Source organism: Cynocephalus volans, chromosome 12, assembly GCF_027409185.1.
Source record: "Cynocephalus volans isolate mCynVol1 chromosome 12, mCynVol1.pri, whole genome shotgun sequence".
Classification (NCBI taxonomy): Eukaryota; Metazoa; Chordata; class Mammalia; order Dermoptera; family Cynocephalidae; genus Cynocephalus; species Cynocephalus volans.
In genome coordinates, this window is record NC_084471.1 from 57798545 (window position 1) to 58068514 (window position 269970).

Here is a 269970-nt window from a genome sequence, read left to right on the forward strand (position 1 = left end):
TTACAGAAGAGGTAAAAGATGCTATAAGCAATGAAGCAGGGATTAGACAACGTCTGACAGACAAAATACATATGAAATGGTGGAGTCATGTTTATTACATTTGTTTGTATCATAAAGGGCTATAATTTGTTCTAAATAAGGCCATTCATACACTATAAATTCATTTGTATTGTGAATTGTATCATTAAAATAATAGTACCCAGAGCCTTGGAGCTCAATTGCAAGAGCCAAGTGATAGAGTAAAAAGTTTTGCTTTTGTTGTGATGTTCAAATATTATAAGCCAAAGCTTGTGAACTTTAGGGATGGAAGGAAGTAGAATAAATACCAGTTTCCTGCCCCAGAGGAATGCAATTTTAGTTAGCAGGCATAAAGAATAAAATAAAAGAATATAGTCAGGTTTAAAATGACACACCTCCACACTCCAACCCCGGTCCAAACATGCCACTCTGCAACTCTAGGAATTCCATGCAGGCAGAACTCCATTAAAGAAAAACCATTTCCTCCCAATTGCCATTAAAAGGCAGGTACATCAACAGACCTTCTCCTGGACTCACTGGACTGTAATGGGTCTTAGGCGCAACCTTAAACTAAACACTGACAACGGGGTCAGTGAGAAATTGGTAAATGACCACAAAAATGATTACATTTTATAATTATAAGTATAGTAATAAAAATCTTTTAAAAACTCAAAAACTCTGACAAGAATAAGACTGCTTCTGAAAAACTGACTTAAAATAATCAGTCCTTATCCCTAGTCACCTGGAAAGGAGTAGATACCTTGCTCTGCCTTCTAGAAGGGAAGAATGACTGGTGGGTGGTGAATTGACAGTGTCTGTTGTAGCTGGATATGATGGGAAAGAGAACCAGGATTTCTGAGTTTTCTAGTTAGAAGAAACTTTTAGTGACCATTTTCTTTCCTCATCCACAAGGTTTTTAAGGGGTTATCTAGACCTTTGAAATGACAAAGTAAAGAACCTAAATCAAGAGTAAATTCCTGATCTTTGGACAACCATACTAAGCAGACAAATATTTGGGGTATTCTCAACTCAAAAAGGTATTTTTGCCCTTGTATAATCAAAAGGTATCTATTCTTCTTTTTTTTTTTTTTTTTTTTTTTGGTGGCTGGCCAATACAGGGATCGAACTCTGGACCTTGGTATCATCAGCAGTACAATCTAACCAACTGATAACTGGCCAGCCTGATATCTATTATTCTTAAGGAAAGATGCCAGCAGCTTACAGTTATAAGAGGGCTCTGGACAAATGGGAATTCAGGAGGCTGCCCAACTGAAGCAAGAAATAGCCACAACATCTTCCTCATTGGAAGAGAGAATTCCTTACAATAAAAATTTCCTTAGCAAATAAAATCAAAATGCAAAATCTTTACATTTAATTTTGAATAGTCCAAATTTCATAAATGATACTGAATTTAGAATGTTACTGTATCATAAGGGTACTTCAATATGAAGATAATATGAATCTTTCCATGAACTTTCTTAAGTATCCTTGTAGCCCTCCACCACAAGTAAACTGTACATTTTGGGAAAAACCCTGTACTTACAAAGCAAATATGTGCTTTTAATAGTCTCATTGTTCCCTTCTAATTAGACTGCCCACCCGAAGTCTTCCTAGATGGAAATTCCGGAGCTGCTCATTTCTAAATTAGGGAAGTGAGAATCAGAGATGTAATGTGATTTGCAGAAAGTGGCAGGTCAAGAACTCACGTGGTTTAACTCCTGAGCCTGTGGTCCAAACCACTCTTTTATATATGGAGGGGTGTGATAATTAATTTTATGTCAACTTGATTGGGTCACAGGGTGCCCAGATATTTGGTCAAACATTATTCTGGGCGTATCTGTGAGGGTGCTTTTGAATGAGATTAGGATTTAAATTGGTAGACTGAGTAAAGCAGATTGCCCTTCCTAATATTGGTGACCCTCATTCAATCAATTGAATGCCTAACTAGAACAAAAAGGCTAACCCTCTCTAAAGTAAGAGGAATTCCTCTTGCAATCACTGATTATCTTGTGTTGGGACATCAGTATTCTCCTGACTTTGGACTTGAACTAGAACATTGGTTCTTCTTGGGTCTAAAGCCCAACGACTTTTGGACTTGAAGAGGACCCTTATCAGAAACCAACCATGCTGGCATCCTGATCTAGGATTTCCAGCCTCTAGAACTGTACGAAAATAAATTTCTGTTGTTTAAGCCACCAAGTCTATGTTTTGCTATGGCAGCCTGAGCAGACAATATACAAACATGATGAAACCCATAATAAAACTGGGGGAAAAAAAGACAAGATAATCCACTACTGAAGGCAGAGGAAAGGTTTTAAACGTACAAGCCGTGAAGTTCTACTCATAAATAATTTTAAAAATATTTGTTAGTATATAACAGGACTCTATTATCCATGATTAAGTTTTAATTTTTCATGTGTTATAGGAGCTATGAGCAAAATTAAAACAAACTACAACTATTAATTTGACTCATCCTACTGGTGATTCTTTTGCTAAAAATATAAACATGTACTTTAACAATAGCTTCAAAAACTGAAGTTGAGCTTTCCATTGAAGAAGTCTTTTATGAGCATTCTAGATGTCTATAATAGGAAATACTGCCTAATTCTGCAAAATCTGGCAATTTACACGCCCACATCCATAAACTCAATCCTCACGCGAGACTAGTATCATTTTATGGTCATGAGAAGTGTAATTCTGACAGTTGGAGCTAGCTGTGGTGAAATGGTTCTAAATATAGAATGTTTCCTACATATCTCACAGTAGATATTTATTAGCCAAATTATTTATGACTACTGAGGGTTACTGTTAGAATTTGCAGTATTACTCCAACTCATACAATAGTTATATGGCTCAAAAGCAAAGATATTAATCCCTCGACAGCTAAACAGTTTGCAAATATTTTTTCCCATTCTGCAGGTTGTTTCCTTTGCTGTGCAGCTTTTTAGTTTGATGCAACCCCATCTGTCTATTTTTGCTTTTGTTGTCTGTGCTTTAGAGGTCTTCTCCATGACATTTTTGCCTACACCAATGTCTTGGAGTGTTTCCCCTGTTTTCTTCTAGTAGTTTTATAGTTTCAGGTTTTACATTTAAGAATTTAATCTATTTTAAGTTGATTTTGGTTATGGTGAGGTGAGAAATAGGGGTCTAATTTCATTTTTCTGCATAAAAATAGCCAGTTTTCCCAGCACCATTTATTGAAGAGGCTGTCTGTCCTTTCCCCAATGTGTGTTCTTGGCACCTTTGTCGAAAATCAGTTGGCTGTAGATACATGGATTTATTTCTGGGTTCTCTATTCTTTTCCATTGGTCCAGGTGTCTGTTTTATGCAATCACCATGTTTTGGTTACAGTAGCTTTGTAGTATATGTGATGCTTGCAGCCTTGTTCTTTTTGCTCAGGATTACTTTGGCTATTCAGGGTCTTTTGTGGTTCCATACAAACCGATCAGGGAAATGCAGATCAAAACCACAAGATATCATCTCCCCCTGGTTAGAATGCTATTATCAGAAAGACAGAAAGTAACATGCTGACAAGGATGCGGAGAAAAGAAAACTCTTATACACTGTTGGTGGGAATGTGAATTAGTACAGCCATTATGGAAAACAGTATGGAGGACCCTCAAAAAACTAAAAATAGAACTGCCATATGATCTAGCACTCTCATTACTGGGTATTTACCAAAGGAAAGGAAATTAGTGTATTGAAGAAATATCTGCACCTCCATGTTTATTGCAGCACTATTCAAAATAGCCAAGATATGGAATCAACCTAGTTGTCCACTGACAGATGAATGAGAATGTGGTATATATACATAATAGAATGCTACTCAGCCATAAAAAAGAATGAAATCCTGTTATTTGTGGCAACATAGATGAACCTGGAAGACATTATGTTAAGTGAATTAAGTCAGGCACAGAAAGACAAATACTGCATGTTCTCATTCATATGTGGGAGCTAAATAAAGTTGAGCTCATAGTAGTAGTAGAATTGTGGTTATTAAAGGTTGGGAAGGGTAGTGGGGAGGGAGAATAGGGAGAGGTTGGTTAACGGATACAAAATTACAGTCAGATAGGGAAAATTAGTTCTAGTGCTCTACAGTAGTACTAGGGGCCTATAATTGGCAAAATTTTATTGTATGTTTTCAAATGGCTAGAAGAGAGAAGCTCAAATGCTCATTACAAAGAAATAAATTTTTGTGGTGATGGGTATGCTAATTACCCTGATTTGATCACACATTGTATACATATATCAAAATATAACTTTGTACCCTATAATTATGTACAATTATGACGTGTCAAAAAACCCCACAAAACCTAGAAAAAACAAGTGAATATAATTCTGAGTTTTATAAAGTGAAGAACATTAGTTTACCAGAGGCACTCAATATTTAAGAGAGTCCTATATAAACTATTTCTCAAATAAAAAAAATTGTAGCATAGTATTTCCACATTTAGACTTCAAATTGCTGCAGCCATTATGGATAACAGTATGGAGGTTCCTCAGACAACTACAGATAGAACTGCCATATGATCCAGCAATTCCACTGCTGGGTATACACCCAAAGGATGGAAATTATTATATCAAAGGGATCCCTGCACTCCCATGTTTATCACAGCTATAGTTACAATAGCCAAGAGTTGGAACCAACCTAAATGTCCATCATTGGATGACTGGATAAGGAAAACATGTTATATTTACACTAAGGAATACTACTCTGCCATAAAAAATGAATACCATTTGCGGCAACATGGATGGACTTAGAGAAAATCATATTAAGTGAAATAAGCCAGACAAAGAGAAATACCTCATGTTCTCACTCAAGTGGGAGCTAAAAAATGAATATAAAAAATAAGCAAATAAGAAAGGAAAGAAAGAGAAGAAAGAAAGAAACAACAATCACAATAATACATTGAACTTTCAAAAGGAGAGAACAAAACTGAGGTTACCAGAGGTGGGAAAGGGGGAGGAAAAGAGGGTGTAAGGGAGGAATTGGTAAAGGGCCATGAAAAATGATTACACTGTATAATGTTGAATGTATTAATTATCCTGCTTTATCACATATTGCACACAGGTATTGATATTCAACTCAATATTCCACAGATATGTACAATCAACTATGTTTCAATAAAAAAAAATTCCCATGTTTACAATTTTTTTGTTGTTTTATTAAATGAAGGGAATTCTAAATGATTCATATTTACTCTGTCTTAAGTAATTTCCGGGACACCGATAATTCACTACAATGTGATTAGAAAAAGATAATCCTTCGTGTTTCTATGGAAGTTCAGGGATTGAATGATGATGACCTGGAGGTCTTGGGCTTTTTGGGGAAATATAGGTATCATAGGATTAATTTGGATGAACTCATTAGAGAATTAAAAAATTGTCCACTTGAATAATGGAAAGATGGTTCTCACTATAAGGAAAATTAAATGTTCTCACTACTTATAGGGATAACTCAAGTTCAGAAGAGAGCAGGCACATATAAGACTAGACATAAGCAGAACACTTTAATACATGAGGCAAAATTATTTATAACTTAGCATACCTAAGAATCAATGACAGAGGAGGAATATCCTTATTGGGATAGGTTACATTGTCTGTTAGCCTAGCGTGTTCCTTTACAGAGTTTAAAAGAAAAGCAAATATTGTAGAAAAAATTTAATGAGATTTGTGCTTGAGATGAAGTTTAAGACATCTGAAAGATTCTAAGAATTAAAAAATGAGGTGATATCTAAGGTTTAAAACAACAGTTTGGGAAATTTTAAGAATTAGTCACTACTGAGAAGAATGTAAGAATACACATTATGGGAAGACTGTTGGGATGTTTCCATATTTATTGTTTTACTTTTATGCATGTAGATTTATCTCCAGCTAGCAACAAACTTGAAGGTCACAGAAAATGAAACTATTTTGTTTCACCAAACAAGCTCCAAGTTCCTGATACTAGGGAAAAGACCTTAGTAAAATGAGCACCAAACTTTAACCATGATTCTCTACAGCAGAACATAATTACCAAAACAATTTAAACATTTAAAATATTTAATTTTGTGCATATTGAAAGTGTGGTCTTATTTTTACAGCACTACCATTTAAAAGAATAATTTCCAAAGAGCTGTATTTTCAGCTGCTTTGTAGAATTACATTTGCTACACATTTCTAGGAAAACAAACAAAATCCCCCACCAAAACCCATGTAACTGATTTTCTCCCTGTCCTTTGAGACACTAGTCCAAAATATTACAGCACCTCTTGATCTTCCTTGAATAGTTTATCCACTTTCTGGATTCCCTTAATAACCTCGGGTCTTTTCTTTTCACTACCCTAGCAGGTTCCAGGCTCCCAAAGGCAGAGCCAGGGAATTAGACCATGGTATGATATGAGGCGAGTATGCTTCCCAATGCATATATTTGCCAAAAATAATTTTTGAACTGTCTGTTTTACATTATCCACTTAAAAATTCTTTACCCCATCATTAGTGAAAATAAGGCTTGATTTGAATTTTTGCTATTTACATTTTATCTTCCCAATTCTGATATTTTAAAACCTATTGTATGTAGCTTATAAAATTTGAAAATATTTAACTCAGTTTTAAATATAAGTTTTGTTAGCTGAGCTATTTGGAAATTCTTTTGCTTTATAGTAAATATGAACTAAAAACATAAAACTCAGACATATCAAACCGAAATGCAACCAAACCTAGAATGCTTATAAGAAAAAATATTATATACCTTACTATGAAATCTGATAATAAAACAATATATAATATAGATCTGTAATTGAGTATAAAAGAAAAATTAGCAAGGATATATATACACTCACCTTTTCCTTTCCTTTCCCTATCCGCTGGTCAAGTGGTACTTAAAAGAATTATTTATTAGTATCAACATATTTTCAAGAGAAGCTGTTTGAAAATGCCTCAGGTTAAGTTATTCAAAGAATAAAAATTTTACTTTAAGTAAAAAATATGAAGATTTCCACTATTATTCTTTGGCTCCGGATATGAGATTTATTTTCCTTTCCTTTTCATTCCTCTGAGATTTTATAGGACCTCTGGTTCCTTCACCTAGTATATGATACAAGGATTCTCTATATTTCTACTTTAAAAACTAAATTGATGGTTCATCAGCACTGCATTAGTGTAGGAGATCAGAAGCCTACTAAGCAGGGAGGGGTGAAAGCAGGCTGTAATGAAATGAATGCATTGTCTGTAACTTGAAATAATAAAACTGATAAAATTGGCCTGCTTTTTCTTCTCACCATGCACCAGTACTAAACAATGTCAGTAATAATATATTTCTCCTCTCTGGGGTGGAAGGTTCCTTCTACCCCCTATTCCCTCTTTGGTATGCCACTGAAGGAGACTCCCCTCATTCTCTCTTACAGTTCCTGGCTTATTTCTTAAAAGATATCCTTACCTCAATGAAATTAGTTCATGAAAAAGCACTGCCCTTGCACCGTAAACTATTTTAGTACTTGCTGATTTTTTTCGTGCCCAAATCAATGTTTTGTGTGGTTTTATATTCAATTGTCAGAAAAGCAAGGATAAACAAAGTACTACCTAACACAATTTATAAGAGAAGCAAGATATTTAAATAAAACATCTGGCTGCAGCTTTTTCATTCTGGCTGGATTTTTTAAAAAAAACTAAATTATAGGTGAAGAAAAAAAGTCCTGAAATTCAGGACTCCATTTGGGGAAATGGAAAGAAGGGCACACTAAATTTAGAGGAACAAAATAAGAGAAAAATGCCACATTATATTTAAAATTAAAATTGTATAATAAGTATATATAAGTTGAACGAAGTTAATTTTTAAAGGGAAAGTGAGCCAATATTCCAGCTGGTATCTTTCTTATTCAATTCTCAAATACTGAGGTGAGGTCATTAGACTTTAAAATGATTTTCTATTTATACTGAAGAAATCAGTAGTGAGTATACCACATAGTTTACAAAGCCCTTTCCCATACAATACATCATGTCATTTGAGTTCTCAATGATCATGTGAAGCAGACACTACAACCCAGTGAGAGGCAGCATATATTTGAGAATAGAATACTGGCTCTACCACATAGTAGTTGTGTGAATTTGGGAAGATTTCTTGAACGGTTTGAGTCTTGGTTTCTCCATATGAAAAATGGGGATGATGACTGTCCCTATACCTCATAGCTGTTGTGGGATTAAATGACAATGCATATGAACACTTTAATATAGTGTCTGGTCCACAATAAGTACTCAAAAAATGCTAGCTATTATTGTTATCATTAGTTTCCAGGTGAAGAAACAGAATAGAAAAGACTAAGTTTAAAGTCATATAAATACTAAGTGGTAAAGCTAGAAGTAGAATTCTAGTCTGGATATATTCTTACTACCCTGTACTACCTATGAATATCTACTTTTAACTAGAGGGAGTGTATATTACCCTTTTGCACTATTTTTAAAGTTTATTTTTCACAGCTGAAAATGATATTTCAGCGTGACAGATTGGATGGCATTATTAACATTATTTCTTATTTAAAAACAAACTTTTAGTAGGAAGTGAAGTTAATGACAGGCATTAATGACAGTTTTCTATGGAGAATTAGGGGTGAAGACTACAACCTAGGTCTAGAAAGAGTTAATTCTGACTATTCTTTAAACCTTCAGAGAAATGGAAATATAGTCTATTAGTTGGTAGATGGCAGAAAGAATGTAAGCTGTGTGAAGGTAGGAATGTTTGTTTACTGCTGTTTCTCCAGAGTACAGAACAGTGATTGGTAGGCAAACAAATATTTAATAAATGAATATTTCAGCAAAAAAAAAAAAAAAAAAAAAAAAAAAAAAAATCAACTTTAAAACATGTCCTTAATAGTAAAATTCATTTTGCTCTGACATACTTTCTAGTATTAACTATAACTAAAAAGTCTTACAGTCATCTATCCATAAAATAGGGGATTTTTATCAAAGACTCAGAGTAAGAAATAAAAGACTAAATAAGGCCTTGAATAGCTTTATTGAAATCTGTATAAATAAACATGCACATTTCAAATGTAAACTCAAGTGAACTCAAGTGCAGACAAAATTTTAACCTCTGTCATGCAGGAGGTTAGATTACATAAAAAAAAAAAAATAAAATAAAGATAGAGAGAGAGAGATAGAGAGAAAAGAGAAAAGAAAAATCCCAAAGCAGCTTTTAAAATACCAGGATGAAAAACCAGCTTTAATATCAAGGTATAAAGCAAAGCCATGATCAACATACCTCATTTATCCTGGTCAAATGCATTTTTTTCTTTTTACTTTTAAATGCTAACATAAATAAATAATTTACCAAAATGTGCACTCACAGAGTGAACTTTTATTTACAATACACAATTTATAATCTATTGTATTTGTTAGTTCAAGTGAAGAACATTATACTTTTTGCTTTAATAACAGTGGGACACAAAGCAATTTCTCAGGTAGTCGATATGTAAATGTGCCCCAGCATTTAGATTTTCTATTAAAGGCAGTATTGTATGCCAATCGACAAAACATTCTTTCAACTAGATCAACGGGAAAAAGCAGCAAATGAAAATATTTCAAATGTTCACACATATTTTTGGCATCCTGGATCCTTGAATGTGGTGAACTAAAATCAAATTCAAGGTTTGTATGCTTTATATACTGTACAGGTTCTGACTCTGAAACATGCAATGCCATTTCTCCTATAACAAGTTACCTTCTGAGAAAAGCTGTAAGGCTATGGTGAATTCCGTCAGGAACACACAAAGAAAGTTAACAGACCTACCATTATAGCCAATTGTCCATTAATGATTTAAAGGCCAGCATATGAAAAAAATCTCTCATCTAAGCTTGATGCAATTATTACTATGGATACAGAATACTATTAAGTCTGTCCTTATATTACAATGATTGGGAAAGCTAAAGTTGCCAAATTGCCAAAAAAATGGGGTAGAGAAAAACAGACAGCAAAAATATTAATTTTGGACCAACACCAGATTAAAAGATATGCATTTAAAAAGCAAGAAAAAAAATCTGAATGTCTAAAGAACAGATCCCAATAAGCAGTAAAAAATACTTACATGTAACTGAAAAATGACTTCAGATGGAGTGTGAAATCTAGAACCTGTTTCTACATTGTTTAAGATGAATATAATATTCTGGATTTTTAATGCTACTACAAAAGGAAATAACTTTTTTCAAGATTGTTTCTTATATCATGATTTGGTTTTTTAATAGGCCCATACTGATTACAAGGGATAGATTTCAAAATCTGGTTTTCAAAGAATACTACTGCAGTATTTATGCCACATTGATATTGCAGCTAAATATCATAGTAGTATATAGGGCAGCCTAAAGCACATGAACTAGATTATTCAAAACCTAAGTTCAGCCATAGTTTTCTTGCAGTATTATTAGAGCAAAATAAATGACCAACATCCACAAATTTAACATTTGTCATCAATTAACTCACATCCAAAAAATTAAAAAAAACATAATTCATCAAAACAGCAGCAAACTTAAAAGGGATTTATTTGTGATTTCCTATATATATATTTAGCTTGTAAATACAAGACTGTAAATGTATTAAGAGACAATTTCTGTTAAAGTTTTCATTGTGTTTCACTTCAAGTACTGCACAAGTTAAAATCTGATAAAGGATTTACATTCGGTTATCTGAAACTCCCCATCTCAGACTTTTGTTTTAATGTGGTGGGTAATTTCATCATTTCCATAGACACCACCAGCAGAAAAGTCTCTCTTTTATGGCTTCTAGGACTTCCGTTAGTTAGTGTGCATACAGTTTTCGTTCTCTATATCATTGTCATTATCGTTGCTATCTTCATCACTTTCTAGTGGGATGCCTGTGGCAGCGGAAGCACCTTTAGTTTCTCGGTCAAGAGGGAAAAAGCCAGTTCCACTGAAAGTGTCTTGTCTCTGATAGAAGAGTACATATGCTGCTTTGGACTGCCAAAACAAACAAAGGATGTTAAAATGGTCATGATTCACAAAGATCACATTAAATATAGTATTAATTTTTAGCTGGTAACCAATTTTGGAGACAGAACATAAATAGAAAAACCACACATGGTCAAATGGAAGTTATTAAAATTGATTAAAGATAAGATAAGGTTTCTATATATAAAGGAAGAATGGTCACTGGAATTAAAATTTTATATTCTCTTCTAAGTTCTTTGGACCAAGAAATAATGCAACTATATCACAGATTAACCTAGTTACCCTAACATGAAATAGAATTCTATGCCTTCTTTCCTTTTGTCTCTAAGGAAAAGGTGAGCCGCTCTTTATCTACTACTAATTGCTTCATCCTATGTTTGCTCTAGTGTCCAACTTTTCCTACTGTCTTAAGGATATTGTTCCATCAATCATCACTGTGGTTAGAGTGAAGTGTTATAACATCAAGGTCAAGGGTTTGGATTCCCATACTAGCCCAGCCACCAGAAAAAAAGAAAAAAATCACTGTACATCTTTAATGAGTCCTTATCTACCAAACTTCTCTTTGGTATCAAAAAAAATGCTTAAGTCTTTTCTCATGATAAATCTCTCTTCATTCCACCTTCCCTTCTAGCTGCTATATACCTCTTTCTTCCTCTTCCTCACAGCCAGGCTGACAGACGTGGAAGTCTATAGTAATCATGCGCTTTCATGCGCACTCCCCAAGTCAATGTAATCTATCTTCTGCCCAAACCATTCTAATGAAATGGCTTTCACCAGGGCCAAATAATGGGTAAACATGTAAATGGGTGACTTTTTTAGTTCTTTTGGTCAATCTCTCTGTAGCATTTAATGCTTCACTACTTCTCTTTCCTTCATCAACAATTTTTGGCTTCTGTGACATCATTTGTCTTTAGGTCTTTTGCTATCTCTTAGGTTTCTTCTCAGACTTTTCTGTGGACTCACTAAATCCTGAAGTTTAAAAATACTATGTTCTGTCCTCAGCCTCATTACTCTTTTTCAATCTGTATCCTCTCACTAGGTCATTCAAACCTGTGGCTTCAACTGCTACCTAAGGCTGATAACTCAAATTTATAACTTAAACCACTTCTCATCCCTGAACTCCAGTACTATTAGTCCAACTACCTAGCAGAAATTTCCACATACCTATCATAGAGGCACCTCAAACTTCAACAGCGTATTTTCTTCCTATGTTCCCAATCTTGGTGAATGGCAAAGTAAAAGTCATCTTCCACTTCTCTGCATCTCTACATCTAAATCTTTATTTATCTCTAACTCTAATCAAGTTCTATCAATTCTATCCAGTAAATATCTCATAAATCCCCTTGTCTATCCAGTAAATATCTCATTCTCCCCTTGTCTATACTGTTACTACCACTACTTTAATTGTTTAAATTACTCTGACAACCTCCTGTATTGCCCTTCTTCTTTATTCAGTGCCTTCAAATGGATCTTCTACAGTGTTTTCAGAGAGACATTACAATCCAGACTTAATAATGTTATTCCGTTGCTTAACAATCACCTAATGGCTTCTCATAGTCTTTAAGAAAACATCTAAGCAACCAAGATGTCACTTTTCTTGATCTGAACGCTAAATTTATCTCCAGCCTAATTTCTTCCCCATATCCCTACAAGAGCTTTTCCTTTCAGTCATACCAAATTATTTGCTGTTCCTTTAAAATACCAAGCTGTGTCATGCCTCCTTGCTTTTGTAGGTACTGTTCTCTTTGCTTAGAGCACTTTCCTTCTAATTTGTCTAATTTCCTTTTATTTGTACTAGCAGACCCAGGTCAAACATCACTACATGGATTTCCCAGACAGCAGTCCCTTTTCTATAAGATACTTAACAGTACTTATCATACTATAACTGTTGATGTATTTGCTTGTCTTCTTTAGATTGTAAGCCTCTTGAAATCAGAGATAGCTGTCTTTTAATCCTGTTTAGAATGGAGTCCTTTATACACATGCACAAGAGTACTTTAAAAAGCTTGTGGAAAAATAAGATTAAAGAGAATGCAAATCTTTCCATGAACTTTTTGAAGACCCCTCATATACACACATACACCTATATGAGGGAAATTCAAAAAATTCATGGTAAAATGGAATTAAAAGATAATACAAATCCATTCATGAACTTTCTGAAGTACCCTCCTATATAAGGTACTCAAATATTTGTTAACTAAATGAAGAATCATCACTGTTGAAATTCACAGTAACACCAAGTTCATACATTGTATATAAATAAAATATTGATTATGTCAAGGCAGGATTAGGGCAAAGTGGTTAAAGAGATGTAGAAAGAGAATGTAGACAATTTTAGGATGTTTGGGCTGGTAGAAGAAAGAAGAGAACAGAATTGAAAAGTGGGGGACAAAAGAAATTAGTAGTTTAAACATAAACTAAAAATGTAGTTAACTTAGGCATACACACATTTAAAAAGTATTATAGTGTTCAAGTCTCTTTTTGTTATAGGGAAACAAGCAACAGTATATACATATGTATGTGTATATATGTATGGTACACACATGCACAGAGAGAGAGAGTGAGAGATAAAGAGAAAGAAACAATTCAAAATTATTTCAGAGCTATCCATGCAAAGAGAGATTAAAGCTATGCCAATAACTGGGCTCAGAAGTTTATTCATTTGCTTAAATAAATTAAAGATCTGAAAATATTATAAACTAAAAAGCTACTCTGCCCTCAAGGAATACATAACTTAATCTGGGAAACAAAGTAAAGCAGTCAGTGTTTTTCATGTCAACAGAAAACCTTCTGTATAAGAAATATCATCATATGAGCAAATACCATATTTCTCACTCTTTCTCACTCTTTATAATTTTGTAATCAAGAAGTAAAATTTATAGAGGTGCAAAATTTATAGAAAAATGAGCATTTATCAAGCAATTCTTAGCTTTCTTCTTAGAACACACTACAGTCATGCTCCATCAGTCAACACCTAAAAATAAAAATCTGCTCTGATGTAAAGCACAACAAATGCCAATATTTTGGCTCAAGCTGTGGATGATAAATAGACGCAAGTACGAACAGATGTAACTTCCTCATTTTTCTACTATTCAGAAAATATCAAAGTAACAAGTACAGAGGGGTTAATCTTTAAAAAAATCTATAATTTGTTTTATCTAATTATGTCACTTTGAGTTTTAATGATTAATTTTCATATGGCAAGATAAGACTTTCAAGATAACGGGTAGGGTAAGGTACTTAAAGGATTTTCCTCCCCGTTTCAGGATTCTGGGTTTAAGTAGTCAATATCTAGAAAGGTAAGAGCTAAACTTTTCCAGAGGAAAACAATTATTTTCATTAGAAACTCCATTCATGTTGAAAACTACCAGAAAAATGTTCACCTTACAATTTAAACAAAAACCTTTGCTTTTATTAGTGGGCATATTTAGAAGATAAATTTTCACTTAGGGAACAACTTTACATTTTAAAAAAATCACAGCAAATTTCTCTTAGCTACTAGAATTGCTAGAATGTAGAACACAGCGTTCCATGGGCCCCTTTTATTAATTTATATTCACTCTGTAAAATAGTGGATCCCATGATTTTCATGAAATATAAGACACTTACCACAATTTGGTCTTCAGATGCAGTGGAGACACTACTGTCATCAAAATAGTACCATTTTCCGTCATCTTTATTTTTTGCGAAAGCTGTATCTAATGAAAAAATATAATTAGTTCTGTGACTAAAATGATCTGTGGTTTTCTGGGGGACTCTCAAAACTAATCATCCACATAAGAAATACCTGTTAAAATTAATTGAATATCATCTACATGAGGCCTATTTATTACACATTCAACTCATTCAATTGATTAAAGATTTTTAGAATAATTTTCTACAATCTAAGATGTCTAAGATATTTCTCATATAAGTTAAAATTTGTGACTTTTTCATCCCAGGGAAAAGCAGAACAGATTTATTATTTTTTAATAACAGGATAAAAACACTAAAGACTGGGCCGGCCCCTGGCTCACTCGGGAGAGTGCGGTGCTAAGAACACCAAGGCCTCGGGTTCGGATCCCATATACGGATGGCCGGTTCGCTCACTGGCTGAGCGTGGTGCTGACAACACCAAGTCAAGGGTTAAGATCCCCTTACCGGTCATCTTTTAAAAAAAAAAAAAAAAAAAAAAAAAACAAACACTAAAGACAATAAATGGTAATTAACATTGATATAGTACTTATTTTGTACTAGTCACAGTCCTATGTATTTTACATGTATTATCTCATAAAGAGTGTATTATCATTACTATTGTTCCTTCTATAGAGATGGAAAATTGAGGCATCAAAAGAAGGTTAATTTGCTCAAAGTAGTATAGCTGTTAGGTAGCAAAGTTAGGATATAAACTCAGGTTTGGCTCTGACTCAAAGTTTAAAAGTTCAACTACTATTTAATTTTCTATGACAATTTCTTTTCTGACAAGTCTACTCATTAATTTGTAGTGTTTTTTAAACCAGAATCTTTATCAGTCTTTAACAAAAGTACAGAGCAAGAGAAAGGTAAAAAGTGATTAATCTGCACAATTTTTAAAGATCTACTTTACCTTTAAGTTAAACAGTTCTCCCTTTTCCCATCCCATGTTTTGTATAAACTACCCAATACCTGAGGAAACAAGTTGCAAAATGTTCCCAAAACAATTATCTGCAGTCGCAGCTTCTAAAAAATAACACTTTATAGGATACGGCTTCTAAATAATTCTGCCCATAACAGAACAAAAATTATTATTCTGCTTCAGATAAATAAGAAATTAAGTGGTGCCTTGGATTGAATGTGACCCCAAAACTTAATTCCCACTGTAACTGTTGAGGGTGGGAAATTCTATTATAGTAACTGAAAGGTGGGGCCTTGAAGAGGTGATTAGATTGTAGGACCATGCCGTACTGAACAGATTAATAATGGTGGTTAGGGGTGTGTGCTTCTGAGGGCTTTCAAAGAAGAGCACATGAGAAGTTACTCTCTCTCTGCTCTGTCATTTTCTGCCATTTGAGAACCCTGGATCATTGTCACTACCAACAAGGCCTTCAGCAAATGTGTTCCCTGAACTTTGGACTTCCCAGCCTCCAAAAACATAAGCAATAAATTTCATTTTCTTTATAAATCACATGTGCCAGGTGATATAAATTCTGTTGTTATAAGCAACAGAAACAGACTAATACAAGGGGTTATCCTAGATATGATGAAATCAAAGCACAACATACTCTATTAAGTGACCTTACTGGGTGATGTTCAGGGGGAATAAAATTACTTTGAAAGTAAGGTAAGAATGGATTTAAGAGTTAGCTCTTCTGTCTTTGGTGATGCTCCACTGGTGGCCAGAAGATAATTTAAAAGACAAAGAACAACTTTACAAGAAGAAAACAAGCAACCCAATTAAAAAATGGGCAAAAGAGCTAAGTAGGCATTTCTCTAAGGAAGATATCCAAATGGCCAACAGACATATGAAAAAATGCTCAACATCACTCAGCATCCGGGAAATGCAAATCAAAACCACATTGAGATACCATCTAACCCCAGTTAGGATGGCTAAAATCCAAAAGACTATGAACGATAAATGCTGGCGAGGCTGCGGAGAAAAAGGAACTCTCATACATTGTTGGTGGGACTGCAAAATGGTGCAGCCTCTATGGAAAATGGTATGGAGGTTCCTTAAACAATTGCAAATAGATCTACCATACGACCCAGCCATCCCACTGTTGGGAATATACCCAGAGGAATGGAAATCATCAAGTCGAAGGTATACCTGTTCCCCAATGTTCATCGCAGCACTCTTTACAATAGCCAAGAGTTGGAACCAGCCCAAATGCCCATCATCAGATGAGTGGATACGGAAAATGTGGTACATCTACACAATGGAATACTACTCAGCTATAAAAACGAATGAAATACTGCCATTTGCAACAACATGGATGGACCTTGAGAGAATTATATTAAGTGAAACAAGTCAGGCACAGAAAGAGAAATACCACATGTTCTCACTTATTGGAGGGAGCTAAAAATTAATATATAAATTCACACACACACATACACACATACACACACAAACCGGGGGGCGGGGAGGAAGAAGATATAACAACCACAATTATTTGAAGTTGATACAACAAACAAACAGAAAGGACATTGTTGGGGGGGAGGGGGAGAGGGGGGAGGGAGGGAGGTTTTGGTGATGGGGAGCATTAATCAGCTACAATGTATATCGACAAAATAAAATTTAAAAAAAAAAAAAAAAAAAAAAAACTTAAAAAAAAAAAAAAAAAAAAAAAAGACAAAGAAGCCAGCCAACCAACCAACCAACCAAAAGAACACAATGGTTTAAACTCTAAGTCGTTTGTTTAATAATATTTATTGAGTACCTACTAGTGGAAGAATTGTATCATATCGTCTGCTATTTGTTCCCTCTCCCCAAAATTCAACCTTGGAGACAGAGGGAAGCTAGGGTCAAAGAAAATAACAAAAAAAATTGTGAGAACACTGTTGAGAAGACTAAAGGCGCATCAGTGTGAACTCACATAGATATGTGTATGTGTGTGTGTGTGAATGCAAGATGGCTGCAGAATGACAGAGAGGCTGGAGGCAGCTGTGAGAAGACAGGTTAGAAGCAAGCTTTTAAATTTCACATGTGAGACAATCACTGTCAGGTTCTTTGTCACAGAAATCAGCAATACTCAGGTCACCTGAATCAGAGGCATAGTGTTGTTTAAAAGTCCTGTTGGCTAACAAAATATTTGACAACTAGTATGGCTATCTATACCCATGCACTCTTAGGACTCGGTTAGGAGTTGGAGAAAATAGCAGTGGAATGAACAGCTTCCTTTGAGAGTGTTCTCCCCCATTTTTTCCCCTTCCAACTATGCAGGACCTCTGCTAAGCAGTTGCTGTGCACACAGTGTTGTTTCTTGTCCTGTATCCTTTCTTAATTTAAATAAACTTAGTGCTGGTGAAGCCTATTTTGAGTGTCAGGACCATTGCAGAATAGATGCTGCACTTACAAGGTAAAAGAAACGTATTCTCAGACTGAATAAAGAGACAAGATCTAAAAATAATGTGATCTATAAGACACAAATTCAACAAAAAAGGCACACAGAATTTGCAAATTAAATTATATATAAAAAGAAAGCTAGAGTAACATGTGTAATAACTGAGAAAAAGACAAAAGGGACAAAGAAGAATATTAAATCCTGGTAAAGGAACAACACAGAAAGAAGAGCTACTCCTTAGAAATATAAATACAACTATTAATGCAAAACAACTCTTAAAACTGTCATAAGAAACATAAATCAACACTTTACTTAGTAGGAGTCCTGACAAATTTGTCTCAGGAATAGGATGAACATTAAAAAGTAACCAGAGATAGTAATGATTTGAATACAGTTAATAAGCTAAAACTAGTACACGTACATAGAACTCTTTATCTGAATGGAAAACATATATCTTTCTCATGCAAACATTTATGAAACAGGCCATGTAATAAGCCACCTTGGAAGCTTCAAACTTCTAAAGATTAATATATCATAGACAATTCCCCCAACTGTTACGTAATAAAATTAAAATTAAGAACAAAATGACAGCTTAAAAAACCTATGTATTTGGAAACTAAGCATATGATTACATAACCCTGGGCTAATTAGGAAATTTAAAGGAAATTTTAAAAACATAGAATTGAAAGATAATGAAAATGCTACATTTCAAAATTCATGGGATAGAGCTAAAGCACTATTTAGTGAAATTTATAGCTTTAATTACAGCCTTCAATATAGGAAAAACAATGAAAAGCAAAAAGGTAGGCATTCAACCCAGGAAGTTGGAAAAAGAGCAACACAGCAAACCCAAAGTAACAAGAAGAAAAACATAATAAAGAGAAGGGAAGAAATCAATGAGATAGAATAAATACATACAATAACAGAGAAAAAGTAGAAAAACTACAAAGCTAATTCTTTGAAAAGACAAATAAGATATACCTCTGGAAAGGTTGATTAAAAAAAGAAAGAAAAACAATTAAAAAAGGACAAAGAGTATAGCATAAGAATATTATAAACAACTGTTCTCAAATTAATTGAAAAACCTAAATGAAATGGATACAGTCAAAATATACACAAAAGGAAAAAGAAAACTGAACAGACCAATACACGTGACATAAATAGGAAAATAATGCCCAGGTGAGTTCTCTAGACTTTCACGAACAGTTAATTCCTATGCTGTACTAGCTGTTCCAGGAAACAGAACAAGAGTAAAGTATCCCAGCTTGTTTTATGATTGTAATCTTGAGTCCAAAGATAACAAGATAAAAAAATTCCAAGGTCATTTCACTTATAAAATTATAACAATCCTTAATAAAATTAGTTAACCACATCCAACTGTATACCAAAAAATACATAAAGTTAAGTAGGATATATCCCAGGAATGCGAAGATGGTTCTACAGAAATATCTATTAATCAGAGAGTGTAGACTGTTACAGTCTCCTGGAGAGAAATCTGGGGTACTTAAACACTCACTTTAACTCAGCAATCTCACTTCCGGGTAGATAGCCCAAAGAAATTCTCATATAGACCATACACAATGATGTTTATCACTATCACAGAAAGTTAAAGGTAATTTGGATGTCCATCATGTGTTGAATGAAAAGATAAAATATGGTAGATGTAAATCATGAGTGGTGAGAAGCAACAAGTTAACTAAGTCTTAAGAAAAATGTCAAGAGAAAAAAGGAAGATCTACTGAGATCTATGGCATAGTACCAATTATGTAAACAAACATACATGCATGATTTATAAGAACACATACATCAAACATGTTAGAAAGGGAAGGGGAAGGCTAATAGGAAGGACGGGCATCCCAAATGAACCAGTGAAGTTCCTTCCTATGCCTTGAACTAAAGTGTATGATTAACTCAATCCTCTACACCTAATGTAAAAAAAAAAAAGGTTCAAAAGCTGATTCAATTCATTAATCAATATTGAGTATATGCAAGACACATCTGACATTTTACCTTTTAAGAAGTAATAAATATCTTAAGGAAAAAAGTTTGGAGTTATTCAAACATCATGATTTGGGTTAAAAAGTAAACTGTCAACTTACAGTGTCCTCCTCCCATCCCTCCATAGTGGTTGGAAACGGCAATCAAATTATAGCGGCAAGGACCTGCATTTGGATTAATTAGGAATTCCGACATATCCAAGTCACTGTTAAAAAAGAAATCAAGTTAGCTTTATGTTTTCCCTACATGCAATGAATTCTATTCCCTTCTGCCAGTGTTGTTTGACTCTCATTTATATATATACATATATGCGCCTCACTAAAGAAATTATCAAGAGCCAAATAACTCTTATAAAACAAAGCACGTATGTACCCCTGAAATTTGAATGTTTTGGCAAAAATTTGCCCAGTGGTTGAGAATTAAAAATACTCCATTGAATGCTGTTATCCAGATAAATGCTTTCATGGTAATACATTTAACTCTCAGTATACCAGGAAACAAGGTAATAATCATTTACCATCTGGGTCCAATGGATCCTTTTTATTTTTAAGTCATTTTTAGAAATGACTTATATAAGGAAAAATAAAGAGATAGCAAAATACAACTTTCTTAGAAATTTTTAAGAATTTAAATATATCAAACTCTAATTTTTATTCCACATTTTCCTGGTTTTGATGAACTATATATTTTTATTCCACATTTTCCTGGTTTTTGATGAACTACATGCAACATCCTTTGAATGCAACTGACTGTTCAATCTGCTGTGCATAACCCTGGGAAATGTCTGTCTTGTAAATAGCTTATTACTATTTCTGGTTGTTGTTCTTGTATTTGTCATTAAAAAGCAACAACAATTCTAAATTTCAAATACATCTCTAATAGATTCTATCTTATTATTACTTCTAGCTCTTTCGATTGCTTTTTTTTTTTTTGGAGGCTGGCCAATACAAGGATCTGAACTCTTGACCTTGGTGTTAGAAATCAACACACTAATCGAATGAGCTAACCAGCCAGCCTTTTTCTTGCACTTGCATCGTGAAAATGCTACATTCTTGTAAGTTTTAATGGCGCACAATTTTGTTAGAGAAAATGAACTCCCCCCCCATAACTGCAAAACATTTTCAATTTTAAATTTATAAACACCAATTAGAATGAGCAATCCAATGAATATTTTCAATTTTATATCATTTATTTCCTTCCAATCACCTTTGTATACACCTGCTTTCAGCATTTGTCCACTTACTAACTGTATCAAGTAAATTTTGGTGCACAAATATAAAATATGAAAGAATACCGTCACATGTTCTTTTTGTAAAATGGTATGATACCAAGTACTTGTTGCAAAATATTGTGTGATAAAGTTTTTCCTTTTGAATGACTAAGTGAATGAGAATACAATGTTCCCTTTTTGTCCTTCTAAATTCTCAAATGTGATTACTGAAAGTTAAAAAAAAAAGAGAAGAAACTACCAAGATGTTGTCTCCTGACCTCTTTATACCGTTTTACAAATATGATGTCATATGATATAATAAGAAAACTGAAGGATGATGCAATAGGGAAGATCTATTTCACCAATGTGTCATCCTTCTAAGCAATCCCATTATTCTGTTTTCATACTATTTTAGCTTTTTTTAAAAAAGCATAGTTAGGAATAATTGATGAATAATGATAAAATAACTCCTAAGAAAAACAAAATCTCTAAGTCTCATAAAGTATCTTAGATTTATAAATGGGACAAATGAACCCGTAAGATAATAACATAGAATGAGTTTTACTGTATTTTTTTTTTGAAGTGTACTTTCTCTTTGGTCCTTGGAAAATCTCTAAGAAAGAAAAAAATTTGTGAAATACCAGTCCTTACAAATTGGGTCCAACAGTACCTGATGTTTACTAAGGGATAATAAAAAGCACCAAATAAGGTTGAAAAAAGAGTTGCCCAATGTTTATGAAGTACAATTAAAACTTACTTGACAGGAAAATCAACTAAGGTATCCAGCTTGTCTCTCATGTATCGGCTGTAAGAAAATCGCTTGAGATGTACCACAAGTACTGGAGGCAGGGACCATAAATCCAATTTCTTAGTGGCTTGCTGATGTTCTTTACAATTTGGACAATACCTAAAAATAAAAATAAATATTTAAGGCTTGACAGAGGTACAATAAAACTACCCCCATTAATGAAAACAACAGGCAAAAAAAAAAAAAGTTTGTAACGCTCTACATTTATTCAGTGAGCAATTAATTGTATGCCTAAAACATACCAGGCTGAAAGCAACTCCTTTTATTATTTCCAAAATAGGTTTAACCATTATAAATTAGTATGCAAATAAATATTCAAAGAAATGAGGAAGGCTATTTACATTTTAGTATGTTAAAAAGACATGAATGTATCACAAATCTGTGCTGATATATGGGTATTAGAAAAAACTTAAAACTTCTGGGCTCTAATGGAATAACAGCATCAACAGATTGCTACAATTTTCCTAAAAAGATTCTCTCAAAATGGTTGCACTAAAAATTCTTGGGAAAAAGAAACTAAAATTATTAATATTAAAATGTCTGTTATGGAAAGTATAGTAATGAGATTAAAGCTTAACTCTATAATGATATTTTTAAAAACATTCCCATCCCTCTTACTAGACTATAAATTATGTAAGGAAATGTTTATTATTTAAAATATCAAAGGGAATTAGTAATCACTTTTTCAACTTGATATACAGCACATACCTCAGAATAAATCCTTAAAGAAAATAATTAGAAAAAATTATAACTTGTCTCTTACCAGGGATCTTCAGCACCTAGCTTTTCTTTTGTTGTAAAAAGCTCAATGCAATCTTTTAATTTCACAAAGGGTTTTTTGGGAGGTTTATATTCCACACTTTCATGTTTTTCAAAATCCTAAAGAGAAGTATTTCTTGAGTTAAGAGAACAAATGAAACAAAACTCATTTTAGTGATACCATCTTACTATGAATAATAATGAAAACTCCTAAACTTTCTCAAAAGAAACATAAAACTTATTTCAGCTCAGATTTATAGAACAGTTCTAAGTAACTCCTGTTGTGAATAACTAAAAGATGTAAACAAAAATCATGTTAAAAACCAATTCTGTACCTTCTGCAAAATCTAGTTCATGACCATTTTTTTACTGGCAAACTAAACATATTTCGTAGAAGCAAAAGAGTGTACAGTATGATTAACTCTGGTAGTCAAAATAAAGGAAAACAAGAAAAGGTAAAGAAGGAGTGAGTGAGTGAGTAATGACTTACCTCAGCGGCATTTTCATCAAAATATCTTTTTTTCAATTCAGGATCCCAATCCAAAGCAAGAAAAGATCTTTCTAAGGTGGAAAACATATTTTCTCTTTAAGATTTAATATGCCTTCATTTTAAAATTAATATATTTTAATGTTAGGATATATACCAGAATAAACAAACAGCAATCTTTTTTACTTGCTCTAGGTGATTAGGGCAAATAGCTGTTTCCAAGGTATTGAAATAATTTAAGAGTTAAAAAAAAAAAGATACAAAACTTAAGCATGAAGTCAACCTTCATTTAATAAACATGGATACATGTTTTAGTCTACTTAGATATTAAGGCCTTTCATTTAAAATTTTAGATAAATACTTAAATGGCATTTTTCATGACAGGGCTGAATTTCATGGTTTTCACCTAAAAAAATAACATGTTCTGTTCAAGTTTAGTGTATAAGCCACTTTTCACAAATACTCACCATCTAGCCTAAGCTGCCTATCATCAAATCTTATATGCCTGGTATCATCTTTGATGTAGTTGATATCAGTATTGCCTAAGTTATTGAACTGGAATGTAAACAATCGTTTTTTGTGTCCCGTGAATTGACCTTTGCAAGTTTCCTCAGTACATAATCCATTTTCAGAATCATTATCTCCTCCAACTGAATCTTCAGATTGACTGTTTTCATTCTCCGAGGGAAGTTCTTGATCCTGGCTAGATTCATCATCTGGCTCATCTGTTTCCATTTCACCTAATTTTAGACAGTAGAGATCTTTAAATAAGCCCAATGTTACATTTTAAAATTATTAATATTATTTTTCCCAGGTCTACAGATATTTTTTAGTTCCTCAATTCCCACGTTAACTTTTTCTCTGAGGCAATAGTCTAAGTGAAAAGTTTTTATAATTTAACAGGTAAGTCTTACTTGGTGAGCCTTCTTCATGTATGCCATTTGGGCCATTTCCATTAATATTTTGGTCCTTACAGCAGTGTAGGGATCCTTCAGTTTCTTCAGTTTCAGTAGATATTTTGACATACCGGCTTAAATAAAATCAGAAATCAAACAAGTTCAGTTCTACAAAGGTAAAAAAAAGTTTTCCATTCTATCAGTAAAACAAAATTTAATACAGTAATAGCTGTCATTTAGATTTAAGGATAAACTCAAACTCAAGATACAGTACCACAAGTGAAACGGACAATTTGTGATTTGTCTTTATACAAAGAATTAATTTGTTACTTCTAGAGTTTTACATCCTTCCTTTATATATTAAAAGTTTGTGGCAAATAATTTCTCAACTTAAAAAAAGTATTATATAAAAAGTTACTCATTTAGATGATATATATTATTGCTAAGAACACTTATATTTGTATAATGTGAACTTTATGTATGGGTTATGGAACTATAATAATTAAACAAGCAAGAAAGAATACGAAATATGTCAGCTATAAAGGATAAAAGAAAGGGATCAAATGGTATTCTTAATTACCTTATAATACAAATCAAAGTTTTTAGGAAGGCAAAAAATGGGCTGCTTTACAATACTATCAATCATGAAAGTTTATCCTTTTAAATAAAACGATTAGTATGAGTTCTTGAACTAGAAGTGTGTAAAAATAAATGAAGCATTTCATATTTGTTATGATTTCATGGTGCATACTTGAATTATAGTTACTGGTAAACTCTTATTTCTTTCCAACTGTAAACTTTTGCTGTGACACCACTAAAAGACTTCATGCTTCCTGGGCTTGAAAATACTTTGGGGATGGTGTTTTACATGATCAAGAAAGCGGATTAGACCATAATCTGTTTTTTTAAATTACCACTTGTCTAAACAAAGTTAAGATAATACAGACTTGTCAAATTATATTTCAATATACCCTGCACTTTTGCTTTTTTGATATACCTTGCGCTTTTACTTTAATTAGCTATTTTATATTTTATTCTTATATTTTGTTTGTTAATGTAGAACTGTCTGGCACTTACCACATTCTCAAAAGCAGGAGGTTATAGAGTTTATCTTCAGTATTGTTTCGTGGTACAGCCATAAGAAAAGGCTGACCAAAAAGTGAAGAACCAGTATGGTGGGTGTAACTTGAATGTCTGAATTTCTCTCTTAGGCAAACGGGAATAATCACGTGCTCTGTATCTTCTGTCCTATTGATGTTAATTTCAAACCTACAAGGACAAAACTGACCATAAACTCTCAAAATTCTGTTATTTCTTTTGATTTTTTTCTCAAGTATTTTGCACAATGAATTTTATACTTACACATAAATATCATCCCGTTCCATAATACTACTAAGGTTTTCATCCATAGCGAATATTCTGTGAAATCTATGATTGTATATATCAGTAACTATCATCTAAAAGGAAATAAATTTCTATTAAACTGGTTTTATAACACTGAGAAACTAAATACCAATTTGTGTACTTCAACCCCCAGAAACATCTTACCTTATCTGCAGGTACTCCTGACAAAGCAGATAATGCTGTACAAAGATCTAATATGTTTCCAATTTTGGGGACAACCACTTTGTACTTGAAAAAAAAAAAAAAAGTAATAAATTACCTCAGAAAAAATATTCAGTAGATGATACTGACCTCATCATGGCTGCTTCCTCACATTCATTTGACATTTGGCTCCAAAAGATCCTAGGTGACAATGTCCATATGGATGATTTATCCTATCCATATTGTTCCTTGGCTCCTTAATTCAAAGACCTATACTTGCATTCAACTGTAGTCAACTTCCTGGACCTTGTCATCACCTGAAACTGCTCCACTTCTGATATCTTAAACTCTAACATTAGGGTACTGACTAACCACTATTTCTTACTTCTCCTGGAAACTCATTCTTATGTATTCTTGGCTTACATCAAGATTTCTAGTCCTTTTAACTCACAGTTTTTTCCCAGTGTGCCAGCTCCCTACTGTCTTCATGCCCTTCCATCCAGACATGTGCTTCATCATTTCAGCTGCTGCATTGCAAAATCTTTAATCTCTGTTAGTCAGTTCTACTCTTGCTGAACTTTCTCACAGCTAATCAGATATACTGGAGAAAATTTCCCAACTTTAAAAGCCGTTGTGCTACAAATTCACAGTACCCAATCTCAACTGATCCTTCAACACTACCCAGAAATTACTCTGTGTATCACTTATTTCCTTATTTTCTTATTTCTCTCAATAACCTTTAAAACCTTCACCATTCTTTTAGGCTTTATATTTCATCGCTTCCTTCACTATCAGCAGAACACCTATTTCACCAGGAAAATAGAAGCTACTAGGTAGGAAAATCTCCAACTTCCCATCCACCTACAAACTTACTTGAATTCATACTGGTCCTTTTCTCTGTCTCTTTCAACACATGGAAAGCCAGGTGTCTTTCTTCCCATTCAAGGCTAATCCTAGCATCTATGCTCTGAAGTCCATCCTCTTCTACTTTTTCCAGGATCTAAACCCAGCAATTATCCTTTCTTCTATTTTACCTCGACTTGTTTGCATAAGCACTGGCATATATAAAAGTCTGAAAAAACAAAACAAAACCCCCCAAAATAGTCCCTCTTTGTTTTCTAATAATTCCCATCTATTTATCTCCCTTTCTCCTCTGCTTTATAAATAATTTGTTAACAGTATCTATACTGACTATCATAACTTCCTTACCTCCCATTCACTTCTCAATCCACTTCCTGGAGTTTGTCTTCACTTCTTTAACTTGTTTCCAAGGATACCAATAGTGTTATGCGACTTAATTTTTATCAGTCCTTATTTTATTGGCCTCTCTGTAGCATGACTGCTGACCACTCTCTCCATTAATATCTTCCTTTCCCTACAACACTACTACTTCTTAATTCTTTTCTGTGGCTGTGATAACACTTTCTTTTTGAAGCTCTTCTATAGTGTGGTTTAGAGTTTTGTCCTTAACCCTCTTCTCAATTCTATATGCTCTCCTTAGACTAGGGACAATATATCCCAATTTGCTTTGGCCAGTCCTGGATTAGCCTGCTTAGTATAATGATTAATAATGGCCCCTTTTATTTTCAAGAAAGTTTTGGTTTAGATGATAAATCACAGGGTCACCCTAGCCTTAAGTAATCCCATCTTTCTAAAACACTGACTACCTTCTTCACAGAGCTCACTGCTCAATTTATATTTCAAGCACAGCCTCTCTCCTCTAGTCTAGATATATAAACTTGATGGCTATTAGCTATCTCAAATGTTCCTCATGCATCTCAAAGTCAACATGTCTCCCATTAAAACACAGGGTTAGGTCATATTAGGCCATCCTGCTCAGTACTAGAACAGGTTTCTTCTTAAACCTGTTCTTCCTATATGTCCCACCAAAACAAACAGCACCACTATCTCCTCAGTTTTCCAATCCCATAAACATGGCATCATCTTTGAATATACTTATACAGTTTCACTTTCCACATTCAACTGGTTCTTCTGTCAATCTGCAATCCTGACACTAATCTTAAGGGTTTAAGTCCTTGTCATCTGTCATGTGATCACTGCAAGAGCCTCTTACCTGATCTTAATACTTCTGATTTAAGCCTTTCCTATATCCAGTCTTTGCACTGGCCAGAATCTTCTTTCTCAAACACAAATCTAGCCATATAATCTCCATACTTAATAATCTTTAATGGCTATCCTAGTATCCTAGGATAGACTAGTATCCGAGTATCCTGATAGTAAGAAGTCCAAACTTTTTATCATGACATTGGAGTCTTTTGTTATCTAGTTCCTGCTCATCATATTAGCTACTTGTAGATCTACAATATGGGATCCCATATTCTCTTTTGCCTTCAGATCTTTGTACATGCCATTCTTTTGGACTATAACGCTTTTATCTCCAGCTTTTACCTGCTTATAACCCATCATTTTCATGACTCATCAAAGGCATCATTGCCAGTTTGGATAGGTTACTCTTTCCCTATACTCCTACAGCACCCTGTCATAGTAATTTTCACACTGTAACAAGCTTCTTGAGAACACTGATAACACGAGGCAACAGAATCAGGCAGACAAGTGACATTAAGACCAATGTCAGGGATTTTGCATAGAATAAGCAATAAGTATTAAAGCATTAAAAATTAGAGTATTATTTAAGTAAGTAGTTTTAGTCTAACTAAATTTTTATTTTGCTTCTAAGTTCTTAAAATACCTAAAAGTTACAGGTATTTAAATAAACGATTATCTTATCACATCATGAATTAAAACATTTAGTATTAACTTTATTTCCAACAGCCACTAGGAAAAAGAATTCTAATTAACAATATAAAGAGTTTGAGTTAGAAAATATGGAAAATAATATGTTATTAATCTTTTAAGCTAATATTCATCCCAATATTATAAAACCAAACAAATGCTCATTTTTCTTTGATGAGAAAAGGCTTTGAGAATTTTCTTTTCATATGATACTTTGTACACATCTTTCACCCTTTAAAAATTCTAAAGCATTATACTAATTTCGAAAGTATTTAGCTTATAAAATCTCTTCTACAAATAAAATCATTATTGAATTGTACTTGAGGAATCAATATTAATTTTTTACACAAAGACAGATGCAAAGAAAATAATCATTACTTACCTGCATCGGTTTGGCAAGCGGATCCATTCTAACTAAATAAACTTCCAAGGTCCGTTCTTTTTTCATGGGCAATGGAAGTGTCAAGTAACAAAAAGGATCAAACGTTACTGAAATCTTAGCACACTCAGGACAAACTAAAGTTGATTTGAAAAGGCCATGAAATATATCTACTATGATAGAATCATTTCTTTTTAAATGGTTTTCCCAGGCTTCTTCAGCAACCACCTACAAGGAAAACAAACAAATTACAAAGAGGTATCATAAAATTATAATAATGGTGACAATAATATTGTGAAATTTACCTTATCTGGCCTTCCATCAGCATCTTTTAATTGTATATATGGTTTTTTTCTAATTCTATTCAAATCTTCATGTAGTCCATCTAATAGGAAAGCTAATAGTTCTTGACAGTCCTGCTGTTGATATCCAGAGAACTGAGGTGCAAAACGTCCTACCTGTGTCTGTAAGAAAAGCAAAACCATAAAATTACAGTTCTAGGGATAGGATCATTATTTTTAAAAATGTACAGCTGATCCTCATTATTTATGGATTCCACATTTGTGAATTTTCCTACTTGCTAAAATTTATTTGTAACCCCAAATCAATTCATGGCACTTTCACATTTGTGGATATGCTCATAGTGGCAAAAAATTTGAGTCACCTGACATGCACATTCCCAGATGGGGTCAAACAAGGCGATTCTCTGCCTTCTTGTTTCAGCTCTCATACTGTAACCAAGTGTCCTTCTGTGGTTTCTTTAGTGCTATATCTTTCACATTTTTGTGTTTTCTGTTGATAATTTAAGTGTTTAAAATGGTCCCCAAGCATAATGCTGAAGTATTGGCTAGTGTTCCTAAATTCAAGAAGGCTGTGATGTACCGTATGGAGAAAATATGTGTTACCTTCACTGAAACACGAGTTACAGTACTGCTGGCCATTGATTCAATATTATATCAACCAAGGTGTCTTTAAACAGAAACACACAAAACATTGATAGGTTGATGAAAATGATATAATCAGAGGCTTGGAGAAATCAAACCATGCATTTTCTCTAGGAGCAATAGTTCAGTATTTGTTAACTCAGTGTTTGTAGTGATTTTATGAAACATAACTATTGTGAATAATGAGAATTGACTGTATATGCATATACAACAGGAATATATGAGTCATATTTTGTTTTGCATTCGTAGGAAGCACTCAATGAAGTTTATCTGGGACAAAATAGACGAACACATGGAATCTTGAAAAATACATATAAATGTACTAGCTATTGTTTGGTCTTAGATTTCCTTGTCATTAATTGCTGTTTCACCAACTGTTAAAGGATTTTCTAGATGTTCTTAATTCTTGGCTCTAGGTCTTCCTATTGCCTCCTCCTGTAGATATCTGGTAGGCAGACAATAAGAGACAGGTTCTCATCCTTGTTATATTATCAAATATAGATGATTACATATCTAAAAGCATTTAATAACTACTCTATAAAATACAAAAAATGTTGTTATTTTTTAAGAACCAGTATACAGTTTAAAAAGTGTTGCCCAGTAGATGTCCTATTTAAGTTACTTGTATAAATAATGGCTTAAAACTGCTTATTCTCTTTAAAAGTTTAAAATTTCTCATAAGTCTCATGTGTATAATTAATTTGAGGCAATCTTTTAAAGACAATATAAAGCTAAATTTAAGCTCAATTTTTACTTCAATGATAAATTACTTGAGATTTTACTGATTGTAAGAAGTAACGAATTCACAAATATGAATAAATTTAAAAGTGTAAGAACTATATTGAAAACACATTCAATATTTCGTGCTTGTTTTGCAGACCAGTTTCATTTTAGTAATTTTTCAAACTTACATTGATTCTCAAAATACACTTGAGTTAAATTACATGCTCAAATTTAGTCCTTTACATTAGTATAAAATATTCATGTAGGTTTTCCAGAGATGTATTGTATTTGAAAGCACTATGCAAATGCTCATTGCTGTCTCTTTCTAGTCATTCTTGTACCATACCAGTGTTTCTCAACCTTTTTTCATTATCCCCCCACCCCCACTCCTAGATCCTTTTTAGATATTTAATCACCTGTCCCATCCCCCGCCCTGAAATTTTATACCACAGATACATCGCATATCTATTTATGTACTGTGTTCCTCTGGAGGGCCACAAACCATTATAAGAGTTGCTATTTTTCATCCCTTCCCCCAAGAAACAATTTTTGTCTCTTTGTGAGTGATACAGTCCATGTTGACAATGAATTCACCACACTAACCTTAAAGGCTCTTGGGGTGACGTAGCTAAACTTTCCAGACCACATTTGTTTGATCAGTTCAGCATAAGATTTAGCTATTTCACCTCTCATTCCTAAGGGATTGTCAAAATTCAGTTCTTCTTGATATTTATCATTGAGAAAATATTCAGTAAGTGGAGGTGTGTTGCTCAAACACTGCAAAGAATAAAATATATTTTCAAGTAAAAGTAATCATACATGTACTCTCCTAAAAACATGTTATAATAAAGAGAGAAACTGATTTGCCATATAGAGAAAAATTTAAATGAAGGTCTCTTGCACTAATAAGTAACTGGTCAAATAAACACTCAAATGATGCACTCAACTATTCATTTCCCAAATTTCAAATCAATTACTTATAATAAATAAAATGCTAATATTTGTTGCTGTAAAATCTGCATTAATTTTAACCACAGCAAACTACCTGTTAACTGGGAGAGAAGCTCAGAGTTTTCTTTCCTTCTTTTACTTGATTGGTAGAAATTATGGATTGTCTACTCATCCCAGGCACCTGCAAATTAGCCTAATTAGGTAAAAACTGAGATAGGGTGCAAGCAAGATATTCATGTAAAAGAGATATTTACTGCTTCCATTGCCAATTTCTTATCATGAAAGAGCAGCCTTTAAACCTTTCATTTGGTCAACTATTTTTAGAATGGACACTACTGATTAGCTGAGCCTGAGAAAACAAATTTTAGTTATGTGAACTCTGGGTGTGTTCTCACTTCTTCCAGCTCTTCTTTAATATCATAACAACCCAATTTTCATTGATAGCAAAATAAAAACTATGAGTAAGTTAATTATCCAACTCTTTTCCATTCTGAATTAAATAATTTAGTACTTAAAATGAAACAGTAGAAGTACTTTTCCACAATATTTTATTTCAAGATGGAATAATTTTCAGTTATTATACCATATAATTTGACCTCAACATGAACCTGATATTGGTTTATTAGATGTCTAGAATACGTAATGATTGATGTACATATACAGTTATATAGGTAAATTTTTTTTTTTTTTTTTGATGCAGGAAGATATTTGTCTTGGAGTCAAGTGGCAAAGTGCTATAAGAGAAGCTAGTTGCTTGCATGTGAAATAGTAGAAACCCACTTTTATGAGAGCCCAGATTTATATTAATGAAAATCAAAGTTTCTCAAAGCTTGCTTACCACTCATTTGTATTAAGTTAAATAGGCTTGGTAGTTACAAAAGGTTCAGCCAGGTGGGTTCAACAAAAAACTTAGATCCTACAAACTATAACTATACACCATGTATTATTTAGCTAAATAAAACTCCAAAATAAGCATATTAAACTTTTACTTAGTTTTTAAAAATAAATTATGGTGCTCAAGTTCGTAGTTTCAACTATAAGTCAATTTATGTTCACTCAAGTAATTATAATATCTATTTAGGACTTTTCTATATAATAAAAATAATATTGTCTAAATTAATGATCTGGCCCCTACCCATAAGGAAAATATGGACAACCACTTATATCATGGAATTTGTTATTATATAATTCTTAGGTAATGAAAATAATATAAGCAGTTAAAAATGCTTGGGATGGGCTATATAGGCCTTTAGAGTCATTTACATATCATTTTTGGCAGTAAAAATATTTTATTTATGTGAGCAAGAGGAAGACAGAGGTACCAGTGTAGGAGGCGATTAAGGGAAAGGATACTTCCTTATCTTTTTTCCTAACTGCTTCTGTATCTCAACACCTCTGTTAATGTTATACTCCTTTTGAGTTTCATTTTTTCTTCTTCTTTTGTATTATATGTTCTTTTAATTATAAACTCAGCACTGGAGGAAGGGCCAGGCAATCTAGAATACATCATGGCTATAAAGGGAATAAATGCCATCACTTAGTAATATCATCTAATTTAGTACAAACAGAATCAACAGTAAATAGTCAATCAGGCAAAGGGAAGGTCAAACAGCAATTTCAACAATTAGGAATTAGTTTTCAAATCCTTATAACAGCTCAGAGTTATGCCAAGAATACAACATTCCACTGCTGTCTGTCAATGCAAAGAACCAAGTTGTAAAAACACGAATAATTCTTGACCATTGTTTTTACTTAATTATTTACATGTATCTTTAGTGTGCAAAGAGCTTCCAAGCATAACTGAAGAATTTTTAGCTTTCCAATAGCATCAGAGTGATCTTCCTAAAATGTACATTTATCTAGTCACGTCACTTCCTTGCTATAAATCTTTTGATGGCTGCTTTTAGATTAGAATCCCAAATCCTTAGAAGGGTCTGTCTTTTGCCATCTATGTAGCCTCATCCTTTGCCAGTCACTTTCATTCCACTCTTATATGATCACTTGTTCCTTGACTTCCATTCATTCTCTCACTCTGTGAGTTTGCAACATCACTCCCATCTACTTTAAAATGTACCTTTTTTGTTTACTAACTTCTGCCAATTCATTGAGATTCAGATATCCTGTCTGGGAAGCCTCCCTAGATTTCCCATGTTTCCATGTTGCTTAGTGCTCACTTTCACTACGAACTTATTTTATAACACACTATAACTTTAATTTTTAGTTTGTTTGTCTTGCTGAATGGTACCATGGGAGCAGGTACCATGATATCCTTTACATTTACAGCTTCAGCACTGAGCACCATGTCACCTCGCACTTTGCATGTGTTCAACAAATCTATGCTTAATAAAAATGTTTTTGGGCTGGCTGGTTAGCTCAGTTGGTTTGAGCGTGGTGTTGTAACACCAACGTCAAGAATTCAGATCCCCATATCAGCCAGCCACATATACACACACAAAAGTTTTTGCCTATACTTTCTTGGTTTTTACTCTTCAGTGTTTGGCACAGAGTACTCAATAAATTTTTGTTGAATAAAGTATTACTAAATGAGGCAAAAATATATTTGCTTGTAATGAATAATCCAAAAATATCAAAAGTATCTTCAAGAACTTCTGCCTGAACACTAAACTGAAAGAAGGGTAGTACCTATTAAAAACTTTTCGGCTCTTTTGTTTGATTTCTATTCAATCTACTACCTGCTTTGCAGTGAGCATCTGCTTTGATTTTTTAAAACTCCTTGAAACAGAGACCACCACTTATTTTCACAGTGACACATACTGGTTTGAAACTGATTATAATTCAATGTTAACAAACTAAACAACAACAAAACACAAATAATTTTAATGATGAGTAATTGCCCGTAATATCTGTGAAGATATCATAACCAATGTTTAGATTTAAGTCATTTAGCATTAACGGGCCAAAATGAGCATCTTATTTGTTGAACATAATGTTTTAAGAAATTCACAAGCTACACCTTTTTTTTTTTTTTTCAAGCTACACCTTTTTAACAATCTGTACATACACATAAATTCCATAGCCCGTAAAATTATTCTACTAATACACAAATCATAATAGTTTTTAAAAAACTAAGGTGATGTCAAATTTTTCTTCCTTATCTTGAAAATACCATTATATTAGAAGTCAATATGTCCTTAAAATAGTATAAAAATTAGCTGAAATACTAAAAGTTCTTCTATAATTTTTGGTATAAATTTCAAGGCATAATTAGAATAAAAGACAAAAAACTAAAATATTTCCATGTCCCAGGTAATGTTATATTGTATTCAATGCCATCATTCTGGTAGAGGAAAGAAGCCAGTTTCTTAAAGTTGGTCATAATGCAGTTTAATTTGTAGTTACTTTATGCAACTCATTATTCAACCTTTTCACATGAGGCTATCTTAGAAACAAACATCTTTGATGATTATAAGAAAATTGGATACTTGAGCTGGTTGCCATTAAATACAATGTTCTAAAGACTAAAGATAATTTTCATTAACTCAATAATAAAAATCATAGCTAGAGTTCTAAGTATTTATCTAAAATTTTTTTCTACTAAAAAATATCATTTTCCTGTTAGATGAGACTGTTCCAAAATAATTCCTTTCTTAAGACATATATATTCTAAAAGTCCTACTACATATGTAGAAGTAGGTAATTTTACTTTTAACCTGTAAGACACCTTACTCAGTGACAAAATTTGGACCCCACCCCCCAAAAATCGTACAACGTGTGTTGGGCCTATGTGAATACATTTCTTACTCTTAATGTTTCCTGGACTATAAAATACAACAAAACTCACCCATTCTTAACATACATAGTTTATCTGAACAAAAACTGAGAATCTATATAAACATATCATGAAATACAAAAGGGATTATACAAATAGTATTAGTGTAAGTATGTTATTTTTGTGGCTACTTAGGAGTTTTGTGACATGTCTACCAGTCTCATGCCATTTGGGGCTATGCCTCTGTTGATTTATTGCAGTTCAACATTGACGAATGTCAAAACCCCACTGTTTCAGAATGGTTCTCACAATTCATCATGAATAAAATGAGGTCCAAATATGAAGCAATGTGACTGATCATAAAAACACATATATCTTAAGCCACATTTTGTTTATATCATAATTGTGCCTAGAGTTGGCCCTAAAATTGGGTAGAATTTTGTCAAATATCATGTTAAAAATAATCAGATTGAAAAAAAAGATTCTGTACCAACAGTTCCAACTCTTAATGCAAAAGAGAAAAAGAAATACTTATATTAATGAACAGATAAATGTACTTATTAACTAGATTAAATATTTTTGTATTTAAATATTTATAATTCCTACGCAAGTTAATAGTGTATAGAATTGATATGACCACTTGAAGATTTAAGGATTCTAAAGCTAAATTTGATATTTAGTGTATGGTAGACTTTTGGCATTCACTAATTTAACCTTTGTGATATAATGAAAGTTCATGACATAAGCTATTACGAAAAATTGTTAATCCACGAGAAATGGTAAGAATGGCTGGTGTGTGTGCAAGCCTTATTTAGTTAGCAGAAGTGACTGCTAAGTATCTATTCCTCAAAGTAGATTTGTGGTTCTACTTGTGCTTGCATATGTATTTTATATTGGAAACTGCAAGTAAAAAGAGCATTCTTAAACTGAATTGGGAATCTTAAGACATATTCCTTAGTTTAATGTATTAAGATTGAGCCTTCGCATGCATTCCTCCCCTTCTTAGAACATGCTTCCCCTATAAGAAATTCCTACTTATTTAGCATCTCTTCTAAATATTACATCTTTCTCAGTACCTCAAGGAAGAACTAATATTCCTTCCTCTGGGCTAACTATACATCTTTAACTCATCTATACTGCACTTGAGAGCAGAGACCATGTCTTATTCACTGCTGTACCTAAAGATATAGCACAATGCTTGGCAAATAGCTCAATAAAAGTGAGTTAAAAGAATGAAAACTTGTGTAGAAAGACTGGAAGCAGTCTTCAGTGAGACACAGAGCAATGGAAAATTACATGACTAAAAAAGAGATCTGAATTGCAGCCTGTTCTAACTCTAACCTATCCAAAAGTTCTAAAAATTCAAAGAGTTCAAATAATGCCTGAAGAGGTTCTCTTAATGAAGGAAAATAACCATTGCGAATAATTATCAAGATAAATCTATATAAGTAAAAGATCTATTAAGGAAATATATTTGTAAATTTATTTTCGTGAAGACTGTCTTCCCTAAATCTTCATCCTGGAACCAAACATAAAAATTCTAGAGAGAATTCTTCTAAATAACCAAATGTTTCATCCAATGGAATTATGCTATAAGGTTCAATGTATATTAGACCTTTATCCATTACCACCCTAAAGAGCTATTTTTTAAAAGAATGCATAAAGTATTCAAATATTTTATAAAGTATTAATCCTTATAAAAAAAACCTCTAAAGTAATAAATATCCTTCCTTAACCTAACATCCTAAAAATGGAATACCATGTGAAATATAATTTTTTTCATTGTTTAATTACTTGGAAAGATGCACTGCACATAACTTTTCTTTATATACATATGCACAAATCCTATTGTTCTTAGATTATTTTCAAAAAGTTCTACCACTAATTATCTTCTGATCAATAAGACTGATATTTCTAGAGTTTTCTGAAAAAAATATGTGATGCATGTAAGAGTCTCAATTTTGTATGTTACTATAAACTTCTGCATAGTTTTTTTAATTGATGAAGTCAAATAAAGTACTACTAAATAACCAAATCTCAAGTCTGTAATCAACATATTTTAGGAAATGAATAATTATCAGCCATCCCAATAACTTGTAATGAATCTGGAATTTCCCCAGTACCTGGAAAATAGCCAAAGTAATCCCCTTCAAAAAGAGAAAGTTGTCTTTTGTAATGCTGAATATGAACCACTCCCTTTCTGTTCAGGTGCTCCAGAAGCCCAATTCTCAAGTGATCATGTATGCTCACTATTTTAGTAAACCGGTAACTAGAACAGGAAAGAAAACAAACTTAATTTTTGATTACCTAAAGCTTTTGAGTTGCGTAACTCATTCTGTAACTGATCAAAATGTAACGCCACTCACAATCCTTTAAAAAAATAACTACACCTTCAAACTGACCAATACTAAAAATAAAAACCCAATCTAAAATAAGGGATTCATTCTTATTTTCTTATGATTTAAAAAGTAAAATCTGGAGTAATCCATGGTTAAAGTCACCTTAGACTACCCTCAAGTATTTTTTTCCTGAATGTCAAGGTAAGATGGATAAAGAATTTTCAGACTTGCCATGTCAACTGTTTTCCAATTCATCATGACAACCATATAAGCATTATAAAAAGATATAATTCTGAAGCATTCTATTAGTTCTGAGATATTGACTCTAGTTTTGTAATGAAATAGTGAATGTTATAGGAAAGTCTTGTAAACTTTTACAATGAAGAACTTCAAATATGCGCCTGTCCCTTCATCAAATAGACTTGAAAAATGAGGTATTTTTAAGCCGTTTGACATTCTTATTTTTGTTACATTTTTTCTAGGAAAGGCAAATCTCATTACACTTGAGAGATTAATTCTGAGGATCTTCACTTATTCTGTGACAGCAAGTATAACTACAGCTCTATTTCACTTTACATTTCCATTCTTTCTTCAAGATTTTCCAAAAGAACAAATTTAGGTAGTAAAATATAAATGGATATAACTTTCCTCTTATTTATTTAAAAAAACTTTTATTTTAACTATGTCCCCCCCCCCCCTTTTAACTAGTTAGTGAACAGAAAACTAGCATATTCTACTTAAAATACTGGAATTCTACATAAAGTAAATTTAGCTTTAGAGGCAGGGTTTTTTTTTTTTTGGACTGGTAAGGGGATCGCAATCCTTGGCTTGGTGTCATCCGCACCACGCTCAGCCAGTGAGTGCACCGGCCACCCCTATATAGGATCCGAACCCGCGACCTCGGTGCTGCCAGCACTGCACTCTCCCGAGTGAGCCATGGGGCCAGCCCTAGAGGCAGGGTTTTTGAATTGGGCAAGGATGTTCTAACATCATTAATCTGGTCCCCATGCTTAAGACATAAAGAATAAAATTTGAACTTCACTTAAAATCCCTGCTGTTGCTCTTTCCTTCCAATTCCATGGTATTTCTTCTTCACACACTACATAAATTCAATGAAGAATTATCATCAAAGTTCTGGGAAGTATGAGAAACGATGGGAAACACTTTGATGGCCAGCAAAGAAATACCAATCCTTTTTTTTCTTCTCATTTATACGATTGAGGGAGGAGAATTTTAAGTTCATCAAAAAGACTACCCTGTTACTTGCGAGTAAATCCTGTAACTACAGATGTCAAAGTTATACATGCCACGATTATGTAAAGAACACTGATTTTCATATTGAAAGCTACAAGGAAATGGATAGAAGATCCACTTGTGATACAGATAAATTTGAAAGTCTCTGTGATGATTATCACACCACAAACAAGGCTATAAGTTTTAGGTAAAATGCATTTAAAAGAGGTTTTAAAACTAATAGACTATGACAGCAATTGACTGATTTTTAAAATTTTTTATTTTTAGTAACAGGCTATTCATGAATGATTTTGTTTATATATTTACTTTATGGGAAGCATGCTAAAATCAAATATGGTTCTAATAACATTAAGAAATGTTAGTGTAAGTTATGTTTAAATAAGGAAAGCTTAAGAATTCAATTTTAATATTATGTATCTTATCTTCTGCTCCATTAATACTTCAAAACTGGCACACATGAAATGAATGTCAATACTAACTTTCAGGCAAGCAAATCAGTCAAAGGACTTGAGAAAAACAATGGTTCTTTATAATTTTTGTGTGAGTGTTCAGTCCCTTACACATATTGCAGCTAATATTCAGTAAAGAAACATTTTTACATAAACGAATATTAAGAATTGTGTCTGTTGATGTTTTAGTTTTTTTGCATATAGGAATGAAAAGCATAAACTTTTTAAAAAGCTTCACTGATTTATTATATTCTTTAAGAGAAACAACTAGGCTATATACTTCTCTGTATCATTTTATTACGTTAGGCTCATACTAACAAATAACTAAGTTGAAGTGAAACAGAAATTTAAACACCATGTGACAGTATAAACTGCAAAAGGTTTCTGATTATTTTCATGCTGAAAAACTTTAAATTTATCTAAATAATCACTCAACAAATATGAGATTATTTCAAGAGTCTTTATAAGTATATAAATAATGTTCTTTTTTCATATCATTCACTGTGAAATCATTTACTAAACTATTTCCATAGTAGTGCTGCCAAGTATGATCTGCCAAGCTGTGACTAACCTGGCAGTCCAATCCAAGTGCTATCAGATTGGCTACATTTACAGGACATAGGCTTTAATATTTCTTGGACTTTATATATATTGGTAGCCCTTTCACCCTTCAGTTGTGAGAAATAAATATATATTATTTTTATCCTATAATTCTTTTTAAAATTATTGTGCTTTTTTTGAGTTTAGATAGCTTTAGGAATATTAGTCTGGTACAGATCAAGTTCCAAACATTTCTGGTAAATGTTCTAATGCAGCATTTCTCAAACCTGTGTGGAGAACCAATTCTATTTTTTTAAAATTTTCAAATTGTCACAGACTGGTACTTTTGTAAGATACAATAAAAATGAACCACCAGAAAAATTAAATTAAAAAACAACATACAAAAAACAAGCAAAATTTCTATTACATTTAGTAGATATAAAATTACTCTATCAAATTGCTACTGAAATTTTTGATCACTTACAACTTCTGAACTTATTTTACTGTTGACCAGCACTGTCTTGTCCATCAATACACTGTGAGAAACACTGTTCTAATGTACTTACTATTATCTGGCATTATCCTAAACATTGGGGATATAAAAGAAAACCAAAGACAGCCTCTTCTTTCATGATTCTCACCCTATAATAGGTATCCTTCCAGAGAAAGGGATAGAGGAAAGGGGGAAGTGTGGGAAAGGCAACTAGGGAAGAGTATATGCGAAGTAACAGAACACACAAAGAGATATGAAACTTAATGAATTTTAAGAATTAAAAGTTATTTTGGCTAAAGAGGTAGGCAGGATCCAATTTGAATTTTATCCTTTAGTTGATGGAAACAGGTATTAAGCATATCATAATCATATGTACATAAAAATCACATTTGTTTTTTAAAAACAAAGAATATGATACACCATATTAATAAAATCAAACACAAGGACCATATGGTCATCTCTATAGATGTTGAAAAAGCCTTTGATAAAATTCAACATTCATTCATGACAAAGACCCTCTATAAGTTAGGTATAGATGGAAAGTATCTCAACATAATTAAAGCCATATATGCCAAACCCACAGCCAATATCATCCTGAATGGGCAAAAGCTGAAAGCTTTTCCTTTAAGAACAGGAACTAGACAAGGATGCCCACTCTCACCACTCCTATTCAACATAGTGTTGGAAGTACTAGCCAGAGCAATCAGAGAAGAGAAGGAAATAAAGGGCATCCAGATTGGAAAAGATGAAGTCAAATTGTCCCTGTTTGCAGATGACATGATCCTATAAATTGAACAGCCTAAAGCCTCTAGAAAAAAACTCTTGGAGTTGACAAATGATTTCAGCACAGTAGCAGGATACAAAATCAACACACAAAAATCAGTAGCATTTCTATCCTCCAATAGCGAACATGCAGAAAGGGAAATCAAGAAAGCCTCCCCATTTACAATAGCCACCAAAAAAATAAAATACTTAGGAATTGAGTTAACCAAGGATGTGAAAAATCTCTATAATGAGAACTACAAACCACTACTGAGAGAAATTAGAGAGGATACAAGAAGATGGAAAGATATCCCATGCTCTTGGATTGGAAGAATCAACATAGTGAAAATGTCCATACTACCCAAAGTGATCTACAAATTCAACGCAATCCCCATCAAAATTCCAAAGACATTTTTCTTAGAAATGGAAAGAACTATCCAGACATTTATATGGAATAACAAAAGACCATGCATAGCCAAAGCAATGCTGAGCAAATAAATAAATAAATAAATAAATAAATAAATAAATAAATAAATAAAGCTGGAGGCATAACACTACTTGACTTTAAACTATACTACAAAGCTATAATAACCAAAACAGTATGGTACTGGCATAAAAACAGACACACTGATCAATGGAATAGAGAATCCAGAAATCAACCCATACACCTACAGCCATCTGATCTTTGACAAAGGCACCAAGCCTATACACTGGGGAAGAGACTGCCTCTTCAGCAAATGGTACTGGGAGAACTGGATATCAGTATGCAGAAGAATGAAACTAGACCCATACCTTTCACCATACACTAAACTCAACTCAAAATGGATTAAAGAATTAAATATACACCCTAAGACAATAAAACTTCTTAAAGAAAACGTAGGAGATACACTTCAGGAAGTAGGACTGGACACAGACTTCATGAATATGACCCCAAAAGCACAGGCAACCAAAGGAAAAATAAACAAATGGAATTATATTAAACTAAAAAAGCTTCTGCACAGCAAAAGAAACAATTAACAGAGTTAAAAGACAACCAACAGAGTGGGAGAAATATTTGCAAAATATATATCTGACAAAGGATTAATATCCAGAATATACAAGGAACTCAAACAACTTTACAAGAAAAAAACAAGCAACCCAATTAAAAAATGTGCAAAAGAGCTAAATAGGCATTTCTCTAAGGAAGATATATGAATGGCCAACAGACATATGAAAAAATGTTCAACATCACTCATCATTTGGGAAATGCAAATCAAAACCACACTGAGAAACCATCTCACCCCAGTTAGGATGGCTAAAATCCAAAAGACTCTGAACGATAAATGCTGGCGAGGTTGCGGAGAAAAAGGAACTCTCATACATTGTTTTTGGGACTGCAAAATGGTGCAGCCTCTATGGAAAATGGTATGGAGGTTCCTCAAACAATTGCAGATAGATCTACCATATGACCCAGCTATCCCACTGCTGGGAATATACCCAGAGGAATGGAAATCATCAAGTCAAAGGTATACCTGTTCCCCAATGTTCGTTGCAGCACTCTTTACAATAGCTAAGAGTTGGAACCAGCCCAAATGTCCACCATCAGATGAGTGGATGAGGAAACTGTGGTATATCTACACAATGGAATACTACTCTGCTATAAAAAAAGAACGAAATACTGCCATTTGCAACAACATGGATGGACCTCGAGAGAATTATATTAAGTGAAACTAGTCAGGCACAGAAAGAGAAATAGCACATGTTCTCACTTATTGGTGGGAGCTAAAAATAAGTAAATAAACACTCAAAAATCCGGGGGGTGGGTGGTGGGGGAGGGAAGAAGACACAACAATTAAAATTTCTTGAAGTTGATACGACAAGCATACAGATAGGACATTGTTGGGAGGGAGGGGAGAAAGGGAGGAGGGAGGGAGGTTTCAGTAACAGGCCACAATAATCAACCACATTGTATATCGACAAAATAAAATAAAATTAAAAAATAAAAATAAAAAACAAAGAATTTGGAAGCAGTGTACTAAATGGATTGGAAGAGGACAAATGATGGAAGAGATGACTTAGAGATATATTTGGGCATTCACATAAAAAATGTTGAAGTGTTGAAATAATGTATTGGCAGGAGAGGAAACAACAGATGTAACTGGTAGGTAAGAGGTAGAATGGGGCCGAGCCTGTGGTGCACTCGTGAGAGTGCGGTGCTGGGAGCGCAGCGACGCTCCCGCCGCGGGTTCGGATCCTATATAGGAATGGCTGGTGCGCTCACTGGCTGAGTGCTGGTCACGAAAAAGACAAAAAAAAAAAAGAGGTAGAATGAACAGGACTTGGGATAAATTTCAGGTTTTGGACTTGGGTTAATAAGTGGATAGTAGTACTATAAGTATAAGAGACAAAAGGATGAAGATTAGTCTCGGTAGACATGTTAAGTTAAGTTTGAGTATCCATAGTCTTATCTTGGAAGGAATGCCCACTTAACAATTATACTGGTGGGAAACTCAGAAGGGAGAATTATGGTTGAGACATATTTGGGATTTGTCAGCATATAAATGGATGTCAACCTCTCGAAGGTAAAGGGATACAAAGAACCTAGCAAACAGGAGGTCAAGAGTGACCTTATTAAAAGTAATTCCTATGGGTGGTATGATGGTCACAGTGATGACAATAACAGCAGTTGATACTTATATACTGTTTACTATGTGCCAAGCACTTCTTAAGTATTTTATCTGCATTTTACAGACGAAGAAACTAAGAAGTTTCTTATCCAAGGTCACACAATTTGTAAGTGGCAGGACTAGGATTTGAATTCAGGCAGTCTGGCTCCAAAATCCATGCCTTTAGCTACCATGCAATGTAGTTGATGGATTTCAGTGAGGTAAGGACTATTGAATGGGAGCTACAGTAGGGAGAAAGCACACACCACCCCTTTCAAGGTCATAAGTCCCCTTCACTCCACCCCCCCCTGCACTTAAAAAACAAAAAAACTTGACTATGTATATATGCTGAAAGGAAGAAAGACAGTGAAGAGGTAAAGTTGAAGGTATAGAACAAAGAGAAAACAATGGAACAAGTGTCAGAGAAGGTAAAAGAGATTCCAGTAAGATGGTGGTATAATCATGATGACAGATACATTTTTGGTATGCATTCAATGAGACTATTGTTAAGTATAAGAGGAATCTAAAAGTATGTTTTTTATTAAGGATTCCCTTATAAACAGCTAGTAACATTTTTGTCAGAAATTTGTTTTATTTTAGAAACACTTACTGAAAGCCTTCTCCTGGTAAAGTACATAATACTCAGAAAAGCCCTAGGAATTATTCATAATGCCTCGGTTACATATCTAATCTAGTATATAATTGAGGCAGTATTACCTGGAATATACCAAATCCAGTATATACTTAAGGCATTATGAATAAGCACTACATATTGCTCAAAATATTTTAGGTACTCATGTTTTTAGAGCTGGCACACATGAGAAAAGCATCAACAGTTAGCATATAGGGGATTTCATTTAGTGTATGAACCATGTGTTTTTTGCTGTGGCAAAATAGATTTCTGTTATAGGGATTTCTGTGGTGGAAAAATACAGGAACAAGCATGAACTATAATGTTATAGTTTGTACCTCTGGTCATTTTCTGCTATTTTATGCCCACATGAACAAAATATAAGTCATAACCAATAGTAATTTCGGGGATAATGGAAGTCATACCAAAATCTAGAAACTACTTGTATCCACAATCCTGTCTTTTTCCCTATTGCAACAGAAGTGTCTTTCCTCCATTCAAATGTATTCTAGGGCTTAGTCCTGGGACCTCTTTTTCAGAGATGCCCTCATTTAGATGCAACCATTTCCATGATTTTAAATATCATTTAAAACAGTCATATATTTATTTCCAGACTAGGCCTCTGGTCTATATTCCATATAAGAATATCTAACTGCCTATGATCTATCTACTTAGATGTTTCATGGGCATCACAAACTGAACATGCCTAACATAACTCAATCTTCTCTCCACCCCAAATCTACTATTCCTATGTGTCCCTCCTCCCACCACCCTGATTTCATTAAATGGTTATATTCGTCATTATGATGAAGAAAACTAGAGAGAAACTTGTGACTCTCTTTAACTTTCATTAATTTGAGTGCCTTCAATATGCCAGACACTATTCTAGGTAATGGGGCTACAGCAGTGACTAAAACAAAGACCCTACACTTATGAAGCTATATTTGTATTTGTGTATTTGTATGTTGGGAATGAGTGGGAAAAGACAAACAAAAAACCTAAATATAAATAGAGCATGTTAGATGGTCATGAGTGCTGTATGAAATGTGGGAAGGAAAGTTATTATTTGATATAGGGTGACTGAGGAAGGACCTCACTGATAATAGAGACCTAACAGAAGTGAGAGAGCAAGTGTATAAATATTTGGAGGAAGAACATTACAGTTAAAGAAAATTGCAAGTTCAGAGACCCTGAGGCAGGAACATTCTTAGCATGTGAGAGGAAGCCAGTGAGGATGGAGTGAAATGAGCATAGCAGAAAAATGGTAGGAATTAAGATAGTAGGGGCTAGATCATAGGGTTCTTATACCCTGCTTTAAGTACTCTGGCTTTTGTTGAGTCAAATGAGAAGGCATTTAGTATTACAGAAAAAAAGTAACAAGAAATGCCTTAGGTTTGAAAAGGATCTCTCTGCCTGCTCTTTTAAGTACAGACTGTAGGGGTTAAAGGTAGAAGCAAAAAAACCCACATAGGAGATAATTACAATAAATCAGATGGTAGCTGGAAGCTTCAATGCTTTTGTAACATATTAAAATCCAAATTCTCCCTAAATGATCTAGCCTTTGCCTACTTCTTAAAACTCATTTTGCCCCACTCCCCCACTTCATACATTATTCCACAGGTTACTCTTGGTTTATAAAACTTGTCCATTTTAGGGGCTTTGCATCTAACTTCAACTCTCACCTGCCTAACTCATAGCTATTCTTTGGTCATGGCTCAAATGTTACTTCTAGTGAGTGTGACACCTAGTATGTATTAGGTGCTCTCTAGGCTCCTGTTATTTACTCATAGCACTATACTTCTCCTTTTCATGATGCTTATTGTAATTCACGATTGATTTAATGTTTATTTCCCCTATTAGACTGTAAAGTCCATGGAAACAGAAATTGTTTTGTACATCACGGTATATAACTGGTGGCTATCAGAGTGAAAAGCACTTAGTAGGTCCTTAATAAATATTTATTAAGTAACTGAATTAATGATTTCATAAGTATATCTTACTTGAAAAAAAGTTACCCAGCCTGACCACTTAAAATATTCTGAAGATAAAGCTCTGATAAAATTACTGGTTTGTGGAGATCAATTTTATCATCAAAGAAGAAAAAATATCCACCAGTGATATTCATAAGAATGAAAGAAATTCTAAAAGGAGTGCTTGAACGTTTTGAATACTCCTGTCATCAAATGAACAAGTGTATACATAACCTACCAGGGAAACTATTTTGAATGGTGCAACAATAATGCTACTTTATGGGAGCATTTTGTATTATGAGGACATTCATTTGGCATAAACATAAAAACATTTTTAATGGTTGTACACCAACGTAAGTAACTTAATGACACTGAATTGTACATTTAAAAACAGTTAAAATAATAAACTTTGGTATGTATATCCTGCCTCAAAACATATTTAAAACATTTCTTACATTTTCTCAGAATGTTCTGTATAATAACCCAGTTTTAACTTTTTAACTTATCTCAGTGACTGGCAACTCATTTAAACTTTCCTTACCTCAATTTCCTCATTAGTGAAATAGGGAGCTTAGCAATAACTTACGGACCTCTGTGAGGGGGAAATTAAGAAAATGAAAATATGAAAAACAACCTGTACTATGCAAAGAAGGGTACTGTTATTATCAGAGACTGCAGGTATAATACTGGGCTGTTAATGTTTTAATATGGGTTTAGATAAGAACTAGTAATTTATTTTAGATATTAATCAAACAATGGTTTCAGTTACCAACTCACTGACCCTCTCCCTGCCTAAAATAGTATAGTTTATAAATCACTGTAAAGATGTGATTTATAATATTTAGCAATTAGTTTCCAAATATATACTACTAAAAGAATACTGAACTGAAACATCCACTATTTTCAAAGTGACAATGACAAAGTTGATCACGTGTGGGCTGGCTGGTTAGCTCACTCGGTGAGAGTGTGGTGCTGATAACGGCAAGGTCAAGGATTTGGATCCCTGTACTGGCCAGCCACCAAAAGAACAAAACAAAAAAGGAAAAAAAAGTTGACCACGTGTAACAAGAATTATCATAAACTATTTCTATGTGGGTACTTCATAAAGTTCATGGAAAAACAGAATTAAGATAATACGAATCTTTCCATGAACCTTTTGAAGTACCATGGTACTCACAAACTAAAATAGAAAGAAGATGATCTCAAGATCAGTGACATTAAAAAAAAAAAGAAAATCCAATAGATTATGCCTTTAACTAGAATTTAAATGACTAGAATTTAAATGTAAACATTTAAAAATAAATAGGCAAAAGATAATAAGACAAGTCCCTAAGAGGGATTTAGTGTGGCTTTCATCTTTTTAAGGATTTATTAGTCCAATCTCCTATATTTTCTAATGTCTATTTAATAATATCAATTCATAATGGAGTATATAAGCCTGGAACACTTTAGGATCTTCCATTCAAAAAAGTGTTAACCACAGCTGCAATAGCGGCCAATGTGAGCCAAGACCCACGGGGTACCAGGGCTCAGTCTTAGGCCCTGGAGGGAAGTGCCCAGGGTTCCTGCCACCGCTGAGGTGAGCCGAAACCCGTGCAGCATCAGGGCCCTGGAGGGAAGCGCCCACAGGCCCTGCAGGTGCTGATGTGAGCTGAGACCTGCACAGCTCTGGGGGCTCAGTCTAAGGCCCTGGAGGAAAGAGCCCATAGCCCCAGCAGGCATGGAGGTGAGCCAAGACCTGCATGGTACTGGGGGCTCAGTCCATGGCCACAGATTCCTGAAGAGGAGCCAAGGTGGTGTAATACAGCCACTGCCACACCTATTGTCACCTCAAGGACAGTTCACCAATACAGTAGCAACCAGGTCCACTTTACAGGCAACCTATTGCTCACTTGACTATGTTGATAATAAGAGTCCTCACCAATAAAGCCTGCAAACAGAGGAATAAATCTTTATACTCATAGCCAACCCCAGAGTAATAGAAGCAGCAAGTCCTCTACGAGATGACCAAACATCAACGAAAAAATACTAGAACTGTAAACAGGAAGATATGACACCACCAAAGGAATATAGTAATGCTCAAATTTCAGACCCCATAGAACAGTGAATCCTCGAAATGTCTGAAAAGGAATTCCAAGCAATGATCTTAAGAAAATGCAAAGAGATAGAAAACTCAATTAAAGAACACACAGAAACAGGAAAAAATACCCAGAACATGAAGAAGGAAATTTATGAAGCGATTACTACCTTAAAAAAGAGTGTAGCAGAACTCCTAGAAATGAAAGACTCACTCAGTGAAATAAAAAGCACAACAAAGGGCTTGAACAGTAGACTAGAGCAAGGAGAAGAAAGAATTTCAGATCTCGAAGATGGTTATTTTGAAATAACCCAGGCAGACAAAAAAAAGAAAAAGAGAATTAAAAATCCTGAAGAAAATCTAACAGAGACAGCAAACAACCTCAAGCACTCTAACATCCAAATTGTGGGTATTCCAGAAGGGGAGAGAGAAAAAGGTCTTGAAAACCTATTCAAGGAAATAATAATAGAAAACTTCTCAGGTGTAGGGAGAGATGAGGACCTTCAGATCCAGGAAGCTCAAAGGTCCCCAAACAGATTCAATCCAAAAAGATCCTCTCCAAGACACACAGTCAAATTTGCAAAGCTCAAAGACAAAGAGAGAATTCTAAAAGCAGCAAGACAAAAGCGTCAAGTCACCTATAAGGGAACTCCCATCAGACTAATAGCAGACTTCTCAACTGAAACCCTACAGGCCAGAAAAAAGTGGAATGATATATTTAAAATACTAAAAGAAAAAAATTGCCACCCAAGAATTCTTTACCCAGCAAGGCTCTCCTTCAGAAATGAGGGAGAAATAGTATATTTCCCAGACAAACAAAAATTGTGGGAGTTCACCACCACACGACCAGCCCTGCAAGAAATTGCCAAGGGTGTCATTCATCTGGAATCTGAATAACGGTGTCCACTATCACAAATACACAAAAAAGAGCAAAACAAAACACTGTTAAAAAAAAATGCCAGCGAGAAAGAGAAGCTAAATCATCCCACCTTAAATTCCCAACTAACATCGAAGAAGAGAAATAAAAGGGGAAATAATGATCAAAAGATATTTATACCATCTAAACAAGAAGCAATTAAATGACAAGAATTAAGCAACACTTTTCAATAACTACCCTAAATATGAATGGACTAAACTCCCCACTCAAAAGACAGAGACTGACTGACTGGATTAAAAAGCTAGACCCAAGTATATGCTGTATTCAAGAGACCCATCTCACCTGTAAAGACACACATAAACTAAAAGTGAAGGTATGGAAAAACATATACCATGCAGATGGAAACCAAAAATGAGCAGGAATAGTGATTCTTATATCAGATAAAATAGATTTTAAACCAAAATCATAAAAAGAGACAAAGGCCACTATCTAATGATGAAAGGATCTATCCAGCTAGAAGACATAACAATCATAAATATGTATGCATCCAATACTGGAGCACCCAGATATAGAAAGCAAACACTCTCAGACCTAAAGAAAGAAATAGGCCCTAATACGTTAATAGTGGGTGACCTGAACACCCCTCTCTCAATATGGGACAGATCTTCCAGGCAACAAATCAACAAAGAGACACAGGATTTAAATTACACCTTAGACCAACTGGATGTGGCAGATATATTCAGAACATTTCACCCAACAACTAAAGAATATACACTCTTCTCATCAGCACATGGAACATTCTCCAGGATGGACCACATATTAGGTCACAAATCTAGTCTCAGCAAATTTTAAAAAAGTGAAATCATTCCAAGTATCTTTTCAGACCACAGTGGACTAAAACTGGAAATTAATAACAAGCAAAACTCTGGAAACTATATAAATACATGGAAACTACTAAACAATAGGCTCCTGAATGACCTATGGGTCCAAGAAGAAATTAAACAGGAAATAAAAAATTTCTTGAAACTAATGAAAATTAGAAAAGATACATCATACCAAAACTTGTTGGATACTGCAAAAGCAGTACTAAGACGGAAGTTCATTACAATAAATGCTTACATCAACTTCAAATAAATGACCTAACACTACACCTCAAGGAACCAGAAAAACAACGATCCAATCTGAATGGTAGTAGATGGAAAGAAATAATAAAGATCAGAGCAGAACTAAATGAAATAGAGACCCCCAAAACAATAGAAAACATCAACCAAACAAAAAGTTGGTTTTTTGAGAAGATAAAACAGATAAACCATTAGCTAGGTTAACAAAAAAGAGAGAAGACCCAAAAAACAAAAATCAGAAATGAAAAGGGAGACATTATAACTGGTACCACAGAAATACAAAGAATCATTAGAGAGTATTATAAATAACTGTATGACAACAAATATGAAAACCTGGAAGATATGGATAAGTTTCAGGACAGATACAAACTACCCAGACTGAACCAAGAAGAGATAGAAAACCTGAACAGACCAATAACAAGCAATGAGATTGAAGTGGTAATCAGCAATCTTCCAACAAAGAAAAGCCCAGGTCTGGATGGCTTTAAAGAAGAATTAATACCAATTCTCCTCAAACTATTCCAAAAAATTGAAACAGAAGCCACTCTCTCAAACTCATTCTATGATACCAACATAACTCTAATACCAAGACAAGACAAAGACACAACAAAAAAAGAAAATTACAGGCCAATATCCTTGATGAACACAGATGCAAAAATGCTCAACAAAATATTAGCAATCAGAACACAGCAACACATTAAAAAATTTATACACCATGATCAAGTGGGATTCATCCCAGGGATGCAAGGATGGTTCAACATACGAAAGTCAACAAATGTGATACATCACATTAACAAACTCAAGGACAAAAACCATATGATTATCTCAATAGATGCTGAAAAAGTATTTGACAAAATTCAACATCCCTTCATGATAAAGACTCTCAACAAATTAGGTACAGAAGGAAAGAATCTCAAAACAATAAAAGCCATTTATGACAAGCCCACCGCCAGTATCATTCTGAATGGGGAAAAACTGAAGGTTTTTCCTTTAAGAGCAGGAACAAGACAAGGATGCCCAATCTCAACACTGTTTAACACAGTACTGGAAGCACTAGCCAGAGCAATCAGGCAAGAGAGCAAGAAATAAAGGGCATCCATATTGGAAAAGATGAAGTCAAACTGTCCCTGTTTGCAGATGACATGATACTATATATAGAAAAACTTAAAGACTATCAAAAAAACTCCTAAAGCTTGCTAATAATTTCAGAAACATTGCAGGATACAAAATAAATGGCCCCAAATCAGTTGTGTATTAGTCTGTTTTGTGTTGCTATAACAGAAATACCAGAGACTGGGTAATTTATAAAGAACAGAGGTTTATTTGGCTTACGATTCTGGGACAGCTGCATCTGGCACGGGCCTCAGGCTGCTTCTACTCATGGTGGAAAGTGGCAGGGAGCCAGCAGGTACAAGCAGATCACATGGCGAGAGGAAGCAAGAGAGAGAGAGAAGGTGCCAGGGTCTTTTTAAGCAGCAAGCTCTCACGGGAACTAATAGAGCGAGAAGTCACTCATTAATCTCCCCTACCCCAGGGAGAGTATTAATCCATTCATGAGGGATCCACCCCCATGACTCAATCAGTTTCCAACACTGCCACATTGGAGATAAAATTTCCACATGAGTTTTGGAGGGGACAACATATCCAAACTCCATCAAGTTGCATTTGTGTTCTCCAGTAATGAGCTAACAGAAAGAGAAATCAAGAAAGTAAGCCCATTTACAACAGTCAGGAAAAAAATAAAATACCTAGGAATCAATTAACCAAGGAGGTGAAAGATCTCTACAATGAGAACTACAAACCACGACTGAAAGAAATTAAAGATGACACCAAAAGATGGAAAGACATTCCACGCTCTTGGATTGGAAGAATTAACACTGTGATAATGTCTATACTACCCAAAGTGATCTACAGATTCAATGCAATCCCAATCAAAATACCAGTGACATTCTTCACAGAAATGGAAAAAAGAATCTCAACATTCATATGGAACAAATGACCCCGAAGAGCCAAAGCAATCCTGAGCCAAAAAAAAAAAAAAAAAAAAATAAAGCCAGATGCATAACACTACCTGACTTCAAATTATACTACAATGGTATAGTAACCAAAACAGCACGGTACTGGAATAAAAATAGACACTCAGACCACAGAGTAGAATAGAGAATCCAGGAATCACCCATCAGGCTTACAGCCATCTGATACTGGACAAAGGAAACAAAAACCTACATTGGGTAAAAGACTATCTCTTCAATAAGTGGTCCTGGGAAAATTGTATATCCAGATGCAGAAGAATGAAACTAGACATGCATCTCTCACCATGTGCTAAAATCAACTCAAAAAGGATTAAAGACTTAAGTATAAGACCTGAAACTGTAAAATTACTAAGGGAAAATATAGGTGAAACACTTCAGGAACTAGATCTGGGCACAGACTTTATGAACATGAGCCCAAAAGCACAGGCAACAAAAGAAAAAATAAACAAATGGGACTATATCAAACTAAAACCTTCTGCACAGTGAAGGAAACAATCAACAAAGTGAAATGACAACCTACAGAGTGGGAGAAAATTTTTGCTAACTACGCCTCTGACAAGGGATTAATATCCATAACACATAAGGAACTCAAGCAATTACATAGTAAAAAACCCAAATAACCTAATTAAAAAATGGGCAAAGAAGCTGAATAGACATTTTTCAAAGGAAGACATACAAACGGCCAACAGGTACATGAAAAAATGCTTAACATCACCAGTCATCAGGAAAATCCAAATTAAAACCACACTGAGATATGACCTAACCCCAGTTAGAGTGGCTATAATAAAAAAGAGAATAACAAATGCTGACGAGGGTGTGGAGAAAACGGAATGCTCCTACTCTGTTGGTGGGGCTGTAAATTAGTACAACCACTATGGAAAACAGTATGCAGGTTTCTCAAACAACTACAGATAGATCTTCAATGATTCAGTAATTCCAGTTCTGGGTATATACCCAAAGGGATGGAAATCATCATGTTGAAGGGATACCTGCACTCCCATGCTCATTGCAGCTCTGTTTACAATAGCCAAGATGTCCATCGATGGGCGATTGGATAAGGAAGAAGTGGTATATCATTTCAGAGTGACAGAAGAGGCATCTGCTCTATGATTGTTTTGGGGGACCTGATCATGCCTCTCAGCATTGGACAGATCACTTGGGCAGTAAATCAACAGAGTAACCATTATTCTTTCAGAGGGAGAGAAGTCTAGGGTAATTAGAAGGGGGAGGAGGGAGGGAGGGAAAAGGGATGGGGAGGGGTTGGACAAGGGCATAAAGAATAATTATGATTTGTAACAATACATATGCTAGTAATATTGATTTGATCAACATATCTCAATGTTGAACCCCAAAATATGCATATTTGATCAACATATCTCAATGTTGAACCCCAAAAGTATGTATAATCAATTTTGATTTAATAAAAAAAAAAAAAAAAAACTTGAATTTCAGAGTCAAAGAGACTGAGTGACCTGAATAGTTTGCATAACCTATATCCTCTTTAAACTGGGTTACATAATATTAAGAAATTCAAATTCAAATTAGATCACTGATGTAGGCATTTTACTATTCATAATGCTTTTCTATTTAATAATAATATTTAATCATAAACTTGATGAGCATTATTATAAGTTTTCTTTTGCAGAGACTGAAGTATTTTGGCCAGTTGCTCAGAATAGAAAGAGCAAACCCTAAACCTCAATTACATTGTTCTTTCAATTAACCATGGGCTCCCGGCCCCCTCAAGGTGTGTCAGGTCCCTGTGTGTCTCATTCCACACTGAGCTGACCTCTTCCTGAATTACACCACCCTTCCTGAATTACAAAATTTTGATTTTTTTAAATTTCTCTCATCACTAGGTTTTTGAGAATGACAACTATGTTATGACTTAATCACAGTTTAAAATAAAATCATTATACAGGTGATACCCAGATTTATATTTTGGTGTAGACTTTTTCTACCTATATTTTTATATTCAACTATGTATTTAACTTCTCTACCTAGATATATGAAAAACAACATCAAAATTAACACATCATAATTAAATCATAAGCTGCCTGTTGTTGGTTCTTTCTCACTGTTCTTAATATTACAAAACGGAACATATGTCAATCTGTCTCTTGTCCTCTCTCTCACCTGCTGTATGTAACCTATGAACAATCCTGTGAATTTTACCTTTTTATGACCTCTCTACCCACTTCTTTTCATTTTAACTTTGTATCACTTCTCATGTGGACTGCTGAAATTGCCTCTCTACTAGACAAGGGATATTGTTGTTTATTTAATGACTGAATCACCTCTTCCATTATACCCTCTACTCTTTTGTACACTACTGAGTGCATGCAGTTTTTAATGCACCATGGAACTTATGTTTGTCTTACGTCCTTTAACAAATAGATTTGTTTATTCAACAATTATTGAAACATTGAAACAAAACAATACCTATGCCTTCACAGAGTTTATATGCTAATTGGTCCAATTAGATTTTTGGTGTATTTTCACTATGCAATGGTATCTGTCATAAAACAATAGAAGTTAATGTTAGAGAAACGACCTTCATTTTCAACAAATTATTTGTAGAATAAAATTTCTATCAATAAAGCTAAAAAAAAAAAAAGGAAAATGTGGTATATATACACCATGGAATTCTACTCTGCCATGAAAAAGAATGAAATTCTCCCATTTGCAACAACATGAATGAGCTTGGAGAAACTTATGTTGAGTGAAATAAGCAAAGCACAGAGGGATAAATACCATATGTACTCACTCATAAGTGTGAGCTAAGAGAGAAAGAAGGAAGGAAAGAAAGACCACCATGGTGTGATGGACTTGCAGAGGGAGAGAACATACATAGGGATACAAAGCGGAGTAGGGGAAAGGGGGATGGGTAGGGAGGTCGGGGATAATTGGGTGGAGGACACAAAGTATAACTGCAATTTGTGGTAATGGGCATGCTGCCAGTATGGATCTGGCCATCACATCTTGGGCATGAGTGGTGACAATCAGCTTTGTATCTCATGAGTATTCATAACCAATAAAATACCAAATCAAATCAAATAAAAATTTCATTCACTATGTTTCATCTTGGCACAGATATTCAGAACATGTCTGAAGCCCTCAACACTTTCACTAAAATTTTCATAGTTTTATAATGTAAAGATTATCTTAAAAGTGATCAAAAGGTTTAACAAAATGAAGTATGAAAATGTGATCTTCACGAAGTAAAATGTTAAGATCTTTGTCTGTTATGCAGATCAGAACCAGGCATGAAGAGATGGGTACAAAAAAAAGTTAAATGATGTTAGCATACACTTAGTAAAGGAGAAAAACAGATCTTAGAAAAGACTTTGACATCAAGAAAACGAGCTGTTTGATTTTAATAGAAGTAAATTTAAAACCAGTTTTTCTTTCTTTTTTTTTTTTTGAGGGTGGGGTGGGTGGAAATGTATTGTTCCTATTACAGACAACAGATGGACATTTCTTTTGTTTTCCCTTCAATTATAAATAAAGATCCTAGGAATAAATTATTAAAATCAATACAAGATACTTTAGTCTAACTATATTAATAACTGTTATGTGATTACTGTAATATTACCTAATAAGTATGTTATTAAATTGTTGTTGGTCTTTTATAGCTAGAGTAATGTAAAACCATTGTGTATTTTAGAATCAGGTGTAATTATTTACAATTCTTTAAAACAACCTCTCCTCTGTGATCTATACTCATGTCATTTTCCAATTATGGAATAAGGGACAGATAAATCATTTAAAAGTCTATATTAATTCAGAAATAGAAGCATTAATCCTAGAGAAATTTGGTTACTAACTGAGAAGCATGTGAAGAACAGATAAATCAAATCCCCACCTCTGAGATTAAGGCATGTTTTCATGACAAGAAATCACTTAGCCAAGTTACACAAGTGCAAAGCATTTAGAGATACCATTTCTTCCCCAGCTGTGATTTCTAAGTTCTTACAGAATTACACTTTAAATACTCTTGCCTAAAATTCTTACAGAACTATACTACATACACTCTTTCTTAACAGTCTCCCTGAGAATGCAGGTTCTCCGTTACCACCCCTCTCTCTTTCTGAAAGGAAGTGATATTTCTTCCTTACTGTAGTCCAAACAAAGAGAAAAGTAAAAACATTGGTATCTATGTTAAGAAAAGTAAATGGTTCTAATGCAAATAGGGTTGTTTCCATTTTTTTTTTTTTTGCTTTTATCAAAATAGAAAGCAGACCTGAGCTGTCATTTGATAGATGATTAAACAGATTTTTGATGATAGTTTGCTATGAAATTTTTGACACGTAATGTGGAAAGTACTCCACTGTAATGTGGAAATAATTAAGCTTAATATCCTGGATTAGAATAGAAACCTGCCCTAAAAAGAAGTAGTTTTAGTTAAATTTAGTTAAACTTTTAGTTAGCCACATCCTCAGTTTATTTTCTTTAAGATCCTACACTATTTTTTAAAATCATGTCATGTGTCATGGGTGAGATCACTATCTGCATATAAATATATGGTTGGTAATTTGAATAAAATTATGATGCTTCATGTTAAACGAGACTTCTGAGAATCTGTGTTCCAATAAAGGTAAAATGAAGGCCTCAAGGTGAGAGCAGAATAGCATTCATCATATTCAAAGCTGTAAAGTAATATAACAGAAATAACATCTTCAGTAATGACTTTTTCACTGTTTTGCAATGTAATGAGGATTTAGTTTCTTAAAAGAATGTTATTTCTGTGTAGTATTACTCATTCTCTTAAATTAAGTCTTTAAAAAACTTTAAACTTTTTGTTTAACATTCTTCTGAATTTACTGAATACATTTTTTTCTAATTCAACAGATCACAGGAAAAAAGTCGACTTTAAAAGTCCTTGGAATCCCAACTCATTTTATATTTTATGACAAGAATAATGAACAAGTCCTTGATTAGTATTAGTTTTTTTCAATGACCTCCTAGAATCTATTTAAAGAGCCCTATTACATCCAAGAAAGAGTTTGGAAACAACCATCTTACACCATGCTGCTTTCCACTGGAAAAGACCACATCATTCCCCTGCTTCAAATTCTTCTGAAGACTTGCTTCTTCTAGGAAGCCAATCATGAGGCTCCTAGGTAGGCTTTGACAATGAAAAAGACAAGGACTGGAGTGCTCTTAAATTTACTGAACTAATGCTTATTAAAATTACCTCTCCAATAATGCAAATGAAAAAAACTGGACATTCTCCAGATGGAGTAATAGATTTAGGGCACTAGAAAACTATTTTGTCATATTATTTGTACCACTGGGACATGGCAGTGTATGGTTATAATCATAACTACTAAGTAGGATGAGGCCAGGCATAATATAAACTCAAGAATTTTAAGTTTTAGAGTGCCCTGCAGATTGAATAACCATAAACAGTTCTGTGTTGTTATATCTATTGCCTATCAGTTTGACTAGGGAGAGCTAAAATGGCATAGTTCAGAAACGGAACAGATGATAAATACTACTATTGCAATTGCACTAAGCGAAAACGAAAAATACATTCAATTCTTTCTGCTTTGTCCACTAGGTCCAGTCAAAGAAAAATAAGACTTACAGGGAAGGAGAACAAATTCAGGGGCTACAGAAGACAGAATCTTTCCAGTGTCACTCTGCTTAATGCTTTAAATTAAAAAAAAAAAAAAAAGACAAAATAATGTCAACCTAATACCTATTCAGCATTCATGATGTGCCAGTCACTATTCTAAGAGCTTTATATTTATCAACTCACTTAACCTCTACAAACTCCTATGGGTACTATTATTTTCTTGTCATCTGACGAGAAAAATGAGTTGTGGATATAACTTGTCTGGGGTAACACAATTAATAAGGAGGAGAGTCATATTTTTAGTCCAGGTAGTGTAATTCCATAGACTGTGCTCTTAACTTATACTGTTAGTTTTTTACGTGATGGTTTTTTTTTAAAGCCAGACTTAGTTTACTTAGTTTTCAAACTGTTCCTCAGAGTCCTGAGATTTCATAAGAATGCTTCTGGGGGCATTAAGGAAAGCAGATGGAGTTCTGGGGACTCCACTTGATCAAAACAATTTTACTACTTTTATATAAATATTGGGGATATGATTAAACTTTCCATAATAATAGTTAAAGAAAGGTTTGATGCTAAAAAGCAAAAAGTTTGAAAATCACAATACCTAGACTATAATCTTCATAAGATGAGGATACGTGTCAAAAAATGCCTCATATATATTTGGCATTCAATAAACATTGATTTTTTTTGGGGGGGGTGGTGGTACAGGGATTCGAACCTGTGACCCTGGTGTTGTCAGGCTGTGCTCTAACCAACTGAGAAAACTTCCAGCATCTCAACTTAATAAACTGAAACTATATGGCAGTGCTATATTCACCAGAAAAAGCTAATACTCATTCATGCCATTACATCAGAGAAAATCTTGAGTACCAATACAATTAAATTAAATAATAACAATAATAATGTTAAATCACACTCAGATTGGTACTGCTTAGTTTTTAATCATGGGTGGTCAAATTATTTCACTATCTCAAGGTTTCTGATGGGCGAAGCATAACCAACTCTCACATAAAAAAAAATAAGTATGCTTTTCACACTTTTTTTCCCTTAGATATATTAATAATTCTACCACCTGATGTACTAAAATGACCACTCATATTTTTTGGAATTATTAAATTTGAAAGTTTACATTAAAATTCAAATGATCAGTAGAAATGCTATTTCATAATCTTTTCTGAAGTCCACGAATTGTGTTCAATTTAAAAGAAATTACAAGGAAACTTAAAAAAAGCATAATTAAAGAGAAAGTATCTGAAAAAAATTCTTTAAAAAATCTATTAGTTATCTATTACCCTTTTTTCATCAGTATACCTATGAACTTACATGAGTGTTCATGAAACAGAGGAATAAAGGCTACTGCCACCATTTTGTATTCCCTCTTATGGTAAATTTTCAGCTTGAGAACTGACATCTAAATCAATTAAAAATCATAGAAGTTTTAATAATAGTTAACTAAAGTCCTATCTTTTTAAATTCTGGATTTGGATTAAAAGCCAAAAATAGCAAAAATACTCATTTCCCCCTTCTTTACCTTGTCTAATGAGTTTTATTTTAGAGAAAGCACAATTTCCAACTAAATTAAGATACAGACATGAAATAACATACACTGCTTAAAATACTCATTGCTGAGATTTTCATAAAAAATTTTCTTTATTATTACCATAAAATTATAAACTATCACCCTCATGGCCATGTCTCAGTTGAAATGGAATATGTGATGAAGAGATATACTAAACAGAGGATCAGCAATAGATCTACCTACTTACTGTAATAAAATATCTTGGAATAGAAGCAGAAATAAAGTTTCTGACACCTTAAACATAACATACAAGAAAGCTAAACAAATACCAAATCTAGCTCAACATAACTGGTTAGATTTAATTTAATACCCATTTTTGAAAAACTGTAGTTAACCACATAGAGAGATTACTAAACAAACTATATCAAAGGCACAGAAAATCGGAACATAATACTGCCTTATAAGGGATTTAGTCTGAATGCTGGCCAGAGCCCCCTAAATAATTAGCATTAACATTAACTCCTGTTCTCTTCTGACAGACTGAAATTTTTAATGCCGAGCTATTAAAATATTTTCTTAATCTTTATGAAAAAGCACCAAGATTTTTTTTTTTAATACTAGAAAAAAACAAAAAATCTCTCAAGCTAATATCAGGCCTCACCAAAGTCATTTTGGCAGTGCAAAGATAAAGAGTTAATATAAAAATTAATATGACTTGATGATCCAAGAACAGGATTTTCTGGTATTAGTGTAACCACCATTTATATAAAACATTTTCCAGAGACGGTACTAAAGATAATTTTTAGTGAACAGGAAGGGTAGTCCAATAAATATCCAAACCAAATTACAATTTGTCTGTCCCATCCCTATCTGAAAGCTTAGTACACATATACTTTGTTATCTAAAGAATTATCAGGATAATAATACATTTTGGCTTTCTCTTCTTAGATGAGTTCCTTTTCTCCCCTACCAGAAAAATAAAGATTAAATTTTAAATTGTCTTATATGTTAGTGCTAGCATTCTAGAAAAACAATTTTGAATAAAGTAATTCACATTAAAGTATGAACTGCATTACCTAAAGAAGATTCATAGGAAGAATTTATTAACCTATATAGTATATCTCCTTGAGCTGATAGGCTATTTCCCAAATGGCTCAATACTAACCCAAGAAATCAGAAACTGACTAATTATGCCACCCCAACCCTCCAATTTCTTTCTTTTTTTTTTTTTTTTTGTCGTTTTTTCGTGACCGGCACTCAGCTAGTGAGTGCACCGGTCAGTCTTACATAGGATCCGAACCAGCGGCGGGAGCGTCGCCGCACTGCCAGCGCAGCACTCTACCAAGTGCGCCACGGGCTCGGCCCAAACCCTCCAATTTCTAAAAGGAACACTGCCAACTCCTGGCCTAGAGAGTTATAACATATAATTGCTAACTTTCCAAGAATACTATAAATAAAATGGTTAATTTAGGAGACAGCTGGATTAATGACCATATACAAAAAGATTTGCTTAGAATATTCGATGGTAAAGAGTTATCCTTTTCTCAGATAGAAAGCTATGTGTAATAATGTCCTTATCAATCCATACTCTACATTTAATCTATTTCACTGGAGGCTGCCTGTTAGGCATAGGAGATTCAATATTAAAATACCAATAGGGAACAAAAAATTACAGATTTAAAACTAAAAATTCAGAATGCACAAAAAAGACCAAAAGAAAAAAAAAAGGTTAAAATTCAAATATCAAATTCGTCTACCATTATTTTGGGCTTTTTTAAACATACAATTCTATCTGTAAAAGAGGAATGACATAACCAGCCCTAATTTTATGCATAATGAGTGATACTAAAAATATACATATGTCTCATTACTTCAGAATCAAAGACATAAATATTTAACATGCTAAGTTGGAAGAAGGTATAGACCAGAGCAGAAAGAATAAGGAAGCTCCACAGAGAGGAAAAGGGGGGTAAAAAGGGCAGTGATCTCTTATATCCCCAAATTAAAAGATGTTTTCAACAGAAAGTGATTTGTTAAAATATGTATACAAAAAAAGGTTCACAAAATTTTACCAGTTTTAAAATCTTAATTTCCAATTAAGGCTTAAAAAAAAAAAAGAAAAAAAAAAGGCAACAGATTCTACTGAATAAAGGAGAGATCTCACTAGCTTTTTTTCTTCTTAGAGAGCCTAAGTTTTCTGTTTAGAATTATATTCTTGCATGAAGTAATATTTAATCGTCTACAGCATGGTAATCAATCATGTCACCTAATTGAAGAATGTGATAATATTCTACTACCAGGAGTACAATGAAATGAGTTACACGTGTATAATGAAATCTTCCATGAAAATATAAATTCTCCAAACACATATAATACCCATGTTCTGAAATAAAAACCCGACTCTATTCTTATATTACTGATTTTCATGAAAAATGATTTCCGTGAAACATAAGTTTCATTTTGTTTGGAAAGACCTACCTGAATAGCTGAGTTCATGAAACACGTATTTCCCAAGTTACTTAGGCCACAGAGGCCTGGCTGTTCATTGTTTCTTCCAGGTTCTGAATAATCATAGCTCTTATAAGCAGTATATGATGGGAGACAATAATTTGAATTTTTCACACTGGAAGAAAAAAAAATTTTCATAATGCAGCCAATTATATTACAATAGAGTTATAATGAATGGAGTACTGTAAGCCTATTTATAAGATAGGTGGTCAATCATTAAATTTCTTTTATAAAGCACTCAACTTAGATACTTTTGAAGACATGACTTCAAACAAAATAATCTGCTTAGTTAAGATACTTTTTTATCCAATCAATAAAATCACTGCATCATATATCACAACAGTCAATACCAACCACTATTATATCTTTCTACCCGTGGTTAACTGGAGCAACTTCACAGCTTGCTCCCTTCTTCACTGCTCCAACAAATTTAACACATTCAGATTTTAAACACCACCCGCAGCAACAAATCATCTCATTTATGTCCCTTTTACATCCTGCTACTGTAATAGAGTGAGAACAGTAGAAACAGGAACAGTTGTGCTTTAGTTACAGGTGAGAGCAGAGATTTCCAAAGCCAATGTGACATCACTGTTCTGATGCACTGAAGATTCCATTTGCAGTTTCTATGCTAGATCAGCAAAATCTATTCAAATGCAGAAAGAAGGCTAGATGATAAGGAATGCAATAATGATTTCATGCAAGTACATCTCAGTATTATTTTTCTTTTCTTTTGTCGAGTTTCTTAGAATAATGCAGTTTAACTAGGAGGTAAATATAACCTCTGGATAATATATTATATGTATAATTATATATAAGTATAAAAAATATATTTGGTTTTTATAAAAATTAATATTAATTATACTATTATATATCATATATACTATATAATAGTATATCATATATACTATATAATAGTATATCATATATACTATATAATAGTATATCATATATACTATATAATAGTATATCATATATACTATATAATAGTATATCATATATACTATATAATAGTATATCATATATACTATATAATAGTATATCATATATACTATATAATAGTATATCATATATACTATATAATAGTATATCATATATACTATATAATAGTATATCATATATACTATATAATAGTATATCATATATACTATATAATAGTATATGTTATATATTATATAACATATAATATATAATAGTATAATAAACATTAATTTTTATAAAAACCAAATATATTTTTTATACTTATATATAATTATACATTTTTTTTTCTTAGCCTAAGTTTTCTGTTTAGAATTATATTTTTGCATGAAGTAATATTTAATCTTCTACAGTATGGTAATCAATCATGTCACCTAATTGAGGAATGTGAAAACCCTATAATCTTCTAAAATTTAGAGAACCAGGGTAATTTAAGAAAGAACCAAGAAGTCAATAAATAAGTTAAATGGTTCCTTTTATTTTTACATATAATAAAAAATAATTTTATAGAAAAGAATGGATTCGTAATTGATTTTCAATGTTATATAAAATATTTGATGAATACTTTGGATATAATTCATAAGCATACTTTCAATCATCGGTTTTTTTATTCATTAGAACAAACTTGAATGAGAATGTCATTTGCTAAAAGAGAACGATGATGTAAATAAAAGAACATAGCTTTACAAATAAACAGGATGAATCAGCAACCCTGACAATCTCAACTGGCTTCAATTTATTCTTGGTATTATTTTTTTAAAGTAGTTTTTTCTTATAATTTCAAATACTTCACTTTATTATTCTATATACTATGCTCTCACTTTATTATTTTAACAGTTTAAGTGGACTATACTACCGATACTACCGCCTTTTTTAACAAAGCCTTTAGTAAAATACACACACAAACGCACACACAAAACAGGTAAAACACATAAAACCACATCAACCTAAAATTACATACACAATGCTAGCCCATTAATATTTTTGCATGTCTAAAAAAACACTACCTTTCCCACAAACAAAAAAGATCAACTCCTGGACAGTCAAAAAACCATCCACCTTGAAATTAAACAAAAGTAGCAGGGCCCAAAGAAATGTAACCTTGATGAATTCAAATTCAGAATTACCAGACTTGTAGCTATTTACTTGTTTTAAACAAACAAAAAATAAAGCAAAAGACAAAATATAAATCATAAGGCTATTGCTCTCAAAAAAAAAAAGATGCTTGAATTCTGTCTTTTGCTTTATTTTTTGTTTTATATTCCTGATGACTAATGAAGTGCAAAACACCTATTAGCAACTCAATATATGTTCACTCATGATTGGGTTATTGAATCTAATTTTGGGTATACACAACATAAAACTGAAATATGAAAAAAAAATCCTGTTTTTCTTTTATTACTACAAGTAGTGTGAAAAATCAAGGTCTTCTGTATATTAAAAAATAGAAGGCCTGCATTTTCTACACATTCTATACATTACAGAGTAGAAAATATACATACATTCTGGCTGTAAAACTACAGTAAAATTTAAGTAGCCAGAAACCAAAGAGAAAGTATGCCAAAATGCATGCTCATGTCTGCACACATCCACAAATGAAAAGACAAAAATCACATTTACACGTTCATTCTTTAAGTTTATATTCAAATATCTGTGTCTCCCCATTTTTAACACAAATGGATGCTGGAAACTCTATTCTTCTTTGTGGCAACCTGATGAAATTTTGATGGAACAGAAATTTCTACTTACTGAGAAATGAAGAAAAAACTTACTTGTAAAACAGTTTTTTGGTTTTCTTTTTAAAAATCTGAATCCTGAATGGATATCTACTTTTTAGGTTAAATGACAGAGTAAATATAAACCTTGCCCAAAGAGTGCTCAAAGACAATAATGAAAACCAATAGATCTTAAAATACTTAATATTATCTTGCTTGGTCATCTATATAATCCATGTTACATGCATTGTAAATCAGGTATTAAAGCTTGTCATGGAAAATGCCCAAATCAACAGTTGTTTATACACTTCAACAAAGTACATGTAAACCTAGGCCCTAAAGATAGCCTATGATCTTTCATGACTACTGCTAATTTCTTCCTAAAGATCTTAAGCTAGTTGTCATTATTTAAGGCTATGCTGCTTTCCAAAAATAAATAAATTTACAATAATATTCATGGGAATTTTAATACTATACTAGGTTAATTCTTACAAATCTATGCTCTTTAAGGAAGATATATTAAAAATACATCTTTTTTGGTAAAATTGAACCTTTTCTATCTATAAAAATTGCAGATTGACTTTGCAATGAGCACTGACATTTGACATTATAGACATCATAAATATATAATTTAATCCTCATAAATATAATTATGCTCACTTTGCTGTTAATGAAATGATGCTTTCAGCCAAGTAATTAATCAAGAGCCAGATCAAGAGCCAGATCAAGAGCCAGATGGCTAGCTAGCTCTGGTGGTCTCCAAAATCCACACTTCCTGGTTACAGCATAATCTCATACAGAGAATCATATCCATTTCAAATAGAAGAGATTTAAAAGAATTAACAGGAAAATAGAAGTGTGCTCTGATGTGGAATGCCAAAGTTGAGACAATAAATACATTAAAAATATTTTTTAAAGGCAGTGTTAGTAATATATAAACATAGTAATATAAAATAAATATAGTAACATATAAATATAGCAGGGCTAACTATGACAAGAGAAAGAATTTGGCAGATACTAAAAATGTTCTTAAATTATAATTGAGGCAAAAACAAATACTCTATGGTCTAATAGGTAAAACTGCGACGTAGGGTAAAGAAAGTATATTCCAGCAAATTCTTCATAATATTAGTTTTTAATTAAAAACTTTATTAAACTTAATTCAAATGATTCCAGGTACACTTTATTACCTTTATAACAACATTCTTATTTCTGGAAATAAAAATTTTATATCTCAGTAATATATCAGTGTAGAATTGTTCAAGTCTTGAATTTGTAAAAACAATTCATATAAACTTGTGTATCATAACTACTGATCTTAATATATAGATTATAATTGTAGAATATTTACTCATACATGAAATTTCAAAAATGTAATTAATCTAGAAAAGTCACTGCCTATTTTACATACTTTTAATTAAAGATACTTTGCTATTTCCATCTGAAGTTAAGCTGCTACATATTTCCAGGAATAGAAATTCATAAAATAAACTTTATGTAAAATAATTGTTTAAATAAATATACTATTAATTCAAGTTTTTTAAAGGTAAAAACAAACAAAAAAAACCTTTCTATTTTATGAATGTTTAAGCTCTGTTCTTTACTAAGAAAGGTAATACATACATAAAATTTATTTTTATGCTCGAAATGATCATGGCAGGGTGCTATCTCAATAGCTATTTGCTGCTAACGTAAAAGAACTATTTTAGTGTCTAAATTAGACAAATATAAATAGCTAAACATATAATCTGGTCATAGTAGAATTATTAAACATCTTCTAAAATTAAAAAAAAAGACTTCAATTCCTCTCAACAGTTTCTGCATTCAGAGGTTTTAAGATTAAATCTAACTGGCATGTTTTTACTATGAGAAGGGAAATAAAAGACAAAAACAAATACACCAGACCACATATATTAACATGGTGACTCTGGTCAAAATACAGTCTATATATAATGTTAAAAATCTCTCCAAAGAATGTCTTTAAATATATGTTATACCTGTAAATGAATTTTTTTATAGTAAACATGGGAGCCACCTGCAACTGGTAGAAACACAGGTAATATTTTATCTTCTACAAAAAAATTACTTTTGATAAATTTAATTAAAAGATAATCTTATAAAATAAAAACCAAATTAGAGGGAGATATTTCTTTCACTTTTTGCCTGTGGATATACATTTTTAAATAGAAGAGAACACACTATACTGTAATTTTGGATTTTCATAGTGTCTTTGATATTTCACTATTACACTACAATGATTAATGTTATTACACATAGTGCACGTTTCTTTATGAATTACTAAAATAAGAGTGTGAATGTTTTAAATCTTCTTGATTCATACTGGCAAACTTGTTTTTGTACTTATACTCTGACTACTTAAAGAGAATCCTTTTATAAGAACAGATATCATTTAATTTTGCCCAGTGTGACTGAGATGGGGGGAAGTGAGTGGAGTTTTTTATGGTTTTAATTTACATATCTAATTAGTGGTGAATTTGAACACTTAAAATGTTTATCCTTTACTTAATTCCTTTATTTTTTATTGTTCAGTTGTGTCATTTGCCCATTTTTCTAGTTGTCTTAGAAAATTTCTCACCGAGTTTTATGAGCTTAATACGTTAAGAACATCCTTTATTACTTGCAGCAAGTTATGCTTTTTCCCCATTTATTTGCCTTTTTTAATATGCCTGACAATTACCTTCGATTTAAAGTTCTAAAGAGAAATTTTCAAGGGTGATCCAAATTTCTCAAGTTATTTCCTGAATAATCTACCCTTTCACCAACAGTCTAGAATGTTTTCTGATCACATAAAATCCTTTTATATACAAAGGTCTGTCCCTGGGTTGTCTGACTGATTCCACTGATCTATAGGTGTATATCTAGGTCAGTATTATACTGTCTAAATTTTTGTATCTTTGTAATAGATTGTGATATTTAATAGGACTAATACTTCCTCATTATATTTTTTCTCTAAAATTATTTTAGCTACTGTCATCTATTTATAATCCAGATGTATATTAGAATCATTTTGTCGAGTTCCTCCCCAAAATATGACTTTTAAGGGAAAATTAATTAAGCTTACAAATTCAATTATTGGTATTATTTTAAAGATTATTTCACAAATAGCTTTAGTCTTTTTAATTTATTCATTGGGATAATCAGATGCCATTTATGAACTGGACAGTTAATGCAAATATTTAACTATCCAAACTGTTAACCTAATACATAAATCACAATTACATATTCAAGAAATAAAAGGATAATCATCTCTGGATCAAAGTTCTTCCCATAATTTGATTAGGCTAATTACAAGTAATAAAGGCTTTCTTTTTACCTTTTTCAGTACAATAAATGTGTCAATTTTCAAGGTAGTACATCCATAGTCAGATGTTATAGTGAAGGCCAAGTGAGTTTCAAAACCTCTTTCTTACAGCAATATGGCACACACTTTTACATAACTTCTATAAATTCTAAGATTCTGAATTTTATTTATTACAGGGCAAGAGAATTGTTTCTCTAAACTTCTTTAAGAAAATTGATTACCTTTTTCATAAACATAAAAATCTGTGTATGCTTTCCAGTTAGAATCACTGATACACATTTAAAAAAAATACTTTATTATAGGTGGTTACATATCTAGTTCTAAAATGACATCTGAAGTTTATATTCTTCCTACAAAACTGAGTTCTAAAAATTTCTATATATATATTAATAATTAGTGTTTAGAATGTAAAATTCTGAAAGTGGTTTACTTCTTTTAGTGTTACAGTATGTATATGTATTAAGTCAAGAAGTTTTATAACTGTGCTTTCTTTCTTATGAAGTTATTCATGGAAAAACTGTCCAGTAATTTAAAAGAAAACCAATTTTAATGCATTAAGACTTTTATCCTAAATTTTAGATACAAGAGATTTTTTGCAACCACAATAGGGCGATCAATTAAACAAAGACTTTTTAAGATTCAGTGCTTACTTTCTGTTGTTGATGTTGTTATAATTATTTGATAGAGCTGAAGGAGAGATCTTTGGTAAAGCTGAAAAATTGGATGCACCTGGGGACCTTTAAAAATATGAAAATGTTAAATTAGATAAAAAATGAAAAATTTTGAAATTAATCATGAAATAAAGAAAAGAACTAACAGATGACAATGTTTGTATTAAATGAATGCTGGAAAACAGATTTATGAGCAAAATCATTATATATCCTTTGATTTTCAATTTCCAATGTATTTTTCCTTATAAAATATAATGATACAAAAGGGAACTATTTTAAAATAAAATTTATCAAATATGCAACTTGCTATTATTCCCATAAATCTACGAACCCATATACCCATTTCTGAGTTCAAGTAACCATTACTAAAATTTTACAATCAATTTCCAAAAATCAACAAATTAAAACATTGCACTTATTTCTCAGTAGGTACCCTGGCATTCTAACTATACACAACACTTACACAGAGATCAGAGAATGTTACCAATATTTAAAAATTTAAGGAAATAAGGAGAGAATAGCATAAGAGAATTCCAAACATAATTCCCAAAAGTAGTATTAGGCCAAAGTTCTCTCTGGAAAAAATGAAAAGAGATAAATCTGTCTATGTAATATACATCTCACTAATTCAGAATCTTTTTGGAGAAATCCCAATTAGTATTGACATTTAATCAACAAATATGTTTTAGAGGCATGATTACAATCAACAAATCTATTATAAAGAAATGATTAAAGTTCTTAAAGGTCTCTGAAAGATTTAATTTCTCTTATAATTTTGTTAGTAATTTAAATTTACTATGCAACATGTATAGCCTGGTAAATTGATTAGTCTACATCTGGGCTATTAAAAGCTAAGTTGTAGTCCAGCAACTCAGTCATTGTAAAGTCTAAATTAGTGAGGCCTGAAGTGACTAGTTTTTAAAAATTACTTTATTTCTTCTACTCAGGTGCTAATGAACAATGAAATGATTAAAGGGAAGGAAAGTATAATTGACAAAATCTGCTTTTAGATAATTTGGATTTAGCTAAATATATATATTAAAAATGCATTAAACAGAACAAATGGTGGGTAATAAAATTTCTTAAATACAAAAAAATTGAATTAAACTTTTGAGTTTTACACATTATGAAATCTTAGTAAAATCTTTCATCCTTTTGAGGAGATTCTTTTTGCAGATGAATGCTGTATATAAAGATTACATTAAGTAGGAATTCTATTTAGGTGCCTTTCAGACAAAAGTCCCTTTAACAAGATTTCATTTTACTGTACTATGCTCAAAACACAAAATATAATCCACCAAGTTTTAATATAAAATAATGCAGAGACTGCATTTAAAAAGTAACTTTAATAATCCTAATATACTCAGGAACTCATTTTAAAATATCAAAAGAAAGATAGAAATATCCTGGCATTTTTGACTCTGAACTAAATTGATTAGAGACTGAGTTATAATGAATTAAAGAGTTTAATTTTTTAAAATGTGATTCATTATAACTTAAAACCAAAATGTTACCTTTAATTTTACTTATTATAAAAATTATGGAAATATTCATTACTTCATCCAAGAAAGTAGCTAAGGCACATACATATGAGGGTACTAAAAAAAGTTTGTGGAAAAACATAACAGAAATATAATATGAATCTTTCCATGACCTTTTCGTACCCTTATATGTGTGTATATATATATATGTATATAAAACACACACACACACACACACACATATATTTTTTTCTTTTTTTTGCCCATCTGTGGCCTTTTTTAAACTATTCATTAGCAACTCCACCTAAAAAGGAAGGAGAAGAGATTGAAATATCATGGAATTAACTTGTATTTTCATAGTAGTTTGTATGGAATTCATTCAAACACTGAAGTTATTTATTAAATAATTACTACATGCCTCGCCCTTGGTACATACTGGGAATACAAAGACAGACACAGTTCCACACCTCAAACAGCTCACTATCTAATAGGGAAAAATAACATATAAGCAAAATAACTACATAACAATATAAGTTTTATGACAAATTTTAATATAAAATTTTGTGGGCAGTGACATGAGGTGATTTTAAAAGACAGTTAGAGGTATATGTAGGAACTAGAAGTGACAGTATTTCAGGTAGAAAGAATAGCATATGCAAATGTATGGGAATGTAGAAAGCATATGTTTAGGGAATTACCAGTAAATTCAGTTTGGCTGAAAAAGTAGGAAGTATGCAGTGATAGGAACAGAAGTCAGTAAGGTGGGCATGATAATAAAGGGATTTTTATGTTCTATGATGGAATTTGGATTTTATCCAATTGTGCTAGGGCATGTTAAAAGATTTTAATATGGTATCAACAAAATCAGATTTGTATCCTAGAAAGATAACATGAAGAAGAGAAAGAGGCTGAACACTAGGGGATCAGTTAGAGGACTATAACAATAACAGGCGAGAATTAATAAGGGATGGAGTTAAGAAAGTGAAGTGGGCATGAGCAACATGTCTTAGATGTTTAGGAAGCAGTTCTCAAAGTATAGTCGATGGACCCTGGGGTTCTCCAAGAACCCTTCAAGGTGTCTGTCTGTGAGGTCAAAACTATTTTCATAGCAATATCAAGGTGTTATTTAAATGTATATTTCCTCTTACATTGGGTGGACATTTGCACTGACAGCGCAATAACGGTGGGTAATGCTTCTGGCACCTTAGCATGAATCAAAGCAGTAGCACTAAACTAAACTAGCATTGCTGTATTCTTCACCACCCCAGAGTAGATAACAAAGTTTCAATTAAGAATATCCACATTAAAAATATATAAATTATTGATTTTATTCTTGACCATTAATTTCAATTCTTTTTAATATTGTCTGACAGACTGGGAAGTCTGCATAAAGCACATCTGCTACATACTGAAGAACCATGACTGTCATGGGGAAAAACGTGTAATTATATGAATTACAAGTGGAACTAGTCACTCTTTTCATACAACTCTTTTCACTATTTTACATAAAAGAACAAACACCTATGGTTATTCAAACTTGGCTATACAGCAGACATTTTCTCAAAAACAAATGAAAGGAGTCTGCCACTTCAAGGAAAACAACTGAAAGTATTTGTTGCTGAGCTTTTTTTGATGTTTCAAGATGGCGGCGGCTGCGGCGGCTGGCGCGGAGTAGCTGAGGTGGAAAAGGTGGCCACTGGGCCTCAGGCAGCCGGGAAACTTGTGGACCTTCCTCTCGCCATCTCTTAAGGGAGGACCGCTGCTGCTGACCGGTCGTGGGGGGTGACCGCCACTTTGCCCCCGGCAGGAGAGGCTGCCTCATTTACAGGCAACAGCTTTGAAGTGTGGAGCAGGAAAAGAACTGTTTCTTAGCTGCAAAAGCGAGTCTCGAAACAGGGAACACGGCGCCAGGGCTGCTGTGGATGCAGCCAGGATCCCGGAGGCCGGGGCGCGGCCAGCTGCCCTATTCAGGATTCGAGGTTTCAGGCCGGCATTAAAGAAGATTCCTGGGAGCGCCCGAGCCGCGCCGCGACTGAACAGCCCGAGGCGGCAGTGGCCGAGAACTGGGAAAGGCGGCAAACCAGAGACAGAGAGCGAGCACCTGACTTGGCACAGCACTGTGAGTGACCCCTGGCACAGCTCTGTTCGGGGGGTGGATGCCCACGCGGCTCACGCCTGCACCACCAGGCCACTCACGGCCCAGTGCTGCCTCCATTTTCCCAGGTGCGGGCAGCTCCGCCCTGCTCGGCCATCACGGAGCCCTCCCACTTGCTGGCCTGGCGCCGGGCTTTCCGGAGCCTGCGGACCGGCCTCCGCTCCCACTCCCTCTGTGGTTCTCTGGCGGGGCTGGTGGCGGGGGGCGTCCCGGGCCAGTGTTGGGAGGGCAAGGAAGTACGGGCGGGCCGACTGTCACTCCACCATACCCTGGACTCCGGCCCCAGGTAAACTCCCTGTTACTGGGAGGCAGATACCATCTCTGCGGCCACCAGTTTGGAAAAAAGCCTAACGAATTTCTGGTTGGGAATAGTGTGGTAGGAGAATTCCCAGGTCCGCTTGAACCTGCCGGAGAGCAGGCTGCAGGTGGGCGCTAGACTCGGTTTATACTGGGGGGATACAAAGGTGAACAAGACCTGAGAAAGATCTACATAGTGCTACAAAGGCACCCAGAGAGACCGGTCGTCTGTGCCCAGCAGAAACCTGGTAGACTTCCTGGGCGAGGCGGTGCCGAGCAGGGTCTTGAAGGCCCAGCTGATAGACGAGGGGTGCAGAAGACACGCCCCAGCCCAGCACAGTGCGCACAGAGTGGGGAGACGTGCGGCCAGGGAGGCGGAGACTCGACAAAAACCACACACCCGGTGGGGTTGCCACTGCACGATCCAACAGCCTGGGCCAGAGCACACGGAAGAGGGAGAAGTCCTGCACAGGAAGTGAAAGCTCAATAGAGATCACACACCCTGTGGTACGTGATCCACCAGCCCAGCAGAGTCCAAGCTGACCAGAAAGGTGGCTCCCCGGAGAAGACCAAGACCCGAGGCAATCACACACACAAGGCACTAGAGGCCAACTGAGCAGTCATGGAGGGAGCCATACGAAATTGGCAACCACAGCAACATCCTAGTTAGTCATTAGTCTCAAACCGGTGGACTGTGAAACCCCCTGCCACAATGAATAAACACCAAAAAAAAGATACCAGAAATACAAAAAATCAAGAAAGCACACCACCAAAAGTTAATAAATCTCAAACTCTAGATCCTATAGAACAAGAAGCCCTTGAAATGACTGACAAGGAATTTCGAGTGATAATTCTAAGGAAACTGAATGAGATACAAGAAAACTCAGCTAGACATCATGATGAAATGAGGAAAAGTATACAGGATCTGAAAGAGGAAATGTACAAGGAAATCAATGTCCTGAAAAAAAATGTGGCAGAACTTGCTGAACTGAAGAAGTTATTCAACGAAATAAAAAACACAACGGAGAGTTTAACCAGCAGGCTTGTCGAAGTTGAAGAGAGAACCTCTGAACTTGAAGATGGGCTGTTTGAAATAACACAAGCAGACAAAAAGAAAGAAAAAAGAATCAAGGACATGGAAGAAAATCTGAGAGAGATATCAGACAACCATAAGCGATCAAATATCCGAGTCATGGGTATTCCAGAAGGGGAGGAAAATGGAGATTCCATTGAAAACATATTCAACAAAATAGTGGCAGAAAACTTCCCAGGTATAGGAAAAATCACAGATCTTCAGATCCAGGAAGCTCAACGATCTCCAAATGTATTCAACCCAAAAAGACCTTCTCCAAGACATGTCATAGTCAAATTGGCAAAACTCAGATATAAAGAGAGAATCTTAAAAGCTGCAAGAGAGAAGCGTCAAATCACCTATAAGGGAGTCCCAATCAGGTTAACATCAGACTTTTCATCACAAACACTAAAAGCTGGAAAGGAATGGGATGATATTTTCAAAATACTAAAAGACAAAGATTGCCAGCCAAGAATACTCTACCCTGCAAGGCTATCCTTCCGAAATGAGGGGCAAATAGTATATTTCTCAGACAAACAAAAACTGCGGGAGTTCACTACCACAAGACCACCCTTACAAGAAATCCTCAAGGTTTGGTTCCTGGTTTGGTTCCTGAAAAATAACTACCACTGCCATAAAAACCCAAGAAAAATCTAAACCCGCTAGTATAATAAAAAGGGCATTCATGAAGAGAAAACAAGCTAACAAAACACTATCTACAACCTAAGGAACCAACAAACAAAGAAACCAAACAGTAAATCAGAAAGCAAGGAACAAAAGACACCTAAGACAACCAAACAACCAACAAAATGCTAGGAATAAATCAACACCTTTCAATAACAACTCTTAATGTAAAAGGCTTAAATTCCCCAATTAAAAGACACAGACTGGCTGACTGGATCAAAAAGCAGGACCCAACTATATGCTGCCTACAAGAGACCCACCTCACCCATAAAGATTCACACAGACTAAGAGTGAAAGGATGGAAAAAGATTTACCATGCAAACAGAAAAGAAAAACGAGCTGGAGTAGCTATTCTTATATCTGACAAAATAGACTTTAAACTAAAAACCATAAAAAGAGACAATGAGGGACACTACTTAATGATAAAAGGACTGATCCATCAAGAAGACATAACAATCATAAATATGTATGCACCCAATGTTGGAGCAGCCAGATTTATAAAACAAACTCTATTAGACCTAAAGAAGGAAATAGACACTAATACCATAATAGCAGGGGACCTGAACACCCCACTGTCAATATTAGACAGATCATCTAGGCAAAGAATCAGTAGAGAAACACAAGATCTAAACAAGACTCTAGACCAATTGGACTTGGCAGATATCTACAAAACTTTCCACCCAAAAACCTCAGAATATTCATTTTTCTCATCAGCACATGGATCATTCTCCAGGATAGATCACATATTAGGTCACAAATCAAGTCTCAATAAATTCAAAAAAATTGGAATTATCCCATGTATCTTCTCAGACCACAATGGATTAAAACTAGAAATTAATAACAAACGAACCTCTGGAAACTATACAAACACATGGAAATTAAACAGCATTCTACTTAATGACATATGGGTCCAAGAAGAAATCAAGCAGGAAATCAAAAAATTTATTGAAACTAATGAAAACAATGATACATCATACCAAAACCTGTGGGATACTGCAAAAGCAGTATAGAGGGGAGAATTTATTGCATTAAACGCTCACTTCAGAAGAATAGAAAGATGGCAAGTGAACAAACTAACACTTCACCTTAAAGAACTAGAAAAACAAGAACAATCCAAACCTAAAGTTAGCAGACGGAAAGAAATCATTAAGATCAGAGCAGAACTGAATGAAATTGAAAACCAAAAAACAATTCAAAAGATCAACGAATCAAAAAGTTGGTTTTTTGAAAAGATAAATAAAATTGACAAACCATTAGCATGGCTAACAAAAAAAAGAAGAGAGAAGACTCAAACAACAAAAATTAGAAATGAAAAAGGCGATATTACAACTGATTCATCTTAAATACAAGGAATCATTCGAGACTACTATAAACAACTATACGCCAACAAATTTGAAAATCTGGAGGAAATGGATAAATTTCTGGACACACACAAGCTCCCAAAACTGAACCATGAAGACGTAGAAAATTTGAACAGACCAATAACAATAAAGGAGATTGAAGCTGTTATCAGAAGGCTCCCAACAAAGAAAAGCCCAGGACCAGATGGATTCACAGCAGAATTTTACCAAACATTCAAAGAGGAATTGACACCGATTCTTTACAAACTATTCCAAAAGATTGAAACGGACGCAAATCTCCCAAACTCATTCTATGAAGCAAACATCATCCTGATACCAAAACCAGGTAAAGATATAACCAAAAAAGAAAACTACAGGCCAATATCCCTGATGAATATAGATGCAAAAATCCTCACTAAATTACTAGCAAACAGAATACAGCAACACATACGAAAAATTATTCATCACGATCAAGTGGGATTCATCCCAGGGATGCAAGGTTGGTTCAACATACGCAAATCAATAAATGTGATACACCATATTAATAAACTCAAACACAAGGACCATATGATCATCTCTATAGATGCTGAAAAAGCATTTGATAAAGTTCAGCACTCATTCATGACAAAGACCCTCTATAAGTTAGGTATAGAGGGAAAGTATCTCAACATAATTAAAGCCATATATGCCAAACCCACAGCCAATATCATCCTGAATGGGGAAAAGCTGAAAGCTTTTCCTTTAAGAACAGGAACTAGACAAGGATGCCCACTCTCACCACTCCTATTCAACATAGTGTTGGAAGTACTAGCCAGAGCAATCAGAGAAGAGAAGGAAATAAAGGGCATTCAGATTGGAAAAGATGAAGTCAAACTGTCCCTGTTTGCAGATGACATGATCCTATATATCAAACAGCCTAAAACCTCTAAAAAAAAACTGCTGGAATTGATAAATGATTTAAGCACAGTAGCAGGATACAAAATCAACACACAAAAATCAGTAGCATTTCTTTTCTCCAATAGTGAACATGCAGAAAGAGAAATCAAGAAAGCCTGCCCATTTACAATAGCCACCAAAAAAATGAAATACTTAGGAATTGAGTTAACCAAGGAGGTGAAAAATCTCTATAATGAGAACTACAAACCACTGCTGAGAGAAATTAGAGAGGATACAAGAAGATGGAAAGATATCCCATGCTCTTGGATTGGAAGAATCAACATAGTGAAAATGTCCATACTACCCAAAGTGATATACAAATTCAATGCAATCCCCATCAAAATTCCAAAGACATTTTTCTCAGAAATGGAAAAAACTATCCAGACATTTATATGGAACAATAAAAGACCACGCATAGTCAAAGCAATGCTCAGCAAAAAAAATAAAGCTGGAGGCATAACACTACCTGACTTTAAGCTATACTACAAAGCTATAATAACCAAAACAGTATGGTACTGGCATAAAAACAGACACAGTGACCAATGGAATAGAATAGAGAACCCAGAAATCAACCCACACACTTACTGCCATCTGATCTTTGACAAAGGCACCAAGCCTATTCAGTGGCGAAGGGACTGCCTCTTCAGCAAATGGTGCTGGGACAACTGGATATCCATATGCAGGAGAATGAAACTAGATCCATACCTCTCGCCGTATACTAAAATCAACTCAAAATGGATTAAGGATTTAAATATACACCCTGAAACAATAAAACTTCTTAAAGAAAACATAGGAGAAACACTGCAGGAAATAGGACTGGGCACAGACTTCATGAATACGACCCCAAAAGCACGGGCAACCAAAGGAAAAATAAACAAATGGGATTATATCAAACTAAAAAGCTTCTGCACAGCAAAAGAAACAATTAAAAGAGTTAAAAGACAACCAAGAGAGTGGGAGAAAATATTTGCAAAATATATATCTGAAAAAGGATTAATATCCAGAATATATAAGGAACTCAAACAACTGTACAAGAAGAAAACAAGCAATCCAATTAAAAAATGGGCAAAAGAGCTAAGTAGGCATTTCTCTAAGGAAGATATACAAATGGCTAACAGACATATGAAAAAATGCTCAACATCACTCAGCATCCGGGAAATGCAAATCAAAACCACATTGAGATACCATCTAACCCCAGTTAGGATGGCTAAAATCCAAAAGACTATGAACGATAAATGCTGGCGAGGCTGCGGAGAAAAAGGAACTCTCATACATTGTTGGTGGGACTGCAAAATGGTGCAGCCTCTATGGAAAATGGTATGGAGGTTCCTCAAACAATTGCAGATAGATCTACCATATGACCCAGCTATCCCACTGTTGGGAATATACCCAGAGGAATGGAAATCATCAAGTCGAAGGTATACCTGTTCCCCAATGTTTATCGCAGCACTCTTTACAATAGCCAAGAGTTGGAACCAGCCCAAATGCCCATCATCGGATGAGTGGATACGGAAAATGTGGTACATCTACACAATGGAATACTACTCAGCTATAAAAACGAATGAAATACTGCCATTTGCAACAACAAATTGGTTAGTCCTACATGACATTTACGAAAAATCTGGAATTTAGAAGAGTGATAGGCTAGAAATATGATATGTATTTGTATCACTCTGAGCTAGGGGTGAGGATTAGCAAAGAATCTATTACCTGATTCTGAGCATCTACTATGATATGAAAGAAGAGGTCTTCAGACAGAAATCTGCAGAATATCAATGCATTTAACGTCCAAGCAGAGGTCTCGTGTATAGCCAGTGAAACTGTGCACCGCGCCATGCCAGGGAGGGCCGACTACAATGTGGTTGATGACCGCTAAAACTATGCACAACCCATACAACCAAATGTGGTAACCCTGAAGAGGAAGAGAGCTAGACAAACAGAGGACTGGTCAGAGAGGTGAGAATAGTCCTTAAAAAAAAGGTGGAGGGCTAATCAGTTAGTTCAGTTAGGGAGAGCACAGCCTTATAACCCCAAGGTCATTGGTTTGGATCCCCATACCAGCCAGTCCCAAAAAAAAGAAAAAAGAAAAAAGAAAATAAGGTAGTATTATGGATTCAAATTCAGAGAATTTCTTTTAAGAGATAGTTATCAAAAAGAAATATTAAGAGGTTAAATAAACTAGGTTAAAAAAAAAAAAGAAAAAGAAAAGACAAAGACTTTGTTAAACCCTAAATGGTGGTAAGGAACAGTAAGTACAGCCTTTTTAAAGAAGTTGGATGTCAAAGAAAGAAAAGCTAAAGAATGGTGTTTGGAGGAAGTTTACGGTTTTTGTTTTTAAATCTGGATATATTTGTTTATGTTCATAGGCTGAGGGGGAAGATGACACTGGAAAAGAAACAAAAAATGAACTGGTGTCTACTATATGTGTGGCAGTATGCTAGGCATTTATATGTAAAAGACAGCAAGGTCAAGGAAGCATTGGGATAATTACTATAGGTAGAGAGATTGTCCTTAAATACCAAGGTCAGAGAGAGAAAGATGGATGAAGTATGAACATTTTAAAAAATGCTTTTACAGATATTACTGATGAATAATAGCAGTTCATTTATTTATTCTGATTCCAACTTCTGACCTAGATTACACATAGCCCAATCTAGCTAACATTTGTGGAGTCAGGTTGACTAGACGGTCTGTAGATGATAACCAGAGCCCTTTAAGTTTTCTTTCTGAGATGTAATGTGGAAATTACACTGTTCATTAGCAACTCTGCTCTCGTGGCTTTCTAGAGAGAGGAGAGAAGAAATGCTTAGAATATTATACATTGAACTGGATATCAAGCCACTTACCTAATATTAAACTAATTTTGGCCAGTTTGGGCTAGGTGTAATACAAGACAGTGATGTATCTCTTAAACAAGACAGAAAAAACACATCAATTTAGCTGAAATAGTTTTATAAAGAGAGAAAATTAAACCTTACCCCTGACAATTAAATGTTTGTAGTATCTGAATTCCCCTATGCCCAATATGTTTCAACTAAAAGCATGCAATTCAAGGCTAAGGTGACCTTCTTATGTCAACAGAAAAACACAGCTTGCTCTTGGTAAGTTAACTGAATAGTTAACATACATGAAAATCTAACACCATGTTGAGCAACCAAGATATAGTCAAATCTGAATGCTGACACAGCAAAACAATTATTTAAATATTTTTAGTTATTTTCAAACCTAACATTATAAAACAACCTAAGTTTATAAAATCTAACACTATAAAACAAAAATTATATTATTAACAAAAACAAGACCAACCTTAAATTCTCCATTTCTAACAATCATCCTAAGACAAGTTCTTGGAGAAAAAGAAAATTTTAATTCTCTCAAAAAATTAAACACTTCTACAGTTATGAGGTACAGATTAGTTCAGTTCAATGAGCATTATTGTTGTGTTTCTCTTATATGCCAGGCAGGGTGTTAAGTACTTAAAGATACACAGAAGAAAAAGTTTAAGGGAATTTATATATAAATTGCTTCATTTTCTTTATTTTGACCATATAATTTTATACACAGTATAGTATTTATACAATAAAACATTCCAGCTTTTAAAAATGAAATTAGTCACTTTTCTTCAGCTGTCATGAATCTCAGCACCAAACTTGCAACCCATTTTTATTTTAAACTTTGTTATAGAAAATTCGAAACATACACAAACCATCAAGTACCCAGTATCAGTCACTCAGCTTCAAAAATCAACACTCTACCACTCTTACTTTATCTATTATCCCCTTAGCCTTCCCTCCTCCCCGTTTTTGCTGGACTAGTTTAAAGCAAATTCCAGACACCCATAATTTCACCTGTAAATACTATATTATGCATCTTTGACAGATAAGGGATATTTTTTGTTTTAATCACCACATACCATTATCAGTCCCAATCTAATACCCAGTTCATATTCAGTTTTTTTCCAAACTGTCTCAAATGTATCTTTTTCCTCCTTGTTGGTTAGTTTGAATCAGAATACAAAAAAAGTCCACACATTTGCAGATCAACTTTAATAACTACAAAGGCCCTTACTGGTCCTATTAGTTAGGTTCTACCTGATTTCATTTTACTGTGACTACATTTATTTTCCATTTGCCCTGATTTCTATATCTATTTATATAGTTAACCTTGATTTATATGTTACTATAAATTGCTCAAATCCTTTTTGGAACAAATCAGGGGAGAGAGAAAGAAAGTATCTAATAGTTATTTGTGAATACCTGTGAATATCTAGCATTTATAGAACTCTATACTTAAATTACATTCATTTACACATGTAATATACTCTCTAAATTTTCTAACATCAATTAAATTTAGACATGGCCTTTAAATACTGAATCTAACACTGGTTAGTCTTGACTGTGTCCATGCTCTGTTTGATAAAACTTACAGACAAGGTATTAGGTTATACATTACCTTCCCACAACAGAAAGTAAATAGAAGTTTTAGATATAGAAAAGATTTGCTTAACCCATCTGCATTTATAGCAATCCAAAGGAAAATATGCATAGACATTTAAGATCTTAATGAACATTAAATCGAGTAACCTCTGAGTACAGAATTATGGGGTAATGTATTTCTGTATATGCCTAAGCATTTACAAAAAGGATTTGGAGATTAAACAACTAAAATAACAAGAAAAAAAAAAACAGTTTATTGGTAAATAATAGGAATAAATAGGTAAATAATAGGAACACAGGAATGAAGTTCGTATAATATTATTATGAAGCCTTTGTCTTTAGGTGACAAACTCATAGAAAGGGCATATATATTAAAATAACAAACAGGTTTATAATGTAGTTACTCTCCCTCTCCAGGAATCCTGCTTCTCCAACCAAGTCCCACTTTATCTTTCTTCTTTCAGTACATTTCATGATGAGTACTCTATTATCAGCTGTTCCATTTTCTGACTAGAGTATTTACAACCTCTATCTCTTTAAACAATGGTCTCCATTTGTCAAGTACATTAACCCTCTCTGTTGTCTATCTCTCCCAACTTTGCAACATTTAGCATCGCTGGCCTTCCCTGTTTTACAGAAGCTCTTTTCTCTTGGCCTCTAACAAAACGGGATCCATATTTTCCTGAACCTTCATGATTATTTTTTCTATTGGATCCTTTTTCCCTCTAACACTACTTTGGGACACCTTTAAGGTTTAGTCTATTATTCTCTACATTTTTGATTAGATAATTCATACATACTTTTATTTCCTACTTGTAGGAATATGACTCCATACCTTTAGTTCTTATTACTTCCCAAGCTTTGGTTCCCTATCTTTAATTGCATCCTAGGCAATTTTGTTTGGCTATTCCATTACCTCAAACTTTAGTGTTAGAAAAAGCCATTCCATGTCTGTTTGTTAATGAGAGCAATAACAAGATAAAATGGGATAAAGTGAGAAAGAAAAATTTAAAAGATTCAAAATGTCTTTAAAAATGACAATGAATTGCAGATTTTGAATAATGCCCCTACATTTATGGCTCAAAGGTTGCATTTCAAACAGAAGACTGATACTACTAATTTAAAATATATGAATATGAATAAATGACAAGGAATGAAAAAATGCTTCTTGAGTCATCCTCTCAACTCCCATAAGCCAAAATCACTCAGCCTCCTACTTATAGTAGTTGAACAAGATTAAAATTGGTAACAAATTAGTAAACTTTCATAGAAACTTTAAGAGTTTATTTTCTGTGATCTATGATACCATACCACTTACAGTACAAAACAAAACTATTCATAACCAAATCTACTATTTCAAATAAGCAGAGACTATCGTGCTTACAAATATTTAACAAGTGTTGGTATAGCTTATTAATTATTAAAATAAAATCAACACTATTTGTGATGCTTCCTAATACATATTTAAGTGATTTTTAACCAAATAGGTTTATACACCATTTCCAAATCCATTTAGCTTTGTAGTTATATATGCAAAATATGTTTAATTACTCTCTAAAAAGTTCTAAAGAAGTGTGAGTGGGCCCAGATGCAGGCAAGAAAGAGCATACCCAGGGTCCTAAAGCAGGAGCCAAGGGCAGCATCTCCAGGAGCACAACAAAAACATCACTTCCACGAGGGTGGCCCACCACAGACACTACATGGCCATGGCTGCTGCAAAAGCAGTGGATGCCACAGCAGTAGCCATAACTACCATGCAGGCAGCCCACCACACACCCAACTACATTGACACAAGGAGAGTCACCAGCAGAGACTGAAAAAGAAGAAGATGTCTCTCTCCTCAAAGCCTACTCTAGAATAATAGAAAAAACAACTGCTCTACCTGATGACCAGACATCAATGTAGAAATATGAAAACCCAAGAAAATATGATACCACCAAAAGAATACGGTGATTCTCAACTACCAGACCCCACAGAGCAGAAAATCCCTGAAATGAATGAAAAGGAATTCTGAGCAACAATCTTAAGGAAATTCACTGAGATAGGAGAAGACTCAGTTAGACAACACAATGAAACAAGAAAAAAAATCTAAGATCGAAGGAGGAAATTTACAAAAAGATTAATACCTCAGCAAAGAATGTAGCATTTTAATACAGGTGTTTACAAGTATAAATTTTCCTCTGAGCACTGCATGAGCCCTGCTTCCGAAAAATTTTAATATGTTGCTCTTTGACTTACCTCACAGTACTCTCTAATTCCCTGTGATATTTCTTTTTACCCATTGTTTATTTAGAAGTGTTGCTTAATGACCACATATTTGTGAATTTTCTAAATTTCTTTCTGTTACTGTGGTCAGAGAACATATTTTCTATGATATCAGTCTTTAAATGTATTAAGATTCGGCCAAAAATAAATAATTAAAAAAAAATTTAAAAATAAACATATAGTAACAAATGAAATTTCTAAAAAACAAACAAGTGTGTGTACAATATCAACATAGATGGTGTAAAAAAAAAAAACAACCTCTAGAACAAAAACAGAACATTGCAGTCACATAGATGCTTATTATTTGTCCTAAACAAACAAGTAGTATGCAATGGGTTTATTTATAAAGTGCTTCCTCTCTCCAAGGAGAGTACTCAGGGACAGAGTGCTGTAAAATACTATTATAGCACTAGATTAAGTTTATACTTAGTGTTTCAGTCATCAATTTGGACTTCTGTTAATCAGAACACCACAAATGGCAAAGGGACAATGTATGAGCAATAAGTATTAGCGTGGTTTTCCATTTGATTTTTTTCAGCCACTCATGCCTTATCTGGTTGATGGTAAATTCTTCTCTGGATGTTTTCTAGTCCATAAAAACTGCCCCTTCAAAAATCATCAATGACCCCTACATTTTCTTCACCAAATACTAATCACATGTCTTTTGTCAATGTTTTATGAGTAACTGATGAAAATGAGTGAATTCAAATTCTAATGCTACCCTCCTAAGACAGAATTTTTACTTATTTCAGAAAAACAGCAAAATTTGGATTTTTTTCTTTGTATGTTAATAATTTCAAAGGCATTCTTTGAAATAATTACACCTAAATGAAGCCACACAGAAAAAAATTAATAGTCTAACTTAGTCAAAATTTAACAAAGCCATACCTCAGAGGCCATGGCTAAATAAGGTGTTGATATTAAATTTTCCGGTAAAGTAAGTGTTGACCTATTGACGTAGGGTTTCTCCTCTCTTTAGGAACCCCTAGGCTTCTACAGTTATTCTACTTAAAAATCATTTATTAGAAATACAAGATTTAACTAGCCACACACATCTTTAATAGATACTTAGACTATCCACCCAATGCTAGCATCCATGGAAAATAAATGGTCAAATTTAACAGAATAAAAAAAAAATTCAGAAGGGGGGAATACTTTCTGAGAAGTTGTAAAAAATCAGATACTTAAAAACTAGATTAGAAATGCAAGTTCTCACATGTTCTCACTTATTTGTGGGAGCTAAAAATAAATAAATAAATACACAAATAACCTGGGGGTGGGGAAGGAAGAAGACACAACAATTACAATTCCTTGAAGTTGATACGACAAGTGAACAGAAAGGAGGTTGTTGGGAGAGAGCGGGGAGAGGGAGGGAGGTTTTGGTAATGGGCCACAATAATCAACCACGTGGTATACTGACAAAATTAAATTTTTAAAAAAAATGCAAGTTCTGAGAAAACTAATTAGCACTTGAGTATTTTAAAAATATAACAGAAATACAGATGAAAATTTCAAATTATATGTTGATATCTAGCATAAAAACACAAATAGAAGTTTTGAATGAGTATTTTTTAGGTAGTTCTTAGATTTCTTAAATAGACTTTGGGTTGTTTTAGGTGCTAATTACAAGCATATATATACGAAGGGTCTTCAAAAGTTTATGGTAAGTTTTACATTATCTTTTAATTCCATTTTTCCATGAACTTTTTGAAGTGCCTTTGTATTTTATTTTTTGTAACTACAGAACTAAATGTTTTAAGCAAAATTACATTTTACTGTTAACATTTTTGAATATTTAGCATTTCTTCTCAAGTAGCCCAAAAATCTATGCTTCAGCTGAGGATACATGGTTTCAATTCTGATCAAAATGGGCCTAATACAATTTTAGGACCTTCAGAGCACTTAAGTTCCTGTTTTCAGTGGTATAGAAAAGTCAGACAAGTATGATACTAACACACTTTCAAATGTGCCTACAGTAGTAGTATTCTTATATTTTCTGCTTCACAGAAAGCACCTGAAGTGCAAATCCTGGTGCTCACCATAAAGATTTACATTCTACTGGTCTGGGGTGGGAAGTCTGAAAGCTGCTGTCTATGGTGGTCCACATAATACATGTCAAGAACCATTACCTACAGAATTTCTCAAAGCGTAGTCCTTAGACCAACAGCACCAGCATCACCTGTGAGCTAATTAGAAAAGAGCTACACTCAGATCTACCAAACAGAAATTCTGGGGATGGGGCCCAGCAAACTGTGTTTTAATAAACTTTACAGGTGATTTTTCTTTCTGTCCCCAAACTACAGCTATATTTTTCCTTGGTTTTTGACACACTAGGTAAGAACTGGTTATGTACTATGCAGTATGAGTGCTGGACAGATCCCAGGGTAGTGATGTTTTATTAGAACTAGCATCTTTATGCCATCTTGAGGGCCAGGGGCTGTCTTCTGACACATATGATGACAATTTTGAGAAGTATAAAACAAGCTGCTCTATATTTTAATATTTTAAAGTTTCTTCTTGAGGACCTAAAATTACATGCCCTCTGCTGGAGTTGAATTTGCCTATGTTACATGTGCTTATAAGGTAATTTCAATGAATACACAGACATTCCATTTTTTTTTTTTAAAGCAGGCATTTGTCCAGAAAAAAAGAATCTGTATCCTTTCTTCAACCGCACAAATATGAAGAAAAGCAAGTGATACTTACACAAACTTTTCCCCCTTTTTCCCCCCTGATTCTGTGTTTTAAATTTATATAAATGGTAGCGAATTATAAATCTCATTCTGTTTTTTTCCCTCTTACCTATTAAATATCTCACCACTAATTCATTTTTTTAATTCACGCTACCAGGGATAGATATTTAGCTAGGCTGCCTCCAACTCCCCACTATCACAAACAATGCAGGTACAAAGATTATATCCTCAGGAACCTGGGTAAAAATTCCTCCGAGTGCTGGGTCAGAGGGAGTAAGCATTTCTGATTTAATTAAATACTGACTAATTTATAGAATGGTGACACTAGTTTACAACCCCATCATCAGTACATAAGACTTCAACATCTTATCTAACACTGCATCAGCAGCCTTTTAAATTTTTGTCATTCTGATGGGTGAAAGGTAGTCACTTGTGCTTTATTTTCATTTTTTCTGATTACTAGTGAGTTTGTCTATTTCCTCATCTGCCTGTCAGCACTTGGGCCTCCCCCTATGTAAACTACCTATTCATATCTTTTGTCTGTTTCTTAAAGCTATTTTTCTTTGTCTCTGTTAATTTATAGCAGTTCTTTATATATTATAGGTATTATTCCCTTGTAGGTTTCTGATGTTCCAAAGCTGACATTTGACTTTTAACTTTGTGTATGGTTCCTTTAACAGAAATCCTTAACTCTGATATAATCAAATACAACAATTTTCCACAGTATGTTCTGTGATCCCTATGATGTAGATATTCTCCAAAATCTCTTTAATTCACTTTAGAGTTTTACATTTTTTATTTGGGTCTTTAATCCTCTGGAGTCAGTCTTTGCATGTAATGTGTAAGGCAGGGATCTAGCTTTCTTTTTCTCCAAATACCTAGTTCTCCTAATAAAATCTACATATCCATCTGCTTTAAGGAACCTCACTGCCTAAGTGGTGCCACATTATCATACATTAAGTTCTAAAATGTACATGAGTCTTTATGAGCTCAATAGTTTATTCAGTCTATTTGCCTTTACTTTGCTACCATCCATCATACTGTTTTAATTTCTATAGATCTGTAATAATTCTCAATATCTGGTAGGTCCAGTGCTCTTTCTTTCCCTCCTCTTTATCAAGACTGACTTAGCTAATCCTTGACCTGTATTGGTCTATGCTAAATTTAATAAGGAGTTTGTCAAATTTCTCCCTCCCCAAAAAGAATTTTGAATAGAAGGCACTCACATGATAGATTCAGAGAAAATAGGCATTATTAGGTTAAGCCATATATAGTACATGATAATCTTGTCTTCTGATAGAATTTTTTTCCATAAAGGTTTTATGAATTCTGAATTAGGTCAATTTTTGTTACATTATTTTCTAAGTAGGTTACTAATGGTATATAACAGGGGTCAGAAATCTATGGCACACAGGCCAAATCCATGCTTTTCACCTGCTTATAAATAAAGTTTTATTGGAACACAGCCATGCCCATTTGTTTGCATTGTGTGTAAGGCTGCTTTCATGCTACATCAGCAGAGTTGTAGTTGTGACAGAAACCATATGGTCCACAGAGGTGAAAATACTTACAGTCTTTTATAGAAAAGATTGCTAACCTCTGGAGAGAGGAAAAAAACTATTGGTTTTTATAAATTGATCTTATTTTAGACAATCTTGCTCAAATTACTCAGTTCTGGTAGTCTGCTGATTGATTTGGATTTTACGTAGTTGACTGTATCATGAAAATGGTGAATTTTATCTCTTTTTTCTTATCTTACTTACAGTCTTATTTGGATTGTGTTCAAAATTTCTCAAAGAAATACAATGTTTCCTATAGACTTTGGGGACACAGACTTTTATGGAGAATTCTCTTTCATTCTTAGAGTCGTTTCTGAGAGTCTTTTCATACACAAGTGTAATTATCACCAAAAACATTTTTTTTGGATTTTGATAAACTATCATTTGCAATTTATGACATTTTGCTGTGTAGTATTTCTTCCATTATATAGTGAGTGGATACTTTTTATGCTTTAATATTTGGGATCCCTGTTAAACTGGTAGATTCAGTGAAGACTGAGCCTCTTAATTGTACTTCTGTGCATCTCCAGTATACTACCTTCATTCTCCAACATTTTTATTGCATGTGTATGGTGTTAAGTATTATCAAGAAATTGTGTTTTCTTTTACACAAAGCAAGTACTAAACTTATTTGAGTAAATAAAAATGATATTGTACTAACAGAGAACAAAATAATAAAAGAAAATATATAATTAGACTTGTCTTTCAGGTGAAAATCAGTGATTTAAGCAGAAAAGATTTCAAAATGTTTAAAACTCATGGTATTTTTATATTAATCCACAAACAATTTTGTAATTTAAAAAATTATTTAAAGATATAGTAAGTACGTAACAATCTAAACATGTTAGAAAAAAAGTGGTTCTGATCTAAAGACTAAAAGTGAATATTCACAAAGAAAATATTCTTAACTTCCATATCTTCATCAGTTATGAAATCTACATGATTCAGCCTATAAGCTTTATTAAAAGTTCTACGTTTATACTAAGTTCTACTCTTGCATAAAAGAATAAAAATCACCTCCACAAAATTAACATATTCAAGTGCCTTCTCATGACAAATTCAATTGAGAAAACTTTACACAAGATAAAAAGGATAGAGAAACACTTATTAAAGATGCATTTTAGTTTTGAAGAAAACTATGTAGTAGGTATTTTTTTATTTGCTAGGTTAGCATTTGCTAAATTATTATTAAGTAAAAATCATTATTTTAAGGATTTCAAAATATAGGTTCACAATCCCTCATCAGAAAATCCAAAATTCCAAAGCTCTGAAAACTTACAAACTTTTTCACAACTCATTAGGCAGCAACCTAACCTGAACTAATAAAAGGCTATTTACAGTCCTTATTTATCCCACTTACCATGAATATTTGCTGAAGGAATATTAATGTGTTTGATTACAAAGTATCCTCTTGGATTCTATAGAAATATTAAGATAATAGGTAGGACATGTACCATATTACTTCTCAAAGATTTAAAAATATGAATATTGAAACACAATTGGCCTTAAGTATTTTTGATAATGGAATGTGGATCTGATAATTCCAAAAACAGTTAAAATGATTCCTAATTCTTCTCTCATTTACTATCAAAAGCAACTCTTACAACTCCTCTCTCTCTCTACTTGTATTTTTATGTCTTAACATATATTTAAATAAACAAAAATACTGCTTTCATATCAGATTCATTTTGGTAAAAAACCATTTAACACATACTTACAAAAAATCACAAAAGCTTCAAAAACCCCAAAATGTTTAGTGATTTGACTATATTAGACGATGTAACTTTCTCATTTAAAACATATTTATACTGTACTTTATTCTAAAAGAGATTTGAATCGGAAGCTTTTTAAATTGTAACATTAATTTCAGTGAAAATTTAGATAACTTCTACACTATGAATAAAATATTAAAATATAAACAAGGTATGTATTTTTGCAGTGTAGAAATAGGCTTTTTTTTTTTTTTTTATCATTCTGGATTTCATTATCTGAAATCAAAGGCTTCAAAACCATGCAATAAGCCATATGAAGTGGGAGCACTTACTTAGGAGTAGAAGGACCCCTTGGCCATGTTCCATCTTCATTTTTCTGTTCTATCACTAACACCTGCAAATATGACACATAAAAGGGTGTTTTTCCATAACTCTGAAGTTAAAAAAAAATAGCTTTAGAAGATTAGTTGAATACTCTAAAAAACTAAAGTAATTCTGTGATTATTTAAAGAACACAGTAGACAAGGTAAAGAGGTATGAGGGCACTTTGAAAACTTCATGGAAAGATTCACATTATCTTTTAATTCTATTTTTCCACAAACTGTTTGGAGTACCCTTATATTTGCATTTTGATTTGAAAGCTGGGCAAGGAAATCAACAAGACCTCAAATAAAAGAAGTGAACAATGACAGTGAGAAGGAAAGAAGGTAAACTATGAAGAAAATAATTAGTTCTATGCTTCAAGTATAATAAAGTTTAAACCAAGTAAATAGAATATAAATTCCTTGAGTTTAGAAAGTATGTTTTCTGTTCATATTTGTAGCTTGTAACATATGACCGTGCAAATAACAGACGATCAATAAATGGTTATAGTTGTTATCAAACATACTGATGTATGACCTTAGCTAACTATTATTATGCAAATATTGAACAGTGGCACAGAAAATCCCAAATTACACATAAACATAACTCATTTGGGGCTTTGAAATTAGTACGTATTTACAATATCACTATACAAATTATAGAATCTTTTAATTAGATGAATGATAAGGTCACATTTATGAGAATCAGACTGTTGTAGCATGGTTGAGATAGACAAAAATCACCTCTAATAAATGAAAAGTACAGGCTAAGGCAGAGCTATACTTTATTCTAAAACTTCCCCAAATCCTTCCTCACGTCTTCCAGTCTAAAAAGCCTTTCTTCTAGTTTTAAGTATAGAAGAGTCTGTGCAAAGAAGAAAAACTTAGCAAAAATAATTAAATTAGCAAAAGATGTGAAATATCAGTAAGAAGTTAATATCTAAATTTCCATGGGAAAACTGTATATAGACAATATGATTCGAAATAAATCCATGGCATTACAAATTTGAATACATTCTATATATTCAGTTTCATTAACTTTTTTTTAAAGTTACTATTTTGTGACCTACTCTACATACTCTTTGTAATACATTTTTGTGGACTGTATGTTTCTTGGTCATTTATGAATTGGCACTTGTAACAATGTAAACCAAGTAACCTAGCCATGTAAAATGTAAGCTTGTTTCAGAATACATGTAAAAAATAATAAAATATTGATTTAAAAAAATTCATGGAACCTTATTGAAAGATTATGCAAATTAAAATATTGTCTTTAAAGAATCTAATATTTCATACATTCAAAAAACTCATATGATGTATATAAAACATACAAAGAATAAGTGCATCGTGTACCTTCCATCCTGATTCCTTACTGATCACATTCTTCACTTACCTACCAAAGACAACCACTGTCTCAATTTCATAATTATCACTCTGATACAGTTGTATATATTTTTAAAGATTTATAAAATAGAATAGTGAAAAATTTTTAACTTCTGAAGAAAGTTTTCTTTTACTGCAAGTTATAACTGCGGTGACACCTATATACCCACTACATATATATAAATACAGATATATAAACTTTAAAGTTTCAACCAAGTAAATAGAATATAAATTCCCTGAGTTTAGAAAGTATGCTTTCTGTCTGTATTTGTAGCTTATAACATACAAATATATATATAAAATACAGATATAAATATATATAAATACAGATATATAAACTTTATAGTCATTTGAAGGACTTATGTCAGTTATAGAACAAGAGGTTTTAGCTACAGAAATTTTCTTCTTTTTTGTTTTTGGCAGCTGGTTGGTAAGGGGATCTGAATCTGTGAACTTGGGGATATAAGGCTGTGCTCTAACAAACTGAGCTAACCAGCCAGCCTAGAAATTTTTAAAACCTATGCATTTAATATCATTGTTTAACCATAGCACCTTAATTCCTAACAGTATTTGTACTTAAAATTTTGTGTCTTTTACAACCACAGATATTAATATTGGAGGATATCAGAAATGTTAAAATTCAATCCTTTGTTCAAATTTATCATTTTCTGAATAAAATTTTGGTTAAAGTTAAAACTTTTAAAACTAAGGATAAAAATATTTTTAGAATGACTTCAAAATTTAATTAACTTAAAAACACACACAAGAGAGAGAGGGAAAGACTACCTATTTTGGGAGGCAAACTTTTCAATTATATATCTTTGTTTCATTATCTAATGAGATACTTTCAACTTTAGTTAAAAAGAAAAGTTCAGGATAGTGTTTAGTTCATTTATCAGTCAGAAAAGAATTTTTTATAAATTTGGAAAATTTAATTAGTTTGAAACATTTCTGTTTCAAAAGATCAAAAGTCCTTAAGGATATTTAATCTTATTAAACTAATTTATTCTCTCATCTGCAATTGATAAATGCATACATATCAAGAACATCAAATTACTTAATTTGTCTAAGCTTCAGTTTTCTAGTGTACATTAACGGGAGAATAACATTCATTTCATAGGGTCACTGAAAGATTTAAAGAAATAAAGAAATAATTCTCTGTATTCCAAATTGTACTTCTGTTACTACCTCAAGCCCTAATGAATGGTAACCAAGCAGAGAAGTGTATGTCTATTGAAAGACAGAAAGAGGGAGCTGGCAAGCTAGGGAGGGGAGAATTAGCTAACCAGTGGGGTTCCAAGATACTCACCTTAGCTTTAATCAGGTAACTTCCTTTTTAATTGTAATACATTTTGGATTTTGTAGGATTTCACTTAAGGATACAACAGCTAAAATAAGTTTTAAAATCACTGGTTCTTTTTAAGAGCCTAGTTATAATACTTGACATACGGTAGGCATTTACTAAAAACTAATTTCCCTCAGTGTCTCTGAATTTTTTCACAACTCAGTATTGCTGTGAATAGTAACTTGTAAATAAAACAGAACAAAACAAAAACTTCCACATATCGGAGTACCAGGCACTGTGTTACATACTAAAAAATAAATAGGACATGAAGCCTAACCAAAACAAGCACCTCATAGTCTAACTGGGGAGCTTAATACATAATAATTAAAGTACATAATGAATGATACAGAAGACATACATGTATATATATGTCATTATGAAAGTTAAGGGAGCACTTTTTTCTCCTAAGTACAAACATCCTGTACCTCAAAAGATATTGAGAAAAATATGGAAAGCTGAAGAGATGATGTAACATTTGAGTAGGAATGTGAAGGATGAATAATCTGATCAGTCCATATCATAGGATGAGATAGTTAATTTTAATATGTGGATGGCTAAAAGAACTTTTTGTTAGATAGATGCAGGGACTCGGAAGAAGGGTACATCAAGCAAATGGAATAACATATGTGAAAGCATAGTGTGTTTAGGGAACTATAAGCAGTTCAGTTTGGTGTTCCTAGAGTGTAAACCACAAGGTAAAAATACTCTAAAGATGCTGGAAGACTAGGCAAGATGTTAAACCATGACTTGCATGCTGGGTTAAAGTACCTGGACTTTATAATCATTAAAGAGCCAGAAAAGGTTTATGAAAGGGAAATAATAAGGTTTACATTTTAGAATGAATATTCTGGCACAAATAAGATGGAGAGGACACATACAGAGGAACTTGGAGGTAGAGGCACCTGTTAAGAGACTATAAAAGATAGGGCTGGGAATGGAACAGAGAGATTAATTCAAGAGAGATTCAGAAGACAGAAATAGTAGGATTTGCTGACTAAACATTCTCATTTCTCAATACATTTATTGCTTTGGATTACACCATAAAAAAAGACCATACTGGGACATTATACCTTCTAACAGGGGTTGGCAAACTATGGTCGACTTAGCCCACTGTTTGCTTTTGTAATTCGTTTTAAATTCGTTTATGTATCATCTATGGCTGTTTTCACGCTACTACAATGGCAGAGTTACAGTTGCAACAGAAACTTCAGGGCTTGCAGATACAAAATATTATTCGGTCCTTTACAGAAAGTTTCCTGACCCATCTTATTAGCTGTTTTTTTTTTTTTTTAAATTGAAAATTATTTATTCTAAACAAATAGACTATTTCCAAGCTCAAGAAGGGAATCAGAAGTTAAAGCTAGTGACCAGCAGGAACAGAGAAGAGATGAGTTAGAAGAGGAAGCCAGAGACAGTACTAGAACCCATTATATACTCTTAGGATATTCATTTAAGTTTATGAATCCAAAAAGTTTCATGTATAGTATACTTGAAATAAACAGTACTGCTAAACAATACCTGTCCTTGGTATAAACCAGCATCCTGAATGGTGCTGTCTGGTTTATTAAGTGGTTCAAATGTATTACTCATGTATTTGTTCCACAGTCTGGTCTCCTTTTCATCTGGAATACTGAAGATTTTTCTTATTTCCTTTTCAATCGTATCTAGATTTAAGGAAGAAAAATATATAAATATAAGAAATATTTTAAAATATAACAGCATAACAATTCTAAATTTAGAATATTGATAGAATAGCATGATAAATAAATATGTAAGAAATATACAAAAAACAAATGAAAAGAAGGTTTTTAAGACCAGATATATTTTTTAGGGGAGGGGGGGAAGGTATTTGTAACTCTGACAGATGATTACTTGGGGAATTTAAGACTCAAAAAGTAAAAGTTCAATCACTTAACACTAAAGAATAATTTATGCTATACAGGATGAACTTTAACTTTTGACACATCACAAATCAATATATTTTTGAGGATATGCAGGAATTAGAAATTAAAGTATGATTAAGAGACACTACAGAGAGAAAACACTGTTAATTATAACATAACCAATTTAAGAGTAATTTATACTAAACAATACAATTTACAGTTTGAATAGCTAACTAGAACATATGGACACAATGAAAAGGAAAGTGCCTTGTGTGAAGATATGTCTGTGCTGGTCAAAATTCCTTATTTTCTAGGTAAAACTATATATTTTCCTTATTTCTAAACCAATTATCTTAGTGAAAGTTTTGTTTTGTTTTGTTTTTTAATATCAGCAGCTTAACCTGTATGAAGTAAGACAGAGGGCTATCTACATATTTGAGAGTACAGATATAATTAAGTACAGATATAATTAAGCTTCAGTTATTAAAGATAAATGAATTTTTAACATTTTAAGATGTTAGAAATTAATAATAGTCAATACTATTATATCTATCTAATTCTGGTCAATAACTTGTTAACAGACTTAAGAAAAATGGTAATGAAAATACCTTATGACATGAAGAATTATAAAATACTTTAAAATTTTAAAATAGTTTGTTAGTTTTGGAAAAAGCATTATTTGTAAAACATCAAACTTAAAAATATATGTTCTCTGAAACCAATATAAAAACCTACACCTATCCTACATAATTAAATTTAGTCCAATAATACTGTTTATGTTCTACTTAGCAGTTAATGTTCTGTCACAGTCTTGTAGTCAATGAGATTTTGATCAGGGCATTAAATCAATAGTAGATCTTACAGATATCTCAAACTTAAAGCAAATTACACAGAATATTTAAATAATTACATAAAATAAATACACTATTAGTATTGCTTTCTATTTTGGTGAGGTTGTATGTTTTTCTTTTGTTCTTTTTATTAAAGTAGAAAATGTACACAGAAAAATGCACTAATAATCAGTATATCGTGATAAATTTCCAAAATGAACACACCATGTAAACAGCATTCAGATCAAGAAACAGAACATTTCCCAGAAAGAAGAAGAGAGAAAGAAGTCAAGAAAGTTGTTTTAGTTTTTCTGTAAAAATGAACACATTTTTCCTGATGGTAGAAATAATTTTTCCTTGAGGCAAAACACAGAAAATACTGACAAATATAAATAAAATGTCTACCTAGTAATAACCACTGTTAACATTTTGATATTTCTTCTTCTAGACATTTTTCTATTAATGCACATAGAAGGGCTGGCCAGTTAGCTCAGGTGGTTAGATCATGGTGTTATAATACCAAGGTCAAGGGTTCTGATCTCTGTACTGGCCAGTCACCAAAACCAAAACCAAAACCAAAACCAAAACAAACGCACAGATATTTATATACATAATATACAAGGGGTCTTCAAAAAGTTCATAGAAGGATTTGTACTATCTTTCAATTCTATTTTTCCAGAAACTTTTTGAAGTACCCTTGTACTATAAACAAACACATATGAAGATTCACTCTTCATTGATTTTTGCAATCTACTTATATACGGGAGAAGAACATTACAGACAGAAGAAATAATAACGCAAAGGCCTTGAGGTGGGAATGTGGCTCGCATATTTTAGAATAGCATGGCACACCAATGTGGCTGAAGTAGAAAGAGTGAGGTGGAAATGAAACCATAAAGGTACTTCTGTAGAATTATGCAGAATTTTGTGAGCTATGAAAATATTTCTATTTTATTCTGAGTAAGAAGGGAAGACACTGAGAAGTTTGCAGGAGAGGAGCAAAATGATATGACTGAGATTTTAAATGTTCACTTTTGCTGCTAGTGAAGAATAGACTGCAGGGATAAGGGTCAGAGCCTAGGATACTGTAGCAATCCAAACCAAGGAGGTAGCTATGGAAGCAGTGTCAAGTGGTGATGCTGAGAATAGATTCTGAAGGAATTGCTGAAAAGATATGTTGCTAGATTACATGCAGGGTGAGAAATTAAGGAATCAGAATGATACAACGCTTCTGGCCTGAGCAATTGGAAGAACACAAGCAGCGATTACAAAGATGAGGAAGAATGACAGGGTAGCAGGTTTTGGGGGAAAAAAGGGGGAGTTTAGTTTTATAGATGATAATTATCTTAAAATGCTTATCAGATATACATATTTAAGTAAAAATATGGAATGGTTAAAACTGAAATTAGGGGAGAGTTTGGGGCAGGACATACAAATTTAAAAGACATCAACAACATCAACATGCAGAAAATATTAAATGGCAGGAGACTAGATGAGATCACCAAGGAAAAGAGGCGATCCAAGGACTGAGGATGGAGACACTCTGATGTTTTAAAATTAGGAATGTGAAGAGGATCTCACAAAGGATGCTGATAAGATGCAGCCAGTGAGAAACCGCCCTGTAAGCCATGTGAAGAGAAAGTGTTTCTACATGGAAAAGTAATTTACTGTGTTAAATTTTGCTGGCAGGTTAAGAAAATGGTAGACCTTTAAATTACCACTAGATTTGGCAATAGGGAGGTCATTAGAGACCATGATAGAAGCAGTGCCAAGGGAGTGGTAGGTATGAATGTCTAATGTAGTGGGCTCAAGAGAGAAGGAAAACAGAGGGAGTGGTGGCCAGAAAGCAGGACGCTGAAATTGAGATTTGGCAAGTGCAGTTACAGATAATGACAGTCTAGGGTATACCTATGGGAATTGGTAGCTGAGTTTGGGTATAGGACCAAGATCACTGGAGTTGAGAATGAGACTCAGAAGGGACTGAGAGCATGCATTTATTTGTCCACATATTAATCCGACCCTATTAGCCAGTTAGTGAAAAGCATACAAAGGTAGAAAAATATTAATACAGGTAATTGAAAGAAAATTGTTATGACAAACATTTCTAGTAGGAATATTTAATAAGAATGCCAATCAATTCTATTAATAAGTATTATAAATATAAAACACTTTTCAAGTTTTATGACAAAAATTATATTTTTAGCGGTAAAGGAAAATAAAACTAAATTTTATCTACTTAAGTGGAATGTGTTCAATGACCAAACATATCAATTTAGAAAGAAAATATTCAAAGGCAAAGTATTTTGGCCCTGATGTGGAAAATTATTTAGATCTTGCCCATGGCTACTAACATTTTTACTATAAATCAATGTAGGTAGTACTACTTGAAAACAGAACATTTTATTAATTTGGTAACAACAGAAAACAGGCACTTATATTCCTAATTCTGTTTATATAATTTATATAGCTGTATTTCATATACATAGCTATTTTAATCATTTTTGATCAAAATTTTTTTAAATGACCAAAAGAGAAAAATATACATCCATCTTTAGCTTCTTATTATCCAAATTCTTTGTTTCAAAACTTACTTTCTTTAGAAAAACAAAATCAGCCCAATTAATTACCTCCAAAATGAACATTCCTTTAGTATGCACAGATTTTGTAAGGCAGCAGATAAGAGATGAGACTGGTAAAAGAGCCATGGTTATGGAGTTAAAGTACTGGCTCTACTACTTGGTACCAGGGTGAACCCAGGTAGGTTCTAAGCCTCAGCTTCATCATCTATGAGATGAGGATACAAGGTTGTTGAGGTTTAGATTTTAAAAAATCCTGTAAAGTGCCTAAAACATATGTTAACCTGTATAACTATACCATGATGCCTCTAAAAAACTCTTGACTTGATTAATTTTAATTTTTGCAAAACTTTTTCCTTAAAAAGCAAACTTGCTCTAATAGACTTTCAAACTTTAAAACTAACATCTACAGTAAGAAATTGTGACACAGTACACATATACATGTGTTGGTAATTTGTATTCTGATATTTTCCATTCAGTTCTCTCTAGTCTCAAAACTGTTTAATGAACCACCCAAGTAGTGACAATCCAGTTGGAAAAACATTGATGTAATATAATAAGAAATTGTAGCTATATAAAAATTTAGTTCATGCACAATTTTAAGGTATGCAATTCAATGTATGTGGCATTTTAAAGTATTTGTTTATTTAAACTATGTTGATTAAAATCTATGCTAGATCATAAACCCTTGAATCAGAGATCCTTTACAAATTATATATCTCCTTGACAAATTCTTACATAGTACTTAATGTGAGAATTTCATAATGCTTGTTTTGAATTCAGAAATTAAATCAGTTGCTGATTTTCATATGAATTTTAAAATATTCTGTATAACAGTGTTCTAAAATAAGATTTCTGATACTCTCATATTTATATAAAATTTTCCTACTAAATGAGAGGAGAGAAGAAAATACCAAACTTTAATAAATGGTCTGTTATCAACTATTTAAAGAGGTAGCTTCTCGTTTATATTATAATTGGCTATAAACTTTAGAGATTAGTCTCTGATTAATTTTAATAGGCTATCATTGTTGGATAGACATTGATTTTTATCATGCACATATTAATACAATTAATATAATTTTCATATATTGAAAACTTTCAGTTTGGATTATGTAGATAAATGTTCAACAAATCTGGAAATTCAAAAGCAAAGCAATTTATCCATAATAATAATTATAATGAAATTATGTTTATATATAGGACTCCTAATATTTTAAGCATTCACTTTAGAAAGATGATTGTACAGGATTACTCAAACTGAATCTTAAACTTATAAATGTTCTAGCTAAATAAAGGGAAAAATAAAGAGTTGATAACATAGTGTTTATTTGGTGGAAACATTAGGATTAATCAAGCACTGGGTACTTGAAGAATGGTACTATTTCATGAAAAATAGGGTTAAAAGAATTTTCTTGCTGTGAAGTGGATAAGCACTGAAAGCCATGTACTTATAAAATTCAGAAATACTTTTACTTTTAATCAAAGTGTACTTAGTGAGTGGTTCTAACAAGGAAATCTTATACAGTGCTGTAATTCATAAATTTGCTAATCTCTCTTCCATGCTGAGTTCTGTAGTCCTTCTCCACTGTATATTTGCACTTACCCACAAAATCAATGTTATTACCATTAATCTTGTTTGACAATAACTTCATTTGAAATTAAATAACTACTTATAATTTTTATTTTGACTTGTGCTCTATGAAACAAAAAGTACTGCAATTTTTATTAAATTCATAATCAAAAAACACTTTATCCAATAATTCTTGACCTTAAAATGTGGCTTTTAAATAGAATGAAAAAATTTATATACATTTTAATATATATTTATAGAGAGATATATAAATGTATAGAGAGAATTAGCTCCACTTACATTTGAAACTATGATTTCCTAACCTACTCATTAAAAAAAAGAGAAAAAAGGAAATAACCATCTGCCATTTTCCATGCTAACTGACCAAGTATTAAGCAAGATTTTATTTAAAGGTCTACTTGAATTTATATTCATGTTACAAACATGACACACATTTTTCAAATGCTAAATGAAAACAATAACTATTTGATTTTTTTAAAAAAGCAAAATGGCACAAATATTAAACCCATTTAATAAATGAAAAATACAGCAAAAAAACCAATAAATTATTCAACTCTAAGCTAAGACATATTGTATCAAGGCTGTGAATCTATAATGTTTATATATAAACCCTGAAAATGGTTATCATCCTAGCAGCATGTAAAAAAAAGAATTATAACTACATATCTAATAACAATGGTTTAAGAAAGAGGATCTTATATTACCTATCGTGTCAGCTTTGCTAAATCTTCGAGTTACAACATTGTTCATGTTTCCATTTTCACACAACTTCAATTCTGTGAGATATACTTCTACTTTGCAGTGCTTTACAAACATACCCTGTTCGACCACCTAAAAAAATGAAACCAAACAAATCAGTGTCAGCCATATCAATATATTTCACTTTCTCTAATAGCAATATCTTTCTCTAAAAAAAGCTTTAGGAAAAACTTTAGATTTCTAATGAAAAACAATAACTATTAAAACCTATCAATATAAAACAAAGATATGAGATAGTTAAAAACTAAAACACAAGAAACATTTTTGGAAATTTTAATGTTTAACAGAATATGATAATCACGATTTGAAACATTAAGTGATAGTTTGGAAAGGCATTCTACTGAGCTAGAAAGACACTGGTACACGATAAATAATGAATACATTCAGTATTTATGATGAGAAAGTTGACTTAAAATGACTGTATGTGTGTGTGTGTATTTTTTCTTTTTCCATATATGTATACACATAGCTCTGATTAAAAATACAGACATACTTCTAGCTTTTAGTAGTGATCACAAGCAAAAAACCTTTAAAAAGTTAAGTTTCATACAATTTCACCTAAGAATGGCTATATTACCACTCTGTATGTTAAAATAAGTCTTTAAAAATGATAACTCCAAATTACTGCTGCCAAAATATTCATCTGTGGCTCCGTAAAATGATATGTTAGTTTTATCCTAAAATGACTTTGTTTGACCTTTAAATGTACACTTAGTAATTCTATGCAACAAACAAAAAAAGCTGTTAAACATGCAAGCAATAACCATGCAAGGAGAAAATATGTACATATTAGAGTCACCTTTTAAGTAAGTATATTTCCTTTTGAACTTCTAAAGGTTAACTGTAGGATTTCAGTCATGAATACTGTTTCTGAAAATAGTAATCAGCTTGATATGTGATACATTAGACAAATAGGGCAAAAGGGAGGCTCCAAATAACTGTTAGATGTACTCACAAGCTTACCTCAATTCAGTAAAGGACTTACGAACTTGTCTTTCACTTGCGGGGAAAATTGTTTCAGCTCAAAAAATTCAAATGCAATTTATCTAATATTTACTACCTAATCCAACATGAATTTTTATGATACTTTGTTATATATATTCTCTTAATCATGCTTATTAAAAATTTCTAAAACAGGTAACAGCCCGTGCTTCTCCTTCTATTAATAAACATTTCATTTTATAAAACTAATACATGAATTATAACACTTGATTAACAAAATTTGTGTTAAACCTCTTATGCTGATTTACTTTGAGGTTAAGAATGTAGCAACATATTTAACTTTATAAGACCACTAGTATTTACATTTAAGTACAAAACTAGGCATCAAATATTCTTATCAATCAGAAATTTCTGCTCTGGGACTCAATATCTGAGTCCTAAAATAGTAGTACATTACGGTAGTCACCAATCATTAGTAGGATGCTAAAACTGAGATAAACTGCAGGCCTCATTTTTTATGGGGTGAAAAAAAGGCAAATGGAATGACCAATCACAGAGCAGGCAAAGCGATAAGTAGTACAAAATAACAAAAATAAGAAAATCCCTCATTATGATTTGTATTGAGGTACATATTTTTAAAATAAGGAGTTTTTTAAACATGAGAATAAATTTTCATAATACTAATATTTTCTTGTAATAAGCATGGTAATTTAACTGTCAGAAAACAAAACAACAAACTTATTTCAAAATCCACACTATTGGGATTCAGAGTTTTTCTCATTATTTTTTTCTGTTCTCCAACAACACCTTACATGTTGCTAAAATCTTCATCACTACTTAGAATACTACTACTATATTTATTTTACTACTTCTAAAGGCAGTGTATTAACAAACTTCCCTTTTTAAAAAACAAGGAGTTTGTTCTCAAACTTTTTTTTATTTGAAAGGATTACACTGTCTATATTACTAACACTGGAAATCAACAGCACCATAGCAGAGAAAAATAATTAGCATGGTTGTGAATTAGTGTTTTTATGGTCATATGTAGATTATTTGTATATATAAAGTTTCCTATCTTCATTAAAAATGTCTGCATTAAAAATAACCATTGAATAATGATGATTATAAAGACTGTGTAACAGGAAAAAACAAGCTTATAAAAAACAAGGTACAAAGTTATATTTACCTAATCATTATAACCATTAAAATATACATTTGAAATAAGACTGGAAGAGGAATATTCAGAAATGATAGTTATGTTTCTGAATTATAGATGACAAGTGCAATATTTACTCTAAGTGAATTATAATGTTGTTATATCATCATAAATAAGGAGCAAGCACAATATGAAATCTGACTCCTTGTTCAAAATTTAAGACTTATTGACATGTAAAAATATTTTCAATAATTCAGGGCCACAAGGAAGGCAAAGTCTCTTTACTAAATTTGTGAGAGAAATACAAACTTATACAGAATTAAAATAAATATAATTTCTATTTGTTCATTTTTGCTGTGCATAGAGGACATTTTGTACAAAGCCATTAAAATATACAAATACATGATAAACCTAATGTTGTCTACTCTTTATATCTGTGCATGAAAATTTCATAGAAATTTTATTCCAAGTGCACCCTGGACACCCCTCCCCCCCCATGGGAAGAGAAACAAAAGTAATTTCTAAAGATATCTGGTACTGGTACTATAGAACAATTTGATAACACTGGGCCTAATGGACAGATTTAGTTAGTATTTTAGAGGAGCTAGCTACATTCATTTTTTCAAAGCATTTACGGAGCACCTACGCTGAATGCAGATGAATTAGATCTAGAAACAGACAAATCCTACATGTGATATTTCACCCACAAATATTTCATGATATATTTCTACAGAAACAAAAACTCAAACATAGCCACAATGCCATTACACATGTAAAAAATTAAGATGAATCCATCCATTAACATCAAATATCCAGGCATTATTCAAATTTTTCCTGCTGTCTCGTTTTTAAATATAGTGTTTGAATCAGGATCCAAATAAAGCTCATAAACTGCAATCAACTGATACGTTTCTTAAATATCATTTAACCTAAAATTTCCCCATTCATCTTTTTATTCTTCCAAGTTTTACTAAGACTACCTCATAGATGGTAAACAGGTAAACATACTCTAAATAGGATGCAAATAATATATAGTTGCTCCTTTTTGTGATGTTGGTAAGTATTAATAATCAGTGCCTAGATCAGCAATGTACAAACTATAACCCACAGGCTAAATCCAACCTATAATCTGTTTCTTAAAAATACTGTTTTACTGGAACACAGCCATGCCCATTAATTTATGTCTATGGCTGCTTTCACGGCTATTCATTTATTATCAGTGGCTGCTTTTGTACCCAAAACAGCAGAGTTGAGTAATTTCAAGAGACCAAATGGTCCATGAAGCAGAAAATATTTACTACCTGGCCTTTTACTGAAAATAATTTGGTGACCACCCACTCCCAGCCTAGATCCATTAATTCATTAGGTCTTCTTTAATTTCACTCAGTAATATTTTATAATTGTCAGTGTAAAAAAGCACAGGTCTTGTTAGATTTATTCCAAAGTATTTTGATCTGCTGTAAACATTATTTTAAAATTCAACTTTATTTGTTGCTGATAAATAACGGGTTTCTCTATATTGACCTTCAAGCTACCTCGATAAACTTACTTATTAAGCCTAACTGTTTATCAGTACATATTTTTGGAATTTTAAACCTATACAATCGTGGCTCCTAAGAACACTGACAGTTTCATTTCTTCTTTTTCAACCCTTATTCTTTTAGTTCTTATCAAGCCTTATTCTTTTAATTCTTTTCCTTGCATTACCATACTGACTAAGATCTCTAATATAGTTATCCTTGCCTTTCCCTGATCTGAGAGGGAAATCTTTTAATATTTTACCAAAAAGTATGACGTTTGCAGTAGTTTCTATTCCTAGTTTTCTATTTCTAAGAGTTTTTTTTTTTTAAAGATCATACATCAATGTTGTTTTATCAAATGCTCTTTCTGTATCTATTGAGTTGATTTTTCTTCTTTATTCTGCTGATACCAAAATTATAATGAATGATTATCAAAATTAAATCAAAATTGCATTCTTTTAAAAAAATCCAACTTGGTCAGTTTTGTCCTTTTTACATATTGCTGGATTTGTCTTGCTAATATTGTGTGCAGGAATTAAGCATCTATGTTCATGAGTAAGACCAGCCTGTAATTTTTCTTTCTTGTAATATTCTTCAGGTTTTGTGTCAGGTTTATGCCAGCCTTATAAAATAAGTTGGGAAGTATTCTTATCTGACTTTTTACGTATTCCTACTTGATTTTTTAAGTTGGCAAGTTCCCAACATGATTTGAACCATGTGGTTCAAATCTTCTGTTCCCAAACTCTTGTGGTTTTTGGTAGGCCTCAGTTCCTCTTCAGCTGTTAGTGGAGACCTCTATTCCTCTTTATGTGAGTCTATCCATGGGCTGCCTGCATGGCATATGGCTTTACCCAGAGTGATATGAGAGAGAGAGAGCACACAAGAGAGCACTCCCAATATAGAAGTACCAGTATCTTTTATGAACTAATCTCAGAAGTTACATACCATCACTTCTGCCATATTCTACTGGTCACACAGAACAATTCTGGTATTAATGTGGGAGATTACACAAGAGTGTGAATATCAGGAGGTGGCAATCACTGGCGAGCATCTTTAAGGCTGGCTACGCACAGTGTACCCTCTGGCTCCCAATGATTCACAGCTCCTTCCCCAAACATGCAAAATAAATTCACTCCCTCCAAAAGCCTCCACTGGTCTCAACCCATTACAGTATCAACTCATAGTTCAGAAATTTGTCATCTATATCTGGTTCAGGTGCAGATAAACTTGGGTGTAGTTCCTTAAGTAAGTATATAAGAGTATAGTTCCTCTTGATCTACAGTCCTGTGAACTAAGAGACAAGTTTCTGCTCCACATACACAATAAATAAAATGGTGAGGCATGCAGAATGTAATTTTCTAGATATTCCTGTTTTATAAGGGGAGAAAACAGGAGATTCAAGGGAGTCAATGGTCCGCAGCAATTCTGAAATCTGCCTGGGCAAATACTAGAAGTTCCCTTCTTTAGCTTATCTCTCCCTCCTCTCACATCTGACAATAAGCAGCACAAAAAGAAACTAGGCAGTACTTTCAACACTTTGGTAAATTACTAATTTCATTAGATACATTTTTTACCTTTTAGTTTACTACAGGTGACATGTTGCCAAACCTTCTGCCACTACATAACAAAGATCACTTTCCTCCAGTTTCCGATAAGACTTTCCTCATTTTTAGTCCTCACTGGCAGCCTCCTCAAAGTCTAAAATTCTAGTAACAGTTTGTTCAAGGCCCTTTAGGCTTTCACTAATACTGTCAGTGTTCTTACAGCTTCTACCCACTGCCTGGGTCCAAAGCCACCACCACATTTCAAGGTTTTGTTACGTCAGCACACTACTTCTAAGTACTGAAATCAATATTAGTTAGCTATTCCTACCTAATAAAGTATCCCCAAACTTTGCAGCTTAACACAGCAAACATTATCTCACATTGTTTCTGAGGGTCAAGAATCTGGGAGCAGCTTAGCTGGGTTGTTCTGGCTTGGATGGGGTCTCTCATGAGGTTGTGGTCAAGCTGTGGGCTGGGGCTTCAATCATCTGAAAGATTAACTAGGACTGAAGGATCTACTTCCAAGGTCACTCACATGGTTGTTGGCAGGCCTCCGTTCCTCTCTACTGGGCAGAGATCTCAGTTCTCACCATGTGGGCCTCTCCATAGACTGCCTGAGTGTTCACGCCATGTACAGTTGAATTCCCCCGAGTAAGAAATGAGAAAGAGAGAGAGCTAGAGTGCACGTGCACCCAAGATGTAAGCCGCGATATCTTTTAAAACCTAATCTTGAAAGTGATGTACCATGAATTCTGCTAGATGTTACTGGCCACACAGACTAACCATGGTACAATGTGGCCAGGGACTATCAAAAGATGATATGAAGAGATGGTATTATTGGGGGCCATTGTGCGCACTATTATCTTAACTTACATGCTAAGATTGTTGTGTGGTTTAATTTTATATGTATTTTCAGCCCCATAAGAAATTACTAATTTTTTAAACAGTCCATATTGAGATTTACTCACAATATTTACTTTTTGTCAGTCTACTTTTTCCTAGAATAAAAAAAAAGCCTTCACCTAGAATAATTTTCCTTCCATTCTGAAGACTATTTTATATTTCCTTTAGTGTAGGTCTGCTGTTAACAAATTCTATCAGTTTTTACTTGTATGAAAATGGCTTTTTTCACTTCATTTCTAAAGGATTCTTTCTTTGGTCACAGAATTCTGTGTTGGCAGTTATTTTCTTTTAGCACGTAGAAGACAGTACATTGTTTTCTGGCTTCCATTATTTCTCTTGAGAAATCACTTTTTTGTCTTATCCTTACTCGGAAGATAATACATCTTTTTCTCTGGCTATTATTAGAAATATCTTTTTGCCTTTGCTTTTCAACATTTCCATTATGTTTTGTATTTTTTAACTTGGCATTCATAGCATTTCTTGAATTTGTAGCATGATGCCTTTCTCTGTTTCAGAATATTCTCAGCTATTACTTCCTCAAGTATTAGCTCTACCCCATTCCCTCTTTCCCCTCCTTCTAAGATTCCAATTACATGTATTTATACTAAACTTATTCACTGTGTTCCATGTATGCCTTTGCTTTTTTCTGTATTTTCCATTCTTTGGTCTTTCTAAGCTTTAGACTGCATATTTTCTACTGATATATCATTTAGTTTACAAATTCCCTCTTCAGTTCTATTTAGTCTAATATTATACCAAAACATTAAGTTCACAATTTTTTCATATTATTATTCAGTTTTAGAATTTTATTTAATTCTTACTTAACAGTTTTTCCCTACTTTTCAATTCTGCCTTTTCCTTTTGAGTATAATAAGCACAGTATTTTAAAGTTACTGTCTAATAACTCCATTATCTGGATTCCCTATGGGTATGTTTCTATTGTCTGTTGTTTCTCTTGGATTTTGGTTACATTGTATTTCCTGCTTATATGCCTATTTTCTTTTTGTTAGTTTGTTTTTAAATTGAGTGTCTAACACTATAAATGAAATATTTTAGAGATGATTTGAGGCCCAGGAAGATGTTTAACTTTGTTTCTGCATTATACCTAGGGGTATTACCAATCCCAGATTCTTTAATAAAATCAGAAATTGGTAAAATTAAAAATTGGGCTTCAGACCTTACATGTCTGGTCTATCTACTTCTATAAGTGAGTTCCACCTGCATCAGTAACATGGGCCGTAATAAAAATGCAAATTCCCAGACCTACTGATTTAATTTTGGAGGACAATCCATCTATAATATGGACTCCAAGCAATTTTATGCACATTAAGTTTTAAAAACTACTTCAAGAGTTGAGTAAATTCCATTCACCTTTTATTAAAAACAAAAGTATGGTCTCCTAACAGATATCTCAAACTTTTTTTTTCTTTCTATCTGTGTGGAATTTCCATGATTCTTTCTTTTTTCTTTTAACTTGCTTATCAGACACAGTTTTCAAGAAATCTTGGCAAAGCCTCTTTCAAAGGGTAATGGCAATAAAGTTGTTGGTTGATCTGTTCACCATACTGAAAACTTGCAGTGCATAATGTGTTACATTTATAAGAAAAAAAAGTATATCATTAAGATTAAAATAATACAGTTTAATACACTTGAAGATGATCTGGATACAGATTTTCTTTTATTATAGAAATGAAGTTCTAGACAGATTTACACCTAAATAGGCTGTCTTTCAACTACTTAATATACTCAGTTCTCCAGCAACTACTGATTAAGCAACTAGACGTGTGTGTGTGTGTGTGTGTGTGTGTATGTGTATTTGAAATGGCCACAAGAAAAGGCTGAGTGAAATTAAGGCAAACTCAACTTAATCAAAGGGACATTCAAGATTTACTTAGAAAACAAGATCCAAGGTTAGATTCTAATATAACTAAACCAAATTCAAATTGTTAATATGGCAACTCCACAGCATCAGTTTCAGATAAGTTCAAATATGGTTTGACTTACTACAGGATTTTACCCTGTGTTACTTAATTAGATGTTTTTATGGTTTCTATGTTTGGAGGGGAGAACTACACCAGATAAAACAATTATCCTGAGAGATTTTCGTTCCTCCCCCATCTCCCCTTCTCCCCTGTAAATAAGTTATCAATTACTTGTGTACGGTTAGCTGATTTCCCTTGAGTGTTTGGTATTCTACTAGAGCAACACCCTCACTTTCATAAGTCACTTTTTAGCACCAAACAATATAGAAAATTGGTCATTTTTAATGTTTCTAGACTATAACTGTAAAATTTTAAATAAAGGATATAAAAAAATCTACATTTTTAAGTTTAAAAAAATTTTTTATGTTTCAAAAAATACTTCAGCTTTTATTTTCTTCACTAGTATTTAATCATTTTATCAAAAAAGCAGTACAGCACAGAAAACAGAGTTAGGCTGTATCCTGATGTGACTTTCTAAAAGACCCTGACCCTCTCTTTTTGTCCTCATTTCTTCACCTGTAAAATGTGGATAATAATACCTACCTTATACAGTTTTCTAAGAGAATTAAATTAATTAATAATATGTAATGTCCTTAAAACAGTAGCTAGTATATAACAAACCCTCTATATGTGTTAGCTATTATTATCATTATAATACAGTGTACAATAACATTTTGCTGGTCATTTTCCAAGATAAGTGACAAGGCTTCACAATTCACTGAATTAGCAATAAAATATGAACTATTCAAAACAAATTAATGTTTATATTAGTTATTCTTAAAATATACCTTTCGTGCTATTGGCTCCTGACCTTCCATCAAAGTATACCAGCTGACAAGTTTATTCCAACCCTCCGTTGGCAATAATATGTAGTCCAATTCATCAATAAGATGCTCCTTAAGTGACTGGGCATCACCATCTGCAAAAGAAAACAAACTCAATACATAAAAAGAAACAACAGTACATACCTCTCAATCTTTGATTGTACACATTATGAATTACTTAAACTCATAAACACTAGTTTTCATATTTAAAATAATGAGTTTTGAACAAAAACTCTGAAGAGATCCAAATCCCCTACACAGTTCAAAATAAACTGTTGCCTTAAGAACTTTCAATGTAAGGCTGGCTGGTTAGCTCAGTTGGTTACGGCATGGTGCTGATAACACCAAAGTCAAGGATTCAGATCCCTATATCAGCCAGCTACCACAAAGCCCCCAGAACAAAAAACTTTCAATGTGTACCATTCGTCAACAAGTACTGTTTAAAAACATAATTTTTCTTTTATCAGGCTCTTAAAAAAATACTAAGGTGTTAGCCAAGAGACTTGATAGAAGAGTGTTTCTCAAATATCTTGAGTATCAGAGACACTTCACGTGGTAATAGTGGTCACTCTAGCATCAGCTGATGTAGGAAACTCCAAGACACATGGGCTAGGAACTATAATGGAAATCACAAAAGGGCATCTTGTGAACCATCTCATTATTCCAGATGGGCTACGATCTGGATTCCTTCCAAGATCTAAAATGGAGGTGGTTTAGCTGTGGTTCTAGTTCTATGATCCACTTTCAAATTTCTAGTTAAAATAAAAAATTTTTTTTCAGGGCAGGCCAGAGATCTGGAAGCAATTTCTTGAGTCATAACTACATCACAGACTTAACATGAGACTCATTTGTACCTTGTCATTTGAATTTCCAAAGTGCAAAAACAGAAACAGAAACAGCTCATTGAGTTACATCCAACTTAAAGGAGATTCTCTTGTTTGAGTTAGTCTTAATTAACAGACACAGAAAGCAAAATTTCCCTGGTAACATTTCAATGATGAGAACATACTATTCCTAATAAGATATGACAATATAAATCAAGAAGCAGAAAAAAGCTGAAGGGATTAATAGAATGTTATTTATTCTTCCTACGATCAATCTGTAGTCACAGAACCACACTAAACTTTGAGAAAACTATGTTTTATATACAATGGAAAAGGAAAAACTCTGAATTTTATAATATGAATTTGAATAGCAGATGCAAACTAAGTATTAATTTTTAAGCTCAGATTTTTTAACCCTAATTGTAACTTTTAAATTGTTGATGAAAACTTAATTTGAAAAACATTTTCAGAAACTCTCTGAAGGTGAAAGAAACACATATTCTAAGCTCTTACTTATGCATCATGTACTATGAGACACATTACAGCAGATAACCACATTATCACAGCCAATTCTTAAAACAATTGGCTCTAAGATAGGTATCTCCAGTTTAGATTAGAATACACATTCAGGGATATTGAATAACTTGCTCAAGATCATATAAAGGAAATTACAGTAGTGTAAAATGTTTTATTATAGAAAACCATGCTATCTCAGTTGATTTTTCAAAACACTACCATGAAGGAGGTATCTCCACAGACTCAGAGATGTTGAGTAACTTGCCCAGGGTCACACATACAAAAAACTGTACAGACTCCTTCAAACACAAATTTGTCTGTTTAGTTTCCATTTTCTTTCCATTATAACTCATTGCCTTGAAGAAAAATTGGAGGAAAAAAAGTTTAAAATGCAAGACTTCTATGCTGTTTTCTACAATAACTCAAAAGTTTATGTAAATGACTGTATTATGTACCAGAATCCAAAGAGTAATATATATCTAATAGACAATAAAATGACCAATTCATTTTTTAAGGGCAGGGAGAATGCCTTAAAACTAAATACAAAACTGCTATTAGTTATTCCTGGGTATATTGGCACAGAACTGTTGTACAGTTTAATAAACTGTACATATTTAAAGCATACAATTTGGTAAGTTTTGATGTATCGATCCAAGTATGAAACCATCACCACTACCAAAATGATGAACATACCCAAAACCCCCAAAAGTTTCCTTGTAGTCCTTTGTAACCTCTCCTTCCCACCCATCCAGGTCCCACCATCCTATCCCCAGAAAACCACTGACTTGTGTTTTACAATTATAGGCTAATTTCTACTTTCGAGAATTTTATATGAAAATAGTGCATGCTTTCTGTTACTATAGACACATCTGCACCTCCCAGAATCTTAAATAAAAATTATGTCCTCTTTTTTGTTTGGCTTCATAAATTTCACAATATTTCTGAGATCCATCCTTATTTTTACTTTTAATTGTTGAGTAGAATTTTATTATATGGCTATAGTACAATTTGTTTATCCATTCAGGTGTTGATGGGGATTTGGATCGTTCACAATTTTTTGTTACAAATAACACTGATGAACATTCGTATACTACTTTTCACATGGAAAAACGCTTTCATTTCTCATGGGTAGATACACAGGAGTGGAATGATGGGATCCTAAGGTAAATGTATGTTTAACTTCTTAAGAAACTGCCAGACTATTTTCCAGAGTGGCTGTACTAAATTACATTCACAGAAAGAGTGTATGAAAGTTCCACTTGCTCAATATCCTTGCCACCACTTGGTATGGATCAGTCTTTTAAATTTTAACCGTTTTAATACATGTGTAGTGGTACCTCATTGAGCTCTTAATCTCATTTCTCTAATACGAATGATGATGAGCATCTTTGCATGTGCTTTTTGAAACTCTGTATCTTCTTTGGTGAAGGATCTGTTCAAATCTTTTGCCTATTTCTTCCACTGGGCTTTATGTGTTCTTCAAAATGAGTTTTAAGAACTCTTTATATATTCTGCACACAAATCTTTTATGAGCTATGTAATTTGTAAATATTTTCTCCCACACTATGACTTGTCTTTTTATTCTCTTAAGTGTCATTTGAAGAAGCTTTTATTATTGATGAAATATAATTTATCAATTTTTTAAATCAATCAAGCTTTTTGTATCATATCTAAAAAATCTTTATCTAACACAACATCACAAAGATTTTTTCCTAGAAGTTTTAGCTTTTACATTTAGGTCTATGCTCTATTTTGGGTTAATTTTATATATGGTGACATGTATGGATTAAAGTTCTTTTTTTTTGCAAACAAACATCCAAATGCTCAAGCAGCATTTGTTTAAAAGGCTATTTTTTCACAAGTGAATTCCTCTTGCATCTTTGTCTAAAGTCAAGTTATCATAAATGTGTATATCTATTTCTGGATTCTTTAATCTGTTCAACTAAGCTATTTGTCTTTACGCCAAGAACAGACTGTATTGACTATTATAGCTTTGAAATTATACAGTGTTAAGTTCTACAATTTAAAAAAAAAATTCAAAGTCGTTTTGGCCATTTTAGGTAATGTGCACTTCCATATGAATTTCTGAATCGGCTTGTCAATTTCTATTAAAATTCTACTGAACTGACTATTCTTATGCAAAAGAATGAAGCTGGACTACTCTCTCACACCATATAGTAACTAACTTAAAATTGGTCAAAGACATAAATATAACAGCCCAAACTATAAAACTCTTAGATGAAAGCATAGGTGCAAACAAGGTTTTGTGACGTTGGTTTGAGCAATGCTTTCTGGCAACAAAAGCACAAGCAACAAACCAAAAGAAACAGGTAAATTGGACTTCATCAAAATTAAAAACTTTCGTGCTTCAAAGGATATCATCAATAAAAAAAAAAAAAAAAAAAAAAAAAACCAACAGCATGGGAGACAGTTTTTGCACATCAAATATCTCATGGACCATTATCAATTTTACAACACAGCAATAAAAAGACAAAAAACCCAACTAAAAAATGAGATCTGAATAGACATTTCTCCAATAAGGACAGGAAAAGATACTTAACATAATTAATCATTAGGGAAATACAAGTCAAAATCACAATGAGATACCACTTCACACCCACTAGGATGGCTATAATAAAACGGACAGACAATAACATGCATTGGCAAGGATGTGGAGAAATTAGAACCCTCATACATTGCTGGTACAATGTAAAATGATGCAACTAGTTTAAAAAACAGTCTAACAGTTCTTCAAATAGTTAAACAATGCAGTTACTATATGACCCAATAAATTCTACATCTAGGTACACAATCATGAGAAATTAAATTATATATCCACATCAAAACTTGTACATGAAAGTTCATTGCAGCAATATTCATAACAGCCAAAAAGTGAAAACACAAATGTCCATTAATTGATAAATGGATAAAGTAAATGTCCTACATCTGTAGAACAGAAAATCAGTCATCCATAAAAAGGAATGAAGTACTTATTCATGCTACAAAATAGAAGAAACTTGAAAACTCTGGTGTCCTAAGTGAAAGATGCCAAACATAAAAGGACACATATTGCATAATTCCATTTATATAAAATGTGAAGAACAAGCAAATCCATAGAGACAAAAAGTAGATTAGTGGTTGCATAGGGGTGGGAGTGGTTGTATAGGTTGAGTGTGGTTGCTAATGGGTAAGAGATTTCTTTCTGGGGTGATGGAAATGTAAAATTAGATGGTGATGGTTATACAACTTTGTGAATACACTAAAAATAACTGAACTGTACATTTTCAAAGGTAGAATTTCATAATACATAAATTCAACCTTGATTTTTATTTTTTATCTTAATTTTGAGGGGGCAGCGGTGGGGACCTCAACTTTGATTTTTAAAAAAACTACTAGGAATGTTACTTGGAATTGTGTTGAGTCTACAGATTAATTAGGGAAAAATGGACAATTTAACAATATTGTACCTTCTGATCAACTAACATGGCTTTTCTCTTTATTTAGGTTTTAATTTCCCTCAGTGATGTTTTGCAGTTTTCAATGTCCAGGTCTTGCACATATTCTGTCAGATTTATCCTTAAGTAGTGTATATTTTTTGATGCTATTCTAAAATGTATTTTAAAAATTTTACTGTTAACTCATTTTTAGTGTGTTGTATAAAAATACGATAGATTTTTGAATGATCTTGTATCTTGTAAACTACACAATTCTAGCAGTTTTTGTTATTTTAGACTCTATTGAATTTTCTACATAGACATAGTTGGTCTGTGAATAAAGGCAGTTTTATTACTTCTTCCTGTACAAGCTGTTATACCTTCTATCTCCTTCTTGCCTTATTGCACTGTCTAGAACCTCCAGTACAATGCTGATCTCAAGAGATGAGAGGGAAACTTTGACTTTTTTCCCCTGATCTTTGCAGGAGAGCATTCAGTCTTTCACCATTCAGTGCGTCATCTGTAGGTTTCTCATTATCAGGCTTAGGAATTTTTCTTCAATTTTGTTTTTTTATCTTACTTGGTATATTATCCTTTTTATATTTACTTCTATATTATATATACAATCTTTTTATTATTGGACTTAATTTGCTAAAATTTTAAGAATTTTTGCTTATATGTTTATGAGGAGTATTGGTCTAGGGTTTTCTTGAAATTTCTCTGTTAGATTGTGGTATCAAGGTATGATGGTTTCATAATATGAACTGGAAAGTAGCCATCCCAATTTTTTGTAGAATTGGTATTATTGCTCCCCTAAATGTATGATAAAACTCAGTAGTGGCATCAAATGGAGTTTTCTTTGTGGAAAAGTTTTAAACTACAAATTAAATTTAAAAAATTTTTATAGGGTTAATCAGGCAACCTATTCTTTTGGAATGAAGTTTGATAGTTTGCATCTATAAAGGACTTTATCTTTCTCATCTAATTTGTTGAATTTACTGGCATAAAGTTCATATTTCTTCATTGTCCTTTTAATATTGGTAGGTTTTATATTGATGTTATCCCTCTTGTTCCTGGTATTGGTAACTGTCTTTTTCTTGTGACAAGTCAAACTAGACATTAATCACTATTACTGATCTTCACAAACACACATCTTTTGGTTTCATTAATTTTCTCTATTTTTCTGTTTTCAATTTAATTTCTGCTCTGATATTTATTATTTCCTTTCTTCTGCTTATTTTAAGTTTGACCTGTTCTTAATTTTGTATTTTCTTAAGTTGTAAACCAAGGTCACTGACTCTATACCTCTCTTTTCTTTATAAGTATTCAGTGCTATAAATTCCCCCTCCACATACTACTTCACTGCCTTAAACACATTTTGATGTTTCTGTCTTCATTTTCTTTTAGTTTCTAATTTTCCTTTTGACGTCTTCATTGACCCATAGATTATGAACTAGTGCATTATTTAGTTTCCAAATATTTAAATATTTTCCAGCTTTGTGTTATTAATGAGAAAATTATTCCACTGTGGTAACATGACATATTTTGTATGATTTGAATCCTTTTTAGCTTTTATTGAGACAGGTTTTATGGCCCATAATATGGACTATGTTGGTAAATGTTCTGCATGTACACCTGAAAATAATTTTTATTCTGCTGTTGTTCAGGAGGGTATTCTATAAATGTCAATTAAGTCAAGTAGATTACCAGTGCTATTCAATTCTTCTTTGGGCTTCATAAACCTGGATATCCATTTCCCTTCCCAGATTTGGGAATTTTGGGCCATTATTTCTTCAAATAAGCTTTCTGCCCCTTTTTCTTTCCTCCTTCTGGAACTCCCATAATGTGCATATTGGTTCACTTGATGATGTCCTATAAGTTCCTTAGGCTTGGTTTACTCCATTTCATTCTTTTTGTTCCTTTGACTGGATCATTTCAAATTACCTATCTTTGAGTCTTCCAATTCTACTTGATCAACACTGTTGTTGAAGACCTATAGTGAATTTTTCAGTTATTGTATTTTTCAGCTCCAGAACTTCTGTTTGGTTCTTCTTTATAACTTCTCTGATATTTTCATTTTGTTAGTTTTCATTTTCCTGATTTTTTTAGTTGTCTATGTTTTTGCATAACTCACTGAACTTCCTTAGGACAAATACTTTGAATTCTCTGTCAGGAAATTCATGGATCTCCACTTCTTCAGGGTCAGTTTGTAGATATTTATTTTGTTTCTGTGTTATGTTTTCCTAATTCTTTGTGTTCCCTGTAGCTTTGCATTGATGTCTGTGCAACTGAAAAAACAGCCACCTCTCTCAGTCTTTATGGACTGGCTTTGACCAGTCAGATTTGCTAGAGATTCTGCAGGCCTCTCAAACTTTAGGTATGGATGAGTTGTCTGTAATTGTGCATGCAGATTCTTAATTAAAAGAATTTATTTATTTATTTATTTTCAGGAGCCGATTATTTCTTACTCCCTCTGATATCTGACTACCATACCATGAGCTAGAACACTGAAGGCATAATCTACCCCTACCTGTGGAGAAACCTTGAGTTTGTGTCTTCTCCTAACTTTGCAGAGCTGTGATAAGTGCAGCAAGCTGGCTGCCCCTTTTCCTTTGTTCTTAACAGCTCCCACCAAACTATGCCAGTTCCATTAGCACACTGGGTGAGACATAGCTGGCCCTTCGAGTAGCATACCGAAATGCCAGGACAATGGAGGCTCACTCCATTCTTCTTCCTCTTCCCAGTGGGTCAAGCCTCAGGTTCTGCACCTTCTCCCAATATTGCAAGGCTATGACAGCTACAACAAGCCACTCACCCCTTTTTCTTTGTTTTTAAGTTCCCTCAGTCATCTAAACTATGTCAGTTACATCAAACATAGTGAGGTAAGACAGAAACCTCTCAGGCAGTGCACTGAAAGGTTGGGACATTAGAGGGCACTCCACTCCTGTCCTTGCCTCCTGGGGGAGAATTCTCAGGTTCTTATCCTTCTCTCAATCTTACAGAGCTTTCTGGCTGCAGCAACTGCCCACTCATTTTCCTTTGTTAACTGCCCTAGGCATCAGAACTATCCTGGTTCCATCAGCACTTTGTATGAGATGAAACAGAAACTGGCCCCTTGGAGAGCACACTGAAAGTCTGGGAAGTTAGACACATGCTCTCCTTTTTCTTTTCTCACAAAGGAAAAGTCTTGGGCTGAGACAATCTCTCTTGGTGTTAAGCAGAGCCAGCTTGGAGGAGGGACTAATGTGGGTAAAATAAAACTGCTCTTCTTACCCATTTCAATGTAGTTCTCAGTTTTGTACTCATCTGGAGTACTGCAACTTCTTAAGTGGATCCTGGGCTTTTCATAAAGGTATTTTGGTCCATATATCATTGTTTCATTGTTTCTATGGGGGAATGAGGGCTGGGACTTCCTATTCTATCATCTTACTGATGTTACTCTTCTTCACATATTTTCAAGTTATGCCATTAGGCAGGTATATATTTAGAATTACTATGTTCTCTTGATGAACTGTCCCATCACACTTATCATTATGAAGTGACCTTCTATCCCTGGTAATGTTCTATGTTCTAAAACTTAATGTCTGATATTAACATAGCCACTCCAGCATTCTTCTGATAGTGTTAGCAAGTGTAGTAGTTTTCTTTCTTTCTTTTTTTTTTTTTTGTCTTTTTCGTGACCGGCACTCAGCCAGTGAGTGCACCGGTCACTCCTATGTAGGATCCGAACCCGCGGCGGGAGTGTCACCGCGCTCCCAGCGCAGCACTCTACCGAGTGCGCCACGGGCTCGGCCCAAGTGTAGTAGTTTTCTACTGCTGCTTAACAAATTACCATAGTAGCTTAAAACAACACTCATTTATATCTCACAGTTCTGTGGCTCAGAAGTTCAGTTTGGCTCAAGCGGGTTATGTGCTTTGGGTCGTACGAGGCTGAAGTCAAGACGTCAGCCATGCTGGGTTCTTATCTGACGGCTATGGGGGAAGAATCCACTTCCAAGCCCATTCAAGTTGTTGGCAGAATTCAGTTATTCATTGTTGCGGGTCTGAGATCCCCGCTTCCTTGCTGGCTGTCAACCTGAGGCCTCTCTCTGTTCCTAGAGGCTTCCTGCCTTGTGTCTCATGCGGTCCCTTCCATCTTCGAACCAGCAATAATGCACTGAGTCCTTTTCACGCTTTGAACCACTGACTACTTCTGTCACTAGCAAAAGAAAATTCTCTGCTTTTAAAAGGCATACAATTAAGCTCAAAGATAATTTCCCTTTTGCCATATAACATAACCATGGAAATGATATCTCATGCTATTCACAGGTTCCATCCACACTCAAAAGGGAGAAGATTATACAAGTATGAGGGTAACGGGGGATCAGTCTTAGAATTATGCTTGCCACAGCATGGCATATCTTTTCCATCTCTTATGTTTATCTGTGTCTTTAAAGTGGGTTTCTTGCGGATAGTTGATAGCTGGGTTAACTTTTTTAAGTTAAGACAATTGGGGTGTCTCTACACTTAATTAGGGTGTTTACATTTAATATGATTATTCATAGAGAGCTGGGTTTAAATTTACTATCCTGTTACTTGTTTCATATTTGTCTCATCTGTTCTTTGTTCATTTTTTCCACTTTTGGGGCAGTATTTTTTTTTTAAGATCGATATTTCTCCTCCTTATGGGCCATATTTTCCTGCTTCTATGCATGCCAAGTATTATTTGGTCAAATCCAAGACATTATGAACTTTATGTTGCTGGATACTGGATATTTTTGTATTTCTATAAGTACTTGAGTTTTGTTCTGAATTGCAGTTAAGTTAGTTGGAAACATGTTTGACGCTTTCAGGTTAGCAGGGCAAGAGAATTAATTTCACCATATTACAGAGACAAAACTGTTCTCAGCAGGCTACCCTGTCAATTATGAAGTTTTCCACTCTGGCTACTTGGAAGAAAAATTATTCCTGTTTCTATATGAGCCCCAATGATTGCTCCCTCTATTTCTTTTGGGTGGTTCTTTCTCTGCCTTTGGGCAGTTTTCTCACATGCATGTGCTGATCAATAGTCAGTTGAAGTCTCAAGAGACCCTCTGCAGGTCTCTAGGTCTCTTTCTCTCTGAGCTGCTCACTCCTCTCTGGTACTCTCTCTTGAAAACTATAGCAGCCTTGGTGTCCCTGGACTTCATACTCTGACTCTTTAGCTATAGGAGATTGCCAGGGTCAGCATGAATTTCTCCTTCCTGTGTGTGTCTTGGAAACTCTTTCAATGCAGTAAGCTGGAGGCAATCAGAGGGAATGCCTCATTTGTTTTCCATCACTCAAGCATCACTGTGTTTTATTGCCTAATATCCAGTGATTTTAAGAATCACTGCTTCATATATTTTGTGAGGGTTTCGTTAGTTTAGGTGGAAAAGTAACTCTGCTCCCTGTCACTCCATCTTGGCTAGAAATGGAAGTTCTGATACCTATGTTTTATTCCACTTAAATGTAATAAGATATACAGAAGCGCTGGCAAATAGTGAGGGATGTAGAAGATTAATGCAAAAATCAAAGAATGTAAACATATACTCGAGCTCCCCAACTTCAAAAAAATGTCATGTATCCACTAGGAAAAACAATATGTAATACAGCACTTCTCCAAAATAATAAGACATTGCTTTCTAATTTACCTTCTTCATTTCAAAGCTTAAAAGTAAGAATAATCCCTTATTATATCATAATAAAAAACAAATTTTGTCATGATACAGAATAAAACTAAGAGAATAATCTGAGTTCATTTGGTCAAATCTATAATGCAAATAAATTTCTAATTTATCAACTTATTTACGTTAACATTTTCCATATTACATCCACTGACAGTTACATATTGAAATTTAACACATTTACAACTTGACTGAAGGAAGAAAATAATTACCTTTGAGGAGTCCAGAGTTATCAATGGGTCCAGGATATACATTTTGATCTCCCATCTGGTATTTGTCCCAACTGTCAAAGCCAACATATTTTTTCCACTGTTTGAACCAGCGACTATCAACTAGGTACCTAGGGAAAAAAAAAAAAAAAAGAAACTGGTTAAGGAAAATACCTGGAAATAAAGCAACAGCAGAAGACCTACCTATTTTTGATATTTTATTTTATATTTAGCTACATGCATACTTCAAAGGACTGAAAATTACTGTAATACCACTTAGTATTTGGAAGAAAAATACTTCAATTGTATAAAGTATTATTTCTATTGTTCTATAAATATCTACTACTTGAGGACAAGAATTGATATATATATATATATATATATATATATATATATATATATATATGTATTTAAATCCCTAACAGCTCTTTAACTTTCAATTGAACAAAAATTCAAACAATCATAAGAATCAATCTAAAACAAATTTTAAAGTGCATTGTGGTAAAATAGAAAAAAATATAAAAAATGGTTCCTTTACAAGAAATCTGTGAGTACAGTATATGTTTTACTGTGTCACTTTGGAGGTAAGGAAAGCTGGTTATTAAGAGCTTGCAAGGTTAATTATAATAATTATAAGTAAACTTGAAAAAACCTTAAAAATAATTAAACTTCTTTACCAACAAAAGTTAATAACAATACTGTCTCCGACTATTTCCAAAGAGAAATCTGCCAGGGCAAGAAGGATTGGTTTCTGATTGACTTCAAAAGTAAGATACATCAAGCATTGTAAGCATTACTGAAACTATATTAATCTTATTTTCAACTATCTAGAATTAGCTTCTTTTCAGATAACCAGTGACAGAAAAAGTAGAGTAAGTGTTCACTAGTAATGAAAGTATAAAAAAACCATAAACCTAAACAAATTTACAAATTAGAACTGACTATAATATACCTGCTATAAAATACTTGTTTGCCACTGGTTCACAATTATTTTACATTCTTTTCCAGAAACATTTTATCCATATATAACCAGGTTCAACGACAAAAAAAAAAAACAAAAGTAAAGGTTAATGGGATGTGTAAAGCTCAAATACACAACACAGGTAATAAAGTTTTTTAGGAGATCATCATTCTAATGTTTCTGTGCTTACCATGTATAGCACTATAGAAGTAAATACCCATAGTTATGTCTGAAAATAGCTAAAGCAAAGACACCAACCTAAAGAAACCTCACAGTTTTGTTTTGTTTTTTAATTGAATCGATTATACATATTCTGGGGATTCAATGTTGACATATGTTGATCAAATCAATATTATTAGTATGTATATTGTTACAAATTGCACTTATTCTTTATGCCCCTTGTCCAATCTCTTCCTATCCCTCTCTTCCTCCCCCATCCCACCACTGATAACCCTAGATTTCTTCTCTCCCTCTGAAAGAGTAAGGGTTACTCTGTTGAACTGTTGCACAGATGATCTGTCCAATGCTGAAAGGTGTGTTCAGGTCCCCCAATATTATCCTAGAGCAGATGCTTCTTCTGTCACTCTGGAGTAGGCTTTGTGGAGAGAGACATCCTATTCTTTTCTTTGGTTTCTGCTGGTGACTTTCCTTCTGTCAATGCACTCCAGTGGCTGGTGGACCATCTGCGTGGTGGTTGTGACATCTAGCCACTTTTGCAGCAGCCGTGAGCCACCCACAAGGAGGTGATGTTTTTGGCATGCTCCTTGGTGCTGGTGGTGTACCTGGCTGTAGGGGGAGTCTGGTCCCCGGCTCAATGCCCCAGGACCCCTGTCGGGGCCCTGAGAAAACTCATAGTTCTTAAAAAATACTCATAAGCAGTTAAATTTCCTAAAAGTCGGTATGCAGAATTATCTATGTACCAATACTCCAAACCCAGTCAGGGTTATGCAACTGGTAAGCTCATACATTGTGGAATTTAAGATTTGTGAGAAAAGAAAAACTGAGGGACTAAGTCTTAAGAAAACCCTATTTTCTAAAATAATATAGACTAAACGATCAATGACTTTACTTATATTAAATTGAAAATAAAGAAAAGTGTACTTACTTGAATACCACCCACTAGAAATTTTTTAGATTCTTCTGCCCTTGCAGTTTAAAAAGATACTCAGACATTAGATTTGCTTTCTTTGCAAACAAATGTCATATTAAGAGACATTTCTTTTATTCCATTAATCTTTGTGTCTATCATTGTGCCAATTTCATGGTGCCTTAATTACTTTAATCTTGATTTTTTTTTTTAGGGCAAGTTCCTCCAGTTTGTTGTTCTTGCAAATTACCTCAGCTACCCTTGGCCATTTGCTTTTTCCTATGAATTTTAGAATCAGGGCTGGCCAGTTAGATCAATTGGTAAGAGCATGGTAGTGAAAATACCAAAGTCCAGGGTTTGATCCCTGTACCTGCCAGCTGCCAAAAAAAATAAAGAAAAAAATGAATTTTATAAGTAGTTTATTAGGTTCCACAGAAAACCCTATACATTAAACTTACAGAGTATACATTAAACTTACATAAAAATTAAAGATTACCTTAAAGATTCATTTGGGTAGAACTGCCATCTTTATAATACTGAATCTTCTCATTCATGGGTATGGCATATCTCTCCATTATTCAGCTATTATTTAATGTCTTTTAATAAGTTTTATAATTTTTCCCATAAAGGTCTTACATGTTAGATTCATTCCTAGGAACTTCACATAGTTTTTCTGCTATGTGTATTTTACATTTTTTCCAATCTATTATATTTTATAACTGTAGCTATTGCATAAAAATGATTAAATTTTTAAAATGACTAATCCTGTATCCATCAACCTCCTGAACTCTCAATAGTTCTGTTTGGTTGTAGATTACCCTGTATTCTTCTATTAAAAAAATCATATTGTTTCAGCAAACAATGTGCTTTATCCTTTCCTTTCTAATTCTACTCCTTTTTTCCTTGTCTAATCACTGGCTAGGACTTCTAAAATAATATAGGTAAAGAGATAATAAACATTTTTGTCTTGAATTTTAATGGGAATATCTAAAATCTCACTAATTAAATAAGATAATCTACTGTAGGTGTTTTGATAAATGCTGCTTATTAAATTAGAGAAATACCCTTCTATTCAACATTTGTTTAGACTACCACGATTAAGTGTTGAATGTGATAAAAATTTTCTGCACTTACCAAGATTTTTCTCCCTTACTTTGCTGTACAAAATTAGGGTAGCTTTTCCTCTTCTACTTTCTAAAAAAGTAGTTTGTAAGGACAGGGATTATCCACTCCTTGATGATTTCATAGTACTTGTATGAAAAATTGTAGGAGTCTGATACCATTTGGGAAGGTACATTTTGATCCCCAGTTAATGTTCTTAAATACTTACTGGCTTTTGCCTTTAAAATGGAAATGCAGAATTCCCAATTAGTTTTCTTAAACAGCTAATGGCATATGCTTAATAACAGAAATATGAACATGAGATAACAACACTATAATCACAAATATCATTTGTAAAACTAACACTAATAATTATTTGTGGAATAGTCTCAGAATTCTATTTATATTTATTTAGATTTTTTTTTTAAATGGGGTTTTACCTCCCAAAATGATTAAGAAATCCTTTAGTTATTATGAAAGTTTGTGCTCTGCAGTACCCACCTGCTACTATGATATTTCTAGATCAACTCTCTTTCCTAGATCTTGAACTGACTACTTTGTGTATAATGACATTATTATGATAGGAGACTTTCCCATTTGATGATGTTTGTTTTCAACATCACCTTCAACTGAAAAAGGGCATCATATTTCTATTATAGGCCACCTATATCTTATTAATAGAATTTTGTGGTAATGAAACATAAGGGAAATAGAAAAAAACAGGAGAATCTATTCCAGAAATGATGTATAGTCTTGTTAGGTATACCCAAGAAAGATAAAATTAGATAAAGTGAAGAAATAAATGAAAATATTTCCTTTCAAGATATTTATGTAGATTTGTTACACTATAAAAACTCTATCCTAAATCTACGAAATCCGCCAAAATCTGAGTATTCTCAATTTGAACTGATAAAAGCCTAGAACAGAATCAGAAGATCATGAAGATTACAAATAAGTAAAGAAAGACCTGAATTTACATATTCTCCACAGCACTTGTAATCCTTGGTATACTATCAGGGTCCAGATGGGCCCAATTTTAGCTTTCAAGTTTCTTTTTTGAATAGTTATAATTATCTGTAAAGATTGATATTCTGTGGCTTTGATTAAAAATAATAATATAAGAAATATCAATCTTACAAATACAGTCATGCACAGCATAACATCATTTTGGTGCACGGCAAAGCACGTATGTGATAGTGGTCCCATAAGATTATAATACCATATTTTTATTGTACCTTTTCTATGTTTATGTATGTTTAGATACACAAAAACTTACCATTTTGTTACAACTGCCTACATGCTGTACAGGTTTGTAGCCTAGAAGCAATAGGCCAAACCACAGAGCCTAGGTATGTAATAAACTATACCACATCTGGAGGAAGTACACTCTGATGTTCACACAATGACAAAATTGCCTAAGGACAAACTCCTCAGAACACATCCCAGGCGTTAAGCAACATGTGGCTTGAGTTAAAATTATAATTTTAGTTAAAACTATAATTTTAGGATGAAATCTAAAATCCTTAATAAAAGGCCTTGTGTGATCTGCCCCTACTTACCTCTCTAGTCTCAGCTGGTACCACTTTTCTTTATTCTGAGATCCAGCTATATGAGCCTTCTTTCAGTTCCTTTACACACGATTTTCTGCTTAGAATATTCTCCTAGTGGTATGGTCTGAATATTTGTGTCCCACTCCTTTAATTCATATATTAAAACCTTAACCCCTAAGGTGATGCTATTAGGAGGTAATATTATCTGGGAGGTGATTAGTGGATAAGGGCAAAGCCCTCATGAACAGGATTTGTGCCTTCATAAAAGAGGTCCCAGGCAGATACCTTGTCACTTCTGTCACAAATACACAGCTATAAGGAATCATCTATGAATCAGAAAGCAGGCCCTCACCAGATACCAAATCTGCTAGCACCTCACCATCTTGGACTCCCAGCCTCCAGAACTGTGAGAAAAAAATTTGTTGTTTTTTAAGCCACTTACTGGAATTTTGTTATAGCAGCCTAAATGGACTAACACATCTAGTTGATTCCCATAATCTTTCATATATCACCCTAAATATCACTTTCTAAGGGAATCCTTCCATAAGTCTCTCCCTACTTCCTCCCAGACATTTGAAAGAGGAAAAACAAGATGGCAATCTCAATCTCCTATATTACATTTAATAACAAAATTACTAACATTTGAGTTTTATTCTTGAGCCAGGACCATACTTCTAAGCATTTTAATATATTGGCTCAATTACACCTTTAATTTCCCAATGAGGTAAGTACTATTATCATAATTTCACAGACAGTACATAGGCACACAGAAATTAACTTGTCCAAGGTTATAAAATGCCAGAGCTGTAATTAAGAAAATCTGATATTGACATAGTTAAGCAAAAAGACCAATGAAAATAACACAAAGAAATAAGAACCAGACTCACATATATGTGGAGATATGATATATGTGAAAAGCAGCATTACAAGCTAGTGGGGAAAGATGGACTGACTATTCTATAAAAAGTATTGGGACAATTGACCATGCATATGGGAAAAAAATAAATTACAGCTCTACATCATATATGCAGTCAGTTCTGTTCTAATGATTGTTTTTGAAAACTTGAATGTGTTACAATTAATATATTAGGCAAATCAAAACTACAGTGAGACATTATTGCCTCACACGTGTTAGGATGGCTTTTATTGAAAAAAAAAAAAAAGATAACAAGTGTTGGTGAAGATGTGGAGAAATTGGAACCCTCAGTACACCGTTGGTGGAAATGTAAAATGGTGCATCAGCTATGGAAAACAGTATGGATGTTTCTCAAAAAATTAAAAATAGAACTACCATATGATCCAGAAATCCCACTTCTGGGGATATATCCAAAAGAACTGAAATCAAGATCTTGAAGAGATATGTGTACTCCCATGTTCACTGCAGCATTATTCACAACAGCAAAGATGTGGAAACAACTTAAATGTCCACTGACAGATGAACAGATAAAGAAAATGTGGTATACATACACAGTGGAATTACTACTCAGCCTGAAAAAAGAAGGAAATACTGCCCTATGCAGCAACATGGATGAACATGAAGGACATTATACTAAATGAAATAAACAAGTCACAGGAAGACAAACACTACATGATTTCATTCATATAACGTATCTAAAATAGTCACACTTTCAGAAACAGAGAGTAGAATGTTGGTTGTTAGGGCCTGGGGGAGGGGGAAATAAGGAGTTGCTGTTCAGTTAGTGTAGAGTTTCAGTTATGCAATATGAATAAGTCCTAAAAATCTGTTGTACAATACTGTTCTGATAATTAACAATACTGTATTGTGCACTTAAAAATTTCTTAAAAGGACAGATCTTATGTCAAGGGTTCTTACCACAATAAAAAAAAATTGATATATGAGGAAACAATTCGAATATAATACAAATTACAGTGTATGCTTAAAAGCACTATTTATTTATAAGCAGGATTAGGACTAGGGTGAGGCAAGTGAGATACCTAGGGACCCTCAGAGTGAATGTTTCCTTAAATTTTGCACCCTAAGTGCCTCACTCTAGTCCTAACTCCATCTGAAACACTAGGTGAACACAGAAAACTACCCAGCTGTACTGAGCTACATAGGAATGCGCAAAACATTTGCAACTCAAACACCCTCCTAAATATACCCACGTGTTATGGGCCACACCCTCTACATCTCCTGTTAAAACTTCCTGGCATATTTCAGATAACCCTCCTTGCACCACTTAACAATAACTCACAAGGTGCAACCCTATTGAATCCCATTTCCATAAGCAAACTTCATCTTTTTCAAGATAACATGTCATATTTATTGTGGCATTTATGTATCTCTTAACCATTTAACTTATGTAAAACTGTGCTACCATTTTTATCAGGTATCTTTTAAAAAATGTGTCACTGACAAAGTTTTTGAGCGCTGTATTTCCAACCTCATTTTTTCCATATGCCCTGTGGTTTTCATTGCACGATTTTTGCATAACATGATGAGTTTTGGGAACACATGCTGTGTTACAGCAGACCTAACTGCACAAAAATAAATTTTAGATGGATTTAAAAAGTAAATGGGAAAAGCAAAAATATAAATTTTTAAAAAGATATAGAAGAAAATCCTTGTTACCTTAGAATGTGGGAAGGGTTACAAAAAAAGCAGAAAATCTTAAAGAAAAAGGTTGATAAACTTGCCTAGGTTAAAATAAAAAGTTTCTGTTAAACAAAAGATACCACAAAGTAAATAGAGAAGATAACAGGGGAAGATATTTACACTGCATATAACAAAAGATTAGAATACATGAAAAATTCTTTAAAAAAAAAAAAAAGAAAGAAAAATGGGTAATTCACAGAACAGGAAATCAGAATGGTCTATATATATATATGAAAAGATGCTCAACCTCATTAGCAATGGGGAAAATGCAAATTAACACCACAAAGAGACACCATATCACTCTCATGAAATTGGTGAACACACAAGCACGTGTCAACAATATTAAATGTGAAGTTGACTAGTAACAGGAATACTTATAGTGCCAGTAGGGGGGGAGGGGGTGTTGTTAACAAGAAACCTCACTTTGGAAAATAATCTGGCAATATCTATTAAAGACAAAGCTGTGTATACTCTAGAATCATGTATTGATATTTTTAAGTTCTACCCTACAGAAATTCTTGCACATATTTACAAGAATAAAACTATAAGAACATTTACTGCAGCATAATGTGTAAGAATGAAAATTGGAAAAATCTAATATGTATTCATAATATGAAATACTATAAAAAATTGAAATAAAAATACAACTACATGTATTAACAACATGAATAAATCTTAAAACTGTAATGCTGGATGAAAAAAAAGAAGCTGCAAAAGGATACATGTAAGATAACATGTAATCAAAAACAAATAAATAACAAAACAAAAAAACAAATACTAAACTATAGGCTTGCAATCATCTAAAATTCATTTAGTCAGTCATGTGCAAACACCTAGAATAGCTCAAAGTACAGAGTGTAATTAATTACTTTGTGACGAACAGACCAATTTAAATTTCTGTTCAAAGGAGTCTATGCTTTATAGATGAGACCAGCAGTGAAATATTTCTTAATAATACTGGGACATCTGACTGTGTTCCCATATAAAAAGTTATGAAGTAAATGTACCAATATATGATCTAGAAGATCACTTTACTTATGATTGATGCCTCTGGCTGTGGCTTAATCACTATCATTTTCCCAATTCAGTGGGTTACAAGGGATTTTATGAAGGTGCCTCATACTTAGCTATTATCCATGATTCTTACACATTAGTACATCAATACAAAAAGTTTTATCATGTCAATATTATCTGGGTTCAAAAATTACTACGGAAAATCTCATGAAGATTAAAGATCTATTGTCTTTAATATCTCAAGCCCTTCAAAGATGACCTGCAATCCCACCATGTCTAACAGCATATCTTTCTCTATTCTCAATAATTATTCCTAACCTTTGTCAGTCTTGCCAAGTCTCTAACTCTTAGGTTGAACAGACAACCTTGCTACCTACTTTACAAGGAAGTTAGATGCTAGGACTTTCTGACCAGGTCTATGGCATCACACCTTAATCTTGCTTGATTCCTTTATACTTTAGTGGAGGATTGTATCAGTCCGTTTCTGTTGCTTACAACAAGATACTCGGAACTAGATACTTTGTAAGAAAACAAAATTTACTGCTTAAAGTTTCTGAGGCTGGTTCCAGGGAACACATCTGGTGAAGGCCACCATTGGTGGTGGCTTCTGCAACACAGGGTATGACATTGCAAGATGGCAGAAGCAGAGAGAGAGAGAGAGCTCTCCTCTTAAAGCCCACAGAACCACAATTCCAAGAATGGATCAATCCATTCACAAGGTTATAGTACTCAAAATCCAGTCACTTCTTCAAAGTCCCACTTTCCAACTACAATAGCATTTCCTACCCTCTTAACACTCTCACAGTGGGGGTCAAGTTTTGGAGGGACATTCAATCCAAGGCAAGGATGTAACTCTCCTTACATCCCAGGCCAGTAATTTTTGGTCCTAAGTTTTGGGTCTAATTTCCTTCTTCATCCTTAGAGACTTTCCCCGACAGACAGTTCCTACCCTCTGTTTCTCTCTCTCCTGGTTTTTTCACTAAGCATATAAACAGAGACAAACCTTTTCTTCCCCTAACTCTGTAAGACCTCTCAACTCACATACTCATTTCCTCCTATATTTCCATTTTTCTGATTTAGGTCCTTACAGTCAAGCTTCTCAAGTTTCTACTTCCTCAACTCTCATTTACTCTCCAACCTAGTACAATAGGTCTTCAATGGTACCTGACAAAGTCACCAATGACCAACTTAACAAATCCAACAGAATTTTATGTACCTATTAATTCTTTTAAAAATTAACCTCTGTAATTCTACTTTCTTTGAGAGTCTTTATTTTTTCTTTGCAACCCTTGCTTCTGCTTATATATTAGTATTTCACAGAGTTGCTCTCTGATTTCTTCTTCTTTCACTGTTCATACTCTCTTATGACATTATAATTCATACCAATGATTCCAAAATCTGTATCTCAGGGCCAGACCTTAAGTTCTTGAATCATATTTCTAATTCCTACTAGTCCATGTTAACTTGGATTTTCCATGGATATCTCAATCATCTTCACCTCTATATTTATACATTCTCTAGTATTCCTTTAATAAATGATTTCATCAGTAATTTAGTTTCCCAAGCCAGAAACAAGAATATTAACCTATATTCCTCCCTCCATAACATCCAATAACCAAGTACATTCAGAATATTTCTGAGTCTGTTCTTCTCATTTTCCTCAGAAAAGTATCTTAGTTCTGCACGTCCCCTTCTCCCTAGTGGCACAGATTACTGCTCAACTTGTCTCTCTGCTTCAAGTTTGCTTCCAATTTGTCTTCCATTCTGCTGCTACAGACATTTTTTATTAATTTATTTCAATTTATCAATATACAATATAGTTGATTTTTATGTCCCTTTACCAATTCCTCCTTTCCCCCTTCCTCCCCATCCCACAGACATTTTAAAAACACAAATATGATATCACTCCTGTTTAAATTAAATCCTAATATCTGCATAATAGAATATAAATGCTTTAGGTTTATACAGACATGCCTTGCTTAACAACGGGGATACATTTTGAGAAATGCGTCCTGAGAGAATTTTGTCATTTTGCAAACATCACAGTGTACTTATACAAACCTAGATGATGGTATAGCCTACTACACACCTAGGCTATATGGTATAGCCTATTGCTCCTATGTGAGTAATGTACTGTGCTACAACATTGTGACAACTTATGTCACTAGGCAATAGGACTTTTTCAGCTCCATTATAATCTTTTGGGACCACCATCATATATGTGATCCTTCACTGACTGAAACATTATGTGGTGCATGACTGAATAAGGTCTTTGTACAAAGTATATTCAGATTAGTTCATTGTCAGAGCAATCTTTTTTTCTCTCTCTTTCTCCCTTTTTTTAATGTAACTGAAGGGGAAACCAAAACTCAGAGGTTTTATGGCTTACCAAGGACATACAACATTACTAAGTGGGTATTCAGGGCCTAGTACTCTAGTTTTCAGACTCTACAAGTTTAGTGCTCTTTCCACTGCGTTAAACTTTATTTTAAATCCCATTCACTTAATGAAGACCTGAAGATGTAACAGATGCTCAGCAAAATCATACACCATATTTCTTCTTTATGAAACAGTAAGGGTTTAAAAGTGAGGGAGCAGAGGACATGATATGACAGTGTTATTACCAAGCTGTAAATAAGAATTGAAACATTTAAAAGACAAATTCTAACAAAAAATGAAGTATTTTCAAAGTGGAGCATCTTTGGTAAATGTCAGATTCTTGCCTATCAAGAACTTAGTAGAAAAAGCCTTGGTGTTTACACTATGCCTACATGGGAGTCATGTTTTCACATCAATTAGGAACACACACATATAAAAACACTATCTCTCTTTTAAAAGGTTTTCTAATTGTGGTAAAAACTAAATTGTGGATAAAATTTTTTATACCCTATCTCAATTTGTTTTGATGATCATTTTTTAAAATAAATTTTATTATCACCTGAAATCAGACTTGAGTAAATATGAATTCTAAATTTACTGTAGGAAATGTACTGTGAAGTCTTAGAGAAGTTACTCAGCACTAAAACTTTTTGATTATTCATCTTAGAAATGGTAATCCATTCATTCAAAGAATATTGCAGGTCTACTAGGTATGTGCTATTCCATATGAATAACGTGGTTATAGCAAAATAGCCAAGGTCCCTATGCTCATAGATTCAGAGTCCAGTGAAGGAGAGAGACAGTAAATAATTATGATACATAGTAAAATATTATGGTAAGTGTTGTAGGAAAAAAAAAAAAGGACAGGGAACTATAAAAGCCTGTAATGAGGGCCCTATCGAAAGGATAATCTCTCTGAAATAGTGGTATTCCAGGATGTGAATAGGAGCTATTCCAACAAAAGTAAGAAGAGAAGCTATCTAAACTAAAAGAACAGCATGTGCTTGGGCCAGAAGGACTTTGGGAATTGTGTGTGTTGGAGGAATCGACTAAATGAAGTTGGAATTTATGACAAGGGGAGGAGAAATCCTAGGTAAGACTGGAAAGCTAAATTAGGGCCAGACTACATAATGCCTTTAAAGCAATAATAAGGATTTTACCCTAAATTTACTGGAAACCATTGGAAGAATTTTAACAAGGAAGAGATATGATTTGATTTATAGGCGTACTTCACGGAAAAGTAGAATTAAAAGATATACAAATCTTTCCATGAACTTTTTGAAGTACCCTCATACATTTCATGAAGACCACTGGGAATACTTCACAAGATTATTGGGATGATCAAATACATGTAAAATGCTTAGTAAATAAGCTTACGTAAATTTATGTTGTTATCAGTACTTCAAAAAGGTCCAAATTGTGTGGTGCTAAGTAGTCCGAAGGCATCAAGAATGATAATTTGTATTGTGGTCTTGACAGAATAATTTTCAATGGCTCTGGAGAAGCTAGGGGCTTCTGAGTCAATTTTAAGACAGTCTTCAAAGGCAGTAACTGTAAGAACTAATAATGCCAATTTTGGGGGGAAGGGGGTGGGAGGAGACAGGAAAATTTCAAAAGTTGTTTGGTGTTTTTACATACAACAGAAGCAAATGTAAGAAAGAAACCTAGGGACCAATAAATGATTCAGAAATAGTCCCAAATATAACAGAGTTTAGAAACAGTATGGAGAAATCCCAACAGATGGATTTCAGAAACCATAGAGGTAGTAAATGCATAGTCCTATTATTTTTTTTTTTTTCCGGATTTGTACATGTCTCTGTTGACAACTTTTAGATAAATGTTCCTGCTTAATTGCTTAATACTGACATAAATGTAATCTTGTTTATTTTTTAAAAATCCCATCTTTCTTTCTGCAGAGTAGGCATAGACAGTCCTTCTTTTACAAGTAAGGATATATACAAAAATCTCTGATTAATCCAATGTAGAACACTTAATCCAAAAAATATTTATAACTATTTTGTGCAGAATTAATAGCATAAACAATTCTGCATGCTAATTCACTCTTAAATTACATTTGAGTAGCGATGGTATAAATCATTTTTAACACTGAGAAAATATTGACAGCATCTAGTATTTTAAATTATTATAAATCAGATATTTCACCGACTTTAAGTACCACAAATTAAAACTTAGAACTGCATTGTTTCAATAAAACTTAACCAAAGAAAACTATAAAGTTCTTTCAAAAAAACCAATGCCCTGATTAATCTTCTCTTTATATCTTAATTTTTATATTTCAAGCATTTCTAACCTATTTTCTGCTCTGCACATTAAATCCATCAGTTAGCAAGAACTAATTTTTATGACCTCTTTTTAGACCTAAACTAAGACAAAGAAGGAACTCAAGAAGGAGGACAACTAAGATTGTTTTTACACTGTTCATCCAGAAGACATATATATGATCATTGACATCTTAAATATGTATTTTGCTCCATACTAAAGATATCCTCCAACTATATCTGACATAGAAGTTTAGATACACTCATATGAAACAAGAAGGAAACAGTAATTAATAATGTTTTACCTCCACATTATAAATTCCCTGAGCTAACTTTGTTTAACCTTACTGCACTGGAAGAATTGGGTTTGGCATTAAAAAAGTAAAAATTAAAAAAATAAAAAAACTAAGAAAAACTAGGACTTCTTCAAAACAAAAAGTCCTTACAACAAACTTTACTTAACAAAATTTTTTTTAATCGTATACAGGCATACATCAATGTTACAAGAATAAAATAAGTGTTCATGTCTATATCATCAAACCATGTGGCTAAAGAAAATTACTACAAATACAAATACAGCCCTCTGTGGACCCCTGTCACTGTACACCCTTACTCTGAATTTAGCATTTATTGTGCTATGAATGTGTTCATATTTTTCTTACATAACTATATTTCCATAAATATACATTATTTTGAATGTTTTTAAACGTTATTTAAATGGTATAATATAATCACTTTTTTGCTTGAAGGATTAATGTGGGTTTAGGTCCTTTTAGGATTCCATGCTATTTTCAGCTGCTGAGGTGGTCATCCTACCTTCTTCCATAGAGATACTATAACCCTTTTTGATAATTAGTACACTTAATCCACAGCATTGTTTGTGCTTTGGGGGCATGAAGTTAAGAGTGGGAGAGAGATCCATGGGTTAACTGACACACAAAATTCACTGTGTGAATACTACTATAGCAGATATCTAAGAAATAAAGGGGTGAGGGAAATTTCCAATGAGGAAGTAAGAAGACAGACTGCTAGAAAGAGTAGTGTATCGTTTACGAGTTAATAAAATATTGACACATATTTAAGAATACTTACAACATTTCAACAGAATATATACTAACAAGAAAAGGGGGCAAAAACAAATCTGAAAAAGAAGTTGTTAGAGGACGCATGCTTCCAGATTTCAAAACTTACTTCACGCTTACAGTAATTAAGGCAGTGTGGTACTGGCATAAGAAAAGACATTATACGTCAATGGAATAGAATTGAGAGTCTAGAAACAAACCCTCACTTTTATGTTCAATTGATTTTAGAGCAGGGTACCAAGACAATTCCACAGAAAGAGAATTGCCTTTTTTACAAATGGTGCTAGGACAACTGAACTTCCACATGCAAAAGAATGAAACTGGACTGCTTCCTTACACTATATACACAAAATTTAACTTGGTTGGATCACAGACCTAAATGTGAGAACTAAAACTATAAAACTCATAGAAGAAAATACAAGAGTAAATCTTCATGACTTTGTGTTAGGCAAAGGCTTCTTGGACATAACAACAAAAGCAAAAGTGACAAAAAAAAAAAGTAGATAAACTGACTTTATTAAAATAAAAAAACTTCTGTGCTTCAATGGACACTATCAAGACTATGAAAGAAAAACCCACAGAATAGTAGAAACCTTTGCATTTAGCCCATTTGATAAGGGACTCATATGAAGAAAAATATATGAAGAACTCCTATAACTCAATAATAAAAAGACAACCAAATTTTTTAAATGGGCAAAGGATTTGGACAGACACCCGAAGAAGACATACAAATGGCTAACAGCAGATGAAAAGATGCTCCACATTATTAGCTATCAGGGAAATGCAAGTCAAAACCACAATGAGATACTACTTCACACCCATTATGATAGCTGTAATAACAAAGATAGACAATAACAAGTGCTGACAAAGATACGGAAAAATGAGAACCCTCATACACTGCTGATAGCAATGTAAAATGGTGTAGCCACTTTGGAAAACAGTCTAGCAGCTCCTCAAAAAGTTAAATATAGGAACATAGCAATTCTACTTTTAGGTATATATCCAAGAGAAATGAAAACTTGCATACAGATGTTCATAGCAGGATTATTCATGATAGCCAAAAATTGGAAACCCAAATGTCCAACTGATCAATGGATAAATTAAATGTGTTATATCTATACACTGGAATATTATTCAGCAATAAAAAGGAAAGAAGTACTGATACATCCTACAAAATGGATGAACTTAGAAAACATTCTAAGTAAAAGGAACCAGACACAAAAAATTGTACATATTATATCATTTCATTTATTAAAAAAATATCCAGAATATACAAATATGTAAAGACAGACTGTAGATTAGGAGCTGCCTCGAGCACAGGAGCTTGGGGAGAACTGGGAAGTGACTGCTAACGGGTATGGGGTTCCTTTTCCGGAAGTGGAAATAGTCTAAAACTGATTATGATAATGGTTGTACAACTCTGTGAATATACTAAAACCCAGAGAATTGTCCACTTTAAGTAGAACTGTACGGCATGTGGATTATATCACAATAAAGCTGTTATACAAGGATACTTCATAAAGTTCATGGAAAGATTCATATTACCTTTTAATTACATTTTCCCACAAACCTCTTGAAGTATACTTGTATATATTTAAAAAAATTGAAGAGTGGAAGGGCCACAGATTTGGATGAGATTATTAGGGATGATTTTACAGAGCTCAGTTTTGAGCTAGGTTTTCAAGTAAGGGAAAGTCAGGAATTAGTAAAGTGTATCTAAAAATAATAGAAATGATTACTACTTATTTCAAATATGTAAAAACTCTTAACATGGCAAATGAGCAATTATTTTTGTAAACCATAGCCACAACTATATGGCACAAGTAACTACTTAGCTACACCTCTCCTAAGAATCGAAAGGTTCTTCAGCTTGAAATCCATTCAAATTTATGAATATAAGTTTTCCATCTTTATCAAAGATAAATTTCTTGACTAAACTGTTAAGCTTTGTCAAGCTGTAAAAACATAAAGTTAAATAATAGAAAGCAACCCAGATTATCAAGTCTCTTTTACAATTATTGAGGAACTTGATGCTCTTTACATACAAGTAATTAATTTTGTCTCTAATGCTTTCAGGTTTTAATTTCACTGGCTCTCTGGAACTTAGAGTCTGACCTCAGAGCCACTCTTGGGCTTATCTGTGAAATACTCTGACTTCATTCACAAGAGACTTTTCTGCAGGTACTTCTATGAAACAATTTCCTCTAACAGTGGGAAATTATCACACTAATATCTGAGTCTTCTCAAAACTAAAAGGTGAATGGAAAGGACAGTTGACATTCTTAGTTTTTCTCTAGGAGAAGATAAAGTAGTCAGTACTCTCCTTTTCTTTTTGGAGAGCTATAAGGAAACTATGTAAAATCTTAGTGACACAAGCACTAAAAGTGGTCTTCGCATAACCAGATGCAGGTTAATCCTAGAGGGGTTTTCTGCTTTACATTACAATCTGAATTGATTTCCTTCTTTTTAAGGAATGATTCTCGATCCATCCCTTAGATACTTCATTTTAAAGTACCTGAAACTGAGGCCACTTACTATCAGTCTTATGCTAGGTTTCTTTAGAGTGAGTTATGTATAAACTGGATGATAAAATTTAAAAGAACTTTACTCCTCTGTTTAAAGAATAGATGGGAGAAAGTGTATGGAGAAAAGACTTCCAGGGAATAAACATGAGATACAGAGTGTGAATTACAGTGGTAACTGAGGAAATAAAAATAAAAGGCACAAGCTAGACTGACATTATTCAGGGAAGAACAAAACTAGTAATTGTTAAAAAATTCTATATGAGGACTAAGAAGAAAGCAAAAACCCCATGGTTAAATAAAATACTGTTTGAATTACATTTGAGAAATGACAGCATAAAACCATTTTTAACACTAAGGAGATACTGATAGTATCTAATATTTAATTCTAATATTAAATCCCTATAAATCAGGTATTTAAACCAGCTCTGAAATCATCAAACATAAAATGAGGTAAATTAAGAGCATGTACTTTAAAGGCTGCATAAGTGTAAGGCATTTAAAATAGTCTTTGGCACAGAGTAAGCATTCAATAAATGTTCAATGGTAGTGGTACTATCACCTGTGAACCATAGGCAAGCCAATTAATTTTTCTCAGACTCTTCATCTATAAAAAAGGAATATAAATATATATTTTGATCCTTATTTTTAGGATCAAATCAGATAATGCGTGTAATCAACCTTTATCAGTTGTTCTCAACCTTCCCCTTATCTCCCTGCCAATATATCCGATGGCTTCAACTCACTTTCATCAATAATCATGGCTTATTAATGAAGCGATTCGCAAAGTGAGGAAAAGAAAAATCATTCTAAACTTCTATAATAAAATGAATACATCCAATGACTTAGATAGCAAAATTGATTGTTCTATTAGCAGTGATACTACTGGGACTCTCAGTTTTCATGAAGATGCTAAAGCGATATCAATAGGATTACATACCGTCCACTGTCTGTCTGAATTTAAATGTTCTTTGACTTTAAAAATTCATTAAAGAAAGTTATTTGTGAAAAAAAAATCACTTGGTAAACATCGAACATAAAATACCAAACATTCATATTTGTGTTTTCTGTGCTATGCTGTTCCTATAGATTCACAGTCCCCAAAGAGAGCCTTAAGTGTGTGTATTTGTGGTTGACTGTAAACCAATACTTTTAAAATAGGGACCAAGTACTAAAGCAAAATATCCTACAAGATCTTACTACTTGCTTGGTGTGTTATTTCTGTAAAACTATATGAAAAGGGGCCATATTGCTGTGAATAAAAAAGCTTATGATTACTGATAAACAATTAAAATTCAAAAGCTCAACAGTAAGTGACCTCAAAGTCTTTTGCTTGAATGTACTTCAGGATCAAAATGACATTAGTTTTATATATTCAGTTATTACCTATCAATCTTTAAACATGTTTTAATTTCCAGAAGCAAGATGTTAAGATTTCTACATACTCTAGCATATCTAAACTGAACAGTCACAAGAGACAAGTGTGGGATACAATGGCAGAATTCTGCTACTAAGTATGAAATAGACTCCATCTAAGGATGGAAAAAAAAGTCTTTGTTTTCTTTTTAAAGGAGAACTGCTTTTTAAAAATGAATCTTTAAAATAAGAGGCAGCATAGTACAGTGATTTAAGGAGGTGAACTAAAGACCCAGACTACTTAGGTTCAAATCTCAGCTACACTACACTGTGTGAAGACCTCTGTGAGCCTAAGAAATGTGAATAACAGCACTGGTCCCCTGAATTGAGGTGATGAGTAAATAAGTCAATATGTACTTACAGTAGTTCCTGGCACATAGTGTTTTTAAATATAATATTATATGTCATGGCCTGACAAACTAATTTTTTCTTATTATACTTATACGCAAGCAAGAGTAATAATTGTAACAAAACCATTTTGTGAAAATATCATTCATTTAACACCTTGAGTGTGCTAATGGAAAAATGGTATAATTTAGAAAAAAATAAAGCCTGAATGTCACTAAACAGATAAATGAAATCACTGATTAACCCTGGATCTTCTTGTCCAAATAGGGTACATTAATCCTAGATTCACTGACATCTTAGAAGTGATTTTAAAACTTACAAAAAAGGCTTAAATTAAGAAAAATTGCTTTTCTAGATTTTTAAGCAACTGAAATGTGAAAAATATGCTTTATGTTACTATTTCTGCCCTTATTTTCACCAATTTACCAACACTAAAAAAGTTTTGTTTTCTGGTTTCATTTCCTGTAAATAACATAAAATATACTCCATTTTGATGGTAAACACCCTGGCACAACTTTTCTTTAGTAAGTATATACTAGACAATTTGGAATTCAGGTTAATAGTGTTCCTTTACATTATTAACTTATTTGTGATTATAAGAAGGTTATTTTCTATGTCCATCAAAGTTGCACAAACATAAAGGACAAAATAAAATAAATCCTCAAAGATTTCTAAGGACTGGAGAAAAAGCTCTAAAAAGTGAAATCAACGTCTCCCATCTAAAGTACCTCATTTATCACATTCTTCGGCAATTTATTGAAGAAAAATGTCATAGGTATTTTAAATGACTCTAAACAGAAATTAAAGTTACTCTCCAAAGTTACACCAAACATACTAGAGTTATTAGGGTTCATACAAAAATGACATGCAATATTTAGGTAATTTGCAAAGTTAGCTACACATTGTCATTGATCATAACTGCACATAAAAATTACTGAAAATGATTGGCAGATGAGGAAAATTAAGCAGTGATTTTGGTGATTTGTAGTTACCTATTTACTCACAATAGGTCTATTTTTAAAAAAATCTCTAAAGAGAGCATTCCACAACGCGTACCTTTCTTTGTAACCCACTAACTTAACTACCATTAGTTAAATGAATAAAATTAAATTAGTTAAACGGATAAATAAAAATAAATGAATAAATAAATAATAGGTTCCTATAATACTTACATGTAATGTACTTTAAAAAATTTTTTCTTTTTGTCTCATCAGGAGAAATTACCATGTATATGAAAGTTGTCTTTAATTCATCCTAATTCTAGTTCTTATATCCTTTTTTCTATAGTTCCTAAATTCTAAGTTAATCTTGTTCATTGTTTTCTGAATCTCTTGTTGAAATTGAAACACATATCAACAAATAGCATTGAGACTACCGCTTTATTATTTTTTTTTTTATGCAGGTCAGTGCTACTTTCCTACCTCACTTTCTTTAAGAGGTATAACTCTCTTGCATTAACTTTGACTTACTTTTCACTATAAAGTCAAGTTCCTCTTCATCTCAGACCTACGTAACTTATTTTCATATCTGGAAAATCAGTTTGTAGATAAAAAGATTTCACTGCTTATAAATAAACAGAAATCCTAGTACACATGCAGGATCAAATAAATCTTTATCCTCGCCCAGGTATTGGATTTAGTTTCCAGAGTACTGTGAGACAGTCCTTATCTGCAAAGTGCTTAAGGGCTAATTAGTGAAATATATTCATTTTAATTCATTTGACTACGACTTCAAACATCTGTATTAAACTCTCAAGAATAAACTTATGGTAAACCCATCATTTTTTTCTCAACAGCCCAATCAGTCTTTCCAGGGTGGTTATATACATGTGACAAGGCAATGTTCTATTTACATATGGCCAATTTCAGCTATAAAATAACAGACAGGATTTGCCCAAATACCCATAAAAGACTAATCCAAAGATTAAAAAAAAAAATACATAAAAAGATAAACAACTTTCTGAGTTTCAAAAATGTGAGCCCAACTACATTATTAAATATCTACACCAGTTCTTTAACAAATTTGTATTTATCAAATTATTCTCCTTAAAACTCCAATAAAACATTTGCTCTACACTATTAAAAAAAAAAAAAGGTTTCACCTGTTAATTTGCAAGTAAACTGGCTCACATATAAACCAAACTGGTTTCTGTAACTCCCCAGTACCACCTTGCTCCTGCAATATTTTCCCCTTTAAATAAAAGAAAATTATTATGAAAATGAAACTTGCACATTCTGCTGTTACCTAAATATGTGATCCTCATTTTTCTTTTCTTTAAAATGAAAACAGTGAAATGATCAAATTGATGAACCTCCTGTATTTACTCTTTAAAATAATTTACAGAAACTTTGTCAAAAAGCAAAAATACACTCATTCGAAAAATACCAAACTTTAAGAAGTTTAATGCCCATAATACACATATTACTCCTATCATCCTGTAGTGTCAACAACACCATTTATTACTCAGTATACCAAAAACATGACAACATTAAAGAGAAATGATACCTATGTTTTAACTTAAAGTTTTTTATTTTACAGATATCCACATTTATCTTTTTATGAGGAGGTAACAGAACGGGTGAATTAAGAATTTTTAACAAATAAAGGAGCAGGGATTGATTTCATCTTTAATAATCCACAGGCCAAGGTAAACTTAGATGTCCTAGGAAATGTCAAATTTCCCCAGAGTAATAAACATCTTAAGAACATTCCATTATGAACAATAAAGTCATTACAAGATACTATTTTTTTTGCTGTAATGCAACATTCTCAGGGATTTTTATCATATAAACACAGTATGTGGCCTAACAAAGTGGGATAAAAGTACTACGTCTTAAAGTACTTAAATTCAAGTCCCAAGTCTGCCATCGATTAGCTTACTTGAAAATGATCCCAATACCACTGCACTTTGTCAGGAGTAGATGGTGGAGATAAGGTAACTAAAATTTAATATCTCATAAACATCAAGTCTTTCAGAACATTTAATTTAATCACGATAAAACCCCTTTAATAAAATTATTATTGTCCATTTTATAGGTGAAGATATGAGGTGCAATGATTTAAATAACTTTCCTCAAAGTCATACTGCAAGTTAAGTGGTGGAACTGTGATATAACTCAAGTCTAAATCTTAAGCTCCTTCCCCTAAGCCATATTAGAGCACATGAAAAAACACTTTGTAAATTAAATACCACTGTTACAGTCACCGTGGGAAGTGAAAATAAAATTTTATTATAATAATGAGGCACATTATCTTTCCAGAAAAACAGAGCATTTTCTCTTTATGTTATATACTCTCATATTTTAGTTATTCTGGATGCTACTTGATATAGCCGACAAGTACTAAAATCTCCACATACCCTTCAGAATTTTAAATGTATATCCTTTGGTATTTGACAAATTTGAATATTAGTAAGTTACTTAAGCCTCGAGTGGACTTATCTACTTTTTGCAGGCCTACGTTATCCTTCAAACAGGAGGGAAGGGCTGTACTATCAGAAACACGGCCGGCTTCTATCAAGCCTCCACTAAAGCACAAGACCACGTGGTATCTCTCAAAAGCCTAGGGTTCCCTACTCCTCTCCGTCCTTTCGACAAGAAACTGGAATCTAGGGTTTCTTTTTCTTAAGTGGAACACTGACACATGCCACCTGTGCAGTACAGACCGCAAGCATCCTGTAGCCTGCCTCCCGGAAGACTACAAGAATCAGAATAAAAGGGAACTTGGATACCAACAATACAGGAAAGGAAATGACTGGAGAAGTAAAGCGGCGGAGACCGTGATAAGCCGCGGGACCAGGACCTGTCAAAACAGTTTAAGACTCACGCCAAACGACTGTAACCTACCATTCGGGAGGCCTGAGGTGGGAGCGGCAGGATGGAAGGAGGACGAAGAGAACCGCACGAGAAGCCGCCGCCGCCGCTGCCGCTCCCCGCATACCTCTCAGCACGCTCCGACAAGCCACAAACCCTGGCCTTCATCTCGAGTCTAACCTTTGCCCTCACATTTCGGGTGCAGCCCAAATCCTGCTGCCCAGGGCGGCCGCCGGCGGACCTGCCCGCACCTGTCACTAGCTAAAGACACGAGCACGCGATTCCCGCCCAGCTCTCCACCATCCTCAGGCAACCGTCGCCACCTCAACCCCTTTCCCTCACCAGGTGTCCCCTTTCCGGAGCGAGGTTTTGAGCAGCGTCGCGATGTCAGACCGCTGGGTGTCCAAATCCGCCGCTCCGCCTTCCGCCATCTTCTTCCACTAGCGGTAGCGGAGGCGGCAGCGACGGCGGCGGCACGCCCCAGAGCATTGTGGGAATGGCGTCCTACGGCCCCTCCCTGTCGGCAGGTCGAAACCAAAAGAGACGTAAGCGGGGGGCGGGGGGAGTGCCTTGGGACAAGAGGAGGCCCCGGGGGCGGACTGGGTGCGCGGCAGTGGTCTGCTGCCCCCCTTCGGCCTCCGGCCATCCAGCATCTCGAGCCGTGGCCTTCTCGGTCCGGGACCGCCAGGTTTTAACTGTCCTCGCCGAGGGCTCTGGAGATCTCTGGCTTGAACGATGCCACCGACCAGTCCATTCTCGGCTTTGCCTTCCCATCCCTCTTTCCTACAGACGCTTGAAAACCCTTATTTGCGCATTCACTCGCGCTGAAGGGTGGGGTGGGGCGGGGGGCGTGGGGACGACTAAGATATGGCAGAGAATTTAGGAGCTCTGTGACTCTGGGCTTTTCGTTGCGAGTTGCAGAACCCAAACTGGGTGAACACAAAGAACAATCCGAAACCCAGCGCTTGGCCGCAGTGCCCTCCTGGGTTTTTTCCAGCACTCTTACTCCTGCTGTAGGTGGGGACCTTTTTATAAGCTCTTTGTGACTTGTACCCAGGCACACCCAGACAACTAAGCTGCAGTGAAAAACAAATCCTAGTTCCTGGGTGAGCAGGGAATAAAATATATACAGAATAATGCCGGGTACTAAAGGGGAAGAGAACATGCAAGAAATCTTTCTTTAAGAGAGGAACGTTTCCTTAGCTTCACCTTTCCGTGGTGCATACACCTGAAATGAAACTAGATAATACCAGCTTTATTTGAAGTCAACAGATATGTTAGAAATGGGGAAATCAAGTCTGTCGGATATCGAATGCCAAGATCACACAGTCAGTAAGTGGAGAGGCAAGTTTATAACCTAAGTTCCAAAGCCCACGTGCTTTGGAACTTAGGTTTAACCTCTGTATACCTGGTGGTGGCTAGCACAGTGCTGCCTAACATGTAAAAACCACCTAAATATTTGTTTAATAAACGAATTGTGGCAAAACTGCTTAAGTATGTCCAAGCATGAAGATGTCCAGAGATTTAAGATAACATAATGATGTGAAAAGTCTGAAAGGTGGACAGGAATCCCGCATGATTTTTTTTGTTTCCCCAATTTTAATGTCTACTCTTAAGTCATTTGGTGAGAATGCAGTAAAGATGGACATAGTTATACTAGTAAGAAGTGCTGAAACCTTCCAAGTGAAAGTAGTGTATATCGGCACTGTGGTTTGTGTATATCAGCATTATGATTGCTTGTTTTTGCATAATGATACTATTTTACATTATCATGTCAATCTTGAGAATCTGAAACAGCTTCCAGTTACTGCTGTCTCATATTATTTGGCTTTTCTCCTGACAGGTTGAAAAATTAGAGTTTCTCTAATCATGGGCATCCTCAAAGGGTCACATTTCCCCCCTTTGCCATCCACTGTCTTAAAGAGAACAAAGTAATTTTCCAGAGGCAGCATGAATATGGAAAGAATATGTTGGAGCCACATGGATATGAATTCAAACCTCACTTCAATCTCCACTTGCAAAGTACTTATACTTTAGTTTAATCATGAAATTGAGTATAATACCTATCTTAAAGGATTTTTATAAAGATTAAATGAAGCAATATGCATTTATTGCCTGGGACATAACAGTCGATCAATAAACACTAGTGTTGTTTACTGATGACAGGAGGAATTATATAATATGTGAATTACATCTCAATAAAGCCGTTTAAAAAAGGTGTCAGGTACTTTGAAGGTAAAGCTGTTGCTGTCTGTCATTTTATAAATATAACCAAGACGCAACGCATCGTTCACTCTACTGCCCAGTTTCCCTTCCAAAAAAAAAAAAAAAAAAACACTTTCGAAATGTTGAATCCTATAACTATGCAACAAAATAAAATAATCTTTTCTTCACTTGCACCATGCTCAAGGCAGCGGTTAACTGGATATAGATTTGTAAATTCAATGTCAATTTGAATTATACGTCAGCTTTATGAGGTCATTTTGTAGACCTAACTAGTTGCCATCAGATCCAGGAAAAAATTAATAGTTACAGTATTTTACTTAACAAGCACTCATAGAGTTCCTGGCACAGTTCTAAACACTTGGAATTACTAACTTAATCCTCATAGCAAAACTATGAGATAGGCACTATTATTATTAGGCCAATTCTGTAGATGAGGAGTTGAGGCAAGTGAGTGGCAGAACCCAAATTTGAAATCAAGCAGTTTGGCTGCAGAATCTAGAAGGTTTGTGGTAAGTTTCTATTTTCTACTGATATTTATAATCCTGTTTATAGCAATCAACTTTTTAATGACCTCAGTTTACAATTTATGGAAATTCTGCTTATTTTACTGATGATACTTCTTTCATTTACTAAAAGAAATAAGATATTGTCCATAAATACTAGACTGGCTAAGGTTTATATCTCTACTTAGTAGCTAAATAAATAAGTTGGTGAGAAAAGCTACTTTACCTCGAATCACAGATAATTGAAAATAAATGAGTGGTTACATCTGCTCATTTAGAATGTCTTCACTGATGCTTCTCTTAGTTAACTTTTTACTAATGTATTGTTTATGTGGTGATGGTCATTACCTTTTCAGACCCTCTGTACCTTTCTTGTCTATTTAAAATTTAACCTAAGGTGTCAAATGAGAGCCAGTTTTCAGCCTGCTGTTAACCAGAGAAAGAAGAAAAAACACTGTGTTTTCTAACAGAGTTGAATGAAAGAAAGAAGAAAGCAGAATCCCAAGATAAGTTTTGCCTACTTCACAATTTTGTATGGTACTGGCTACATGAACCCAAGGGAAAATCTGCATGAGGTCTGAGTGGATTTAACAAATCACATACATTTACAGAATCAGCACATCCCCTAAATGTTTGATGAACAATGTTTGGTAACCTGGCTGTCTTTATTTCTCAACTCTTCTTATATTTGACCTTCAGGAACCACTGTCACTTTTTCCTTCTCTCCTGTCTTTCTTCTACAGTTATTCAGTCCCCAACCCCCACCAGCCTCTAATTCTTATTTAGCTCTCTAAACCCTTCATTCTTTTCTCTTACGTAATTTTATAATTCCCTTCTCCCTTTACCAGCTTTCTGTACAGCTGAAAGGCAGTGCAAAGGCGGGGGAGTAGAGAAAGAACCAAAATAGCATGTAGTAAAGTGCTTAATCTGTTAATGGTATTTTGAAACTTGGGATATGAATAAATATTGTAAGTGCTACGATGTAGTTTTTAAAGCTTAAGAAAATAAGAGGCTCCTTATTTCAGACAAATGTTAGGTTCTGATAAAGAGAATGAAAAAGTATGAGAATGAAATGAATATAGTGCCTTTTACAAAGAGCCAGTATAGTTTAATTTTGACTCTGACTCAATCCCTTGCTGTGTAACCGTGGCCAAGTTATTTAATCTATGTGAGCACTCGTTTTTTCATTATAAAATAAGGTGATTAGACTTCAGGGGACGAAACTCAAATGCTTGCAGGGGCTAGATATAGCTAATGTAAATGGGTGAAATAAACCTGTTGTAGATAGTAAGGAGTTGTGGGGACTTCCATATTGAAGTATTTGCCCCAACTTAAAGTATTTAAATTTTAAAAAATTAAAACAAGCAGAATGGTATCTCCTGTCCTATAGAATATGGAAAGTTTAATTTTAACATTGGCATGAAGTGTTCGAATTAATTAATCTGGGTTGCTATTTTATATTCCCTTTTTTAGAAGCACACACAAAATACTGTGAAAGCTGACACAACCCTGAAGATTGGCATAGTCTTCCCTATAGTAGATTTTTACTAAAGGATGAAAGAACTAAACTTACTTGAATCAATAAAAAATTAAGTAGTCTAATAAGTGTAAAATTACAGCAAAAACATCCTTAATAGACTTAATATATTCTATGGATTCTAGATATTTAAAAATGAAATGTGCATGTATGGTGGGAGACTTCTCCAAGAAAGACTTGGCTTATTCTGTCTAACCATGAGTGATATAGATCACATCAAGGCTGATAGTAGGAAAAATCTGCCTATTTTATATTTTCTTTATTTGTTACATTTATTAAAAGATTTCAAGGTTAAAAAAGAAAGAAAGAAACGACAGCCACAATAATACATTGAACTTTCAGAGGAGAAAACAGAACCATGGTTACAAGAGGTGGGAAAGGCGGAGGGAGAGGGGTGTTAGGGAGAAATTGAGTAATGGACACAAAGAATAATTACGTTTTGTAATGATAAATATGCTAATAATCCTGATTTAATCATCACATATTGTACACAAATACTGATAGTCAACTCTATCCCAGAAAAATGTATAATCAATTATGTTTCAATTAAAAAAAGGAAATATTTCAAGGTTGATAAAGAACCACTTCATTAAAATAGAAATGTTTAAGCAGTTTCTGGGTCCTTTCACAAGCCTAATAATAATGTGTGGATTTAGAAAGCTAAATCATTTTAAATATGCTGACCTTTTGTTTTAAATGGACAAGGTAAATTAAATAAAATTTTGATCTTAACATTACATTACATTCTTGATCATTTTTGGTTTATATCATTTTCATCTAAAAGTTTTAAAATGTTTTCTTTTATCCTTATGAATCTTGGAAATCTACACAACCAGAGTGAAGTAGAGAGTTCTGTAGTGATCCGGTGATTCTGCAACTATATAGATTCCAAAGAGATTAACTTTGTTTTCTCCCAAGAGAGAACTGAATTATTCAGTTTTTGTTCGGACATTCCTCCTCTTCATTTTGGCTGAGGTAGCAAAAAGACTTACACTGCTGACAAAAAGTTTTAGAACACTATAATAGCAGGTCTTAAAGAATACATCTATGTTCCACGACTGATGGAAACATTGAACTATGCATTCTTTATGACATTGTCCTCCAGGTATTTCTAAGCAACAGGACACTACGGACCACACAGTAGGTTTTGGTCAAGTTAGGAGACACCAAACCTGAAAAAATGAGTTTAGTGATTTTATAATAATATTTACCATTGCTTTTTGTTGCTAGCCAATATGCTTCTGTCTAGGTCTTCTTGAACTATTTCAGTTATGCATGTCTAAATTATTACTGGCCTGAAGCTGCTGTGTAGTACATTGCACATGGTTTCTACAGCATGAGGGATTCATGAGATGTGCAGGAAATAATAGTACACCTCTCCAGATAATTTAATTTACTTAATGATAATCAAAATTTATTAGGATATAGTGGAAAGAGTATGCATTTTAGAGTCAGAAATACCTATATGTATTTGAATGCTCCACTCTGCTACTTATTAGGTCTGTGATACTGGAAACTTTAGTGTCCTCTTCTGTAAAATGGGGATAATAGACTTATTTTATAGGATTCTTTCAAAAGCAAATGGAATAATGAATGTGAAACTCATAATAGAGCTCAATATATAGTAGCAGTTATTATTTACAAAATATTTGTCTTCTTTAGACTGGGGCAGCTAAAATTCAAATACTAAATTTGAATGTCTAAACAAATTCATTATGAGCACAAAGTTGCTATGCAATAATATAAATGGTGGCATTAAAATTAATAGTTCCTCATGTCAAAGAAATCCAATTACTAAAGGGCTTAAGAAGGAGGATATTAAAAATCTAGCTTTACTCACAGTCTTTTGTGTGAAGGTATTCTTAGGGATAAAATAAGGTACATGGAAGCTGATAGAATATGACACAAAAATGTGTATATGCTTATGAATGCCCTCTAATTATAAACATAGATACATAACAGATCAAAGACATGTTTTAGAGTCATCTTACCCATGGACTGACAGTGTGGAAGGCAGAATAATGGCTCCCTGAAGATGTCCATATCCTAATTGCAGAACCTGTGAATATTTTACCTTATATGGCAAAAGGGACTTTGCAGATTTGATTAAGGTTAAGGACCTTGAGATAAGGAGATTATCTTGGATTATCCACTTAGGTCCAGTCTAACTACATGAATCCTTAAAAGCAGAAGAAACTTTCCTGGATGTGGTCAGAAGAGATGTGACTATGGAAGAATGGTTTTGAAGATGGAATAAAGGGGCCATAAGCCAAGGAATGTGGATGGCTTTTAGAAGCAAGAAAAGGTAAGGAAATGAATTCTTCTCTAAAGCGTCCAGAAAGGAACATGGCCTTGCCAACACATTGATTTTAGCCCAGTAAAATTTGTGTCAGACCTATAGAAATGTAAGATAATACACTTCTGTTGTCTTGAGTCACTGAGTTTATAGTAATTTGTTATAGCAGCAATGTAAAACTAATACAGTACAGAAAGGCAGTAGAACAGCCTACCTTATGGAAATTAAAACAAAGCAAAATATATTCAGACCTCAAATTGATCACGTGTTCATCTGTTATAGCATTACACAGATACATATATCACAGATAACAATTATAATAAATTAGACTTAATGAAATTTATTCTCTGATGACTCATTGACAAAAATATGGAAGATATTTTTAGCAGTGAGCTCTAAAAATAACATAATACAGGAAGAAATATCCATACAGTAGTCTTTAGAGATTTTAAGATTTGGTAACTTTTTAGTCAATGTCACCAAATTCTTAACATCAAATAATAATAAATATTCATCAACAGTGAGGACCTGGAGCTTATAAATTATGCTGGTTACATTTCAACTGGGTTAGATATAAGCCAAGACTAGCTGACAGAAGATAGCCAAACAGCTTCTAGACAAGTTGTAATAGAATAATCATTGGCCTACCATGCAGAAGAAATGCTATAAGAGTCACTAACAGAGACTCTAAAACAGTGCAGAAAAGCAACAGCATCCATTAAACTACCCTCATTGTATTAGTCAGGGTTCTCCAGAGAAAAAGAACCAATAGGATATGTATAGATATATAAAAAGAGATTTATTATGAAGGATTGGCTCACACAGTTATGGAGGCTAAGTTCATGTTCTACTGTCTGCAAGCTTTCTTCAGCTTGCTGGTGGTATAGGTGCAGTCCAAACTCAAAGGCCTGAGAACCAGGGGAGCCACTGGTGTAAGTCCCAGTCTGAGTCTGAAGGCCCAAGAACCAGGAATGCCAATGTCCTAGAGAAAGAGAAGATGGATGTTCCAGCTCAAGCAGAGAGAGAATTTGCTCTTCCTTTGCCTTTTTGTTCTATTCAGGCCTTCAAAGGATTGGATGGTGACCATATGCATTGGAGAGGATGGTCTTCTTTACTCAGTCTGTAATTCAAATTCTAATCTCTTCTGGAAATACCATCACATACACACCCAGAAATAATGTTTTACCAGTTTTCTGGGCATCCCTTAGCCCAGTCCAGTTGACAAATAAAGTTAACTGTCACACTCATATATTATAATCAGAGGAAATTGACTCATGTGACTTATGTGGGATAGAGGCATAAATACATATAGAGCTAGATGATACATGTAACTGCTAGCCCAAATAGATTATAAATCAAGGCACACACCCGAATTTTTCTTTCTTTTTTCCTTTCCCCCTTCCTCCTTCCCTTCTTCCCTTGCTCCCTCCCTTTCTGTATCTCCCAAGGTATGTGATACAACTGTATGTGGACAGTGGTTTCTTGATAAGTACTTGAATGAAGTGACTTTGCAGGCAGGTTAAAACTAAAAATAAGCCCAAGTTTACCAACTACTAAAAGTGGATAAGGGAAAGTGGAAGTAGATCAAGGTAAGGAGGAAAAAACCCTTCTTTTACTAGAGCAAGGGCTGAGTGGTTATAAGTTTAGACTCTAAAATGCTATAACTGCTTTTGATGCTGTACAGCAAGTTTCTTTCAACCCTTTAATCTAAAACTGAGCTTAAAACTTTTTTCTCTTGAGAAAGGAGTAAAAGAAACTAGAAAACTAAGACAGTTCAGAACAGTGAGACTTTCAAAATAGATAAAGGAAGTTTTCCCAAAGTTCTCCTCTTAACAAGGTTTGCATTTGCAAACTTTCTATTTTCAAATGGCATAAATTAATTCAGAAAAGAAGCAATAAAATCTTATATGAATACTTTTTTCAAGTCTGAAAGAAGTTAAAAATTATGTTAAAGAGGGTAAATAAACTTTTAAAAATATAGAAAATTCTATCTAATAGAAATGACAATTCGTTAGGAAGGAAATCTTCACCAACATTGATTTTATTATATATTTGCTATCATGGCATGGAAGAAAACTTATCAAAAAATCAACAGAGTTATTTTTCAGGTGTTTCTTTTGAAAGCTATAGGAATGGTGGTATTTGATTGAGAACAGACTTGGATACTCAAGGTAAATTCGGAAGTTCCTCCCTCAAAAAGGAGCTCTTAAATCAGGGAACAAGGTATCTAAGAAGAGAACATAATTCTTGATGTGAACTTCAGAACGGTATGATGAAATTTATTTGGAATTTGCTCTTCCTTATAGCCACCTAGAGGTATGTTACTTATCCAGTGGACAGTTAATGGATGGAAAGTTAAAAAAGAAAATCATCTCAGCCTAAAGCAGTGTTTCTAAAAGTGTGGTCTGTAGAATAGCTGTATCACAAATGCTTGTGGCACATTTAGAATGTGGATTTGGGGGCCCAATCCCAAATATACCAAATCAGAATCTTTGGGGGTTGAGGTTTAGGAAATATAGCTCACAGATGATTCTTTTGCTTTCTAAAGTTTGGAAAGTGTTAATGTAAAGAGACAGGTTGGCTTTTTCAATTAATTTTTCCCAGATTTAGGTAATAATCCTTGACCCAGTGATCAAGGCTATCTTAATCCATTTGGGCTACTATAACAAAATATCTCAGACTGGATAATTTATAAACATAAATATATTGTTTACATTTCTGGAGGCTGAAAGTATAAGATCAGTGCAGATTCAGTGTCTGGTAAGGGCTTGCTCTCTGCTCTATAAATTGTGCCTTTTTTCTGTGTTCTCACATGGCAGAAGGGAGGGACCACTGTGTCCTCTCATGGCAGAATGGTCAAGGCAGCTCCCTTCAACCTCTTTTGTAAGGGCACTAATCCCATTGAGGACTCTGCCCTTATCACTTAATCATGTCCCAAAAGGCCCCTCCTATTAATATTATCACATCAGGTATTGGGTTCCAACATACTAATTTTGGAAGGACACCAACATTCAGACCATAGCAGACCCAGACTGGAACGGACTTACACCATCAGTTCTCTGACTCTTGGGCCTTTGGACTTGTTCTGAGGCTTACAAAATTGGTTCCCCTGGTTCTCAGGCCATTGGACTCAGATTGAATTACATTACTGGCTTTCCTTGTTCTCCCGTTTGCAGATGGCAAATTGTGGAACCTCTAGGCTTCCATAATTACATAAGCCAATTCCTATAATAACTAAATAATCTACCTATTGGTTCTTTTTCTCTGGAGAACCCTGACTAATACACTTATCTAACTTAATAGATTTAATTACAGAGATTTTGGGTGCATTAAGCTTCTGTTGTTTCATGTCCTTAATTCTTTGTAGATCCCTTTCATCCAGCTGAAAGGATCTAGTAGGTACCACCTGTACTAGACACTCTCTACTGAAGCTCATACATGTGGCTGCAAGGTAGATACTATATGATCATTTTCCAAAAAGGAAACAAACTGAGCTTTATTTATGCAACCTCTGACACCCAAAAGATAGTCTTTGAACTATAGATCCATTTATGGGTGGCCATGAAAGAAAGTAGTTGGGGATATCATCCCAATGGGCAGAGCATTGGATGATACATCTGCTTGTCCACTTTGTTTGGAAAGAGGTATTTGGAAAGGGGCCTGAAAGGAAAAATATTCGGATATTGAGGACTATGAAGTCAGAGTGAAAAGTATGTGAGTGGACCTATGAGAGTGGGCACAAAATGTCAAGATTTTTATATTACATGTGAACATCAACCATAAAACACACACCACAGAAGAAGTATTGAATAAACAGACTGAATGTCTCCAACAGTCGTTGTCTCTTAGCCTCTGTCCCCAGAGCTGGAATAATGAGCACAGGAATGGAGTAGCCATCGTGGCAAGGATGGTGGCTACAAAAGGGTCCTACTACATGGGCTCCCATTTTCCAATGGTGATTTAGCTACTGTTGCTGTTGAATGTTCATCCTGGCAGGAACAGAGACCAATGCTGAGCCCCTGATATGGAATCATCCTTAGAGGAGAACCAAATGGTGACATGTTAATTGCACTGGATCCCTTCTATTCTGGAAGTGGCAATAATTCATCTTGATTGGAATTGACCCATATTACAGGTATGGACTTTTCTTTCCTGCCAATAGTGCCTCAACCATCTTTTACCATCTAAGGGCTCATAGAGTATTTGATCTCATGACACAGGATATTTCATAATATCACATCAAGCAAAGGTTTTAATTTTATAGAAAAGGAAGTGTGGTAGTGAGGACATGATCATGTGATTTACTGGTTTTTTCACATATCACACCACCCAGAACTGTACACAGCTGCTGGCCTGATAGAGCAATGGAATGGTCTATTGAAGGATCAGCTGAAGCACCACCTTAGAGATGATACCCTATGCAGTATACACTCTGAATCAATGACCAATATACATTGCTGTGTTCCCAACAATTAGAATTTATGGGTATAGAAATGAAAGAGTAGAAGCAGTGGTGGCCTTGTGTACCATCACTATGAGTGTCACAACTGGAGATTTTGTGTTTCTCATCTCCACAGTTGTGGGCTCTGTAGGTTTAGAGGTGTTTTTTCCCAAAGGGTGAAAATTTCCAGCAGGAGACACAGCAAGAATCCTATTGAACTTTGAACTATGGCTGCCACAGGGCACTCTGGCTTCTAGCACCAAAGGATGAGGCAATAAAGGGATCATCATGCTGGCAGTGTTATCCTAAGTACTAAGAGGAGGTAGGGCTGCTTTTATACAATGATAGCAGAGAGGAATGTATTTGGTATATCTTGGTATGTCCTTGCCCAGTTTTGACAGTAAATAGAGTAGTAAAGTGTCCATGACTCAAGAAGGGTATAGTGACTCATGGATGAGCAACTGTGTTATCCCACCAGGTAAGCCAACAAGACCAGCAGAGGAGCTAGTCAAGGTTGAGGAGTGCTATGATCTAAATGTTAGTCCCCTCCAAAGCTCATGTAAAAGCTTGATCCCCAGTGTGGCAGTGTTGAAAGGTGGGGTCTTTAGGAGGTGATTGGATTGTGAAGGCCCTGCCTTCATGAATAGATTAATCCATGAATGGATTAATGGGTTATCATGGGTTTGGTGTGATGGCCATATAGAGAAAGCAAGTGAGCACAATAGCACGCACTCTTGCTCAGACCTCTCCATGTAATACCCTGCATTGCCACAAACTCTGTAGAGAGTACCCACCAAGAAGAAGGCACTTACCAGATGCATTTCTTTGACCTTGGACTTCCCATCCTCCCAAACTGTAAGAAATAAATTTCATTTTTTTGTAAATTTCCCAGTTTCAGGTATTCTGTTACAAGCAACAGAAAATGAGCTAATGGAAGGAAAATCTAGAATGAGTAGAATAGCAAAAATATGTTGAGTATCAGTTTTTGTGATGGAAGCTATTTATCTCACTAATTTTCTTCCCAAGGTTTGGAGCCTTTCCCAAAACATATGCAAAAAAATGTACCTGAGTGGTACATGGGGTTAATTGAATTGAAGGATGAACTGTGCCAGTAACATTTTCATTCAGTACTAAAGGACTTATTCCTCTAGTTGCTGGGATATCTTCTGATTTTAGCTGTCAGCTCTCTGTGAGAATTTTCCTAAGCCAATTTTCCTAAAAAGAGCCACCATGCCTAGGTCACGTTCTCTTCCAGAGGGTAGCCAGTATTCAATGACTGATTGATGTGGATTATTAAGGCCTGGCCCCATGGCATCCATTTGGAACATCTAGCTTTAGTAGGTTGGGTGAGGTCGTTTACAAATTCATTACAGCCTCCCTTTTTTCTCTGCTCAATCTTTCTTACTACCTTTCTTCCACAGGTATTGATGCTGAGAGCACTTCTTTGTAGGCTAACTTACATCTCATAGTCTGCTTCCAGGGCACTCACACCTGTACCACCACCTTAATCTTTCCCAAGGTTTTAACAAAGTGCCTTGCAGCCACACCCTTGATTTGGTCTTTACCCTGAGGTTATGTTGTACAGCAGTGGCCTAGATTTGCTTTTTCTCTGAGATTTGGATTTGGCGTGTAACAGTTTCATTCTTTACCCTACAAGTTTCAAAATTTCTATACTCTCTATATTCACTTCTCAATTCTGTTTGTAATCTGGGCAGTTCTTTTTGAGCTCCTTATCTTGTGCTTTTTCAAATGCAGCTAGCAGCAGTCAGTTTTTTTTTAACATTCTGCTTTGAAATCACCTCACCCAGCTTCACAAGTTTGTTAGATAGATGTTCTGTCTTCCATGTTATTGCGGTGACAATTTTACCAATTTTTTTGCCACTACGTAACATGGCTTACCATTTTCCCAGCCTTCTATAACAATTACTCCACTGCATACTGCCCAATGCCACATATTTTAGGTTTTTGTTATGACAGCACTCCGGGTTAAATACCAAATTCTATATCAGTCAAATTTAATGTCTTTCAAGACACCCAAAATCCTAGTGGCATACAACAATATACATATATTTCTTGCTCATGCATTTGTGGGTTAGCTGGAGGTTGGTGGCTGATCTAGATGGGACTCAGCTGTGTCTCCAAGTTCAAGTTGGGTCCAGGTCTTCTTCACATGTCTCTCATCCTCCCTAAACCAAAGAAAAAGATCAAGAGACAAGCCCAAATATGCAAGACCAAAATTAGTAGCAGGGAAGTATATTCTTCCTGTGTGGAGAGGGAAAGGGAGTGATCATTTGCTGAAAAATCCTCTAATCTACTACTTTACCAGAATGCAAAATAGCAAGATAAAGTATGAAAATATGTTAGAAATATATTAAATATATATATAACATATATATAAAAATATAAAATTATGTATATATAATTTATATAAAATATATAAAATTTGTATAAAATATATAAAATTTTATATATATAAAATTTATATAAAAATATAAAAAAATTATAAATATATAAATGTATAAATATATAAAATATATAAAAATATGTTAGAAAACAGTTAAGACACATGAAGAATGGACAAAACCCAACATATGTCTACTAGGAGTTCCAGAATAAAAATAAGCAAGCCATGTTCAAAGAGATAATGCCTACAATTTTTTTCCAGAAAGAAAAAAGCCCCAAAGTTTTCAAATTCAGAAACTACAATGAATTTAATGAGAACAAAACAAAACGTACATTCCTCCACCCCCACACACAGATAGCTATATGCATAGAAATTACAATTAGTTTGATAAAAACAATACAAATAAAATCAAGTCATAAATATACATGCATATCTACAAATACCTAAACCTATTCTCATAAAAATGAGCATAAATATATGAACCTCAGAGAAAATGTTAAATATAAAAGATAGTTTCTTATTAAATAAATGCAATTTAGATAGAAAATTTAGATAGAAAAGTTAGGAAACTTCTCATCAGTTACAGTATATGCCAGAAGTATATGTTGGAATATCATCAAAGTATTGGAAGGAAAGTTACTGTTGACTTAAAATTCTGTACTAAGTTAAATTAAAGATGAAAGGAAATAAAGATATTTAAAAAAAGACTGAGTTTACAACACATTGACCTCTGCTAAAAGAAGTTCTCACTAAATGTACTTCGGGAAGATGAAAATTGAACTGGAAGAACTGAATGGAAGGAAGCAATTGTGAGCAAGACATTGACATTAGCATTGACAAGACCAATTTTAGGGGGGGATGTTTTAAAAAGAAGTTGCATAAATGAACCTTGAGGACATTATGATAAGTGAAATAAACCAGTCACAAAAAGACAAATACTGTGTGATCCCACTTATGTGTGGTACCTAGCATAGTAAAACTCATAGAAACAGAAAGTACCAGGATCTAGGAGAGAATGGGAGAAAGGGTAAAGTTTCAGTTTTGCAAAATCAAAAAGTTCTGGAGATAAGTTGCACAACAATGTGAATGTACTTTAACACTACTGAATTGTACAATTAAAAATGGTTAAGATAGTTTCGCTTCAAGATGGCGGTGGCTACGGCGGTTGGTGCAGAGTAGCTGAGGTGGAAAAGGCGGCCACTGGGCCTTAGGCAGCCGGGAAACTTGTGGACCTTCCTCTTGCCATCTCTTAAGGGAGGACCGCTGCTGGTGGCCAGTCGTGGGGGCTGACCACCACTTTGCCCTTGGCAGGAGAGGCTGCCTCATTTACAGGCAACGGCTTTGAAGTATGGAGCAGGAAAAGAACTGTTTCTTAGCTGCAAAAGCGAGTCTCTAAACAGGGAACACGGCGCCAGGGCTGCTGTGGATGCAGCCAGGATCCTGGAGGCCGGGGCTGTGCTGAAGGCGGCCAGCTGCCCTATTCATGATTTGAGGTTTCGGGCCGGCATAAAAGAAGATTCCTGGGAGCGCCTGAGCCGCGCCGCGGGACTGAGTGAGCAGCTCGAGGCAGCGGGAGCCGAGAATGGGGAAGGCGACAAACCAGAGGCAGAGAGGGAGCTGCCCTACCTGGCACAGCCCTGTGAGTGACCCCCAACCTGGCCCTGCTCGGGGGGCTGACGCCCGCCTGGCTTCTGCCTGCATCACCAGGCCACTCACCGCCCCCGGGGCTGCCTCCATTTTCTCAGGTGGTGGCAGCTCCAGCCCGGCTCAGCCAAGCCTGTCCTCCTTGCCTGGCTCAGCTCCTCACTGAGCCTTCCCACTTGCTTGCCCCGGCGTGGGGCTTCCCAGGGCCTGCGGGCTGGCCTCCCCTCCCACTCCCTCTGCAGTTCTCTGGCGGGGCTGGTGGCGTGGGGCATCCCCGGCCAGCATCGGGAGAGCAAGGAAGTACGGGCGGGGCCGACTGTCACTCCACCGCACCCTGGGCTCTGGCTCCCGGTAAACTTCCTGTTACTGGGAGGCAGATACCATCTCTGCAGCCACCAGTTCGGAAAAATGCCTAACCGATTTCTGGTTAGGAATAGTGTGGTTGGAGAGTTCCCAAGTCCGCTTGAACCTGCCAGAGAGCTGACTGTGGGGGGGCACCAGACTTGGTCCGCACCGGGGGTATACAAAGGTGAACTATGTGCTGTGGTCTCCTCCCCCGAGGAGCTCACGCTCTGGTGTGGGAGATAAGACAAGTACACAAATAACCGCGATACCAGGAGGAAGGTGATAAGTCCCGAGAAAGATCTACATAGTGCTACAAAGGCACCCAGAGCGACCCGTCGTCTGTGCCTACCAGAAACCTGGTAGACTTCCTGGGTGAGGCGGTGCCGAGCAGGGTCTTGAAGGCCCAGCTGATAGATGAGGGTTGCAGAAGACACGTCCCAGCCCAACCCAGTGCGCACAGAGCAGGGAGATGTCCGGCTAGGGAGGCGGAGATGCGACAGGAACCACACACCCTGTGAGGTTGCCACTGCACGATCCAACAGCCCGGGCCAGAGCGCACGGAACAGGGAGAAGTCCTGAACGGGAAGTGAAAGCTCAGCAGAGATCACGCACCCTGCGGTACCGCCCCGTGATCCAGCAGCACAGCAGAGTCCAAGCTGACCAGAGAGGTGGCTCCCTGGAGAGGCCCAAGACCCGAGGCAACCATACACACAAGGCACTAGAGGCCAACTGAGCAGTCACGGAGGTAGCCATACCAAGTTGGCAACCACAGCAACATCTTAGTTAGTCAATAGTCTCAAACCGGTGGACTGTGAAACCCCCTGCCACAATGAATAAACATCAAAAAAAAGATACCAGAAATACAAAAAATCAAGAAAGCACACCACCAAAAGTTAATAAATCTCAAACTCTAGATCCTATAGAACAAGAAGCCCTTGAAATGACTGACAAGGAATTTCGAGTGATAATTCTAAGGAAACTGAATGAGATACAAGAAAACTCAGCTAGACATCATGATGAAATGAGGAAAAGTATACAGGATCTGAAAGAGGAAATGTACAAGGAAATCAATGTCCTGAAAAAAAATGTGGCAGAACTTGCTGAACTGAAGAAGTTATTCAACGAAATAAAAAACACAACGGAGAGTTTAACCAGCAGGCTTGTCGAAGTTGAAGAGAGAACCTCTGAACTTGAAGATGGGCTGTTTGAAATAACACAAGCAGACAAAAAGAAAGAAAAAAGAATCAAGGACATGGAAGAAAATCTGAGAGAGATATCAGACAACCATAAGCGATCAAATATCCGAGTCATGGGTATTCCAGAAGGGGAGGAAAAATGGAGATTCCATTGAAAACATATTCAACAAAATAGTGGCAGAAAACTTCCCAGGTATAGGAAAAATCACAGATCTTCAGATCCAGGAAGCTCAACGATCTCCAAATGTATTCAACCCAAAAAGACCTTCTCCAAGACATGTCATAGTCAAATTGGCAAAACTCAGAGATAAAGAGAGAATCTTAAAAGCTGCAAGAGAGAAGCGTCAAATCACCTATAAGGGAGTCCCAATCAGGTTAACATCAGACTTTTCATCACAAACACTAAAAGCTGGAAAGGAATGGGATGATATTTTCAAAATACTAAAAGGCAAAGATTGCCAGCCAAGAATACTCTACCCTGCAAGGCTATCCTTCCGAAATGAGGGGCAAATAGTATATTTCTCAGACAAACAAAAACTGCGGGAGTTCACTACCACAAGACCACCCTTACAAGAAATCCTCAAGGTTTGGTTCCTGGGTTTGGTTCCTGAAAAATAACTACCATTGCCATAAAAACCCAAGAAAAATCTAAACCCGCGAGTATAATAAAAAGGGCATTCATGAAGAGAAAACAAGCTAACAAAAACACTATCTACAACCTAAGGAACCAACAAACACAGAAAACAAACAGTAAATCAGAAAGCAAGGAACAAAAGACACCTAAGACAACCAAACAACCAATAAAATGCTAGGAATAAATCAACACCTTTCAATAACAACTCTTAATGTTAAAGGCTTAAATTCCCCAATTAAAAGACACAGACTGGCTGACTGGATCAAAAAGCAGGACCCAACTATATGCTGCCTACAAGAGACCCACCTCACCCATAAAGATTCACACAGACTAAGAGTGAAAGGATGGAAAAAGATTTACCATGCAAACAGAAAAGAAAAAAGAGCTGGAGTAGCTATTCTTATATCTGACAAAATAGACTTTAAACTAAAAACCATAAAAAGAGACAATGAGGGACACTACTTAATGATAAAAGGACTGATCCATCAAGAAGACATAACAATCATAAATATGTATGCACCCAATGTTGGAGCAGCCAGATTTATAAAACAAACTGTATTAGACCTAAAGAAGAAATAGACACTAATACCATAATAGCAGGGGACCTGAACACCCCACTGTCAATATTAGACAGATCATCTAGGCAAAGAATCAGCAGAGAAACACAAGATCTAAACAAGACTCTAGACCAAATGGAATTGGCAGATATCTACAAAACATTCCATCCAACAACCTCAGAATATTCATTCTTCTCATCAGCACATGGATCACTCTCCAGGATAGATCACATATTAGGTCACAAATCAAGTCTCAATAAATTCAAAAAAATTGGAATTATCCCATGTATCTTCTCAGACCACAATGGATTAAAACTAGAAATTAATAACAAACGAACCTCTGGAAACTATACAAACACATGGAAATTAAACAGCATTCTACTTAATGACATATGGGTCCAAGAAGAAATCAAGCAGTAAATCAAAAAACTTATTGAAACTAATGAAAACAATGATACGTCATATCAAAACCTGTGGGATACTGCAAAAGCAGTATTGAGGGGGAAATTTATTGCATTAAACACTCAAATCAGAAGAATGGAAAGATGACAAGTGAACAACCTAACACTTCACCTTAAAGAACTTGAAAAACAAGAACAATCCAAACCTAAAGTTAGCAGACGGAAAGAAATCATTAAGATCAGAGCAGAATTGAATGAAATTGAAAACCAAAAAACAATTCAAAAGATCAACGAATCAAAAAGTTGGTTTATTGAAAAGATAAATAAAATTGACAAACCATTAGCATGGCTAACAAAAAAAAAAGAAGAGAGAGGACTCAAATAACAAAAATTAGAAATGAAAAAGGCGATATTACAACTGATTCATCTGAAATGCAAGGAATCATTTGAGACTACTATAAACAACTATACACCAACAATTTTGAAAATCTGGAGGAAATGGATAAATTTCTGGACACACACAAGCTCCCAAAACTGAGCCATGAAAACGTAGAAAATCTGAACAGACCAATGACAATAAAGGAGATTGAAGGTGTTATCAGAAAGCTTCCAACAAAGAAAAGCCCAGGACCAGATGGATTCACAGCAGAATTTACCAAACATTCAAAGAGGAATTGAAACCGATTCTTTACAAACTATTCCAAAAGATTGAAAGAGACGCAAATCTCCCAAACTCATTCTATGAAGCAAACATCATCCTGATACCAAAACCAGGTAAAGATATAACCAAAAATGAAATCTACAGGCCAATATCCTTGATGAATGTAGATGCAAAAATCCTCACTAAAATACTAGCAAACAGAATACAGCAACACATACGTAAAATTATTCACCACGATCAAGTGGGATTCATCCCAGGGATGCAAGGTTGGTTCAACATACGCAAATCAATAAATGTGATACACCATATTAATAAAGTCAGACACAAGGACCATATGATCATCTCTATAGATGCTGAAAAAGCATTTGATAAAATTCAGCACTCATTCATGACAGAGACCCTCTATAAGTTAGGAACTAGACAAGGATGCCCACTCTCACCACTCCTATTCAACATAGTGTTGGAAGTACTAGCCAGAGCAATCAGAGAAGAGAAGGAAATAAAGGGCATCCAGATTGGTAAAGAGGAAGTCAAACTGTCCCTGTTTGCAGATGACATGATCCTATATATCAAACAGCCTAAAACCTCTACAAAAAAACTGTTGGAATTGATAAATGATTTCAGCACAGTAGCAGGATACAAAATCAACACACAAAAATCAGTAGCATTTCTTTTCTCCAACAGTGAACATGCAGAACGAGAAATCAAGAAAGCCTGCCCATTTACAATAGCCACCAAAAAAATGAAATACTTAGGAATTGAGTTAACCAAGGAGGTGAAAAATCTCTATAATGAGAACTACAAACCACTGCTGAGAGAAATTAGAGAGGATAGAAGAAGATGGAAAGATATCCCATGCTCTTGGATTGGAAGAATCAACATAGTGAAAATGTCCATACTACCCAAAGTGATATACAAATTCAATGCAATCCCCATCAAAATTCCAAAGACATTTTTCTCAGAAATGGAAAGAACTATCCAGATATTTATTTGGAATAATAAAAGACCACGCGTATCCACAGCAATGCTGAGCAAAAAAAATAAAGCTGGAGACATAACACTACCTGACTTTAAGGTATACTACAAAGCTATAATAACCAAAACGGTATGGTACTGGCATAAAAACAGACACACTGATCAATGGAATAGAATAGAGAATCCAGAAATCAACCCACACACTTACTGCCATCTGATCTTTGACAAAGGCACCAAGCCTATTCATTGGGGAAGGGACTGCCTCTTCAGAAAATGGTGCTGGGACAACTGGATATCCATATGCAGGAGAACGAAACTAGATCCATACCTCTCACCATACACTAAAATCAACTCAAAATGGATTAAGGATTTAAATATACACCCTGAAACAATAAAACTTCTTAAAGAAAACATAGGAGAAACACTTCAGGAAATAGGACTGGACACAGACTTCATGAATATGACCCCAAAAGCACGAGCAACCAAAGGAAAAATAAACAAATGGGATTATATCAAACTAAAAAGCTTCTGCACAGCAAAAGAAACAATTAACAGAGTTAAAAGACAACCAACAGAGTGGGAGAAAATATTTGCAAAATATACATCTGACAAAGGATTAATATCCAGAATATATAAGGAACTCAAACAACTTTACAAGAAAACAACAGGCAACCCAATTAAAAATGGGCAAAAGAACTAAGTAGGCATTTCTCTAAGGAAGATATACAAATGGCCAACAGACATATGAAAAAATGCTCAACATCACTCAGCATCTGGGAAATGCAAATCAAAACCACATTGAGATACCATCTTACCCCAGTTAGGATGGCTAAAATCCACAACACTCTGAACGATAAATGCTGGCAAGGTTGCAGAGAAAAAGGAACTCTCATACATTGTTGGTGGGACTGCAAAATGGTGCAGCCTCTATGGAAAATGGTATGGAGATTCCTCCCACAATTGTAGATAGATCTACCATACGACCCAGCTATCCCACTGTTGGGAATATACCCAGAGGAATGGAAATCATCAAGTCGAAGGTATACCTGTTCCCCCATGTTCATCGCAGCACTCTTTACAATAGCCAAGAGTTGGAACCAGCCTAAATGTCCATCATCAGATGAGTGGATACGGAAAATGTGGTACATCTACACAATGGAATACTACTCAGCTATAAAAACAAATGAAATACTGCCATTTGCAACAACATGGATGGACCTTGAGAGAATTATATTAAGTGAAACAAGTCAGGCACAGAAAGAGAAATACTACATGTTCTCACTTATTGGTGGGAGCTAAAAATTAATATATAAATTCACACACACACACACACACACACACACACACACACACACACACACACACACACACACACACAAAAGAAAGAAAACCAGGGTGGGGGGGGAAGAAGATATAACAACCACAATTACTTGAAGTTGATACGACAAGCAAACAGAGGGGACATCGGTGGGGGGAGCTGGGTGGGAGGAGGGAGGGAGGTTTTGGTGATGGGCAATAATAATCAGCCACAATGTATATCGACAAAATAAAATTTTTTAAAAAAATGGTTAAGATGATAAATTTTATGTATATTTTACCACAATTAAAAATAAAAATAGAATTTGAAGGGAGATAATTTTAACATAAAATAAATGGAGGGGAGGGAGAAATGGAGTGTTAGTAATCCATGGGCATTAAGTTTTAGTCCAGCAAGATGAATAAGGTCTAGAGATCTTCTAAATATCATCGTACGTATTGTAAACAATAATATATTGTACACTTGAAAATTTTAAAAGTTAGATTTCATGTTAAGTGTCCTTGCCACAATAAAACAAAATAAAAAATTTTAAAACATTAAGAAAAATGTTATGCACCTAGTAGAAGGAGAGCTAAGATTCAAAAGTAAAGAAAGAATCTCTCCAATTTTTTGTTTATTTTAATTGAGGGACTATTTCTCTAAACAATAAAGCTGCAACGTATCTGAATATAAACACTTAAAATAAAGGGAATAACTTCCAGTCATGGTGGTGGAATAGATGGTCCCCAGTGTCACTGTCTTCCGCAAATCAACCAATTTACAACTATAAAAATGTAACATCAGCCAAGCTGGGGCTGCTGGAGCTCAGGTGAAGAGGAGGAGAGACCTATGGAACTCATGAAGGCCGGAGAAACCATGATAAGAGAAAGAAAAAACTGCTCTCAGCGTTTCGGGCTGCAGCTTCTGGAATGCTTGAGCACATGGAATAGGAGCTGGCAGAGCTGCACCTGTGCCCTTAGATGGAGTTACTTGGAGGCGGAAAGGAGAACAGGACGTTGGTGGCCCCCAGGACAGCAAGACCACTAATAGGGTTCCCATGGACCCACGCAGGAGCAAGTAGCCAGAACAGCTTAAAAAGGGGAGCCATTCAGAGGCCAATGAGTCATTGCAAGGGACTGGCACAGGGCCCGTCCATGGGAAGTGTTTGGAGCATGAGTGGTGGGGGAGACGGGCCCACTGCAGGGAGCACTGGGACACAGCAAGGATAGCTGATCCACCCCTCAATCAGCATAGGACCACACAGAGGAGTATGGTGAGGAATGCAGAATTGCGTGGGGTGCAGTTCAATGAAAACCTCAGGCCCAGATCAGAGTTTCTATAAAACCCAGGTGCACCGAGTATCTGGAGACCTGGAAGTATCTATAAGGTCAACCATTAAATCCTGAGCTGGACAAAATGTCTTCCCTAGGGAAACAGCAGCAAAGTAGCAATTTACCTCAACTACACAGCTCAAATACTGGTTCCCACAGGAAGTTCACCTATGTTAGAAGCAAGCGAAGGACAAAAACTTAGTTCTGGCCCAGACACACCCCAAATGCCTTGGGGCCCACCAGGGGACATGAGGCTTGGAACCAGGAGCAGGAGCCCCTCCCACAACCGCTCACACCACTAGCACCTCAGGGCCCCACCCAGGAACCCAAGGATTGGGGCTGGGACGGGACCCCACTTCCATATACAGGCACACCATCAATGCCTAGAGTCCCACCCGGGAACCGGGGCTAGCAGCCAGGGACCGGACCATCTTCCCACAGCCAGGCACACCATGACAGCTCATCAGGGCCCTGCCTAGGGGCCCGAGGCATGGAGAAGGGGATAGGACCTCCTTCCCACATCTAGGCACACCTCACCAGCACCTTGGGGCCTGCCCAGGGACCTGGGGTATGGAGAAGAGGACTTGACCCCCCTCCCACAACCAGGTACACCGTGCCACAGCCTCGGAGGCCACCTAGGGACCCCAGGTAAAGAGCTGGGGACCAGACCCCTCCACAACCAGGCATGCTGGGACGGCATATCAGGGCCCTACCCAGGGTCTTAAGGCATGGAAAAGGGGACCAGACCCTCTACCCACAACCAGGTACCTGGGGACCCGGGGTATGGAGAAGGGGACTGGACCCCCCTCCCACAACCAGGCACCCTGTGCCAGCACCCTAGGGCCCACCCAGGGACCTGGGGTATGGAGAAGGGGATCAGACCCCCCTCTCATGGCCGAGCCCGTGGCACACTCGGTAGAGTGCAGCGCTTGGGTGTGCAGCAATGCTCCCACTGCGGGTTCGGATCCTATATAGGACTGGCTGGTGCACTCACTGGCTGAGCGCCGGTCACAAAAAAAAAGACCCCCCTCTCACAACCAGGATCCCTGTTTCAGTGCCCCATGGCCTTCCCTGGGACCTAGGGCATGGAGAAGGGGACCAGACCCTCTACCCACAACCAGGCACCTGGGGACCCGGGGTATGGAGAAGGGGACTGGACCCCCCTCCCACAACCAGGCACACTGCGCCAGCACCTTGGGTCCTGCCCAGGGACCTGGGGAGTGGAGAAGGGGACCAGACCCCCCTTCTACAACCAGGCACACTGTGCCAGTGCCTCACGGCCCACCCCAGGACCCAGGGTATGGAGCTGAGGACTGGACCCCCCCCACAACAGGGCACACCTCACCAGCACCTTGGGGCCTGCTCGGGGATCTGGGGCATGGAGAAGGGGACTGGACTCCCCTCCCACTACCAGGCACACCATGCCAGTGCATCGGGACCCACTTGGGGACCTGGGGCATGGAACCAGGGATCGGACACTCTCCACAACCAGGCACACTGCCAGCATCACAGAGCTGGCCAAAAACACCTCCTCCATGTGGGTGGCCCACCACAGCCACCACGGTAACTATGGCTGCTGCTAAGGTGGCTAGATGCCACAACCACTGTGCAGATGGTCCACCAGCAACTGGAGTGAGTTGACACAATGAGAGTCACCAGCAGAGATAAAGAAAGGAGGAGGATGTCTGTCTCCACAGAGTCCATTTCATAGTGATGGAAGAGACATCTGCTGTATGATAGTATTGGGGGACCTGATCATGCCCCTCAACATTGGAGAGATCATTTTGGCATCAAACCAACAGAGTAGTCGTTATTCTTTCAGAAGGAGAGAAGAAATCTAGGGTGATTAGAGGGGGGAGCGGGGAGGGAAAGGGGGATGGGGATGGATTGGACAAGGGGCATAAAGAATAATTATGATTTGTAACAATACATATGCTAGTAATATTGATTTGATCAAATATGTCAATGTTGAACCCCCAAAATATGTATAATCAATTTTTTTTTGTCTCGTTTTGTGACCGGTGAGGGGATCGCAACCCTTGGCTTGGTGTCGCCCTCACCGCGCTCAGCCAGTGAGCACATCGGCATCCCTATATAGGATCCGAACCCGCGGCGGGAGCGCTACTGCACTCCCAGTGCCGCACTCTCTCTCAATTTTGATTCAATAAAAATTAAAAACAAAAACTGACGAGGAGAAAACAAAACAAAACAAGATAAAGGGAATGCTCAAAATTATGATTGAACAGTTCTTTTGCTTGATCATAGGTCTTTGGGAATCTATTCAAAATGTAACCTTGATTTCTGCAAGGCATAGATTTTAGCTTTTCTTTTATAAATCTGATTATATATTGATCTTCTAAGACAAAAAGAAAAAATATATTACTAAGGAGTCACATTCTACATAGGGGTTATGTTCTAAAGTTATCTCAGAAACTGTGTAGTTAAAGCTATGGTTGAAAATACCTTATTTTGCCCCTAAATTAAAAAATTTGTGGTTTTGTATTTTGAACATGACGTGTGAGTTATAGTGTATAATACAGTAGGAGAACTCAATGAGCTTGTTTGCAAGAAAGAACAGAGACAAATGCTGATGTCTGCACTTACATGATGTTCTTCTGTGATCAAACCTTTTAAATGAAACAGAATGAGGAATAAGTGAAGTTGTGTAGAGTGCTCCCAATTGTCTGCAGGGTTTATTCAATTAAGTTTTGATAGTACAAATCTATAACCTTAATACACAATAATAAATGCTTCTGACATGAGGAAAAATGGTGGGAGAAATTAATTCTAACTTGGATAAAGATAGAAGTATTAGTTAGCTTTAGACTTTTTAAAGACAAGTATGTTACAATTTTAAAGATCACTACATTAAAAAAAAAAAAAACTTCCAAAAAAGTAGAAGGGGGAAAATAATACAGTAAATGAAGCAATCCAAAGACAGACAATAAAACAACAGCAGCAGCAGCAAACAGAAAAGGGAAAAAAAAGCAATGGAAGGCATAGCATATATAATAGAAATATGATAAAAATATAGTCACAATAAATGTAAATAGATTAATTTGATTTGTTTCTGATTTGTTAAGAACTAGAGGCTCTTATAACCAATTAAAAAAACCCAGCCATAAGCTTATTTATAAAAGGTATCTAAAACATAATGACAGAAATGTTGAATGAAGAAAGGCTAAAAAAATAACATGCCAGGCAAATGAAATACTGATAAAAGAAAACTGTTTCTGCTCCTATGTCAAAATCTATTTTGAGTTGTCTTAATATCTATCATCAATCAATATAGACTTTGAGGCAAAAAAAGAAACCTTATTAGAAGAAAGAAACTAATGATAAAAAGAATAGCTTGTTAGGAAAATGTAACATCCTGAATCTTTTTGTATCTAAATGAATGACCTCAAAAGTTATAAAGCGGAAAGACTAAAGAATTGCAAGTAGAAATTGACAAACTCTTTTAAAAAAACTGATAGGTCAAGCAAAAACCAATAAAAATATAGAAGTATAGGACAATATAATCAACAAGTTTGATCTAATGATTTTATATAGATTCTTCTGCCCAATAATTAGGGAATACATCTGTAATCTTATTTCAAACAAAGGATGAAACATTTACAGATATTGAACAGTAAAAGTCATAAAGAAAACATAAACAAATACCAAACAATCCATGTGGTAAAGATCTCTTTTCTAAACAAAATTAGAAATCTATAAGAAAAAGACATACCCAAACAACCATGTGTTTGAAAACTAAACTAAATGGCTATGGCTAAAATAAAATATAAAGAAAATTATGTAAATTTAGAAAAGAATAGAATAAAGTTATTTCATACTAAAACAGAACTGAGAGTGATATTTCAGGTCTTAAATGTATATATAGGAAGAAATGAAGATTAATAAGCTAAAATTTAATTTTAAGATATTGAAAAAAGTACATCAGAATAAGACACATTTTTTTTTGGCAGTTGGACAATAACGGGATCGAACCCTGGATCGTGGTGTTATCAGCACCATGCTCTAATCAACTGAGCTAACTGGACAGCTCTTAAACCACAGAAATTAATAAAACAAAAAACAGAAGCAGAAAGTGGGATCAAAAAGCCAAAAAGCCAAAATCCGGTTCTTTGAAAAGATGTATGTATGTATGTTTAGATACATGTAATTATGTATATATAATTTCCAAAAAAGCTGGTCAAGAAAACTAAGTCAGTCACACTAAACAATGTTAGGAATATAAAATAGGGCATAATTGTGAGGTGGAAGAAAAAATTGTCACTATTCATTGACAATACCATTGTCCATATGGAAATCCAAGAGAATCTACGGAGATATAGTGCTTGGGAAGAGTGACATCATGAAGATGGCAGAATAGATAACCCCAGCATTGCTCTTCTCACTGGAGATCAACTTACAACTATTAAAACACACAAAAAAATGCTGTCCCGTAATCACTGGAACTAGGGGAAGAGAAGAGACCCGCAAGTCCTTGAAAGTATGGAAAGGTGCAGTGAGCAGGAGCAGGAACCACCCCAATCAGACCTAGCCCCAGCTGCTCCACAGACTGGCGTGTTACAGGACATAGTTACCTGGAGAGGGCAAAGCAACATCGGCACCATTAGCATGAAGTTACTTGGAGTCCTCAGGGGAGAAGGCTTGTATTGTGATCACTTGCAAAAATAAGTAAATAAATTAATTTTTAAAATACCACTTTGGAGTACCCCATCTGATTTTCCAGCCCAGCCAAGCTGCTCACAAACCTCCCTTGCACCTGCATAGGAGGAAGGGGCCACAGCTATTGAGAAGGAGTCACCTAGAGGTTGGTGAGGCTTTACAGGGGACTCGTGTGCATTCTCCCCCATGGGAAACATTTGTAGAACAGACATGGGAGAAGCTGCATTGTAGGCAGCTGATGTGCTTTCTACTAGGCATGGGTGCCAGCCACATAGTGGAGATAGGTCAGTGTAATAGAACTGCAGGGGGAATGGTTTGCAGAAAAGACTCAGTCCCTGGCCAGAATTTCCACATAGCCCAGTTGCATCTGTGGTGACCCCACAGACCCAGAAGTGAATAAAAGACCAAAAATTAAAATCCGGTGTGCATAAGAAGTTTTTCCCAGTCTGAGAAACAACAGTAATGCAGCAATTTAGCTCAGGCACAGAGTTCAAGTTCCGATACCTGCAGGAAGTTTCCCCCAATCCAGAAATTAACCACAGTACAGCAAATTAGTTGCAGAGCAGTGCTTAAGTGATGGTGGTTGCTATTAATCTACAACATAAAGGAAAAAAAAAAAACAAAAAAAACAAAAAACCACAAGCCAGAGACAAAGTTTTGATATTGAGCAGTAAAGGTCTTATAAAACCAAAGATCACCTATAAAACCTAGAAGAGGTGGCTGTCTCCTCAAATGTGCAGTTATCAATGTAAAGACACAAAGATCGTGAAAGAGCAGAGAAACATGACACCACCAAAGGAAACCAGCAAAGCTCTGGCAGTAAACCCAGAACAGTGAGTTTATGAAATGTTTGACAGAGAATTCAGAAATAATCCTTTTAAAGATGTTCGGAGAGTCACAAGAAAATACAGACAGAAAATTAAATATTTGAAAACAACCCAGGAGCAGAACAAGAAACTTGAAAAAGAAATAGAATCAATTAAAAAAATAGAAATTATAGAAATAAAGAACACATTATTTGAACTGAAAAGCCTGGTAGAAAGCTCAAATGGCAGACTTGTTCATACACAGGACAGAATCAGTGAGCTTGAAAACAGAACATATAAAATTATCTAATCAGAGGAGAAAAAAAAATAAGAAAAAATGAAGCAGAGTTACAGCAGTCATGAAACTCCTTCAAGCAAAATAAATTCCACATGATTGGTGTACCAACGAAGATGAAAAAGGAAGAGACCTAGAAAGCATATTTAAGAAAACAATGGCAGAAAATTTCCCAAGTATGGAGAGAGAGGACAGCATCCAGGTAAAGGAAGCACAGAGGTCTCCAAATTTAATCCAAAGAAGAGCAACCCAAGGCACATCATAATCAAATAATTAAAAACAAAAGACAAAGAAAGAATAGTGAAAGCAGCAAGAGAAAAGGAACACATAACATTAATGGAGGCCCAGTATAGCTATCAGTGGATTTCTCAGTAGAAATCCTACAGGCCAGGAGAGTGAGATGGTATATTAGAAGCGCTGAAGGAAAAAGACTGTCAGCCAAGAATTCTTTATCCAGCAAAATTAACTTTCAAATACTAAGAAGAAACAAAGTCTTTTCCACACAAACAAAAGCTAAGGGAATTCATCAACACTAGACCTGACTTACAAGGAATACTAAAGAGAGCTGTTCAAGCTGAAAGAAGATAACACTAAGGCATAACACAAAAACATCTGAAGGTATGAAACTCACTGATAAAGCAAATACACAGATAATATCAGAATACTTTAATGGTGTAAGGGTGGTAAATAAACCACTTACATCCCTACTATGAAGACTAAAGGACAAGCCCAACAAGACAATAATAAATTCAATAACTGTGGAAGAGATAGGCAATATTAAAAGACATAACTCGAAACAACAAAATGTCAAGAAGTGTGTGAGTAGGGTGGGGGAGGGAATGATGTCGAAGTGAAGAGTTGCCTTTGGTTTTTTAAAAATTATTTTATTTTATTTTATTTTTTATTGTAACATGGTTGATAGTACATATCTGTGGGGAACAGAATTGAATATCAATACCTGTGTGCAATATGTGATACTCAAATCAGGATAACAAATATTTTCAACATTATACAATGTAATCATTTCTGGTGGCCTTTTGCCAATTCCTCCCCTACCCCTCCGCCCCCTCTCACTTTCCCACCTCTGTAACCACAGTTCTTTTCTCTGCTTTTGAAAGTTCAATGTATTATTGTGATCATTTTATCTTTCTTTAATTTGTTTATTTACTTATTTTTTTTGGCTCTGACTTACTTATAAGTGAGGAAATTCTCTTTCTGTGCCTGGCTTATTTTACTTAACATGATTTTCTCTAAGTTCATCCACGTTGCTGCAAATGGCAGTATTTCAATATTTTTTATGGAAAACTAGTATTCCATTGTGTATATACCACATTTTCCTTATCTAGTCATCTGATGATGGATATTTAGGTTGGTTCCAAACTTTGGCTGTTGTAAAGAGAGCTATGATAAACATGGGGTAAAGGTATCCTTTAGACATGATGATTTTTCATTCCTTTGGGTGTATAGTCAGCAGTGGAATTTCTGAATCATATGGCATTTTATCTGTAGTTGTTTAAAGAAACTTCTTACTGTTTTCCATAATGACTGCAGTAATTTACAGTTCTACCAACAGTGTAGGAGGGTATCCTTTTCTCTGCATCCTCATCAGCATTTGTTATTCTGTTTTTTGACAATAGCTAGGCTGACTGAGATAAGATGATATCTCAATGTGGTTTTGATTTGCATTTCCCTGATGCTAAGTGATGTTGAGCATTTTTTTCATGTGTCTGTTGGCCATTTGTATATCTTCCTTTGAGAAATGCCTGTTCAGCTCTTTTGCCCATTTTTTAATTGAGTTATTTGTTTTTTTACTAAGTTGTTTGAGTTCCTTGTATATTCTGTATATTAATCCTTTGTTCATTGTAAAGTTTGCAAATATTTTCTCCCACTCTGCAGGTTGTCTTTTTGCTCTGTTAATTGTTTCTTTTGCTGTGCAGAAGGTTTTTAGTTTGATATAATCCCATTTGTTTATTTTTTCTTTTGTTGCCTGTGCTTTGGGGGTCATATTCATAAAGTCTTTGCCCATTACAACTTCCTGAAGTATTTCCCTTATGTTTTCTTTTAGGAGTTTTATAGTTTCAGGTCTTATATTTAAGTCTTTAATCCACTTTGAGTTGATTTTGGTATATGGTGAGAGGTATGGATCTAATTTCATTCTTCTACTTATGGATGTCTGGTTTTCTCAGCACCACTTACCGAAGAGTCAGTCTTTTCCCCAATGTATGTTCTTGATGTCTTTGTTAAAGATCAGTTGGCTCTAAGTTTGTGGGTTGATTTCTGAGTTCTCTATTCTATTCCATTGGTCTGGGTGTTGGTTTTTATGCCAGTAACCTGCTGTTTTGGTTGCTATAGCTTTGTAGTATAATTTGAAATCAGGTAATGTTATGCTTCCAGCTTTATTTTTTTTTGCTCAGTAATGCGTTGGCTATTCAGGGTCTTTCATCTTTCCATGTGAAAATAGAAATTTTCTATTTCTGTGAAGAATGTCATTGGTATTTTCATGGGGATTGCACTGAATCTGTAGGTCACTTTGGGTATTATGGATATTTTCATAATGTTAATTCTTCTGATACAAGACCATGGAATGTCTTTTCATCTTTTTGTGTCCTCCTCAATTTCCTTCGATGATGATTTGTAGCTATTCTTGTAGCAATCTTTCACCTTCTTGGTTAAATTTATTCTTAAGTATTGTATTTTTTGTTTTTGGTGACTATTTTAAATGAGCTAGCTTTCTTGATTTTTCTTTCGTACTAGTTAATTGTTGGAATATAAAAACACTACTGGTTTTTGCATGTTGATTTTATATTCTGCAACTTTACTGAAATTGTTTATTAGCTCTAAGAGTTTTATGTAGAGCCTTTAGGCTTTCTGTATACAGGATCATGTCATCTGCAAACATGGCAATTTGACTTCATCTTTTCCAATATGGATGCCCTTTATTTCTTTCTCTTACCTGATTGCTCCGGCTAGTACTTCTAATACTACATAAAATATGAGTGGTGATAGTGAGCATCTTTGTCTCGTTCATTTTCTTGATGATACTGGTGGTGTTCAGGATGATATTGGCAGTGAGTTTGTTGTATATGGCTTTTATTGTGTTAAGATACTTTCCTTCTATACCTAATTTACTAAGAACTTTTATCATGAAAGGATGTTGAATTTGTCAAATGTGTTTTCTGTGTCTAATGAGATAATCATATGGTTTTTGTCCTTGATTTTGTTGATGTGGTGAATTACATTTATTGACTTGCATATGTTAAAACAACCATCCTTGTATCACTGGGATGAATCCCAATTGATCATGGTGTATAATTTTTTTGGTGTGTTTCTATATTTTATTTGCTAATATTTTATTGAAGATTTTTGCATCTATCTCATCAAAGTTTGGCCTATAGTTTTTTTCTTTTGTTATATCTTCATCTGGTTTTGGTATTAGGCTGATGCTGGCCTCATAGAATGTATTTGGGAGAATGGCCTTTGTTTCCATTCTTTGGAATAGTTTGAAGAGAATTTGTATTATTTCCCCTTAAAAGGTTTGGTAGAATTAAGCAGTTAAGCCATTGGGTCCTGGGCTTTCCTTTGTTGGGAGACTGCTGATTACTGCTTTGATCACATTGCTTATTGGTCTGTTCAGGTTTTCTGTTTCTTTTTGGTTCAGTCTTGGTGATCTGTATGCATCCAGAAATTTGTTAATTTCATTTAGGTGTTCAAATTTTTTGGCATATACTTACATATAATAATCACTAGTGATTCTTTGTATTTCTATGGTGTTGGTTATAATGTCTCCTTTTTCATTTCTAATTTTTATTATTTAGGTCTTCTCTCTTCTTTTTTTAGTTAGCCTAGCTAATGGTTTATCTATTTTTTTTATCTTCTCAAAAAACCAAGTTTTTGTTTCATTGATCTTTTGTATCATTTTTTGTGTTTCTATTTCATTTAGTCCTGCTCTGATCTAAATTATTTCTTTCCTTTACTAATTTTGGAATTGTATTGTTCTTGTTTTTCTAGTTCTTTGAGGTGTAGCATTAGGTTGTTAATTTGAAATCTTTCTGTTCTTTTCATGTAAGCGTTTATTGCAACAATCTTTCCTCTTAGTACTGCTTTTACAGCAAACCATGAGTTTTGGTATGATGTGTCTTTATTTTCATTAGTTTCAAGAAATATTTTGATTTCTTGTTTAATTTCTTCTTGGACTGTTCAGGAACATGTTGTTTAATTTCTATGTGTTTGTATAGTTTCCAGAGTTCCATTTGTTATTGATTTCTACTTTTAATCTGTTGTGGTTTGAGAAGATACTTGAAATGATCTTAATTTCAAAATTGTGTTGAGACCTGATTTGTGACCTAATATGTTGCCTATCCTGGGGAATGTTCTATGTGCTGATGAGAATAATGTATTGTAGTAGATTGAATTGTGTCCCCCCAAAATTCACTGAAACTTGAATTGTGTCCCTCAAGTTTTATGTGTTATAAACTTGGCTCCCACTGTGAATGTTAAGAGGGTGGAAAATCTTACTATAGTAATTGAAAGGTGGAGGCTTGAAGAAGTGATTGTATTGTAGGAATGTGCAGTAGTGAATGGATTAAAAATGGGGGTCAGGACTGTGGTTCTGAGAGCTTTGAAAGAAGAGGAGAGTCTCTCTCTCTCTCTCTCTGCTCTCTCTGCTCTCTCTGCTTCCATGTGAGACCCCTGGGTCACTGTTGACACCACCAGGTGGACTTTGGACTTCCCAGCCTCAGAAACTGTAAGTAATAAATTTTATTTTCTTATAAATCACCCAGTTTCAAGTATTTTGATACAAGTAACAGAAATGGACTAATATATGTATATTCTGTGGTTGTTGGATGAAATGTTCTGTAGATATCTGCCAAGTCCAATTGGTTTAAAGTGTGGTCAAAATCCTGTGTTTCTCTGTTGATTTGTTGACTAGGTGATCTGTCCAATGTTGAGGGAGGGGTGTTCAGGTCTCGAGATATTATTGTATTGGGTCTGCCTCTTTCCTTAGGCCTAATAGTGTTTGTTGTATATATCTGGGTGCTCCAATATTGGGTGCCTATATATTTATGATTGTTATGTCTTCTTGCTGGATAGATCCCATCATCATTATATGGTGGCCTTCTTTGTCTCTTTTTCATAGTTATTGTTTTAAAGTCTGTTTTACCTGATATAATAATAGCTACTCCTGCTGGTTTTTTTTATTTCCATTTGTGTGGTATACCTTTTTTCATCCCTTCACTCTTAGTCTGCATGTGTCTCTAAAGGTAAGGTGCATATCTTCTAAATATTATATAGTTTGGTCTAGTGTTTTAATCCAATCAGCCAGCCTGTGTCTTTTGAGTGGCAGATTTAATCCGTTTACATTTAGGTTGAAAGGTATTCTCTTACTTCTGGCATTTTATGAATTTTTACTTGGATATTTTAAGCATCTTTGTTTCTTTATTTCCCTTTTATTCTTTGTCTTCAGTGTTTGTTGGTTTTTGGAGGTGGTAATATACAGTTTCTTTCTCTTTCTTGTTTGAATTTTTGTTCTACCAGTGGGTTTTGTTCTTTATTGTGTATTTAAGGTAGTGATTATTGTTCTTTGGCTTCCAGATGCAGGACTCCCTTGAGGATTTCTTGTATGGTTGGTCATGTGGTGGTGAACTCTGGTAGTTTTTGTTTGTCTGGGAAATACACTATTTTGCCTTCATTTCTGAAGAATAGTCTTGCTGGGTATAATATTCTTGGCTGACTTTTTTTTCTTTTAGTGTTTTGAATATATCATCCAATTCTCCTCTGGCTGGAAGAGTTTCTGTTGAGAAGTCTTCTGTTAGTCTGATGGGTACTTCCTTATAGGTGACTTGACAATTTTCTTGCTGTTTTTAGGACTCTATCTTTGTCTTTGAGGTTTGCCAGTTTGACTAAAATGTGCCTTGGAGAGGAACTTTGGGTTGAATCTGTTTGGGGATCTTTGAGCTTCCTGAATCTGAAGGTCCATGTCTCTCCCTACCCCTGGGAAGTTTTCTGCAATTATTTCATTGAATATGTTCTCAATGCCTTTTCCTTTCTCCTCCCCTTCAGGAATACCCATGATTCAGATGTTTGTACCTTAAGGTTGGCTGCTGTCTTTCTTAGAGTACTTTCATTTTTTAAAATTCTTTTTTCTTTTTTTTTTGTCCACCTGAGTTATTTTGAGGAGACAGTCTTCAAGATTAGAAATTATTTCTTCTGCTTTTCCTAGCCTGCTTCTTAAGCTCCAAGGTGTATTTTTTATTTTGTTAAATGACTCCTTCAGTTCCATGAGTTCTGCTATATTCTTCTTTAAAGTATTATTCTCTTTGTAAATTTCCTCCTTCATATCCTGGATAACTTTGCTCAATTCATTGTGTCATGTAACTGTATCTTCTTGTATCTCATTGAGTTTTCTTACAATTTTAACTTGGAAATCCTTTTCAGTCATTGCAAGGATTTCCTGCTTTATGGGATCTGGTACTTGAGAATTATTGTATTCCTTTGGCGGACTCATCTTTTCTTTTCTTTTTTTTGTTTGTATTTCTCGTATCTCTACATGGATGTCTAATCATTTTGTATAGCATTTGCTTCTTCTATTACTTTCCTTTCCTGGATTCCACTGGTGACCCTCCTTGTGTCAATGCAGTTGAGTGGTCAGTGGTCCATCTGCATAGTGGCAGTGGCTGCTGCAGCTGCTGCTCTGTTAACTGGCTACCCTTGTGGCAGTTATGGTTGTGGAGGTAGCTTTGGTGGGCTCCCCATGTGGCAGTGGTGGCTCCAGTGGCAGCTGGCTGCTTGCATGATGTTGGTGGTTGCCTGGCAGTGCCAGTGGTGGTAGCAACTGCAGCAGTGGCAGTTGCAGCAGCCACCCACTTGGCTGCAGTTTCCACAGCAGTGGTCTGCAAAGTTATAGTGTCTGCAGTGTCAGTGGGGGTTACCTCACACTGGTGGCAGCAGTGTCAGTGGCTGCAACTGTCTCCCTCACATCTGCGGTGTCCACAGCTGCAGCAGTGTTACCTCATGGCAGCAGCTGCAGCTATAGCTGTCTCCCTCACATCTGCAGTGTTTTTGGTGGCAGCAGGGTCACCTTGTAGGGGTAGCAGCAGCACTAGCAGCTGCAACTGACTCCCTTGCATCTTCAGTGTCCTTGGTGGCAGTAGGGTTAACTCATAGCAGTGGTGAGGTCAGTGGTGGTTGCAGCCACTTTTCTTGCATCTACAGAGTCTGCAGCTGCAATGACAGGCCACCCACAGGACTGTTACTCTGACTGTTCCTGTGACTCTGGCAGTGGTGGCAGTGGGCCCATTTCAATCTTCTTCTGTGGGAAGAATATGCCCTGAGCAACTCTGGTTTGCCATCTTGAAGATTTTCCTTTTGTTTTTTCTTTTTTCTTAGTGATTAAAGTTGTTATTAGTTTAAAATAATCTTCTATAACTATCATGTTTTTTGCAAACCTTATGGTAATCATAACACAAAAACCTGTAATAGACATTTAAAAAATAGTGAGAAATCAAAATATAATACTAGAGTAAACTACTTAAAGACAAAGGAAAAAAGTAAGACTGGAAAAAAAAAAAAAGGAAATGGATCTACAAAATAACCAGAAAAAAGTAAGAAAATGGTGGTAAAAAGTCCCTATATATAAATCATAATGCGAAATGTGAATGGATTAAATTATGGAATTAAAAGACAGAGTGGCTGAATGTATTTGTTTCTCCAAACAAGATATGCAAATGACCAACAAGCACATGAAAAAATGCTCAACATTACTAGTCACAAGGGAAATGCAAATTAAAACTGCAATGAGATATAAGTTATAATGGCTATTATAAAAAAGACAGAAAATAACAAATGCTGGCAAGGATGAAGAGAAAAGCCAACACTCTTACATTTTTGGTGGGAATATAAATTAGTACCTTGGTGTAGCCACTGTAGAAAATAGTATGAAGTTTCCTCAGAGAACTGAAAATTGAACTACCTATGACCCAGCAATCCTGCTACTGAATATATACCCAAAGGAAATGAAATCAATATACCTAAGAGACACCTGCACTGCCATGTTTATTGCAATCCTATTCACAAATAGCCGAGAGATGAAATCAACCTAAATTCCCATTACCAGATGAATGGATAAAAAAACCTGTGATATATACACAATGGAATACTGTTCAGCTATAAAAAAATGAAATCCTGTCATGTGCAGCAACATGGATGGAACCGGGGACCATCATGTTAAGCGAAGTAAGCCAGGCACAGAAAAGCAAATGCTTCATTATCTTACTCTATGTGAAATCTGAAAAAAAAAAAAAATAGAGAGTACAATAATGGTTACCTGAGGCCTGGAGGGGTGGGATAGTAAAGGTGGAGGTTGGGGTGGGGTTAAGGAGGTGGGGGAGGATGGGAAGCATTTCATTAACGGGTACAAATCTATGCTATCTATCCTAAATGAATCAATGTACAGTATGTGCATGTATTGAAACAACACACTGTACCCCAAAAATATGTACAAATAGATGTTAAAATTAAAAAAAGAGTACTTGACAAGAGATTGGTAGACACACACAATGTCAATAATGTTTTATGTACAAGCAAGAACAAATTGGAACAAACATTTAACAAAGATTTCAATCCCATTAGTAAAATTAACTGTAAGTCACGTGGGATAAATCTAACAAAAAATATACAAATCCTTTATGGTTGAAAGATGAACTTTTTGAAAGACAATTAAGAAAACCTAAGTAAATGAAAAGATACATCATATTTATGGATTGCTAAACTCAATATCATAAAAATGGTAGTTACCTCTAAATTAATATATAAATTAAATGTATTTTCAGTAAAAATGACAGTAGCATTTTTCATGGGATTTGATTAGCTGATTTTCAAATTCAAGGGTATAGATTCAAGAATAGCCAAATAAAATTTGAAGAAAAAGAATAAGGTGGAATGGGAAGAGGTTGTGCTACCTGACATCAAGATTTATTATCTACTAAGTAAAATGTTGTGGTGTAAGTTAGGGACAGAAGATGAAAAAATTGAGAGCTTGGAATCAGACGTATGCATATAGAGGAACTTGATACATGATGGAGCTTTCATTACAAAGCTATGGAGAACTGTTGCACTATTCATTATGTGGTGCTGAGACAACTGGATATTCACAGGGGAAAATAAAATAAGATTTTCATCTCACCTCAAACACAAATTAAACTCCAGATGTTAAAAACAGAACTTAAAAATTTTAGTAGTTTAGAGAATATACCTATGAAATCTAGGTAAGAAAAGCTTTCTTTTATGAGACACAAAATATCAATCTTAAAGCAAGAGAGTGACAAATTTGCCTATATTAAAAGAAAAACTTTTATACAATATAAAGTAACATAAAAAGTTAAAAGATAAATTACAGAGTGAGAGAAAATACTTGAAATGCATCTTACTGACAAAAAATTAGTATTTATGCTATAACTCTAAAAAAAATACCTCCTACAAATTATAAAGAAAAGAACAAAGTAGAAAAATGGGCAAACGATGGACAAACTTTACAAAAGAGGGAACCCAAAAGATGATAAACATATTAAGACTAAGAATCATGAAAATGCAAAATAAAAGCAATGATATACGATTTTACACCTGTCAGTTTGGCAAATTTTTAAAAAGTTTAACGTCAAGTACTAGTGAGGATGTGAAGCAATGAGAATTTTAATACTCTGCTGATAAAAGTATAAATAGGAAAAAACACTTCGGAGGACAATTAGGTATTTAGTAAAGTTGTAGATGTTCCTACTTTATGCCTGAACAATTTTACATCTTGGTATCGCCCCTAGTGGAACCTCTTCAGGTATCTACAAGGAGACATATCCAAGTATATTTATTCCACCAAAATGGAAATAAACCAAACAGTAAACCATAATGCATGGTTTAATGAGCTGTTGCATATCTAGTCGATAAATTGCCACATTTAAAAAAATATTTTATGAAGAGTATATTATAATATGGAAGAAGCCTTGATGCACTATTATTTAAATAGAAAAGATAAAAAATGCATATGTGTATATGTACAGAAATATATATGTAGCATGATTATATATCTATCTATATCTTTATTCACCCCCAATCCCCAAATATAACCTTATCCACAGAAAAAAATAAAAAAGAACATTCCAAAATAACAATGGTTGGGTTCAATCAGTGGACTATGGGTTTTTTTCTTCTTTCTAGTTTTAATTTTCTTAATGAGCATGTAATACATTCCTAAAAAAAAAAAAAAAAGAATGTTTGGCAACTTGGAAGGGGAGTAAAAAGCAGATATCATAGTGGTTCAGTGACATTTTAATGTCTTACTTTTGACGTTTACTAGGTAAATCCAATGGGCAGGGACATTTCATCAAATGGTTAGAACGATGCCAATGCGCAATGAATGTTAAATAATAGCTGCAATGATTAGAGAAGATTGCTACTGAGCCATCATCTTAGCTTTCTGGATTTACACAGTGTGGTTAGTTTTTCCTGGTTCAAGTCTCTGGCATTTAAGCACTCAATAAAACAGAAAATCAGTCCATAAGTGGTAGCCTTTACAAATAATCATGAGTATATATTGTTGCTTGGTTTAATCGACTGCATAATGTTTTTTAAAAATTACTTCATTTACTTGATAAACTGAAATGGTTATAGTGCTTCATTCCAGCCTACAAGATACATGATATGCATTTATAAATATGGAACTAGGCAGATCTTAAAGCCAAATTTGCTAGAGCCACATTGCTGTTCTAGCATTATAAGTACTAAAGCATTTTCTTAACGATGTTTCCTTTATCAGTGAGGTTACTAAGAGGAACAGCATGACATTTGTATCAGACCATTTTCTGCTGCTGATAACAGAATACCTGAAACTGGGTAATTTATAAGAAAACAAAATTTACTTATTTCAGTTTTGGAGGCTGGACAGTTCACAGTCCAGGGGGAAACATCCGGTGAGGGCCGTCTTCTTGGAGGGAACTCTACAAAGTCCCATGGCGATGCAGGCAATTGCATGGTGAAGATGGCTAGAGCACTTAACATGCTCACCTGCTTGCCTTATAAAATCACCAGTCCATACCCTTGATACCCATTAAAACATTAACCCATTACTTCATAGAATGGATTAATCCATTCACGAGAGCATAGTCCTCAAGATCCAATCACTTCATAAAAGTCTCACCTTTCAACCCTGCCACGTTGGGAATCAAGTTCCCACTTGAGCGTTGGAAGGGACAAACATTTAGACCATACGACATTCAAACATGGTCTCTATATGAAAATATGTCATAGAAAGCTGACTTCCAGATAGTCTTTCTTATTATGAAAATCTTTCATAACTAAGGGTATTTTCATTTTCTTAATATCTTAGTATTAAAACATCTTAATAACTAGCTTAAAATCTCAATAATTTAGCCTATAGTTTTCAAAACATTTAGGTAAAACATACTAGGGTGTTTCAAAAAGTTTACGGAAAAATTCATATTCTCTTTTAATTCTGTTTTTCCATGAACTTTTTGAAGTACCCTCGTACATTTGTTATCCACTTTTCAGGTGAGTGGCTCATTTAAAAGACTTCTAAAACCCAACTTTTGAGAAGTACTTTTTTTTTTTGAACAAAAACTTTCTGAAGAGAGTTTTACAAATTGGTTAGTTCCTATTACTTATAGATTATGTTCACAAGGGTATGTATATTTCAGTCTATGTTAATTTTACTCCAAAATACTGTATGAGTATTTTTTCAGTTAAGAAGCTTTGCTTTTTAATCCTTGTACATTGTGAATCTAGTCACAGACTAGATATACAAAATAGTGTGCAATGAAATTTCAAGATTTGTAAAACATACCTAAAATTTGAAAAAATATATTTTAAAAAATATAAAATTACACAAAGTAACAAAACACACATCTGTGGAATGACTGTAACGAATCCCCAACAGCTAAAATTTTATAATATTTACTTTGTCTTTTTGTAATATAGTGAATAAGACATTAAGGATAAGTTGGAGTCTTTGTGCCCCTGATCCAGTCCCATTTCCTCCCCTTTGTCTCATGAATGTAATGTGTGGTCCTTCCATATTCCATTTAAATATCATCCTTTTACACACATAAAAATATATCCAGACAAAGTATGTAGTATTGCTTCATGTTTAAAACTGCTTAAATGAATTCATCATGCAACAGTCTTTTTTTTTTCCACTAGCATTGTTTCTGTGATATACTCATGTTGATATTCATAGTACTAGCAGATTACTTTTATCTGCTATATGATATTCTGTCATTTAAACATACCAAAATATATTTATTTATTCTCCTTTTGGTGATCATTTCCATTATGGCCAGTATTTTGCTTTTACAAACAATACCAAAATGAACATTCTTATACATATGTCCTTGTGAATATGTGTGAGAGTTTCTCTAGAGTATGTATCCAGAAGTAGAAATGTTGAGTTACACAGCATGTGCATGTTAACCTTCGTGTCCTTTACTTTTTGCCAAAGTATATACCCAAATAGTTAAAAATTCAATGAGCACTATAAGGAGTATAACATAAAAATTGTAGTCTCTTTTTCTATCTTTTTTCATTCTTCTCTTTGGAAGCCATCACTTTTCAACCATTAAAAAGTTTATTCTGATATGTTTCTCCATTAAAAAATAATATGCACATACTACCATCTCTTGATTGTTAATTGTAGACATCTATTGCTTTTCTATTTAGGGACATAAAAACTTTAGTTCATTTACAGCTTCTCATTCCTTTCTTTTAATCTTTTGTATAATTGCATCTCAATTTTTGATTAAATGTTTATCCTGTGTCTTCATCTTCTGGCTATGAAAATATCAATCACTGCTGAGCGAAGTGGTAATGATTTTATTTCCTGTCTTGTTCATTTTTTTCTTTTTCTTTCTCTTTTTGAAGTTGATAATTGCTTGATTTTTAATTTTCATTCATTAGATTTTTAAAAAATTTGGCTAAAATTTTCCCATAGTTCCAAAACCTCTATAAAATATATCTCAACATAATTTTCCTTAGGCCTAAATTTAAGATAATTTATTAGTTTTATTTTTTCCCTTGAACTCATCAATATTGGAGCCATCTGACCTTCTGCCAGTTTGAATTGGTTGTGTTCTCTGCCTTGAGAACACAACCTCAAAGCCTCTAGCACAGGGACTTGTATAAGTGGGTGTTCAATAAACATTTGTTACCTGGAGTAACTGAAGCCCTTTTGTGGAGGTGCTTAACTGAGAAAACGGAGTTTAGAAGTTTATGGGATGTAACAATAAGGAATATTCAGAGGCAGAACAGGATTCATGATTGTTTCTTCTATGTTTGAGTTTAAAATATTAAAAGTCTAGCTAGGTATAATGTTTCCAAAGATAAGTAACACATAGATCTTGAAGGGTTTACCCTCACTTACAATCTGTAATTTCCTAGGTCAGAAACAACTCTGAAATGAGAACCATCTTTAATTATTATAGATCTCAAGGCCTGATCATTAGGAAGCCAATTAAGTATTTGCTGACTAGAAAGTTACACAGTAAAGGAAATAGGAAATTACAGTGTAGGGAATAAAAGCAACAGTTCTATAAATTCAAACTACTTGAGTCAGTCAGCTTTCGACTGGTGAGTCCACTCAGGGTCAGGTCAACTAAAACCTTTTTGAATATGAGAATTATTTTGGTTTCCTGGAGAAATGCTTGGTTGCTATAATGATCATGCTTCTCTTTGAGCAGCCAAGAAAAATCAGTTTCATGGTATCAAAGAAAAATAGGGACAGTTACAGTACAAATAATAATTACTAGTATTCCCCATTTTTACTGCTTGTCTAGCTACCCTTGGATCTGGGTCTCCAACTCTCCAACAAATGTGCTGCAGAGAGAGTGCCTGAGCCCAGGAATGAATTTGTGCTACTTTACTGTATTTGGTGTTGGTGGAGACCAAAAACAAAATCAGACACACTTATTCAAGGAGTTTACAAACATGTTGCATAGGTAGACAGAATAAGCCTTTATAGGACACATTCTCTAATGAATACTGCTTTTCGAGTCCACTACTCTAGATGCCAAAATTTGAATAAAATGGTCAAATAGATTCTATTTAATTCCCTTATTTGTTTATCACAATTCCTAGAGGCTTTATTTTACCTCAAGACTTAATGGCAATATTAATAAAAATAATGCTAGCAACAATAATACAGTGTAATAATTTAAAAGCTTATGTGAGCATTACTATTGTAAACTGTAGAATAAACTACATTAAGTTTACTACACAGTAAATTTATTATTATTGTTTGTATTATTTTTATTAAGATTATCATTATATAATATATAATATACTTATATGTAATGTATATAATTATATTATATATTTATTATATAATATATGCAACTGGAAACTTTTTTTGTAATTTTTTACTGTCTTCTATGGAGAGTAGGTTTTTAGTGTCGTTGACGGAAGCATTGGATAACTGTTACAGTTACCTTTTATGTGTAATAGCCCACCCCAAATTTAGTGGCTTAAAACAGCAGCAATCATTTAGTTTAATCATGAATCTGCATTTCAGGCAGGGCTCAGTGGGGACAGCTCATTCCTGCTTCATACAGGATCAGCTGGGGTGGCTTTGGTAACTCAATGACCAGGGATTGAAATCATGTGAAGACTACTCACTCACATATCAATTGTTAATACTGACTGTTGTCTGGGAACTCAGTTGGGACTCTTGGTCCGATGGATCACTTACACATGGCCTCTCTGTGTGGTTGCTTGACTTTCTCCCAGCATAATGGCTGAGTTTAAAGAAAGAACATCTCAAGAGATCAAGGTGGCAGTGCATATCATTTTTATGACATAGTCATGGAAGTCATTTAGCACCACTCCCACAATACTCTACTTTTTGAAGAAGTCACAATTTTCCCCCCAGATTAAAAAGAGGGAGTATTACTTGATGAAAGAAATGTCAGTTTTATTTCGTAATAAGAGTTTTATTATAAGGGTTTGTGTAAAGTCTTTGTGAAGATGTGGATCAGTGCTGAACATTTTGGGGCCATAATCATACTGATGGTAGTTAAAACCCAGAGAGAAGATGGGATTGCTTGGGAAGAGTATATAAAGAAAAAGACATGGACCAAGAATGAAATTCTAAAACACAGCAGCACTTTAAGGGGTGAACTGAGGGATGGGATATACTGTATTGTGGTGGATACTTTTGGAAAGTGCAATCTACCAGCGTGAGGATAACAATTTAATAAGCCTAAAAACCTAAATTTCTCTTTACTGCAGATTGACTAGTCAGGGGAAAGACTCTGGAGGTAGAGATAACTGATGTTGCTTTGCCTCCCATGGATTTGTCACCTCTCTTCTCCTGGGTGATGCATCCACAAAGGATTACTCAAAGCCCATCATTTTGGTGCAGTGAGAAGCCCCAAAGTGGTTAATCTCCTGGAACCTTCAGAGAGAGGCATTCATTTCATTTTGGGAAATTAACCACAAATTGGGGTTCTCTTCCTGCATTTATTCTCCAGACCAGTAAGTTACAGGAAGAGAACATTGGTGGGGTTATAGTTTAACAATATAGGCTGGTAACATTCAGTAAAACAAGCAAAGTGACATTCTATAAGGCAATTTAAGTGATCCACCAATAAAAGCTTGATCTTAGCAAACATTCCTTCTTCCTATACCCTTCCCAGTATCTTTACATATCGATTAGTAACTTGTCTGTCTTTGAACCAGCAGCCTTGTTGTGTTACAATTCTTTATCTTACAACAGAGACTATAGCCTGGAGAAAATTTCCTGTTTTTTGTAAGGTCAACATTTTACATGTACTTTTAAGAAGTTAGATTAAACCTGAAAGTACAAGAAACTAGGCCCTGTCAAATATATTTGCTTTACAGTATACTCCACAAACTGAAATTGGCACAAAGGGAGAAAAGGGAGAGAAGGCCTGACTGCTGTGGAAAGAGAAACTCTGAAAAGAGATCTGAGGTCTTCAAAGAGAATTTGGAAGATGTTTTGCTCTTATGTTTCATAAAAATCTATGTATTTATCAATGCCCTTGGAATTGAACTTTCATTTTTTGGGATTGCAAAGATGTATTCTAATTGAAGTAAGGAAGCTGCAAAGACAGAGCAAGAGTGGTACAAGGATTCCCCAGTCACATTCAGGATATATTTAAATATACCAAAAATATACCTACATATACAAATGCCATGTACTGCAGTTCTGCTGATAACTTCCAAATACAACTCATTGTAGATTAGGTTTAGTTCAACATGTATTTGTTTTAGGTACTTAGAATGTTTTAGACAATGTTAGTTGTCAGGGCTACAAAGAGGAATAAAACATAATTACTGCTCTAGATCTAGTGGGATGACCAGAATTACAAACTGGAAGATTCAATTAAAATCCTTGAGAATTAAAGGTTTGGATTGCAGAGTCAAAATGCCTAAATCTGAGCAAGGTAGTTATCTCTTTAAGCCTCAGGTTCAGCATTTATAACATGGGAAAGTAATAGTTTCTATCTCAGAGAGCTGTTGGGAGGATTAAATAAGATATGTATGTAAAATACTTAGCACAATGTCTGGCACATAGAAAGTGCTTACAAAAATAGATGGTTATTATTATGTAATGTAGTAAAAATGGTAAGAATTAAGATATAAATATGCACAGGATTCCATGAGAACACAGAGGATGCGGCACTTACAGGGCTAACCTAGTCCATATGCAGGACAAGTGCAAGATGAATATATGGGGATCTTGTTCAGTTATCATGAATGAAAGAAGATGGCATCAGAGCATTGAACCAAGCTCATGGCCCTTATAAGCCTGGGGCCTGTGTGACTATGTAGGTAACATGCCCATGAATCTGGCACTGCCTCTATGACACCTTTGTGAAAATTAGAAAAAGGCACCCTTTCTGCCAGGTGGTTTGACGACCCCACTTGTCCCATCAGCCAAGCACTTTAGTGCAGTGAATAAACTGCACAACTGTACACAGGACTGGACACTTATTCCAACCAGGGGTTTCAGAGAAGCCTTCTTGGAGGACATGAATGACTTCTGTCCTGGAAGATGAATAAGGCTTAGCCCAAAAGAAGAAAGATAGAGAGGATAAGCAGAGAGGTTAGGGGTTAAAATGGTGTGATACAAGGGGGAAACTACCAGAAATTCTGCACTACTAGAACACAAAGTGAAAGGGATGGAATAATGAGAAATGAGGTAAGGATAAGAAAAGGGAAATGTTTATAAAGGCATTGTGTCATGCCAAATAGTCTGGGCTTTAAGCTGAAGGCAGTGGGGATCCACTGATGGATTTTTAGGCAAGTAAGTGACATATTCGGATCTAGGTTTCAGATAGATCATTGAGGCTTTGATTACCTTAATGGGAGCAAGGCTGGACACAGGAGTAGAAGTAATTTAGCTGTTGCAATATGCCAGGTTAAAACAGATAAGGGCCTGAACTAAAGCAGCAGTAGCAGGGATTCAGGGTAAGAGTTAGATCTGGGAAGTGGTTAGGAGGTAAAACTGGCACCACTTAAATGATTGCTAGTGATTGAAGAGGGAATCACTGAAGATGACTCCCATATTTTTGCCTGGGGTAACTTGATGAATAGCGGAGTCATTAATTGACTTCGGTAACATGAGAAAACAAATGAATTTGGGAGGTGGAGAGTGAGATGAACTTAATCTTAGATATTCAGAGTTTGAAGGGCTTAGGTAACACAGAGGTGGACTGATGTAAAAGTCTGAAGATAGGGATCATTATTGAACATTTGGAGGCCATGAAATAGAAGGTAGTTAAAGCCCAGAGAGTGGGATGGGATTGCTTAAGAACATCGATCAAGAGAAAGATGTGGACCAAGGCTGGAATCCTAAAATGCAACAGAATTTAAGGTATGGGCATAGGAAGAAAATTTGTTGATAAATCTGATATCATAAAACTTTTCCTGTTCTCTTCTAAAGTTTCTGTAGCATTAGCGCTTACATTTAGGTTTTAAATAATTACGAGTTAATTTTTAGATGTGATATAAGGTAAGTGTCCAATTTCATTTTTGTGTGTGTAAATATTCAGTTTTCCCAACACCATTTGTTGAAAAGAGTGTCCTTTCCCGATTGAGTGGTCTTGGCACCACTGGTGAAAATCATTTGACCATATATGACTTATTTTTTAAATATACAGATTAGAATCACCTTGCCTAAATAAAAATTTTTGTTAGTATTCTTATTGGGATTGTATTAAATTTATATATTAAGAAGAACTTATATCTTAATAATGTTGAGTCTTTCTAATCAAGAGCATGGTAAGCTTCTTGTTTGTTTAAGTCTTCCTTTATGTCCTTTAATATCATTTTTAATTGCCTTTATATAGAAGTTGCATACTTTCTATTTAGTATATTCTCAGGTGTTTTAAAATTGTTATTATAAGAACAACCTTTTCTTAATATCTTTTAACTGGTTGCTATGTCTGTATATAAAGACATTGAATTATTTTGTCTTCAGTTCAAGGAGGTAAAGTAACATGCTTCAGTATTTATATTAATTTCATAGTGAAATTTGTGGGTTACAATTTTTACTCATTCTTCAGCAATATATTCTGGAGGATGTTTTTCTCTATCATTAGATTTCCCTATTCTTATTCTCTGGTAGTATCTTGTACAGATCTTGTCGGTGGTTCTTTCTTGATTATTCATCTTGAGGAAGGTTAAGTTTTTAGGTACACATAGGTATTTCATGTTGAGGAGGAGCCAGGGCTGTGTTGAGGCTAGTTGAAATTTCCTTAAGACTCAGACTTTTCGTGTGTGTGTTTTTAAGACTTTGCTTCTCCCCAGCCAATGGAGATAGGCATCTGTGGGAGTTCTCACAATGCAATGTCTCTTTTTACCGCTCTACCACAGAGACAGCCTGCTTCTTAAAATAATGCTTGCTTGTTTTAATCCTTTTCAGCCCCACTCCATCTGTTTCTTGGACTCAAACTCTGTTTAACATGGTTTAGAAATCTCTGCTCTGAAATCTAGCTCCTCTAAGTTACTGATTTTTAAGAGTTTTTATATTTTGGATACTAGCACTTTGTAGTTATATGTGTTAAAAATATAGTCTCTTCTCTTTGTAGCTTTCTCTTTTCACCTTTTTATGTTGTCATTTGTTGAAGATAAGTTTTTTATTTTAATGTATTAAAATTTTTCAATCTTTATAGTCAGAACTTTTTGCAACTTATTTAACAAAATAATTTATTTCTTTAAGGTCATAAAGATATTCTCCAAAACTATTTTTTGAATCTTTATCATTTTGTCTTTATTTTTACTTCTCTAATCCTTCTGGAATTGATTTTCATAAGTAGTGTGAGATTGGAGTCCAATTTTATTTTTCCCAATTATCCCAGGCACATTTATTAAAAAGTCCATCCTTTATCCACCAATTCCTTATGCCACTCCCATCATACATCAAGTGTTCATATGTAAATACATCTTTCTGAGTTATCAATTCTGCATAACCGATATATTTGTCTGTCACTGTGGTAATACCACACTACGTTACAAGTTTTAAGTTTTAAGTTGTAAGTTTAATAATAAGTCACTGCATCTGTTATCAACTTAGATGCCTAGCAAAATAAATTCGATTATATTTCAATATTTTCAATGTTTTTGAGCAGTGTATAATAAAGAAAATAAAAATGACCTATACTCCTGCTACTCAGAGATGATTATTTTGATGTTTTGTTATTTTGGTGAATATTTTAGTTTTTTTTTTTCAGACATTTACTTTCTTCCTTCCTTCTTTCCTTTTCTTTTTCTTTTTTTCTTCCTTCCTTCCTTCCTTGTAGACTTTATTTTTTAGGTTATCACCAAATTTTAGTAAAAAATACAGACAATTTTCATATACTCCCTGCCCCTACACTTGCACAGCCTTCCACACTATCAGCATCTCCCACTGATGAATCACATTATTATAACTCAAAGTCCATAGTTTACATCAGGGTTCACGCTTGATGCTGTATATTCTATGGTTTTAACAAATGCATAATGACATGTATTCACTATTATAGTATCATGCGGGGTAGTTTCACTGCCCTAAATGTCCTTTGTACTTCATCTATTTATCCTTCTCTCTCTTCTAACCCCAGGTAACCCCTGATCTTTGTACTATCTCCGTAGTTTTAGTTTTTCCAGAATGTTGTATAGTTGGTACATACTGTTGTACAGTATGTGACCTTTTCAGATTGGCTTCTTTTACTTAGTAACATACATTTAAGGCTCCTTCAGGTCTTTTCATGGCTTGATGGCTCACTTATTTTTAGCACTGGACTATATTCCATTGCCTGGATGTACCATAGTTTATGCATTCACCTGCTGAAGGACATCTTGGTTGCTTTCAAATTTTGGCAATTAGGAATAAAGCTGCTGTAAACATCGATGTGAAAGTTTTTTTGTGGACATAAGTTTTCAGCTTATTTGGGTAAATTATCAAGAGAAATTACTGGATCATATGTTAAGAGAATATTTAGTTTTGTGAGAAACTGCAAAAACATCTTCCAAAGTGGCATGTACCATTTTACCACCATTCATTCAAAGGAGTGTACCATTCATTTGCATTGCGATGAGTGAGAGTTCCTGTGGCTCCACATCCTTATACTTGCTGTTGCCAATGTTTTGGTTTTGGTTGCCAATCTTTTATCTTGGTTCTTATGTTTCATTTCTCATTTTGTTAATATGTATTTTCTTTTCAGTAAGTGGATTTAATTTTGTAATGTCTTTTAGTTTTAACTGTTAGTTTCTTTTTCTTTTTAAATTTATTTTCCCTCCTGGTTTATTACTTCAATTTCTTTCTAATGACTTATACTTTGTTCTAGTTCTAACTCCAGCTTTTTTTTTACTTGCTTGTTTCTGCCTTATTAAGATTTTGTCTTTAGTAAAGGCATTCTGAACAGTTGTTTTCTTTTTGGTAACTTTTCAGTAATTTTGTTGTTTAAAAATACTCTATAATTTTGTTACAGATTTTTCACTTTCCAAAACTTACTAGTATTTTCAGTTTTCATCTCACATTCCCTTTTGTCTACTGATCACTAGGTTTAAAAAAATTTCCCAGGTCCGTAGCTTAGCTTGTTGAATGCTGTGAAAAAATGAGATTTTGTGTTGTGTTTTAATGTTAATGTGTTAGAATAATTTGCCTATTTTAATAATCTATTCAAGGAGGAGCACTTGCAGATATAGTTCTAACTTAATGGAAGAAAGCATAGGTTTTATATACTGAAGGTCATTTATAATAAGGGCAGTTAGGTTACAGTGATTTAATCATCATAAGTTTGGTGAGATAATTCAACCCCTTATGGCAAATCTGCTTTCAACTTAAAATAAAGGAAGCAAATAAATATCTCTTATATTACAAACATACAATTTATAAGTTTCAAATCAACAGCCCTTGCACTTTTACTATTAAAATTAACTTATGAGTATTATTGAACAACTCTATGTCCTTGGAATACAGAAATTCAGGTATTTGTAGACTTAGATTAAGTGTAGATTTAATTAAAATGTTATGGTTGCTATATGTAAATATTCTCTAACTTCCTGTATTTACCAATGCTTTGCATTCCCTAAAGCACTTACATTAGTAACTTCTTCATTTCAAGTTTTCTATTAAATACAAATAAAATTATGACCTATGTTTTCACTTATAATTTTAACAAAAGCTTATCTTTTATTTCTACACTTCAAATAACCAAACTAATTTCTTTTAGTTCTGTATTTGAATTCTTATAAGTCATCCACACTTTTTATTTTCAGAGCTGGAGCATATTTTTATTGATCAATTTGCAGAGATATAATATTAATAAGAGGAACTTTTAAATTGTTTTGTCTGTATTTTTTTCAAAAACATTTCCACTTTGAAAATTTAGTTTTGCTATATTCACCTTGACATATTCATTGTCAGTAATTAAAATACTATTTTGTCCTTATCTTTTCTCATTTACTGTGAATCACAGTTTTCATATATTGCCATTTTAATCCTATCATCTCAAATCCAAAATGCCAAAATGTCTAGCTACTTTGCAAGTATGATATTATTGAATCTCCTATGTAAATGTGTAACTGCCTGAAAAAATGTCCTTCAGAATATCTTTGGTAAACAGAAAACTATTCCAATTTAAATGTCCTTTTGATATCTACTTTGATTATCATTGCTTTATTGACTTTGTGACTTGCAATGAGGAAGCAACAAAATGTAAAAGAGAAAAAAAGTAAGTGACTACGAATAATATTATAGCCAAGAATATTTGAAACATCTATTTGGTTCACAGATTTAAGGGTGTACCTAAAGATAGTAATATTATATTATAGAATATAGAGCAGTGCTTGACATTATACGTGCTAAATAAATATTTATTAAATGAGTGAATAAAATTCAGAATTTTCACAGGATGCAAAACCAAGTGCAGTTTGGGTTAAAATGTTTAGCTGCTTCTTTGCTGAAGAGCAAATGGTAGTATTTCTCTGCGCTAACATTATCCCCACTTAGGGAAGTTTAGACTTACCTAACTGATCACATAATAGCATTTCAAGTAATGGGGGAGATGTGTTAATCAAGCCTGGGGGTGAGGACGGGGGAGACACTCTTCCTTTTCCTTGCCTTTCCTCTCTTCCTTTCTTCTACTCTTCTTTATAAATTAGAAGTTGATTAAATTCAGATTTATTTTGAAACATCTAGAAGTAAAGCTTCATTTTTCCCCTCCCTCACTTTCACTTATCTAACTCAGTTGAGTTTTATGTATCTATCACAGGTAGGTTTGCTTGGGAAAAAGATTCTAAGATGCAGATTTGTTTGCAAGAAGTTTGTTGAAGAATGTCCTTGGGATCAATATCCATGGGGGAGGAAAGGAAGTAAGAACAGCCAGAGGAAGGAGTTGAGCTGTGATGCAGTTGCAGCAATGTCCTCAGCCACCTCAAGGTGAGTTCTGAAACTGGTATGGTCCTTCAGAGTTGTTGCATTGTGAAGGAAAGGCTGGGCCTTCATACCCTTGCCTTGCACCTGGATTAGTGACTGGAGGTGGGCCGCCCCTAGGAAAGGGACTTGATCTTGGGCAAGAAGCTCTCTTTAGCTGATTTAGGCGGGTCAGAACCTACGTCATCATGGTCAGTTTTGCTCCATTGGTCACTTGATCTCCCATGGTAAGGCTCTCTGTCTTCTCTGTCCATCTACCAGGGCCCAATAGCACTCCAGAGAGCTGTTTTTTTTGTTTGTTTGTTTTGTTTTTTTAAGTTGTGTTTAACTGTTTCATATTGCATGATTTGATACACCATTCTAGGGATCTACATTGTGATTTCTCTTCAGGAGCTTGCCATAAACTCCACATGGTATCTTTTCCCATCACTGATTTCTTTAACACTGAAGGGTCTGCTAGATCATATGGCCCAAGCACTGTAACCTCAGCCTGCTACAGGACTCTTTCCTGCTTTGGACTTTACTCAAAGCTTACAGCCTTTCATGCTATCTGGTAAATGGGTCGGAGCAGCTTTTGCTAGTGTGTAATATGTTGCTTTCGGAATCCAAAGAGGAATACCAGACATTGTGTTTCCATTTTTTGTGGAGGGAGATACAAAATGCAATAATTCATTCTTTAGTTTAAAGAAGATGTTGTGGCTAGTCCCAGACCACTGGACTTCTAATACTACTTACATTGGCATTCCCCTGAATCTTTATAGGATTTAACTGCCACTTTCTGGAATACGTATGCTATCCCAAGTTCTGTAATATATATGCTACTTCTTGCTTATTCAGTCTGATTAGCATGGTACCAGCAAAATAGTGAATCAAAGCTATGTTTTACTAAATGACCAATTCAGGTCACCTTGAACTATATTGTCAGAGGGCAAAAGAATTAACCTAGCTCTGGTTAAAACTATAAATATATTCCCCTATCTGCTTCAAGTGAATTAAAACTATTTCTGATATTTCCAATAAGGATGGAAAATGACCTGTTCAACAAATCAACAATAGTAAACCATGTACCCAAGAATGTGGTAATCTGCTGTAGCAAAGAGGCCATATCTGGCACAACAGTTGCAATTAGGACTACTTTTCTGATTGAATTTGCCTTACTTTACTGTCATTCTCCAGAATATGTTTGTTTTTTGTAGGATCTAGGCATGTAGGATCATGTCAATTGAAAGGGGACATGATGTGAACCATCAATCATGTATCATTTAAGTCTTTAAAAGTGGCATTAATCTCTGCTATCCCTCCACCCCCAACCAGCGATGAAATACTGTTTTTTAAAATTTGCTACTGTTACCAAACTGAGAGGGGTCAGTCATCACTGTGCCAAATGACTAAGCAGTCTCTCATGCCAAAGTTTGTAGTGATAAAGAACAGTGTTTATTTGAGTGTCCAGTAAAAGAGACAAGGCAGCATAAAGAGCTTGAGACCTTGAACTCTCTGAGAGCTTAAAATCATAGATATTTATAGGGCAGAAACTTAGGGAAGGCTCTCAGGGATTTCATGGATGTCTGGTTGGTCAGTGGTGAGGTCAGCATAATTATTTCTGGCATCTTGAGAAATGCCTTCTATGACTCCTCCAAGTTTGGGGGTATATGTACTTCAAAGCAGTCTTGTGGTCATGGGTGGTCTGGAAAACATTGTGGAACTGATGTTAGTGATGTTATCTATAGCCATTGTCCTAAGGAACAAAGATATGGTCATTAAATCATGTGTACCCTAAGAAAGGTATACATTTAACGTTATTCTTATCTTATTGTTAAGCAAGCTTTAAGGGCACTACTAGGAATTCAGCTCATCATATTCATCAAGCAGATTTTTCCTTTTGCTTCCTCTTCCCCTCCTTTTCCCTAGCAGAAGCTTGCTCTGATTGAGATCGGGGGAACAGCTAGGGGGAAATTGAGGGGTCTGTCCCCCAATTTCACTATCTTGGGTAGGGGCAGTGAGAATATAGGAATGTTACTGGGCAATAGTTCCAGGTTCTTGGACAAACCATGAAAGAGAACCTTTTGCGGGACTGAGCAAAGTCTGCAATGTGGTGAGCACCCACTCAGCGAAAGAAAAGGAAGAGGTACAGACAGAGGGAACATTCAAACAATAGGGTCTTTATTGTAAAGCAAAAGTATGTGCAGAAGGTTGTGCAGGCAACCATGCAAGTAAGGAGTGCCCCTGGGTTCTTAGAGGGAGGTATTATATGTTATTTTGGGGCAGGAGTGTTTCTCTGTCCTAACTAAGAAGAGGAATATTCAGCTGTGGAGGATGGTCTAGAGTCATTAAGGCCTAACAGGCTGATGCAAGGTCAGTCAGCTTCCTGTCTTGCATTCCTGAGTTTCTGAAGTTTTTGGTTATGTGCAGTGGGGTCACTTTTCCCTTAACTTTGTCCTTCCCAGTGTAGCATCACAGATGGTAGGTTGGATAATGGTCGTATGCTCTTTTGTTCCTCTTATTGTGTAGGTGCTGCGGTTTTTGTAAACTGCAAAGTTCCAGGTGTAACATTGCTGATTGGTAGAGTGGTTAAGCTGTCATCAGTTCATTATGGGTTCATTAACTGAAAAACAAGAAGGCAACTAGTGCTGATCCAATCTGAATATTTATGAGCAGCCTCCCTGGAGTGTGTCCCTATTCTGTCCTGCCTCAGGAACACACAAACCAAAGTGTTTTCCTTATGCTTTCACTCAGCAATAATCAAAACAGAAGACTTCTGTGGCCAAACATATGCCCCTCCCTCCCCCACCACATCAAGCAATTTTGCACCAAAAACCAGCTGGGTGTCCTCCAATTCAATTCCAACACTATCTACCTGGAGATAGCATCAGATTCCACAGGTTGAGGGCTTGGTCCCCTATGCCGCCACCCCTCCATTTTAGACACCAGTCACAAGGTTAGGCCTCTGGAGATTCTGACTGACAGGCTTCAAGTTACGGTTCCCATGGCCCCTTCTTTGAGTTCAATTAATTTGCTAAAGCTGCTCGCAGAACTCAGGGAAATATGTGCTTATGTTTACCAGTTTATTGTAAAGGATATTACAAAGGATGCAGATGAAGAGATGCACAGGTTGAGGTAGGGGGAAGGGGCTGCAGAGCTGCCATGTGCTCTCTGGAGAACTACCCTTCAGGAACCTCCATGTGTTCAGCTATCTGGAAGCTCTCTGGATCCAATCCTTTTGATTTTTTATGGAGGCTTTATTACACAGGTATGACATTAAATCACTGGCCATTGGTGATTAACCTTCAGCCTTTCTCTTCTCCCCAGAGATTGGGGGGTGGGGCTGAAAGTCCCAACCTTCTGTCTTTCCAGTGACCAGCCCCCATCCTGAAGCTACCTAGGGGCAGCCAGCTATCAGTCAACTCATTAGCATACAAAAATATTTCACTTTGCACATTCTAAGGGTTTTAGAAGTTGTGTGCCAGGAGATGGGCATGAAGGCCAAATATATATTTCACAACACCATAAGCAATTTAAGAGGTTTTTAATTAGTTCTCTACTATACAGGTCTTATTTTACAGTCCAAGGAACCAATATGGAGGTTCTGCTATTTATTAAGCATGTCATTGCAATTACATATTTAGGGACAGGAGTGGTGACCATTGGATGAGTCTGTGAACACACTGTGAGCTGTAACTTGGCCAGAACTCCATTTATTACCTTACCTCCATATGCTGGTGCTCTAACAGCAGAACATGATGATGCTTCACTGTCAGACTCTGTGTCCATAAGTCCTGGAAAGGATTGGCTATTTTCTTAGTTAGGAAAATGGTCTTTGGTGAGGTCTCTTTGGGGAAGGGTTGAGGAAATTGTTACTTTATTTATTTGTCGCTATGATATATCATCCCTGAGGTCCTGTCTTTCAATGTGCAAAGCCCACTGGTCTTTACAAAAAATAGTTTCTATATAATTATGTTTTATGCTCACCACAACCTTCATAATTAGAATAGCTGTTATTATATAAGTGCCCTCCTTCCACAGATAAGAAACCAAGTTTCAGGGAGGTTAGGTCACGGGAAAAGGGGGAAAAAAAAGTAGTAAAACCTATATTTGTAACCATATCTTTTTTTATTTGAGAAACAATGTTCTTAATCTTAAACCAAATACTATCCTGGAGAGGTTGTGGTGCCTGCAGTAAATGTGCCCTGAGTAAGATTGTTCAGATAATTCTTTATGTCTGAAAAGCAGAGCTGAATGGCAAGAGAACAGGTGTAAATGTCACTACTTCCCTAGGCTATGGAATGTTCCGAAAAAGTTGCCATTCTTGTATTTTATTACTTGGCCTTTTTCCATTTCAGCTTATTCTCACTGTCAGAACAGCTACTGAGAAGAGAAAACTCAGTGATTTAGGTATAGGACATATAGGGCGGCTTTTGGTGACTGCACATCTGCATGCAGTTAATAAATAACTTATGAAAAACTGACTTATCAATAACCCAAAATGTGAACAAGTGGAAAGTACCTTTTTACCCCCCATGGTGACCTAAAAAAGAAACTGAGGCCAAATGCATAGGGCAAGGACTTATTGAGCTAATATGACAATTGCAATCAAGGAGACACATAGATCAGGTAGCCCTGAAAATGGGTTCCAAAGAGAGCCAGCAGAGCTTAACATTTTATAATCACAAGAAGGGAAAAGGGTCAAAGGAGAGAGAGAAAAACAGCTCTGCCTAATTCATCAGGTTTTCTATTGGTAGTTCACAACATATAGATTTGGGATGGTTTCTAGGTTACATCCTACATGCAGGGATCTAGGATAAGGGTAATAAGAAGTATTCTAGGTTATTTCGTGGCTTTATGGCACCAGTATGACTATTTCTAAGTAAAATGGTCTTATAATGTTTTCCAGGACACGCAGATGTGATTATCCCAGATCTCCCAAGGCATCATCATTTCGCTGACCTGATCAGAGCAGATTATTTTGGTTATCACCCAATTCAGAAATCCAGAGATATGAGTGTTTTGGAAAGTTTTGGTCTCTTATGTGAATATACAAAGATATTTTATGCTAAAATAATGGTTTAGCTTCTTAGCAATCTCTGTTAGGTGAGAGTTCCACAACTTCCTTTTCTCTCTTGACGTGCCCTTTTTGCTTGGAGTCAGGAGAGTAGGTCTCAACACTGGTGCAGGGGTGTGAGTAGGGCTTGCTATCAAAATCACAAATGGAGCTTTTTAAGATACCATCTCTTGAATGGTCTGTCTTCTGATCACTACTTTGAGGCATATTACATTAGAAAGTGGGGACGATGGGTGTATTAGTTTGCAAGGGCCGCCATAACAAAGTACCACAGACTGATGGCTTAAACAACACACATTTATTTTCTCACTGTTCTGGAGGCTAGAAGTCTGAGGTCAAGGTATCAGCACTGTTGGCTTCTTTTAGGACCTTTATCCTTGACTTGTAGATGGTTGTCTTTCCATGGTCTTCTTGCTGTGTGTGTGTGTGCACATGTCTGTGTCCAAGTTTCCTTTTCTTGTAAGGGAACCAGTCATACTGGATTAGGGCCCACCCTAAAGACCTCATTTTAATTTAATTACTTTTTAAAAGACCTTATCTCCAAATACAGTTACCTTCTTCGATACTGGGGGTTAGGACAACAAAAAAACTTTTTTGGGGGGGGGCATCATTTAGCCCATAACAATGAGGGTTGTTCCTTCCATTGGCAATTAACTTCCTATATAAACAGTGGGCTAAATCAGCTCTTCTTAACCTCAAGTGATTGGGTGGTTCAGGGGAACTCTGGACTCTTTGAAACAGTTTGTGAAATTTTAGAAGTACAGTATGTGCTTCCATCAGTTTCTTAATGGTTCCCCAAAAGGTTAAGAGTCCAAATGGTGTTTACATACTAGTAGAAGTGTAAACTGGAAACTTCATTCAGCATCTCTGTGTATAATAGTTCTTTTTTGTGTGTGTGCACAGGTCTAGGAACCTAATCTCCATTTTAACCATTGTCTTCATAGGACAGGAACATTCTGAGTTCTGAACAACATATAAAATCTTAAACGATATCCCATTCATAAGTTGAGGTGACCTATGGTTGAGATAAAGCAGAATAATTGAGTTTAATGGATTTCAGTGACTGATAAGCATTTTTATTGTTTAGCTTGGATTATAAACTCTAAAAGACAAGACCGTGTGTATTTACAAAGCACAGTACCACACACGGGCATACCTAAAAGCAACTTGTACTTTTAATAATTATTAAACAACTGTTCAAGTAATCATCCTGAAGACTGGACAGGCTGTCCATAAACAGAGTACGACTAGGGATTTCTACTGTGAATTCTAAAGCATGGATTCAGCTCTATTCTTCCTTCTTATAACTTCTCTGACCATGCCCCTTATACAAGTAAGGAAGGATTGAAGGGTACTGTGGTATACTAGCAACTGCCTGGTGTAAAACCAGAAGAAAAGATAGGTATTTATAGTGGCTCTTGGATATGAATTGATTCAGAAATGGGCCAAAATTTGTGGCCTCAGAACTTCCTGGGTTGTTGGTAGAAGTTCCACTAATAGAGTTATTTCACGACCTTTAATATAATTATTTCCATCAAAAAAACCCCACTCCAAACACACTATTTTTGGCTATGTGGCCTCTGTTTTATATAATTTCATAGTTGCATGTTCTTTTACAACTAAAAATGAGGCAAAACCTGTAAAAAGCAATCATTTTGTTTGGGCTCATTTTCAGGCATCTTTAGGCATTCTAATATTAAACGTTTTAATTCCGCAAATAATTTTGCCTTGAAATTTATATCTCTTGGACTCTGTGGTCAAGTGTATTTTTTTTTCTCTTTAAAATAATGCAGTAATGAAGAAACCTGTTCATCAGCACATTTGCAGTTTATTTTTTTCTCTTGAGAATTAGCTTGCATCTTTGGTAATTTAGAATGGCAAATGAATAAAAAATGAAGCATTTTCAAATGTTCCATTTTTATTAGTACTTTTTGTTTTGGTAGAGCATATGAGAATCTCAACTTTCCTATCAGGCTTTCATTTATTTATTTTATTTAGATGTATTGATTATACATATTTATGGGATGCAGTTATATTTCAGTACGTGTATACAATGTGTGATGATCAGATCAGGATAATTAGCATACTCATCATTGCAAAATTTAATCATTTCTTTGTGATCTGGACATTCTAACCATTTGTTAACATGAAGTAAATTATTGTATTTTATAGGTGCCTAGCTCAACTGTGCACTAGTAGAACTCATGTTTTCTATCTAGCTGTTAATTTTGAGGACTGATGTTTAGAGAATGGTTATTCAGTAGAGAGAGGAGGAATACAGGGACTTTTCCTCCATGGATGTCAGAGGACTTTGGTAGGCTCAGTTATAACAGCTTGAAAACTTCTAGAGGATATACTTGGAGAATATAAAACATAATCATAAAGAGATGGAAATTAGCTTATTCAAAACCCCTCAAGGACAGAACTGGAAGAAGCAAGGTTATTGTGAAATAAAGGGCTCAACGAAACACTTCCTTACAAGTGGCTTCTTGGAGAGGTTGTTGAATTTCCATAGCTGAATATTATTAAAATGACAGGGAGGTTTTGGGTCTAGGATTGTTTAAAGACAAACTTTTAGAAATAAAGGAAAACTGAGTACTTTTTGAAACTTACTTTCCAATTCTATTAATTGATAGTAGGTATATACCAAATTTCCTTCTACCCAGTCTCTCTGATTTGCTATAGCCTTAAATCACAAACAATAATTGAATTATGCTCTTTAACAATATTTATTGCTTGACTACTGGCTTCATACAAGGTGATAATTTGTCGTGAAATGAGTCATTAATAATAAAGTTACTACTAATAAAGTACTGAATTTTGGGAATTATTTAGTTTGAAATGTAAGCTACGATAGTTATTCCTATAATTGTCTTTTTTATTGCCTTGTGTTAACTATGCTTTCTTCAGTGGGAGAGAAAGGATTTAGTGGGAAGGAGCCAGGAGTTTTGAATAACCCTAGTACATTTATGAGAATGCTTTCTATGTCATGTATGAAAACTGATAGAAATATCGAGAGCCACTGATCTAATCTGCAGCCTTGTACATTTGTGCACTGTGTTGGGGCGGACACCCTAATAGAGATAGGATTTCACAGTACACATTGACCCAGAAAACCCAAACCCAGACCTTCAATAATTGATTAGGAAAGAAGACATATTGCCATTAAAATGTTTTTTTCGTATACTGAGAGTTCTATGCCCATTTTTCTATGTTTTAAATTTAAAATTAACACATACTCTATACCTATCTCTAAAATTCACTCCTCTTTCTCATTAATGTAATTGGATTAATGAGCTAATAGGTTCATTTTGTGGTGATGTCATCATTTTTGTTTTATTAGATTGTACTTAGCAAGGGATAGTTGCTATTTCCATAGAATCAATTGTGTAGTAAATCCATTTAGATGATAATCTTCTAACATTACTCCTAAAAGATCTCTTGCTGCATGTTGTTCACTTGCATTTGTCATTACAACTTGGTAGAATTTGATTTCTATAGGTTTCCTGTCAATTGTCTAGCTAGACATTTCTCTGAATACCACTAACATTGGCAGTTCCACTAATTCCTTTTGTGGCTCATAACACTGTCTAGTTTTCCTTTATGTTAAAAAAATGTGTGAAAAGACTGAATATAATTCCTCTCATTTTTGGCTGCTTCCTTACATACGATTACATTTTATTTCATTTTCTTTTACTCCTTTTCATTTTTTTTTCTAGTATTTTGAAACAGGTAATCCTCTTCACTTAATGCTATTTAAACTTTTCATTTTCTAAAATTTGGCTTGTCATTTTCATGTGCTTTTTTCTGTTGTGGGAGTATCTTCAATATGTACAAGTTTTTACTATTCAAAGACTCCAGAACGTCTGTGATGATTTATTTTTGTTGTAAAACAGTATGCACTATGATGCTTGTCTGTAACTGTTGGCATCTGCCTGCAGTTGCTCTGTTTCGACACTGGGTGGCCAAAATGCATAAAGAAGTTGAAACTGTTTTAAATTTTTGTGTGCAACATTTTGATCTTGTTAGAAGACAGAAATTATGCTATATCATATTTAAAATGGGAGGAAATTTCGTACAGGAATCTATAGAGTATTTGAATAGAGTAATTTTAGGATCTGAGCTTCAGCTTTCTGGAAACAAGTAAATAACAACAATAAGTAAAATGAAAAGAACACTGAACTGTGAACTAGGAGATACGAGTTCTCATTCATGCCCTTGAATCAAAAAAATCTAATTATAATTCTGATTGCCCTTACTTTTAAACTGAATTATTTGGACAATTTGCTTAATCTGAATCTCATTTTACGTCATAAAATGAGACAATATCTATCTTATAGAACTATTACAAGAAGAAAGAGATTATTAGTTTTATTTCTCATTTTCCTTTCACATTTTTGATTAAGAATTAGTAAACATCGCCCTCTACTTATTTTCATTTGAAAACAGTCATTAATGTGAAGTCAGTAATTTCAGTGGATCTCGCTCCCCTTATCCCCATTTTAAGCCCCATTCTGAAAATGAACACAACTATGTATTACTAGTATCTGTTTAGCCAGCAAATAATATGGGGAAATGAGACTTTGAGCTAAAGGCCAACAGGACCCAGCCCTTCTAAACACGATACTGCAAACTGACTTTTATCTTGGTCTGTACGTTCAGAATGTACCTTGCCACGTGCAGTTCTTGGTTCCCTACTAAAGTGAGATTTTTATCTGCTTCTAACAACCTTGCGTTGGGGAAGTCAAGAGAGAAAAGAGAGAAAAAAGGAAGTCAGAGGGCAAAAGCAATCTAGTTAACCCAATAAACCATGCAGGAAGAATGAGGATTAAAACAAACATTAGTTGTCCAAGATTTCTACCAGCATGACAAAGTCAAGAGAGAGATCATCTGGATCTGGTCGTATTGACAGGAGGCTGTGTATCAAACCTCAGGTGGAGACTGAAGGAGGACCATCTGTTGGTAATGCTTACAAAAATCTTATGAATCAAGATAGTCAATGAATTAAATGAAGTAAAATTGTTAAAGACCTTGGATTTCCTTCATCAAGCCAATGGACATTTTTATTTCTGATGGAGGAGGGGAAAAGTTAGTATGACAACATCCTCAATCCAGATGAGCCTAGATTAGAGGTCTATACTGCTGAGACTGTTATATTCATTACATGAACCATTGATTGCTCATATATATGGAATTTGTCAGTCCTACCCCGATGCTAGCTATTCACAATGATGCTATAGCTACTTACTTTCTGCCTATCCTGTTCTAGAAATCATGAGATCTCTGCCTACCATGTTACTAACAACTTCTTTCTACTAGAAGGTGGGGTCTGTAAATAGTCTTTTGCTGCCTGATACCAGAGAACGAAAATGTCTAAACAGCCAATATTCATAGAACTAATGTTCAGCGCATTAACACATGAACACAAACTAAGTGGACTATAACAACAACAACAACAACAAAAAACCCAGCTTTATTTTTCTCCTTTTGCCTTGATGTCTCAGGCCACTACCATTTGTGATGCCCGCTTGGTCCATGGAGCTAATATGTCCACAGCTCATGAGATGATAGAATTGCCACTTGATGCTATGATGATCCCTCTCTTTTTGTTTGCTGTTTTTGGTCACTTTAGCCAGCCTCTTGCCTTTGAAAGTTTTTAGACAAGAAATAGGCACTTCTCTCCAATTTTAAATTTGCCCCCATACTACTAAGAAACAAATGTTAGTTTCTCCCAAGGACTATTTTTTTTGCTGTGTTCTCTGTAGCACAGAAAGCATCCAGCCAGGGAGTAAGACCAAGATTGCCCATCTCACCTCATCTCCCCTGTGGCAGACCTCAATGTTTACAAGGGATGAGGATGTTTAGACACTAAATACCTGGGCTCAACATCAGTACCTAAGCTATCGCAGGGAAAGGCTAGTACTGGTCTCTCCTTTACCTAGCTACTGTGGCAATGTGGGCACATCTTGGGGAAAATGTCTATGTGCATGTAACTCAAATGTGTTTATCATGAAATGGTAGCGCTTTTGGAATCTAGGCTATTTTTCTTTGATCTTTGACTGATTGTAATATTGTGGATAGGTCGAACTTCATTCATACCCTAGGAACCACTGTGGTTTAGCTTTTGGAGCAAATTGGACTTGTCAGTATTGTGAAATGAGGCTTAGTGTTAAAAAGTCCATGGAAACAGCTAAATGTAGGAAATAGACTCAAACAGGTGGGACTCTGGAGGTCAGCAAGACAAGGTAGACCTTAAGGGGTGCATATGAGCTCCTTGTCTCTGATGTGTGTGTGTGTGTGTGTGTGTGTGTGTGTGTGTAGCAATGAAAAAGGCTAATTTTATAGACCATGTCAGTATTTTTCAAGATTGCCAGAAACCACTTGGGAATCTAGTAGCTAGTTGAGTATAATTCCTGTGATTAGCAGGGTGGAGGCTTTAAGTCATTATTAATGGATATTAAAGTAGATTTGACCATAAATTGTCCTCCAGTCTTGTGAATTGAGATATATTAGTTACTCATCCATTCATGTCTTTACTAGGTGAAACAAAGATGAGCACAATAATCTAATGTGAGATAATTTATCACAAATTTGTCAATTAAAACACGATGTGATGTGTTAAGATGGAGGGAAGTATGGGTGTTTGTGATCACATAGGAGAAACAGTTAACACAGCAGAGTTAGGGATGCTTTCCTAGAAGAGAAACCTTGTCTTGAGCCTTACTGCATGAGTGGGAGTAACTAGGTAAAGAAGAAGGTGTTCATGGATGTGGTGTGTGCCTAGGGTTTCCATGAAGTTCATTTGGGAAGCCATTTATAACAGATACTATTTAGCTCATGAAGTCAACACCTTGGAACATGTTTAAAAAAATCAGGAAGTAAACAAATAAAGTCTATGAATAAAAACATAAATAATTTCAGGTCCATGCACCAAAGATGGCATAACCACTGCTATGTAAAAGTTACTAGTGATTTCTAGCTTAACAAGCCAGATTTTAGTATGTGGTTGGTAAATTTGAATTGTAAATTAAAGCCTTGAGATTAATTCAGTGGCTAGAGTGAAAAATATATAAAATCTTGGGAAATTTGTGCTTTCTAGAGAGACAAAGAATTATGGGGACATGTTTCACTGTATTGGTGAAAGTTGTGGGACAGACTGCATCATTTAAATTGATAATGGGAACAAGTCCAGAGACTTGGTATTCTGGACAAACTTCTTGGTTCTTATCCAAGATAGATGTCCTTTAATGTGTAATGGGAATACTCTGCTTTCCATAGGTCAGTCCACAAGACACCCGATTTAAGCTACCATGCAAAATGCAAGCCTCTGGAATAGCTATTGCACTAGATTGCAATAAAAATGAAAACAAATTCTTCCTTTCCCTGTACCAGGTTCTGAAATGTGTTTTTGTAGTTCTTCCCATTGAGAGATGGAGTCTTTCTCCACCCCTTCAGTCTGGGCTGGCCTTATGAACTGCTTAGCCAAGGGGGCTGTAGCGAACATGATGCAAGCAGAGACTTGAAAAATGCTTGGACATTGAGGCTTCTGCCACGATGTTAAACAGTTGGTCTAACCTATTGGATGATGAAACACATGTGGCCTAGTTACCCCTAACACTCCAGCTTACGGTCATCCGATTGTCAGTTAATGAATGAGGCAATAAACCACTGGTTAACTACAGACACACGAGTAAGCCCAACTGAGTCCAGAGAACTTCCAGCAGAGCTGAACCCAAGTTACTAATCCACAGAAATGTGAACTAAATAGATGTTTCTTCTTTAAGCCACTAACTTTTGGGGTAGTTTGTTACATTTGTATACTACATATAGGATGGTTTTCCTGCCTCAGTTCTTCCTCGTATCACTTTGTAAAGCAGTCCTCTTGACTTATCTCCATGGCTCTTTCTGTCTGCTCACTTGGCCTGTTTGCTTTTCTGATTACTGACCATGCTGGGTACTACGCTAGGTGATGAGGATACTAAAAATTAATAACATACATGTCACCATGGGGATACTAAAATTTAATAACACATAGAGTGAACTCTGTGCTTCCTTCTGTTCACTTGATTACATGAAACATTCTGTAAATTTTTAAAAAACATTTAAAAACCTTAAAAAGAGGCATTATTGCAATAGATAGAAATAAGTTGGTTAGCACCAAAGAAATAAAACAAGAGGAGACAAGTGGAGCTGAATGGCTTATAGGTAGCTCTCCTTGTCACTTATGCAGTAGGAATCAGAATTTTTTGTTCATTTGTTTTAATATCGTAGTGCCTGGCAGAACATTGAGGGGACCTGGAGCTAAATTTTCTTCTCTCTCTTTCTTTCCCACTAATAACGTCTGTCTATTCTTACTAATAGACCTAACTTGTCTGGCTAAAGGCTTTTCCATATCTAGATCCAAATGATTTTGATCTTCCTGTAACATAGGAGATAGCATGTTTTAGTGGTTGGGGTTAAGAGAAGGGGAAAGGGAAGAAGGGAGGAGGATGGGGTGGGGGAACCCCAAACCAAAACCAAACCAAACAAAACCCCAAAAGTGGCTTTAGATTCAGGCAGATCTGGTTTGAATCCCCGCTGTACCACTTAATGACAGAAAGCTTGAAGTGTCCAAGAAGCTCTCTGCCACAGCTGATAGGAATGTAAAATGGCATAGACACTTTGAAAAACACTCTTTGTTTTTAAGTTAAGAATACCCTACCATATGATTCAGCCATTCCATTTTTAAGTATTTACCCATGAGCAATGAAAACATATGTCCACCCAAAGACTTCTTCACGAATGTTTATGGCAGCTTTATTTGTAACATCCCAAAGCTAGAAGTAACCCAAATGTCCATTAAGAGGTAAACAATTAAACAAATTATGGAGAGGAGGGCAGGCAAGATGGCTGACTAGAGAGGTCTGGTGCTAGTCACCCCCACAAAAAGTGGCCAAAACAGCAAACATATTTTGACCAGAACGACTAAAGAAATATGCTGCAGAGAACCAGGAGAGTGATGAAATCCTCATGAAGCATGGGAGATGGGAATAGCACCATAGAGAGCAGAGCAAGGCATCCATCCTCTGCCCTGCCACAGGGACTGGCTTGGAGTCAGGTGCAGAGAAGATAAGCTGGAAAAAAACCTAGCTGTTTCTACCACCATCACAAATGCCAGCAATCCCTGCCACAAGAGAGTCCCCCAGTCCTCACAGACTCCAAGCCCAGTTGGAAAGTCACTGGGGATTTGTGCAGCTGGATAATCTCATAGTAGAAGGCTAGGGAAAGGAAACCTCCCTCCTGCCCCAAGTGGCTATAGCACAGTGCCTCCTTGAAACCAAACCTGCAGCTAGAATATACCCTGCCCTGGAACTGGTGAAACTGACTCCCTTTATCCAGAGGCCCCAATTATATTCTACCATATTCACATGGGTGCTGGCAGGACCTTGACCATGTCTTCCTGGAGCCTAGGCCAGACAGAAAGACAAAGACCCCAGTGTTTGAACCTACATGGCAGCCCCTCTCCCCCAGGTGAGCAAGCAGACTGGTTAAGCAGGGAAGCCATTAATAGTGGTCGTTCCCCACATTTATGTGCACAACCCATGGACCCACTGAACCCACAGGTGACTGCATCAGCTCCTATAGCCAGCCTGGCAGTATCCCTTCTTCCCCCAATGTACCTTTGTAGAGCCGCTGGAGCTTACTGTTTCCTTATACACTTGCTACAGGCTCAACAGCTGATCCAGCAGCCCTCTACAGAGCTGCCAGGACCTGCTCACTGATGGACAGTGGATTGGGCAGTGGCTTTGACCCTCCAAAGCAGGCCTCCACAGAACTTCTGGGCTGATAGCCACAACAATCCTTACTGGTGTCACTCACCCCAAGAAGAAACTGCTGACAGCCCTACCTCCTAGGCCACAAAAGCACCACAGACACCTCCAAGATTGAATACAGTCAAAGAAGTCACACAAAGACTGCTCTACTGCACTCACCCAGAACCAAACCTAAAGCACCCTACCTGACTGTCAATATAGAGTACTTGAAAAGGAAGAGATTCTCCTTTCAAAAACTACTCCAAAAATTAAAACAAGTTACTACACCACCAGATGCCCAAACATCAATGAAGAGATGTGAGAAGCATGAAAAACAGGAAAACATGACACTCCCGAAAGAAGACAATAATTCTACAATACCAGACTCCAAACAACAGGAAACTGGTGAAATGCCTATAGAATTCCAAATGGTAACCTTAAGGAAACTCACATGATGCAGGAAAAAATAGTTAGAAATCACAATAAAGTCAGTAAAATAATCCAGGACATGAATGAGAAATTTAACAAAGAGATTGAAATCATAAAGAACCAAGTAGAAATACTGGAAATGAAGAATTCATTCAGTGAAATAAAAAATACAACTGAGAGCTTAAGTAACAGGTTAGAACAAGTGGAAGAAAGAATTTCTGAACTTGAAGACAGACTTTTTGAATTAACTCAGGCAGAGAGAGAGAGAGAGAGAGAGAAGAATTGAAAATAATAAAGAAAGCCTATGAGACCTATTGAACAACATTAAGCATACAAATATCTGTGCTATAGATGTAACAGAAAGAGAAGAGAAAGGAAAGGGCACTGAAAGCCTACTTAATGAAATAATAGCTGAAAACTTCCCAAGTATTGGGAGAGATATGGTCTCCCAGATCCAAGAAGCTCAATGATCTCCAAACAGATTCAACCTAAACAGTCCTCCCTGAGACAAATTATGGTCAAATTGTCAAAAGTCAAAGACATAGAATTCTAAAAACAGGAAGAGAAAAACATCAATTCACCTATAAAGGAATCCTCATCAGACAAACAGCAGACTTCTCAACAGAAACCTTACAAGTCAGGGAAAAGTGGGATGATATACTCAAAGTGCTAAAAGAGAAAACCCCCACCAGCCAAGAATACTATGCCCAGCAAAACTATCTTTCGGAAATGAGGAAGAAATAGTGTCTTCCCCAGAAAAATAAATACTGCGGGAGTTGACCTCCACAAGACTGGCTCCACAAAAATCCTCAAGGGAGTCCTACATCTGGAATCAAAAGAGAGGTAACTGTTATTATGAATATACAAGAAAGAATAAAACCTACTAGTAGAGCAGATACACAAATGAGAAAGAGAAAGAAACTATATATTATCACTACAAAAATATACCAAACATCAAATGAACAATAAAAGGCAAAGAAAAGAACAAAAGAAATATAAAACAAACATAAAAAATTAATAAAATGGCAGGAGTAAGGCCATACTTTTCAATAACAACCCTAAATGTAAATGGAATAAATTTCTCACTTAAAATATATAGACTGGCTGCATGCATTAAAAAACTAGATCCAACTATATACTGCCTGCAAAAAACTGATTTCACCAGTAGAGACATACATAAAGTAATAGTGAAGGGATGGAAAAAGATATTCCATGCAAATGGGAACCAAAAAGGAGCAGGAGTTGATATACTTATATTAGATAAAATTGACTTTAAACCAAGAACTATAAAGAGACAAAGAAGGACATTATATGATGATAAAGGAATCAACAAAGTAAGATATAACAATCATAAATATATATGCACCTAACATTGGAGCACCCAGATATATAGAGCTAATGTTATTGGATCTAAAGGGAGAGATAGACTCCAACACAATAATAGGTGGGGAATTCAACAACATTCTCTCAGCATTGGCCAGATCATCTAGACAAAAAATTGGCAGAAAAATATTTGATTTAAACTGTACTCTAGAACAAATGGACTTGTCAGACATTTATAGAACAATTCATCCAACAACTACAGAATATACATTCTTCTCATCAGCACATGAATCATTCTACCAGATAGACCATGTGCTAGGCCATGAATCAAGTCTCAGCAAATTTAAAAGACTGAAATCATATCAAGTGCTTTTTTGGACCACAACAGATTAAAGCTAGAAATCAATAACAAGCAAATGAACTAGCAGATAAAGAAATCAAGAAAGCAATCCTGCTTGCAACAACTACCAAAAAATAAAATACCTAGGAATAAATTTAACCAAGGAGTTGAAAGTTCTCTACAGCAATAGCTCCAAAACACTGATGAAAGAAATTAAAGAGTACACACAAAAAAGGAAAGACATTCAATGCTCATGGGTTGGTAGAACTAATGTTGTGAAAATTACATTACACACTACCCAAAGCAATCTACAGATTCAATGCAATCCCTATCAAAATGCCAATGACATTCTTCACAGAAATAGAAAAAAAGCAATCCTAACATTAATATGGAACAAAAGAAGACCTCTCCTAGCCAAAGCAATCCCAAGCAAAAGAGTAAAGCAGGAGGCATTACACTACCTGTATTAGTCAGGGTTCTCCAGAGAGACAGAAACAGTAGGATATGTTATATATGAGAGAGGATTTATTAGATGAATTAGCTCAAATGATTGTGAAGAGAAGTCACACAATAGGCTGTCTGCAAACTGGCTGGTAGCATGGCTCAGTCCATCTGAAGGCCTCAAAACCAGGAAAGCCAATAGTGTTCTTGGTTTAAGTACTGGAACCCAAAATCTGAAGAGTCTTGAACTCCGATGTCCACAGACAGGGGAAAAGAGTGTATCCCAGCTCCTGCAGATAGCTAGAGCTTCTCCTTTTTTTCTCTGTTTTTTGTTCTCTCTGGACCCCCAGTAGATTGGATGTTTCCCACCCATATTGAGGGCAGATCTTTCCCATCCAGTCCACTCAGGCTCTCATGCTAATATCTTCTGGAAACACCCACATGGACACACCTGAAAAGATAGCTTTACCATGTTTTTTGGTATTTCTTCATCTAATCAAGTTGACACTGAGAATTAACCATCACACTACCTGACTTCAAATTAGACTACAAAGCTATAGTATAAAACATCATGGTACTGGCATAAAAACAGACACCTGGGCTAATGGAATAGAACAGAAAACTCAGAAATAAGCCCACATACTTATAGCCAACTGATCTTTGACAAAGGAGCTAAAAACACACAACGGGAAAGGACAACCTCTTCAATAAATTATGCTGGGAAAACTGGATATCAATGTGTGGAAGAATAAAAGTAGACCCTTATCTCTCACTATATACAAAAAATCAACTCAAAATGGATTAAAGACTTAAATGTAAGATCTGAAACTACAAAACTTCTAGAAGAAAATACAGAGGAAATGCTCCAAGACATACGACTAGGCAAAGATTTTATGAATAAGGCCTCAAAAGCAGAGGCAACAAAAACAAAAATAAACAAATGGGATTTTATTAAACTAAAAAATTTATAAACAGCAAAGGAAACAATTAACAGAGTGAAGAGACAACCTACAGAATGGGCTAATATCCAGAATATACAAGGAATTCAGACAACTTAATAGTAAACAAACAAACAAAAAAACAATAATTGAAAATGGGCAAGTGAGCAGAATAGACATTTCTCAAAAGGAGACATAAATATGGCCAACTGCATACGAAAAAAAGCTCAACATCACAAATCATAAGGAAAATGCAAATCAAAACTACATTGAGATATCATCTCACCCCAGTTAGACTAGGGCTCTCATCAAAAAGACAGAAAATAACAAATGCTGGTGAGGACACTAGAAAGCAGAACCCTTCCACGTGGTTGGTGGGACTGTAAATTAGTGCAGCCAGTATGGAAAACAGTGTGGAGGTTTGTCAAACAACTACAGATAGAATTGCCATATGACCCAGCAATCCTACTTCTGGGTATATACCCAAAGGAATGGAACGTATTATGTTGAAAGGATACCTGCACTGCCATGTTTATTTCAGCTCTGTTCACAATAGCCTAGAAATGGAACCACCCAAATGTCTATTGACAGACGATTGGATAAAGAAAATGTGGTACATATACACACATGATGGAATACTACTCAGCTATAATAAAGAATGAAATTCTGCCATTCACAGCAACATGGATGAGCTTGGAAAAAATTATGTTAAATGAAATAAGTATTTCAAATAAAGTGAAATACTGCATGTTCTCAGTCATATGTGGTAGCTAAAAAAGGGAACAAAAGAAAACAAGTAATAATAATAAGATGAACTGTCAAAAGGAGAGAGAGGAACTGTGGTTACTAGAGGTGAGAAAAGGAAAGGAGGATAGTGTGAGGATGGTTAATGGATACAAAATTACAGCTTGATAGGAAAAATAAGTCCTATTGGTGTACAGTTGACCCACGAATCTATAATTAGTAATGATTTACTGCATGTTAGACTAGAAGAGGGGAGATCAAATGTGCACATCACAAAGAAATTATGTTTTACAATGATGATTATGCTAATTACTCTGAATAGATCATCACACATTGTATACATGTATTGAAATATAACTCTGTACCCCATAAATATGCAGAGTCAATGTTTCAATAAAAAATGTAAAAAAACAAGTTGTGGAGTTTCTACAAAATGAAATACTCAGAATAAAAAAGGAATGACCTATTGATACATAGGGCAACATGGCTCATTTCAAAATAATTATGTTGATGAAAAGATTCCTGACAAAAAAGAAGTACATCATAAACAATTCAATTACATAAATTCTAGAAAATGCAAACTAATAGTGACAGAAACTAGGTCAGTAGATGCTGTGCCTGGTGTGGAAGAAGATATGGAATACAAAGAGGCATGCAAAAACCTTTGGGAGAATGAAAATGTTTGGTATTTTGATTGTCATTATGGTTTCATGGGTATGTCAAAACTCATCAAATTGTACACTTTAAGTACATGCAGGTAATCGAATGTCAGTTATACTTTAATAGTTTTTTTTTTAAGACAAAAAAGAGAAAAAGCCAATATGACATGTCAGTAAGCTCTCAGAACATGGGGAGCTATGGTGGAGCTACAATCCAGTTAAATTCAGGTCTAAAGAAATCATGTTTTATTGCTTAGACTGGAGGAGGCAGGCAGTTTAAACAAATAGATGCTAAGAAGTATCAGCTCAAGATTTCTATTAAACTGGTGAGGTATTTGCCATTTTGTTTCTTTTGGAGGGAATGAGAAAGATTTTGTTTCAAGCCTAAGAGGTGCTGGAAATAGGAATACCTCTATCTAAGAATTATTGGGATTTATTTATCCAAATAGTTATAAAAAGTACAAAGGTTATCACAGAATTTCAGCATCATATGACTTTGGATAAGAAATTGTGTTATTTTGTAATTACTTTATATATTTGCTCTCTTTACTAACTTTTCTTCATATGTTTGTAAAAACATGGTGGGTTTAATTAGGAAATCAAGGATGAAAATGTCCCACACTTCAACAGTAAAAATAAAGTTTTAACAATATGTTAAAATTATAGATTTTCCTTTAACCACAAAGAGGTAATGAATTAGAAGCTAGAAGGATTATAATGTATGCTTTGTATTTCTTGTGAGAAAGGAAGGCCAATGTCCTGAAGTAATTTTGTAAATGGCTTTTCCTCGCAATACAGAGTCCAGGTTTCCAATGTCATTCCTGCTTGGATTCCATCCCACTACTTAACATAGCAGACAGAAAATTACTAAATTACTGTAAAATTTCCGATTAAACAGTGCCAGGTGTTTAACAATATAAACTTTTTTCCCTGGGGAAATAAGTTACTATGTAAATGAAACGAGTTAAAAATGTTTGATAACATAACATGAATCTTTTGAAACAGACCATTTTAGGTAGCTTGGAAAGAAATGATGCTAGATCAACTCAAATCTACTATAGTACCATTGGTCAAAATAGTAAAACCTACATTATTTAGTTTTGGTTCCTTGTTTTAAATGACTTCAATTAATCTCAGTTTTTTTTTTTTTAAATTATTTTCTTTCCTTAAGCTTATATTAAGTCAGACTACCAAGTTAAAATAGAACTGCTCCCCCAAAATTCAGAATGAATGGGAAAGTATTTAATCATATCTTTAATACATATTTTGTAATTTTTAAACATATAGAAACATTTTGAAAGCAAACCCTCAATTAAAATAGTAAGTTCACAAAATTTAAATATTAAAGTTACAGGTGGGACCCACCTTGAACTTGCGTGAAGTAACAAAACCTTTTTATAAAATCTGTGGAGCCACCTTTTATTAAAACGACCACCCCAACCTAGTTAAATTATTTGACGTCTTCAAGATACAAAATATGGGGCCGAGCCGTGGCGCACTTGGTAGAGTGCTGCGCTGGCAGTGCGGCGACGCTCCCGCCGCGGGTTCGGATCCTATATAGGACTGACCGGTGCACTCACTGGCTGAGTGCCGGTCACGGAAAAAAAAAAAAAAAAAAAAAAGATACAAAATATGATTGAATTACTAAGCATGTTAAGATAACATCACTCACAAGTGAAACATATATTCCATCCTTCTTTGTAAATATGCTAACTTATTTTATTTTATAGCTGGTGAAGGGAGCATGCAATATCTAATTTGTCAGTAGTTTCAGTGAATCAGCTAAAAAGCACAAAACTGGAGCTGGAAGGAATTTAGCCATTTTGATGATTATTAGCCAAGCTGAGGAAGACGTACAAATATTGCCTCCAAAACAAGAACCTTGAGTTGTCCCTCATTGTAAAGGGGCCTTATAAGATTTCCTGGGTCAGCATTCTATTTCTTTGTCTAAATCCAGTCTTACCATTTATTCATTTTTGTGTAATCTTCTAATCAATAGATTAAGATTTTGCTCATTGCCAAACATGATCAAAGTGAGTTTAAGAATACCCTCCATTTGAGCTCGTATGCACACTGCTTAAACTAACACCCAATTTGACCAAACCTGTAAGGACATGACCTTCCAGGGTCGTGCTATTAAATTTCTGTAAATATCACAAAATGCCTGTATCAAACACTCCAATTACATAGGGCTGCAGTGCAAATCTTCCCTCTAAATCCGTTAGAGGTTGGAGTATGTGAAAATGCAAAATTCTCTGAAATCAGATATTGTTTTATTTTTCTTTGTCGAGAAATCGGAGTACTAGTTACATCTAGTAAGGCTTTCTAGCCCGATTCTCCCTCTAGAGGGAGACATAGTCCAGCTTTTATACCCCATTGCCGCCTTCTCATCTACTGTCTCTTTTTCTGCAGGACCGCTGTTTGCTCTCAGCAGCAGCTGCCGCTGCTAACAGAACCGGCCGTTGGGAGAGAGACGCAGGGAGGCAACGCCGCCGCCTGGTCCTGCCACCCCATTTTACTGCTTAACTCAACCTGGAATGTTAGGACCTATTCTCTCCCTGCATTCTCTCTTCACTATCCAGGGGGACCAGTCACTCCGTACTCCCTGGGCAGCCAGGATGGGTGGAATAGGGGTCTAAGTGGAACAGGGGGTTCTGCCTTTTACGGTGACTTTCTCAAAGATTACCAGCAGTGTCTTTTGACAGTACAGCGCCTGGAGTGGGACTCGGAGAGGAGGCTTTGGTCGTTAAACAGCTTGGTTTTTCCTCTGGTGGTCGGGATTTGTTTCCCCAGCCCCACTGCTGCTCCCTTCTTTCTCCCCTCCCGCCTTTAGCGAAGTGACACAGGCGGCGCCTGCTCGATGCTGGAACTCGCACCTTCTCGGTGGTGACGGTGCCAGCGCACTGGGGACAGGGAGACAACGGCGGGTTTCCCTTCCTTCCAGCCCAGGATGCCTAGAGGGGCAGCGGGTGGGCTGCGTGGGGCTCTGCCCGCAGCACTTCGAGGAGGGCTTGGGGGGCTGCGGCTGGCCAGGAGTTGCTGCTAAATGGACTCGAGTTGACGGCGCAAAGTCTCCGAGAGGACAGCAGCGGGACCTATCTGCAAATAGCCGGAACAGGAGCACCGGGACCGAGGAACACCGGCGTCTTGCAGGGGGACATCGGCGGAGCTCAGAGCCTCTCCTCCTTCCTGCCTCAACCTCCCCGGCAACTTCTCCACATTGGAGACTCCGGACCTGCTAGAGCCGGGGAACTCGAGAAGTACGTGGCAGAGGCTGCTTTCCTGAAGGTGAAACACACCGTCCAATTGCCTTCCCCAGAGAGCCGGACGGAGGGCGGGAGACAGGGAACGGAGGGTATGTGAGTGTGTGAGCGTGTGTGTGTGTGTGTGTGTGTGAGAAACAGAGAGAGGAGAGAGAGAGAGAGAGAGAGAGAGAGAGAGAGAGAGAGAGAGAGAGAGAGAGAGAGACGTCGCTACACGACGTGAAGCGAGAGGAAAAGTCTTTACTCGGCGTTAAAAGCAAACAAATCAGAGATGGAATAAGAGCTGTAATTGCTGCAAGACCGCCTTGATTCTCGCAGCCGGGGGAGCTGAGCGCACCGCGCGCATCCGGCGAGGACAGCGGGCGACCGCGGGCGCTGCCAAGGGCTGTGGGACTTGGGCTATTCCTCAGTAAACAAATCTTTTGGTTACTTTGACACCGTGGAATAAAGAGTGGGGGAAAGAGACCAGGCTCTCGCACTCCAGCTCCACCCGCTTCAGGGGAATTTCAGTTCGGATGTAAAGAGATTCCTGATCCCTCTTTGCCATCGGAGGAGGAAGCACACGCGCGCGCACACTCGCACACTCGCACCCTCGGGGCCACACTCACACGCCCTCCACGAGCACACACCACCAGACTCCGGTTCCCTATGCCCCTGGATGGTGACGGCGGATCGGCATCTTGGAAGCGATGCACGGGCGCTAAGGCAGGCGCCCGCCCGCGGAAGCTGCAGGAGCGTCGCTAGGTGTTGCCGCCACCGGGAAGCGGGGCTGCAGGTAGGTGCGAGCCGCGCCTCCGGTCGTCGGCTGGCGCTGGGGACTCGAGCGGCAACCGGAGGACGGCGGACCCGGGAGCCCCCGTGGGCACGCATCTGCCCTCCCCTTCCTCGGGGACCCGGGGCTGTAGGCAGCTCGCCCGGGGAAGGCCAGAGGTGAGGGCAGGTGCAGGTCGGGCGGCCGGCGCCTCTGTCGCAGGCGGTCAAGGTAGGGGAGGGGTAGAGGGCCGCCGAGCGGGGATCAGAGCTTGCGAAAGGAGGCTCGGTGAGCCTCCCTTCTCTGTCCCGTTTTCCCTAACTCAGCGAGCCACCCGGTTGAGGACTGAAGTGGGTTTTAGTTCGATCCCTCACCCAGACCAATCCTGGCTGGTAACCATTCCGGACTCCTAATAAGGAGTTGGGGGCTCGCGTTCAAGGGAGGATCAATGGGATGTGTCAGGTCGCCTTTCTGAAATCCTTACTTTCTGTCCACTTTTGATTAGTTAATTCCCAGGCCTGTCTGCAGAGAGTGGGGGTTTCAACGAGGATATTGATTTCGCCACCTCTGTTTTCATAAAGAATCATGCTAAGTTCCTGAGCCTCATAAGTGTAAAGGTTTTGTTTTTTAGATTTGAGGACGGACGCTTTATTACTGAATGAAACAAAGCTTTTGTAAAGGCTACTACAAGAGAGCTTTAGTAAAGGATCCTTTTAGGAATAGAGTTCAGAAAAAGAACAGCTTCGGGAAACTAATGGTTTCTCATATCTTTCTGGATAGATGTCTCCCAAATCTTGCTCACAGTACACAGTTTTTCTGCCCAATGCTTTGCTGTCCCTTCCCCCTTCTATTCTGAGAACCCTGGTACCTACCGAGAGAGGTGTTTTCTTTAGGCTACTGATTTTTACTTATCAGTGAGGAACGTGTTATTTCCATAAACTGCCTTTGCAAAGGAAAGTTTGAGATCCGTCGCCCTATTTCTGCTAGAACTGCAGGTCGAGCTATCCAGTCTTCACCTGAGAAGGACGAACCACAGGCACTCACAGAGCCCTCGTGTAGACGCCAAGCTTGCCTATTCAGTATTCCACTTCCGGACCAAGTGTTAAACAATTGCCTGAAGCACTGGGAATCAAATGTGTAGTTACCACAGTGGCTAGCTTTTCTTCACCTTTTGCTGGGTGAGTTTGGCTTGTGGCAATAAGACAGAAAAGAAAATATTCTCATTTTGTGAGTGTGAAATCCCCTAAATTTTACAAAATTGTTCATGGGGGGAACCCCCCAACCCCCCCAAATCCCCAGACCCATATGCGACCTTTGCTCTAAAAAATGCTCCCAAAGCACTGAGTGTATGAGGGTCGTTCACTCAGGACAGAAGGAATTTTATTGACTCTTGACTGGATGGTAATTATCTGGTTCCTGTCTTCTCAACTAAATTGTTTTAGACAACAACATTCAGACTGTTATCAATTAACACTCTAAAACTGCTCTATTAGGCAATATAAGTTAAGACAAGTGAGTAATTAATTTAAGATTTCTGTGTGAAGTGCAAACCAAAATACCTAGCAAAGAATATTAAAAACACTTCTAAAGCTTTTAAAAGTCAGAGCATTAAGATTGCTTGTATTTGCTCCAGCCTTTTCATGTTTGTGCATGTACTCTCAGACACTCTAGTTGAATCATTTACAATTTCTGAATTGGCCCCTAACATCTTATTTTTAAAATAAAAGATCAGACATGTTTAATTTGTCTCTTTTTCTACTTTATTTTGTTCTGGATCTCATTCTCAGTTCTTTGGATTGACCTTTCTAGAATCCTAGTTTTTAAAGCCATCAGTAACCACTTAAAGGCCATCAATAACCACACTGGAGGATATTTTATTTTTATTTTCCTAATCTTCAATAAAAACAGTTGGGTGGTATTATTTATAGATATAAGACTATGAGAGCATTGTCACTGCCAACTGAATACTTAGACACAGAGAGTCTTTTAAGAGGCAAATGCAGTTTTAGTGTGTTGCTTTATTCAAATTAGGCATATTTAAATTAAAATCTTAATTCTTTTCTTGGCTTTAAAATAATTTAGTAGTTTAGGATGCTTGAACTCATATTTATACACAGTGCTGTGATATACATCTCTTAAAGAAGAACCAAAAAACCTTAACATTAAAGCAAACACCTTTATAATGTTATGAGTTATGGTAGAGAGGAATCTACGGTTTTTGAATAGTGTGATTTTTGAGTCAGAAAAATATTAGCTATTTCAACAATGACAAATTGGAGAATGAAGTTTCATTGAGATGCCTGTAGATCTGTGTCAAAATAGTATATATTGCTTGGAGACTGCATTATAGTATTTACTAACCACCAAGTTATAGAATGTAATGACATGGCTGTAAAAAGATCTGTTTTTAGACATGGCCATGTTTTCTTTTTAAAAATTTATAAAATGATGAAACTTAGAAGATGATCCAAAATTTTAGAAAAATAATTATTTTTTTTGTCCTTTTTTGTGACCAGTAAGGGGATCACAACCCTTGGCTTGCTTGGTGTCGCCTGCACTGCGCTCAGCCAGTGAGCACACCGGCCATCCCTATATAGGATCCGAACCCACGAACCCACGGCGGGAGCGCTGCTGCGCTCCCAGCGCCGCACTCGCCCGAGTGAGCCACGGGGTCAGCCCAGAAAAATAATTTTATATCTTAGAATTAATTTTTGTAGTCCTTGATCCAGTATCTCCAGTACAGCATTTTGATGACCATTTAAAATTGTATTTAAATGTACAAAGTGCATTTTAGGGTTGATTTATTACTAATTGAAGGTTATGGATTACCCTATACAGGAAAGGTAAACTGTGCTTCTCCAGCATTTCTCAGGCATTTCTTATCATGGCCCTTAATAAAAGGTACTGTCAGTACCTTGTTGCCAAGTTCATCTGTGGCTGCAAACTGATGAACATTTACGATGAACTCTCTAATGCATGTCCCAAATGAGGAGTGTTCCGAAGTGTCATCAGTTCTTTCCAATATATTTGAAAAGATGAAACAACCAGAGTGCAAACAGTTCAGTGTCCCTGCTTTTACTTCTGCAGTATTTTATTAGTGATGCCTCATTAAGTCACATTATTCTGCAGCTGTTTTGTTCATTGAAGATTCAAGTAAAAATAAGGAACTTTATTGTGCAATGCAGTTTTGTTTTCTTGGTGAAAAATCATAGGTTGAGTAAAATAAGCATCCAACCTAGTCCTCTTTGATCTATGCCTGACATTTACAAATGCAATTCATCAACCTGTTATTAGTCGGGCTCCATCAAAACAAAGAGAAGAAATGCATTAATACAGACTGCTGTTAGATATGAAGGCCAAGCCAGCTGAATCAACCTCATATCTGACTCTCATGCTTACCCAACATTTTACATGATATATCTTGCTTTCGAACCATTGATTTTTGTAATGCCATGTAATATGGTGAATTTGCCATTTTGTTTGAAAATTCTTTGATAAACTTTATTTTGAACTACTTGGAGCATATGGAACTATTGAATTATTCCATTGGAAGAGAAAGAGTGATTTCACGTTGAATTATTATGAGTCTTTTTAGAGAACCGTGTTACTTTAGGTTTGGAGCACAGTCTGAAACTGGAGATGGACAGGTGAGCCTAGCAAACAGAGAGCAGGAAGTTAGTTTCTGTTTTTTACTTGTTATTGGCCACTGACCTATTGGGTATTTTCAGAAAAATCTCATTCTATTTTATTCAGTGCGGTGATTCAGTGTCTTTGTCAAAGAAATAAAACTAACAATTTTTGTCTTCTGCTTATTCTTACAGAAAATTTAGACTTACCAGAATGTGAAGAAAGTAGTACTTAAATACATTTTTTTCTATAGTGTCTAACTCTATAATCTCAATATCTATACAAATACATGTACACACACACATACATATGCTATTAATGACACATGTAAAATACTGCTTTTGTGTTAAAGGGGGCAAGAACAACTTTATAAAATGTCTGTATTTTTAGGTACATAGTTTTTTTACTATTTTACATGACTTGACCTGTATTATAACAGTTTTCGCAGTTTAACAAGGTCTTTTTATCAGACTTTTACCGTTTGATCCATTGTCGTGTAGAGTATATTTTTCTCTTCAGTTTTTCTTTTGGAGATACTTTTATTTGCTAGGCCATAAATGCAAAAGAAATCAATTTTGCCCTCTACATAGGGACGCTTTGAGATGTGTTTATTGACACTATGACTGGCAATTTCAACACATTTTAAGCACTGGATATATCTGTATGCTGTCTTTATTAATTATATGACTCTGTAGTCAAACACAAATCATGCATTACATTGGAGCATACTCTTGTGTTTTACAAATGGTATGTACAAATTTTCAAGAAACATTGGTATTATACTACAAATTTATGTTAGATTTCCAAAACTCACCTAATTCCAGTTTGTATACTGCATGTATATGTTGGATTTCGTCCTGTGGTGGAATGATATGTAAGCAAGTCACAAGAATCAGTGTAAATCTGCCTATTTAGGCAATTTATTGTTACTGCTATTGGAAAATGTTAGATTTCCAGTTTGCTTGGAAATCAGGTAAAAAGTAAATTGTAAGCTATCAGGAGAATTTTCTATTTTTGTTCATAGTGGTCCATATGGAGTATGAGATATAACTAAAGAATCAGAGCTCCTAATTGGCTCCATAGTAGCTGTAATTGTTTTATGACTTCCCCTGAATGGCCAGTTAGAGAAGGCACGTCTCCATGTCCCTTAGCAATAGCACAAACGTAGTCATTCAATTAAATTTATATTTATATTGCTTCTTTTATACAGCAGATATTGGAAACTCTTTACAGAGAGATTCGATAATGTGATAATGTTGCATTCTAGCAATTATGGTGATAGGTTAAGTTTAGTACTTTGACAAAATAGAGACAACCAGCCAAACAAGTGTCCTTTGCTCTTTAATCTCCTTGTGCTATGTTTTATCTCCTGGAGCTAACTCTCCACATGAAGCCTGGAGAATTTAAAGTAGCTTTTCATGAATGCAAAGTTTGTCTTACTAAATATTTTTATATTTTTATATATATATATTTTTTGCTGCTATGAACTAGTCACTGTATAATTGCATACATGTGAATGGGCAACTGTGTTGCCCTTTAAAGGTCATGCAAAGATTCTAAGCCTTTCCATTTACAGTGTTAATTGCCTATGGCCTCCTGTACTGCACATGGAGCTCTCTGTTGAGCTTAATAATACAGAACAACACTTTGGCATTCTTTGGTGGATTATGCAGCTCTTTATAAGCAAACATATGAAAGTATATATAGTAGGTAGTATGACAAAAGATTTTTAGAAAGGTGTGTTTGTGCTCTGGAATTAAAGTTTTCAAGCTGCAATGGCCTGGCTTATGAGGAGACAAGACAGATTCTTGTGCAAAAAAATCTATTATTCAAAATTACTATCTATATGTGAAAACTGTGCCATGGTTTTATTTGATTTTGAGCTGAGTTTTAATTTTTCTTTTTAAAGTGTCCTTCTTAGAGATTCTAATGAAAATTGTACTTAATAATTAAGGAAGTAAATTTTCTTACTCTGTTCTAATGCTCTTAATCCTAATCTCCATAATATGCTTGCTTCTATCATAAAAAAGACCACCTATATGAGAAAAGCAAGGTGTGTTATTTGTCCCAGTTTGCTTTTTCCTGGCTTCATATTCTTTGTCTTCATGGATTGGAGTAAGCAAAGGTAGGCAACTAGAAAAGGGTTATGTGGTCATGTGGTCATAGGAATCTTAATAACAAACCCTCTTCTAGTGATAGAACACAGGGACTCTGTTAGAATATATTCTTTGAGAGGGCACGTCTTCCAGGAGTCTAAACCTTAGTCTACTCTAACAATAAAAGATTACGTATCGATGGGATAAATTTGTGACTACTCAGATCAGCCAAGAATCTGATCATTTGAGGAAAAAAACATATACACTTTTATATTTTTAACTGTATTTGTTTATGTAGGCACTGCCCAGTACTATTTTAATTCACAGAGTCACTGCCCAGTACTTTTTTATTTAAGGTAGGAAAATCTGATTATTGTTACCATTTCAGTCTTATTTTAGTTTTAGCTTGTTATAGGTGTATGGTGAATGACATACTCAAATTCGTTGGTGCTGAAGAGGTCAGCAAATTTTTTCTTAGAATTGGCCATTAGACAGATCAGTAGCAGTGACCTGGTCCTGTTCTTGTTTGTATTTTCTTCAAAAAGTTGAGTTGAATTGAGTGAAAAAACTCTAACTCTTTTATGGTATACAAGGAGAAAGGAGGTACATACTCATTTCAGTGAGGCAATCAATCCAAACGCAAAAGGGAGAGTGAAAGGGCATTGAAATCTCATAGTCTCTACATAAAACAGAGGACTATATTGGCAGCTTTAAGTTCAAGGAACATTTCTAAGCAAATTTTTTTCAGCATTAGTTCTTGGGATGTTGTATGATAGTAATTTCCTGCTGAGATACCTATTTAGCATTATTGCAAACCCCTTACAGCCTAGACTGAAAGTTGGTATATTTATAAATATATCTTCAGAATTGGGTCAGAATTTATTCTTTCCTATTTGAAGACATATTTGCTTCTCATGTCATTTGTTGAGTGGCTAAAATTCATTAGCGTGCTATTTTGGTAGGCAGATAAGTTTTGAAAATGACTATTGTAAAACCAATGTGGAGCAGTGGTGAGAGCTCTGGAGATTCTCTTGTAGCTCTAACAATAAATAACCATGTGACCAGAAGAAAATCACTTTATTACTCTATGTCTCAGTCTCTCAGCAACATATTTCTTTGAGGAGTTTAAAGGCAATTAAAAATGTGCTTTCTTCCCCATGTGTTCAGACCTACTATGCATGATGGCATGGGAAGTACAATAATATTGCATGACATACTTTTGCCTTAAGGAGCTTACCTTTTAGTTGGGAATTCAAGGGACATCTAGCATATAGTTCCTGGCACACATGTAAATGCCCCATAAATGCTTTTCAGTAGATGAGTAATCTGTAAAAATTTTCCAGCTTTATAAAATTGAGATGGCAATGATGATGATGATCTTAATAATGATTATAGTGATGACTAAAGACTATACACTTGGGGACATAAAATTGAATCAGACAGAATCTTATAATTCAGTTTAGTAATCTTGCTTAGTCTGCATGATGCTCTTTTGTTGCAAAACAAGTTGTGATTGACCGTGTGTCTTAGCCTTGTTAAGGTTATATGGTTTTGCTCTACTGCTGGTTTTCATAGTCACTGAAATAAAATGTTTTGTTTTGATCAACCTAAGTAAAACTAGGCTAGCAAATGAATAAATTTCATGTATTGTATGATAAATACATTCATTCAAAATCTGCCTATGAATTTTGAGAATTTCTAATTTTGTGGAAAATCGTTTATTTATTCAATAACTATTTATTGAGTACTGTCTCATTTAGTGTGAGCTGCTATAACAAAAAACCCATAGACTGGGGCCTTAAATAACAAGCATTTATTTTGCACAATTCTGGAGGCTGGGAACTCCAAAATCAAGGTGCCCGCAGGTCTGCCTGGCAAAAGTCAGCTTCCTGGCTTGTAGACAGCTGCCTTCTCACTGAATCCTCACATGGCTAAAGAGAGAACATCTCTCTCATGTCTCTTTTTATAACAGCATAATCTTATTCATGAAAGTTCTACTCTCATGACCTAATTATTTTTCAAAGCCCCTACCTCCTTATACTATCACAATGGGCATTTAAGTTTCAACATAATGAATTTTGGAAGGACACAGACATTTTGTTTATAGCAAGTACTCTCTGGGTGCTTGGGGTATCTCAGTAAAGAAAAAAGGCAAGAACATCTGCCCTCATGGAATTTGCCATTTCAGTATATTACTCGAAGTTCTGAGATAAATCTAAAGGAATAGTTCAACAATGTATTGTGCTAGGTCTATTCTTGTTAGTAATTCTTATTTATAACTGTGAAGTACAGATCTGAAAAGAAATAGTTAAAATAGTTAAAATGTCTGAGTTAGAATGGATGTGAAGAAAAATTTCATAGTATATACTTAAGGTGTGGTATGTCATGCAGTGGATTGATTCCAGCTCACAAGGTCTATCAGCAAACTGAGGGTGACACAATCTGTAGCTTTTTTCTCTGAATTACACATATGGAGTGACTTTGGATCAGTGACTTAATATGCCCTAGAGCCTCTTAAAGGGGTTGCCAATTCAAACGCCCATAGGGGTTAGGTTTGGAATGTGAATGAGTGAAGTAGACCAAGTGGTGTATGACAAATGGCAACTGACACTCAACCTCAGCCACAGTGTTGGAGAGACCACAGGGAGTGATAGAGATTCTGGCTAACATCTAAGTGGGACAGCTGAGCCTTGACTCCAACATATTGTTGTCATGCTGGAATGTGGATCTGGTGCTGCCAAATTTTCTGATCTATAGAAGAGAACTTAGATATACAGATTTTCTAAATCTGAAAACTCCAGATTTAGAAGTGATGGCAATGATTTTAAATTTGAAACACAATATGGGTCAACAGAACATATATCTTAGGCCATATACAGGCTAAGGACCATGAGTATGTCACTGTTGACAGAGAGGTATGTGAGGACAGCTAATGAGGGAGATGTGTATGCTGGTGCTTCTGTCATCTCTAGCCACAATCCTCCAACTCCACTTGCATCTGAAGCTGGGGTGGTTGGAAGTAAATGTCTCAGCTGGAGGAGCTGAATGAAAACAATGAGAGGCTCAATCTGGCCCCCCGTATTTAGCTTTATTTCTTCTTATTGTATAGTTGAAGCTGAGCTCATCTTGAAGTTGGTAATATCTTGGAGGCTTTAAGAGATGTACTGGGAATGAAAAATTTAAACTTATGCCAAATATTTGGAATGGATTCTGTAGTTCTGTAATGCCTTGTTCTTTAGATTAATGCCTCTTAAACTTCTATGTGCACACAAATGACCTGGGGGAATTTTGCTAAACTGCAGGCTCTGGAATAGGACCTGAAATTCTGCATTTCCAACAATCTCCCAGGTGAAGCTAATACTCTCGTCCCATGAACTACAGTTTAAGTCACAAGGCTTTGGAGAGCATTTTTCACCACTAAATTTTATTCCATGCGTTGAGAGAGGTGGGAAGTCTCCATCTCTCACCTCTTTTGACAGGTTTCTTTCTGTAGTAAACAGGCTAAATAAACCTGGCCACTGACTCTGAACACTTTTCTCAAAGACTTTTTCTTCTGAACATAGAATTTGTGTTTTGCTTAGTTTTCTACCCTTCTATTTAGAGAACATATTTTTTCCCCAAAGCATAAATCAGAAATTTTCTGTTCTTCACATATTAATGCAAGTTCAGTTTGCTTCCTACAGTTTGAAGTTTTTTTATTTGATAACTTAGACATTATATTACACATAGATATATTCTAGCATACTAGGTCAATTTTAATTCTTCAAACCATTTTTTGAATTTTAACTGTAATTGCTTCCTTTTAGGGCTTAGATGTCAACATTTTGGCCACAATGTCTGAATTTTTGTTCTACTTGAGTAGCTATTATGAGTAGGTGGAAGGATGGGCTTGAATAAAGATGGTGTTTTCCTCTGGTGTCTATTGGGCTTACAACTTTAAAGTGAATATCTCTTTCTAAATTTTGCCCAGATAATCCTAAATAACCTTCCAAAAGTGATCTCTTTAGGATTAAAGACGTAATACCTTATGATTTATGGAGTTTTAATTTCTTATCTTCATATACTAGTAACAATTTTTTTTCCTAAACCAGTTTTGCTAATGTCAAAAGGTGCCATAGCTCAGGTATGTGATTCTATTTTATTGCTGTGTGACCAGAACCTCCTGTCAGAAGCTCATTTCACTTGGTAAAATACTTTGTCATCAGTTTTATCAATGCTCTGGAAGTTCTTATATTTCCTTATGCTAGGATATTAATTATAAACTGAGATTAGATTTAGACATGTCAGTCTGAGGGAGTGAAGCAATTTGTTTTTTTCTAAATTGTATGATTAATAAAGTTTGCAGTAGTCATGCTGTTAAATCTTACTCAGTTTTTTTCTTCTAATTGCTTAGGAGTTTCTAATATATTAGAGTAGCTTTGCTTATAGCTGAGTAATGGTATAAATTCAATTTATTGAATCTGTTAGACTGCAAGCTCTGTGAGGCAGACCCATGTGTGTCTTATTTCTATTGATTCCCAGTGCTTAGTGTAGTGTCTGGCACATAATAGGTACTTAATAAACTCAGTGGGAAGATGATCAATAGTTACGTATTTTTTGTACATTTTTTTAATGTGTTAGGAAATATTCTGTGACAAATTGTCAGTTATTCTAATTAAGTGTGAGTACATAAATGTGTGTGTACGAGTGAGGGAGAGATAGAGAGATATTGGCTATTTGTTCTGACCTACACTTTTCATCTCTAACCTTAATTAAAAAATGCATACATTCTAGGCAGAAGGTCAAGGACAAAACTAAAATGAGCATGTTGACCAAACTTCCCATTCTTTCCACAATTTATTGTAACCTGAAGATTTAGAGACTTCATATACTTATGATTCTACTGTTGTATAAATTAAATAATATTTGTCAATGTCAAATTTAAGTGTTGTTAATCATATATGGAATATATTTTGATTGCTCTTGTCAGTAACTTGACTTATCATTCATTAGGAAATTTGAAGCCATTTATTCTTATCTATATAATTACCATTTTCATAATTTATCATGAACTGGATGGTGTTTTTTTTTTTTTTTTGCCTTTGGATATGCTATTGACTGTGATACCATTGTTCTGGCTTCAATGATATTGAAAATTTTTGCCATTCTAATTCTAAATGCTCTTTAGTACAGAGTATGCATTCAAATATTTATTGATTTTATTTTAGTCCTTCTGTATTAAGTGAAGCTTTTAAATGCTTGCTGTCATAGAAGATTTTACAAAATTAAAACTCTTTGGCCGTACTTGATTATTAAGAAAATCCATGTGTTTAATAAAACCTAAAACAAGGTCAATTCATTAGATTATAAAAACTTTGTTAAATATTTTTGCTTTGCATTTATTTTAAAGGTCTGCTTTATAATTGTTTATATTAGCATTTCTGTACACTTAAAAATTTTCTCAAAACCCTTGAATATGATGTCTTCACTCTTTGAAGTATAAAATATATTTTTGGGACTCTTTAATGATTCTAAAGACAGGATTTAAATTGAATGGACCCTGATTTTTCCCTGTATTGCTCCCAAACACTCAGACCTGTAAAATTAAGATGTAAGATTATTGAGTTAGGGCTACTGTGGACCTTACTAAAAAAAGATATTTATTCTTCTTTTTCAACTCAATCCAAAATGAGAGATTAGTGAAAAATTCAGGTACTTTGTTGCTATGGGTTAAATATATCCCCCCAAAATTCGTGTGTTAGAAACTTGATCCCCGTTATAACAGTGTTGAGAGGGTGGAAAATCTGATTACGATAGGTGAAAGGTGGGGCCTTCAAGGGATGATTGGATCATGAAGACTACGTTCTTATGAATGAACTAATACACTCATGGGGTAATGGGTTATTATGGGCATGGACTGGTGACTTTATAAGGATAGCACATGAAAGAGTTCTTGCCATTCTCACCATGTGATTGCCTGCACTGCCATGGGACCCTGTAGAGGTTTCCCACCCAGAAGGCCCTCACAAGATGTGGCCACTGGACCGTGGACTTCCCAGCCACCAAAACTGTAAGAAATACATTTTGTTTGTTTATAAATTATTCAGTTTCAGGTATTGTGTTATAAGAAACAGAAAATGGATTAATACATATACAGTGCTGAAAGATTTTCAAAATCAACAAATGGAGTTAAAGCTTATTGCACATTGATGAATTTTACCTTGACGCAGAGTTCATGTTATGCTACTAGGAAGATTGGGTACACTGTGGTTTTGCTTGTCTACTGTCTTTTCCTAGCAGCTGATTAGTCTTTAAGGTGGACTTTAGGGTTTTCAGCTAATATTTCACTTGACATTTTGTGAAATCTGCTTCAAGTTCATTGTGCAGATGGTATGGCAGACTGGAGTAGACTGAGAGAAAAAAACAGACTGAATAACTGGCAGTCCAGGATGGAAAGGGTAGCAAGATTAGCATTTCGCAGAATATGATGAGGAAGAGGCATTAGGCAGGGAGCCAGATGGAGTGAAAATATGAGAGAAAATAGAGGTCAGAAGGGAGTTTCTTCTAGATAGCATTTTTATACAAAGAAAAGAGGAAACCCTTGACCTTTGAGGTGTAAGACATCAAAGAATAAATGTATTGTAATTCTTGGGGAACAAAGAGGTAAAATGGCAATGAACTGAAGTAAGACTATAAAGGAGAGAACAATGTATGGTGCCAAACTGGATTTCCTCCCTTGCTCTTGTAAAAACTCAATCCAGGAATGACGAATTTCTGTCAAGGCTTTTTACCAAACTGAAAGTTGGAAATAACAGGTCCTGTTTCTGACCCTGCGCCCAGGATAGCTGTCAGCCCTTGAAAAAGTTACTGAACATTTTCCTTATCAGTTTTCTCATTGGCAAATGAGTTGGTTGAATTTAATGATTACTTAGATCCCTCCCAGATCTGTAAGTCAGTGATGGCAATAGGCTTCTACTCTTCTATTCTGTCACTTGAACATGTCTTGGTCATTGTCCTTTCCATCTGCTTCTTCCCTAGCCTGTAAAATTCTTGAGGTGAAGGAATGTTTCTTATTCTTCACCTTGTACCACACAAGCCTAACCTTTAATAAGACATTTATTAAGGGTTTTATTAATTGATGTTTAATTTTTTATTCTAAAATTCTAAATTATCTTCCTTTTTCATTTCCATATGAAATAGCAAAGTATGTTCCAGAGGCGTAAGTAACTGTATTTGTGTAGTACTGTATTGTTTACAGAACACTTTCATGCACAAGATTTCGTCTGATATTGTAAAGTGGCTGTGAGTTAGGGATGCATGCTATCCTCAATTTCAGGTGAGGAGCCTCTGGTAGAGAAACGTAAAAATTGTACAACTAGTGTGCCAGAGGCTGATTTGAATTCAAAACCTATCTGTTAGGAAATTCTCCCTGGGTATTTCAGGACACTAACCATACTTTTATTCCATAATATTTGTTTAAAAAGAGACCAGTCTTGGAAGATAATGTCTCCCTATGGATCACATGGCAGATTTGCTTACTGTCCAGCATAATAAAAATAATTTCTCCCTTCAGGGCAAAAGCAAATCTACATGTAGCCCATTATAAGAGATTCAGGTTCCCTAAACTCAAAGTTCCTCAGCAGTGACATATACCAGTGCACGTGTGGCATCCAAATGTGCTGGTTTGTGTTGTAGCTGTGGGATTTGGGAACAAAGAAAACAAACTCAAACATGATGTTCATGCTGCTTGCTGTGCAAAAAATAATAAAATCCTCTGTCTCTGACCCAGGAGTCTCATGTCTTTTGCCATCATCTGTGTAATAGGGTAGGTAGGTTCACGTGTGAGTTTGCAAATAGGATAAAATCCCAGATCCTTCACAGTTCTTGATAGTATCTCTTTCTGTCACATCAAAGGAAACCTATGTTTCTTTGCCTAGTTTATGTGTGTCTACATAGTAGCCAATCTAAGTAAAATTGTAACATAAAGTGACCTTTTGTACTGCTGTCAGGCTTTTAGTACTCCCCCACTGTGGTTTTCTTGAGGTCCACCTTCCCCTAATATTTAGAGAGATCCTTTGGTGGTGATTATATAGGGGTAAGACTCCATAGGGGGCATAATAGGAAGCCAGGGGGACCGGCTGGAGAGCTATTTCAGTCATTCTGCTGAGAACCAGCAAGAGTTTGAAGAAAAGAGGTAGAAAAAGGGAGGAAAAGAAGGGACAATTTATAGGTAGGAGATGGAACCAGCCAGTTTTGGAGACTGAATGTGTGGGAGTGGGAGAGAAAAGAGTCAAGAATAGGTCCTGGCTTAGGTTACTGATGGTGGTTATGGAGTGAGAACCCCAAAGCTACTGCCTCAATAAAGACAACAGGTTTAATTTTAAGCATTTTGAGTTTGAGGTAAAGAGGAAATGTAAGTGAGTAGTGGCAAATTTGGGTCTGGGTTTTAGGACAGAATTATGGTTTAGAGATACAGGTTTGGGAGTCATCAGTGTGCAGATACCAGTTGAAACCTTCTAAATAGATGAGCTCTCCTAGGAAGAGTGTTTTGAAAACACCAGAGAGAGAGCTCTGGGTAACAATAATGTATATGAAAGAACCTCAGCTTTTTAAATTTTTTCTTTTTATTTTTTACTGTCAGCGGGAAGTCACCTTTCTCTCTGTTGTTCTTTCCCTGAGTTTTTGCCCAGCTTGCAGCAACATGGACTCACCAACCATGGAGTCCATTTTTTTGGCAATGATCTGCTGCCTAGAGAAGCTGATGGTAGCAGGAAGAGAGAGCTGTGGAGGACAGTGGGGAGCATGCACAGAGTTCCCTATTTCCATTTTGCTCCCTGTTATCCCTTGAATATCATCGTGCACTGACGCTGTGCCCCGGCATGGGCAGGAGCACTGTGAGGAGATGGAGTTTTCTGCTGTGATATTTGTTCTCTATAGACATTGTAAAATTCTAAAACCTGAGTTTTTATAATGTGCCAGACGCTGTGCTAAATATTTGACACAAATAATCTCTTTTCATCCACACAGTAATTCCAGAGGAGAGTACTGATGTTTATCCCTATTTTATAAATAAGTGGCTTGGCTGAGGCCACACAGCTTGTGAGAAGCAGAAATGAATCTTGAATCACACACTTGCCTTCAGAGCTGAGTTTTTAACCACGCAGTACTGCATCTCACTCATACTCATTGGAAAATTAGACTTGTTCTTTTTAAAAATTTATTTTATTTTATTTTAGACTTGTTCTGCTTAATAGAATTCTGGTTAGAGAATTATCTTGGTTCAAATTATTTATATCAGAAAATCTTAATTAAGACCTATTTTTTCAAGTTTAGAATTGTATCATTAAAATTACACTATAACATCTGCAGCATTCTTGGAATATGTCTCAGATATCCCATAAATGTTTTCTATGATTCTCCAATTTCATTTGATAAAAAGCTTTGTTAAGTGATGAGATAAAGAACTAGCATTCAAGAAGATTTGAAAAATTGATGTTATATAGTCAAATATTTATTCCTTTAAATTGAAGAAAAAAGCCCCAACTTCTAAACAAATGTGAGCTAATGTATGCCTTTTTCTGGAATTTAAATTCAGGCTGAAATATTCTATTACATTTATCTTCCAGAAATCTTTCTTGGCTCTTTGCTGTGTAAGAAATGAGTTTCTTGGGGGTGAGATGGGAAGGAGCAGCCTATGCAGCAGCCTTGGTTGCAGAACTTGGTTGCATTTGTAAAACATCAATATAAGACTAATTAGATGCTAAATGCTTGGTGAGTATTGAACAATGCAATCTTCTAATTTTCTCATTAATGACAAAGCCTCATGAAAACATTAATTATATTGGAAGAATTCAGACGATCCTTTTCTGAATAAACCTTTCTTATTATTAGTTTTATTTGTAACACATGACAAAGTAAAACAGAAAATAAATCTGTAAATGGATTTTTTTTTGATCTTATAATGCAGGCAGCAGATGTATGGTAATATGAATAACCGTTTTCTATTTTCGAAGGTATAGCTGTTTTCAATATGATGACTACATCAAAGGAGGAGTAGTGTATTGCAGCTATGTTATGTTTTCTTTTGACTCTGTCTTTAGAACTGAATATTGGAAAAGGGGAGAACATATTGAATCTCTTTTTATAAAAATGAGAGGTATCATACAAGTTTCTTTGTAATTTTTTATAATACATATATATCATATGTTCTTTGTATACTTAATTCACTTTCTTGGTCTGAATTAAAATTGTTGTTTATAGAATAGAATAGTAATTGGGTGATAATTTGTCTTAGTTATCAATAAGTTAAGAATCACTATAGATTGTGCTCTAAAATTATAAATAGCAACAAAACTTTCTAGCTGTGACTATGAGAAAGATCCCTTGTCAAAGAAAAGGTTCAAAGAAATAAGAAAGAACAATGTAATTCCACTTGAAGAGCCACTTTGTCAATGATAGGGCAGCTTTATCTCAAATGACTGGGGATTTGGCAGAGTGAAAATATGTTATGAAAGGAGCTTATTATGGATATACAACAACTTCAGAAAAGAAGGAAAGTGTGAAATTTGAAGAAATGATAATATAATCATAACAATGTGTAAACATTTCAAATGTTTTTCTTTACACATTTCATTATGGTATTTACACGTGATTTTTCTTCATAACCTTATAGTTTTAAACCAGTAAAAGACCTTGGAGTATATGGAATCCAAAAGCCCCACTTTATAAATGAGATTCCCAAGGTTCACCCAGAAAAAGAGCCAGATATATTGAAAGGCACAGAAATAGTGGCAGACCGGGTCTGAAACCTGGGTTTCCCAGTTTCCCAGTGGGATGCTTCCGTTACCTGTAATCTTTGTCAGTTTTTAATGGAATCAAAGTACTGAAAGGAAGTTTGAAAGGGCACCCAATCTATCTTGCTTTCTTACACTGACTTAGGAGTTATATAAGCATTGATTCAATTAAGAAAAAAAAAATCCACAGTGAAAGGAATGCTAAAATTTCATTCAATAATTTATTCTAGAGTTTAAAACCCCACTTGTCAATACACCCATTCATTCAGTCATTGTTTATGGGACATCTACCATGTGTTTGACATGGTGATATGTGCTACGGATACTTGGTAAGTAAAGCAAAGCATGTACTTACTCTCTTGGAGTCTATAATCAAGTGGAGGGGACAGGCAATAAACAAATATATATGTATGTATATATATACATATACAAAAATATTTGCAAATTAGGATAAGTTCTGTATCAGAAAAGTTACCATCAAATATTTGGAAAACAATACTGTATCAGTGGACAGACTTATGAGGAGAAAGATTTTGATTTAAAATGAGGAAGGATTTTATAATATTTAGAGCTGTTAAAAGATTAAGAGTTTTAGAAAGTGGTAAATTTCTAGCACTGAGAGTATTCATGAAAGTGCAACTGGTCAGCTCCTAGGAGACCATTAATTTTGAGGGCATTCAATCATTAGATGGACCCTTTATTAAACTACCTTTCTTTGAACTTTCTTATAGGTAAATTAAATTCTTTATCCAGTGGATTTTACTTAGCCTTTATTTTATTTGATCTCTCTGACATCTGATCTAGGCGACCACTTCCTTCTTTTCCAACTCAACTCTCCTCCCCCTGTAGGCTTATGAAGCAATATTTGTGGCTCTCTTCCTATTTCTATAGTCATTTCTTTAGTGCCTCCTTGTTGGCTCCTCTTCCACAGCCTTTTCTTGAAATATTGGTGTTTCTCAGCACTCTGCCCTTGGTATGTCTGTCATCAACATATTCATATTTCTTTGGTGGGAAAGTAGCTTGACTACTGCCTATGATTAACTACACCCATTGTCAATGATATCCAGTCTGAGGCTCCTGGCAGGACTTTTTCAGTCTAATTATCCTCCTGTATACTAGGCCTCTCCATCGAGATGTCTTAGAGGAATCTCGGACTCAACACATCTTAGACCGAACTCATTCTCGTTTTCATTTATCAATAAATAATATTTAAATTTGTCTAAAGACTAAGAGTTGTTAAAGAAAGTGGTGAATTTCCAACTCTGGAAGTTGTTGGATACTTATCTACCAGGGCATATAGATCAGAAACTTGGGTACAGGTTTAAAAGACACTGGTCAGGAACATAATCCATGGTACGTGGTATGTATTTAAGAACTGAAATAAATGAAGGGAGGAAGTTTATGCAAGATACTGAAGCTGCTTTCTTTTGTTCTGCTCTCCAGGAAGATGAAATCATTTGATGGGGAAGATTATAGGATGCCTTTTCTGTGTACTTTCAGCTTAAAATTTCTTAAAGGGAAATTGATAAGGAGACACTTCAAGGTCTTTTACAGTTTTTGGAAACCTCCTTTTTTCCATGTACATAGTAAGGACATGAGAATAACATTTATTGAGTACCCTATATTGGGCCATGTCCTGAGTTAGGAACCTTCATATATATTAGTTCATTTAATCCTCACAGTGATCCAAGGGCCCAAGTGAACAGTATGACTATCCTCATTTTATGGCTGGATGCTAGGGTACTTCAAGAAGTTCATGGATAATTCTGGTTTTCCACAAATTTTTGAAATACTCTCATAGTTGACAGTCGAAGAGGTTATGTATCCAGCTGAAGGCCACTGAGCTTATCAGGTGACTGAACTAGATAGAATTTGAACCCAGTTGTTTCAATTTAAAGACAAAGCCTTGTTATAGTCTTCATTTATTTTTCTGTTTATATTTTCAATTTACCAAGGTCAGTTGGCATTTTAATTCTATCTTTATATGTGAAAATACTTTGCATGTTCATCTAGCTTTGAGTGGGCAACTAATATGTATTAAGCAACTACTTTATGTTTATACTGAGGATTATACCCATTAAAAAGAAGCAGAAGTCAGCACCTACCTTGAAAGAGTTTTTGACATAGTTGGCTACAGTGTTACCAAATATCCCATTTGGTCCAACATGAATGTTGTAGAAAAACATTTTAAACTGCTCTGGTTCCAAGATCAATGCCTGTAGCACTTCATTTCTTCTACTGAACTGTTTCAGTTACATTATCTTAGAAATTCTATTTGGCATATTGATGACTTTATCATTCAAGTAACATCGAGAGACTTCCATCCAGATAGAGCTGCTTATTGGGGCCCTTTTTTAAAAACATATAATATACAACTCCAATTTACCTTTATTAAGACACCTAACTTCTTGTAATGAAATCGCTCATTTGTTTGCCTTAGTCATTAGGTTACATGATCTTTGGAGGAAGGGATTATTCTTTGCATATTTCCAGGCACATTGTTGTCCCTTAGTAATGTTTGTTGGAGGATAAAGGAAGAAAAAAAGGCAGAAAGGAAGGGAGGGACAGAGGGAGGGAGGGAGGAAGGCATCCTTGTCTCCTATCTCCTAAACCTATAATTTTGTCAGAGAAGAATATTAAATTTATTTGAAATGTTTTCTTTTTTAAAAGAGTGTTTTTTGCTACATGATCTATTTTCTTTTCAACAAAGAGATTTGGCTTTAGTAAGTTCCAGTTACATTAAAAAAATACATATGACAGACTATAAACTTACATTCTGACCATCTTCCTAATACTCCATTAATTTTTAAAAATGATGGATGTGGGCCTGTGGCCAATTTCTTAGTATTATAATAGATTTATGTATTTATGTTCTTGCTTGATCTCAGTATTATCAGTATACAGTGCACCAGAACAGAAGAAAAGAGATCCTTTAAAGTACCCTGTGAAATTTTCATTTGTTGGGAGGTGCCTTTTCTAGAGGATTCATTACTGTCTTAGTCTGTTTGGGTTGCTATAACAAAATACCATAAACCAAGTAGCTTATAAATAACCCATTTATTTCTCGCAGTTCCGGAGGCTGAGACATCCAAGATCAAGCACAAGCAGATTTGGTGTCTGGTGAAGGCCCATTCCTCATAGATGGCAACTTCTCACTGTGTCCTCACATGGTGGAAGGGGCAAATAGGTTCCTCGGGCCTGTTTTATAAGGTCACTAATCCCATTCATGAGGGCTTTGCCCTCATTTTCTAATCACCTCCCAAGGCAGCCCCCCTCCCCCGCAACATCATCACCTTGGGAGCCAAGACTCTAACATATGAATTTTAGGGGACACATTCAGATCATAGCAATTACCTAAGGGAATGCTGTATAGCAGAACTTTCTTGTTATTGCCACAACTTTGTTCTAGTCACAGCTGTCATTTTCTTTTAATACTGTCAAAGTACAGGACCTATGTTTCAGAATTTGGAGTTGTTCTGTAATGTAAAAATTTAGCACAGTGGAGTTCAAAAATAGCACATGGAGAATTTACTTATTTATGTTCTTTCTTTTCTCTTTGAATGCCATAGATCATCTGCGTGAGTTACCTATTAGTAGAGAAGTGATAGTTAATAATAAGACAGTAATAATAACATTGATTATACTAAAATAATAACAGCAATGATATGACGAAGAGACTGTGTAATACCTCGAATGTGGTGGATCACAACAAAGTACATAATACAGTGATGCTAGATTGCAAACTATTTATTGGTTCTAAAATATTGATCAGTCAAGAAATGCCAAGGCAGTATAAGTATTGAACTAAGTTTTAAAAATTAACTATGTTTCAAAAATTGTGGCTAAAAAATGTTCTCGGTTAGAGCCATAATAATAAGCCAACAGCCAAGGTAGTCTGCCGCCTGGTAAAGCTGTATTGTAGTTGGGGTTGATAGGTCTAGGTGGTCCCTCTTCAGCAAATCCTATAGGAAAGTAATAAATACGTACACAACTCTGGTAGAGTAAATACACAAATGTGGAAATGGAAGAACATAAAAGCAGAATGATCTATCTCAGGATACTGGCTGACTTGATGTACAAGTTGGACAAGTTTCAAAACTAATAATTCTTTTATGTCTTGGCAACATTTCAGAAGAAGGTGCATTGTGACACTAGCCGTATTACTAGGAGATTTCTTTCCTCAAAGATATTGTCTAAAGTTTTCACCCAATGTGATGCTAATGACTCAATATCAGATTCACCTGACTTAAAAATAGTTTTACTTACTATTATGATTATGATAACATTGGACTCTGACATACAGTTTCCTTTGTTCCACATTTTAAAAAGGGATATCAATTATTTTATGTCTCAATGGTACTATTAAGTGTTGCCTTAGGATGCTTGGGATTGCAGTTTTCTCTCTGGTTTCCATAAATCACTGGCATAACAAGGTAAACGAGAGGACAGTTATGGTGCTTGTAAAGAACTTGGAAAACCATATAAGATATGAATTGTCCTAGAATCTTAGTTTATTTTTTTACATATGTGCTTATTTTGTAAGTTCATTTCATTACACACCTCAGGCTCATTTCTATCAGTTCTAAACAGAATATATTAACAAAAGCGTTTATTAGAAAATACCTGTTATTTATTTAAAAATACTTATTTCTTGTGCTGTTTTTCTAAGTCTAATATATCATCTCTTCTAGGAGGCTTCACTCATTATACTCAGTATATGCTTACAAAGTTTTTACTAAATGAATTTAGTAAAATTTATTTAAGGCACAGAAAAGCCCACAAAGCTCATTAATATAGGTACTCATCAGTTTAGAAATGGTTGTGTGTCAGGTGTCTGTGGGGGTGCGTTTGAGACACATCTCAGTGTATCAAAGAGAGCATAGAATTTGGAATCAGACAACTAGGATTGGAGTTCTAATTCTATTGCTTACTAGATGTGTGATATTGGTCAAATCAGTGAACTTTCACAAAAACAGCTTATGTCTAGCTTGTTTCATTTCTACCTGTGCCCACTCCTTTCCCCACACACTATTTTGTAGAATGTCCAAGATATTTATCACATCTTTTTACATTTCAGCAATTCTCTAAAAATTGACTCTTTAAAAAATATTTAACCACAATAATATCATTACACTTAAAAAATTAACCTTTAATTCCTAAACATCATCAAATAGCCAGTGTTGAAATTTCCCCAATTTTTTCATATATATATACATATGTACATGTATGTTTAGATCCTAATTCAAATAAACTACACACACATAGACACACACACGAGTGTATGAATAGATATATAAAAGTGTGTGTGTGTGTGTGTGTGTGTGTGTATATATATGTGGAAAGAGAGAGAGAGTGAGCTTGTTTGAATCAGGATCCAAAAGAAGTTTATACATTCATTGGTTGTTATGTCTCTTAAATATTTGTTAACCTGTATTCTCCTTCCATGTCTTTTTTTCTTTTTCACTGCAATTTATCAGTGGAAGAAATTGGGTCGTTTGTCCAGTAGAATTTCTTACAGTCAGGATTTTGCTGACTGAATCCTTGAGATGTTTTTAGCCTGTTTATTTGTTCCTTGTTTCAGTACCATATTTGATTTAGACTGTCTGGGCAAGAATACTTCATAGGGACATTGTATATTTATTTAATATCTAGTTGTCTCTCTTTCTTGATGTTAGTAGCCATTGATGCCCAGTGCCTAAATCCATTAATTCAAGAGGGGTAACAAGTAGTGATATATAAATTCTATGATTTCTTTTTTATTGATTGGTTAGATGACTTCTATAAAGAGAAAATTTTCCTCAGCTAATTGCTTACCCAGAGGTACAGTATAGGAAAGGCAGGATAAAAGTGTGATATTTTTTGTTTGTTTACACATTTTCGAATAACATTAGTTTCATTTTTAGAATCTTTTAAAGTTTGCTAATATATATATTTTTAAAGTATGATTATGAACTTATGGATTTAAACATATTTCATGTATTTCAATCCATTGAAGATATCCTTATTCATGCTCAAATTGCCCTGTCTTTGGTCAGTAAAAATATTTTCAAGTTGTGTCATGTGTCTTTTTGAACAACCCTATTTTTAATGTGACAATCATTTGCTGATTTAATCATTTAATCATTTGTTGATTGTAGTGTTGATATTGTCATCCTGCGTGTGTGTACATTGTGGGATAAAATAAATGAGCAATTACATTAGTGTCATTGATAGCCAGGATTTTCAGCAAGGAATAAGATACAGACATAAAATCAAAGAAAGTAAGTTACAGCTCTTTAGTTCTAAACTTGAACTGGAGGTATTATTATGAATTTATAAGAAAAGTTATCTTTAAAATTTCATATTTCCTAGTACTAAAAAGGGTTTGAAATAACATTCAACCTAAAAGCAATGGGCATCCCAAGCTCTCAGACTGTAGTTTTAAATGCCATTTCCCAGTAAAATGAGCCAGGGCTTCTTGGAAAAATCATTTATGACAGTTTAGAGCAGGAAAAGTGTAAGATACACTTAAAAAAGATAAACCAAAATTTTTAAAGTTACTTCTAGGGGAAGGGAGGAAGGAGGGTGAAAGGGATAGAAGCTAGACTTCTCTGAATATGCCATTTTTCAACACAAATATTTTACATAATAAAAATAAATTTTAGAGGCAAGCTCTAAAAACTAAAAGCAATATGAAACCAATGAATCTGTGTATCAAGCTGACAGTACAATCAGAAAGAAACTATCAATGAATGTTACATGTGTTTAGTAATCATTTGTTGATTGTGGTGTTGGTATTGTCATCCTGCATGTATGTACAGTTTAAGATAAATGGGAGCATACTCCACACATTTTTTTCTCCATTTATTATTATTTTTTTTCACTTAGTGCTTCTGGAGATCATCCTGTTGTAGTATATGGAGACATTCCTAAGTCCTTTTTTTATAGCTTCACAGTACTTCATTTTGTCCCTACTGATGAACATCTGGATTTGTCAAAGAAAAATAATAGTTAAGATGATTCAAATAGAGGTTAAGTGTTTTATTTGACTGACGTGTATTGGGATTGACATGAAGAACAGGTAATTCCTCAAGTTGTTTCAGGATTGGAATTTTACAGTGCAAGGAGAAGACAGGGTACATGTCCTTGTATTATGGTTCGTGTTGCTTGACTTCTGTTTGGTACTTGTGGTTGGAACAGTTGAAGATTGTCTTGTCTTTGGTTTGGGATCATTGGTGCAATCCCCTTCTGGAAATTGTGAGGGCAATTCTTTAAAGAGCCATTTTGCAATCCTTGCAGTTTGTCAAGTTTCAGGGGAGGTGGAGGTAGCAAACAAAGGGGAAAGGGAAAGAGATGAGGGCGAAAAAAAGGAAGCAAAAGTTGAAGAAAGGGAAACTGTGATTTGCTTTAATTCATTTATAAATAATTTCCCTTATTTTACTATTATTAAATAGCACTGCAAAAATAAAGTTTTGTATTTTTGCCATTGCTACTTTGTGATGGATTCCCAGAAGTGATATTGTTGGATCAAATGCTAAAAAGCACATGTGATTTTGCCAAATTTATCTTCCTAGGGGTTACCATTTTGCATTAATACCAGCAATGTATAAAGTGCCCATTATTCTATCAAATTGCCAAAAGAATATCTTGTCAAATTTTTGGATTTATGCCAATCTTATAAGTGAGAACTAGTATTTCATTGTAGTTTTAATTTGCATTACAGAGTTTTTTTTAAAGAATAAAAGAAAAATAAACAAAAGAAGAGCAAAGATGAGAAAAATCAAAGAATTGCTCTTGTAGATGTGTTTCTTTGCAGAGGAATCTAGCCTTTCCAGGGAAGCATTCATATCAGTCCCTAACAGCCTCAGAAGTTGGAATCCAGATCATTTTTTTTTAATGAGAAAGAGAGAGACTATATTAAGGTTAAGCAAATACCAGTTTAAAAAAAACTTAGCCCAGCTGTCAAAATGTGTAATTCTGGATTCCTAAGGTGGGTCCTGTAACTCGGGGAATTTGTAAGATGGTGAGAACTAAAACAGAGCCATCAGTTAAGAGACTCTTGGAGTAGTTCTGGTTTTGGTGGTGAAGAACTAAACTACTGTGATGTCAGTGGGAAAGGAAAGGAAGAGAAAAGAAAAGAAAAGATATGATAGAATTTGTGGTGGATTATTTATGAGGGGTAAGGAGACTTAGAGATGTCTCCATGGTTTCAAGATTGGAAAAATTAGTGAACTGATATACTTTGAAAGTAAGGATTTTGAGCTACTTTTGAGGGAAATATGTTGATTTTGGTTTTGGACATGGTAATTTTGAAATATTGCAACATCTAGGTGGTAACATCCAGTAGAAAAGTGCAAGTTTATTGCTACATTGAAAGATTAGGGCTGAAGATAAATGTTTTGAAGCTATCTGCATACAGAGATTACTTGGGAATATATGTCATCCCTGAAGAACGGAGTACAGAGATTCAAGTGTTGAACTTTGGAAAAATCCTTGCTTTGGGTACATGGGGAAGGAGGGAGAAAGTAAACACAGGAGTCAAGTCAGAGAGGTAGGAATTGTTTTAGTGTTGTGTTGCTCAGCTGAAGGACAGTGTAGGCAATGGTGGTAAATGCAGCAGAGAGGAGAGAAAAAGGAAAGGACTAAGAGTCATCAGATGCTGAAATTACATGTTAATCAGAATAGAAGCTGAAGCTTGCTGTCTCAAGATAGAAGGGAAGTCTAGCTTTTCTCTGTAAGGATATTTTTACATGACAAAATAGTTTATTATAATTGAAAAAATTATTTTCCTCCAAGGTATTTGAGAAACAGCATTAGACTAGTTAAGGGAACTGCAATCCAATTTCAGCTCTGCCACTAACTAGCTTTGTAACCTTGGGCAAATCATTTAATTTCTCGGGCCTCATCTGTAAAACGAACTGTTGGGGGAAGAGAAGGTATAGAACTGTTACTATTACTATCACTATGATGTTGCTAAATTACTAGATCTTGTTTGTGGAGCCCTTTGTGTCAGCCCTTGTACTAATTAACTTATATCTATTCTTTCATTTGTATGATCTTCAATGACCTTTCTATCTAAAATTTCACAATTTATTCTGGAATGCATCAGAAGCACTAACAACTGGAAACTACTCTGCATTAACCAAGATTTTTCCACTTTGATTAATTGCTGGGTGGATTAAAAAGATAATAATTATCTTAAATCCTGAGTGAATCATATGTATGTTAACGTCTAAGGCTTGAATCCGGGCTAGATTTAAAACACAGAAATGTCCATGGGAGGGAGCACTTGTATTTTTAGGCATATTTCTTCTCTTAAAGACAGATATGTTCATTAAGAATCTAAATGAAATATTTCTTTAAAAAATAACTCAGTGTTTCAGTAAGGCTGCCTGGCTTTTTGTCTGCAAGTTCCAGCACAATGATGTCTTGAGTATAAAAATATATCTTAAGGTCTCAGGGAACAAAATAGATATTCTCAGGTTCAAGAGAGAGAGAGTTGTTGAGAAACTAAGTGAAACTTTGGCTGCCCTTCAAAAACCTCAAGTTTACGAAATTGCAGATCAATGGACTCAGCTCTTACTAAAACTTCTGAGGAAGGGCCTTATGCAGAAGGATCCGTGGCATAAGCACAGATGTTCTTTGAATTGTACTTGTGAAAACAAATCAAATACTAGATTTCTTGTTCCACTTTTTGTGATTGCCTGAAATAAGACTATTCGTAAATTTTCATTTTCTTTGTTTTCCAAGAATAAAGTAGATCTCAGCTATGACTATTGAAGTATCTGTTGAAGTGAAAATCCTTTCAATAAAGTCTTGGGAAAGAGTTAAAATGCAGATTTTTTCCTTACCTTTCCCTGCTCCCCAGTCTTTGTGTTTTTAACATATCCATCAAAAGAAATAGGACACGTTAATACAAATGATTATTGCTGATGGCCATTTTTTACTTTGTCCAGCTTTTTGAAGATCTGTTGCAGTTATGATAAGCCAGGAATTTTCGTTACTTTGAAGACAAACAGATATATTTGCCATATTTAAATAACAGCCTCTCTCTAAAAGCATTTGTGTTAGAATGCAGATTTTACAAATGAGAGAGAACATTCTGCGGGCTCTTCCATTTCCGTGACTGCTCATTTGGTTTCAACAAATCATCTTTAAATAGGTAAGACACCTCCCTGAAAATGAGAAGGAAGGTCAAAGAAAAACTGAAACCACTTGCCTTAGCCACTGTGGGACACAGCATGAGAAAAGTGAGCAATCGTTGCTGCTGGCCCAGAAGATAAGGATTTGAGAACTAAAGGAAGGTTCTTTAAACAGCTGTGCCATCTTAGTAACAACTCAGTAAATTGCTGTTACCTGTTATGGAGATAAAACAGATAATTGTGATCAGATTAAAACCAAAACAAAACAAATCAAAAAAACCCAACTCAGCTCTTGAGAGCAATGAAAAATAGTGATCTGTGTTTTCTCTTAGTGTTTGGAGATTTTGTCTGGATTTGAGGCCCATTTCTACAGAATGGTAAAGGAAATGTAGCACGGAACATACCTTTTCATATTCTCAAGGAGATTTTTTGTTAAGGCGTCTGTTACTCCCTTCAGAGACAAGCAGAGTTATATTTTAGTAGTCAGGTGGGAAACGCTTTATCCCGGCATTCAGATCTCTGCGCTGTTGTCCTAACTCCCACTGCTGGTTCTATCAGCCGAGTCTCCTGCACACTTGACATTTTAATGTGATTAGACTACTTGCCGTCTCCCAAACATCTTTTATTTTTCTTCTGTGCTTTGTTCACGGTGAGTTTTCTATTTGCAGTGCCACCTTCCTTCATTTCTGCCTTTGGAGAAATCTGCCCCATCTTTCAGACCTTAAATAACATTTCTCCCATGAACTCTGGAAGTTTTCAAGCTGAATTTTTTTTTTTCTTGTGGAATGCCAAATAGAGATATTCATATAGTAGATATAGAATTCTCTTAGTTGACCTTCACTGATATCATTTCCTTTCAAATTATACCATTTTATTAGTCTCTGACATCAGAAATCAAGGGGAATCCCAGTCAAATGGACAAGGTGGATTTGCTGGGTGCCAGAGAAAGGCTCCAGTGAACTAAACATTTTAGTCTCCAGAATTTACCTGTAGGAGAAATACGATTAAAAACAAAATCTCCTTCCAGTCCAGAAAACCTCTTCACAAAGGTAGAAGAGAATGAAACAATTTTATTATTGAATAAGCATTAAAGCAGAGTGTGGTGTGCATCACAGGCAATCTGCTAGACGATTTCAAAGACAGAAAGAAATCTCACCCTTTTGTATAGCCAAGCAGGTACAACCCACAGCATGCATGTTTTCAAGATAAACAATGACTATTCCTCAAGGAGAACTTGACAGCACCATTTGTCACACATAGTTCACCCTAGTGTACCTGGTAATTGAAGTGACCATCCATGTTAGCTAATTGGCTTTATCTAAAGGAAAAATAAACTTCTCATATCTTTATGACAAGAGATAGTTTTATAACTTAAAATGAGATGCTTGCCAAGGTTGGGCTTCTACTCTCTCACAGAAACTGAAAGATAGGAGCTCTATCTTCCCTGAGGTTCACATTTCCAAGAGACGGTTCTCAGGTCCTTGAGAAAGACATTCCTGGGTCTTAAAACTAGCAAGAGGGTTATTTAGCTTTTTAAAAAGATTTACAAACGTTTCAAAGAAACAGAAAGAACTTACAAGTTTTCTAAAATAAATACTCTTAGAAAAGTTGGGGATGGTCTCTTCACTTATCATCTCCTATTTTTTTCTTATTCTCAACAGGGAGAATTAAGACTCTTATTTTTAAGTTGCATTTGCCCTTACAATACCACCCCAAGAGCAACAAGACTGATTTCAGACCCATCTCACAGGTGAGTAAGCGACACAGGAATCTATCAGGGCCATCCCCACAGGAGACAGATCTGCCTCCCTGCTCAGGAGCATTTGCAACTGATTATATTGAGGAAGTCAGAAATTGGCAGTAAGAGTTTGTATCTTTGTCTTATGACACATTACCTTCTGTCATATATTAAAGTATGTGCATGCCTCATCTCCTTGGCATGTTTTGGAGTTCCTCGATGACAGGCAAAAACCAGTTTTTTATTGTTTTCTAACTTCGTGTTTAACAACATTTATTTGGTACTTACTGTGACTCAGACACTGTGCTGAGCACTAAGGGCACAAAGATGAGTATGGAGAGATCACAGTCTATTAGGAGAAACCAAGTCACTGCAATGCAGCTGGTCAATGCCTTTAATAGAAGTATGAGCAAAATGCTCTCAGAGCTTAAAGGAGTGAGCGAGTAACTACCTGAAGGAATCTGCAAAGCTTCCTTTAGGAGGTAACATTGGACCATGGTAGAAATCTCTCCCATCAGCTGCCTAGATGCACACTCATAGACACATTAGCTTTTCTCTCTATCTAATAATCCTTTGGGATGACGGAGCTCTTATGGAGAGAAGAAAGGCCAACAGGGAATCTCCAGTGGAGGAAAGGGCAGTTGCATACCTGGGTTTCCAGGAGATTTATTAAAAAGGACTTCAGATATATCCTTATATCCCACCATCCTGCTTTTCCGAGCTCTCTAAAACTATATAGGACTGTATGGAACCTGGCACACAGAAGATGTTCAGTGCTTATTTCTTGAACTGAATAGCTTGGGAAAGAGGGGTAAGAAGGGAAGCTCAAAGACATAGAGCACCAGGGGCAGGACACCCGACGAGTGCAGAAACAGGCATATCATGGGGAGTCCCAGAACACCAAACACAGTCTTCCACACTCTTTTATCTAGATTGAACTGAGATTAGTTCAAAAGCTGGGACTTGTTGGGAAATGCAAGTATATTATCCAGATTCTGCCATAAAAAATATTTATTGTGGCTTTCCATTAAAACAACTTGGAGTTCTGACACTCAAAGGAACAGACTGTTTCTTTTAGAATATTTCTTCCTGAGTTATAATTCCTAAATGGGGGAAATGCATCCCACAAGATACTTAAGAATTTTATGATGCTCAGTAATTCACCATAGTCTACTCAGTTTATGGTGGTAGTTTTGCTGGTAATGACAGCACAAACATTTTTATTAATGGCCTTTACATTGAATGTTAGTTTCTTCAGAATTATTAGAATCCTTTGGTTAGTTATTTGTTTTTGTTTTATTCTCCCCTGCACCCACCTTTTGGCAAGTAATTGACTGTAGCACAGCATGAGGCAATACTTTAAGAAAACAACTTGAACATTTAAAAAATGTCTTTTAGCCACATGTAACACATTTACAGAAACGGAGGGGTTCTTCAGTGCCATGTCAAATTACACCATGGGGCAGGAAAACACTATGTTTCCTCTGTAAGGAGTCTTTTGACAGCCTGAACTCTAATGATTTTTTTAGAACTCCATGTTGAAGTATAAATTTGGATACCATACCTGTATAATATATGAAGTCACTACCCTTTCCTTTTAAACCAGAGCATGTCCAGTAAAGGTGAACACTTTCTTTTTCCTTGCTTTAAATGAGCTGAAGAAGGAATTGGATGCCTCTTATCTTCCAATGCCTTTTCATTATCATTTGTACTGGGTTTATATATATATATATTAAATATATGTAATATATATTATATATGTATATATAATATATATTATATATACATATATATTAAATATAATATATATATTAAATATATATATTAAATTGTCACTCAACAAATGTTTATGGAACACTTACTTTGTGATGAATCCTGTTCTAGGTATTGGAGACAGAGCTGTAAAAAAGACAGACAGTGCCCCTGCTTTCATGGAGCTTACATTCTGTACTACAGGGAAGGCATAGGAGAAATAAATAAACCAAATAACACGTGTCAGATAAGGGTAAATCCTATGACGAGATCAAAGCAGGGGGATGATGAATGACTCTTTCAGGGTGGAAAGGGCTGGAGGATGACAGCTAATTTAGTCAGGATAGTCACAGAAGTTCTCTCTGAGGAAGTGACATTTGAGACAGCCATGTGGAAAATTGGGGAGAGGACAGTTAAGTGCCAAACCCTGAGGTGGGAATGCACTGGTGTGACTCAGTGAGGCAGAGCCTAAAGAGGAAGGGCAGGCTTGACTGCAGAGCGTCTTGTCAGCCTCGGAGAGGTGTAGGTGTAGGTGAGTTGTTTTCAGATGCTTTCCAAACAACACGCTCCTGAGTATCACTGACTAACACCGGCATGTTAGAAATGTATTTTTCATGTCCATATATGCTTTTATATTTGATAAAAATCAGATTACACTGCCAAATGCTTCTTCATAGGGTACTATAATTACATTGTCACTGAGACAGAATATTTTCTTAGTTTCTTCTTTCCTGAATTGACTTTTTCTATTTTAAAAATTATTCTCTCCCCAAATCGTTTTCTGGTGTATGAAAAAATTTAAAGACTTCTTGAAAGAGAAAATACAGTAAGCCTATTTTATGTTTTTGGATATTAAAGATAATTTGTTTAAATTTTTGTTTAAAAATTTTTATAGTTGTCCTTCCTTTATTAATTTTCAGAGAAGGGGATAGTGCTTCAAGGCATTTCAATTTACAAACTGCATAATTACAGCTAGATTTTATCATGTGTAAATTTGATCTAAGGGCATATATACCACAATTTTGGACAAAAATCGAGTCATCAAAAGCCAATAATGTACTTAAATAAAGAAATAAAGCAAAAAGCAAGAAAAGTTTATACTTTGCCTTAATATTATAGACCATACCTGAACTGCATATGTTTTTAATTTATATTATCTGAAATTCACAGGGAAAAGAATTCACCCCTCTCTTTTTCTTCAAGTGCGTGTGTGTGTACATGTGCATCACCTAATATACTTATATATTAAATAACATGTCTGTACATTGGAATATTTATAATATGTATTTTATCTAAAGTTTCATGATACGATATGTACATAAAAGTAATATAACATTTATTGAACTTAACAAAAATCAACTTTGCTAGCTTTATGGTTAACAAAACAATTTCAAATATATTATCTCTTTTTTTAAGAATTGAAAAAATTTTATGCATTTACTTTAATTGACACATTGTAATTGAACATATTTACAGTGTACAATTTGGTGTTTTGATATATGTATGTTGTAAATAATTGTGTTAGGATAGTTAGTGTATCTATCACCTCATGCATTTGTTATTTTGTTGTAATGTGAACATTCAAAAGCCTCTCTTCTAGCTATTATATAATATGCAAAACTTAACTGTTAACCATGGCCACCCGGCTGTGCAGTAAAATAATCCTTAATACCAAAGCTGTAAAGAACATTGACACAGACACTGCTAGTTGCCTATTCATTTTCATTCTTCTTTTCTGTACTAATATAATACTAATTTTGACTGAGCTAGGAATGTGTCTAGCTTTAAAAACCTACATTTTCTAATCTCCCTTGCTACCAGGGGTGGCATGTGACACAATTCTAGCCAATAAGTAGAAGTATTACTTGGATCTAAAATGTTTGGTCTCTTCCGATAAAGCCTCTGCTCCATTCTCCTGTTCCTTCTACCCTCTTCCTTCTATCACAGACACAGTGGTCAGAGCTGTTACAGATGTCTTGGGATCAGAGGGAAAGGTCAAGAGAATGTAGTGACTACAACCCTGGCATTCTTAAACCACCAAACCAATTCCAGCAACTCCTTACTCCTGGACTTCTCATATGAAAACAAGTAACACTCACATTTGTTTATCTGCACATGATTCATTACTAATACAAATATATTATTTGTATCTCATGTCAGAGTTTCAGTGATTTGACTAAGAGCACACAGCACACACGTAGCTGTCTTTGGGACTTGAACATAAGTCTTTTTACTTGGCATCCTAACTTTTTCACTATACTACATTGCTTTATTTGTATCACACAATTGATTTAGCATTTTGATTGTATATTCCTGTTATTGTTATTCTCAGAAATCTTGTCTAATTAGATTGGAACATTTTCTAGAGCAGGGACTAATGTTCCTCTTCTTGTATTCCCATATCACCTGATACAATAATGGGATGTGATAGGTCAGGAGTCAATGTGCCAAGCACTTGCCAAAAGTAGCAGTTAAACCAATTTTTGTTCTAGTCGCCACCTTGTTTGAACGGTCACCATTAGCACCTCTCAGAAGGATCATAACTGGCCCTTCTGCCTTCAAATCCCAGATTTCTAATTTCAGTTGTGAAAAATTAGACATTGTATTCATTCATTAAAAAGCTACTAAATGTCTCATATAGAGCTGAGTGAGGTAGTGGTGCTAGAATTGTTAATAGATTCTTTCCATCACAGAAACTTAGAGTCTAGTAGGAGTATTTATGGCATCCCTCCTCTGTTTGTCATGCTAGACATCAATGTGTCACAACACTTTGGCATCTCTTTGCCCCATAGCAAGAGTTCAACACATTCTCGAAGATTGATTAAAATGAAAACATGAATATTTTCTGGAAAACTGGCTCTATTGTTGTAATATAATTTGACACTTCAATGGCTTTTAAATCTATGTCTTCACAGTCACAATTATGCTGGTGATTTGGGCAAAAGCAATTACCCATGCAAGTAGATGCAGCTGTGTACAACTAGCCTAAAATTATTCACTGCCCCCATTAGAGCTCTGTGCCTCATTTCTATGAGAGAATGACCCTGGATTTCAGAATAGCATAACACAGATCTTTTTTTTTTTTTGGAATGGTAAGGGGATTGGAACCCTTGGCTTGGTGTCGTCTGCACCACGCTCAGCCGGTGAGCGCACCGGCCATCCCTATATTGGATCCGAACCCATGGCCTCAGCGCTACCAGCACCACACTCTCCCGAGTGAGCCACGGGGTCAGCCCAACACAGATCTTTAAATGGGAGATGAATTATCATGCAACGAAGAACACTGTCAGAATGTTCTTGTCCGTCCTTTAGATACAGATGAAATAATTTGGGGTTCCAAGTCTCGAGAGAACTTGGGACCCCTTTATGCCATAGGCAGTCAATCCATAAATAAGTGCAATTTCTAAATAGTGAATGATTCATCACATTTTAGTGGTGTCATTTGGGTCAAGAGTGAATTCCGGAGTTTGGGGAGTGTCAGGGTGCCTCATCTTCCTGGAGGTTTTCTCACTTCTAAGCTGCTTTGTCTGTTTAAGTATCTGACATAAGTTCACATTTTTCCCAGTAGTTTTCAGGAAATCATATCCCTTTTAAGTTTTTTTCCTCTACATTGTTCACTGTGCATAAAAAATAGTATCTGAGAATGTGAATGTAATTAAAAACACTCTCTAATGAGTGTGGTAGGAAAAACCTTCCAGACATCATCTTTTTTTCCTCAGATACAGTTGACTTCAGTGTAAGGATGCTTGCACATTTTCCAAAGCAATATCTTTCTGTTGTGTATTTTACGGATGGGCCTGCTGTTCCAGAGGAATGCACTAAATCAGAAATGTCTGCTTTATTGAAAATATTTTGCACTACAACCTTATACTGAGTTTCCTAGTCCTCCCTAGAACCATAAATATCTAAAGGCTAACATTATTTTGTTTCACTAGTTCACTGGGTAACTCTATCTGATAACTAAATGAAACATAACTGAAGAATTTATTTCTTGCGTCTTGTTAGTATTCCTCACCCCATAAATATATTTCTCTAAATAACAGAGTGTATTTTAATGTATGGCATAGAAAACCCTGTTGTGCTAAAGCATATTTGGAAATAGAGATTTCTATTCTAGGTAGAAGATACACAAATCTGGAGAGGAAAGAAATTAGCTTACTAGCACTTTTTCGGCTAGAAAAGTGGAAAAATTACAATTGAAATCAGAGGAAACAGGCTAAAGGATTTTCTTTCTCTAGGCCAATATATAATTGTGTTGCTAAATTGGTACTAAATTCTTATCAGAAGTTATCAAGTCTTTTCTATATGACACTAAATAACTACACAAACATCTGATATTGCAAATGGATCATATATATTCTCATTTTGGGCAATCTTCTGCATTTAGAGAGAACTTTCTTTTTTTATAGAGAACACATTTTAGTCTTCTCTGCAAGTGACAAAATCTGGTAACACTAACTTACTCTGTGGAGAAAGGCTTTCAACTAAGGACTAAACTGCAAGGGGTTAGCAAGAGGAATGCACTGATGAACAGTGGGCAGTCACTGTGGGTGACTTCCAGCACTAGCTGCATTCTATTTCTTAGAGGCACCACAGGAGGAAGCCAAAATCACCAAGATGAGTGCTGATTGGTCAGGTGACCCTGGATCTTGGTTTGCTCCAGTTGTCGTATTTGAAAGGGCAAGAAGATACCTTTCCTGCCTGAAGGAAGGAAACCAGTCCTCTTCTCAAATGGGGTCCCTCTGGCTCTAGGAGTCAGATTTCGGGCAAATTTGAAACCACAAATTAGAAACTGCAAATTGGTCTTCTCCCTGTTTGGTGATGATGGTGATGTGAATGTGAGCAAATCTGTGAAATAATATCAGTAACGTACATGGTGTCTATATAAGATCCTAAATGGCTAAAAATTAATTGGTGTATTAGGTGAAAGTAAACATGGATCTATTTTGACCATCTTTTTTCTTTTTTTTTGAAATGATAAGGCTTTTAGCACTTTCAGTCTAGGAATGAGTTGGTTACCTGGTCCCATCCACTGATAAGTGAATATGGGGGATGAAGCAGCTTTTAGGCAGGTTTCACATTCTTTGCACGAAGACTAACTCTGATTTGCTACTGATTTGCTACTGTTTTGCTGACTTTATTTTGAGGGCAATATGTCTGGTGGTGGTAGTTAGTATTTCTGAGTAGAAAATGACTGATATGATCAGAATAGTCCTGTGAGGCAATTAATCTGATGATTGTAGGATGAGGTGGTAGAGAGGTTCAGTCTCTGAAATGATTTAGGAGGCTAAGAGAAAAGAATATAATTTCAGTTATATAATATATATTATATATGAGGGTACTTAAAAAAGTTCATGGAAAAAAGATATTGAAAGATAATACTAATCTTTCCATAAACTTTTTGAAGTACCCTCATATATTATATAATCCCTCTAAGGAAATTTAAGTCAATACTGTCTCTTTCCAGAACACGCTAATTTATTTCATGTATTTATATATAATACCATGTTTGTTTTCAAAAATAGATATGAGACAGGTTACAAAGAAATGTGCATATACAGAAAGATTATGGAAATAAAATAAAAGAACAAGAGCTATTCAGTTGATATCTCTTTTAGGGAAAGCATCGTGGTTTAATTAATAATCTTTGTGTCTTTGCTGCCTATCACAGTACTCAACACCTAAATACTCAATTAATGTTGGCAGAATTAAAGAAGAGCTGGATAATAATTGGGTCAGAAAACACAGCATCTGAATATAGGAGCCCTCTACCCTTGCTTTAAACACTGAATTTAACTCTTAGTTTACTGGAAGCTAAAGGCAAACCTAGGGAATTACAAGTTCCTTGGTATCTTAAAAAAGGGAAACAGAAGATTTTTCTAGCTTTTAGTTGTAAGGGGAGTTCATTGCATGAATCTTTGTACAAGGGACATGGACAAACATCTTCAATAGAATTTCACAAATCAGGCAGAAATATTTGTCATATTGCAGCTCCTCATAATGAACCTTGATAAAGGCCAAGGCATAATACTGAATTATAGTTCTGTGATTGCATTTTTGTGGCCAAGTGAGTTGAAGGATGTTACTTAGTATAGCTGAATGCTGAAGAGTGAACCTCAAAAATGATGCTTGCATTTTGCCATACTTATTAACGTATAGTTTTTTAATGATAATTTGTAAAAAAGTTCAGTTGCTCCTTAAGGTAGCTTTTATTCTTATTTGATAAGAAAAGAGGCTATGTATGCAATTCATTTAAAGAAATTCATACAACAAATGCTTATTATTTGGCAACAAAACCTTTTTTTTTTCATACAAAAATCTTAGATGAAATCCCAATATGTGAAGCAGATGAAATCAGATCTACTTTGGTTGGCAATGTGTGAGTGAGAGAGAAGGACTGGGAGAAGAGAAGAGAGCCTCATTTCTGAATTTTCCACCACCATGAAAGCTCCTGTGATACCTCTAAGGAGTACCAGGCTTCTGCAGAGCACAGGTTTTAAACCCCTTTCTAAAGGCTTTACACTGCCGAGATTTACATCTCATTTCTTGTCCTCCACCATTTAATATGACCTGAGTTTTAACTCAAGAGCCAATTCCTATCCTTTCTGATTCTCAAGAAATTACAATAAAGAACCCAAAGAAATGTTATTGAGATTCATATGAAGAACACATAGTGGGTCCATGAATCTTTTTGTCTTGGAATCAAAAGCAAATGATACATTAACAAATGCTCTAAGTCTGTGCTAAGGCTTAGCTCAGGATCGGACAGAGTTTGTTGTCTGCTCCAGCTGAGTTGCACCAGTTAGACATGGCCTAGAAAAGAATTCCAAGTGAACCTAAGATTATAATGCTAGCTAATGGGATCATTGAAAAATATAACTTTTGAAAGGCAATCAGGTGGGGATGTCTCAAAATCCATGAATACCTCAACAAGGGGAGCCCAGCATACACATTAAGATATGTGTAATTTAAGAAAATTGGGCAGGGGGTCATATTGACATTAGAAAGAATGAGTTCTTTTAAAAAAATCTTTAAGTTTTAAAAATTATACAGAAAACATTGAATGTGTTTATCATGTAGAACATGATGTTTCTAGGTACATATACATAGTAGAATGATTAACTCTAGCTAATTAACAAGTGCATTAACTCACACAGTTATAATTTCTATGGTAAGAGCACTCAGGATCTATTCTCTGCATTTTTTAAGAATACAATATATCATCATTACTTGTAGTAACCCTGCTGTACAATAGATCTCTTGAATTTATTCCTCCTATCTAACTGTAATATGTATCTGTTGACCAACCTCCCTCACCCCAACCCCATTCCAACCTCTATTAACCACCATTATACTCTACTTCCATGAAATCAACTTGTTCAAATTCCACATACAAGTGGGATAGTGTGGTATTTGTCTTTCTGTGACTGGCTTATTTCACTTACAATAATGTCCTCCAGATTCATCCATGTTATAGCATATGACAGGATTTTATTCTATTTTATCGCTGTATAGTATTCCATAGATACACCACATTTTCTTTATCCATTCATCTGTTGATGGACATTTACATTTGTTCCATATGTTGGCTATTGTGAGTAGAGCTGCAGTGAACTTGGGAGTGCACATATCTCAACATACTGTTTTGTTTCCTTTGGATATATACCCAACAGTGCGATTGCTGGATTGTATAGTAGTTCTATTTTTAATTCTTTGAAGAACCTCCATACTGGAGGAAGTCAAACAACACAATAGGAAAAAAAAAAAAAAAAAAAAAAAAAAAAACCAAGTAACCCAATTAGAAAATGGGCAAAAGACTTGAATAGACATTTCTCTAAAGAAGACCTACGGAGGGCCAACAGGTATATGAAAAAATGCTCAACATGACTAATCATCAGGGAATAAGTTTTAACCGAGAGTACCAGGTAACTCAGAAAAGTTCCTCCAAGGTTAATCAAGATCAGTGAAACAACCCCCCCTTGTCTCAACATTTCCTAGTGGTCATATTTTAACAAAGGACCCAAACTTTACCAAGAAGGAATCACTCTCTAGGATCTCAGACTCTGTATAAACAAATAGTTTTAAAGTTCCCAGAGGAAGATCATCAGGTCAGAGTCTGTATTTGATTTTTTTCCTCCTGTCACAACCTAAAGATTTTTAGCTCTTATCAAATATATTTCAGAGAATTCTCAGGGTCATGGAAAAGGCAGCCCTTTGTCTCTTAAGGCCTTGGATCATGTTTCTACTTATAACAGGCTGTTGAGTGTCACTTTTTGTATTTCCTGGGATATAGGGACTAGATAATAAAGCTAGGGACAGAGAGGTTAAGTACCTTCCATTCTTGAGAGAGCCACCATAGTGGGGAGTCACGTAGTTCACTCAGGGCTAAGAGGCAGAAGCCTTGCTACCTGCGATCGCTGCGCAAGCCACCACCTCACATGTTCAGTCTATTAAAGAAGAGGGGGGAGTGTATTAGTCGTTTTTGTGTTGCTCTAACAGTACTTGAGACTGGGTAATTTATAATGAAGAAAGGTTTATCTGGCTTATGATTCTTGGACTGCTGCCTCCGGCGTGTGCCTCAGGCTGCTTCTGCTTATGGCAGAAAGTGGCAGGTAGCCAGCGGGTGTGAGACCACGTGGCGAGAGAAAGCAGGAGAGAGAGGGTGGAGAGCTACCAAGCTCCTTTCAACAGCAGCTCTTGCAGGAACTAATAGAGTGAAAAGTCACTCACTGCCCACCCCCCAGGGAGGGGATTAATCTATTCATAAGGGATCCACCCCCATGACTCAAACACCTCCCAACATTGTCATATTGGGGATGAGATTTCAACATGAACTTTGTAGGGGATAAACATGCTCAAACTCTATCAGGGAGCTTTGTAGGCACAACAAAGTAGCAGCCAGAGCAGCACGGTGTTGTGGTAGATGGGCAGGAGCATGACGCCAAGCACAAGGAGGGTGCTTCCCCCTCTCAGGGTGAAACCAGGGGGACTCTGAGAAAACTACTCTTTGAGACCTGGGGATGTCTGCAAAAAGGGGAAACCATCACTCTAGAATAGACGTTTGATTTGTTAAAAGACGGTTTATCTCAGCCTGGAATACTGGAGTGAAGTTGTAGGACAGAGAGGAGGTAGAGGTGGAATAGCCAAGATTCCCACCATTTGGCGTGGCAAGGAAGGAAGCCTGAATTTCTCACTGGCTGCATAGATACCAAGACGTAGCTGGGCTTAAGCTGCCTTCTTGATACCCCACCCAAGAGGGGCATCCCACAGCAAAGGGCTGTGGGGGTAACACTAGGGGTAGGAGTTGACAGCGTGCTTGCAAATGTCAGGCCACAGCTAGATTTCATCACGTCAAGGAACTGTACATTGAGGACACCTTGCAGAGTCAGCTAAAGGATTCACATGTGTGCCTCACAAGAGAGTGAGGAATTGGACATTTTCTTCAGATTGGGCATCTGTGGCCAGCCAGTGGTAGCCAGTAATTCCACTCAAGTAAGATGCTTGTCTCTTTCACCAAAGAGGTAGAGACTCAGAACGGGAGGGAATGCCCCAGAGGGAGACCACTGCTTTTCACTTCAAGGTGAAGGATGAGTTTGAGTTAAAGAAAATATTTTCCTCCACTCCCTTCAAGTTCCTTATACCACAAACTAAGCAGTGATGGGAGAGGGAAAAGTCATGAATCTGATATGAGATTGGAACATTAGATTGGACAAACTATTAAAAAAAAAGCTGATTAAGAAGTCATGGTGTCTTCCTGAAGAGGGAATCCACTTAGGAGGCTTTGGAGAAAAATAAAAGCATTTTATGCCTATACCCCACCAAGTACAGGCTTTTAAATAAACTGGTTACGTGACATTTATGATTTATTAACACCACCAAGTTGGACATCAAGGCCCAGTCCATTTGGCTGAGGCGTAACAACTGACCAATTTCCTATGAAATGAGAATATAGGATTTCTCGACAAGTCCATCTTCGGAGGGCAGTGGCTTAATGAAAAAACAGGCAGCCATGGGGTGGTGGCATCCTATGGCATAGAATGTAGGTGGGGTTCTACTTAAGGGCCTGGGATATTGCTTTAAATGTACACCAAATATTGAGGGTAACTCTTTTTGGCCAATCCTAATGTTTGTATCTTTTAAATTAAGAAAAAGAAACAAATCTAAGACACCCAGAGACATAAATGAGTAAAGAGTTGTTCAGCTGCTTCTTTTTCTGTATGCAAAACAGTAGCACACAACTTGTATATGTTACCACGTTGGCATCAGCTCTCTGTTCAGATTCTTTTAAAAATTTTTTTCCACAAACTGTCCAATTAAATCTTGACCTTTCCTTTTGCGTTTTGTTTGTGGGGGGAGGGGAGGGATAGAGTCATTTCTTCATAGGGCTTAGGTAACCTTACCTCTTTGTTGAGCTCTCCTAAGAAAGAAGTGATTGGCAGGAATGATTCCCAATCATGATAGCATGCATCTGTAGAGGTGGTTCCAGAGGAAGGTCTCTTTCTGCTTTTAGTAGCAATATTAAACACTAAGCTAGCATAATTTTTTTCTTTTCTTTTCTTTTTATTATTATTAGCATACAGACAGAGATATTTCATACAGGAAGTTGGCTAACTTCTCTTTCTCTCTATATTGAAATGTATCTTCTAGAGAATGACACACACCTCTTACTTAAGAACAGGAGACAGCAGTTGTAATTTGCCTGTTCCCTTTGTTTCCCACAGGTTAGAAAAATCTATCAATTATATGATAAATGTAAGGGAGCTTTAGGACTTTAAAGGATAATTTGACTAAGGGTTTCTAAGAAACAGATACCATCATGAGGAGATTTGGTGAATAAGATTGCAGGGGGTAGGCAGAGAAAATTATTAGATTGCTATTAGACATGTCAGGGTTGCTGCTCACAGCTGCTCAGGTTGTGCACTGCATCAGTCTAGGCAGCTTCTTTCAAGTAGATCACGTGAATGGCACATGCTGGAGTTGCACTGTGTGGTGGCTCTAGGAATGTTACCCTGGACAGGTTTTACAGTTGAAGGAAAGTTCTCAGTCGTATAGTTCTTGGGCTGGTCAGATTCTTTGAGAAGCTCAGTGGTGGAAAAAATTCCCTTTAATAATTAGTTCTAAGGTCTAAACTCTATACTGATTACTTGGCTTTGTAGTCCAGGTACGCCCTTAATGATACATGGTTCTTTCCCAAGTAAATTTGCAAATGCAATTAGGAGACTTTCCTTAGATGACAGTTCATCTATGGGGGATTCTTCTGCTGAAGGGGCCTTAGCATTTTCAGGGAGGTAAAGAAGGCTGTTAGTTTTGGAAGGCTATGGGATTCTTATCAGGCCATGGCTGGTATAAGAGGAGGGTGGCAGGTAATCTTACATTGTGCAGCCATTTCTGTATTGAAATACCTTGTGAAGCACAATTTTAAGCTTAGCCACTTCGGTTTCTTGAAAAGCAAAGTAGTCTGAAAAGGCAAACATGGAGGGGTTACGTAGCATAGTGGTCTCCGGCACTGGAATGCCTGGATTTGAGTCTCGGGTAAGCCCTTATTTGCAGTAAATCTTTGAGCACATTCCTTGACCTCTGTATACTTTACTTTTTTTCTCCAGAAGATAGGAATAATAGTAGTACTTATATAATAGGGTTGTCATGAGGATTAAAGATGTAAATCCACATAAAATGGTTAAAACACTGCCTGGCAAACGGTTACAATCCAATAAATATTGAACATTTTAAAAAATCATTTTTGATAACTCTACCTTGACAATGGGTGGAACTGTTTAATTTGATTTTTTTGAGAAGTCACCTAAATTTATAGAGGATTCTTGTAATTTAATTATAGACTTATACCTTCTTCCAGCAAATGCCGTAGGGAACTTTGCTTGAGGTACAGCTGAGGAATTTAATTGAAAGGTCTGACTTGGGTACAACTTTTCTCCTATTTTCTTCTCTAATTGTAGTGCAACTGCTCTGCAATATTGATCAATATTAGGCAGTCACACATGTGAGACACAATGAACTTTTGGTGTTGCATGTCTTTAGTTAGGCTCCAAATTGTTCTGGAAACATTACAGTGCCACGATCTGAAACATAATGTATAGGCATATGGAGCCTAAGAGACAAAGTTGGAATTCCTGGCTTGCTACTTTCCACCATGTCACTGGATGGCAATAATACAGCCACTGTTTGCCACACACTACCTTAGTCATTTTTCACATAGTATTTCTAATTCTCATCACATTCAATCCTGGTGACTTTCATTTATTCAACGAATGTTAATCGAGGGTCTGCTGTGAGCCAGACAGAACATTAGGGGTGTGGGCACTATACCAGTCTCTGGTAGTTATTACTGTTCTCATTTTATATACGACAGAACTGGCTCAAATAGGTTAAATAGCTTCCCTAAGATCACAAGGCCGTAAAATGATAACTTACTTGCCCTTTGTGAGCCCCAGCTTCTTCATTTGGAAAAAGGGAAAAATAATTCTACCAGTAGCTAGCACATGTGGAGATAAACATGCCTCCTTTGTTAGGTGGTGAGGATAACCTGGCATTAGTGGGCCCTCAATAAATGGTTGATAATTACCACAGAAACAATAATCATCTAGTGTTAAGGCCAGTTTCAATACTTTTCCATAGGCAAATTTGTTTTAAGAATCTCCTAAATTACCAGGATCAGTGATGAGTGTGGATCTGTCAATCTTTCTTAGTTGACTGAGCTTGAGGTTTACTGGGGCTTGCCTGGGAGTCTCCCATAGGGATAAAAAAAGGCCTGTGCAGAACTAAGTGTACAGAATAAGCATTCAGCTTCCCCTGTCTGGGGCATGGCTCTTGTTATATTTGTTTGGTTTGCATGATCTCATACTGTTTAAAGTTTAAAAATTAAAAAAAAAAAAAAAGCAAGTAATAAAAGAAAGCCAAATTAGAAGATTACTCACTAAAAAAGACAAAATCCATTAAACTGCAACATACAGTTAAATTTAAACATTGAAATAGTTAAAGGGAGGCAAAGTTCTCTACCTGAATGTCATGAATAGCAAGTCTGAGGTTTATTCTCAAAGCTGGGAGCAGAGGCACAGGAGATTGCAGGTAAAGCTTATGAAAGTTGCTGCTGGAGGTACCTCTTTGGAGAGCTCATCCAGCAGTGCTGGGAAGTGGAACCTTTGAGGGAGCCACGGACAACTTTGAACCACTTCAGAGAAAAGCATGCCGTTAGCCGAGGTAGGCCCCCATCCCTGCAGTGCTACACGTCTGGGTACATGGTCAAGTACATGGAAACTTGCAGGTCCCAGAAGCCTAGTCATTATTCTCTCTGAACTTTCCAGCTCCAGAGATGCTCAGGGGTTTTAAACCCACCTTCTATGTGTGGAATGAAGAACTTTGTTCACCATTAAAGGTGTTTTAGGCCTCGATGAGAAGGTTGGTGACCTTGGACCATTTACTCAGCTTCTCTAAGACTCCTTCCCAAGCTATAAAAATGGAGATACTAAAACCAACCTCAGAACAGAGGGTAGTTGTGGGGATTTAAAGGGACAACATGTATAAAGCACCCAGCACAGTGCCTGGCCCCGAGAAGCTGACCATGATCGAACACGAACAGTGAGTCCTTCCCTGGTATCTGCCCCACTAGGGGCTCATCGGTTCTCTCTACAGTCAAGGCTGTCTTTACTCGGCCCCACATGCTAGCTTTTTGATCCGAGGTGAGCAATGCCTACAGTCTTTGATTAGCTAGTCTCTTAAATTTCTTTGTTCTTACAGGACATACCTATTTATGACAGCACTATCAGCACTGGAAGAGCTGGTTATAGTATGAACTGGGCACCACCACCCTACACTGGCTGAAAGCTCTTGGTTAGGGTGTCTGCCTGAGAAACCAAGTAGACATTTGTTGCAGGTTGAATTGAGTGGAAGCAAACACTGAGGCAGCGTTTGGGATGTGAGACATTTTCTTTTTTTTTGTCTTTTTTTTTTTTTTTAAATTTTATTTTGTTGATATACATTGTAGCTGATTATTGCTCCCCATCACCAAAACCTCCCTCCCTTCTCCCTCCCCCTCCCCCCCAACAATGTCCTTTCTGTTTGCTTGTTGTATCAACTTCAAATAATTGTGGTTGTTATATCTTCTTCCCCCCCCCCCCCCGGTTTGTGTGTGTATGTGTGTATGTGTGTGTGTGAATTTATATATTAATTTTTAGCTCCCACCAATAAGTGAGAACATGTGGTATTTCTCTTTCTCTGCCTGACTTGTTTCACTTAATATAATTCTCTCGAGGTCCATCCATGTTGTTGCAAATGGCAGTATTTCATTCGTTTTTATAGCTGAGTAGTATTCCATTGTGTAGATGTACCACATTTTCCGTATCCACTCATCTGATGATGGGCATTTGGGCTTGTTCCAACTCTTGGCTATTGTAAAGAGTGCTGCGATGAACATTGGGGAACAGGTATACCTTCGACTTGATGATTTCCATTCCTCTGGGTATATTCCCAACAGTGGGATGGCTGGGTCGTATGGTAGATCTATTTGCAATTGTTTAAGGAACCTCCATACCATTTTCCATAGAGGCTGCACCATTTTGCAGTCCCACCAACAATGTATGAGAGTTCCTTTTTCTCCGCAGCCTCGCCAGCATTTATCGTTCATAGTCTTTTGGATTTTAGCCATCCTAACTGGGGTTAGATGGTATCTCAATGTGGTTTTGATTTGCATTTCCCGGATGCTGAGTGATGTTGAGCATTTTTTCATATGTCTGTTGGCCATTTGGATATCTTCCTTAGAGAAATGCCTACTTAGCTCTTTTGCCCATTTTTTAATTGGGTTGCTAGTTTTCTTCTTGTAAAGTTGTTTGAGTTCCTTATATATTCTGGATATTAATCCTTTGTCAGATGTATATTTTGCAAATATTTTCTCCCACTCTGTTGGTTGTCTTTTAACTCTTTTAATTGTTTCTTTTGCTGTGCAGAAGCTTTTTAGTTTGATATAATCCCATTTGTTTATTTTTCCTTTGGTTGCCCGTGCTTTTGGGGTCGTATTCATGAAGTCTGTGCCCAGTCCTATTTCCTGAAGTGTTTCCCCTATGTTTTCTTTAAGAAGTTTTATTGTTTCAGGGTGTATATTTAAATCCTTAATCCATTTTGAGTTGATTTTAGTATACGGTGAGAGGTATGGATCTAGTTTCATTCTCCTGCATATCGATATCCAGTTATCCCAGCACCACTTGCTGAAGAGGCAGTCCCTTCCCCAGTGAATAGGCTTGGTGCCTTTGTCAAAGATCAGATGGCAGTAAGTGTGTGGGTTGATTTCTGGATTCTCTATTCTATTCCATTGGTCAGTGTGTTTGTTTTTATGCCAGTACCATACTGTTTTGGTTATTATAGCTTTGTAGTATAGCTTAAAGTCAGGTAGTGTTATGCCTCCAGCTTTATTTTTTTTGCTGAGCATTGCTTTGGCTATTCGTGGTCTTTTATTGTTCCATATAAATGTCTGAATAGTTTTTTCCATTTCTGAGAAAAATGTCTTTGGAATTTTGATGGGGATTGCATTGAATTTGTATATCACTTTGGGTAGTATGGACATTTTCACTATGTTGATTCTTCCAATCCAAGAGCATGGAATATCTTTCCATCTTCTTGTATCCTCTCTAATTTCTCTCAGCAGTGGTTTGTAGTTCTCATTATAGAGATTTTTCACCTCCTTGGTTAACTCAATTCCTAAGTATTTTATTTTTTTGGTGGCTATTGTAAATGGGCAGGCTTTCTTGATTTCTCCTTCTGCATGTTCACTATTGGAGAAAAGAAATGCTACTGATTTTTGTGTGTTGATTTTGTATCCTGCTACTGTGCTGAAATCATTTATCAATTCCAACAGTTTTTTTGTAGAGGTTTTAGGCTCTTCGATATATAGGATCATGTCATCTGCAAACAGGGACAGTTTGACTTCATCTTTTCCAATCTGGATGCCCTTTATTTCCTTCTCTTCTCTGATTGCTCTGGCTAGTACTTCCAACACTATGTTGAATAGGAGTGGTGAGAGTGGGCATCCTTGTCTAGTGCCTGTTCTTAAAGGAAAAGCTTTCAGCTTTTCCCCATTCAGGATGATATTGGCAGTGGGTTTGGCATATATGGCTTTAATTATGTTGAGATACTTTCCCTCTATACCTAACTTATAGAGGGTCTTTGTCATGAATGAGTGCTGAACTTTATCAAATGCTTTTTCAGCATCTATAGAGATGATCATATGGTCCTTGTGTTTGAGTTTATTAATATGGTGTATCACATTTATTGATTTGCGTATGTTGAACCAACCTTGCATCCCTGGGATGAATCCCACTTGATCGTGATGAATAATTTTTCGTATGTGTTGCTGTATTCTGTTTGCTAGTATTTTAGTGAGGATTTTTGCATCTATATTCATCAAGGATATCGGCCTGTAGTTTTCTTTTTTGGTTATATCTTTGCCTGGTTTTGGTATCAGGATGATGTTTGCTTCATAGAATGAGTTTGGGAGATTTGCGTCCGTTTCAATCTTTTGGAATAGTTTGTAAAGAATCGGTGTCAATTCCTCTTTGAATGTTTGGTAAAATTCTGCTGTGAATCCATCTGGTCCTGGGCTTTTCTTTGTTGGGAGCCTTCTGATAACAGCTTCAATCTCCTTTATTGTTATTGGTCTGTTCAAATTTTCTACGTCTTCACGGTTCAGTTTTGGGAGCTTGTGTGTGTCCAGAAATTTATCCATTTCCTCCAGATTTTCAAATTTGTTGGCGTATAGTTGTTTATAGTAGTCTCGAATGATTCCTTGTATTTCAGATGAATCAGTTGTAATATCGCCTTTTTCATTTCTAATTTTTGTTATTTGAGTCTTCTCTCTTCTTTTTTTTGTTAGCCATGCTAATGGTTTGTCTATTTTATTTATCTTTTCAAAAAACCAACTTTTTGATTCGTTGATCTTTTGAATTGTTTTTTGGTTTTCAATTTCATTCAGTTCTGCTCTGATCTTAATGATTTCTTTCCGTCTGCTAACTTTAGGATTGGATTGTTCTTGTTTTTCTAGTTCTTTAAGGTGAAGTGTTAGGTTGTTCACTTGCCATCTTTCCATTCTTCTGAAGTGAGCATTTAATGCAATAAATTTTCCCCTCAATACTGCTTTTGCAGTATCCCACAGGTTTTGGTATGATGTATCATTGTTTTCATTAGTTTCAATAAACTTTTTGATTTCCTGCTTGATTTCTTCTTGGACCCATATGTCATTAAGTAGAATGCTGTTTAATTTCCATGTGTTTGTATAGTTTCCAGAGTTTTGTTTCTTATTAAGTTCTAGTTTTAATCCATTGTGGTCTGAGAAGATACATGGGATAATTCCAATTTTTTTGAATTTATTGAGACTTGATTTGTGACCTAATATGTGATCTATCTTGGAGAATGATCCATGTGCTGATAAGAAGAATGAATATTCTGAGGTTGTTGGGTGGAATGTTCTGTAGATATCTGCCAATTCCAATTGGTCTAGAGTCTTGTTTAGATCTTGTGTTTCTCTACTGATTCTTTGCCTAGATGATCTGTCTAATATTGACAGTGGAGTGTTCAGGTCCCCTGCTATTATGGTATTAGTGTCTATTTCCTTCTTTAGGTCTAATAGAGTTTGTTTTATAAATCTGGCTGCTCCAACATTGGGTGCGTACATATTTATGATTGTTATGTCTTCTTGATGGATCAGTCCTTTTATCATTAAGTAGTGTCCCTCATTGTCTCTTTTTATGGTTTTTAGTTTAAAGTCTATTTTGTCAGATATAAGAATAGCCACTCCAGCTCGTTTTTCTTTTCTGTTTGCATGGTAAATCTTTTTCCATCCTTTCACTCTTAGTCTGTGTGAATCTTTATGGGTGACGTGGGTCTCTTGTAGGCAGCATATAGTTGGGTCCTGCTTTTTGATCCAGTCAGCCAGTCTGTGTCTTTTAATTGGGGAATTTAAGCCTTTAACATTAAGAGTTGTTATTGAAAGGTGTTGATTTATTCCTAGCATTTTATTGGTTGTTTGGTTGTCTTAGGTGTCTTTTGTTCCTTGCTTTCTGATTTACTGTTTGGTTTCTTTGTTTGTTGGTTCCTTAGGTTGTAGATAGTGTTTTTGTTAGCTTGTTTTCTCTTCATGAATGCCATTTTTATTGTACTAGCGGGTTTAGATTTTTCTTAGGTTTTTATGGCAGTGGTAGTTATTTTTCAGGAACCAAACCCAGTACTCCCTTGAGGATTTCTTGTAAGGGTGGTCTTGTGGTAGTGAACTCCCGCAGTTTTTGTTTGTCTGAGAAATATACTATTTGCCCCTCATTTCGGAAGGATAGCCTTGCAGGGTAGAGTATTCTTGGCTGGCAATCTTTGTCTTTTAGTATTTTGAAAATATCATCCCATTCCTTTCTAGCTTTTAGGGTTTGTGATGAAAAGTCTGATGTTAACCTGATTGGGGCTCCCTTATAGGTGATTTGACGCTTCTCTCTTGCAGCTTTTAAGATTCTCTCTTTGTCTCTGAGTTTTGCCAATTTGACTATGACATGTCTTGGAGAAGGCCTTTTTGGGTTGAATACGTTTGGAGATCGTTGAGCTTCCTGGATCTGAAGATCTGTGATTTTTCCTATACCTGGGAAGTTTTCTGCCACTATTTTGTTGAATAAGTTTTCAATGGAATCTCCATTTTCCTCCCCTTCTGGAATACCCATGACTCAGATATTTGAGCGCTTGAGGTTGTCTGATATCTCTCTCAGATTTTCTTCAATGTCCTTGATTCTTTTTTCTTTCTTTTTGTCTGCTTGTGTTATTTCAAACAGCCCATCTTCAAGTTCAGAGGTTCTCTCTTCAACTTCGACAAGCCTGCTGGTTAAACTCTCCGTTGTGTTTTTTATTTCGCTGAATAACTTCTTCAGTTCAGCAAGTTCTGCTACATTTTTTTTCAGGACATTGATTTCCTTGTATATTTCCTCTTTCAGATCCTGTATACTTTTCCTCATTTCATCATGATGTCTAGCTGAGTTTTCTTGTATCTCATTCAGTTTCCTTAGAATTATCACTCGAAATTCCTTGTCAGTTATTTCAAGGGCTTCTTGTTCTATAGGATCTAGAGTATGAGATTTATTAACTTTTGGTGGTGTACTTTCTTGATTTTTTGTATTTCTGGTGTCTTTTTTTTGGTGTTTATTCATTGTGGCAGGGGGTTTCACAGTCCACCGGTTTAAGACTAATGACTAACTAGGATGTTGCTGTGGTTGCCAATTTGGTATGGCTCCCGCCGTGACTGCTCAGTTGGCCTCTAGTGTCTTGTGTGTGTGGTTGCCCCGGGTCTTGGGCTTCTCCGGGGGTCCACCTTTCTGGTCAGCTTGTACTCTGCTGGGCTGGTGGATCACGTACCACAGGGTGTGTGATCTCTGTTGAGCTTTCACTTTCTGTACAGGACTTCTCCCCGTTCCGTGTGCTCTGGCCCAGGCTGTTAGATCGTGCAGTGGCGACCCCACCGGGTGTGTGGTTTCTGTCGAGTCTCCGCCTCCCTGGCCGCACGTCTCCCCCCTCTGTGCACACTGTGCTGGGCTGGGGCGTGTCTTCTGCACCCCTCGTCTATCAGCTGGGCCTTCAAGACCCTGCTCAGCACCGCCTCGCCCAGGAAGTCTACCAGGTTTCTGCTAGGCACAGACGACCGGTCTCTCTGGGTGCCTTTGTAGCACTGTGTAGATCTTTCTCGGGTCTTGTTCACCTTTGTATCCCCCCGGTATAAACCGAGTCTAGTGCCCGCCTGCAGCCTGCTCTCCGGCAGGTTCAAGCGGACCTGGGAACTCTCCTACCACACTATTCCCAACCAGAAATTCGTTAGGCTTTTTTCCAAACTGGTGGTCGCAGAGATGGTATCTGCCTCCCAGTAACAGAAGTTTACCGGGGCCGGAGTCCAGGGTGTGGTGGAGTGACAGTCGGCCCGCCCGTACTTCCTAGCTCTCCCAACACTGGTCGGGACGCCCCACACCCCCAGCCCCGCCAGAGAACCGCGGAGGGAGTGGGAGAGGAGGCCGGCCCGCAGGGTCCGGAAAGCCCCGCGCCAGGCCAAGCAAATGGGCTCAGTGATGGCCGAGCAGGGCGGAGCTGCCCGCACCTGGGAAAATGGAGGCAGCACCGGGGCAGTGAGTGGCCTGGTGGTGCAGGCAGGAGCCGCATGGGCATCCACCCCCCGAACAGAGCTGTGCCAGGGATCACTCACAGTGCTGTGCCAGGTCGGGCGCTCGCTCTGTCTCTGGTTTGTTGCCTTCCGTGTTCTCGGCGCTGCTGCCTCGGGCTGTTCAGTCGCGGCGCCGCTCGGGTGCTCCCAGGAATCTTTTTTAATGCCGGCCTGAAACCTCGAATCCTGAATAGGGCAGCTGGCCGCCTTCAGTGCGGCCCCAGCCTCCGGGATCCTGGCTGCATCCACAGCAGCCCTGGCGCCGTGTTCCCTGTTTCAAGACTCGCTTTTGCAGCTAAGAATCAGTTCTTTTCCTGCTCCACACTTCAAAGCTGTTGCCTGTAAATGAGGCAGCCTCTCCTGCCGGGGGCAAAGTGGCGTTGAGCCCCCACGACCGGCCAGCAGCAGCAGTCCTCCCTTAAGAGATGGCCAGAGGAAGGTCCACAAGTTTCCCGGCTGCCTGAGGCCCAGTGGCCACCTTTTCCACCTCAGCTACTCCGCGCCAGCCGCCGCAGCCGCCGCCATCTTGAAACTCCGGGATGTGAGACATTTATTAGGGATTAATTCTTGTGAAGGCTCGGAGGAGGAAGCAGGATTGGGTGGAACAAGCTGAAGTGTGCTGCAAGCCTGACGAAGCCGTGGAAGCCGGGGCAGGAAGCTCTGGACAGAGTACTGTACATCAGAGTTGTCCTGGGCTGGTCAAACCGTCTAGGCCTTTCTACCCCGACCTTGCTTGGTCATTAGGTATGGGAGGCACCAGAAGGTCCGGACCTCTGGCAAGGCAGCTCTCTGCAGCTGAAGGAACACTGAAGAAGCTGATAGTTGGGGTCTTGTAGGACAGGGGGAGTCCTTTGCATGTCTACCACAACATTCTTTAATGAAGAAAGTCATCATTCCTGTTGCAGGCACTCCCTCACAAAACCACTTATAATTTGCAGACATCGGTCTGGGGAGGCTGGGATAAAAATTTAATCCCACAACTAAATAATAGGGAACTGTTAAAATATTTACAGTAAAATCTGCCAAGTTCCTAGGACAAATCTCTTCATAAAGCACATTTACCCAAGAGCACATCATGCTCTGGGGAAATAAAATACACATTGCTGCTCTGGTATTGTCTTTCCAGAGTCTTTATATTAAAAAATACAAATAAACAATAGTAAATGACAGTGTCCTTTCTCTCTGTCTTTTCTCTTGCTGCTTAAAAGAAAGGGAAACCAATATTTATCGAGTATCCACAATGTAGTGAAAAGGTGATTGGACTGGAAATTAGGAGACTTTATTTTCATCCTGGCTCAGTCTGTGTGCGACCTTGGGCAAGTCACTTTTCAAATCCAAACCTCAATTTTCTTGTCTATATAGATAGGAACTTGGGCTAGATGCCTTCCAGCTTTAATGTGTTGTGACTTTTGAGTAATAAGAAAGGCTATTCCTGCAGTGTTGGCTTCTTTGTCTTTTTATCACTGCTGTGGTTGAAGCAGTGCTTGTTACTAAGATGTATGTCATCGGTCACGCAGCCTACTGAAAGGAGGAAATGTTTCTCTCGTGCAGACATTGGCTTAAGTATCCCTCCTCCCATCCCTGACCAGGAGAAATTCTTTGAATTGCTGTTTAATTTTATATTAAATCAATGTGTAAACTATAAAATAGTAGGCATAATCCTCATATTCTATCACAAAATTCTGTATTTTGCTTTTCCATTAATAACTACTTGTAGTGCTAATACTCTGGTGTAGAACGTTTCAACTTATTCCATTTTTTTGTAAATTACAATCCCTAAATGGGGGAAATGAATCCTATAAAATACTTAAGAATTTTATGGCACTCAGTAATTCAGTAAGGAGCACTCATTTTGCAGTGTTGGATGCACTGGTTGTGACAACATCAAGTAATTACAATAATGACTATCTTGCTGACTATTAGTTTCTTCAGAAGTCTTGAAACACATTTGCTTACTTATTTTTCTTTATTTCGTTTCCCCTGGACACACCTTTTAACAAGTGACTGAGAAGATCCTGCCTACGTTGGTATTAAATGTAAATAGCTCTGGGAGGGTCCCTCCTCCCATGTCCCCGACCATTTAATCACACCTAAAAATTTAATGAAAACATAGGATTTATTTGTCTATATATCTAATAACTCCATGGGGAAAAAAAGGATATTATTTTTTCAACCTATTTCTGGTCTTTAGGTGGTAGAAAATCTATTGATTCTTTGGCACTTGTTATTGAATCAAGGATAAAGTTGGCAATCCTGTTTAAAATGTAAAGCTCACACTTCTGCTGAAAAAGGTTATTTTAAATTAATATGAACGTTTCTGTTTCCATTGTTTTAGATGTCTTAAGTGGTGCACTGAAGTGAAAAGAAGACATGAACAGCCATTTGGTTGTACCAGGGGAGGCCAAACTTTGTTGAGGACTGCATATGCACTCAAAAGCCGCATTTAATTGGCGTGCAGTGAGTGTTGCGAGGCAATCCTATTACAGTAGTTATCATGCAAGTAGCAGAATGCACAGTTCAATGTCTTCTGTTGTTCTGTGCAACTGAAACTTGAAGTGCCAGCGACCATTTATTTATTCTTTCATCCATCAGGTGTTGATTGTGCACCTACTATGTGCCTGACATTGTTTTAGGAACTGCAGCTAAAGCCATAAACTATGAGGCAAAAATTCCTGATCTTATGAAGCTTGTATTCTTACAGCGGGCAGGAAACAGAACATAAGCAAATAAATAATATTAAAGGCATCTCAAGTGATACTGTGTGCTATGGGGAAAAAAATAAGGGTAGGGGGATAAGGAATGTCAGGGTAGGAGTTGGTATGCAATTTTACACAGCATGATCAGGAAAGACCTCAAAGAAGAGGTGGCACTTGAGGCAAAGACTTAAAAGATGTGAGGAAATTTGTAATGGGAAATCTGGGGAAGAGCCTTCCAGGAAGAGGGACTAATTCAAGAGGTGCATCAGGGAGGCCAATGTAGGTAGATTGGAGTGATCAGTAGGGAGGAATTCCAAGGTGAGGTCAGAGAGGTAGGGACGGGGCCTGATGGAGTTGAACTTTGTAGACCTTTGGGAGACATGCAGTTT

At 35.4% G+C, this 269970-nt stretch overlaps 1 protein-coding gene and 1 long non-coding RNA gene across 10 annotated transcripts; one reads left to right on the forward strand and one right to left on the reverse strand.

Moving 5' to 3' along the window:
• Positions 1–8988: 8988 nt before the first annotated feature.
• Positions 8989–142205, reverse strand: USP15 (ubiquitin specific peptidase 15). Of its 9 annotated transcripts, none has more exons than XM_063074725.1 (22): positions 142049–142205; positions 119542–119669; positions 108836–108966; positions 99946–100072; positions 93877–94022; positions 89601–89662; positions 68618–68704; positions 61923–62067; positions 31076–31249; positions 29111–29269; positions 28809–29033; positions 25676–25759; positions 25490–25584; positions 25205–25396; positions 24146–24261; positions 23828–23971; positions 23235–23305; positions 22749–22864; positions 21935–22084; positions 20069–20172; positions 14563–14651; positions 8989–10962 (listed from the first exon to the last, which is right to left on the reverse strand). In XM_063074725.1, exons 1-22 carry the CDS (start codon positions 142135–142137, stop codon positions 10780–10782), a joined length of 2817 nt encoding a protein of 938 aa, XP_062930795.1. In that variant the 5' UTR covers positions 142138–142205; the 3' UTR covers positions 8989–10779. The 9 variants fall into 9 exon arrangements, 8 of the variants coding, with proteins under 8 accessions (XP_062930795.1, XP_062930792.1, XP_062930794.1 ...); XM_063074722.1 differs by having other exon boundaries at positions 23699–23971; XM_063074724.1 differs by lacking the exon at positions 68618–68704 and having other exon boundaries at positions 23699–23971.
• A 2164-nt stretch (positions 142206–144369) lies between these two features.
• On the forward strand, positions 144370–152397 carry LOC134391593 (uncharacterized). The gene is made up of 3 exons (XR_010025020.1): positions 144370–144441; positions 148130–148277; positions 152265–152397. It is a non-coding gene; the product is annotated as an uncharacterized LOC134391593 (long non-coding RNA).
• Positions 152398–269970: the final 117573 nt, after the last annotated feature.

Excerpts from the sequence above, each read along its gene's own strand:
- USP15 (XM_063074722.1), bottom strand. The coding sequence starts at position 142,137 with ATGGCGGAAGGCGGAGCGGCGGATTTGGACACCCAGCGGTCTGACATC. Across the intron at positions 31,250-61,922 it reads TCATGAACTCAGCTATTCAG|TGTTTGAGCAACACACCTCC; the intron begins GTAGGTCTTTCC and ends TATTCTTTGCAG. Across the intron at positions 24,262-25,204 it reads CTCCTGCTTTTGAGAATGTG|CCGGTATGTCAAAATATCTA; the intron begins GTAAGTGCCAGA and ends ATTTTATTTAAG.